Genomic DNA, 278,986 nt, shown 5'->3' with positions numbered 1-278,986 from the left:
GGCCTTGACACTAACACAGGAGGAGGCCTTGAGAAGCCTGGGATGGGAGGTGGAGGATTCAGGCTTGCTTTTCCATTCGGGCCCTTGAAGACCTGGTTCAGGGCACTGGGCCCAGGAAGTGTGCTGAAAACATGGAGATGGGTCTGGGAAAGTCAAGGGTAGTACACTAGGGCCAGTTAAGAGCAGGGGAGACCTGTCAGTAGGGTGACCATTTGTCCTTTACCTGGGGTTATACCAGTGAATTCTGTGTCCTGGTTTGTATGCTATGTCAAATGTATCAAGAATAATAGTTCTACAGGTGGGGACCAGGTCAAAGCAAGTAAGAAAGGAAGGGCAGAGAAGTGGCCTGGCTCAGATGAGCAGGGGCCAGACATGAGGAAGTGATCTGTGGGACCAGCTGCAGTCCTAGGTGGCTGGGAGAGCTGGTGAGCCTCTTCAAGTGAATAAAGAACAGAGATGAGGTGGCACCCCGGTGGCGCGGGCTGGCTCACAGGTTCCCTGTGTTCAACAAAGCCAAGCCCATCAACAAATGCATTGGTCTATAAATGTTTTCCCTAAGCGGGGTTTTATAAGAGTTTTTGCTAATTCATCTGCTGCATCAAGGCTTGAGGAGTAGGGTGTGCCCGCCCCCCCTCCCAGCAATAGAGTGCTCTGGGGTGGGGTGGGAAGGGCTGGGTCTCACTTGGCATGGGAAATAAACAGCCAGTTCGGACTGGCCCCTGCTGTGTGGTTGTACATTGGTAATTTGGAGCCTCTCAGGCATTGTGGGACGCTAGGGGTGCTCATCTGGAGGGCGCCAAGCACAGGGACCAGGCTCAGAGGTGAAGCCAGATGATAAACAAACCGTCCTTAAGCAAGTCTGTCTGCACCTCAGCATCTTCTTCTGGGCCTGATGGTAACCCTGCGTCATCAGTGCTGAGGAGGAAGCGGCCATGTGCTCCTTTTTGGGGCAACACACTGATATGGTTTACATCCTGGGCCAGGGCATAGTCTATAAAGCCTGGCATGATGGTACGAACCTATAATCCCAGCACTGAAGAAGTACAGGCAGGAGGATTACAATTTAAGGCCAGCCTTGGCTGCATGAAACTCTACCTCAGCTGGGCATGGTGGCGCACGCCTTTAATCCCAGCACTCGGGAGGCAGAGGCAGCAGGCGGATTGCTGGGAGTTCGAGGTCAGCATGGTCTACAAAGCAAGTCCAAGAAAGAAACTCTACCTCAAACTGAAGCAAACAAATAAAAACAGATTGGGAATGGAAGTAAAAATAATTACAATTTAGAAGAAGGTGAGAAATGGGCTTGGGGGCGGGGGTGGCTTGGTTAGTATATTGCATGCCTGGCAAGCTGACAGACTTGAGTCCAGCTGTAGGGTGACGTGTGGCTCTGCCCATGAAGCACTTGCTTTATCAGCATGCTCCCCAGAGCCCACATCGAAACACTATGCTTGGAGACTGCTTGCAACCCTGGCACTGAGACAGGGGGATCTCTGGGACTGGCTGGCCACACAGCTTTGCCCTAATTGTTAAGCTCCAGGCTTAAAGGTAGACAGTCTCCCAGAGGGTTTACAGCTGAAGCTGTTCTCCAGATTTCACACATGCGTGCAGCCAAAAAGGAGCACACAGAAACGTCAAGTACTATTTTTTTAAAGAGGCTATAGAGATGGTTCAGGGGCTAAAGCAAGCTTGCTGGTCGGCCAACCTGAGTTTGATCCCGGCGATCCACATGGAAGGAGGTGAGAACTGACTCCAGCACACTGTCCTCTGACTTTTAAGTTTCTTCCTTGCTCACACAAACAAAAGGCTGGCTGCAGTGATGCAGGTGCATGCCTTTGATCCCAGCACCTGGGAGGCAGAGGCAGGAAGGTGTCTATGTTCAAGGCCAGTGTTGGCTACAGAGTGAGAATCTCAAAAAAATTTATATATATATAAATTATATATATATATATATATACATACACATATATACACACATATATACAGACACACATATAATATATATGTATACATATATGTGTATATATGTATGCATATATGTGAAAAAATATATATATATCCGGGCATGGTGGCATATATCTTAATCCCAACATTCAGGGGGCAGAGGTAGGTGGATCTCTGTGAGTTCGAGGCCAGCCTGGTATGCAAAGCGAGTCCAGGACAGCCAAGGCTACACAGAGAGACCCTGTCTTGAAAAACCAAAAAAAAAAAAAAAAAAAAAAAATATATATATATATATATTATATATATATATATATATATATATATAAAATAGGACTGAAGATGTGATTTAGTGGTAGAGCACTTTGGTTTCCATCTCTTGCGAGTTAGGAATCTGGCTAGAAGGATCACTGTGAATTCAAGGCCAGTCTGGGATACATAGGGAAACCTTTTTTTTATATATATAGCTCCATGTAGTGCTGTTAGTGTACATAAGCCTCCGAGCTCCATCCAGCGTAATATTCTTACATTATAGTTGGTTTGCTGCAATTTCCATAAAGCCCTGTCGTGTCTTTCCCAAATCCCTGACTTGCTGGGCATGCTCCTCAGAGCTGTTTCTGTCCACCTCACTTCCTTGGCCCTAGTTTTCTTCAGACAGGGAAACGGAACCAGAGTGGTCATCTCAAGATGTGTGACAGGATCACACAGGTTTCTCCCATGGGAAGTTTTTGGGGGGAGGCTTGGGGGAAACAGGAGTGGAAACCTTGCAGGCTGGTTTCCAGGTTTCCACTCATCTTTTTTTTTTTTTTTAAACATTTATTTCTTTACCTTGTACAGTGTTCAGCCTGCATGTACATTTGCAGGCCAAAAGAGGGCACTAGATCTCATAATAGATGGTTGTGAGCCACCATGTGATTGCTGGGAATTGAACTCAGGACCTTTGGAAGAGCAGCCAGCGCTCTTATCCTCTGAGCCATCTCTCCAACCCCTTTTCTTTCTTTCTTTCTTTTTTTAAGATTTGTTTATTATGTATACAGTGCTCTGCTTCCATATACACATGCAGGCCAGAAGAGGGCACCAGATCACATTATAGATGGTTGTGCGCCACCATGTGGTTGCTGGGAATTGAACTCAGGACCTCTGGAACAGCAGCCACTGCTCTTAACCTCTGAGCCATCTCTCCAGCTGGGCCTCAAGCATCTTTCAGGGTCTTGTCCCTGTCTCTTATGGTCCTTCCATCTCTGGAATGAGCCTGGTCATGGAGGCCTGTAGATGAGATGGGTCCATACCTGGCCTCTCTCCCCTCTCTGAACTTCTCCCTTCATATAGCAGGGTGTCACGGAGGTTAGCCCAGGATAAGGACCCCACATTTTCATCCCCCCAACCGCTTTTTTTTTTTTTCCTGGGCAAGGTCTCGTGTACCCATACTGGCTACATCTTGCTATATAGCAGAGAACAGCCTTAGACTCTCAAATCCTCCTGCCTCCACTTCTAGAGTGGCCACCATGCCCAGCTGTAAAGTTGTACTTGTTGCTTTTATTTTTGTAGTACTGGGGGTTGAACCCAAGGTCTCCTGCATGCTAGGTAGGTGCTCTACCGTTGAGCTATAACCTCTCCTAACAAACTGTTCTTGAGTTTCCACCAGTTGGTCTGGACTTGCGCTGTGTGGGCCTTACATTTTATTGGGTCCTCGCCCTCTGAGCTCTTGAAAGCTTCCCATCAGAAAGATGCCCTTTGGGGCATTTCTGCACATTATCCAAGCCCTTCACACATTCCCTATCCATGTACTTAGGGCTGACAACGTCTGATGTGTCCGCCATAGCTACCCACACTTACATAACCCTGACCGTTTGAAAGGTGACTCCTTCTCTGGTTGCTCAGGACACTCCTCTAACATTTACTGGTGCGGGAGACTCCTGTTTGCATTTCAGCGATGAGGAAATCGAACCTCCAACACAGGAATCAAGTTGCTCCAAATAGCCGACCTGACTCACACTCTGCCCTCCTGGTTCTTCACAGCTGCCTGCCTTCTAGCTCTGACCATTTCCCCGGCTCAGCCTTCCCCCAAGGGCACTGCCCCACACACTTTCCATTCGCCCAGCACAGTGGGGATGGGGCAGAAAAGGGGAAAGCTGCTCCACTGCCAATACGTGGGTGGCTGAGGTCTGAACGCAAGGAAGCCTCACTGTGTGACCCCAACCCCAGTGACCCCGCCTGGTCTAAAGCCATCAGGGCAGGTCCAAAGGATGGCTGTGTTTGGAGCCCAAGGCCGGCATCCCTTGAGGGTCAAGCTTAGCTCTTTCTGAGAGGAAGCCTCCCTCAGCAGAAGATAAGGGCCCCACATCTGCCCCCCCCCCCTTCAGACAGCGTTTTGTTGTTGGGTTTTTTTTTGTTTGTTTGTTTTTTGTTTTGCTTGTTTTGTTGGTGGTGGTGGTTTTGGTTTTTGGTTTTTTGAGACAGGGTCTGTTGTTGTTTTGGTTTGGTTTGGTTTTTGGTTTTTCAAGACAGGGTTTCTCTGTTTTAGCCTTGGCTGTCCTGGACTGGCTTTGTAGACCAAACTGGCCTCGAACTCAGAGATCCCTCTGCCCCTGCCTCCCAGAGTACTGGGATTACAGGTGTGCACCACCATGTCTGGCTCAAACAAGGTTTCTTAAAGCCTAGGCTAGATTTGAACTTGCTACATAGCAGAGAACAGCCTAGGACTCCCAATTCTCCTGCCTGCACTTCCGGTGCTGGGTGCCAAATGCCCAACTCGGTTTTATTCATCTATTGGTTTTATTTTGTGGGGGAGGAGATTAAGCCCAGTGAGATAGAGGTAATTTTGGAGCCAAAGGGGTGAGGGCTGAGCTGCCAAGCAGGCCTGTCCTGACCTACCAACCCCACCTGCCTCCCCGCTGCAACCCTGGCCCCTTCCATCTCTATAGCTCAAGGGCAGGGCTGGGTGCCATCATTAGTCAGCTGGCCCACATGGGTTGAGAGCAGGGCCTGTCCTGTAGCTCCTCCCAGAGGCTCTGGGCAGCCAGGTGCTGTGGGCTTACTTTGGGACCTCTTTGGTTGCTTTTAGCCAGGAAGGTGAGAGAAGAGTGTGGGACAGGGACCCACTGTGGCGCTGGGACTGGAGCTGCGCAGGGGAATGAGGGCAGCCCTCTGTGTGTGTGTCACATTCAGACACGTGAAAAGGCACTCCTTAAGACATAAGCACTCTGCTGCTGGGCTTTGGTGACATCATTTGGGCATTTTATTTTATTTATTTATATATTTGGTTTTTCGAGACAGGGTTTCTCTGTGTAGCCTTGGCTGTCCTGGACTCACTTTGTAGAGCAGGCTGGCCTCGAACTCACAGCGATCCACCTGCCTCTGCCTCCAAGGGTTGGGATTAAAGGCGTGTACCACCATGCCCGGCTCCATTTGGGCATTTAATGCTGCTCTTGACGCTCACTTTCACCTGATTTCCCAGGGTGAAGGGAAAGAGAGGGCAGCCCCATGCAGTTTACATGGGTGCCCTAGCTGTGCCCTGTGAGTACCCCTGCTTGTACACACAGTGGCACACTCATCCGTGTCTGTACTTCCTACAGGCAGATGAGGTTCTGAGTTCAGATTTAGACCCAAGGGTTTTTGATTGACCTGGCTTCTCCTGGGTCCAGGATGTGCTGAGGGACTTGTGAAAATAAGCTCCTGAGACTTATTTCTATCAGGTCCCCAGGTACGGCAGGTACACACTGCACAACTGTCCTTTCAGCCATCTCAGCAGATTCAGCTCCCTGTGAAAAACTACAGTTCCCATAGTGCAACCGACCTTCTCAGGACACACGGCTGGAGGGAGGCGGGACCAACCTCCTGTTGGAGGCAGCATGGTAGGTGTAGGTGTGCCTGCACCAGCCCAGTTCCAAGAAGGACAGAGGAAGAAGGAAAAGAGGAGGTGGCTTGGGGACAGCCAGGAACACAGACACTGTTAGACTGTGAGTGGCTGCCTGGTATCTACACTGTTCAGAGGCATTTTCGATTCCATAAGCGTCCCTTCACATGGTGGACTCTGTAGTGTCCCTCCGCCATGCCCACCCTGCCAGACACACACTTTGTGGTACTAGGGATGGAAGCCGGGGCCATGCATGCTTGGTGCAGTCAAGTGTTCTACCACTGAGCGACATTCCCAGCCTGATGCCCTCAAACCTCAAGCCAGAAGTGCCCGCCCCACCCCCTGCTGATCTCACTGTGTCCCCAGGAACTGTCTCCTTTGAGAGACGCCCCCCCAAGCCACGCCCCTCACTTGCTGACCAATCCTTTTCTTCAGTCAGGACAGTCCTGGAGGATCACGGCAGCTCAGGACCTCTGAAAGCATAGGCAGTCCCTCTCTGCCCTCTCTCTCTTCCCCTTCCCTGATGGGTGTACAGCCCAAGGCACCTCCACAGGACTCCCTACAGAGAAGCCTCATCCCCAGAGGCGCTGCCCTCACAGCAGCTGGTTCAGAAGCGAGCACTGTTACAACTGCTTCCTCCACGTCCTTTCTTGCGGTCCTCCTTACAACCCCAGGACATAAGTGCCTTCATCACCAAATGGTGAGGAAACCTGTCCCAAGGTCTGCTAGCGAGCAGAGCCAGGATTCCTGTGTAAATCGTCGCGCTCCGGGCTTTGAAGATTTTGAAACCCTCTCCTGGGCGTTGAGAGAATTTCTACTTTTTGGTGCAAGTAAGGTTCTAGCACGCACGGGGGAAGCCTCTGCTGCCTGTGTGTCTTCCCCAGCAGTTTCTTGTTGGCACCTGGACAGACAACTCTGGTGTCGATTTAAGTGCAATGCTCCCTGTCTTGGGGTCGACCTCGGTCCCCAACTGGACAGTGGCAATGTCTGCAGACCCAGTAGGAGACACCTACCAGCCTTCACTAGGTAGAGGCCAGGGATGCTAATAAGTAGGCCAAGGTGCACAGAGGTGCTCCCCAGAACTGAGCCCCAATGTCAGAAGCTCTGAGGTTGGGAAACTCTACACCTCAGACTGGAGAGGTGGCTCAGTGGATAAAGGTGCTCGCCTCAAAACCTGCCAGCCTGAGCTTGAGGTTGTCTCCTGACTACTTAGTGCTCGGTACATGCAGCACACATGCGTGTGCACATGCGCACACACACAGACACACAAAAACATTTTACCAACCTAGTCTATGTAGTAAGGCTATACAGTGGGATGAGACCCTGTCTTAAAAATAAATAAGCAAAAATCATAAAAGAAACCATAGGCCGGGCATGGTGGCACACGCCTTTAATCCCAGCATTCGGGAGGCAGAGGCAGGCAGATCGCTGTGAGTTCGAGGCCAGCTCTGTCTACAAAGCGAGTCCAGGACAGCCAAGGCTACTCAGAGAAACCCTGTCTTGAAAAACCAAAATAAAATAAAAATTAAAATAAAAATAAAAGAAAGAAAGAACCCACACAGTCTCATTTGCAGTCTGGTCTTGTGGTACCTTGCCCCGAAGGCGTGCCAGTGTGGGGCTACCACACTTTGGCAAAGATACTTAGAGATGCTTGATCCTGCTGGAGAGAAGGCATCGAGGACAAACAGCCTCTTCCATGACCATCAAAGATTACATTTTACTCCAAGTGGGCTCAAGCGGCAGGAGGCCATATAGCTCCTGGAGGCTAACACGGAAGAGCTCTGAAGCTCCGCCCCCAATTCCTCATTCAAATTATTACATGAGGTACCCTGCTGTCTCCTCGCCTAAGTTTTGACAGTACTTTTGTTGTGTGGGTGTGAGAGAGACAGGTGTGTTTTGACACGCGATCTTATGTAGCCCAGGCTAACCTAGAAGTGTCTATGTAGCTGAGGATGACCTTGAATTTCTGCCTCCACCTCCCAAGTGCTGGGATTAGACATGTGTGACAACATGCCTGGTTTATGTCGTGCTGGGGAAATTGACCCCAGACCCTAGTTCTTGCTAAGGAAGAACTCTATTAATCATATTATACATCCAGTCCCACTTTCTTGTTTGTTTGTTTGTTTGTTTTGGCGCAGGGTTTCTCTGTATAACAGCCCTAGCTGTCCTGGACTCACTTTGCAGGGCACACTGGCCTCGAACTCACAGAGATCCACCTGCCTCTGCTTTCTGAGTGCTGGGATTAAAGGTGGGCACCACCACATCTGGCTTCTTTTTTATTTTTTAAAAATATTTACTTTCTGTGTATGAGTGTTTTGCCGGCATGTAGATGTACACCATGAGCGTTGCAGTGCTGGAGCTGACCAGAAGAGGGCATCTGATTGCCTAGAACTAGAATTAGAGATGGTTTGAGCCATCAGGTGGGGGCTGGGAACCCTACAGCCCAAGCAAACTGATTGTTTAAGACAGGCTCTCCCTAAATCACAGAGATCCACCTGCCTCTACCGCCCTCATTATAGGACTGGAGGTATGGATTAGCACACCTGGCAGATGTTGCATTTTCTCCTGCCTCAGCTTCCAGAGTGCTGGGATTATAGCAGTGTATCACCACGTTTGGTGTCCCCAGTAAACATTCCCAGGGCTGGAGTGACAGTTCAGAGGTTGAACGCACTGCTTGCTCTTCCGAAAGGTCCTGAGTTCAATTCCCAGCAATCACATGGTGACTCATAACCATCTATAATGAGACCTGATGCCCTCTTCTGGCCTGTAGGTGTACATGCAGGCAGAGCATTGTATACATAATAATAAATAAGTAAATCTTAAAAAAACTAAACAAGGCTGGGCACAGCGGCACACACCTTTAATCCCAGCACTCGGGAGGCAGTGGCAGGCAAATCGCTGTGAGTTCAAGGCCAGTCTGGTCTACACAGCAAATCCAGGACAGCCAAGGCTAAACAGAGAAACCCTGTCTCAATAAAACAAAAAAAAATTGTATTCTGCATTAACTCAGCTTGGCTGGAGGTGCCTAGGGGACCCTGGACACCCAGGTCTTACCCGGTAAAACACCATTCATAGCGATCCCCATTACCATATGCACATATGTCTAGGGGTGTTAGTGAGGGACAGGGTTGGGCCACCTCAGCCTGTCGGGTTCTCTCCTTGGATCCCCACAAAGTTAACCTGAAGAACAGAGGTGACGTGTGCAGTGCCCATCCACATCCCGATGACCTCACAGCTCTTCCTTGAGTACCAGCTGCCAAGCCAGCATCTCCCATGGACCTCTGTCTGGTGTCACCTCACTTCTAACAACTGCACAGCTGAGCTGAGTCCCCTCTTGCTAAGGCCGCTCCCGACTAAAGGCCCAGATATTTGGTTCAATGTCTGCCTCCAGGGGTGGGCAAGCCTTCTCTAACCATGCCATAAAAACCCTTTTCCTAGCCGGCCGTGGAGGCGCACGCCTTTAGTCCCAGCACTAGGGAGGCTGAGGCGGCAGATCACTGTGAGTTCGAGGCCAGCCTGGTCTACAAAGAGAGTCTAGGACAGCCAAGATTATACAGAGAAACCCTGTCTCAAAAAAAAAAAAAAAAAAAAAAACCAACAAACAACAAAAATAAAAAACCTCTTCCTGCCTTGGCTGTGGGAATTAAAGATGTGCACCCTCAAACTTGAGTCTTTTTTTTTTCCCCCATTTTTGGTTTTTCTTTTCTTTTCAAGACAGGGTTTCTCTGTATAACAGCTCTGGCTGTCCTGGACTCACTTTGTAGACCAGGCTGGCCTTGAACTCCAGAGATCCACCTGCCTCTGCCTACCAAACTCTGGGCTTAAAGGTGTGCACCACCACACCTGTTTTTTATTTTTTGAGACAGGGTTTCTCTGTGTAGTTTTGGCTATCCTGGACTCACTTTGTAAACCAAGCTGGCTTTGAACTCACAGAGATCTGCCTGCCTCTGCCTTCCCAAATTCTAGGATTACAGGCATGTGCCACCATGGCTGTATGACTATTTCCTTTCCTTCTTTTTTTATTTTATTTTGCATGGAAAGAATTTAGGGAAGTCTTGCTGAAGCCCAGGCAGGAAATGGAGGCAATCCTTCTGCCTCTGCTTTTTTGTTTCTTCTTTCCTTTTTAGATTTATTTATTTGTTTGTTTGTTTGTTTATTATGTACAGGCTCTGCCTGTACACCTGCAGGCCAGAAGAGGGCACCAAAGCCAGGAGTAAGAGCACACCTTGAATCCCAGCACTCGGGAGGCAGAGACAGGAGGATCTCTGTGAGTTCGAGGCCAGTCTGATCTACAAAGAGAGTCTAGAACAGCCAGGACTACAAGAGAAACCCTGTCTCGGGGGGGGGGGGGGGGGGAAGGGGTGGAAGAGGTTACCAGATCTCATTATAGATGGTTGTGAGCCACCATGTGGTTGCTAGGAATTGAACTCAGAACCTCTGGAAGAACAGTCAGTGCTCTTAACCACTGAGCCATCTCTCCAGCCCTGGACTTTGCTTCTTAAGAAAGAATTGTGTGTGTGTGTGTCTGTCTGTCTGTCTGTCTGTCTGTGACTGTGTAGAAGCACACATGAGTGCAAATGCTCACAGAGGCCAGAAAGGGGCACCGATCCCTGGAACTGGAGTTACAAGCAGTTGTGAACCACCTAACTTGGGTGCTGGGAAACAAACTTTGGTCCTCTTCAAAATGCAACAAGTTCTCTTAACTGCTGAGTCCTCTCTCCAGCCCCTCTCTGCTTTTTAATTTCATATATTTTGCGATGTACTGTTTTTGTTATAAAGTTCCCTGAAAGCCAGATGGTGGCACTCAGGAGGCAGAGGCGGGCGGACCTCTATGAGTTCCAGGCCAACCTGACAGGCAGGGCTGTTACACAGAGAAATCCTGTCTCACCCACCCACCCCCAAGATAAAGTGCCTTTAAGTTATTACATAGTAAAAAAATATGAACATAGTTTTTGATTAACATCAGGGAAGCTTATTAGATTGATGTTTCTCCCAGGAGTCCCAGCAGAAAACTGGAACAAATAGCCACAGGCTCTATCCTCTCGGGGTTTTTCAGAGCCCTGAAACTGCCACTAAACAAGGGTAGCAGGCTGCAGAGACAGCTCAGCAGGCAAGAACACTGGCTGTGCGTGCACAAGGACCTGCATTTGGGTCCTACCACATAAGAGCTGGGCGTGGCCATGTTGCGTCTAATCCCAGCGCTTTGCGTGGGGAACAGAGTTTGCTGCACAGGCACAGGAGCTGAGTTCAGCTCTCCAGCACCGCTTAAGGCAGCATGGCTGCACATGCCTGAAGTCTGGAAAAGGAAGAAAGGGCACAAAGAGGAGGAGCATTGGGGCTTGCTGGCTGCCAGCTCAGCCAAAACACGGCAGGATCCTTGTTCCATGAGCCTGTCTCAAGAGAATAGGGAGGGGGCTGGAGAGATGGCTCAGAGGGTAAGAGCCCTGGCTGCTCTTCCAAAGGTCCTGAGTTCAATTCCCAGCAACCACATGGTGGCTCATAGCCATCTATAATGAGATCTGGCGTGCAGGCATACACGCAGACAGAACACTGTATGTGTAATATATAATAAATAAATAAATCTTTTTAAAAAATACAGTTAAAGGCAATAGGAATGAAAGCAATCAGGCGAGTCCCTGACCATCCTATTATCTCCTCTCAGGAACGGAACCCACACCAGCACACCATACACACACACATACCACAAACCACACACACACACCACATACACACACACACACACATACGCACACATGACATACACCATACACACACCACATAAACATACATACACACCACATACACACATACTACACACACACATGACATACACACATACACTACACACACACACCACATACACATACATACAAAACACATACACACATACCACACACACACACACACACGACATACATACACCATACACATGCACACCACATACCACAAACACAACACATACACACACCATGTACACATACCCACATACCACACACACACACACACACACACACACACACACACACACACACACACACACCATACACACATACACCATCCACATGCACACCACACACACACATCACATGCCACACACATGGGCATACATATACCACAGACACACATACCTCCACTGTATACACACATACACACACACACCCAGGGAAAAAAAGGCAGGAATTGTCCGGCTAGAAAACTTCCCACAGAGTTTCCGAGTCACTGGGCATGGTGTCACTGGGGAGCTGGAGGCAGGAGGACCAGAAGTGCAAGGCCAGCTTGGTTGTTTAGAGATGGTGTCTCATTAGCCCAGGCTGATCTCAAACTAAAATGCAGCTAAAGCTGATCTTCCAGCCTCTGCCTCCTAGGCACCGGGTTTTCGGACATGCGTCACCACTCCTGATCCCAAGGCTAGCTTTTGTGTTCAAGGCCAGCCTGGGCTACATGAGACCTTGTCTTGAAAAAAAAGTTGCCTCAAAAATAATTCCATGAGAGTGAAGGTAAGAGTGAAAGCCTTGTTTTGTCCTGACCTTACCCAAACTCTTATTTTTGGGGTGTGTGTGTGTGTGTGTGTGTGTGTGTGTGTGTGTGTGTGTGTGTGTGTGTGTGTTTGAGACAGGATTTCTCTGTGTAGCCTTGGCTGTCCTGGACTCACTTTGTAGACCAGGCTGGCCTCGAACTCACAGTGATCCGCCTGTCTCTGCCTCCCGAGTACTGGGATTAAAGGCGTGCGCCACCACGCCCGGCCCAAACTCTTACCTAAAGAATAAAGTCAGCACAGTAATAATAATAATAGTAACAACAACCCCACAGGGAGGGTGGGGGTGGGGTGCTGTGGAGATGACTCTGGTGGTTAAGAGCAGCAGCTGCTCTTGTAAAGGACCCAGCACCTGTGTGGCACCTCACAGCAGTCTGTAACTCCAGTTCTAGTGGGTCTGACACCTTCTTCTTGATTCTGTGGGCACTGCACACACAGATCACAGGCATATATGCACATAAAATAATAATAAGTAAGTCTTTTTTAAAGTAAATCTTTTTTTTGTTTGTTTTGTTTTTGTTTTTGGTTTTTCGAGACAGGCTCTCTCTGTGTAGCCTTGGCCATCCTGAACTCACTTTGTAGACCAGGCTGGCCTCGAACTCACAGCGATCCGCCTGCCTCTGCCTCCCGAGTGCTGGGATTAAAGGCGTGCACCACCACGCCCGGCTAAAGTAAATCTTTTGAATTAAATTAAATAAAGTGAGCCAGGAAGTGGTGGCACATGCCTTTAATCCCAGCTCTGGAGGCAGAGGCAAGCGGATTGTGTGTTCGAGGCCAGCCTGGTCTACAAAGCGAATCCAGGACGGTCAAGGCTAACACAGAGATATTCTATCTTGTAAAACCAAAATAAATGAATAAATGAATAAATAAATAAATAAAGTGACTCTGGCCTGAGGAAGGTAGTGAAGGGAAAATCAGGGAGGGGCGATGCTGACTCTGGAGCGAAGGAGCAGAGGGGAGCTCCCCCCACCCCTACCACACAAGAAGGTGGGGTTTCAGTAACAGCTAGCTTCACACATATGCACTCCAGGGTAATTCCTGGCCAGAATGACTGGCTGACTGCTGCCAGGCATTCAAGGAAGGTGAAAATGCCATGCTCAGAGAGCCTCCTGGCTCACTCCTCAGCACGGCTGTCTACCAGGGATGCTATCTCAGACACTGGCTCTGTGGGAAAACTCCTTCCATCATTTCATTAAGCATAAAACGAAATGCTGCTGAAATGCTGTTTTTCAGTTATCAGATTGGCAGGAGATTAAAACACGTGGTGTTGGCTGTGGGAAAATCTGCTCTTTTTTCTCCTGGAGGGAGGCTAATGCCCCATAACCCAGGTGAGGGCATTTGGCAGTCTCAAGCTGCTCGGTGCCTGGAACAAAGCTCCACCTGTGGAGACTTGTGGACACCAGAAAACTTGGTTTTTATTTCCAGGTCCCGGGGCTTTGAACCCTGACATTCAGGCAGACTGGTGTCCCGGAAGGGCTTGCTTTCTGCTTCATAGCTCTCCGTCCTCAAGCGGCAGATGGGATAGTGTTTGAGGTTGAGCGAAGCAGCTTGGGCATGCTGCGTGTGTCCCTACAGCTGAGCTGCAGCCTTGGCCCCTCTAGGGCCTCTTTTATAAGAGTCTTTTGTTTTTTTTGTTTGTTGTTTTGTTTCTGAGACAGGGTTTCTCTGTGTAGCCTTGGCTGCTGTTCTATACTCGCTTTGTAGACCAGGCTGGCCTCGAACTCACAGCGATCCGCCTGCCTCTGCCTCTTGAGTGCTGGGATTACAGGCATGCACCACCTTAGGGGGTTTATAGGAGTCTTTTTTCTTTTCTTTTCTTTTTTTTCTTTTTTGGGTTTTTCGAGACAGGGTTTCTCTGTGTAGTCTTGGCTGTCCTGGACTCATTTTGTAGACCAGGCTGGCCTCGAACTCACAGCAATCCTCCTACCTCTGCCTCCCAAGTGCTGGGATTAAAGGCATGCGCTACCTTGGGGGGTTTATAGGAGTCTTAATGCACGAAGGAAGGCAGTGGTCTGGTGACCTGATTACCTCTCCAAAAGCCCTGTCTCCTAATACCATCACCTTGGCAAGGTTTAGGATCTTAACCTGACTTTGTGAAGGACACAAATATTCCTTCTCTAAAAACCACACTGGGAGTAGAAAGATGCCTCAGCAATTAAGAATGCTTGCTCATCGGCCTTGAGGATGGGCATTCAGACCGCAGCACCTGCCATCAAGCAGTTCGCAGATGCCTATAACTCCAGCTCCTAGGGCTCTGACCCCTGCTTCTGGCCTCAGCAGGCACACGCATGTGCACACGCGCACACACTCTCACACCACTGTGACGGTACCTTAATACAGGGGTTTGCCCTGAAGGCGCCTGCCCCCACCCCACCTAGCAACTGACAGCATGGTGACCTTATGCAAGCTACTTAGCTTTAAAGCCCATTTCTTCTTCTACTGAGAAATGAGATGACACATGTGTAAACCAGGATGACTGTACTGCACTCGTGGGCTGAGAGCGAGGAATGAGATATGATCTGTGTAAGTGCTTATCACCATGCCCAGCGTCCTGGGAGCCAGTGAGATGGCTCAGTGGGTGGAGGCACTGGCTTCCAACACTCATACCCTGAGTTGGATCCCTGGGAGCCACGTGATGGGGGAGAGCTGATTCCTGAAAGCTGGCCTCTGGCCCCACCTATTCACAGTGGCATACATATGCTCACATATACACACATTTACACAGCATATAAATAAACAGATGTAATAAAAGTAAGAGGCAACAGGAAGCTGAGTGTGGTGGGCACATCTGTAATCCCAGCACTTGGGGAGGCAGAGGTGGATCTCTGTGAGTTCAAAGCTAGCCTGGTCTACATTGTGAGTTCCAGGACAGCCAGGTATGGCTAAGTGAGAAACCCGGTATCAAAACAAACAAACAAACAAACAAACAAGCCAACAAGCAATAGGAATAAAGACAAAACAAAAACCGTCGTGGGCCAGGTGCAGGCAGCATCTGTAATCCTGCACTTAAGGAGGCGCACACAGGTGGTTCTGAGTTCAAAGCCGCCATCCTCACCTCCATAGAAAATCTGAGGACAGCAAAATCATAAGCAAAACAAAACAAAACAAAAAAGCGTACCCTGGTTTCTGATCAAATTACAAACTCCCCGGTGAGGAGCACAAAGCTCTTGGGTCTGTTTCCAGCCTTGACTTCCACACTCGGTCCTCGCCACTCACCTATATTCTGTTTTCTCTTCTCTGCCTAGACGACTTTCCTCATCTGACATGGTCAACTTGAATGTCCAACTCAATTGTCACCAGCCCCAGCCCAGAAAGGGACTGTGTAGCCTCCCCTGAGCTCCAGGTACAATCGCACATTTCTGCAGATGCCATGACACACGCCATGGTGAGTCAGTCCCCATGCAGCACACACACACACACACACTTACTTGTGACAGTCAGGGAACTTGACTCCATCCAAATGAAATCACAGCAAGACACTGTTTCCTACTACCAAACCAATACATTTTCACAAGTCTCAAGACACTGGCGTGGTGAGGAGGCTGGCACAGAGGCAGAGACCTGGGTGACCCGATTAGCATATGCAGCAAGTGACACACGGAGCTAGTCACTGAATGGACACACAATAGGGGGGCATTGAAAAGATGACTCAGTAGAGCCAGGTTCAGTTCCCAACACCCACGTGGTGGTTCACAACCATCTGTAACTCCAGTTCCAGGGAATCTGATGCCCTCTGCTGACCTCTGTGGGTACTCCACACACACGGTACACATATGTACACACAAGCAAAACACTCATACACAAAAGGAAACAGATGAACCTTTAAGATGAAGACAGGATATGTAATGCTTGTTCTTCCAGAAGAGTTTCCTTCTCAGTGTCCACATCTGTTTACAAACTGCCTTTATCTCTCCAACACCAGGGGATCTGGCGCCCTCTTCTGGCTTCAGCAGGTACTTGTCTCACATGCACAGACCCCCCCTACACACACACACACACACACACACACACACACACACACACACACACACACACACACACACACACACACACACACACACACACACACACACACACACACCACACTTAAAAATAAATGTATTTGTTTGTGTGTGTGTTTACATATTTTGAGACAGAGTCACTCTACTGTTCTGAAACTCCCTATGTAGACCAGGTTGGTCTTGAACTCACAGAGATCTACCTGCCTCTGCCTCTGGGGTCCAGGATTAAAGGCATAAGTACCACCATGCCTAGCTAAAAATAAATGTAACAGAGAGAGAGCTGGACATGGCGACACAGTGACACATGCATTGAGTCTACTCAGGAGCTAGAGGCAGGAGTATCTCTGAGTTTGATGCCAGCCTGGTTTACAGAGCACGTTCTGTGACATCCACGGCTGTACAGACAAACCCTGTCTTGAAAACAAACAAATCCTCAAAAAGCAGGCATAAAGGCCCTGTCACCTGATGAGTCACACCTATGTCATAGCATTATGCATCTTTGAATAAAAAACTCTTTATTATTGACATGGAAGACACACTAAGCACTAGGAGAAAACATGGTATTTATACAATAGCTATCATGTGCTAAAAGGGAAAGACACACATGTGTTTGGTGCACACAAGAAAACATAAAACCATAGTGGCTCATCAGTAGCCTCCAGGGACGAGGCCTGAGAGCCTGGGGTGGGGGAGGGGGAAGATCTTTATTATATCTTTTCCTGTCTTTTAAAGTTTATGCTGTATACATACATTGACTATCACAATTAAATAAAATGACCTCTAAGAAAGAAGGAACAAGGAGGCAAACAAAGTGGAAGTGGCCTAAGTCGTGAGCACCAAGAGGGGCAATACCTTGGGTTTGTTTCCGGCGCCAGAAGGTTCCATGACAAATGTGCATCTGCAGCCCGGGGCCTCCACACCTGAAGCTGGACCTTGGCTGCTCGGAGACTCAAGCACTTGCTTCGGGGTGAGCCTGAGTGAAACAGAGTGATCAAGCTGTCACCAGGGAACTCAGGGGCGGCAGTGCGTGACAAGGCTCAGGCTCCTGTTCCTACAAAGACACTGGTGAGAGCCTCTGTGGACCTGGTGGCGCCCGGGACATACCTCTGGGCGGGAGCTGGCCCTCGGTGGTGAAGAGTATGTCTAGCACGCACAAGGCCCTGGGTGCCTGATCCCCAGCTCCAGAAAGGGAAGGGAAATTACGTAGTTTGGAGACACTGGGACCCTTGGGGGGGGGGGGGATAGTGTACAGGAAGGCTCATTAGCCGCAGCCACCCCTTACTGGGGTGGTCCTGATTTGGAGGTGGCAGAAATGTCACACACACACACACACACACACACACACACACACACACAGCCTAGTATAATCCGGCTTCACAAGGGCAAAGGCTCCTTTACAACTGACACCACACTGGCCTCCACAGAGATGTGACAGGAGGGATAAGAGCCTCAGGGCCAAGCCAGATTGGCCATTGGCGCCCAGCCTCTTAGGCCAGCTCCCCAGCACTTTACTTGCCCCGCCCCCTTCCTGCTTACTCACCTCTTCCAATGCCTCATCAGGCAACCCCACCTCACTGGGATCTCAGCAGAGGCGGTCAGGCCTCAGGCCAGCCCTCCACTCACACCCTTCTCCTTTCTCTTGGTCACAGGAGGTCAGACAGGTTCCTGTGTGTTTATCTGTCTCCCTGGCAACAGAGGCCTGCGCAGGAAGGTGTCATCCAGGTATCAGTAGGTTTGTGTTTCTTGCCTCTCTTGAGGTACAGGTGCATTCTGGCTCTCTGGGGCTGGAACCAATTTCCCCCAGTTCCTGCCCCACCCCCTACCCCACCATAAGTCATAATTGTGGAATTGACAGAGAGAAATATTGTTTCTCACACTCCCTTTAGCCAGAATACTCAGTCCTACCCGTGCCTACCCATCTCCCTCTGAACAGCATCCTGAGCCTTTGTCAAGCCCAGGCGGGAGCATCCTCCTTGACCGTCCTTGACTCTCTTCCTCTCTTCCTGTTTACAGTCTAGGGGCACACACACACACACACACACACACACACACACACACACACACACACACACAGGCATGTGTGCGCGCCTGCCTCTGACCAAAAGTGTGCTTGTATTTGCTGTTCCCTTCCCAAAAAAGCGCCTGCATTTCATGCTTCTTCTCAGGCCAGTTTGTTTGTCTGTTTGTTTGTTTGCTCCTACAGTAACTCCCACTGCCCACACTTTGTGGCAAGTGCTGCCATTGTCTTCCCTGCCAGAGTCACCTCGAGTCACCCAGAACTCTGCCCCAGTAGGCAGCCGCTCATATGGCCTGCATCAACAGGTCAGAGACCCTGAAAGAAGTCAGGTAGAAGGCGGGGCATTCGGTTCTCTGGCTGGCCCTTCCCCACAGGCCTGAAGCGCTTGCTTGGCTTCTGTGAAGGCTCTGGCAACTGCCTGCTCCCCGAATTACTAGTCCAAGCTTTGTACACTATCTATCCCTTATGGCCCTTATGTTACTCATCTCCCAGTTCTCAAATTACCCCGGCACCATGAACAGTCCTCCTTCCCTTTCAAGGCTCTAAGGGCACCACTGGACTGACATCCCATGTGTGCTGTGGGCTCTCCAACCCCAGACACACTGTAAGTGCTGGGAAGGCAGGGTCCTAGGTCCACTCTGTGCTGTTTGCCAGTGTCTGTATCCAAATGGTCACTCTTAGAAGCTCAATGGCTGCTTGTCAGCTGAGTGACTGGGAAGGGTGAAATGGGGGAGAGGCTGAAGAGCTGGACGGAGGGGCAGATGTCAGCAGTCAAGTGCAGACCCAGGAGCTGCAGGAAGGCATCTCCTCACAGGGTAGGAAGTGCAGCCGGTACCCCCTGCAGCCTATAACACCTTTAGATTTGTTTTGTATAGCTTCCCACTAGGATTCCCCGGAGGCAGGAACTATGCCTTGTTCACCACAGAATTCCGAGAGTTGGCACAATGCCTGGCATACACAAGAGGCTCTAGCTCACGCTTTGCTAAATACACGAAAGGAGAATAAGTGTCCCACAAGAACACAGGACCGGCAGGGGGACCTCACTGGCCAGGCTTGCATGTGGAGCAGTTTGGACTCGGGGTGGAAGGCTTCTGGGAGGATGTACGGTCTCACTGCAGGAGCGAGAACGGGCAGAAGAGGAAAGTCTGCACTGGCGGAGGCCCCACAGTCAGAAGGTAACGGCTGCCTGCTCTCAGCTGGTATCCGACCTCTGCCTGAGGTGAGAACACTGTAGAGTGAATGTGGCTGGCGCAGAAACGTTAAGTCAAGTTAAATCTGGTGACGTGATATTAAAAGTATAGCCATGTTTAATCTCAGCTCTTGGGAGGCAGAGACAGGAGGCTCTCTGTGAATCTGATGTTACTCCGGTCTTCAGAGTTCCAGGACAGCCATGATAGAACTACAGAGAGCCCCTACCTCAAAAACAAACAAGAAAAAAAAAAAAAAGATAACCAGATGACTGGGTACAGAGACTACAAATAGCTGGATGCTGAGGCCAGCTGGGAGGTAATGGCTCCAAGTGGAGGTGTAGTGGATGTAAACATATTTTTGTTTTGGTTTGTTTTGGTTTTTGGTTTTTCAAGACAGGGTTTCTCTGTGTAGACTTGGCTGTCCTGGACTCACTTTGTAGACCAGGCTGACCTTGAACTCACAGCGATCCGCCTGCCTCTGCCTCCCGAGTGCTGGGATTAAAGGCGTGCACCACCACGCCTGGCCATGAATGTGTTCTTATAGCAAGGGAAGCTTAAGGGCTACCTGGTCCTTATGGCGTGCCATTATTTCATACAACATAAATATTATAGCTCAAACAGACATTTAAAGTTGATGCCTTACACCTGCCCAAAGATCTGTACACCTTGTATATTCCAAATGTATGTAGAAATGTACCTATACTAATACTTTTAAAAGTTTGCTTGTTTTCAGAGCAAAAAAACAGATAATAATGAAGACAAAGCAGGCAGCCCAGATGATTCAACCTTGAAGACTGCCTCAGCTACTGTTTCCTCAAGAATCTGCATGCGTATCAACTTTAAAAGGGCAAGCTCTAAGGATCAATCCCAAAAGCTTGGACAGGTACAGGTAGCTTTTCCAGCTGCTTGGCCAATCTTATTTTTCTAATGGTACCCAAAAGATGTTTTTAACCCCAGACAACAAAAAGTAATTTTGAGAACATGACGCCCCCATTCCCCCAATAGGTAGGGTGGGTGTTTTTGGTGAGTTAGCAATGTTTGTTATTGTCTAGGGGGGTTGGTTATAAGTTAATAAAGGCTACATTTAGGGATTTCTTTCTTTCTCCCCTCTATCCTTCTTTCTCTCTTATCTTTCTATCCTATCTAGTATTAGGGGAAAGGAGGGAAAAAAAAGAACAGATAAAGAACTATAGGATAAAAGGTAGATTATTGAATCTATTAGGCTCAAATATTTTACACTAATATTGTAGATCGATAGAAATTTAAGATTCTTTTGTTTAACTTCTACTTTATAATTGTACATATTGTATATTGATAGATTCTGTTCAATGTTTGCTTAATGTATTGTACATATGTAACTCATTTTAAAATGTGATGTAAAGTTCTAGGTTTTTTTAGGGGTGGGTTTCAAGACAGGGTTTCTCTGTGTATCCTTGGCTGAAATCGACTCACTTTGTAGACCAGGCTGGCCTCGAACTCACAGCGATATGCCTGCCGCTGCCTCCTGAATGCTGGGATTAAAGGTGTGTGCCACCATTCCTGGCTTAAAGTTCTAGTCTTATGGGAGCTAACTATTACAAACTGTTCAGGATGGTTGGAGATACAAGTTAGTAGTTAGTCACTTATAAATCTTACTTGTAGTCTTGTTAGATACTAGTTTAGTTAATTACAGAATAAGCCTTATTTAGTTTTCTGTGTATGTTTTGAAGGTTAAGCAGATAGTGCATAGCTAAAAAGAAGTAACGCTGTCTATTTAGACATACTGCTAGGTAAGTCGATGGATACATAAGAAATGATGACGCACTATAGTAAACAGATATAATAGCGATCTACAGAATATGGCATTTAATAACGAAGGGCTTTTCTGAGAGACATATCTGCTCCTGGCAGCACCTCCAGTCGGCTTCAATGAAGATGATGGGCATCAAAGAAACAAGTGTGACGGAATAGCCACTGGACCGAGGGACTGTTCTTATCTCTACTGCTGATCGCAGACTGACTGTCCAAACTGTGATCACACATGACACTGAGAAATTGGCTGTCCAGGTTTGCAGAGACTAGGTGGGCCAGTCCTTCAAAAGTCCTGCTCAGTACGCTGATGACTGGATGACCCAACGATAGCAAAAAAACCCTGTGACTGTCCAGGCAGTCAACTCTCTGTCCCTGTCTATACTTTTGGAAGTTGCTTGTCTGTGCTTCCTACATATTAGATAATATCTCTTTTAAGTCTCTGATGGGGTTGCAGACTAGATAGCCATAGTATTACTATAAGCTTTAGTTTAAGAGCTAAAAACATGTTTAGGGGTTGATAAGTGTAAATTGTAATAAAGTGATTTAGGAAAACTTTGGACACTACGATAGGACTCAGTAGAATAGGATAGAGGCATAAATTCTCCAAGATTGCAATTTTTACTGGGTAAGTCTCATAATTTTGTTGTATATAGTTTATTTAATAGAAAGGGGGATATGTAGTGGATATGAACTTGTTTTTGTTTTGATCCCCAGGTGTGGGGTGGGGAGCAGACTTGAGAGAACAGGTGATGTTTATCCACTAGAAGACGAACCACCTCCTACTTGGGCTTGGTTTTTGCCAGCTGAAACACATCTTAGTACAGACTCTGAGAGGAGATATATATATGAGCCCAAAGCAGGAAGTGGGGGCTTTTGGGGTCTTTATTGTTTGCCTGTTCAAGGCTCTGCTTTGAGATGTTCCTAGAGAGAACTGCTCCAGAGACTGCTTCGGGGCTCTGGGTTCTGGCTGCTGTTCCAGGTTCCAGCAGCAAGTTTGGGTTGAACTGCTGGTCTGCTGAAATCCTGCCAACTACGCCAGGGGAATCACTCCCAGGAACTGAGTCCAAAAAGGTCTACTTCTCCTGTTCCCACTAACCTCTTTTCTCTCCTATCTAGGGCAGGTGGGCTGGAAGGGAGGTATAAGCATTAAGGAACCCCAAATAAAGTAGGAAGAGCAGAGAATCCATGTCCCTGAGGTGAGAGGTGGCCCTTCCAGGATCCTCCCTGGTCAGGCAGGCTCAAGGGAAAAGCCATCAAAGGAAAGGAAGACCAAGCTGTTGACCAAAGACAGAAGGCACGGAAGGCAAAGGAACAATGTAGAGGAGGAAGTGACAACTTACTAGCAGAGGCTGGACTGACCCAGGGCCTGAAGAGCACCTGGCAGTGGACATCTAGGCTTGGCTGCAAAAGTGACCGCACCACACCAGGTGCTCAGCAGTGCTCAGGAGCAGGCTGTCTAGTCCAACAAGATTCCCCTCAACACACCCTGAAGCCTCGCTAGTGACTCTGTGTGTGTGTGTGTGTGTGTGTGTGTGTGTACAGTGATGGCCCACAAGCCTATCAGTTCCATCTAAGATAAAATCACCTCAACTTTTATCTAGGCCCAGAGCCACTCAGCTAAAGCCGCACACCCTCACTTCCTTTGCAATAAAGCAACCTCAAGTTTGGGGGGGTGGGGCAGGGTACAGCTTCTGGGTTTTGCTCTTAGATCAGAGTTCCACTTTCCCAGGCCTCGTCCCTCCCTGTGCCCTGTACCCAGGAGATGCTGGTTTCTACCTCCAGTCCTGTGACTGCGAGCAGAACCCCAAGGATGGATGAACCAACATGCAGGGGAGCCACAGCATGATCCAGTCACTGTGCAAGCCGCACCTTTCATGGACAGATTTTTTTTTTCTGGAGTAAGGGGATGCCATGAGTGATGCTTGTATGTGGAAAGGAATGCGCACGCACGTGTGTGTACAGTGTTTGTGTGTGGAGGGGGGACTGTCATGTGTGTGTGTGTGTGTGTGCAGTGTGTGTGTGGAGGGGGGACTGTCGTGTGTGTGTGTGCAGTGTGTGTGTGGAGGGGGGACAGTCATGTGTGTGTGTGTGTGTGCAGTGTGTGTGTGTGGAGGGGGGACTGTCGTGTGTGTGTGTGCAGTGTGTGTGTGGAGGGGGGACTGTCATGTGTGTGTGTACAGTATGTGTGTGTGGAGGGGGGACTGTCATGTGTGTGTGTGTGCAGTGTGTGTGTGTGGAGGGGGGACTGTCGTGTGTGTGTGTGCAGTGTGTGTGTGTGTGGAGGGGGGACTGTCATGTGTGTGTGTGTGTGCAGTGTGTGTGTGGAGGGGGACTGTCATGTGTGTGTGTACAGTATGTGTGGGTGGGGGGCTGGTGTGTGTGTGTGTACAGAGTTTGTGTGGGGGGGGACTGGTGTGTGTGTGTGTACAGTGTTTGTGTGTGGAGGGGGGACTGGCATGTGTGTGTGTACAGTGTGTGTGTGTGGAGGGGGGACTGGCATGTGTGTGTGTGGAGGGGGGACTGGTGTGTTTGTGTGTACAGAGTTTGTGTGTGTGGGGGGACTGGTGTGTGTGTGTGTACAGTGTTTGTGTGTGGAGGGGGACTGGCGTGTGTGTGTGTGTACAGTGTGTGTGTGTGTGTGTGGAGGGAGGACTGGCATGTGTGTGTATGTGTGTATGTACAGTGTTTGTGTGTGGAGGGGGGACTGGCGTGTGTGTGTGCATGTACAGTGTGTGTGTGTGTGGAGGGGGGACTGGCGTGTGTGTGTGTACAGTGTGTGTGTGTGGAGGGGGACTGGTGTGTTTGTGTGTACAGTGTGTGTGGAGGGGGGACTGGCATGTGTGTGTGTGTGTGTGTGTACAGTGTGTGTGTAGAGGACTGGCATGTGTGTGTGTACAATGTTTGTGTGTGGAGGGGGGACTGGCATGTGTGTGTGTATACAGTGTGTGTGGAGGGGGGACTGGTGTGTTTGTGTGTACAGTGTTTGTGTGTGGAGGGGGGACTGGCATGTATGTGTGTATTTGTGTGTACAGTGTTTCTGTGTGGAGGGAGGGCTGACATGTTTGTGTGTGTGTGTCTGACTGAAGGCGCCCTACAGAGGAGCCATGTCCAGGTTCTCTTCCCAGCAGTGAGTCAGTCACATGTGGGTGTGATGGCATCACTGAGTACACGGTGGTGACTAGTGCATTACAGGGACAGAATCACAACCACTGGAAGGCATGTAAGGGAAATAGTAGACTTTGGAGCAGAAGGCCCGAGTCCCTCTGTGTCCTCAGCTGCAAAGGCCAGAACAACATTTGCTTTTCGAGTCTATGTGCATGTTCGTGATTTGGCATGTGTAAAACAGAACTGTGGCTAGCAAGAGTATTACCATCTAGTGAGATGGGTGTGTCACTCAGTAGAGGGGACTTGTCTAGCATGCACAGGGACCTGGGTTACAACACACACACACAAAGTGGGGGTGGACTGAATAAATCTCTTGACATCAAGGCCGGCCTAGACTAAATAGCAAGATCCAGGCCAAGCAGGGCTATACAATGAGACTAAAACAAGGGGGTGGGGCAGCTGGAGATGGCTGCTCTTCCCAAGACTCTTAGGTGGGTTCTCAGCAACCATATTTGGCAGCTCACAGTTTCTTCTAACTCCACCTCCAAGGGTCACAGCTACCTAAGAAGCTTGAGGCAAGAGGACTTCAAGTAGCCTAGGTTAGAGTAAGTTCAAGACTACCCTGGTCATTTAAAGAAAGAAAACAACCTAAAAACCTGGGCCTGGAGAGATGCCTCAGGAGTTTAGAGCACTTGCTGCTCTCAGGCCCAGCGTATGGCGGCTCACAACCACTTCTTGCTTTTTTTTTGTTTTTTTCGAGACAGGGTTTCTCTGTGTAGCCTTGGCCATCCTGGACTCACTTTGTAGACCAGGCTGGCCTCGAACTCACAGCGATCCGCCTGCCTCTGCCTCCCGAGTGCTGGGATTAAAGGCGTGCGCCACCAAGGCCTGGCTCACAACCACTTCTTACTCCAGCTCTAGGTACCTAACGTTCTCTCCTGACCCCCGAGGAAACCAAGCACACACACACATACACACTCGGATAAAACATCTATACACACAAAATTTTTTAAAACCTTAAAACACAAACAGAAAACAGCAGCTTGCTCTGGCTTACTACATAATCCAGGCTGGCTTTGAATTTAGTATTCCAAATGCTGGGACTGCAGGTGTGTCACCACCCCTCAGCATCCAGAACACACGTCTAAATAAAGCCACAGGAGAAGCTATGGACAGTACTTATCTGCCTACCATTTGAAAGGCCCTACATTCAACCCCTGTACAAAGTTTTTATTATGAATTTTTATTACAGACTTTTCATAAATCACTTTATTTTTCCTCCAAGAAGACTCCCCCAACTTATAAAAATAGAAATATATATATATATATATATATGTATATATTACACACACATATACATTGAGACTTACATACTTCAACACATCATTCAGGTCACTGTCCCAGCAGCTCTCTTCCAAGAGAAACAGCAGTGGTGCAGTTCTGAGGTGAAGGGCAACCACCCCTCCCCCCCCCCAGCTTGAACAACGTACTCAACAGCTTCAGGAAGTGATAATGGGGCAGTACAGATGTGCTGAGGAGACGCATGGGAACAGCTGGTGTGCTACCTCCTGTCTGCCTTGACTGGATTTCAACTGACAGGGCCATGAGTTGCCAAGGGCATCACAGGCTCTCAGCGTCCACAGGTTACTCCTGTTCTGACCTGGAAGTTCTGAGTCACAATGGGAATATCCCTGTTTGGTCCACCGCTGGGGGAGCTCATTTTCCCACCATTTCTCGTCCTTCCTTTGACTCCAGACACAGAGCTCTTTTCCTCCAGGCAAAGGGACCAAAGACCCCAGGGGTCAGCAGGGAAGGTAGAGCCTCCTGCCAACTGACAGCAAGCCAGGCACAGTGGCTCACACCTGTAATTGCAGCATGTGGCAGAGGGACCACTGAGCCTGGCTACACAGGGAGTTGTGGGATAGCTTGGGCTACAGAGTGAGATCCTGTCTCAAAAACCCAAGGGGAGAGGCGAGAAGGGTGAGGAGCAGCGCCGCCAAGGTGGAGCAGGGAGGGAAGGACTGAACAGCGCTCAGCATTCCAGCTGAGGCAGGTGGAGCAGGGAGGGAAGGACTGAACAGCGCTCAGCATTCAAGCTGAGGCGCAACATAGTCACTTCAGCTCAGCTTCCAATGTCACTGTCACTCTTCCTTGAGTTTGGTTTTTCAATACCTCTCTTCAAAACCAGCCGAAGACACCAACTTGACAAGTGTCTCCTTGGAGGCATGAAGTGTGGGCTTGGCCTCTTCTCTCCAGGGACGGCGGTGGGTGGATTCCGACTTGCTTCTTGACAAACACGTGCACTCCTGAGATCTCTGAGCTCAGCCCCTGCAGCAGGTGGGCATGTGGCTTTCCACCACCAGCTGCACTGGCCAGCTCAGCCTAGCTCTCCCTACCACCTCCCTGCTGATCCTCTTCCTGGTGCTGACAATCCATGGCTCCTCTCAGACACTGAGATAACTAAGTACGTCCCAGGCTCTGGGCAAACCAGTTATCCTAAAAAGTGGCTGGAACACACATTCCAAGGGGGATGGCCCCTATGTGGTCAGCTTTAATCAAATGCTGGCCACTGTCATCCACTTTAACACACATGCTCCTAGCTTCTGGCAGCCTCAGACCAAGGTTGCATGTGGGCCTATTTCCAACATGATGAGAGAGTCAAAGTCTCATTCCGTCAGCTAGCAGGGATCTTGGGGCCCAGGAGAGAGATGAGAATGAGGTTCTGGGTGGGTAAATCAGTGCCATGACTTTTGTGGGTCAATGACAAGGATCCGCATGCTCCGGAAGAGACACCTGGCAGCCTTCTCTGCAGGGTATGAAGCAGTGGGCCTTCTCTTTCTGCCACTTTCCCTGGCCCTCCAGGTTTCAAAGGAATCAAGTCTTGTGATTGGTCAATGAAATCGGCAGCAGGCTCCTGCCCTGTTTGCAACACTACGGCCAAGGGGATGGAGCAGTTCTTACTGCACCATGGCTTCCTCCTCAACCCACACATCAAAGCAACACAGGTTGTCTTCGGAGAAGATGCCTCCTGAAATGATGTAGCCAGGACATGGGCAGAAAGACGTCCCCTTCTTCCCTCTGTGGTTTCATCCCCCAGGAATGTGGTATCCCCCTTACAGGGCAGTTTCCTTCTCAGATCATGAGAGGGACCTAGAAAGAAGAAGAGCCATAGAGCCTGCCAAGGGGCCCCACCCGCTCTCCTAGGGGGCAGTGCTAGGCTGGCAGGGCAGCCTTGGCGGCAGGACACACCAAGCTCACACCCACTAGCGAGCCTACGGCTACCCAGAAGCAAACAAGCAGGCGAATCAGGCTGAACCCCAGCCTCCCACTCACTTCTTCCTACGGATCTTGGGCTTCTTCACCGGCCGCAGGTAAGGGTTGTCGATGATGCTCTCGTCCCCGTTCCGGCTGCCAGACAAGGAGGAGCTCTGCTGCAGGACAGAGGCGTTCTCCTTCTCAGCTCCGGAATCATCCTTTGAGCACAAGGTGGAATAAAGCAGAACACCATAGGCATGAGGAAAGAGACTGTGCCTACGACAAGAACCACCTTCGGTGTCTCTTTATTAAGAAATGATAAGACAGGAGCCACTGTCTCTCTAGTGTTTCCATCTCTGCCTGACTCAATGAGACCTGGGCAGTGGCTGACTATAAAAGGAAAAACCATGAACTCTGACAAAATGAAATACTCCAGGGTCCTTGGCATCTTCAGAAGGTAGGGACATAAAGAATGGAGACAGGGCGTGAGGCTTAGAATTTATGTGCTTCTGGGAGGAAGCTTGACCCAATGGGAGGATAAAAAGAAGTGACTATGGATATCTTAAAGTAAGAGACACAGGGCCAGAACAATCAGTGCACAGGAAGGCTCTCTTCCTCCTAGGCCCAAACTAATGCAAGTCCTAACACATTTCCCCAAAGCTCTCATTTCTGGCATTTGCAACAAGGAACCAATGAACATATTCCAGCATATTCCAGAACCTTCTGGAATCCTGAAGTGAAGCTCAGCAAAGCAATGCAGGGTGCACAGACACCCACATGTGCATATTGTCAATGATGTTGTGACCTGTCAATCAGGATCCTTATTACATTTTAGTGAAGTCTGATTAAACAGCATGAATTTCAATTAAATTTAGAAACTGTCCTGGAAGCATGGGTACTTGATTCTTCTTTCCTTATTAGTATTTATATTCTACTCTACTTTCCATAGTCTTTGTTTTTGTGCTTCTTTAAAGTGAGCAGTGACAGCAGGGGCAGGACATGAAATAACCACACCAAAAATCTGACCTGGCCACTCAGGCCTAGTAGTGAGCAGAAGCTGACCCGGTAGCGCCCCCTAGTGACACACCAAGGAGTCCTCTTCTCCAGTGGGAGGTTTAAAGGTCTCAGACCCCAACCAGATGGCAAAATAAATAAATAAATAAATAAATAAATAAAATAAAATAAAGAATAAAGGGTTCCTCTCAAGGGAAAGCTTGCCTGGGGTGCAGACACCAGTTTCTGGCTTTCTGGTCCTAAAGACTGCATGGCTTCTAGGTTTTACAATATACCCTCACTATCCTATTAATACTGTTCTCCCTGCAAAGCCACTCCTTTAAAGTACACATGCTTGATTCCTTCACACTGAACCCTGTGGGTGGACCTACAGCCCCTGGAGAGTCCATGTCTAAAACAAGAGCTGTAAGACCAACTACACTGATGGGGGCCAAGTGTGGGGAAGGCCTGCCTGACAGAGTACTTCCCAGCATTCCCTGCATCTACCATCCCTCCACATCCGGCTCCAAAGCTTCTCACAGGCCATGTCCACTGTGCCTCAAACATGTCCTCAGACACCAGGTGGGAGTGACGTGAAGGGTCCCACAAATGAAGACAGCAGATGTCTCTCTACCAAGGACAGCTTGTGAAAATGCTACTTTTTGGTCCTTTTCAGGCAGAGGTAGCCTTGAGACAGGAAGCAAAACAGCCAACTGACTCAAAGGTTTGTAGAAATATGAGGGATCTGTCACAAGCTCCTTGGGCCAGTGTAGAGGTCAGACTTGGGCACAGCTGGAGCACACCAACAACCCCTACCTGTCTCATGGCTGTCCACTCCACTTCCATGCCAAAGGCTCCAAGTCCAACTGCAACCTGTCCTCTCTCCCTCCGCCAGTTCCCAGTTCAAATACCCACTTCATACAAGCATCTGTAGGCACCTCACATTCAGTGTGCCTCAGCTTTCCTCAGGTGCCCTACCCCAAGTCTCCCACTGTGGGGATAAAGCTGGCATTCTTTAGATGCTTTGAGTCCGTGAGCTCTGCAACTATACTTGCTTCCTTGCTGTCACCCAAGTCCCATCCTTCAGGACATCCTTTTGGCTTTACCTATGGATACCCTCAGACCTTTGACTGCCTCTGCTGGGACTACCTGAGGAGGAGGACCCATTCCTGTCCCTGCCCTATGTCACTGTGACAGCTTTCTAACAAAGCAGCATTCCCTTTCAGGCCCACTCTCTTCACAGCCACCAGGGATGCTTCCAGAAGTTAAGAGATGTCCCCTCCCTGGCTCCACAGCCCTCCTGCAACTCTCCTCACCCAGCTCTTCAAACAACTGGCCCCATCAAGTCGGCCCTTCCCTGCCTCTCCACTCCAACCTCTAATGTCCCTTCAGCCCTTGGCAGCAGCCACTACTACATTCTACAAGGACCCTCTTCCCCAGAGAGCGGCTTGGCTCACCTCTCCTCTCCTGGTGGTCCACCCTGAGTGTACCATATTGAAAAGCAAAGCCTCCATCCTCACCGTGTACTGTTCTGTCCACAGCACTTTCAGCTTCAATACCTGAGTGATGACTTTACAGGCTATCAAAAGGCAGAGGTTTTATCTGTTGGGGTCACTGCTTTATCCTGAGCAGCCAGAATAGTATCAGACACAAGCTCACTCCAAAACATGCACTCACTAAGTAGATGATTGCTACCATTTTTTATAGAAGAGGAAAAATTTAAATTTCTGGGTTGTCTGCACAAGACAGCTAGTTTAAGCATAAGAAAAAACAAAACAAAACAAAACGACTGACCACTCTGAAACTAACAGTTGCTCTATGTTCAAGGACATGGAGAAAAAGGTCAGGGTTAAAGTGTCCCATAGCACCAGTCCCTGAGAGACACCCTGTCATCAGGAGATAAAAGGACAGTTTATAACTGATCACCAAGTGAGGTGTGACTGTATGCCCTGCTATAGTGCCAGCACTTGGTAGGCAGAGGCAGGATCAAGTTTTCTAACACGTGATTACATTTTCAGGCTACCAGAATAGTAACAAGTCGTAATAACTATCCTTTTCTTGGACTTTGCATAAAAGAATGTTTCTGTACAGCAGAGGGTACCACGAGTTAGCTCGCTCTAGCTCAGGCTGGCCCTACAAACACACCTCAATGCCATGCCCACAGCCTGGAAACTCCACTCTGAGCCATGCACAGGCTTTGGTCTCTTCAGGGCTTTACTCAAGCGGCACATTCTAATGCCCCGACCCCTCCACAGCTGGGGCAGGGCTGTGTCTGTCTTGCCTTCTCCTGCTTCCTCAGCCCCTGACCAGTGTCTGGACCAGGCAGTGCTCATTCAGTATCTGCTAAATGAGTGACTCCCCAGGATGTGTCTGTCGGGATGGGGAGTAGTCACATAGGCCCATCATGCAAGCTTCTGAGAGACAGCCAGGGACCTGGGGCAGACCTTGTTCGGTTCCCGGAGGTAGGGGCCTAGTGTGGAATAGTCTGGGGGGCACTGTGAGGCGGGCAGAGGGGAGAACTCACCATGCTGTTATGAAGAGCGATGTTCTCTGTGTCTGTCTGCTCATCCTGTTCCGAAGAGTCTGTCTCTTCCATCTGCTGTATCTCCAGCTCAGAGGGAAGCAAGGCTGTGAGGTAGGGGATGGTGAAAGGCCTGGCGGCAATCACTGGGAATTGTAAGAGAGACATGACTCTGTAAAGCAGCCAGAGGGAGCTAGTTTGAATGCTGCCTAGTCACCATGACCTTGAGCTAGTTATTTTCCCTTTCCCACAAGCCTCTGTGTTCTGCAAAGGCAAAGCCATGGTTACTAACTGACGGGTCTGGAAGGGCTGTATGAGGTGACGTGTGGGGAATGGTTAGCACCTGCTGACCTTTGGCCACAATGACTACAGAGCCAGGCACATAGCAGGCGCCGAGTGGACCTCACTGAATGCATGGGCCAGTCTCCTCATTCAGCTTTGCATAACCTGAGGTCACCTATGGAGGTGAGTGACTTAGTCAACAAAGCCTAAATGAGGTAGGGCTGGAGAAAGCACACTGCTGAGCAACTGGCTACAGACGCCAGGGTTCCTCCTGCCGCTTGGGCCACCATTTCCACGGGCGGTCCTCTGCTGCCCAGGACTCAGCTACCTGTGATGTAACATAAAGTCACTGCCTTGAGCGGCCAACATATGGGAACCTTTCTACTTGGGCGTCATCAGCTAGAAATAGGGTCTTGGAACTTGAGGGAAGAAACCTAGCTCTGAAAAATAAACTGCACTGGAGAAAACCCTTCATCTCTCACCACCACAGAGAGAGGGGAAAGATGGTGTGATATCTCAAACAACAGAACAGGGGTGCCCCTCACAGGGGAAGGTGCTGACGTCATCCTTGAAGAGACTCTGGGTCTCGCCAGTCTTGGCCATGAAGCGGGTGAGTGCCCGCTCCACGTCTCGCCTCTGAGATGCAGCCTTCTCTCGCAGGACCTGGTAGTCAGACACTGGCTCACGGTATGTCTAGAACGAGAGAAAAGGCAGGTTGAGCCTGTGCCATCTACAGCTCTCCTCAGGTCCTGCCCTGCTGCAGCCATGTCCTTCTGAGACCATGACCTGTTAACTAACATTAGAGCAGAGCTATGGGAAAAGCAGCAGACAAAAAAGTGTCCCAGTATTAAGAAAACTGCAAATACTTACTACATAGCTGACTGCGCCATTGCCCAGTTCCCACGGCCGCTAGCCTTAGGTGTAAGGCACACATCCTCAAGGAAGACTAGACACCCCAAGGAGCTCTAACAGGAGATCTCTGTTCTGAGTAACCTGGCATCCCAGCGTGTGAGTGGTGGCCCGTGTGCATTTGCTTACTGTATCATGCTGTTTCAGATCCACCTCCTCAAACAGACACACTGGCCCAAGAGTCCCTCTAGAATTATGGACATGCAGGCAGATCTCAGTGAGGTCAAGGCCAGCCTGGTCTAAGAAAGAGGCCTCTGGGGAGGAAGAAAAGGAGGGAGGGTAAAATACAGACTGAAGGCGAGATGATTCAGCAGGTCAGGGCACTCACCAAGCCTGACCAACTAAACTCTGTTCCACCTCAGGTTCTCCTCTGATCCCCACACATCCATGCACAACACACACACACACACACACACACACACACACACACTCTCTCTCTCACTCTCTCTCTCTCTCTCTCTCTCTCTGGGGGCGAGTGCCTACCCACACAGATGAATGAAATAAACTTAACGTTTTAAGAAGGAAGGAGAAACAGGTTGAGGCTGTGTTGTAAGGGCAGCTGAGAAGGTCAGGGACAGTAGAGTCTAGCAGTGAGCGCCTTGCTGGCCACCTCTGCAGAAACGCCCAAGGTCCAGTAAGAATGAAAAAGCCATCAAGATATTTTAAACTACAGAGGCAGAAATGATTTTTTTTTTCTCTGTTTTTCGAGACAGGGTTTCTCTGTGTAGCCTTGGCTGTCATAGACTCGTTTTGTAGACCAGGCTGGCCTCAAACTCACAGTGATCCGCCTGTCTATGCCTCCCGAGTGCTGGGATTAAAGGCGTGCACCACCACGCCCAGCTAGAAATGACATGTTAATACTGACCAAACAACAGTTCTTCACAACATAAAGGAGGTTTTGAATTTCTAAAGATTTTCAAGGGCTGGAGAACTGGCTCAGTGGTTAAGAGCATTTGCTCCTACAAAGGACCTGGGTTCTATTCCCAACACTCACACGGAGACTCACCATTTCCTTAGGAACCAGCACGCATGTGGTACGTGTATGTCTATACATGCAAGCAAAAATCTCTTATACACATAAGACAAATAAAAAATAGTAAAAAGAGAGGGAGGGAAAGGAAGAGAGAGACGGGAGTGCTCACATCTATGCAGGGGCCTGTGGAGGCCACAAGAGGATGGCAAATCCCCTGGAACTAGTTACCCATGGCTGTCAACTGCCCAATATGGTTGCTGGGAATCGAACTCTGGTCCTCTGGAAGAGCAGCAAGCACTCCTAAATGCTGAGTCCTCTCTCTAACCTTTCTTTCTTTCATTCATTCATTCTTTCTTTCTGTGGAGACAGGGTATCACTGTGTAGCCCTGGTTGGCCTAATATGCAAGAGATCTTCCTGCCTTTGCCTCCTAAATGCTGTGATTAAAGCAAGCAGCACCATGCCTGGCCACATCTTTTGGATTTAAACTTTCAACTAGGAGAACCATTAAAGAATTATAGTAAACTGATCTAAGGATCAGGCTTGTGTTTTAATACCCTAGGCCAGCGATACTATTCCTACACGTAAGCACCTTGACGCAGGAGGAATGATGTACATTTGTGATCTCAGTGCTTCAGAGGGACAGGCAGGAGCACTTGGAGTCTAAAGCCATCTTTAACGACATACTGAGCTGGAGGCTAACCTGAGCTGCCTGAGACTCTGTCTCCAACAACCAACACTAAATGAAAAGATGAAAAAGATTGATCAATTGGCTTTTCAAGTCAGGGTTTCACTGTGTTGCCTTGGCTGCCTTGAAACTCACTCTGTAGATCGAACTCAGAGATCTGCCTGCCTCTGCCTCTTGACTGCTGCGATTAAAGGCAGGCACCACTACTGCCAGGCAAATAACTTTTTTTTTTGACAAGGTATTTTAACTGTAGAAGTAGAAAGCCAGTATCACAGGGGGACAGGAAGATTGGAAGGACACAACTATAATGCTGGCACACCCTCAGCTAGCAGAAGGTGAACAGGGATTCTCCTACAGGGCTTAGAGGGAGCATGGCTCTGATAGCACCTTGATTCTGGAATTCTGGCCCTTAGGCTGGTGAAACAATGCACTGCTATTGTTCTAAGTCATCTAGTTTGTGGCCCTTTCACATGGCAGCCCCGGAACACTCTTGAGACTGCAGTCCAAGCCAATGGCTACACTATTCCTTCCCTGAATCCTGCACTCCCTGAAAACCTGTCCCACAGTCTGCACCGTTAGTCCTGGCTGAAGGCAATGTGGGAAGCTGTATCTGCGGCCCCACCAGTGCGCCTGAGGGAAGATTAACTTGCCAGGCAAGCACATCCACACAAATACGTTACAGTCGGCTCTTCGTGACATGCAACGAGTCCGTGTATTTCAAGTAACTTTTTCCTGGTTCAAAATGACTTCTGTGTGGTTAAGAGCACTGACTGCTCTTCCAGAGGTCCTGAGTTCAATTCCCGGCAACCCCATGGTGGCTCACAACCATCTGTAATGTAATCTGATGCCCTCTTCTGGCCTGCAGGTGTACATGCAGGCAGAGCGTTGCATACATAATAAATAAATAAATCTTTGAACAAATAATGACTTCTGTGTAATGAGAAGTTTGGAAACTCCAGAAAAGTATGTGTGTGACCACCACAGCAGCCTGTAATCTCACCAAGAATCATCCCAAACAAGTGGACCAGCCCCCCAGCTGTACTCTGTGTGGCTAAGAAGTTTGGTGTTTGTTAACTAGTCTTCCGGAGACAACTTAAAGATCATAATTCTTGGGGGCTGGAGAGATAGCTCAGTGGTTAGGAGCACTGGCTGTCCTTGTAGAGGACCTGGGCTCAATTCCCAGGACCTACATCCAATTCCAAGGGATCCAATGCCCTTTTCTGGCCTTTGTGTGCACAGGTGCGCAGACACACACGCACATTTGTTTGTAAAAATCAGAACTCTTCCTTACCATATTGCCTTAGTTTGTGCAACTCTCCCCTTTGTCTCTCTTTGTGAGACAGCGTCTCACTCTGTAGCCCAGGCTAGCCTCAAACTCATGGCAACCCTTCTACCTCAGCCTTCCCAGTGCTGGGATGACAGCGATGAACCACCATGACCCATAACAAGATTTCTTGTCTGTAGGGATGTCACAGTGAGAACTGAATTGCATTTTTTTTCTTTTTTCTTTTTTTTTTCAAGACAGGGTTTCTCTGCGTAGGCTTGGCTGTCCTAGACTCACTTTGTAGACCAGGCTGGCCTCGAACTTACAGTGATCCACCTGCCTCTGCCTCCTGAGTGCTGGGATTAAAGGGCGTGTGCTACCAAACTGTACTTTCATCTGTAACCCTTCATCAACTGTTTTACAGAACACACAGCCCCTGGTGGCGTGACCACTCACTGGAGTTTTAATGTAGGTGTGGGGATCCGGAAACTCTGGAAAATGGCTGGGGATGTGTGGTGGGTGGGGTCGGTTCTGCCCTGCGGTGAGGGCCTTCGGAGTCACTGGCTGATTGGTCACCGGAGCTGCAACAGAATCACAAGTGATTACTTCTCCAATCCCTGCATTCTACACATGATGGTCTTTGTCAAATCCCCCCTCTTTTCACAGGGCCACAATTAAACACCTTGTATTTCTATTGATAAAAGGCCTTCTGTAACTTTCCAGATTAGCATACAATGCCTTGTCCTGCCAGGTAATCGTGCTTGCTATCTTAATCTGTGACAATCTGCCTGCAAACCTCTTGCATGAACAGGAAAGTGGCTGTCACCAAAGCCACTACATAAAAGACTATGCTGAGGGCAGGAGAGATGGCTCCGAGGTTAAGGACACTGACTACTCCTCCAGAGGTCCTGAGTTCAATTCCCAGCAACCACATGGTGGCTCACAACCATCTATAATGTAATCTGATGCCTTCTGGCCTTCAGATGTACATGCAGGCAGAGCACTGTATACATTAAAAAAAAAATACACTGAGTGGCTGGAGTGATGGCTCAGTGGTTAAGAGCGCTGACTGATCTTCCAGAGGTCCTGAGCTCAATTCCCAGCACCCACACACATGGCAGCTCACAAGCATCTATAATGGGATCTGTTGCCCTCTTCTGGCATGCAGACCAAACACTCAAATACATAAGTAAATTAAGTTGGTTTTGGTTTTAGTTTGGTTTTTGCTTTGTTCTTCAAGACAGGGTTTCTCTTTGAGGCCTTGGCTGTCCTGGACTCACTTTGTAGACCAGGCTGGCCCCAAACTCACAGAGATCCACCTACCTCTGCCTCCCAGTGCTGGAACTAAAGGTATGCACCACCTTTCCTGGCTGTAAATAAATCTTAAACAAAACAAAAGAAACCTAACCAGTACAGACAGTGAGACTCTGAGCTCAGCAACTTATTAAAAAAGAAAAAGCAAAATACAAAAAAACTAAAAACAAGAAAACAAACAAAAAACAAAACAAAACAACAACAAAAAACACATGCTGAGCCAGGTAAGACTGTGAAACCCTGTCTCAAAAAAAAAAAAAAAAAAAAACCATGCTGAAGTTCACTAAGGGGCCAGTTCTTGATGCGCTGCTAGCTGTCTTTCCAGAGGCGCTGGGTGCACTAGGAGCAGCTTAACCTCAGCATGCAGGAGGCCCTGGGGTCCAATCCCCAGCACACACACACTGTTTAGAGACCCCAAATAACAAATACTGAGCTGAGCAAAGTGTGAGCTTAACAAATGCAAGCCAGGAAGGAGAATGGCTTTCCGAGGCTTCTTTCCAGTGCAGGGGGTGAGGTGGCGAGGTGGGGAAAGGTGCTTGCCACCACAGCCAATCTCCAGGACCCACCATGCGCAGGGAGACCCCAACTCCACCAACTCTACCAAGTTGTTCTTTGCCCTCCATGGCATGTGTGTGCATACACACACAATAAACACATGCAATGTCTAAAAAGATTCCAGTGCAAAAATGTGACTTTAAGAAACAAGTGCAAAGCCAGGTGGTGGCGGCACACATCTTTAATCCCAGCACCTGGGAGGCAGAGGCAAGCGGATCTCTGTGAATTCAAGGCCAGGACAGCTAGAGCTGTTACACAGAGAAACGCTGTCTCAAAAAACCAAAACAAAAAACAAACAAACAAACAAACAAAAAAGAAACAAGTGCAGCATCTTCCCCTAAGTCCTAGAGACTAAAGCAGTTACTCCATACTTAGCTTAAGGGACCCACTTTCATCTAAAGCAGAATTAAACTCTTTACATAAAAGAATACATGACAACTATTTTGATTTCTTTTGTTTGCTTGTTTTTTGGGCCAGAGTCTTGCCTAACTCAGGCTAGCCTAGACCTCACTCTGCAGCAAACCCCCACTCCCTCCTCAGTGCTAGGATTACAGGTGTAACCACCCAACAGCAGCAGTTCAGACGATGCAAGCCACAAAACTGCCTTCACAACAATAAAGCAATCACAGATGATAAGAAAACACAGCTACATGCCAGTAAAATGTTATTGACGAAAGCAAGCAGCGGGCCGTATTTTGCTCGTCGACCATAGAGTTTTCCAGTTCTGATGTAGAGGAGCAAGAGCTTTCCCAGGCTCCTAGTGTTGTCAGTTCTTCAGGGCTGAAGTGCAAGCCAGTAGCTCAGACATGGCTCAGCTGTCTGCCGACTGAGCTTCACATCCCAACCTCATTGCCCAGACAAAGTCAGCTGTGGATATCTGACCACCCCTAAGACTGGAGGGGCCTGCACTGAGGAAACAGCCACCTCTCTGATGGCTGCCCAATCCTTCCACTGAATACTTACTAGGTACCCGGGTTCTAGCCACTTACGTGCAGTGATGACCATCCTCTGAGACCGCTTTGCATAAGCAGGGAGAGTGTCCACATTGAACCCTAGGGACAAGAAAACCCATCACTGCCTAGGCCACAGGATGCCGAACATGAAAAGGCAAGGTAACGGTGTGGAAAGGAGACTTACACTCCCAACTTAGCCACTATTCTGCCCAGCAGAACACCCCAGCAAGGGCTAAGGAGGGCTCTTTCCTCATAACTTTCTAAACTACAGAGCGAATCAGGCAAAACAGGAGGGAATCCAAGAATACTCCGCAGACACCCCAACCCCAGGCTCTCCTCCCTCCCTGGTGACCCCGACTCAGAGATGAGCAAGCACTGGAAGCTAGAGAGCACTCACCCATTTCAACCAGTGTGACCACGATGTCCGACAGCGTGGGCTGCGTCCTGGCTGTGTGCTCGCAGTAAGATTTGGCACTTCTCCCAATTTCTGAGATGTCTACAAGGGTCAAAGGCCAGAGTTCCTCCAAAGTTCAACATAAGATCACCAGGTAAGGCACCAGCTCTCATCTCTATACTGTCCCAAATGAGCGAAGGCAGGGCTCTAACAGGCCCTGTGCACACTCAGTCACACACAGCAGCACGAATTCAAGAATTCAAGAAGTGGGAAAGAATCTATCTATCCACTGACAGATGAATGCATCACTCCAAAGGGGGTGCACACATCCAATGGGCTGCTTCTGTTAGCTCTGAGTCATGCTCTCACATAGCCTCAAACTCCATGTTTGGCGGATACTTGAACTTCTGATATTCTTGCCTCCGCCCCCCAGGGCAGGGATGATGATGATGTGCCCACTCTACCCACCTACACAATGGAGTAGGTATTCGGCTTTTAAAAGGAATCACATTCTTCAAGTGAAATGGGATCTGTAACGTGGATAAACTTTGGAACATTATGTTCAATGAAATAAGGCAGGCACAGGAAGACAAATATTTTCAGATCCCATTTATCTGACAAATGGAGAAAAATGAAAAACAAAAACAAAACCAAAAAACCCACAAAAAGCAAATTCAGAGCCAGAGAGATGCTCAGTGGTAAAAGTACTTGTTGCCGATGACCTGAGTTCTTATCCTGGGACTTGTATGGTGGAAGAAGTAAACTGATCCCCACGAGCTCTCCTTTGGCCTCCATATGTGTGTGATGTCATGCAAGCAGTCCCGACCACACCCACACACACCCACACACGTAAATGAAAGTTAAAAAAAAATAAAAGGTATGAAACACACACACACACACACACACACACACACACACACACACAGCAAATTCAAAGATGGAACGTAGACAGAAGTTCTTGGGGCTAGGGAGAAGACCGATGAGTTTTGTTCAGGGGTACAGGTTTCTGGGCATGGATAATGCCAAGGGTTGCACAGTATAGTTAATGTGTACTTAACACCACCACAAATGTTTAAAAGGATAACGCTGCCACAGGTTTCTCTCCCACACACACAAACATCAAAACAAGTAGTTTTATTCTACAGTGGGGACAAGTTTTGTTTCTTCAGCCTGAAACTGAGTCTCTTAACAGTCTTCCAAGAAAAGGGGAGGAAGAGTCTCTGAGATGAAGTTCACGGAGCTGGGCTCTGTAAAGGAGAAAGAAGGCCTAGTGTTCCTCGGTACTCACAGCTCTGCAGCATTTCTGTCAAGGTTTCCACAGACGCTTTCTCAGCGCTCTCAAAGCCCGCCTCTGTCAGCAAGGAGCTCACAACCACTTGCAGAGTCCGCCTCCGGGCCAGGTGGTAGTTATCAGCAGGGTTAGTGGACTGTTTACTTCCTGGTCTCTAGACATCAGAAGGCCCAGAGAGAGGAGACTCTTAGCCACTAGACAAGGATGACAGCACAGAGTCCACACACCATCAAAAGCAAACAAAAATGTCCTGTTTTGTTTTGTTCCTGTCTTTCTTCTGTTTTTCCGACTGGCCACACTAGATATGTAACCTAGGCTGACAGTGCCAATCCTCTCACTTCTTCCACCCCAGCACAGGAATTACAGGCATGTACCAACTTTGGCCTGGCTAGCAAAAGTTCTCGCTTGCAGGCTGGAGAGATGGCTCAGGAGGTTAAGAACACTGGCTGCTCTTCCAGAGGTCCTGAGTTCAATTCCCAGCAACCACATGGTGGCTCATGACCATCTATAATGAGTTCTGGTGTCCTCTTCTGGCTGGCAGGCACACATGCAGGCAGAACAGTGTATACATAAATAAATAAATAAATAAAAATATTTTGGTAAAAAGTCCTCATTTGCTAAATTAGTTATCAGTGTTTAATATTTAGACTTACAAATCTTACCAAATGAATAATAATTGAGGATCCAAATCCAGAGACTTCCAATAGGATAAACATTACTTGCTCAAAAAACAAACATGTAGATGTACATGTGCTGTGTGTGTGTATGCATGTTCGGTGCAAGTGCCCCTGGAGGCCTGGAGAGGTTGCTGGATTCCCGGAAGCTGGAGTTACAGGTGGTTGTGAGCCACTCCACCAAACTCGGGTCCTCTAGGAGAGCAACAGTCGGTCTAAACCATTAAGTCATCTCTCCAGTCCCATCACCTTTTTGTTTTGTTTTGTTTTGTTTTTGTTTTTCAAGACAGGGTCTCTCTGTGTAGCCTTAGCTGTCCTGCACTTGCTTTGTAGACCAGGCTGGCCTCAAACTCACAGCGATCCGCCTGCCTCTGCCTCCCGAGTGCTGGGATTAAAGGCGTGCGCCACCACGCCCGACATCCCCTTCACATCTTTATGGAGCAAATTATAAAACTATATACACTCGCTAGGGTGGTGGTGGACACACCTTTAAAGCCCAACACCAGGGAGGGAGAGGCAGGCAGGAGGGAAGTGAAAAGAGAGCGAATATCTACTCGGATGGTGGGATTGAACCAGTAAATCTGCCTTCTGTTCCATCTCTACACCATTAGCAAGGAAAATTAAAACGGTAATAACATCAGATGCAGAGGGCTAGAAGCAACCTCAAGGAAAGGAAAGGAAGGTATATATTTTGAAAAGGGACTCCCTTCCAACTTTGGCTGGCCAGTGAGAGGATGAAAAACAGCCTCTTCAGACCAATCAGAAGGTGTTCCGGGCTCAGCAGGGAAAGAGCCAATCACGTCTTAGGTGCAAGAATTTAGGATGCCGTCGCCAAGTACCAAGCAGCGTGATATACTCTCCGATCTCCGAGTGGTCCTGGGTTTCTCGGTACGAGATTGTGCCCTAGATCATAGGAAAGAACCCTAGGACCCAACCTCTTTCGGCTTTACGCCTTGGCCTCTCCAGCCTTACCGTTCCGGAGCTACTAGGCCCAGCCGCCGTGGTGTCGGCCATCTTGCTCTCGCGTAGTTCGCGTGAGCGCGGGGGACGATGGGATTTGTAGTTGTAGTTGTGGGAGTGGGGAAGTGGCGAAGGGCGGGGCCGTAGGTGCCCTGCCTCTTTGAAAAGTTCTGCGAAAGTGAGGGGAGGGGGCGGAGTAGATCGGAAGACAAGACCCCAGCTTGCTTGACTTTGGTGTGAGTCAAGCTTTCCTGGGTCTTTCAGCAAGAGATCTGGAAAACAAAGGTCTTGAGTTCAATTCCCAGCACATGGTGGCTCACAACCACCTATAATGAGATCTGGTGCCCTCTTCTGCCGTGCAGGTATGCATGCATGCATGCATGCGGAACACTGTAATAAAGAAATCTTTACACAGAGAGAGAGACTTTCCGCGCTGCCCAGGGATGGGTCCATACAGCGTTGTTCTTGATTCCCGTCGTAACTGAAACGGAAGCTTACACAATGTCCGTAGCCCTTGATGTCCTGCAGATGAAGGAGGAGGATGTCCTCAAGTTCCTTGGGGCAGGAACCCACTTACATGCCACCAACCTTGACTTTCAGATGGAGTAGTACATTACAAAAGGAAGAGTGATGGTGTCTACATCATAAATCTGAAGAGGACCTGGGAGAAGCTGTTGCTTGCAGCTCAGGCTATTATTGCCAGTGAGAACCCCGCTGACTGTCAGCGTCATCTCCTCCTCCACTGGCCGGCGAGCTGTGCTGAAGTTCGCTGCTGCCCCTGGAGCCTCTCCCATTGCTGGCCGCTTCACACCTGGGACCTTCACCAACCAGATCCAAGCAGCCTTCAGGGAGCCATGGCTTCTAGTGGTGACTGACCCCAGGGCTGACCACCAGCCCCTCACAGAGGCCTCTTACGTCAACCTGCCCGCCATCGCTCTGTGCAACACGGATTCTCCTCTGCGCTATGTGAACGTTGCCATCCCATGCAACAACAAGGGAGCTCACTCAGTGGGTCTGATGTGGTGGATGCTGGCCTGGGAAGTACTCCACATGCGTGGCACTATCTCCCATGAGCACCCATGGGAGGTGATGCCTGATCTTTACTTCTACAGAGACCCATCGGCGACTGAGAAGGAGGAGCAGGCTGCTGCTGAGAAGGCTGTGGCCAAGGAGGAATTCCAGAGCAAATGGACTGCACCAGCTCCTGAGTTCACCACTGCTCAGCCAGAGGTGGCAGACTGGTCTGAGGGTGTGCGGGTGCCCTCCCTGCCCATCCAGCAGTTCCCTACTGAGGACAGGAGCGCCCAGCCAGCCACTAAGGACTGGTCAGCAGCTCCCACAGCGTAGGCGACCGAGTGGGTTGGAGCCACCATTGAATGGTCCTGAGCTGCTCTGGAGACACCTGAGCAAAGGGGGAAATGGAGAGAAAATAAAGTTCCTAAAAGTTAAAAAGAGAGAGACAGAGAGAGAGAGAGAGAGAGATCTGGAAAGTGCTCTGTGGATTGCACTGAGCTAAAAGTAACCTCTTTTGAGCCAGGAGGTGAGGTGGTACAAGCTTTTAATCCTAGCACTTGTGAAGCAGAGACAGGCAGATCTCTGTGAGTTGGAGGCCAGCCTGGTTTACAGAGCGAGTTTCCGGACAGCTAGGGCCATACAGAAAAACCCTGTCTCGAAAAACAGAAAACAAAACAAACTACCAAAAAAGGGGGAGCACCTATTTTGGCCAGGAGCCAGCAACCTATAATCCCAGCCCTCTGAGTCTGAAGCCAGAGGATTTGCAGTCCCATTAGGTTGGGCTATGTAATGAGTTAGTCAGTTTGGGACTACATAAGGAGACCTTTCCTGTCAGAAAAAAAAAATAAGAAATAAAAACAAAGCCATTAACATGAAATAATTTCTCGGGAAGAATACACCTAAGAATGTGCTTTGGAGCTGGGCGTGGTGGCACACACCTGTAATCCCAACACTCAGGGAAGCAGAGGAAAATGTATCTCTGTGAGTTTGAGGCCAGCCTGGTCTACAAAGTGAGTCCAGGACAGCCAAGGCTACACAGAGAAACCCTGTCTTGAAAAAAAAAAAAGAGAGAGAGAGAGAAAGTAGAACATTATGATAGGTAGATTTGGGCCCAGGGGTCCCGCTCAAACTAAGGCGCCAAGGACAATACAGGCAGTAAACGTTCAACCCCTACCCAGATCTAGCCAATGGGCAGAACATTCTCCACAGTTGAGTAGAGAGTGGGGTATGACTTTCACACGTACTCTGGTGCCTCATATTTGACCATGTCCCCTGGAGGAGGAGACCTGGTAGCACTCAGAGGAAGGATAACAGGTTACCAAGAAGAGACTTGATACCCTATGAGCATATACAGGGGGAGGTAATCCCCCTCAGGAACAGTCATAGGGGAGGGGAATAAGGGGAAAATGGGAGGAAGGGAAGAATGGGAGGATACAAGGGATGGGATAACCATTGAGATGTAACAAGAATAAATTAATTAAAAAAATAAAATAAAATAAAAAAGAGAAGCCAGGCATGGTGGCACACGCCTTTAATCCCAGCACTCGGGAGGCAGAGGCAGGCGGATCGCTGTGAGTTCGAGGCCAGCCTGGTGTACAAAGTGAGTCCAGGATGGCCAAGGCTACACAGAGAAACCCTGTCTCGAAAAACAAAAACAAAAACAAAAACAAAAACAAAAACAAAAACAAAAAAAAGAGAGAGAGAAAGAGAAGAAGGAGAAGAAAAAAAAAGAAAAAGAAGAGGAGGAGGAAGAAGTTGACAACAACTTTGGAGGTGCTGCAGAAATGGTTCAGCTTTTAAGAGCATTGGCTGGGCCTGGAGAGATGGCTCAGAGGTTAAGAGCACTGTCAGCCCTTCCAGAAGTCCTGAGTTCAATTCCCAGCTACCACACGGTGGCTCACAACCATCTGTAATGAGATCTGGTGCCCTCTTCTGGCCTGCAGGCACACATGTGGGAAGAACACTGTAAAAATAATAAATAAATAAATCCTTTAAAAAAAAAAAAAAAGAGCACTGGGTTCAGTTGCCGGGAACCACATGGCAGCTCACAACTGTCTGTCTGCAACTCCAGTTCTGAGGAATCTGACACCCTCACACAGGCATACGTGCAGGTAAGACATCAACGCACATGTTTTAAAAAGTAAAGAATGCATGGAACGGTGCTTCATGGTTAAGAACACATACTGCTGCTGGAAAGAACTGATGTTCAAACCCCTGCACCCATGTTGAGTGACTCCCAACTGCCTGTGACACCATCAAGGTCTCTTCTAGCCTTTGGGGGCGCACACGCGCGCACACACACACGCCTTACTGATTTTTAGCTTTCCCAGCACAGTTCCAGTGATCTCCCCTCTCTCAGCCTGTGTCTCCTGCAGGCCAGGATCTGCAGCCAGGTCTCAACTTTGCTATCTAGCTGAGGATGACCTTGAACACTGTGGTGGTTTGGTTATGAATGGCCCCCATAGGCTCATATATTTGAATGCTTATTTATTAGGGTGCCCCACTACATGAGAAGGATTAGGAGGTGTGGCCTTGTTGGAGTAGGTGTGTCACTGGGGCAAGCCCCTAATAAATGCTTTTCCTCTTCCTCTCTGTTTTTGTTTGTTTGTTTTGTTTTGTTGGGTGTTTGTTTGTTTATTTGTCAAGACATGGTTTCTCTGTGTAGCGTTGGCTGTCCCGGACTCAATTTGTAGAACAGGCTGGCCTCGAACTCACAGAGATCTGCCTGCCTCTGCCTCCTGAGTGCTGGGATTACAGACAAGCAATGCTTCCTATTGTGAGCGGTGCCTTGGTCATAGTGTTGCTTACAGCATTAGAACAGTGACGGAGACAAACATCTTACCCTGATTATCTGTCCCATTCCTTCTCCAGTGTGCCGGAGTTACAGTATTTCAGTGCCGTGCTCCACGTAAGTCAGGGTTTTCTCACATGCTAGGCAAGTACTTTGCCAGCAGCCTATGCCAGAGGCCAGGCTTTTTAGTCTTACTACCAAGGTCTTTGGGTGAGTCTCCTGCACTGTTGCCTCTAGTCCTCAGCCTGCAAGGGTTTGCTAAACTAGCAAGAAAGCTTGCACCAGCCGGAGCGTGGTGGCGGCACGCTTTCAATCCCAGCACTCGGGAGGCAGAGGGAAGCGGATTTCTATGAGTTGGAGGCCAGCCTGGTCTACACGGAGAGTCCAGGACAGCCAAGGAGGCTACACAGAGAAACCTTGTCTCGAAAAACAGCAACAACAACAACAACAACAAGCTTGCCCCTTGTTCTTCTCACTCCCTGACCACTGTGTCCATGTTATCAGCCTCTCTGCTCTGGAACTTCTTCAGGAGAGATCTTGCCTCTCCTTATCCATCCTGATTTGGGGGGTGGGGTGGGTAAGGAGGGTTGCCTGGCCAGATGTAGTCGCTGTGCTTGAATCCCAACCTCAGGCTCTAGCCACATAACCTAATCTCACTGTGCCTGTCCCCCCCTTCCCCCACCACCACCACGTGATAAGTGAGGTGAAATAACAGGGGTGAGGTAACAGGTGTCTGCAGTGCCTGGCGCTGTGGTAGGAGTTAAAGAGCTCAGGCTTACCGTTTACTTCCTGGACAGCGAGCACCCGGAATTGCAGATGCCCAGAAGGCATCCCTCTGGAGTTTGTACACACGAGCCTGGTGGAGGCACACCCCCTCCACACACCCCCCCACACCCCCCACCGCCACCTGAGGATCAGAGTATGTAGACGCCGCGGTGGAGTAGGGTTCAGAACTAGATGAACCGCCTCCTGGCTGCTGCGTCGGGGGTATCAGAGACCAGATGCCGGCAGAGCTCAGCAGCCAGCTCCTTTGTCTTGCCCGCCCCCTCGTCCCCACTTCCTGCCCAGCTTCCAGCTCGCGACCTGAGCTGCTGCACAGACTTTGTAAACACTCCGCGCCTGTGGGGGCGGACACTCGCTCTGTTTGGGTGCCCAGGAAACGGAGTGCACGCCCCTTGTCCTGTCCGCGGCTGGCGGTTGTGATCACCTCTACTGCCCCAAAACAGATGTCCCGCTGCGGGAAAGAACATGAGGCCACCATCCGAGCTCGGGCGAGGGGCTCATCTGCCAAAAGGTAGGCTTCGGGGCTGGAGAAGCCAGAATACATGTGATGTCAGCATCGCCAGTTTTGCCTGAGATGTTACTTCTTAAAATCTAGAGGTGGAGATAGCAGGTGGGTGGGTTCAGTGGGTCATCGCGCCGCCGCTTTCACTTCGGTTTTAGCCACTTTGCCACTTAGTATGATGTTTTGACCAGAGCGGAGGGTCAGAGAAATCCCCAAAGGTGGTCAAGCTTCCTAAAGGGGTGCACATCATCTTCATATCTCCAGGCTGGTGTGCAAGTTGCGTATTTCAACCTTTGGGGGTTGGAGGGCAGACCAGCGCGCTAGAGAGGTGGTAGAGCGTTTGAGCCCCCGGAGGAGGGTTAGTAGGGAGACGGAACTTCACCAAGAGGTCCAGAAGGGTGTGTTGGATGTGTACCAGGTGTCAACCTCCTGCATCTTGTAAGTTTAGACCAGAGGAGTAACTGGTGAAGTGCGCTGCTGTTGCAAGGATGCAGTATTCACTTGACGGGCTGAGCACCTACTGTGTGCTTGGTATTCTTCCAGGTGCCGAATATGCTGCCGATTTATTCAGCCACAGATGGTGTCTCAGGTGCAGAGATTAAGGGAGGGCTCCCGGCTGGGAAGGGGACGTTTTGGCTTGCTTTCCAGAAAGTGGCTGTTGACCTCAGAGAGGATTAGATGGGAAGTCTCTGGGGTACCGTTTCCCCAGAGGTAGACAGAATTGCAGTGGTGTTATTGGGCACTGGGATATCCTGGTAACCGGGAAACCGTTCCTACCTGTTCCACTCACTTCCCAGGCAGAAAGAAGTAGGAACAAACAGGAGCAATTCTGGGAAAGACAAGCCGCAGAGCTGGAGCCCCCGAACTCCTGATTGGATGCAGGGGGTGGGGAGGGCCTACCTGGGGATAGTAGCACAGTCCACACCATCCTGGATACCCACTCCCCATCCTGGACCCTGGACTGTTTCCTCCAACAAGCCCTGCCCCCTGCCTGTCACCACTGTGTCCCCCATGTCCTGGGTGGAGAAGTAGCTTCATCTTTTGCTTTCTGGCACTCTTAGCACAGCGCCTGCCAATTCAGTTGGCTCTTTTTCTTGTGGCCCCATGGTGCCAGCGTTGGGGACATCAGGGACTAAAATCAGAGCTTCTAGCCACAGAGCTTAGAAACGGAAAGTGTCTTTGATCCTCTCCTCAGGGCGTCAGTCTATGCTCAGCCCGTGAATCCATGCATGGCATCCATGGCTGCAACCCTTTTTCTTGTACGTTTCTCCTCCTCAAGGACTTGGGATGCTAGCAGTGCAAGGACTTCAGATGTAGCATCTCATTTCTCTAATAGCTGTGTTAAATCATCAGCCAAGGCTACACAGAGGAACCCTGTCTTGAAAAACATATACACACACACACACACACACACACACACACACACACACACATATATGTTTATATATGTATATATGCATTGTGTATGTATATACAAAGAAAGAAAAGGATGTCATACATGGACTTTTTTTTTTTTTTTTTTTTTTTTTTTGGTTTTTCGAGACAGGGTTTCTCTGTGTAGCCTTGGCCATCCTGGACTCACTTTGTAGACCAGGCTGGCCTCGAACTCACAGCGATCCGCCTGCCTCTGCCTCCCGAGTGCTGGGATTAAAGGCGTGCGCCACCACGCCCGGCCCATACATGGACTTTTAAATCCATGACTTGGGAGATCCTGTCCTTTACCCCCCCCCCCCACCCCAATTGAGACAGGATCTTGCTGTTAGCTCAGGCTGGCCTCTAACTCCCAATCCTGACTCAGTCTCCTAGTCTGTGCTAGGATGACAGGTATCAATCGTCACATCCAGGTCAGCCTGCCTCTTTAACTAGCCACGTAGAGTACGCAGTAGCTAGGTGCTGCCTAAAGGGAGCCTGCGGTCTTGCACTGTCCCGTGTCTCGTGTGATGTAGCCTGTGTGACTGGCCTAAAGCAGGTCTCTTTCGTAGAAGACCTTGGATGGTAGTACGGCTTACAGAGAGTCCACCAAAGGCCTGCGCAGGAGTCCGGGGACAGCATAGCACAGAGTTAGTGCTCGTTCTTGTGTGGATGTGGCTGTTCACATGGGTGTGATGTTACACACCTTTAGTCCCAGTGCTTGGGAGGGAAGGGCAGGCAGATCTCTGTGAGTTGGATGCCAGCCAGGGTCTACATAACAAGCCAGACAGTGCTACATAGAGAGACCCTGCCCCCCCCACATACACAGACATACACACTCTCTCCAACACACACTCACATACACTTTCTCTCGCTCTCTCGCTCTCTCCACACTCACATATACTTTCTCTCTCTCTCTCTCTCTCACACACACACACACACACATGCACACATGTACTTATTTTATGTGTATAGCTGTTTTGTCTGTGTTTATGTCTGTGTACCCCATGTGGGCCTGGTGCCCACAGAAGCCAGAAGAGGGCGCTGGATCCCTAGAACTAACGATCAACTGCTGTGAGCTGTCGTGTAGGTGGTGGGAATCAAACCTGGGTCCTCTGGAGGAGCAGCCAGTGCTCTGTGTGCCACTGAGCCATCTCTCCAGCCCTCACCTTACTTTGTGAGATGGATTTTCTCACTGAACTTGGAACTTGCTGTTAGGCTAGACTGGCCGGCCAGGAAGCCCTTGCCCCTAGTCCCTGGAATCCACCTGTCTCCTCCCCTGTCCCCTCGATGTGCTGGGATTACAGACAGTTGCAGGTTTTACGACGTGCTTGCTTGGGATCTGAACTCAGAGCCCCGCGCGAGTGCAGCGAGTACTTTGCTCCTTGGTTCCCCTTGTCAACTGAGACATGTCTCCTGCCCCAAGTTGGCCGGAAACTCTGTAGCGGAGGAGGACTTTGAACTTCTTGTCTCTCTGACTTGTGTCACCTCTCAAGTGTGCCAGGGTTGTGGGCTTTGTGCTACTACACCTGCTTTGCCTTGCGCACATTCAAGTTTCCACCCCCACACCCTAGACATCAAGGACGTTTGAGCTCGGTGTCTGATTAAGAGGATGGTGTAGAGGTGGGAGAAGCTTGAGGTACTGTCCCCTCGAAGTCCCTGTTTCCGCTTCATGAAAAGCAGGGCCCTGGTGTCGGAGGCCCTACTTTCCACAGGTCTCAACAGTGCCTATGACATGAACCCCTCTGCAGGGCAGCCTTGCTGAGTTCTAGCTATTTTCTCCGCCTCTTCTCTGAACCGCTGTCTCACCTAGGAACTCTCTGCACGGATTTCGAGATGCAGGCCTCTGTACCTACGGCAATAAAAAACAACAAACAAAACAAATTTATAATCCCAGCACACAGGAGGTAGAGACAGGCCGAGGTCTGTCAGTTGAGTTTGAGGACCCTGCCTTTAAAAAGGGGGCTTTATGGGACTGGACAAATGACTCTGAATCCCTCCTCTGGTCCCCGCCACACGTGCACATGGTGCACAGACATACGTGCAGACGAAACAGCCACACACATAAAATAAATAAAGAAAAAAATAAAATTTAAAAACCCAGCTAAGCACTGGTCCCAGAAGGGGTGACTATTGAGATGGGTGTGGATGCTAGGCGTTGAGGGCGGAGGAGTGAGACAGAGGCTCCACTGCCCACTCCCACCCCTTCCTCTCTGCTCCTACTGTGGCTTGCTGTGGAGCCCAGGGCCCGCCCCCCCTGTCCTCCACCCTCTTGCTAGGGAAGAACAGGCTGTACCCTTGAAAAACCACAAGAGGAAGTTTAGGGCAGCTTGTGGGTGGGGAAAGTTCTGGGACCTCAGCCAAGTTTCCCTTTCCCTGCAGAGCAGGAGGTGTGTTTATCTTGCCCACAAAGACTTTTAAATTTTAAATCCTCTGAGTTTCAAAGAGCTGTCAGTTCCTGTCCTGGTCACGCTGCTGGACCAATGACACCCTTGCTGAAATCAGACTGGCTGGAAGCTGTGTTTCAGTTTGGTGTGGTCTCTTGTCTCGACCTCTCGCTTTCTCTTTAGAACAAGCGCATCCGGAGCCTTTCGGCTTTGGGGAATGCTGCTCCGACAGCCACTTAGAGGCCGCGTGGTGTTCCCAGGGCCCCCCTAAGTGTTTCTTATTTGATGCTCACCGTAATTCTAGGCAGTGCATACCTCTGTCTCTAATGTATCAGCGAGAAAACCGGAGTTTCCCCAGTGGCAGAGTTCAGAGTTGAAGATTGATCTACTGCCGTTCAGAGGCTATGCCTTTAGTAATCGATAGATAGAAGTGAAGATCTAAAGATCTTTTTTGCATTTAAATAGTCCCACTGGGACTAGAGATGACTCTGTGGTTATAAGCACGAATTGCTCTTCCAAAGGTCCTGGGTTCAATTCCCAGAATCCACATGGCACTTACACGCACAGCCAAAACACCCATATATATAAAATAAAATACATTAAATATATTAAAAATAACGTTGCAGCTGGGTGTGTTGGTGCATGCCTTTAATCCCAGCAGAAGCAGGTTATCTCTGAGTCTACGTCATTCCAGGACAGCCAGGGTTATGTAGAGAGAACCTGTCTCAGGAACAACAGAAAATCACAGCCGTTCTTCCAGAAGACCCAGGTTCGAATCCCAGCACTCATACGGCGACTCATAATTGTTCATCTGTAGCTGCAGTTCCAAGAGATCTGATGTCCTTTTTTTTTCCTTCTTTGAAGATTTATTACGTATACAGTGTTCTGCCTGCACACCAGAAGAGGGCACCAGATCTCATTATAGATGGTTGTGAGCCACCATGTGGTTTCTGGGAATTGAACTCAGGACTTCTGGAAGAGCAGATAGTGCTCTTAACCGCTGAGCCATCTCTCCAGCCCCCTGATGCCTTTTTCTTAAGGTCTACAAGTGTTGATCAGGTTCATTTTCTCTGCGGGTTAAAAAATTAAAAAGCAGGAAACATCCTGAGGGAGTGCTGCAGATAGCATCGGAGAAATCTCAGGCAAACAGCAGCAGACAGAAGAAAGGCATTTATTGAGAACAAGTACACACATGCAGCAGATACATGGAGAAAAAGACCCCTGCAGAGCAGAGTGGGGACTCAGGAAGCTGAGAAATCCAGTCTCTTTTCTAGGGCAGGAGGCTTTTGTGTCTCTGAAGAGTTTTTCTCCCCTAACTTGGGCTTGGTCATTTTTTTTTTTTTTTGCAGGGGGTGGGTGGGTGGGGGTAGGATGGGTAGGTTGAGACTGGGTTTCTCTGTGTAGCCGTGACTGTCCTGGGCTCACTTTGTAGACCAGGCTGGCCTCGAACTCACAGAGGATGGTTGATTGGCTCCCAGGCCTGCCTTGAAGTTGTTGAGCTAGGCCATCAGCAGGGGGTCTGCGGTGGGAGACAAAAGCCAGCAAAGGCTTTGTTTCAAGCTGCTGGGCTTTTGTCTCAAGTCAAGAGGACATGGAAGAAAACCTCCATCTTGGGAATTTGCCCCCAGTATCACCTAACCACGGTCCCGCTTCCTAGCTGTAGCTCCATCTCATTCTGACCTTCATGGGCACCAGACACACAAGTGCTACACAGACAAAGACAGACAAACCACACACACACACACACACACACACATAAAATTGTAGAATATTTCAAAACAAAAATACAATACTGATGATGCAGTGCGATGGGATGGAGCCGGCGAGGGCTTGGGGTAGCATGGGCAGGGATTGTGTGCAAGTCAGTATTTTTGAAAAAGAACAGTCAGTGGAGCTGGAGAGATGACTCAGTGGTTCAGAGCAATCACTGTCTGTTTTTCCAAAGGACTCGGGTTCGAGTTCCAGCACCCACTTTAGATAGTTTACACAACTGCCCGGCATTCCAGCTTAACGGGGTGTGTTGCCTTCTCTGGACCTCTGTAGGTACCTACATACACCTGAAAAGCACATAAATAATATTTTTAATTAAAAAAAAAGAAAAGAAAAGAACAGGGGTTTGGAGAGATGGCTCAGAGGTTAAAGGCACTGACTGCTCCTCCAAAGGTCCTGAGTTCAATTCCCAGCAACCACATGGTGGCTCACAACCATCTGTAATGAGATCTGGTGCCCTCTTCTGGTGTGCAGGTGTATGTATAGACAGCGCTGTATACATAATAAATAAATAAATAAATAAAAATATGATGGTGATGATGATGATAATAAAATTTAAAGGACAAGGTGGGAGTGGTGGTGCACACCTTTAATTCCAGGACTGGGGAGGCCGAAGCAGGTGGATCTCTGTGAGTTCGGGGCCAGCCTGGTCTACAGAGTGAGCGTAGGACAGCCAGGGCTACATAGAAACCCTGTCTTGAAAAAAACTAACTAACTAAATATATAAATAAAAGGACAGCTAAGTAAAATACATTAGTATTTGATGTGGTGGGAATGCCTGTGGTCCCAAAACTCAGGAAGCTGAGGCAGGAGGGTCATCGGAAGTTAGAGGGGCCTAGGCTGTGGAGTCAACCCTGTCTCAAATCAGTGAGTGAATCAATCAGTCAAAGCAGCATGGAAAAGGTGAGGTTAGACGTCAGAAAACTGAGAGGTGTGTCACAAGTTTAGATGGTTGACGTAGTTCTGGGGAGCATCCGCGTTTTTTTAATGTTTGTTTTTAGTTGCGTGTCTGTGTGTATCCATGCATATAAATGCAAGTGTCTGAAGGCTGTGACCCACACAATGTAAGAACTGAGTTTGGGTCACTCGCATGAGCAAGACAAGTTTTTGACCGTTTCCCTATCTCTTGAGCTCCATAACTTTTTTTCTTGAGTGGTTGGATTTTTTGTTTTGTTCTGCTTTTTAATCCTTTTGCTTTATCGGCGTCGTCGTCGTCGTCTTCATCATTGGTTGAGTCTCACCATGTAACCCTGATACTGTCGTAAATAGATCTGGCTGTCCTCGAACTTGTAGCAATCCTTTTCTTTCTGAGAGCTGGGATTACGGGCATTGAAAGTACCACTCCCACTTTGGCAAAAATGTGAGGACTTTCTAACAAATACCTGTGAGATCCCTGACTAGTGACGTGAGTCCCAGCCACTGGGGTCCAGAGCGCATGCACTGAGGGCCTCTGCCAGAGTGTCAAGGCGGAGACTCCTCCCCTTTCCGCCTGGAAACTGGGTTACTCACCGAGGCCCCCTTGCGTCATCGCTCCGCCAGCCACCGGCCCCGGCCCGTGGGATTCACATTTTGTCCACCAGATGGAGCTATAAGCCCAGCGTGTCGCTTCAGGGGCCCACGGATTAGGGTAAAGAACCCCCACCTGGACCTTGAGGCGCCAGCTGGTTTCCTGGGACCTCTGTCCCCACCCCATTCCCAGCTGTTTACACAGAGCGTTGTTCTAACCGGACCCGGCAGAATCTCCATAAAATGTGCTTGTAGGGGCTCTGGCCCAAGTGTGCAGGCCTGAAAGAATGCTCCTTTCCCCAGGCAGGAGACCTCCCACACCTCTCTCCACTCCTGACCTTCCTATGTCCTTGCCACAGAGGGGCCTGAGTGTCACCAGCGCCAGCGTGTCAGGGAAGCTACCGTTCCTACCCTTCAAAGGGTGTGACACTTATAGCCTGTTGCCTGTTAGGGACCTCAGAAGCCACACCTCTCTGAAACTATTAGCCCTCTGCAGCCCCGACCAGTTCTCATACACTGGGTAAAATTCTCCCAGCAGCCTCTCCTGAGATTAGAGAGTAGTGGAACAGAAGAAAGACGCTGGTTCCTCTAGCACAGGGCCTGGTCTTTACTGCTTCCGGTCAGACCCTTAAGAAAGCCATAAAAGGCCAGTCCGGATGGCACACAGGCCTTTAATCCCAGCACTGGGGAGGTAGAGGCAGGTGGATCTCAGTGAGTCTGACTGAGGCCAGTCTGCTCTACGTGAGGCAAGCTCAAGCTTGCCAGGGCTACAGGGTGAGAACTTGTTTCAGAAAGAGAAAGAGACAGCCGGGCGTGGTGGCGCAGGCCTTTAATCCCAGCACTCGGGAGGCAGAGGCATGTGGATCGTTGTGAGTTCGAGGCCAGCCTGGTCTACAAAGCTACTCCAGGACAACCAAGGGTACACAGAGAAACCCTATCTCGAAAGAGAGAGAGAGAGAGAAAGAGAGAGAGAGAACGAGAACTAAGAAAACCATACAGTCAGTGGGCTACAGGGACACAGCAGACACAGCCCAGGGTGAGCAAGATGGCCACAGGCATCTGAGAACAGGTCCTGAACAGTGTCTGGCTAGTATTTCCAAGCACTCAATAATCTGTTCTTTCCTAACCCCCCCATCCTCCACACAGGGGACAGGAAACCCATTGCTGCACAGGGAGGTTAGGCTTCTTGCTTCTGTTCTGCACAGCTCAGCTGGCGGGCTGGTAGGGCTGTTTGGCCCCAGAGAGGCCCTCTGTGGTGGAGTGGCCAGAGAGCAGTCCCAGGTGGCCAAGCTGCCCAGCTTTAGTTTTGCTTAGGCTCCTCTCTGCCTGCTATTTCTTCATCTGTTGTCTCTCCCTCACAGTAGCTAATACTAGCTAAATGCTTACTGTATGCGAAATAGCATCTTGGGGTGGGGCATGTTGAGGCTCAAAGCCACTGAGCCCCAGCCCTAGCAAGACAGGCCTTTTTCTGCCTTTACAGATGAGAAAATGAGGCACAGGCTATTTCAGGGCACAGAGCCTAACCTGCCTCCCTGGTTCTAGGATTAGAAGTGTGTGTTATTACACTCCGTGCATATTTGCTTTAAGGGAAAAAAAAAAGATATGGTTCTACACAGGGTGTGGCGGCGCACGCCTTTAATCCCAGAAGGCAGATCTCTGTGAGTTCGAGGCCAGCCTCGTCTACAAAGAGAATTCTAGGACAGCCAGGGCTATTATACAGAGAAAACCCTGTCTTGAAAAAGAAACAAGAAGACTTGGTTTTTACGCAGGGCGTGGTGGGGCACGCCTTTAATCCCAGCGCTTGGGGAGGCAGAGGCAGGCTGATCTCTGTGAGTTTGAGGCCAGCCTGGTATACAAAGCGAGTCCAGGACAGCCAAGGCTATACACAGAGAAACCCTGTGGGCAGTGAGGGGTGGGATAGGCGGTGGGGGGAGGGGACACGATGACTTGGTTTTTACATAGCCTAAGCTAGCCTCACTCTTGTTCTTGGATTTCTGATCTTCTTCCATCTCCCGAGTGCTGAGATTGCAGGCACGCACCACCATACCTAGATCATACGGTGCTGCAGACTGATCCCAGGTCTTGGTGCGGACGCTAAGTAAATGCTCTACCACCCAGCCCCAGCCCCTCAGCCCTTTTTCTTCTAGAATTAAAAATAGACCTGCAAGTTCTGGCCTGTGGGGAGAAGGCTGGACAGAGTCCTTGAAGTTGGGGCGATCCCAGAAACTCCCAATTCTGGCCCCAGCGTTTTTTCTGCTCCAACTCACCCTCCCTCCGGTTCTCTCCAGGCTGTTCCTCCCTGCCCCTCCCCTGGGCTCCCTGAGTTCTGGGAAAGGAAGTCAGGGCCGGGGCCTCAGACAGATGCAGGCCTTAAGCATCAGCTTAGGCTCCAGCTGGAGGAGGGGGGCCCCGGCAGGGGAAGAGGGGGGCACCTGTGGGTCTCATCCGCCTGTCTCCTGAAGGTTCCTGTCTGCTGTCACAGAATCTTCCCTGAGCTCTAGCTTGTGGAGCTTGTGGTGCTTGGAGTCCAGTTTGAATAAGGACCCCCAACCCCCACCCTCAAGGAGCGCTGGCTCTTCAGCCAGTGAACAGCACTAAATTGGCTTGGGGAGGTGGGGGGGGGGGTTGAGGAGGGAGGGCTGTGTTCTCCCAGCAGCTGTCCCAGAAGTTCAAGGCTGCCTTTTCTTTTTCCCTCAGCTCCCCCATAAGACATGTCCCCCACAGACCCACAAACCCCAACAGGAAGGATCTTGGGGTCTGTGGCCTCAGGTGTACTAGATGGAAGAAGAGCTGCTTTCCAGTCAGCTGGTACCTGCTGGTCCTAGGGGCAGCATCCATCTTTTTTTTGATTGACTTAAGTTCTGCCCATAAGACGAGCTGATTTTGCCTCTCAGATCTCTGGCTCTCTGGAGAGAGCATTATCTTTGGGGGTTGGCTCAGACTTGGCGTAACCAGTAAACTTGACCTTGATGCCTCTGGGTGGTCGTCAGAAAGTTTCCTGGGACACAGCTGCAGAGAGTCCATTAGGGTGTTCCCCATGACCATACATTGTGTGGATATTCTTCCACTGTTTTTCTTTCTTTAAAAAAGAAACTGCATTTTTGTGTGTTGGTGAGGTGTGCAAATGGGGGGGGGGAGGAGCGGGCAGGCGTGTGCTTGGCAATCAGAGTACAGTTTGCACAAGGTGTCATTCTCTTTCCCTCATGTGGGCTCCTGTGCTCGAACTCGGGTCATTAGTAAGTGAATTCATGGTAAATGTGTATGTGTGTTAGCTCGGTTGTTACTTATTCTCTGCACTAATACTGTGAGGAGCTGGAGGGTATAGCTCCGTTGGTAGAGAGACCTGGCATAATGTGTCTCTGGGTTCAGTCTTCAGGAACACACAAAACTGGATGTGGGCACATGACTGTAGCCAACACTTTGGAGGTAGAGGCAGAAGAATGAGAAATTCAAGGTCACCCCCCCGCCAACACGGACTTGGGGCCAGCCTGGGGTACATATGAGCAAAGCAAAACAAAAGCCTGGAGGATAACTCAATCAGTACAGTGCTCGGCTCACAAGCGTGAAGGCCTGACTTTGATCCTCACAGCACATGTGAAAACACTTTACATGGCATCAAGGGCTGAGGAGGCAAGAGACAGAATCCTAGGGGCTCCCTTCGCTGGACAGCCAGTCGAGCCCAGCTAGTGATCTCCAGGCCTCATAGGAGGTGACGGCCTTCCTGTGGGTGACACCCAGGATTGCCCTGGGTCCTGCACATCTGTATACATACGTGTACACGTGCACACGTAACAATCAAGTGCCTCATAGAGCATTCCATACTTCACACAGAAAAAATGGAAGTGCAGAGGCCAAATAACTTAGCCCGAGGTCAGTATTAGAGTCCCATGGCAAGGGCCTTAGTGGCACACACCTTTTATTCTGACAGTGGGGAGGCAGAGCCAGGTAGCTCTCTATGAGTCTGAGGCCATCTTGGTTGGCAGGTCACACCCATCAGGGGAGTGGGAGATAACACCAGGGTCCTCATTGAGACAGTGCCTTGTGCATGGTCTTGGGGCAAGCAAAGCGGAGGACTGGAGCTTCTGGATTAATGGTGAGTGACATGCACATGTGTCTTGGAAGCAGGGAGTGTGTTGTCCCCTACCAGGAGCATGCCAGGGCATTCTGGCATCCTGGATCCCTTAGGTCTCCTAGCCAGGGCCCCAGCAACATCCACTAGGCCAAACCAGATACCAAAGATGGCCTGGCCTTGCCCCAGCTGGCACATCAGGTGTCACTGAGGACCCGGAAGCAGGAGTGGGCAGTGGTGGATGTGTGCTTTGCTAGGTGGAGCTGGGGCTGTGACCTATCTGTGGAGCCCTGGATGAATCAGCCAGACCACAGCCACCCAACTGAAATGAAGGTGCAAACGTTTTCTTCTGACCCGCCCCCTCCCACCTCCAACGTTCATTTGCTTTTTCCTCTACCTCTTCCATCACAGCTTTACTGGGGTGTGGCACTGGGGCAGTAGCTGAGGGCACAACTCAAGTTCATCGCTAAGCCAGCTCCTGGGGTTGAACCAGTGACTTGCCCTTTGAGGAAGGTTTGAAGTCCCCCACAGTTTGTCTAGAGATGGGCAGCGGTCCTGCCTAGGGAAAATGCCACATGCTCCATCCAGAGGACAGGACTGCCTAGGTATAGGGCCCAGCCCCATGATACATTTGTCTAGCAACATCTAAAATATGCACATTTGGAAAGCGTTCATTGGTCTGTTTTTCACATACAGTAGTGTTATGACGTATTCATTATTGGGTTCAAAGTCGGGGCAGGGGGACATCAAAGCTACTGTTATGGGGCTGCTGAGATGACTCAGGGGTTGAGAGCACTTGCTGTTCTTCTATAGGCGGATTCCCAGAACCCGAGTCAGATGGCTCACTACAGCCTGTAAACCCCCAGGGAATCTGATGCCCTCTTCTGGCCTTCCCAGGCACTGCACTCACATATGTGTATACACACACACACACACACACACACACACACACACACACACACACGTGCACGTATAGCTACACACATACATATTTAGTAACAAATCTTAATCCTCCACTCCATCCCCCCCCCAAAGAAACTGTTAAAGCAGGGCATGATGGTCTACTCCTATATAAACTTAGTACTTGGGAGTTGGAGGCAGGAGGATCCTGGGTTCAAGGTCATCCTTGGCTATATACTAAGTTTGAGACCAGCCTGGGATACTTGAGACCCTATATGAAAAAAGCCAGCTTCCCTCTTTAAATACATTATTAAAATAACCTTAATCGTCTCGTGCAACCCAATTCTCACTTCAGATTCTTTAGCATGGCTAGTTTTTCTCCTTTGATACCCAGCCGAGTCTTCGTTCAAATCTGTGCTGAGCCGGGGACCAGGAACTACACTGTGCCAACAAGACATAGGCTGTTTTGATCAACCGTTGTCCCCCACAGCTGCAGTAGTCACTGTTAAGTGTTCATGCTTAGGAGCTCGCTGTGCACACTCTTGTGGGCTAGCAGGGCCTGAGAAGGGTTTGTGTGGCGGTCTTGTGGGAGTTTGGAGGAAGGATTGGTTACGTTTGCACAATATTAGGCAGGTTCACCGGGAATTTCCTCTCACTGGAAAGTGTTATGTGAGGAAACGAAATAAGAAAGGTCTTGGTTTTGTATTTCCTGCTGACATGGGGACATGGAAGCAGTGTCTAACCATTGAGCCATAATCCACAGTCCCAAGAAGAGGTTTTGGTGAGAAGTGACTCAAGAGTAGCTTATGGTTTTGATTTTTGAGAGAGCATGTCTTTGCAGGCCAGACTGACCTTCGACTCTCTCTGTGTACTCCAGGGCTCATCTCAGACACGCAGCTCCAAATGCTGGGATGGCAGGTGTGTGCCACCGAGTCTGAGGTCATCGAAGAGCAGGGGCTTTTGTTTTGTTGATTTATCTGTTTGTTTGTCTGTCTGAAACAGGGTTTTTCTGTGTAGCCCCGACTGTCCTGGAATTTATACTGTATAGACCAGGCTGGCCTCAAACTCAGAGATCGGCCTGGTCCTGCCTCCCGAGTGCTAGGATTAAAGGCTTGCGCCACCATGCCCAGCTCAAAGAGTTTTCAAAAGGCAGTTAAAAGTAAAACAAAAGATGGGTGTTATATGGAATTTCCATAATCCCTGTGAACTCAGCTCTTAATATTTGTCTCAAAAGACCAGAGGATATGTGGGTGGGTTACAGAGCAAGACCCTGTCTCAAAAAGTAACAGCAGGCCGGGTGTGGTGGCACATGCCTTTAATACCAGCAGCAGAGGCAGTAAGATCACTCTGAGTTGGAGGCCAGCCTGGCCTACAAGTGAGTCCAGGACAGCCAGGGCTATACAGAGAAACCCTGTCTCAAAAAACCAAAGCAAAAAACCAAAACCAACCAACCAAGCAAAACAGGGGAAAAAAAAAAAAAAAAAAGACAAACAAATTAAAATCAGTTTTCTAGTTGAGAGTGTGCCAGAGCTCAGGAGGCAGAAGCAAGCGACTCTTTGTGAGTTCCAGGCCAGCCAGAGCTACATAGTGAGACCCTATCTCACAAGTAAACAACTAAATGAAATAATAAGAGTAGTTTTGATTGTGCCATTTTTTAAACCTGATGTCATATTATAGAAATAACCACTTTTCTCTTATATTTGATGACAATTTTGGGGCTCATTTCTTATTCTCTTTGTGTGATGTTACTGATTATTCCCTTAAGAAATAGTTGTTAGTTTTATAACCATTATTATTTCTTTGCTAACAATGTTTTTTCCCCTTCTGGTGCTGAGGATTGACTCAGGGCCTTTCATACGGCTGGATGTACACTCTACCATGACCCGCATTCCCAGCCTTGTTTTTATTTGTTTATTTTGTCTTGTTTTTGGATGGTGTGTGTGTGTGTGTGTGTGTGTGTGTGTAGGTGTGTGTGTGTGTAGATGTGTGTAGGTGTGTGTAGATATAAAGGCTGGTCTTGAACTCTTGTCTTCTGAGTACTGAGATCACAGCTGTGTGACATTAATCACAATTAGCCCTTAGTGTTTTTGAGAGAGCATCTCATTGTGTAGTCCTGATTGGCCTGGAATTTAGAATTCTTCTTCTTCTGCCACCCCAGTGCTGGGATTATAGGTGTCACTTGGATATACACATATATATTCTCATAGCCCCTGCATATGAGAGTTATTTTATTTTATTTTTTGTTTGGTTGGTTGGTTGGTTTTTCGAGACAGGGTCTCTCTGTGTAGCCTTGGCTGTCCCAGTCTCAATTTGTAGACCTCAAATTCACAGGCTGGCCTCGAACTCACAGTGATCCTCCTACCTCTGCCTCCCAAGTGCTGGTATTAAAGATGTGCACCACCACCACCTGGCCTATGAGAGTAATTTTAAACGCTAATTATTAATGCCTTAAAAACAACAGTAACTCATTGCAGGTTAAGATCTTATTTTTAAATACAATGATAATCTCCAAGCACAAGAAATTAATGAGACACATGGCTTTAGTTTACATTTTTGTAGCTCTCCTTAAATGCCTAAGGGTGAATCCAGCCTCAGACAGGTACGTCATCACAAAGTGGAGAACCTGAGGACTGAGTAAGAGGACAGTGGTCCTCTCAGGACACCAAGGTGGAAAGAATGTTTGAAACAATAGCTAAGAAGCTGAGAGGGGAAGTTTATCTAGCTCTGGCTCAGCGCTCAGAAGGAGCCATTGGGGCTTCATAAGGAAGTCACGTGGCCCGAGTGGTTCCAAAACAATTCCGGAGGCTGGAGGGGAAGAGCAAGGGGGAATCTCCATAAAATCACGACAAGCCTTGAAATTGGGGTGTGGGCTACTTTTCTCAATGCTGTGACAAAACACTGACGAGAGCAGCTTAGGGGAGGAAGGTGTTCTCGGGGCTGACTATTTGAGGGGCTCTAGTCTATTATGATGGGGGAGAGATAGCAGCCTGGGGGTGAGGCTCAGCTGATCACAGTGCCTCTGTGCCCAGGAAGCAGAGAGAGGCATGTTGGTGTTCATCTGTCCGTTTTATTGAGTCCAGGGACATCCCCTCCATGAGAAGGTGCCACTTGCATTCAGGGAGGGGTCGGGAGATCCTTTTGTTGAATCTCTGGAAATACCTCTGGGTGTTTCCTGAGAGATCCCACACCCTTGCCATCCCATAGGGTGGCATCCGCACAAGTGGAGGTGAGGAAGCCATTTGACCACTGATTTTTGAAGACCTCAGAAGCTGCAGAACTGGGTAACTGGTAGGAATTGGAAGGAGTCAGCCACACTTCCCCCTGCGAGGCACCCTGCATAGTTCTGCGATGAGGTATGTGGTCTGTGCTGTACTAGCTGCTCGCATTCCTTCTCCCCTGCCAGGCTGTGTGTGCTCCAGCTCAGGGGTGAGCAGAATCAAGGACAGCAGGGCAGGACTGGGGGGGAGGGGGTATGGGGGGGCGCGGTTTGTAATCCAAGCTATTCAAAGGGCTGAGACAGGAGGATTGAAAGTTCAGGGCCAGCCTGGGCAACTTAAGGAGACCCTATCTCAAAGTAGTTGAAACAAAACAAATAAGCAAGTTTCACAATGGTGTCCTGGCAGAACGCTTAGCTCATAGAGACAGTAACATCAGGAGGAAAAGAGGCAGATAGCCTTAAGTCTCATTAAATTAGGACAGGGGTGTTGTCCAGCTATGAAAGGGGGAAAGCAAGAATGGATCTTGAAATACACCACCCTCTTGTGGAAGGTTGGGGGGGCGGGGTAAGATGGTTTTTCAATATGGGGTTTCCCAGGCCAAGCATGGTGGTGCACACCTTAAGCCCAGCACTTGAGAGGCAGAGGCAGGCGGATCGCTGTGAGTTCCAGGCCAGCCAGGGCTATACAGAGAGACCCTGTCTCAAAAAAACAAAACAAAAAACCACACAACAACAACAAAAAAACTATGGGGCTCCCCTTGTAGCCTTGTCTATCCTGGAACTAGCTCTGTAGAGTTCTGCAAAGGTTTACCTATGTCTGCCTCCCTAGTGGCTGGGACTAAGGGCATGCAACATTGCACCCAGCTAAGAAAGCCTTTTTGTGGGTTTTCAGGACAGGGTTTCTCTGTGTAGGCTTGTCTCCTCTGGAACTCACTCTGTAGACCAGGCTGGCCTCGAACTCACAGAGCTGCATCTGCCTCTGCCTCTCTGAGTGCTGGGATTAAGGGTGCATACCACCACTGCCGGGCTAAGAAAGCAATAGCTGTGAGTTCGAGGCCAGCCTGGTCTACAAAGGGAAAACAGACTAGCCAGGGCTACTCAGAGAAATCCTGTCTCGAAAAACAAAAACCAAGCAATTAGGGAAGTGTTTGTTCCCCCTCCTTTTTGAGACAGGGTCAGCACTTGGGAGGAGGATACAGGAGGGTCATGAGTTTGTGTGTGTCCTAGGCTGCATGGTGAATCTGAGACCAGTCTGGGCTACACGAGACACGGACTCTGTGGACTGAGCCACACTCCTGGCCTCGAGCTGTTTTTCAGAACTAGTAGTATTAAGCTGAGCATGGTGGCGCTCACTGTAATCCCAGCTTCTGGGACGCAGCGGAAGAAAGAAAGATCAGGAACTCAGGGTCCTCCTTGCCTACATAGCAAGTCTGCAGCCATGCCAGGCTGCGGAGACATTGTTAAAAAACAAACAAACAAAAAAACTAACCAAAATAAAATAAAACAAACTGTGGAAATATTTTCATCTTAAACCATTTTGTCCACACATGTACAGAAACACACAAATATGTATAAATTAAAAATTAAAAAAAAAAACCAATGCTACAGCAGATGTACTTTTGATGCCTTTAAAATAACCTCTTGTACTGTTTCATTTGTAAAACATAGTGGTCAAGCTTAGCTTCAGGGCCTGTGAGGCTTTGCACAAGCCGCAGCACCTGAGTTGGATCTCCAGCGCTTGCTGGAGAACCGACTCCTGGAAGAGTTCCTGTGGCCTCTGTGTGTATGTACTCCATGGTATGCACTCATCCACAGACGCATATGATGATAATAAAAATTTCAAATTAGTTTCATGACTTCAGGAGAAGCCGGGAAAGCATCCCGTTTTGTAATGGGAAAGACACTGAGTCCGGGATGGAGTTGGAGGGTCAAGCTGCAACTTAAGGTTCTGGTAGCCCCAGAAACATTTTACCCAAAGTAAAGCAAAGGGTATACACTCCGGGAACTCCCACAGAGACTCTTCAGGAAGGCTGGAGACTGCGCCTTGGACAGAACTGCAGAAGTGCCTGAGGGTAGAGAGAGGGCCCTACAGGGAGCTGACTCTTACCTCTGCCCAGCTGGGCCTGGTGCAGTTGAACAGGTTTCTGTGGTACAGGTCAGGGGCCTGGCTTCTGGATTTCTGATAAGGAGCAGATGGCAGTGCAATTAGACAGGGGACCGGACTTTCCACAATCAAGGTGACAGGACATAAGCCAATGGAAAGGAAGAAAACCTAACTTCAAGTGATATGATTACCCCTGCAGTGAGTCTGAACTGCCATATTTGTACCCCCGCTGGTGTCTTACTGTGGGGAACCTTCTCTTCAGAAAGGGCTGGGGTAGAGCTCAGTGGTAGAGGCCCAGGGACTGGATCATATCCCCAGATAAGGAAGGAAGAAGGGCCGGGCGGTGGTGGCACACGCCTTTAATCCCAGCACTTGGGAGACAGAGGCAGGAGGATCTCTGTTGTTACAGGGGGGTGGGGGGGCTTGGGGGGACAGGGGCGGAGAAGTGGAGTGAAATGGAATGCCCAGGAATGTGACTAAGTTGGTAGAATGCTTACCTAAGCATGCAGGAAGCCCTCTGTTCAGTTCCATAAACTCCAAGTAATTCTAGATTTTGGAAGGTTGGAGGTTCAAAGCCTGCCTCAACTACGTTGCCAGTTTGAGGTAGCCTGAGCTGTGAGGGACACTGAGCCCCCAAAGGGCTTCCCATACCTATAGTTTACATATACCACACATGCATTAAGAAACAAAACCAAAAGAAGTATACAGATGTAACAGCAGGGCTTTGGTTGGTTGGATTTTTTTGTTTGTTTGTTTTGTGTGTGACTGGAGAGTAACAGAACTAAGATTGTTTTAGGGAGTGGTGGTGTTTTCTCTTTTTCCCCCCTTTATTTTATTTTTTTATTTTTAATTTAAGACTGGGTCTCACTGTGTAGGTCTGGGCAGCCTGGCCAGGCTGTAGACCAGGCTGGCCTAGAACAGGGATAGGATTAAAATTAACACCAACACACCAGCTCCACTTTTTCCTTAAAAAAAAAAAAAAAAAAAAATCCCAGCACGTGGGAGGCAGAGGCATGCTGATCGCTGTGAATTTGAGGCCAACCTGGTCTACAAAGCGAGTCCAGGACAGTCAAGACTACACAGAGAAACCCTGTCTCAAAAAACAAACAAACAAATAAATAAATAAGTCCCAGCAGGCCAGGCATGGTGGTGCATGCCTTTAATCCCAGCATTTGGGAGGCAGAGGAAGGTGGATGTCTATGAGTTCGAGACCAACCTGGCCTACAGAGTTGAGTTCCAGGACATCCAGAGCTATACCGAGAAACCCTGTCTTGAAAAAACAAAACAAACAAACAAAAAAGTCCCAGCTACAGCTGTGTATGGTTTGACAGCCCCCCTCCCGACCCCCCAGTGCCACATAAACCCAGGATTTGTAGAGACAAGTGGATCAGTGTCTCAAGGTCCTCTAAGATACCTGTTAGGTTTGGGGGTAACCTGGGCTACATGAGACTCTGTCTCAAAAAATAAAAAATCCAGTTCTATAATAACAGGAAGACTGGAAAACAGCCAAGAGTCTGTTCCATGAGCTTATGGGAAAAAGAGTCACGAGTTTGTAGCATTTCATTGGGAACTGTAGGAGCTTAGAGTAAAGTTGGCAATGCAGGGCCCAATATGGTCCAGACCCTGGTGTGGACTGTGCCGCCGCCCGCCCTGGTGTGGACTCCCCCGACTACCACCCCGCCCCCTGCCCCCCAACTATCTGCCAGCTCTTCAAGTTCAGGTACACTAATTAAACAGTGGTCTGTCCGACACTTCTGGGGTGACCAGCTCAGGCCACCATGACAATTGGGGTGGGTGGAGTCAGATGAGGGGGCGGTTACCCTCAGAGGGGCACCGAGTATGCCTGAAGAAAGCCAGCCTGAGCTTCCTCCAGTCCTTTCTTTCAAGCAGCCTGGAGCTGCAGGGTGGAGGGGTGGGGAAGCACTGCGGTGAGAGCCGGAAGCGGGGCAGCATCCCGCGGAGTCTGCCTTCCCCAGCTCAGCAACAGAGGAGGAGGAGGTGGAGTCTGGGTTGAGCCCTGAGATAAGGAACAGGCAGCAGCTGACAAGGGGATCAAAATAAACAGCTGTGCCCTGGGGAGAACAAGCTTCGCATTCCGTTCTGTGATCCCACCCCAATCCCTGCTTCTCCCCAGCGCACCCCGCCCCCATCCGCGCACACTCCGGCATCCCCGTCAGCTCTGGGGGCCTCCCCTCAGCCTTGGCTTAGGCTCCTTGGGAGCCTTGTTCCCACATCAGGCCCCTCCTTAGGCAGAGGCTCCAGGGGCCTTTCTCCAGCTGTCTGGGAGGGCTGAGGACTCAAGACAGGTGGCCGGAGGTGGAAAGAGAGGGGCCTCTTCCAGGGCCAGCCCCCATCTCCCAGGCTGGGCCACCCTCAGACTCCCCCTCCCCTGGGTCATCTAGGAAGGCCTGGGAAACAGAATGGTGCTAAGCTCTGATAAGCAAGCTGAGGAGGCTGAGGCAGGACCTGGGGTCTGATGGTAGGAAGAGTACTCATTGGACTGGTGACGTTTGCTCCCTGCCTCCCAGAAACTCAGTACAGAGAGGAGACCGACGTGGCTCCTGTGATGGGCCTCCCGAACTGGCTTATGGGAGTTCGTCGCACAGTGTAATGCCGGAAGGCACCCTGGCTCCAGGGACCTTCGAGGCTCAGATGTTCCGTATCTCCTGAGGCTTCTTGCTACTGCCCCAACCAATCCCCGATTTATTTCGACACACGCTAGCCTGGGGCCTTTTAGGCTTAAGAGCCACAAGGAGCTACTACTTGCCTTTTCTCTAGGGCCAGGCCAGCTCCTGGGGCTACCGTCAGTAGCAATAACACCCCCTCTTCAGTGATACCCCCCATAACCAGTCCCAATCTGAAGAATGCAGGGTTTCAGGAAAGCGCTGGGCGTCACCAGGAAGTGTCTCCATTGTCCCGAAGAAGGTTTGATGACTTCTGTGCTCCTAAGCTTGGACATGGCTTCTAGCCTGGGTGTTCAGTGAGCAGATCCAGGGGGCAGCAGGCAAGTGCTTGCTTGGAAGGCAGCCCAAAGAAGTAAGCATGTCCCCTCTCCCCTAGGGCCTGGGGGGAACTTACGCAGAAGTCTCCCTTTGCTCTTGATCTCTGACTGTTGGCCACATGGCATGCTCCCACACCACTGTGCTCAACTGACTCCTTGAAGTCCCCCAAGACCCCCCAAGTTCTATATGTTGTTTTTTTTTCGGGGGAGGTGTTTCGAGACAGGGTCTCTCTGTGTAGCTTTGGCTGTCCCAGACTCACTATGTAGACCAGGCTGGCCTCGAACTCACAGTGATCTGCCTGCCTCCGCCTCCCAAGAGCAAGGTCTATATTTTCAACAGACTGCTAGGCATATCCTTGCTTATGTAGCCACTGTCACCCCTGGCCAGCAGTTCCATAAATGAACGAATGCCACTTGCATATAAGAATCTCTGGATGGCATGGGTGGGACATTATGTGCACTGGGGACCCTAGCTGAGCCTTGGGAGAGCACAGTTTATTCAGGTCCGGGAAGCCAGCCCTGGTAGTGACTGGCATGTATCGAACACTTGCTATATGCCAGACGCAGATGGACTCCTTTCTTAGTCTTAACAGCCCTATTATCCATCCTGAACAGACAAGGAAACGAAGCCCGAGATGAGTCACCTCCTCGCTGAGATCACTCAGCGGCACTCCAGCCTGCCTGTCTCCAGAGCCACAGCTCTTTCCCACCACCACAGGCAGCCCCGGCCTCCGAGGCTTGGAGGCCAGCTGCTTCCCTTCTGCCCTCTCGGGCAGGAAGGAGCATGAGGCAAGAGACAGCAGCTGACAGCGTGGCATCAAGGGTTGTGGCGCTGAGGGTGGCCAACTGGGGGGCGGCAGGGGGAGGCAGAGGCTCCAGGGCGGGGACAAGTGCAAGATGGGCATAAGGATTGTATGAGCTGCAGGCGGCTGATAGGCTCCTCTGGTGCCTCCCCCACCCTTTCTCATGTTTGGTGTGGCCGTCGCCAGGCTGTCCTCTTGTCTCCTTCCCTGATGTCACCCCGAGCTAGACCTCTCTCTTCCTCTTCATGGTTTCCTCACCTCTCTGCTCTCTTCCTGGTCACTGGGAAGATGGTTCATCTCTCATCCGGCTCTGCCTGTGACATTTCCATACCTGTCCCCATAGCAGCACCATCTGTTATTAAATTTGTGCCAGGTTTGGTGATAACTGCTTAACGATAGGTACTTTGTTGGCTTTTCCTTGAGACAGGGTCTCATAGCCCAGACTGGCTCCTAGCTCCCTATGTAGCCAAGAGACACCTTGAACTTCTTTGCAATCCTCCTGTCTCCACCTGCCAAGAGCTGGGATTACCAGCATTTACTGCTACACTTGGTTTATGCGGTGCTGGATATTGAACCCAGGGCACCGTGCACACTGAGTATGCACTCCACTAACTAAGCTATACCCCCAGGTGATAACATGGATTCCTTTTTGTTTTGTTTTTTCTTTCTTTCTTTCTTTTTTCTTTTTTCCTTTCTTTGTTTTGGTTTTTGAGACAGGGTTTCTCTGTGTAGCCTTAGCTGTCCTGGACTCGCTTTGTAGACCAGGCTGGCCTCGAACTCACAGACCCACCTGCCTCTGCCTCCCGAGTGCTGGGATTAAATGCGTGCGCCACCCCGCCTGGCTCATAATGTGTATTCTTAATTCTCCCTGCAAATGCATGAGCAGTCCCTACTAGCTCTGTTGTACAAAGGAGAGACTCGACCTTGGAGAAGCTAAGACTTCTGCCGGGGTGACTGGTGAGCTGTCTTGTGCGCAGGTCTGAAGCTTGCCTGTTTTCCCCAGCGTTTTATCCCCTTCCTCCATTGGATCCAGTTCCACGTGGTTCCCCCGAGCACTTCAGAGCCTTTTCTCACACAGAAGAGAAGTCAGCCGAGAAATGGTCCAAGAGATTATGTATTAGGAGGGCTGTCCGTTTAGTCACCATCTGACATAAGCTGGGGCGTTGGGCTGAGCTGCCAGATTCTGTACCTGGACGGTTCTATCATCCTCCAAGATCAGCCTTGGTGGTGCTGAAGAGCAGGGGTTGGGGTGGGGGGTGGGTGGGAGTAGGATGGGAGGGTGGGGGGATGTGGATAGAGAGCACCTTTCACCTGCTGATAGCAGAGAATGGACCGATGACTTCTGTGGTCCTGAGCCTGCACATGGCTTCTAGCCTGGGTGTCCAGGAGGCAGATCCAGAGAGCAGCAGGCAGGTGCTTGCTTGGAGATACATCAGGAGCCTTGGCTGCTGCCAGGAAGGCAGCCCAAAGAAGTAAGCATGTCCCCTCTCCCCTAGGGCCTGGTGGGAACTTATGCAAAAGTCTCACTTTGCTCTTGATCTCTGACTGATGGCCACATGGCATGCTCCCACACCACTGTGCTCAACTGACTCCTTGAAGCCCCCAAGACCCTCCAAGGTCTGTATCTTCAACAGACTTCTAGGCATATCCTTGCTCATGTAGCCACTGTCACCCTAGGCCAGCAGTTTCCATAAATGAATGAATCCTCCAGGTAGCTAGGAGCCCCCACTTGTATGTAGGAATCTTAGCCAGGCAGTGATGGCACATGCCTGTAATTCCAGCACTCGGGAGGCAGAGGCAGGCGAATCGCTGTGAGTTCGAGGCCAGCCTGGTCTACAAAGCGGGTCCAGGACAGCCAAGGCCACACAGAGAAACCCTGTCTCGAAAAACAAAAAACAACAACAGAAAGAATCTCAAGGTTGTGTGGAGGCTCAGGGGTAGAGCAGTTGCTTACGAAGTAGGAGGTCAGGGGTTCAATCTTCAGAATGAAAATAATAACTAAAAAAAGTACATGCTTGATAGGTAGAAGCAAGCAGAACTCTGTGAGTTCAAGGCCAGCCTTGTGTATATTCCGAGTTCCAGGCCAGGCTAGGCTACACAGTCCACAGGCTATTCCAGTATCAGCCTTCTGAAGTAGAAATCTCAAGATAGTCACTTGGCAAAATACAAATTTCTTACATGTAAATTGAGCAGGTGGCCTGATTCCTGGGCAGTCCTGGGAACCCATTCCTATTCTGTGCTCTGGGAGTGCACCCACCTGGGGTGTCATGAAGCCTAGTAGAGTGGCAGAGGGCAGAGAAGGAGCGCGAGGGGACAGAGGCTACATACAAGCATCCTTGTCCTCTCAGCCTTCTTGCCACCCCTATCCTTTCTTCTCAAGACATGGCCCAAACCTGGCCCAGATCTGGTGTGAGATGTGCTCCTGGTTCAGAGAGCACCCTGCTCACAGACGTCCTGAGTTTGACTCCTCGCACCCAGGTTGAGCTGCTCTCAACCACCCACGCCTCCAACTCTGTTGACGCCTGTGGCCTCTGAGGGCACCAGCACTTGCATGCACATACCCAGGCAGAGACACACATAATTATTAAAACATAAATCTTTTTTGTTTGCTTGGTTTTGGTTTTGATTTTTTTTTTTTCAAGATAGGGTCTCTCTGTGTAGCCTTGGCTGTCCTGGATCCTGGACTTGCTTTGTAGACCAGGCTGGCCTCAAACTCAGAGAGATCTGCCTGCCTCTGCCTCCCAAGTGCTGGGATTACAGGCCTGCGCCACCACGCCCGGCTTTGTTTTTGTTTTTTGAGACAGGGTTTCTCTGTGGTTGTCCTGAAACTCACTTTGTAGACCAGACTGACCTCAAACTAGGAGATCCACCTGCCTCTGCCTCCCAAGTGCTTTGATTAAAGGCATGAGCCACCATGCCTGGCTCTAAACCATAAATCTTTTTTTAAAAAAAAAATCCAGATCATGTTTTTCCCCTCTCTCTGGAAACAGGGTCTCATGTAGCCCAGGCTAGACTCAAGCAAGCCATGTGTATCCAAGGATGACCTTGAACTCTTGTAAATTATGTATATTTGCTATAGGTAGCTTCCAGGGAGCTTGGGAGATATAAACATGGGAATTCTAGGTGAAAGGTACAAATTAGGGAAATGAATTTTAAAGGTTAGCTATCTCTGCCCCGGGGATCAGAACAGATGTGGCTTTCTTTCTTGTGTGGAGCTCACATCCCCACACTTCTGTAGGGCTGCTGAGAGGGTGACCTGCGAGTCACATGGGCATCAGGTAACAGAGGCTCTGAAAGGGTCAGAGGCTGGAAGGCGGGGCAAAGGCAAGGAGGATGGGACACCAGACATAAGAGGGAAAATGCTTCGCAGAGGAAAACGCTATGTGGCCAGATGGCGACAGGCCATAGGAACACACGCATTTATTGAATAGCTACCATGGGTGTGGAGGAAAGGGAAGGAAAAAGACAGGCATGGTCCCTTACAGTGTGGAATTTACGAGCTCTCAGCTTTTCCTGGTCCTCCTGCTACCCCTGAGAGAACAAACTAGGCCCTACCAACTATAAGAGAGCTGTGAGAAGCCAGGCAATGGTGGTACATGCTTTTAATCCCAGCCCTCAGGAAGGCAGAGGCACGGCGATCTCTGTGAGTTTGAGGCTAGCCTGGTCTACAAAGCAAGTCCATGACAGCCAGGATTACACAGAGGAACCCTGTCTCAAAAAAACAAAAACAAAAACCAGGCGTGGTGGCACACGCCTTTAATCCCAGCACGCAGGAAGCAGAGGCAGGCAGATCTCTGTGAGTTCGAGGCCAGCCTGATCTACAAAGCAAGTCCAGGACAGCTAAGGCTGCACAGAGAAACTCTGTCTCAAAAATAAAATAAAATAAGAGAGAGAGAGAGAGAGAGAGAGAGAGAGAGAGAGAGAGAGAGAGAGAGAGAGAGAGAGAGAGAGATCCCAAAGGAAGGCCAGGAAGGCCTGTGGAAGGCCATAGCTGGGAACTGGATGCCTTCCATCTTGGGGCACTGTGTGGACTGCGGTACTGGTTGGGATGGACATTGAGGTTATGGGTTTACCTTTTTCTCATACCAAGCATGTGACCTGATTTCTCAGGCAGAGGTGAGTGACCTCACATGGGCTGGGGGCAGTGGCCCCCTTCAGGCCTCCAACCCTATCTGTCCTTTTTTTTTTTTCTTTCTTTCTTTAGGTTGAGTAGGAGTTCTTATTCCCACCACCTGTGATCCCCAGTTCACCAGGTACACACCTATTTTCCAGCACGAAGTGGAACTCCTTGTGGAAACACTTCTGTGAGGCCTCTGGGCCTCCCTTTGGCTTCCTGGGCCCCTCTTGGCTTGGCTGGAAGAGAGGCCCCATGACTTCACCTCCTCAGAAAGCCTCCCAGCTCTGTTTCCTCTCTCAGTGCATTCCAGACCCACTGCCTGTCTGCCTGCGTGCCTTGGCCCGTCTCACACAGCCTTCCCTTTATCCCCCCTAGCGTGGCCTCCTTCAGGCTCTGCCTGCCTCCTGCATAGACTTCAGAGTTGCTCTCTTGCTGCTGAGCGCCTCTGACATGGCTGAGGGGGGATGAACATTCAAGCCTCTCTCCTCTGTCACTCAGGAGTCCTGGGACCCAAGAGAGGCGTTCCGTGGCGGATTTTCTTTTCTTTTTCTTCCTTCCTTCCTTCCTTATTTTTTCCCCCCTTTTTATTTTATGACAGGGTCTTACTACATAGCCATAGCTGGCCTGGAACTTACTATGTAGACCAGACTGGCCTGGCACTCACAGGGATGTCCCTGTCTCTCTGTACCCTTGTCCCTATGCCCCTATGCCTCCCATGTGCTTGGATTAAAGGTGGATAGTACAGGCCTGTTTATAGTTTTTAAAAGGTTCTTCTTCATGGGTGGAGATGCAATTTAGTTGATAGAGTGCTAAGCAAATGCTATACCTTTAAGTTTTTTCTCTAACCCCCAAGTTCATTGTCTGTATGTGTTACCTATATGTGTGCACACACAAGAGTGCGCATGTGCGGAAGCCAGAGGCCGGCACTGGCTATCTATTCTATCACTGTCCATCTATCTATCTAGTCAGGATCTCTCAGAAAACCTGGGGCTCACCATTTTGGCTAGCTGGCCAGCAAGCCAGCCCCTGGCATCTGCCTGTACTGCCCCATGCTGGGGTTAAAGATGCCACCACACCCAGCTCCTTTTTTTCTCCTTTTTTTTTTTTTCCCAGACAGGGTGTCTCTGTGTAGCCTTGGCTGTCCTGGACTCGCTTTGTAGACCAGGCTGGCCTCGAACTCACAGTGATCCACCTGCCTCTGCCTCCCAAGTGCTGGGATTACAGGTGTGCGCCACCATCATGTGCGGCGGCTACCCAGCTCCTTTTACCTTGGTGCTGGGACTTGAAACTCAGTTCTCCACTTTACCTTGTTTCCCTGTCCCACTATAAGTTAATTTTTTTTTCCCTGGAACTCATTCATTATGTAGACTAGGCTGGCCTCTGTTTTACAGATCCTCTGCCTCCTTAGTGCTGGGATTAAAGGCATACATTACCATGCCTGGCCCACAGTGAATTGATATCATTATTATTTTTATTACTTATTTATGTATTTATTTGGTTTTTCAAGACAGGGTTTCCCCTGTGTAGAGTCTGCTGTCCTGGACTTGCTCTGTAGACCAAGCTGGCCTCGAACTCAGAGATCCACCTGCCTCTGCCTCCCAAGTACTGGGATTAAAGGCGTTCACAGGAAGTTCTTAACCCCTCTGCGTTCCTATGCCTCAGTGCCCTTGTCGGTAAAGTGGGAACTGTAACAGCACTTAGCTGCAGTGTAGTCAGGAGAATTACAAGCACTGCTAGGAGCTGTAGACCCATAGAACACTCAGATCAGCGCCTAGCCCTCAGCAAGCCGTTGCCTAAGTATTAAGTTGTTGCTACAGAACACATGTTTGCCGTTATGATGACAATGTGGACAAGATTTTAGTCTTGTGCTGGGATCCAGGTGGAATCAATCAATAAAACCTTCAGATCCACATGACCCATCGGTGCAGCTAGGGTGGCTCTGGGAATAAAGGCATGCGGCACTATGTCTGGCTTTGTTACAGGACAGTCAGTCCTCCGTGTGAGCGTGCTCCTGTTCCGCACAGTCACGTGAACACTGCTCTGGTGACTGCTGAGCTTGTTCCCGGGGAGCACACAGGGCTGAGTTCATAACATCGTTGTCAAGTGGCCAGTTCATACTCTTCATTTTTGTGTGTTTTTGCTTAGACACCTAATTAAAATTTATTGTTGACACTGGGTGTGGTGGCACATGCCTTAATCCCAGCACTGCAGAGGCAGGTGGATCTCTGTGAGTTCGAGGCCAGCCTGGTTTACAAAGTGAGTCCAGGACAGCCAAGGCTACACAGAGAAACCCTGTCTCAAAAAACAGAACAAAACCAAAACAAACCAAAACAAAAAAACCCTAAGTAAATAAATATAAGAAAATGAATCCCCCCCCGCAAAAAAAATTTTTTAACTCAGTAATATTGAACTTATGGTCAATAGTAGTATAAAATCTTTGCCAGAAGAGAGCCCATCTGATTATTTTTTTCTATAAGGTACATGCAGGTAGCTAGCAGTAGATGGAATGGTTCAGGTAAAAATACACTTGCTACCCAAGTCTGATGATGTTTGATTAATCCTCAGGAAGAAAGAACCTATCCCCAACATATGCAAGCACACACATACATACATGCACGCATATATGATCAGTGTGCACACATGTGCTTGGGAACACACACATACATGCATGCATGCACACATGAACACATGCTTGGATACATGTTCCTGTACTCACACACAGGCATTTTTTATACACACATATACAATAATAATAAATAAAATAAATTTATTTAAAATTTAAGATTTATTTATTTCGTATGTATAAGTGTTTTGCCTGTGTACCATGTGCCTACCTGGTGCCCTTAGAGGTTAGAAGAGGGTGTCAGATCCCCTGCATCTGGAATTATGCATGCTTGTGAGGCATCTCGGGGGTGCTGGGAACTGAACAGGGTCCCCTGCGAGAGCAGCAAGTACTCCTAACCACTGAGCCATCTCTCCAGTCCTCATGATGTATGCACGTGTATATGCCCATGTGCGTGTGTGTCATCAGAAGCCAGAAGAGAGCAGTGGGTCCTGGGAGCTGTAGTTGAAGGCGGTTGTGAGTCAAAAGTGTTGGTGCTAAGAGCTGAGCTCAAGTTCTCCCCAAGAACAGCAAGCTGTCTTAACTTGAGAGCCATTTCTCTAGGCCCTATTTTATTGTATTTTACTTTCCTTTTCCTAGTTATTGAATTTTTAGTTCTTTTTTTTTAAAAATAATTTATTTATTTATATTGTATATGCATTGGTGTTTTGCCTGCATGTATGTCTGTTTGAGGGTGCCAGATCTTGGAGTTACAGACAGTTGTGAGCTGCCATGTGGGTGCTGGGAATTGGACCCAGGTCCTTTGGAAGAGCAGTCAGTGCTCTTAACTGTTGAGCCATCTCTCCAACCAGGACAGCCAGGGCTTCACGGAGAAACCCTGTCTGGGAAAACAAAACAAAATAAAAAATAAAATAAATAAATAAAGAGCGAGCAAGCCAACTATGGTGGCATGTGGCCTTCAATCCTAGCACTTGGGAGGCAGAATCATTAGCTCCCTGAATTTGGAGCTGGTCTGGTCTTCATAATTAATCCAGGCCAAGCAGGGTTATACAGTGAGAGACGCTGTCTCCCCAAAACAAGACCAAATCAACTAATCAACTGTACACACAAGTGAGTCTCTGTCCCCCCGCTTCCTAGAGGTGTCCTTCGTCCTACCCTTGTTCTGCTTCCCCTCCTGGAATTCAGCAATGAAAGCCTGACCCAGTAGGAGGCTCCCACACCTCTGATGGTGTCCACACGCCACCTGGCCAGTCACTGCACATCTCCCCCAGTTGGGTTAAGGGGTGCTGCAGCTGTCATTGTCAGTGCCGGAAAAGGGGTGAAGTAGCAGTGCCCTGCCTCCTCCCCCTCCCTGCTTCCCCACTGTACTCAGGGCCTCTTTGGTGAACCAGACCTACATATGCATAAAGGCAAGTGGGGGTGACTGCAGCCCACAGCCACCTGCGGCTTCTCAGGGCAAGTGCTTCGCCAACACCTGGGGGAAGACCCTTGGCGGTTTGGGGGAGTCTGTTTGGGTTTGATCTTTATTTACCCCTCAGAGGAAGTAAATAAATAGCTCTGCATGTGTCTGGGTGGATGCGAGGATGCCAGACTGTGTGCCTGCTGCACACCGTTAACAGCCGTGACCCAGCCCTTGAGGAAGTGGTAACGAAGCAATTGCTTGTTTTATTTTCCATTTACTCTTATATCTCCTTCCCGCCTCCACCCTTTCTATATGTGCTGAGTGGTTTTCTTTGCAGGCCTGGGATCCAATTGTTCGCTTGTTCAGCCTTTTTATTCGCCTGTCGTGATGTAAGATGGGGGAAAATAATGGCCTCACGTTAACTCGAATTAGAATCCTGAGGCGGTAAGGAGGTGGCAAGCCGGCTGCCAAGTCACTCTAGTCCTGTGGGACTTTGAATCTCAGAACACATCTTACCGGACTGTTGCAGTCATTAAACAGAATAGATGGTGATTTGCTTATGTCCCCACCCAGTCCCCTTCACATAGCAATGGATGGACCCTTAAAGTCTGATAACCTGAGTTCAGTCTCCATCAGCGGGGTAAAGTGGAAGGAGAGGACAGACCCCACAGAGTCGTCCTTTGGCCTCTGCGTGTGTGTTATGGCGTGTACTCTCCATGGCACACATGTGCATGAACAAAATAATAAAAGAAATAATAAATCTTTTTCCCTTAATGAAAGCCGTGGGCCGGAAGCCATGGCACACACTTGTAATCTCAGCACTTGGGAGGCAGAGGCAGGAGGACAAGTTCTGAGTGCCAGACTAGCTTGATCTACTGTAGTAGTTCCAGGACACCCAAAGCTATATTCCAAGACTCCACCTGAGAGGGGGAGGGCACAAAAGAAATGGAGGGAGAATACTGGAGCCAGACATGGTGGGCAGATGTCTGTAATCCTAGCATTGGGGAGGCAGAGGCACGGGCGCCTTGAGTTCAAGGCCAACCTGAACTACACAGTAAGACAGCATCTCAAAGGAGCAAATAGGGCTGGAGGGGGGTGTGGCTTCAGTGAGTAAGAGAGCTTGATCTGCAGGCATGAAGACCTCAGTTCAAATCTTCAGCACCCACATAAAGAAAACACGGGGTGCCTTTCATCCTTGTAAGTCCGGCACTGATCTCTGAGTTCGAGGCCTGTCTGGTCTACAGATCAAGTTCCAGGACAGCCAGGACTACACTGAGAAACCCTGTCTCAAAAACAAAACCAAGAACAAACCAGAGAGAGAGAGAGAGAGAGAAAGAGAGGGAGGGAGGGAGGGAGAGAGAGAGAGAGAGAGAGAGAGAGAGAGAGAGAGAGAGAGAGAGAGAGAAAGAGAGGGAGAGAGAGAGAGAGAGAGAGAATACAGCGTTGGAGGTGGGGGCCAGAAGAAGGTGGATCTGAAAGGCTGCCTGGGCAGCCAGCCTGGCTAAATTGGGGGAGCTTCCAGTTTAGTGGGACAGCCTATCTCAAGGCAATGAGGTAGAAGTGCCAGAGGAAGCCACTCGGTGTCCTGCTTTGACCTCCTGGATGTGCACACCTGACACCCACGCACCCTAAACACACACACACACTAAACACCGAAAACTAGAAGCAAGTCTAGTGGTTTAAGCCTGTGACCCCAGCTAAGCTGGGAAGCTGATGCTGAAGGCTCGCAGGTTCAAGGCCAGCCCAGGCAATTTAGCAAAATAAAAAACTCTAGAGGGCTAGGGGTGTGGTCCAAGCAGTAGCAAGCCCTAGGCTCTGTCTGCCATACTGCGAGGGTGGGGCTTAGGAACACAGGAATAGGGCAGGAAGAGGTGGGGTTTAGTAGCCGAGCATTTCCGTTGCTCAGAAACCATTCACAGCGTGCTAGAGACTCCCCCAGAAGTTCAGCCCACCTGGTACTTCCAGGCTAGGATGAGGCTCAGTCCACCCCTTAGGCATTGTGCTCATCGTCAGTCAATGGTACTCTCCCCCGCTGCTGCCCCTGACTCCTGCTCAGGTGGCTCCATTTTTTTCTGACCTGCATGAGCACCAGCACCCATGCACACGGACTTCCCCCGTCTCTATACACATCATTAAAAAGAATTTTTAAACTTGGTATGTGATCCAGGAGTGATAACTCACTCCTCTATTCCCAGGATTCAGTAGGTTGAGGCAGGAGGATTGCTGTGAGTCTGAGGCCGGTAGCGTCGCTGTGTGTTTCTGTGAGCTCTTTCTCCGTGCGTGCACACTCATCATTTATCCAAAAGTAGAACTGTAGATATAGTTCATGTATGGTCACTGGCTGGGCTTACTTTGCATACTCAATGTTGCATTTCACACTATTTTTTTTTTTTTAAGGGTATTTAGGGCTTGAGAGGTGGCCCAGAGGCTAAGAACGATGACAACTCTTGCAGAGAACCCAAAGTTAGTTCCCAGGACCCACCTGGTGGCTCACAAACCACCCTTAACTCTAGTTCAGGGGATCTGATGTTTCTGGCCTCCTAGGCTACTAGGCAAGCATGCGGTGCACAGATGTACAAGCAAGTGAACCATTCAAATACACAAAGTGATTTTTTTCCCCTGACAGGGTTCCTCTGTTATATAGAGCTCTGGCTTTGTAAACCAGGCTGGCCTTGAACTCACAAACATCCACCTGCCTCTGCCTCTCGAGTGCTGGCATTAAAGGCATGCTCTACCACTGCCTGGTCCACAATGTAATTTTTAAAGAAACTAAAATCCCAGCACTCAGGAGGCAGAGGCAGGCGGATCTCTGTGAGTTCCAGGCCAACCTGGTCTACAAAGTGTGTCCAGGACAGTCCAGACTCGAGACTTGCTATCAGCTCCGTCAGGCCTATCTTGAAAAACCAAAAACCAAAATAAAACAAAACTAAAAAACGACAACAAAACCCCCCTAACATCTTGTGTGTTTGTGTATGTTTGTGTGTTTGAGTGTGTCAGTGTGTGTATATGGAGTGTGTGTTCTTGTATGGTCGTGTGTGTGTGTTCGTGTGTGTGTGTGTGTGTGTGTGTGTGTGTGTGTGTGTGTTTGATCAGCAAATGGGTGCTTGCTGCCAATCTTGATCATCAGAGTTTGATCCCGGGGACCCACATGGTGGGAGATAGAACTGGCTCCTGAGAGGTGTCCACTAACCTCTGCATGCGCACCTTGTTGTGGACAGCCACACACATGCATATAGACACACAAAATAGAAACGAAATTAATAAAAAGAAGAAAAAAAAAAAAAAACCCAACACATAATCGAACAGTTAAATGTTAAGGGGAAAAAAAAGAAAAAGGCTCCCGAGCTGGGGACATACATAAGTGGTTAAGTGGTAAAGTGCTCAGGCAGCAGGCATGGGACCAGGGCTCCATCCTTAGCACCTAGGATCCTGCTGTGATACAGAGAAGATTGGTGGGATTCCTTTCCAGGTTTTGTTTTGCTAAGTAAACTCTCCCAACAGCATTCGAAGAGCAGAGCTCTAGTCAACATTTTATTGCTGCAATATAAGATGTAAGGGCTGGGGAAATGGGTCAGCAGCAAAGGGCACTTGCAGCTAAGCCTGATGGCCTGAGTTCAAGCCCCAGGGTCCACTGGTCTGAAGGTGACTACAAGTTCTCTCGTTCTCTGTGTGTCTCTGTCCCCCTCCCTCTCTCTCTCCCCCGTCCCCACTCTCTCTTCCCTTCTCCTCTCTTTCTCACTCTCTTTCTGTTCAGGATTCAGGGTTTCTCTGTATAGCCTTGGCTGCCCTGGAACTTGCTCTGTAGACCAGACTGGCCTCAGACTCACCAGCCTCTGCCTCCTAAATGCTGAGATTAATTGCAGGCACCACCTTTACTGCCACGCAACAATCAATTCTCAAAAGTTATTTTCTGACCTCAACATTCAACACCATGGCACCTGCACACCTACACATGACACAGAGACATAATTAATAAAAATATAATAAAAAACACCAGGCAGTAGTGGCACATGCCTTTAATCCTAGCACTCAGGAGGCAGAGCAGGCAGATCTCTTGAGTTCGAGGCCAACCTGGTCTACAGAGTGTGTTCAGGACAGCCAAAGCCACATCGTGATGATGATGATGATAATAATAAAGATGCTAATTAATATTTTTAAAAACTTGAAATCCCCAGCCTTTGGTCTCTACCTATGTAATACTTTAATAAACCATTTTCTTTATGACAGTATTTAGACTGTGTGTGTGTGTGTGTGTGTGTGTGTGTGTGTGTGTGTGTGTGTGTGTTTGTGTACACATGTAGAGGTGAAGATTGACATTATTAAATTGTTTTATTTTTATTTATTTATTTATTTTTGATTTTTCAAGATAGTTTCTCTGTGTAGCCTTGGCTGTCCTGGTCTCACTTTGTAGACCAGGCTGGCCTCGAACTCACAGAGATCCGCCTGCCTCTGCCTCCCAAGTGCTGGGATTATAGGTGTGCACCACCGAGCTGAGCCCGGCTTAACTGTTTTCTTTATGCTAGTACATAGAGTCTGTGTGAACATGTGAACGTGTGCATATGTGTATATGTAGAGGCCAAGGCTGACGTTGAGTATTTTCTCTCTATCATCACCTCCTATTTTGGGGGGACAATGTCTCTCACTGAACCTGGAGCTAGATGTCTTGGCTAGACTGTTGAACACAAGCCCCTGAAAGCCTCCTGTCCCTGTTGCACCAGTTTTGAGGTTACAGGTTCACTCTGTAGCACTGAGTGTTTACATCTGTGCTCGAGATCTGAACTCAGGTCTTCAGGCTCAAAATCCCAGTACATAGATTGTTAGAACTTGTAGGTAGTATGTCTCCTATTTCACTCAGTCCTCTATGGTCACCTAAGTGTTGTGTTGGCTCAGGAGACAGAGGGCCTGATTCCTAGAACCCTCTGGCTGCCCTGACCTCTAAATACCCGACTAGACACCCGTAGGCACTTGTATTGTTGGCAGTGATGATCTTACATTGGGTACATAGAAAAGTTTCAGGGGATAGGGCAATTTGAGGTCCAATCAGGGAGGTCTTTGGGGAGAGCAGATGTGTTTGTGATAACAGAAACTCCTGGATGCAGAGGCTGGAGGACAGTCTGGAGGCTGCCAGCCACCGAGGGAGTCGAGCCTCGCTATCAACTCCGTCAGCCCTATCACCCCCACCACTCCATTGGGTGGTTTGTTTCTGTTTTTCCTTTAGAGATGACAGATTCTGCAAACAAGAGTTCCAGCTGTTTATCAGGGGCCCCTCCTTGGCCCAAGTGCCAGGGGCTCCCACTCCCTGCTGGAGAAGCTGTAGGGTCCTGATTAAGTAGACAGCTGAGGCAGGGGACTTGGGGTGCGGGGGGGGGGGGGGAATGGGCAGGGAGGTGGGTGTAGGGGGAGGATGGAAAGTGCAGCAAAGTGCAGAGGAGACAGGGTGGTGCCCCATTGGGGAGCCTGGGCAAGGAGAGGAAGCCAGCCTCACCCCTCTGTGCTGCCAGGGTGTGTCTCCCCACTCCTCTGCCTAGTTCAGAGATGCCTCCTTCACAGTTCCGCCTGCAGCACCTGCTCTGTAGCCCCATGCATTAGTCTACCCCTCAATAAGTTAATGTGGCTTTTAGATGTGAACCTCAGGGGGCTGGAGATGTGGTCACTGGTAAAGTTTTTGCCTCACACGAAGAAGACCCAAGCTTTGATCCCCAGTACCACAATCAAAACAAAACAAAACAAAACAAAAAAAGAAAACACAACAAACCCCTCAGAGCTGAGGGCAGGAGAGATGGCTCAGTGAGTAAAGGCCGGTGCTGCCAAGTCAGTTCCATGGTGGAAGGAGCGAGCCAAGTCTCTAACTGGTACATGGGCACACCCTGACTTGTGAGTGCTGGAGTACACACACACACACACACACACACACACACACACACACACACACACACTCACACACATACACACACAATGTTCATATAATCTGAATGGAGATGGTACACACTTGTAATTTAAGGACTTGGACGGTGGAGGCAGGAGGATTAGGAGTTTGAAATGAGTCTGGGCTACATGAGATCCTGTCTTCAAGAAGAAAAAAAAGGGGGGGAGGTTAGAATAAGAAAACAGAAAACCAGCTGGACAGTGGCGGCGCACACTTTTAATCCCAGTACTCAGAAAACAGAGATAGGTAGATCTCTGTGAGTTCAAGGCTAGCTTGGTCTTGTTTCAGGACAGCCAGGGCTATACAAAGAAACTCTGTCTCGAAATAAAAGCAAAAAATAAAAAAATTTAAGCGTGGTGGTGCATGCCTTTAATCGCAGCACTCGGGAGGTAGAGGCAGGTGGATCTCTGTGAGTTCTAGGTCAGCTGGGTCTACAAAACGAGTCCTGGACAGCTAAGGCTACACAGAGAGACCCTGTCTCGGAAAACCAAAAATGAATAAATAAACAAATAAATAAAATTTAAAAATTAAATAATTAGCCAGGTGTGGTAGTGCACACCTTTAATCCCAGCACTGGGAGGCAGAGGCAGGCAGGCAGTTCAAGGCCAGCGTACAACTGCAAGTCTAGAACAGCCAAGGCTAAACAGAGAAACCATGTCTTGAAAAACCAAAATTAAGCCGGGCGTGGTGGCGCACGCCTTTAATCCCAGCACTTGGGAGGCAGAGGCAGGCGGATCGCTGTGAGTTCGAGGCCAGCCTGGTCTACAAAGTGAGTCCAGGATGGCCAAGGCTACACAGAGAAACCCTGTGTCGGAAAAAGAAAGAAAAAGAAAAAGAAAAACCAAAATTAATTAATTAAGAAAGCAAACTAAAAATGGGAAGGAAAACTGAATGTGTTAGACATGGTAGGTACATAGTAAGATCTGGTCTCAAGAAAGAAAGAAAGAAAGAAAGAAAGAAAGGAGCCTGATTTCTTCTGTCACATTAATGGAGATGCAGTGAGGTTGCTGGAAGCTTGGTGTAGATGCTTTGTGTGACGCCTTCCTGTGATCATGTCATACCAGAGAGGATGAACAAGGGGGTCCTCTGTGAATAGCACATACGAAACACATACAGATCCCCAGCACACAGAAATGTGAAGTTCTCAGAATACTGCCATCCCTTCCTTTGGTTTTGGGTTCAGATGTGGGACCCCAGAATTTCAAAGGGTTAAGGAAAAGTTCAACAGACAAGACACGAGGCTGAACAGGAGTGGGCAACAAACACCAACTTTTGACATACTTTCAAACTTAGCATAAAGCTGCAAGAACTGCACCAAAATTTTTCTCCAGAGCCTGGAAAGACAACTCAGTAGTTAAGAGTATTAGCACTTCTATAGGACCATGGTTCAAGTCCCAGCACCCACATGGCAGCTCACAATGCACGTAACATCAGTTCCAGGGGATATGGCACCCTCACACAGACATACACGCAAGCAAAACACCAGTGCACATAAAATAAAAACAAATCAATCTTTTAAAAATTTTCCCTATTGTCTTTACAAAGATTGCCCAAATGCCAGTCTTTAATATTTGCTTTGTGTATGTGTGTGTGTGTGTGTGTATGTGTGCGCGCTCGCATGTGCATATGCATGTGTGTGCACCCATGTGTGGGATGTGTTCGTGTGTTCCTGGGGGTGGGTGAGTGTGCAACACAGGCATGCTGACACAGAGTCAGGTGTGTAGAGGACAGCCACTGCTGTCAGTTCCCCTGCCTTGTGTGAGACAGAGTCTCCTGTTGTTTGCCACTGCATGCACCGAGCCAGCTGGCCCGTGGGCATCTGGGATTCTCCTGCCTCCACACCCACCTGTCTTCGCTCTGAGGCAGCAGGCACGCTGCTGCACCCAGACTTAATTAGGCTCTAGGGATTTAAGTTCTCATCCTCCTCACACCTGACAAATGATTTACCTCATCAGCCATCTCTCCTGACCCATTTGCATTGTTTATCATTCTGTCGTTTGCATGCATGCATATGTATATATACATATAAAAGAGAGCGATAAAAGCAAGATAGTAACATCTATGTGATGCCATTGTCTAATCTCAACTCCAGGTCCCAAATTATATTCATTTGTCCTATTTCTATTTCTCCATAAACCTGGAATGGTTCCTGTGTTTATTTTACTTTATTTTATTATTTTATTATTTTTTGGTTTTTCAAGACAGGGTTTTTCTGTGTAGCCCTTCGCTGTCCTGGAACTCATTCTGTACACCAGGCTGGTCTCCAACTCAGAGATTTTTCCAGCCTCTGCCTCCTGAGTGCTGGGATTAGAGGTGTGCACACCACCACTGCCCAGCAGTGTGTTTGTTTTTTATGACATCAACTTTTTCTTTTCTTTTTTGTACTTGGGATATGACCTGGGACATCACACATACTAGATAAACACTCTAAAAATTTTAGTATGGAGCCAGGTATGGTGGCACACACCTTTAATCCCAGCACTCAGGGAGGCAGAAGCAGATGGGATCTCTGTGAGTTCGAGGCCAGCCTGAGCTATAAGACGAGTCCAGGACAGCCAAGGCTACACAGAGAAACCCTGTCTTGGAAATCGAAAGCAATTTGATTTTTAAAAATATGGGTATTTAGCCGGGCGTGGTGGTGCAGGCCTTTAATCCCAGCACTCGGGAGGCAGAGTCAGGCGGATCGCTGTGAGTTCGAGGACAGCCTGGTCTACAAAGCAAGTCCAGGACAGCCAAGGCTACATAGAGAAACCCTGTCTCAAAAAAAAAAAAAAAAAAAAAAAAAAGGGTATTTGTGTGTGCTTGTGTGTAGGTGTGTGCATGAGAGTGCAGGTGCTCTTGGAGGACAGACCCTCGTGGCCGCTGAGCACTGTCTGATGTAGGCGCTGGGAACCAAACTCCAGGCCTGTGCAGGTGCAGGCAAAGATCTTTAAAAAGTATATCTTTTAACATGTATTTGTGTGTAACCATAGAGAGGAGAGGAGAGGAGAGGGATACTGTGCGGCACACCACATGTGTGGAAGTCAGAAAAAAACTCACCAGAGTAGCTTCTCTCTGTCCACCATGTGGGTCTTGGGGACGGAACTTAGGTGGCAGCAGGAGCCTTTGGTTCCTGAGCCAGCTCTCTGGCCCAAGAACTTCTTTTCTTTTCTTTTCTTTTAAAGCAACAACAACAAAAACCCTTTTATTTTTATAAGATCAGGCTGGCCTCAAATGTAACTGAGGATGCCCTGAACTTCCAGTCTTCCGGCCTCCACCCCCTTGGTGTAGGGATTTCAGGTGTCCATCACCACGCTGGGTTTATTTCATGCTGGGGACTGAACCCAGGACTCCAAGCATCTTACCAACGGCGCTACAGCTCCAGTCTCCAGGCAAAGAACTGCAAAGCATCTTTATTGAGCTAAGATCTGCAGCAAATATCCAGTTTGGTTTATTTATCAGGCTTAGTTTCCCCATGGAAGCGGCTCCGGGGATGCCTGTGCTAATCCCACTGTTTACTTCCGGGGCATCCATACCCGTCCTCTAAAACTGTGTGGAGTTCGATGAATGGCGTTCATTCTCTCAGCCCTGGAAGCCAGAAGCCGGGTGAGAAAGTGTTAGCAGCACAACAGGCCCTGTGAGGCTTCTGCAGTAAAAGCCTTCTTGTGTTTTCCAGTCTTCTTGTGGCCCCGGGCACTGCTGGGCTTTGTAGCTGCCTGGCTTGCTCCAATCTCTGCCTCTGTCTTCAGAAGTCCTGTGTCTTGCACTGGTCCTATCAGATGCAGGGCCCTTCCTGCTCCAGGACAGCTTCATCTTAAGGATCTCTGCCCCCAGAGCTGGCTACATTCTGAGATTTAGGATTAGATCTTCAGTGGAGCTTTGGGGAGAAAACTGTCACACCCTCTACCTCATTTTTCCATTTGGGGGAGCAATCCATTCCACCCCTCCACCCCGATTTCCTAGCCTGGTCCTGCATTTCCTTGTATGTAGGCCCTCTGCATCCACTAGCCTATCTCTTCAGGGGAGTGACTCCTCATGAGGTGGGGGTGGTCTGCTTTCTCAGACTGGCCTAGTTCCTGCCTTTCTCTCCCATGTGCCTCAGGCTCCTTCCTTCCCAGTAAGAGTGATAATGGTAGGCTTCATTTACCCATCTAATTATAGCTCTAAACTTCTCCATGAAGCTGAGTATTGTGGCCCACGCCTGGAGTCTTCCTTGTCACTTGGGAGGCAGAGGCAAGAGACTCTCAAGGGTTTACAAAGAATTCCAGAACAGCCAGGGCTGTTACACAGAGAAACCCTGTCTCAAAAAACAAAAACAAAAACAAACTAAGAAACAAAAAACCCAAAGAACAACAACAAAAATCCAAATCTACCGGGTGTGGTGGTGCACACGCCTTTAATTCCAGCACTCAGGAGGCAGAGGCAGGCGGATCACTGTGAGTTTGAGGCCAGCCTGGTCTACAAAGTGAGTCCAGGACAGCCAAGGTTAACACAGAGAGACCCTGTCTTGAAAACAAAACAACAACAACAACAAAAAAAAAACCTTGAGAGGCAGAGGCAGGTGGATCGTTGTGAGTTCGAGTCTACAATGTGAGTCTAGGACAGTCAAGGCTACACAGAGAGACCCTGTCTTGAAAAACCAAAAAGAAAAAAAGAAAGAAAGAAAACCAAAAAAGCCACCCACCCAAACAAACAAACAAAAAACTCCAAACCTGAACCAAACCAACCAACCAACCAACCAGCCACCCACCCAAACAAACAAGCAAAAGCCAGACGTGGCATCTGTGCTCAAGGACAGACAACATGGCCGTCCTGGGGCTTGCTCCTTACTTAATTCCTCCCTGAGTTCCTGGTAGAAGGCATATCAGTGCCCATGAGCAGTGTGTATGCTCAGTGCGCCTGTTCACCCATCTCCCTTCTGACATTTGCAGAGCTGGGAGCGTCCCTTGTCCACCGACAGCCTCAGTTTTACACTGAGGTATCTTCTGCTCTCCTCCTCTGCAGAAGGAGTGCTACGTGATGCCCGTTCAGGTCCAGAACTGTGGCATCCTCCACTCTGGGTTGGTAGGTAGGTACTTGGTGGTCGCTGCCTTCTTTGTCCAGTCATCTTAGAGGCGGGCGCCATCCTTGCCTTCCCCAGAGGAGGCTCCACACTGCCCAGTATGTCAGCACCTCCTAAGGAGAATGTGTCAAAAAGACACATTGGCTCAGTCAATAAAACGGTCAGTTACTCAGGCATGAAGACTGAGTTCCAACACTAGCACCCAAGTGAAAAAAAAACTGGGTCCACTGGTGCATTGCTTGGAATCCCAGAGCTGGGGAGGCAGAGCCAGGAGGATCGTCGGGGGAGCTTGCTGGCTGGCCAGTCAGAGTCCACTGGGAGGCCCTGTCTCAGTAAATAAGGTTGGTGGCCTCTGAGAAACAACACTCAAAGTTGTCCTCTGGGCTTGGCATATGTATTTGAACATGCATGCCCACATATATGTACATATGTAGACATACACAAAATAAAAATAAATGATACGACCGTCATTGGATAATCAAATATGACACATTGACCATCTCCTTGAACTACTGCAGTGGTTTGGTTTTCATTTTATTCTTATTTTATCTCTTTGGGGGAGGAGGTATGTGGAGGTCAGAAGACTAGCAGGAAGTTCTTCTCTTCTTCCATGGGTGTGGGTCCAGGAGCTGAGCTCAGGTCACCTAGCTTCGCCGTAAGCACGTGACCCACTGGTCCATCCCACAGGCCTCGGCTGCAATGCCTGTTCCTATGGAGACAAGCCAAGGCTCCATTTTCAGTGACCCGAACACTGCTCTAAATGAAGTCTATAAAATAAAATCTATTAGAAAAGGAGGGGGAGGGCCAGGTATTGTTACGAAGACCCGCCATGGAACCTTCTAGAGCTTCCTAACCAGGGATTCCTCAGTATAGATGACAGCCATGCCTGGTTCAGTACCAAACCACACAGCCACATGCGACTTTGCCCTGGGGTGACTGAAGACAGTTGCTCCACGCCCTCAGAGGAGCCCAGCTGTCTCTGCCTGCCCTCATCGAGCCACCTGAACTCATTCACAGTTTTCCTGTCCGTTGGGCCGTGCGGGAAGAGGCCCCTGTGGGTGGGGAGGGGCCATGCTTCATTGCTGTGGGGTTTTGGTGTCTTTCTTCAGAACAGGTGCCTCTGGCCAACCAGCTGGGTGAAATGAGGACATTCTTCTTCCCCCTCCCTCCATCCCACTCCCTCCCCCAACCCAGCCACACCAAAGCCACATCCCATTTCCTCCCTCCCCCCTCCCCCCTTCAAAAGCCTCCCTCCTTTCCCTGTCATGTGCCCCGCCCCAGCACCTCAGGGAGAACACTGAACTGCGCGGATGGCTAAGTGTGTGTGCCACTGCCACCTTCCTGTTCTGTGTTATTCAGAGGGGGATGGAAAACTAGGAAAGCCCTAGGGGGGAAGGGGTGAGTTGTTCTAGAGGTGGCCTAGTCCCTGGATGTGCCTATAGGCTCTGCCCACGTGCACTAAAGGCCGTAGTTGAATAACCCTCTCTCTGAGGCTTCCTCCTGGTCTCCTAAGAGAACGGGCATGTGTGGATGGGGACAGAACCAGACTCAGAATCAGTCAAGAACAAAGATTCTCCAAGTTGAGCCTGGACCTGCTTGGCTTGGAGAGTGTGAGTCTGTGGGAGTGAAGTAGGGCCCAGGGGTGGCATTGCCGTGTTCGCTGGTCAATGGTTGGTGCTCCTCCTGCTGGGATAGGGACCACACTTAACCTGCTGCAGACCACTCAAGGAAGAGGGGCTCCAGAGGTGGCCTCTGCCCTTGAGGTTCTTTGTGTCCTGTTTATACTCTGAGGGGGAATCTGGCCTAAGAAAAGGTAGAACCAGAGTTCAAGGCTGTCCTCAGCTACATACACAGTGAGTTCCAGTCTCCCCTGGGCTTTCGAGATGGCCATACAGGCACTTGCTGCAAAGCCTTAAGTTAGAGCGTCAGAACACACAGGGTGTAAGCAGAGAACCGGTTTCCATAAGGTCTTTGGCTACCTTGTCAGCCATGCTGAGGCATACACACACACACATACACACACACACACACACACACACACACACACACACACACGCATGCACACGCGCCCCCATGCACGCACCTACCCGCTGTAGCAGAGAAATCTTCCTCGTCCGTTTGTCTCCACCTGGCCTGTCCTTCTGAGCAATACTGCCCACCACTTGAATTTCTCGTTGAATCGCCCAGCCCTGGAGAAAGAGATGCCCCTGTCTTCTCTGGAGTTTACCTTTCACTCATCCTGTGCTGTGGAATGCTGGGCAGCCAGTCAGAAGCACTAAGCAAATCCCACTGCAGCGACCTGGGGGTGAGGGGGGACCCACAGTGATGTGTGAGAGAGGCATTGCTCAACTCCAAGTAGCAAATGTTCCCGATTTTGCAAAAAGTAACAGCTACAGACTGAGAACTAATGCTTACAGAAGTTATTTGCACATACACAGACAAAAAAGCTTGGCTGGCAGGACCTCTTCAGCCCTCTGTTGAGAGGTTTTAGGGCTGGGAATATAGCTCAGTGGCAGAGTGTTGGTTAGTTAGCCTAGCTTTCAGTGGGCCTGGATTCCCTCCCCAGCACCTTGAGAAAAATGAGGGAAACTCGTGCATTTGTTTCGTGTGTGTGTGTGTGTGTGTTTGGGCTTGTTTAATTTTTAAAAAATATTTATTTATTTTTATGTGTTTGGGTGTTTTGCCTGCATGTGTGTGCCTATGAATGAATACATGAAGGCCAGGGAGGGCATCCCTTTACCTGGGATTGGAGTTACAGATAGTTATGAGCTGCTATGAGGTTGCTGGGAATCAAACCTGGGTCTTCTGGAAGAACAGCCAAACTGCTGAGCCATCTCTCCAGCCCTGATTTAATTATTTAGTTTTTTTTTTTTTTTTTTTGTTTTCGAGACAGGGTTTCTGTGTGTTTACTTGGCTGTCTTGGATTTCCTTTGTAGACCAGGCTGGCCTCAAACTCACAGTGATTCACCTGCCTCTGCCTTGCAAGTGCTGGGATTACAGGTGTGCGTCATTTCGCCTGGCTCTGATTTTTTTTTTTTTTTTTTTTTTTTTTTGGTTTTTCGAGACAGGGTCTCTCTGTGTAGCCTTGGCCATCCTGGACTCACTTTGTAGACCAGGGCTGGCCTCGAACTCACAGCGATCCGCCTGCCTCTGCCTCCCGAGTGCTGGGATTAAAGGCGTGCGCCACCACGCCCGGCTAGTGCTCTGATTTTTTGTATAGCTGAGGATGGCCTTGAATTTCTGATTCCCTCTGCCTCTCCCTCCCCAGGGCTGGGGTTACAGGCGTGTGGCAGCTCCTCTGGCTTACGTAACACTAAAGATCAAACCTAGGGCTTGGTACATGCTAGGATAGCACTCAATAAATAGACTGACACACCCAGCCCACGCTTTGTTTATTTTGCTTTAAGATAGGATTTGGATGTGTAGACCAGACTGGCTTTAAACTCAAGGTGAGTCTCCTGTTGCTGTTTTCCAGGTGCTTTCCCAAGGATTATGGGTTTACAGCACCAAATTCAGCTATTTGCTGTTAGCTTCTAGTTCATCAAGTGCCTTGCTTTGTAATGAAGAAAACAAGTCTCCAGCCAGCACTTAAGAGCATGAACTACTGGGAGGCAGAGGCAGATGGATTGCTGTGAGTTCCAGGCCAGCCTGGTCTACAAAGTGAGTCTAGGATACCCAAGGCTACATAGAGAAACCCTGTCTCAAAAAACCGAGAGAGAGAGAGAGAGAGAGAGAGAGAGAGAGAGAGAGAGAGAGAGAGAGAGAGAGAGAGAGAGAGAGAGAGAGAGAGAGAGAGAGAACACGCGCGAGCGCGCGCGTGCGCGCGAACACACTACCCTTCAAGACCTGAGTTCAGTTCCCATGTCAGGCAGCTCACAACGGCCTGTAACTCAGTTTAGGGTACCTTACATCTACCTTTTGCCACCTCGGGTAGTTGAATATACATATTTACACACAGATACATGCTTAATTAAAATTAATATATATATATATATATATTTTTGGTTTTTTGAGACTATAGTCTTGGCTGTCTTTCTGAACTTGCTTTGTAGACTAGGCTGGCCTCTGTCTCCTGAGTGCTGGGATTATAGGCACTGCACCCAGCAGCTATTAAAATCTTTTTTTTTTTTTTTAAATAAAATCTTTAACAAACAAACAACAACAAAAACAGTGGCTAGGTATAGTGACTTATGCCCTATAATTTCAACACTGGAGAAGCTGAGGCAGGAGGATAGCTTCAAGTACAAGGCTAGCCTGTGCTACGTAGTTTTGGGCCAGGCTGGACTATAGTATAAGACCTTGTCTCATTGTTTTAAAAACTAAGACTATAAAATTAAAAACTTAGCCAGATGGTGGTAGCTGCAGCAGCACATGCTTTTAATTCCAACACTGGGTAGGCAGAGCCATATGGGTCTCTGAGTTTGAGGCTAGCCTGGTCTACAGAGTGAGTTCCAGGATGGCCAGGGCTAGGCAGAATAACCCTGTTTTGAAAAACCAAATAAATAAATAAATAAATTTTAGCATTTGGGAGGCGGAGTTAGGTGATTCGCTGTGAGTTCGAACCCAGCCTGGTCTACAAAGTGAGTCCAGGACAGCCAAAGCTAACACAGAGAAACCCTGTCTGGAAAACAAAACAAAACAAACAAACAAAAAAACAAAACAACAACAACAACAACAACAACAAAACCCTTTAGACTATGTAATAATGTCCCAGAAAGCGGTGCATGCTCTGCCAATCATAGGACGCAGGAGGTGGGGGTTGGAGTCCTGTTTTATTTTATAGCAATATACCCCTGTCTTTTCCACTTCTGGACAATTTGGATTTGTCTCGTTTATTGATTTTTTAATTTAAAGAGATGGGGGAGTTAAAGGGATGGCTGTCTAAGAACACTTACCGCTTTTGCAGAGGACCCCAGTTCAGTTCCCAGCACCATGTCAGGTGGCTCTCGGCTGCCTATAACTCCAGCTCCAGGGGGTTCAGTGACTCTGGCCTCCTGGCCCCTGAGGGAACCTGCACTCACGTGCACATGTGCACACACCGACTCATAAGTACACATAACTTAAAGTAATTAAAACAAATGGAGCCCAGGGGGCCCTACCGTTCCCCACTGAGCTCTTGACTGAGGGACTTTTGGGAAGGGACAACCATTGCTGTCACGGCTCCAGGGCATAGTTTCAGACGCGTAGCCACACACAGCACCCGATTACACTGAGGGTCACAAAGCAAATCAAAATGGCGTGACTATAAGAAATGGGCCTGTAGAGAAGACGTGGGGGGGGGGGGTGGGGAGGGGGGATAACAGGATTGGGAGGGAGATTAGAGAAAGTGATGGCTGAGAGCAAACAATGCATTATGTACGTGAATGAAATTGACAATGAATACATTCAGTTAAAAAAAAAAATGGGGCCCTGGAGATGGCTCACTGGGCAAGGGCGCTTGCTGACAAGCCTGACAGACTGAGTTCAGTTCCCAAAGCCCGTGCGGTAGGAGGAAGGAACCTACCCCCTTAAGTCATCCTCTCCTGCGGTGCTCGTGCCCACAGACCCACACAGGACGTTAATAACTGTGATTTAGAAAACTTAGCAAACAGTACCAAAAAGATGGCAGTGCCGACAGATGTGGTAGCTCACACCTGTAACGCCAGGAGGCTGAGGCAGGAGGGTCAAGCATCCAAGGTCACTTTTGGCATATAAGGGCTTTGCAAGTTACTGCAAGCTATATAACACTCTGTTGCAAAGTAAAAGAAAATAAAAATGTGAGGAGAGAATGACTGACTCTATAAAGAACACAGAAGAGGCTCCCCCACCTTCCTTATCCCCCCAAGTCCCCCTTGGCCTGTGCCACCACTGCCTCAGGCCCTCAGGCCCCTCCAGCTGTTCCAACATCTCTTCCTAACTGTCACTGTCTTTCCTCCACTCAGTGGCCTTCACTTGCTGGCTCCATTTCCTCACCCAGGCTACTTTTATTTTAAAGAAACAGTGCGGGTGTTTGTTTGTTTGTTTGTTTGTTTATTTGTTTGCCAGTCAAGACCCTTCCAAAAAAGAAGACCCAGAGCCTTTAACCCAGCCTCCGCAGGCAGGCCTCCCATCTTCTCCAGACTCTCCGGGGCTCGTAGCACACGCACGCACGGCCTTTCATTATTGTCATCTCTATAAATGCCAGTTTCTGTCTTCAAATGCTTTACGTCACCTAATTTGGGAAGCCCGTCTGTGTGTGGACACAGCATCATTTCTTTTGGAGATGGTACTGGGGCTGTTCAGCCAGGCTCCCTGATTGTTACACAGTTGGGTGCTTTCCAATCTGGGGCTACTTCCTTATTCACAATTGAACGCCTTGAATTCAGCCCCTGCCTCTCTCTAGTCTGTAAAACCTGCCTCCCTAAAGGTCATGGCCGCTGGGCTTCTGGTCTTCCCTGTAACTGGATCTGCCTGGCCCTCGCGGCCACCCACCAACCCATCAGTCAAACAGGAATTGCAGCTTCCTATCGTGTTTCCTGTTAGTCATCCAAGCAGTCTACGACCCCAGCTAGTGGGCAGACTGAGGCAGGAGGGCCCCAATTTCAAACCCAGCCTGACTGAGCAATTTAGGGAGACGCTGTCTAAAACACCTGAAAGGTGTTTTACCTGAGGGTAGATAGCTCAGTTAGCAGAACGCTTGCTTCTGCTAGGCCTCAAGTTCAGACCCCAGCACTGGGGGGAAACAACTCAGAGTTAATAAACCGGATAAATGAAGCACAGAATTAAGGAAGTTATGAATGAATGAATGAATGAATGAGGCCAGGCATGGTGGCACACGCCTTCAATCCCAGCACTCAGGAGGCAGAGGCAGGAGGATCTCTGTAAGTTCGAGACCAGCCTGGTCTACAAAGCGAGTCCAGGACAGCCAAGGCTACACAGAGAAACCCTGTCTGGGGAAAAAAAAGAAAAAAAAAGAAAGAAAGAAAGAAATGAATGAATGAATGAAACTGCATTGCAGGTGTAGGTGCAAGTGACAGAGCCCAGTGACAAGGGAGGCTAAGGTTGGAAGATCTCTTAAATCTAGGCCTCTGAGGACAGCGTGGGGAACAAAGCAAGACTTTGGTTCATCAAAAATAAAGATGGCGGGGTGGGGGGGGGTGGGGGGGGGAACAGAACCAGGCATGATGTCTTAGGCCTTTAATCCCTGGCAGAGGCAGGAGAATCTCTGTTAGTTTGAGGCCAGCCTGTCTGCTATCTAGTTAATGTTTATTTATTGGTGTGGTACTGGGACCTGAACCCAGGCTCCCTATCACTAAGCTATGTCCCCAGCTCTATAGGGTTTATTTTTTTGCATTAATTTATTCGTGTGTGTGTGTGTGTGAGTGTGTGTGTGTGTGTGTGTGCGCGCGTGTGTTTGAGCGTGTGCACATGTCAGAGGATAGCTTATGGGAGTCAGTGTGTGGATTTTGCGGGTTGCAGTCAGGTTGGCAGGCCTGGAGGCTGGTGCTCACCTAGCACGCCAGTTCAGAGGGTGCATTCCATCAACTGTCTGCATCACCAGCCCCACCTTGTTATTTGTTTGTTTTAGACTGTGTCTCCCTAAGTTGTCCAGACTGTTTTTTTGTTTTGTTTTGTTTTTGTTTTGTTTTGTTTTGGTTTGGTTTTGGTTTTGGTTTTTGGTTTTTGGTTTTTTGAGACAGTGTTTTTCTGTGTAACCTTGGCTGCCCTGGACCAAATTTGTAGACCAGGCTGGCCTGGAACTCACACCAATCCACCTGCCTCTGCCTCCCCAGTGCTGGGATTAAAGACATGGTGCACCACCAATGCCTGGCTTTCCAGACTGGTCTTAAACCTACTTTCTAATGTAGGAGGATTTGAAATTGGGTCCCTTCTGCCCCAGTTTGTCCACCAGCTGACGTTTATGAGGGTAATGGGTAGGTCCTTTACACTGAGCAATACTGGAGCCCCAATTTTAGCTCTTTTTAAAATGTATAATTTATTAATATTATTTTATGTGCATTGAGGTGAGGGTGTCAGAGCTCCTAGAACTGGAGACAGTTGTGAGCTGCCATGTGGGGACTGGGAATTGAACCAGGGTCATCTGGAAGGGCAGCCAGTGCTACTCAAACTGCTGAGCCATCTCTCCAGCCCCAACTTTGGATCTTTTTTTTTATAATTTCTTTTCTAGACTGGCGGTGGTGACACACACCTTTAATCCCATCTCCTGGGGAGTGGAGTTAGGCAGATTGAGTTTAAGGCCAGCCTGGTCTATATAGTGAGTTCCAGGACAGCCAGGGCCACACACAGAAACCCTGTCTCGAAAAAAACCAAAAAAATAGCCGGTGGTGGTGGCACATGCCTTTAATCACAGCACTCAGGAGTCAGTGGCAGGCAGATCACTGTGAGTTCGAGGCCAGCCTAGTCTCCAAAGCGAGTCCAGGACAGCCAAGGCTACACACCCAACCCTATCTCGAAAAATAAAAAAACAACCAAAACCCAAAAAATACAGCTGGTTGTGGTGGTGCACGCCTGTAATCCCAGCACTCGGGGAGGCAGACGTATCTAATGTATGCATATAAGGCCATGTAGTCCCCATTTGTGCAGTTTTTAAAACATCTTATAAATGCTTTTCTTCTTTATTCGCTCTCCACAATACAAAACACACAGTTCCACGGCCTGTGGACTCCGGCAAATGTAAACACCCACGTTCCCGTCACTCAAATCAAAGTATGGGGCATTCCCATCACCAGAACGCTCTACGGAGCCCGTTTTGGCTCAATTTCCACTTCACCTCCAGAAGTAAAACTGTTTTTGTGTAGAATTTCAGCTAAATAGGATCTGGCAGTGTATTTTCGTTTTGCATCCAGTGGGGCTGAGCCTGTACGTGGCGTGCAGAAGCGATTTGTTCCTTTCCAGACCCAAGTTGCATTCCATGTATGGCTGTGTGTGTGCTGTTTGTTTATCTGTCCCCGTGTTGACAGACATTTGGATTGCTTCCAGTTTGGGGCTCTTAAACATCTACGAACATCCTTGTGCAAGTTTTTTCTTCCTTCTTCTTCCATTTCTCTCTGTGTCTCTGTGTCTCTGTGTCTCTGTCTCTCTCTCGTGTGTGTGTGTGTGTGTGTGTGTGTGTGTGTGTGCATGTGCACGTGTGAGAATCAGAGGACAACTAGGAGGAGTCAGATCAGCTCTCTTTCTCCTATACAGATCCTGAGAATGGAGTGTATTACCAAGCATGACAGCAAGTACTTTTACCTGCTGGGCAATCTCTCTGGCCCCATGTTTGAGCCTTTTATGGATGTAAGGGTTTTGTTTTGCTTGTTTATTAGCTTGTTTAGGTAGGGACCTAAATGTTGACCGGATCTGGTTCCACTCTGTAGACCAGGCTGGCCTTGAACTCAGAGATCCGTCTGCCTCTGCCTCTTGAGTGCTGGGATTACAGGCGTGTGCCACCACCGCCCAGCACTCTTTGCTTGATTTTGACACAGGTTCTCACTATGTTGTCTAAACTGGCCTAAACTCCTGGCTCAAAAAGTCATCCTGCCTTCGCCTCTAGAAATAGCTGAGGCCACAGGCACGGATCACCCATACTTTTTGTTTTGTTCTGTTTTTTGAGACAGAGTTCTCTCTGTGTTAGCTTTGGCTGTCCTGGACTTGCTTTATAGACCAGGCTGGCCTCGAACTCACAGTGATCTACTTGCTTCTGCCTCCCAAGTGCTGGGATTAAAGGCGTGCCCCACACCCGGCACCACCCATACATTTTAACCGGTGATATAGTTCCTTTTTGTCTTTTGCTGTTGTTGAGGCAGGGTAGCATTCTAGCCCAGGCTGGCCTCAACTCTCAAAGTGAGCTGGGATCATGGATGTGAGCTGCTATATCTAGTTAGGGATGCTGTTACCATTTCATTTGACTTCTTTAAAAGTTTCATAAAACTTTTTTTTTTTTTTTTTAGACAGGGTCTCTCTGTATTAACCTTGGCTGTCCTGGACTTGCTCTGTAGACCAGGCTGGCCTTGAACTCACAGCAATCTACCTGCCTCTGCCTCCCTAGTGCTGGGATTAAAGGCGCCCAGCTAAAACTTTTTATTTGACCCATGTACGACTTTAAAGAATGCTTTAAAACTCCCACCTGTGGGCTAACGATGTAGCTCTCCATTGGTGGAGTACTTGCTGGCCACATAGCAAGTTTGAGGGTATTTTGGATTACGTGAGACCTAAAAATGAAAGAAATACTCGCCCCACCCATGAGGCATTGGTTTGTTTAAGACAGTCTCTTGTAGCCCAGGCTGGCCTCAAACTTCCTGTAGCCACGGAGTGGCCGGCATCGTAGGTGTGGGCTCTTGCACCTCGGTTGTGTGGTGCTGTAGATCTTATTTAAGCTGTCATACATGCAAACACTGACCTTCTGATGTACATCCTCAGAGCCTTGGTTTAACCCTCTCATGGACTATGCTTTTTGTATTCGCTAAGGTAAATGTACTAAAAACACAGGTGTGTGTGTGTGTGTGTGTGAGATGCGTATATATAGGCATGTGTTCCCGTGTTGAGTGTGGGTCCACATGCCGCAGCCTGCATGTGGAGGTCAACGGGCAGCCGTGGGTGTCAGTTTTCACCTCGTACCTTGTTTGAAGCAGGGTCTCTGCAGTTGACCTCTGTGTACTCTGGACTAGCTAGCCCTGTGCTTCTGAGGGAGGGGAGAGTGCCCTATCTGCTTCCTGCCTCCCCCCCACCCCAGAGGGCTGGGTTCACAGGCGCGTGGTCCATGTCTGGTTTCTGTGCGGATTCTCAGGATTCAAACTCAGGTCCAGGGCCAGACCTCATCCTCACCCCCAAAAGCCAGTGAACTGCAAGGGATGTTTTTTCCTGAGGATCAGAATTTCAAGGGTCATCCTCAGCTCTCTATAGGAGATGGATTTAGCCAACCATCTTGGGTTGTATGGGACCCTGTCTCAGAAGGAAAAAATAGTGTAGAGCAGTAATGAGCATAAGGGAAGTGTGGATGCTGTCGTCATTGGGGACAGGAGAGGAGTGACTGCTTGAAGTGAGAAAGTGACAGGTGAGAGAGGCCCTTTGACGGGTAGCCTCTCCATCCTGTGGACTGCTCTGGGCAGTGCTCGGCTATATCCAGCCACATTCCCCTGCTAGGCTTAATTTGGGCTTTAAGGTAATTGGCAAAGTAGGTAAAACTTACTTTAATGACTGTCCAGACCTGGCTCCCAAGCCCAGTCCCTCCCTTACTCCTTAGCCTGGTTCTGTTCCCAAGCTACCTGTTTCAGCCCAGGGCTGTCATGTGACTCCTTACACCTGGATCTGTACTCTGCCACCTCCTCCCGATCCCAGAGCCAGATTCTGTGTTTCTTTTTCTTTTTTTTAAAATTTATTTATTTATTATTATGCTATGCCTGCATAGACACCTGCAGAAGAGAGCATCAGATCACATCGTAGATGGTTGTGAGCCACCATGTGGTTGTTGGGAATTGAACTCGGGACTTCTGGAAGAGCAGGCAGCGCCCTTAACCTCTGAGCCATCTCTCCAGCCCTCTGTGTTTCTTTTTATGCTGACTCTGTTTATCCTGACTGGTTCCCTGTGACACTGAAGAGGTTGGTGGCTGCATAAGAGCTGGTTTGTTTGTTTGTTTGTTTGTTTGTTTGTTTGTTTTGGACTGGGGTCTCTTCTGTAGCAAAGGACCCTGTGCTTCAGGAAAGCCCTGCACATCAGGAGGAAGAGACGGGCACCACAGGGAAAGAGACAGGTGGGGGCACTGGCAAGGATGTGACCCAGGCATATGGTCAGGAAACATCTAGACATGGTGTAAGAATACCTTTAACTCCAGCACCGGGGGTGGAGGTGGGAGAGTCAGGAGGTCAAGGCAAACTTCTCCTATACAGTGAACTTGAGGAGAGTAAGAGCTATATAAGACCATGTCGAAAAACTAACAGCTGGCCAGGGGTGGCACCTGCCTCTAAACCCAGCACTCAGGAGGTAGACGCAGGCAGATCTCTAAATTCAAGGCCAGCCTGGTCTACAGAGTGAGTTCCAGGACAGCCAAGGCTACACAGAGAAAAACCCTGTTTGGGAAAACTAACCAACTAACCAAACAAATAATTAAAAAGTTTTATAAAGTACGGTCATTTCCCCAGTGGGACACTCTCCTAGGCTCTGCATAGATGCTGGAAACCTCAGAGAGAAACATGCCTTATAGGGACTAATTTCTTCCTGCATATCCTATGACTATAATACCTGTCCTCTCCTTTTTATTTATTAAAAAAAAAAAAAATAGGAAGCCCCATGAAACAGTGGCCAGCTTGTTTACCCATATATCTTTCTTCTCCCTTCTCAACTGGGTTTTGTTTTTTGAAATAGAGGCTCATTTAGCCCATACTGGCTATGCTCCTGTGTAGCTGAGGATGACCTTGTTTGTTTAATCCTCCTGCCTTCACCACTCTAGGAATGGGACCACACACATGCACCATCCAGCACGCGAGGTTTATGTTGTGCTGGAGATGGGACATCAGGCTTCCTTCATGCCAAGGCAATGTTCTACCATCACCAGCCCTGGTTCACCCATCCCTTTTCAAGATAGGTTTTGCTACATACCTCAGGCTGGCTGAGCAGTCTCGATTGCCCCTCAGCAGCCCCAGTGTTGAGGTTTCAAATGTATGCCATTCTGTCAGTTCCATACTGGCTTTGACCTTGCAAAGTCTTCTTGTCTTTTCTTCGGGAATGCTGGGATTGCAGGCCTGTATCATCACACTTCGCTTTGTATAGTAACTTTGTGTCTTCCAATGTTGCTTATATTTACTCACTAATTCCAGGGTCTTCTTTCAGATTTTCGACATTGATAGGTCAAAGACAATTTTTTTTTTCCCTTTTTAATGATAGGGTCTTGCTAAGTAAACAAGATTGACCTTGAACTCTCAGAAACCTACTTGCCTCTGATGTCCAGTTAATATGACTGTATAACGGAATGCTGAGTAGCAACATATAAATTAACTATATTAATGTTAATAAAATGTTACTGAGAGGGGTTGATAAGATGGCTTAGTAGCCAGAAAAGTTTGCTGTCAATCCTGATGACCCCAGAACCCACATGGTAGAAAGAACTGATTCTACAAAGTAGTTCTCTGACCCCATATGTGTGCCATGGCACATGTGCTCACATATACCCAATCCTGATAAATAATAAGTATGGTTAAAAAATACAGAGAGAGCCTGGGCGTGGTGGCACACTCCTTTAAACCCAGCACTTGGGAGGCAGAGGCAGATGGATTGCTGTGAGTTCAAGGCCAGCCTGGTCTACAAAGTGAGTCTAGGACAGCCAGGGTTACACAGAGAAACCCTGTCTTGAAACACACACACACACACACACAAACACACACACACACACACAAACACACACACACACACATGCGCGCGCGCATAAAAAATACAGAGAGAAAGCCAGGCCTGATAGTGCAAACCTTTATCCCAGCACTTGGAAGACAGAGGCAGGGGATCTCTGAGTTCCAAGTCAGCCTGGCCTACAGAGCAAGTTCCAAGACCACCAGAGCTACACAGGTAAACTCTGTTTTAGAAAAATAATCAACAGAAGAAAGCTAAAAATAGTGAGAGAGCTGGGTGTGGTGGGGCACGCCTGTAATCCCAACACTCTGGGTGGCAGAGGCAGGCAGATCTATGTGAGTTGGAGGCCAGCCTGGTCTGCAAAATGAACCCAGGACAGTCCAAGGCTACGTAGAGAAACCCTGTCTCTGCAAAAAAAAAAAAAAAAAAAAGGACTGAGAGAAAAGAGGAAACAAAATGCAAATACATACGGTGATGTGATGTGATGTACCTCTGGGGATGTGTTTTGAGAGGGCTTGCTGAACAAATATGAGGACCTGAGTTCAGCTCTCCAGCATCCATTTGAAAAGGTAGATACAGCCCAGTGCATACCTGTGACTCCAGCCCTGGGTGCGGGCAGACACAGGAGAATCAACTAGCCTACACACCACTGGCTCTGGGCTCAGGAAAGACACTGTCTCAAGGGAGCAAGGCAGAAGGCAATAGAGGAAGATGCCTAGCATAACATCCTCCTCATGGGTGCACACACCTGCACACACGCATCCCATGCACAGCACAGCCAAATAATATACACATGCCCGCGCACACATTTGTAAACCCTCGTCACCCAAGAAGATTAGAAAAGTGGTAACATGACCAGCCAAGGCCGCTGTAGAAGTCTGTGGTTTATAATCAGTTTTCTTTTCTTTTGTTTTTTTTTAATTTAATAATTTTAATTAATTTATTTTTATGTACATTTGGCGTTTGGCCTACATGAATATCTGTGTGAGGGAGTCAGATCCACTGGAACTTGAGTTACAAACAGTTGTGAGCTGCCATGTGGGTGCTGGGAATTGAACCTGGGTCCTCTGAGAATGCAGCCACCACTAAGCCGTCTCTCCAGTCCCTCAAATCAGTTTTCATCAATTAAATGAACACGGTTTTGTTCTTTCAAGACAGGATTTCTCTATGTAGGCCCAGGATTACAGGTGTGCGCCACTGTGCCCTGCTTATGGACATATTTGTTTTATTTTGTTTTGTTTTTTAAGATGGGTTCCCGTGCACCCCAGGCTGGTCTTGAACTTTCTGTGTAGCCAAAGATGACCTTGAATTTTCTGATTCTGGAGCCAGCCAGCCTGATTGTTGAGTAGGAAGGAGAGCTTGCCTCCAAGCCTAAAAGCTTGAGTTCCAATACCAGGCATGGTGGTGCATATCTGTAATTCCAGCACTTAGGGAGGCAGAGGCAGGAGCATCTCTGTCAGTTCAAGGCCAGCCTGGTCTAGAACAGCCAGGCCACACAGAGAAACCTCGTCCTGGGAAAAACAGAAAAGAAAAGAAAAAAGACTTGGGTTCTATTCCTGGAACCCGTGTTCAGGTAGAAAGAAGTACACAAAGCTGTCCTCTGATCTGTACACACAGGCTATGACACACGCATGCCTACATTAAAAACAAATAAACAAACAAACAAACAAACAAAAACCCAACCCTTTTGGTCCTTCTTTAATCTCCCAAGTGCTAAGAGTTCAAGAGATGACTCCCAGTCTGAAGTTAGTATTTAAACTTTTTTCATCTTTACTTATTACTCAGTGTAGTCTGTCTCTGTGGGTGCATGCATCTGTCTGTCTGTCTGTCTGTGTCCGTGAGTGTGGATGTACTCGTGCTGTGAGGCGTATGTGGAGGTCAGAAGACAGCTTTCAGAAGCCAGTTCTCTTTCCACCATGAGTGCTAGGGGTCAAACTGGGGGTTGTCCTATTTTGCAGCTAGTGTTTTTAAACCTTGTGAGCCACCTTGTTGGCCCCCGAGGGTTTGTCTGTTTGTGTAAATCTTCTTCTTTTAATATTTACTTATTTCTTTATAAGTTTGTCTGTATGTGAGATAAAGGTGATGGGTTCCCTGAAACCTGAGTTACAAATGGCTTTAAGTTGCCATGTGGGTATTGGGAGCTAAGCCAGGGTCCTCTGCAAAAGCAACAAGTGTTTTTAACAAGTGAGCCATCTCTCCAGCCCCCTGGGTTTTTAAAATATACCAAATTCATTTCATTTACTGTCCTTTTCTTTGATCTAAGCCTTGGCTAAAGGATACATGCATGCATGCATACATACATACATACACACACCCACACACACATATGTACGTACATACAGACACAACTATGTACATACATGTTAGGTTCTTTCCCTAATAACTTGACTTGGTAATAACCCTGACTTATTGGTCTCTAAATTTGGAGGGGGGGAAATTTTTTTGGTCTTTGAAATGTAAATTTCTGGAAACTAGTCATGGGGAAGGTGAATAATTTGGTCTAAGAAGGTTCTCTAAGAGTTCTCAGTCGAGGGTGTCAGCTAGTCCTTTCCTTCCATTGGGTCATCTGAAAGCAGGAGCCCTTTGGGTGGGGACCAGAGAGCGATGAATGGCCCATCACCACCTCCCCACCCCTGAGTTTGGTTTCTCTTTCTTTCTTTTTCTTTTCCTTTTTTTTTTTTCTGTCCTGGACTCCCTTTGTAGACCAGGCTGGCCTTGAACTCACAGAGATCCGCCTGCCCCTGCCTCCCAAGTGCTGGGATTAATGGCGTGCACCACCATGCCTGGCTGAGTTTGGTTTCTTTCCATACACCTGCCTGACAATGATTTAGTCTGTCTTATGGACTGCTGCCCTGTGGCCCCCCACATAACAGGCAGCCAGCTGGGCGTGGTGGTGCATGCCTTTAATCCCAGCACTTGGGAGGCAGAAGCAGGTGGAACTCTGTGAGTTCAAGGCCAGTCTGGTCTACAAAGTGAATCCAGGACAGCTAAGGCTACACAGAGAAACCTTGTTTCGAAAAAAGTAGAAAACAAAATACAACTGCTACTAATAAATGATTAAATATTATGTGTGTGAATTATAATGATCATATCAGTTTAAACTTTTTAAATATTATATAGCGTGGGGCTGGAGAGATGGCTTAGTGGTTAAGAGCACTGGTTGCTCTTCCAGAAAACTGGGTTTTTGTTTTGTTTTTGGAGTCAGGGTTTCTCTGTGTGGCCCTGGTTGTCCTGGATCTTGCTCTGTAGACCAGGCTGGCCTCAAACTCACAGAGCTCCACCTCCCTCTCCCTCCTGGAGTGCTGGGATTAGAGGTGTGTGTGTGCCACCACGCCCAGCAAAAACCTGGGTTTTATACCCCCCAGATGACTCAACTGCCTATAATGCTGGTTCCAGGGAATCTGATGCCCCTTTTTGGCCTCTGTGCCTACCAGGAATGTCTAAGGTTCACATACACAGATCATACACAGAAAATAGCAATAAATCTCTAGAAATGGGACTGCCGAGAGGCTGAGTGGTTAAAGGTGCTCGTCATGTGAACCCAGCAATCTGAGTTCAGGCACCAGAATCCACAAGGTGGAAAGAGAGAATTGACCCTACAGAGCTGTTCTCGACGCCTCCCCATGGTTCATACAGTCTGGACACACGAAATACACACACACACACACACACACACACACACACACACACACACACACACTTTTTTTCCTTCAAGACAGGGTTTCTCTATGTAGCCCTGGCTGTCCTGGAACTCTCTCTGTATATCAGGCTGGCCTCGAACTCAGAAATCTGCCCGCCTCTGCCTCCCAAGTTCTTGGTGAGATTAAAGGACTGTATCACTGCTGCCTGGCTTTACACACAATTTTGTAAAAAAGTATAATGTGTATTATAAATTACCCCAAGTTAGTTCTGTGCAGAACACTGTGGGAAGCTGAGAGGGCAGCCATGATGACAGACACCAGTCGTCCCAGCACTGAGCTGGAAACTACCTCCTAAAACTCAGCATGTTGAAGGTCATCCTCAGCTTACCTATCAAGTTCAAGGTCAGCTCTTGGATGACACGAGACTCTCAACAGGCTCAATCGAAATATCAGATCAGCCAACCAAGTCCCTTTCAGGGTTCAGTTGATGGTAGTGGCCGAGCTTACCAGAGGCAAAATCAAGATGAGAAGTAAACTAGGTTGTGGTTCAACAGGTGGCTGCCCCTCTGTGACCCTTTCTAACTTGGGCTGTTGTTGAATAGTAGCATGGGCACTGGGGACCCTCCTTCAGGGGCCCCCTGGAAACTGGCATTGGGTTTCTGTATAACTGCTGAGCTGCACACCCTGTTACCAACGTGTATGGTATTCTGAGCTCTGCTTGATGTTTTCCAACCAGATCAAAGTGAGCTCCAGCTGCTTCCTTTCAGAGGGCGAGGGAGCTGGGTAGGGGTGGAGGGCAGAGAGGGAGCTGGGTAGGGGTGGAGGGAGAGGGAGCTGGGTAGGGGGTGGGGGGCAGAGAGGGAACTGGGTAGGGATGGAGGGTAGAGAGGGATCTGGATGGGGTGGGGGCCAGAGAGGGAGCTGGGTAGGGGTGGGGGGGCAAAGAGGGAGCTGGGTAGGGATGGGGGGTAGAGAGGGAGCTGGATAGGGGTGGAGGGCAGAGAGGAAGCTGGATAGGGGTGGGGGACAGAGAGGGAGCTGGATAGGGGTGGAGGGCAGAGAGGAAGCTGGATAGGGGTGGGGGGCAGAGAGGGATCTGGATAGGGGTGGGGGCCAGAGAGGGAGCTGGGTAGGGGTGGGGGGGCAGAGAGGGAGCTGGGTAGGGATGGGGGGTAGAGAGGGAGCTGGATAGGGGTGGAGGGCAGAGAGGAAGCTGGATAGGGGTGGGGGACAGAGAGGGAGCTGGGTAGGGGTGGGGGGCAGAGAGGGAGCTGGGTAGGGGTGGGGGGCAGAGAGGGAGCTGGGTAGGGGTGGGGGGCAAGGGAGACAGCTCAGGGGAGGGGAGTGCTCGTGCAGAGACGGAAGTTCTGTAACATCAACCACAGAGAAGCCTCATCCACTCCAGGAGGGCACCCAAACACACATGATGTATGCACACACATTAAAACAAGAAAAGAACAAAAGCAAACAAAAAACCTCTCAGCCTCCAATCTTTGTGTGGGATATCCTGCTTATAGGTGAGCAAACAGGCAGGGGAGAGAAGACCTTCCCACCTTTCAGATTGTAGAGCTGTTGAAAAGTAACAGAACCATTGGGTGTGGTGGTGCACGCATCTAATCCCAGCACTCAGGAGGCAGAGGCAGGTGGATCAGTTCGAGGCCAGCCTGGTCTACAAAGTGAGTGTAGGACAACCCAGGCTACACAGAGAAACCCTGTCTCGAAAAACCAAAAAACAAAACAAAACAAAACAAAAGGTAACAGAACCAAAATAATAATAATAGCAATAGTAACAATAGTAATAACAACAACAACAGAACTAGAATGTAAACCAGGTGGGGACTGGAGGGAGAGGACTTGCCTAGTATGTGTGAGACCCCGGCTTCCATTCCCAGCACCACAAACAAAACAGAACAGAAAAAACCAGGCAGAGAGTCTGACTATGGAATGAAATCTTGTTACTGTTGTCATTTTTCTGCTGTCCAACTAAGACAGAGAGACACCCGGCAAGGCCACACAGTTGGTACCTTGGACTTCTGGGAATCAAACCATGTTCAAGTCCAGAACTCATCTTGGTAACCACGACCCTATTCTGTGTGCACAGTAGTTCTAATTGCCACCCACCCGTCCATTTAGTCCTTTAGACTGAACCTCGGGCCTCGTGAATGCTGAGCAAGGACTGAGACAAGCCTGCATATGTTCAGAGCACCACGACTACAGACGTGTGCTGTGCTCTGCCCGGAGGCCTCGTGGCTGCTTGAATTATTCATTCAGAATACATAGATCATTAGGGCTGGAGAGATTGCTCAGCAGTTAAGAGCACAGACTGGTCTTCTAGAGGACCCCTCTTCTGTTCCCAGCTCCAGGGGATCTGACACCTGTGCCCTCTGGGGGCACCCGCAGTCACATGCACATACCCTCACACAGACGCGCATATAAACATAATTACAAAAAATTTTTTAAATATACTCATACATAATATTGTAAACATAGTGCCCCTGGGGCTGGGAATGTGGCTCAGCTGGTAGAGTGTTGATCTAGTGTGAGTGAAGTCCTGGGTCCCATCCCAAGCGCCACATAAACCACATGTAATCCTAGCACTTGGGAGATAAAAACAATACACTCAAAAACAAGACAAATTCGCCAGGCGGTGGTGGCACACGCCTTTAATCCCAGCGCTTGGGAGGCAGACGCAGGTGGATCTCCATGAGTTCAAGGCCAGCCTGGACTACAGAGCAAGTTCCAGGACAACCAAGGCTACATAGAGAAACCCTGTATCAAAATCCCCCCCCCCAAAAAAAGACAAATTCAAAGTTAGAAGCAAAACAAAACCCACCCACAAAGTAGCGGGGACTTGGTCAGTCAAGTGTTCACCATGCCAGCATGAGGACCAGAGTGTGATCTCATGCGAAAACCTTGGCATGATATGTCCTGTAATCCCAGTGCTGGGGAGGCAGAGGACCCGGGACTCACTGGCCAGCCATCCTAGTCTAATGAAAGCTAGGTGAGCTCTAGGCCAATGAGAGACCCTGTGTCAAGGGGCATGGATGATGTTTCCTTGGATGAAACGCAAGGTTGTCCTCTGGTCTCCCATGCATAGCACACATGTGCAGACACACACAAACACACACACACACACATACACACACACACACACACACACACACACACACACACACACGCGCGCGCGCGCCCCCCCACCACAAAATTAAACTTAAAAGAGAAAACAAAGTAGTCTATCTGATACTATGTATAACATTCCACTGTCTGATTACACCACTGCTGAACCTCCTACATTGTGGTTGCTTCCATTTTTGTTTTTTGTTTTTTTTTTCAGGGAGAGAGGGAAATGGTAGGAATGTAGCTGGGCTTATCAGCTTACTCCTTTGTGGAAAGGCTTTCCGAGGCTGGAATTGGAGGCCTGGAGTCGACCACTTGAGCAGAAGAGGAAGTTCTGATTAGTAACGGTGCCAGGGCAGAGGAAAGGAAGAACAGACGGCGCGCTGTTCGGCAGGGATTTCGCATCGCTTGCCGAGATAGGAGATTTGGGACGCATTTCAGAAGTATTTGTAATTCCTTCTCTGGGTCCTGTAGTGTTCTTTAGTGTTTTCGAGCCCAGCATCTCACTGACATTTCCCAGGCGTGTGTGGGAGGGCCAGGGCAGGGTGGGACCACTCTCTTCCAGCTCAGCCATGTGCGGCCATCTGGCTTCCTATGTCTTGCCTTTCCCCTTTAACTCAATGCCACTTTCAAGTGTTTCCTTTAATGTTGTACCTTCCAGGGCCTGGGAGGTGGCTCAGTGGATGAAAGGTCCGTTCAGTAAAGATGAGGACTTGAGTTTGGATCCCCAGCCCACCCACATAAGATAGCGGGGGTGAGGTGGGGTGGGGCGGTCTCAGTTAACACTCCTGCAGGGTGGATGGAGACAGGTGAATCCACAGAGCCTGCTGGCCACGTAGTCTAGACAATCAGTGAGAGACTTAGTCTTCAAAGGAAGGGTGGAAAACCAGCTGGGAAGACACCAGATGTTAACCTCTATCCCTCCCCGCCTGCCACGTGCACGTACAAACACACACACACACACACACACACACACACACACACACACACACACACACACACGTTCTCCTCCATCTCAGGTCCGAGTGACAAGAAGGCCCAGGAGCATGGGATGAACCACACCCATGATGCTTTTCGCCATGATGCTTTTCATTCATGGCAGCCTCACCTTGCACTGAGCACTTCCCAGGCTATCATTACAAATAACTTTATGGGACGTTACCAGCCAACACTGAAAAAAAAATTACATTATTTATTTCCTCATTTTCTTCACCTTAGCACCTTAGCACAACAGTTTTTGAGTCAGTTTTCATCTCCCACCAAAGCAGGGATAAAACTCAAATCATCAGGCTTGGCAGCAAGCACCTTTCCCTGAGGAATCAGGTTTTATCCAAGCTACCTCAGCAGGCTCTGTGACCTTAGAAACCAGGGCTGCCTGAGCACCCAGGGCACATGATAGTAATTCTTGAGAATTCTTTACAGCCTTCATGGTGTTCAGTAAGCAAGGGTTTGGGGGTCCTAAGGAGGAAGAAATGCCCCCCAGAAGCCACAGGAACCTTTTTTTATCACTTACAATACACAGACAAGTTCACTTACAGAAAGTGAAGGGTGCACAGGACACCAGGCATGCGCCTTCCTCCTTTCTGTACTGTGTCAGGGCTGCATCTGTGTGCTGTGGACATGGAACTGTGAGTGCGTGTGGCATGGCGTGCTTGTGAGTTCACACATTCTCGAAATTAAAGCCAAGTCTTGCGGCTTGTGTGGAGAGTGTTTTTTTTTTTTTACCCAAGGGGCCATCTTGCTGCCCCATCAGTTTTGTTTCATTTATCTTTTGAGACAGTCCTGTTAGCCCAGGCTAACCTAGAAATCACAAACCTCTTGCATCTGCCTCAAGAATGCATTATTTATTTGTTCATTTACTCACTTACTTACTATGTAGCAGCCTAGCGTTGTACTGAGAGCTCTCCCGGCTTTGTTCCTGCAATTTTTACAAACAATTTTATATGTATTTACATATATTATATATAAAAATAACTAATCATTTATTTGTTATGACAGGCTCTTGATGTGCAGCCTAGGCTGACCTCGCTCAACCTTGCAATACTGCCAAACCTCCCAAGTGTTGCGATTACAGATGTGGCTACCTCTGTTGGGTTTATTTCTATGGAAGATCCTAAATAACTCTGGGTTTCTGTTTCTTTAGCCACAAAATGGAGATAATAAACACTTATTGTATAGGCTTGGGGGAACAAAATGAGATGCTTCTATTTTTTTTTTGTTTTTTTAATGTATTTTATTAATTTATTCATATTACATCTCAATTGTTATCCCATCACTTGTATCCTCCCATTCCTCCCTCCCTCCCATTTTCCCCTTACTCCCCTCCCCTATGACTGTGACTGAGGGGGACCTCCTCCCCCTGTATATGCTCATAGGGTATCAAGTCTCTTCTTGGTAATTTTTTTGTTTTTTGAGACAGGGTTTCTCTGTGTGGCCTTGGCTGTCCTGGAGCTCACTCTGTAGACCAGACTGGCCTCGAAATCACAGATTTCTTCCTGTCTCTGCCTCCAGAGTTCTGGGACTAAAGGCATGTGCCACCATACCCAGCTCCCATATTATACCGATTTTATAAATACTTTCCTTACAATAAAAAATTAGCTTAGACCTGGTGCATACATACATACACCGTCTCAGCACTTGGGAGGCAGAAACAGGTAGAGCTCTGTGAGTTTAAGGCCAGCTTGGTCTACATAAAGAGACTGTCTATTTAAAAAAGTATCTTGTGCCAGGCGTGGTGGCGCACGCCTTTAATCCCAGCACTCAGGAGGCAGAGGCAGGCGGATCGCTGTGAGTTCGAGGCCAGCCTGGTCTACAAAGTGAGTCCAGGGTGGCCAAGGCTGCACAGAGAAACCGTGTTTCGAAAAAACCAAAAAAAAAAAAAAAGTTTCTTGCACGAATGAATATATATGCATATGTATATATGTATGGACATAAATGGAGAGTATGGTTGACAGTTTAGAAAAAGGGTTTTATAAATATTTTTAAAGGTTTATATACTTACTTATCTGTTTTGTGTACATGTGCCTGCCTGTGCTCATGTGCACACAGGAGCGGAAGAACCCAGAAAAGAGCACCAAATCCCATAAAACTGTTATTAAAGGCAGTTGTAAGCTACCTCGAGGGTGCTCTCAACTAAATCCCCTCTGAACTGCTGTGCCGCCCTCCCTAGCCCCAAAATTATTTTTTAACTTCTATTGATTCTTTGTGAGTTTCACATCACGCACCCCAGTCATGGAAACTAGTGTGTCACACAGTATACACGTCTCTCCGCACACCTTGCTTGCAAATGTTTGTTGCAGTGAGTCATTGGTCTGATTCAAGGACTCTGGCTTCTGTGACAGCATCAATATTGGATCCTCACCAGAACTCCTCCCAGCTATCCTGTTGTTGTCCTGTGTCATGGCGATCCTGTAGCTTGGATTCGGCAGGACCAGCCCTTTCACAAGCTCAAACAGTTGACAGATGATGTACATGTTAAGATGGGCCAACTCTAAGGCCTGGTTCTGGGCCTTGGGTGGTAACTGAGCTGGTCAGCCTGCCAGCTCTCTCTCATTGCCACCACCAGGGCTGGCTCTGCTGCGATGCCTAGGCTGGGGGCAGGGCCAGCTCTCCTGGTTGCAGGTGCTGAGGGGCAAGCCCAAGGTTGGTTTTTTTTGCTTTGGGTTTTTTTTGTTTTGTTTTGAGACAGGGTTTCTCAGTGTAGCCCTGGCTGTCTTGGAACTTGCTTTGTATGGACCAGGATGACCTCAAACTCACAGAGATCCACCTGCCTCTGTCTCCAGAGTGCTGGCATTAAAGGCATATGCCACCATGCCTGGCTTCCCAAGATTCATTTTTTATTTTTTATTTTTATTTTGGCTTTTCGAGACAGAGTGTCTCGGTGTAACAGCTCTGGCTGTCCTGGAACTCTCTCTGTAATCCAGGCTGGCTTCAAACTCATGGAGATCAACCTGCCTCTGCCTCCCAAGTGCTGGGATTAAAGGCGTGTGCTACCACGCCCAGCTTCCCAAGATTTATTTTTAAGTGTGTGTGTGTGTGTGTGTTTGGCCATGTGTAATGGAGGTGCCCTTAGAGGCCAGGGGCATCCTGTATCCTGGAGCTGCAGTTACAGGGGTTTGTGACTCACCTGATGTCAGTGCTAGGAACCAGACAAGGGTTATTTTAGGCTGGACTTTGTATGATGCCTTGGAAAATGAGTCAGGATTGTCATGAGTTTGAGGCCAGAATGGTCTGCAAAGCAAGTTCAAAGCCAGCCTAGGCTATACAATGAAACCCAGACTTTAACAAACGGAAGTAACAGCAACAAGAAAAAGTTTACCTGAGCTTCCCAAGTTACTGTTGACAATACCATATACCTTAGGGGTGTAGCCAGTTATGGTGGCTCATGCCTATAATTCCAGTTCATAGGGGGCTGAGGCAGGAGGATTACAAGGAGTTTGTGGCTAGTCTCAGATACAGAGTAAGAAGCTGTCTCAAAAACATTTTTGGATTTTTTGTGTGGTTTTGTTTGCTTGTTTGTTTTGTTTTGGTTTTGTTTTTTCCGAGAAGACAGATTTTCTCTGTGTAACAGCTCTGGCTGTCCTGGAATTTGCCAGCTCAGGCTGGCCTCAAACTCACAGAGTTAAAAACCTTGTTGGGTTTTTTTTTTTCTTTTGTTTTTTCAAGATAGTGTCTCTCTGTGTAGTCATGGCTGTCCTAGACTGGCTTTGTAGACCAGGCTGACCTTGAACTCACAGCAATCCTCCTGCCTCTGCCTCCTGAGTGCTGGGATTAAAATTGTGTGCCACCACACCTGGCTAAAAAACATTTTATTAAGTACTGAGGTTGTTGTGGAGTTTTTGAGGAGCCATCATCAAAGGGTCTTCCACATATGAACCATGGAGTTTCATGTGTTCTGGCACATATGAACTATGGAATTTCATGTGTTCTGGCACATATGAACCATGGAGTTTCAGGTGTTCTGGCACATATGAACTATGGAATTTCACGTGTTCTGGCACATATGAACCATGGAGTTTCACGTGTTCTGGCACATATAAACCATGGAGTTTCACGTGTTCTGGCACATATGAACTATGGAATTTCATGTGTTCTGGCACATATGAACCATGGAGTTTCACGTGTTCTGGCACATATGAACCATGGAGTTTCACATGTTCTGGTGCGATGACTTGTCTTCAGGAACTGTGCATTGGGGAAACTTCACACCCTTTGCTCTCTGCTAAGTGTTATTGCCTCTAATATCAGCATTTTGTGTCAAGTCAGCAAGAAGCAATCTTTACCAGCATGGTTTCCTGTCTCTGGCACTCTGGACAGAGTGAAGATGGCCTGCACTGTGGACAGACTCACAGGGCCTAGGGGTGTAGCTCAGTAGTACAGTACTTGCCTTGTATCTTGGGTCCCTGGGTTCAATCCCCAGTACTGAAGGAAGGAAGGAGGGAAGGAGGGAAGGAAGGAGGGAGGGAAGGAAGAAAGGAAGGAAGGAGGAAAGGAGAGAGAGAAGAAGAAAAGGCCAGATAGGACATGATGGCTGACATCTCTAATCCCAGCATTTAGGAAGCCGAGGCAGGAGGATCTCTGTCAGTTTGAGGCTAGCCTGGACTCCAGGTAAGCCTGGGCTACAGGATGAGATCTTGTCTCAAAAAGAGAGAAAAGAAGGAAAAATAAACCCCCCCCCCTTTCTTTTTTTTTATCAATCTCGGACCTTTTTAACTTATTTTTTATCTTCTTAAACCAAAGTTTGACATTGTACTCCATTGGCCTGGGCTCTCGAGTACTGGGATTACAGGAGTGAATCACCACACTGGGAGCCTTCCTTAAAATTGTTTTTACAAGCCAGGTGGTAGTGGCACATGCCTTTAATCCCAGCATTTAGGAGGCAGAGGCAGGCGGATCTCGGTGAGTTCAAGGCCAGTCTGGTCTACAGAGCGAGTTCCAGGGTAGTCAGGGCTACACAGAGAAACCCTGTCTCGTAGAGGACTCGTGCATTGCGCTCCTGTGGAGATTTGTCCTCTCCCTTCACCATGTGGGTTCTGGAGATAGAATCAGGTAGGCAGGTCATCAACCTTGCCACCAAGTGCCTTTACCCACTGAGCCGTCTCAGAGACCCAGTCTGATCTTTCAAAGGAAATTCAGCATAAAATACGGGATGAGAAACAGCATCATAAGCATTTATAGTGATCCAGCCTGGGAGCGGGGAGGGAGGTGGCTAGAGGGCAGCTAACAGTCATGCTTCCCAGCTGGGGATATGAGATGGGGCACAGCAATCACCAACAGTGGGATGTAGGCCCCAGGGGTTGGGTAGTCCCACAGTGCCCATCACGAGGCTTAAAGATGACTTGACTTCCAAATGACCTCCAGATGTGGTCCTCCTTGCTCTAAGTATGCACCAGCAATTGCCTAGTGTAGGCTGCCCGGGCCCTACCAGCGATGCTGGGTGGACCACTGCTTGTAACACGTGCAGCCGATTTGTGAGCGGTTCTTGGAGGAGGCCTTGTGTGTAGGAACTTGTGGTTGCCACCTGTGCTGGTCTGGCATTTAACTTGTGGGACTGAGAGTCTGTCTGTCTGTCTAGTTAGGGCTTCTGTGGCTGTCCATGGATTGCCCATCACATGACACAGTCCTTGCCCCTCTTTGCTTGGTATGCACTTGCTGAAATGGATAGCCCCATCGTACAGACAAAGCAGCTGAGGCCCGGTCCCCTATCCATGCTCAAAAATGGTAGGGCTGACAGCCACATCTTAGGCCGTCCTCTTATAAACCTTCCATAGTGTTAGGTTTCACAACTTGTTCAAACGGCTGAGCTGCCTATTTAGGATATCAAAGCAGACTCTGGCCACTAGGTTCTCTCTGCAGTATCTCAGCCCCTACCTCTTACAGTAGGGCCCTTCTAGCTGGCATACCCCCACCGCCACCCCACCTTCCACCCTACCTCACCTTTGGGCCTCCTGGCTGCCACACCTGTTTCCCCTGCTCTTCTCGTCTGCCCTCTCCCCAGGCCTCAGGGTTATGTCCACTCTGGACTCCCACAGCCGTCTCTGACTCCGGCTCTCTCACACATCTACAATAAACGTCCTTCTCCACCGTACCCAGGAGCTGTCATGTCCTTTCCTTTCCTTTTTATTTCCTTTTCCTCATTCATTTGGTGCCGAAACCTGGGACCAGTCATTTTTCCTTTCCTTTTTCTTTCGTTCTTTCGTTTGTATAGGGGATCTGAAGATACTGAGTTGCTTATGTACTGAATATCGTTCTTATGTATATGAGTGTTTTGCCTGCATACATGTCTGTGTATCAAATGTACGTGTGTGTTTGTCTGGTGCCTGGGGAGGCCAGAAGAGGTTTTTGGATGCCCTGGGACTGGAGTTACAGATGGTTGTGAACCATTGGGTTGGTGCTGGCAACCAAACCTGGGTCCTCCTCAAGAGTACCACGTGCTCTCAACCTCTAAGGCTTCTCTCCAGCCCCTGATATCATCACATATTTTTGATGAGCTGCAGGGGAGAATGAGGAAGCGAGGCAGTGGAATTCACTGCTTCTTGGTCAGAAAGACAAGGAGCTGGTTCGGGCGGTGGGGGGGTCGGGTCAGACTTCCAGGGCAGAAAGCTCCCACCTCCCAAACCCAAGTAGGTCTCCCAGCCGGGCTCCCAGAGAGAAACTGCCAGCCAGGCTCCGCCTCTTGTCTCCTTCAAGATGTTCCCTGTGACCAAGATACCAAGGGTCTGAAATCAGAGATGACCCAACAGAAACACAGATTCCTCAAAAATGTGCTGTCTTCCTGGAGCAGTTTACTTTCCAAGGCTTTCAGTCCTCTGCTGGGGAGCCCAGAGTCTGAGGGCTGTGGTCAGCTGTGTCCACGAGCCTGGCTTCACTGGGTCTCAGAACAACAGCAGCCTCCTTCCTTCCTGTCCCTGGTTCTGGCTGCTGCCAGTCTGTCCTACTCTGATCGACTTAGTTTGGTCATTAAATCCTAATCTTGGACTCAGATTATCTGGGTTCAAATGCTACCTCCGCCTCTTACTGGGTGTGTGACCCGGGTAGCTCAGTTCACTCCCCTGTGCTTTGTTTACTTGCCTCTAAAATGAGGCTAGTCTTTAATCCCAGCATTCGGGAGGCAGAGGCAGGAGGATCTCTGAGTTTGAGGCCAACCTGGTTTACAGATTGAGTCCAGGACAGTCAAGGCTACACAGAGAAACCCTGCCTCGAAAAACAAAACAAAACAAAACAAAACCCCAAAAAGTCTTCTAGGATCTGATTTTGCTGAGGAAGATCTAATTTGGGCTAAATTATTTTCTGTTTAAATATATTGGTATTCTCTTAGTCACCTTTAAAATATATATTAAGCCAGGTGGTGGTGGTGCATACCTTTAATCCCAGCACTTGGGAGGCAGAGGTAGGCAGATCACTGTGAGTTCAAGGCCAGCCTGGTCTACAAAGTGAGTCTAGGACGAAGAAACCTTGTCTCAAAAAACAAAAAGCAAACAAAACAAAACAAAAGACAAAAATAAAATAAAATATATCTTAAAACACATGTGTGATTTATGAAATATATTTTAAGATATAATATTACACGCACATATCTCCATGCATTCTGGAGGGCATCAAACTTGGGTCCTTATGTTTACAAGGTGAGCACATCACTGACTATCTCCCTAGACCAGCAAACGCGTGCTCAAACAGGCACTCACATACACACTGTCTTAGATAGGTCTTTCAGCGTAGCCCTGGCTGCCTCGAAGCTCACTGTGTAGACCAAGCTGGCCTCAGACTCACAGAGACCCACCCACCTCTGCCTCCTCATTGCTGGGACTAAAGGCGTGTGCCACCACACGCAATCTATGACTTCTTTTAAAGGGTGCATGCGTGCGTGTGTGCATGTGTGCACATTCTCATGCCTGCACATGTGAAAAGGTCAGAAGAGGGTCCACTGGAACTGGAGGTAGAGAAGGTTGCTAGCCGCCATGTAGGTACTGGGAACAGAACTCCGATTCTCTGCAGGAGCAGCAAATGCTCTCAGCCACAAGTCATCTCTCCAGCCTCTCTACAGTTTCTATTTTCCTATCCTCTCCCTCCACCCCCGCCCCTTCAAGTCTTACTCTGTAGTCTAGGTGGAACATGGGATAATCCTATTATTGTCCCAGCCTCCCCAGTGGTGTGTGTGTGTGTGTGTGTGTGTGTGTGTGTGTGTGTGTGTGTGTGTGTGTGTGTGTATCTGTGTGCGCGCGCAACACTACACCCAGATGTTCTTTTCTTTTCTTTCTTTTTGGAGACAGGGTCTCCTGTGTCCCAGGCTGGCCTTGAACTGCTACACAGCTGAGGATGACCTTGAACTGCTGATCCTCCTGACTTCATCTCCCAACGGCTGGGGTTGTAATCATGAGTCACTGTGTTTGGCTCCCTCCTCTCTGCATCTGTCCTAGCTCAACCCCAGGATTTTGTGAATTCTCAATTATTCACGCTGTGGAGAGCTTAGGGGGCAACTGCAAATGAGAGAATACATTAATAAATTAGGAAACTCCAGTTGCCCTCTGATAATAAGATTATTGTTATGGATGAAGAGGCTTGACTCAATAGATTGTTGATTTGAGAATAATTATATCCAGTTTAGGAGGGGGCTGGCCCCCTGGGAATTTCCAATGTGGAATGGCTGGAGCATCCACCGAAGAAGCAGCTTGCTGATGCGGTGAATTGTGGGTTTGGTTTTGTTTTTTTGAGGGAGTGGTTCAAGACGTGTGTGTGTGTGTGTGTGTGTGTGTGTGTGTGTCTGTGTGCACTCGTGCATATCTCTGGCTATCCTTGAACTCAGAGAGCTGCCTGACTCTGCCTTCCAAGTGTTGTGACTAAAGGCATGTGCCACCATGACCAAGCAGGTTTGTCTGTTTTTGAGATAGAATCTCTGTCGGGCAGCACTTGGGAGGCAGAGGCAAGTGGATTGCTGTGAGTTTGAGGCCAACCCTCGTCTATAGAGTGAGTTCCAGGACAGTTAGAACTGTTACACAGAGAAACCCTATCTCGGGAAAGAGAGAGAGAGAGAGAGAGAAATGGGATCTGGACTATGCTATATAGACCTGGCTGGTCTTGAACTCCCAAAGATCCATACACTGACTGAATTTATTTCTTTTTATTTTTTGACATAGGGCCTCTGTAGCCCATGTCGCCTTCAAATCCACTTTCTGGCGAGGATGACCTGAATCTCTGGTCCTCCTGCCTCTTAATGCTTAAATTCTGGGTTCATAGGCATCCACCGCCAGGCCCAGTTGTGGAAGATGCATTCTTTATCCAGAGGTAAAAGAAAAGAGGGTTGAGTCCTGCCTAGAAGCCCTGTAGCTCCCAGCTCTGTTTCTGAATCGATCTGGGATCATGTCTAATCTATAATCCCACCACTTGGAAGGATGAGGCAGGAATTCAAGACCAGCTTGGGATACCTAGTGACACCATCACACACACACACACATACACACACACACACACACACATGCATGCACACACACGTGCATACACATACATATATGTATGCATATACACATATGCACATGCACACGTGGACCCGCACATGCACACATACATGCATGCACACGTACACACAGGCATTCATACACACACATGCATGTACACACACAGCATGGTCTCCCATACCTATAATCTCAGTGCTCTGTGATCCTGGCGTTAAAGCAGAGGGAGGCAAGAGGATCAAGAGTTCAAGGTCATCCTCTCCTACGTAGTGAGTTCAAGACCAGCATGAATTACATGAGATCCTACCTCCTTTTTTTTTTTTTTTTTTCCGAGACAAGGTTTCTTTCTCTGTGTAGCCTTGACTGTCCTGCACTCATTTTGTAGACTAGGCTGGCCTCGAACTCACAGTGATCCGCCTGCCTCTGCCTCCCAAGTGCTGGGATTAAAGGCATGCACCACCACCCCCAGCCCCTCACCTTCCTAACAACTCTACCCACAGGCAATCTAGATCACCCTGATGTACAGACACGCACACTGCGCTAGCGTAAGTGCTATGGCCACCGTGCTGCCCCAGCAGAGCCCTTATTTGAACCGACCTCACAGTCTATTTGGCGCATGTATGTGGTCACATCCCACATCACCATGGGAAGTCAGTGTGGAGGACAGTTTCCCAGAACCTGAAATGAGGAGAGCTCACATGTGAAACGGTACAGAATGGGTCAGAGCAGAGATATGCAACTGATTGAGAGAGACACAAAGGCTGTGAGGCAGAGCAAGCCTCGACCTTTACCCTTTGGCCTCTGTTAGCATGTCTAAAGGAAGAATGTGTCCTGGGCGTGGGTCTGTGAAGGGCAAGTTAGTTCAACCCAATACTTTGAGATCTATGGAGGGAGGGGTATGGGCCCCCAACGACTCAGGAGGCCTTGTGGTCTGACAAAAAAAAAAAAAAAACAAAATGTTCCCGCTGACCTCCCTTTGGTGGCCTCTCTCTCCACCTCTTCTGTAAATGTACGTGTGTGCTGCTGTAAACCCTCCCACATTCCGAACGTGACAGCATCTACCTCAGCTGCAGCTTCCTGTGACCAGGATTTCAGAGGGCCCGACTCGGTACGAACCCAAGAGAACTGTGCTCGACTGACTTCCTTTCCCAGTTCTGCTTGGCTCTTAGAGATTTTCTGCCCTCCAACCCTGCCCTGGGACTCTGTTGGAAAGGGTATTTGCTGTCAAACCTGACGGCAGGTGTTTGATCCCCAAAACCCAAGCAAGATCCCCCTCCTTCACGTTGTCCTCTGATTCCCATACGCAATGAGTCAGACACACCCCACTTCCCACAAGCAAACCGCAGGGACCCCCCACCCCCACATATATAGCATGCACCCCACACACATACACAAATACAATTTAAAAGAGACGTTTTCCTGTGAGTTGTTTTGAGAGCCTGTTTTGCTGTGTAGCCCAGGCTAGCCTTGAGCCATCAATCTGCTCGAGCTTCTAAATAATCCGGAGTGTGGTCCAGCATGCCGTGCTCACTGTGCTCTTGGAATTTTTCATGATTTTCTTTTCAAGAGCCTTTTAATGGCTCTACTTACATGTCTCCAGATCCTAAGTGCTGAGAACTCAGTTTCTGGTTTTGATTTAAACCCTTTAACTAATTTAAAATGTACAGTAAATTACTATTAACCCTTACCTTCCTGTGCTGCAGCACAGAGTACTAGAACTTCAATGCATATGTGGTGATATTGTGCTGTAATTCCTATGTGATGCTTGTGTATTTGGGGACAAGGACTTAGTATGTAACCTTGACTGACCTCAAACTCCCTCTGTAGATCAGGCTGGCCTGCAACTGACAAAGTCTCTGCCTCCACCCAATGCCATTTTTTTTTTTTTTTTTTTAAGCCTTCAGTTTGGGCATAGTGAGTTGTGTCTATCATCTCGGCATTTGAGAGGTAGAGGCAGGAAGATCCAGAGTTTGAATCCAGCATGGGTTACACGGGACACTGTCTTTTTTTTTTTTTTTTTTTATGGTTTTTCAAGACAGAGTTTCTCTGCGTAGCCTTGGCTGTCCTGGACTCACTTTTGTTAACCAGGCTGGCCTCGAACTCACAGCGATCTGCCTGCCTCTGCCTCCCACGCGCTGGGATTAAAGGTGTGTGCCACCACCGCCCGGCCACTGTCTTGAAAGTCAATATGCACAATTTGCTCTTAAGCCCTGGAACCTTAGCTTGGGAGGCTGATGGACTGAGTTGATGTGTGGGTACCCCAGGGTTTATAGTCAAGGCCAACCTGGGCTACACAGATTCTGACTCAAAACAAAGTGTTCTGTTGCTGTTGGGCGTTGCTCAACTTCTCCTGCCCACACAGCCCTGTCATGGTGGCTCCTGTCTTCCCATCCAGTCCCTTCCCTCGCCTTGCTCTTGTACCCTGAAGCTCGCCACACTGTCACCGTGCTGGGGTTTGACATCCCAGGTGAAGACGAGCATAGGTTGGTTGCCTAGGAGTAGGTTTTGGATCACTTGTTAGCTTTACATTTTCTGCTCTGTGTATGTTTCTGTGATCTTCGTTAGAAAGAGTCGGCACCTGCCCTTTTTGAGGCAGCCACAGAGAGCAAGGCTGTGAATAGGGCTCTGCAGTATCGGCTCTTTTTCAAGACAGCGTTTCTCTGTGTAGCCCTGGCTGTCCTGGACTCGCTTTGTAGACCAGGCTGGCCTCGAACTCACAGAGATCCGCCTTCCTCTGCCTCCCAAGTGCTGGGACTATAGGCGGGCACCACCGTGCCTGGCTGAAGTGCAGGCTCTTAGCACTGATAAGCCTTCATGGTGGCCTCTGTGGTTTTTTGTTTTTTTGTTTGTTTTTTGCTTCTGTGTTTCGCCTCACCCCTGTTAAACATTTCAGCAGGGAACTGAGGTTCTTTGCAGCTGGCCTTGAAGGGTCCAGGGTTTTTCTAGGTGGAGATGGGGAAATGAAAGGGTTTTAGGCAGACACAAGTCTTATGAGCTAAGCAAAGCGTCAACGCTGGGCACATTCAATGGCCCCAAGTCTAGATTCGTCTATGTTGGGGAAGAGAATCTGGGCTCTGATCACTACACCACGGCAGCCTTCACCTACCCTCTCCTCTTCTTTTTTTTTTTTTTTTTTTCTCATGGCCTAACTGCCATATTTCAAGCTAGAGATCTGTGGTTCAGAAACTTAGGGAGGCTTTATCCTGTAGTGGTAAGGGTTTTGAGGTTTTTAAGAAGCGAAGAATGCATGTGCATTCCCAAAGGTTTTGAAAGACTGCTTGAGGAGCTCTGTGGGGGCACACAGGTTAGATGTGGCGGCTGGAGACAGAGGGGGTGCCACAGCAGTCCAAGTGTTAAGATAGGAGTGCCTGAGCAGCAAGTGGAAGGGCCAGATTCCAGAAGCTTTCCTGGAAGCAGTGGCGGCAGGACCTGCTTGCAGATGGGACGGGAGAGGCTGAGAGAGAATGGTGTGGACATGTATAGCTTGGGACCAGGCAACGGATCCCAGTTAATTGGTGCAAAAAACCAAGGAGATGGGCCAGTGGCTCCAGGGTATCCAGACTACAGAGCATCAGTGTGACATCTGGGTAAGACTGGAGGCTGGAGCTGAGGAAACAGGAAAGCTGAGTGAGTGAGTTGAACAGGGCAACTCTTCAAGGTGTATCCGAAAGGAGAAAAGCCGGGGAAAGAGTGGAGGAGGCTAAAAAAGCGAATGGCAGGGTATAGGGGTGTGCGCCTGTCATCCCAGCACTTAGGAGGTAGAGGCAGGAGGATCAGAAGTTCAGGGTCACCCTCAGTCGTATGATGCAGTTCAGTACTAACCTGGGCTCCATGGAACTCTATCTCCCGGGTGGGGGTCGGGGTGGGAAAGAATGTGTCGCTCAAGGCATCTCTGGGGCTCTTGGGCAAGTCTCAGTGGTGGCAGCAGGGAAGAGGAGAGCTGACCTTTCTCTTATCTGCCCAGTGAGCAGAAGCTTCTGCTGAGTCCAGGCTTGCCTCCGTGGTCTTTCTCCCTGCCATGCCATGTACTCAGCTTGCGTCTGCTGGAGGGGAGCTCGGGAAAGAGGGGATGCCCCTCAGCCTGGCCTACAGAGTGAGTTCCAGGACAGTAAGGGCTACACAGAGAAGCCCTGTCTCTAAAAACAAACCAAACCACAAAGTGGGAGCGCTGACAGACCCCCATTATTCTTCAAAGACAGGACCAGGGGCTCAAGCACCTGAGCACAGAGCCCCAAGGATCAAGCCGAGCGGACAGCGATGTGACCTCAGCTGCCCGCTTTGCCTGGGGCGTGAAGTCCATCTTTGGACGGGTGCGATCTCATCATCAGGCACGGGTAGAATTTGTGCTCTGGATTTTGAGTTGCTTATACTTGCTTCATCCCTCATTCTGCCCATCAGCCCATCCACCCTGTATCCCACTTTATTTTTATTTTTTTAAATAATTTATTTATTTTTATTGTATGTGCATTGGTGTTTTGCCTGCATGTATGTCTGTGTGAGGGTGTCAGATCTTGGAGCTACAGACAGTTGTGAGCTGCCATGTGGGTGCTGAGAATGAACCCGGGTCCTTTGGAAGAGCAGTCAGTGCTCTTAGCTGCTGAGCCATCTCTCCAGCCCATGTATCCCACTTTAAAAATATATTTGACTACATATCTTGATTTGTATGTGCACGCACGCATTTGTGTGTCACGGCATGCATGCATGCAGACGTCACAGAGGATAACTTGTGGAGGAGTCAGCTTTCTTCTTCTGTCATGTGGGTCCCGGGGTCTTCAGCCGTGGTGGCAGATGCCTTCACCCAATAAGCCATTTTGTCACCTCCAAAATTTTATTTATCCGTACCATATGTGTGGGGATGGGGGTGCGTGTGCCATGGCCATCGCGTGGAGAGTAGAGGACGGCCTTGTGGAACTAATTTGATCCTTCTATCTTTTTTTTTTTTTTTTTTAACGATTTATTTATTATGTATACAAATCTCGTTATAGATGGTTGTGAGCCAACATGTGGTTGCTGGGAATTGAACTCAGGACCTCTGGAAGAGCAGTCAGTGCTCTTAACCTCTCAGCCATCTCTCCAGCCCTGATCCTTCCATCTTTATATGGCTTCCAGGGCTCAAACCCAGGCTGTCAGGCTTGTATAGCAGTAGTTTTTTTTTGGGGGGGGGGTTTGAGACAGGGTTTCTCTGTGTAGCCTTGGCCATCCTGGACTCACTTTGTAGACCAGGCTGGCCTCGAACTCACAGCGATCTGCCTGCCTCTGCCTCCTGAGTGCTGGGATTAAAGGCGTGCGCCACCACGCCTGGCGTATAGCAGTAGTTTTTACCTGCCATCTCACTGGCTTCAGTCCACGTTTGCCGGTGTTAAGTAAGTATCTGCAAATGGTTAACCACACCCAGCATGGTTGCTGAAGCTCCAGCGTGCCTCCCTGACATAGGCCTTACTAGCTCATTTGTAGATGGGGCCTCGGACCGTGTCCTCCGAGTCATTCTTGAATGAGTAAATGGCGGCAGAGAGTCAGACCCAAGCTCGAATCCCTGTGCTGTCAATCATTCATGTTAACCCACCATGGACAGTGACCATTAGCATTCAGGAGGCAGAGGCAGTTGGATATCTGTGAGTTCGAGGCCAGCCTGGTCTAGAAAGTGAGTCCAGGACAGCCAAGGCTACACAGAGGAACCCTGTCTCAAAAAAAAAAAAAACAACGAGAGAGAGGGAGAGAGGGGGGGGGGGGGAGAGAGAGAGAAAGAGAGAGAGAGAGAGAGAGAAAGTGACCATCAGCTCACTACCCAGACTGAAACACTTATTTTTTTCTTCTTTCTCTCTCTGCATTTGTGTGTGTGTGTGTGTGTGTGTGTGTGTGTGTGTGTGTGTGTGTGTGTGTGTTTTCCAGGTGTGCACATGGACACTCACACTTGGGGGCCCGAGGAAGATGTTGCTTATTCTGTCTTTCTCTTTCATTTGTCCTGAGACCAGTTCTCTCATGATACTTGGAGACTGTGGTCCTTTGGCTAGGCTGGCTGTGAGTCCCAGCAATCCTCCTGTACCTATGCTTGTCTCGCTACAGATGGCCTTAACCACTGATCTTCCTGATCCATCTCTGCAGTGCTGGGGCTACATGCGTGTGCCAGCCCGCCCAGCTGTGCAGAATTTCCTCTGTTTGCTTCATGTAAATGGAATCTGACGGCAGGTAGTCTTTTTTGGCTCTGTCCTCTGTCCTTAGGATAATGTTTTCAGAGTCTGTACAGGTTGGAGCAGGTATTGGTGCTGTATTTCTGAATTGTATGTTTGCGATTCTTTGTTGGCCATACTGGGGATTTGATGAGGGCCCCTGCGTATGCCAGGCAAGCATCCTGGTCCTAAAGCTAGACACCCTTTATTACCTTTTATTTTAAGACGATCCTATATTCTTTTTCTTTTGTTTTAAATGTAATTAACTTCATTATTAAAACAAAAACAAAAACAGCTAGGCGTTATGGCACACACCTTTGGTCCCCGCACTCTGGAGGCAGAGGCAGGTAGATCTCTGTGAGTTGGAGGCCAGCCTGGTCTACAAAGTGAGTCCAGGACAGTCAAGGCTACACAGAGAAACTCTGTCTCAAAAAAAAAGAAAAAGAAGAGGAAGGAGGAGGAGGAAACTAAAGTGTACCTTAATCCACGCAGGCCAATGGTTTCTGTTTATGATAAACCTGAGGCGAATGTGGCAGAATGCCTGTGACCCAGAGCAAGAACACTGTCAGAGCCAGGAGAAATTTGAGTCCTTTTTTTCGAAACAGGGTTTCTCTTGTAGCCCTGGCTGTCCTGGACTCGCCTTTTACACCAGGCTGGCCTTGAACTCGCAGAGATCCTCTGCCTGCCTCTGCCTCCGGAGTGCTGGGATTAAAGGAGAAATTTGATTTCTTGAGGTCAGCTTGGATGACTTAGTGAGACGTCTCTCTCTCTCTCTCTCTCTCTCTCTCTCTCTCTCACACACACACACACACACACACACACACACACACACATGCGCACGCGCTTGACTGTGCTAGTCATGGTGGCACCTAATAGGCAGAGGTAGGGGTAGGATCAGAGGTTTAGAGTCATCCTTGGTTGTGTAGAGTTTGAGGTGCACATAAGACTTTGTTTTAAACACAAAAAGGTAGAGGGTCTCTGGTCCTCGGCATTTTTCATGTCGCAGAAACATCTTAGGTTTAATAGGGTCTCCATAAATAGTGCAAGAGGCTGTGAATGCATCACACATGCTTCCTGAGCGAGTTGCTTGCAGAAACTAGTGATTTTGGGGGAAGGTGTAAAATTGATTAATTGATTGATTAATTAGAGACAGGGTCTCACTGTGCAGCCCTGACTGTCCTGAAACTTGCTATGTAAACTAGGCTGGCCTGGAACTCACAGAGATCCACCTATTTCCTCCTAAAAATGAGGGAGTCAAAAATACAAGCCACCATACACACACACACACACACACACACACACACACACACACCATCCTTTTCATTTAAATCACATTTATTTTCTTCTCTGCATCTACATGTATGGGGGTTCACAGGTTCTGCAGCATAGGTGTGAAGGTCAGGAGAGAACAATTGTAGGGTTCTCTCCTTGTACCACATGAGTCCCAGGGCTTGAACTCAGGTCTCAGGCTTGGCAACAAGTACATTTACCCACTGAGCCATCTTGACAGTCCTGGTTTTTTGTTTTTTTTTTTTAGTTTTTCAAGGCAGGGTTTCTCTGTATAGCCTTGGCTGTCCTAGACTCCCTTTGTAGACCAGGCTGACCTCGAACTCACAGCGATCCATCTGCCTCTGCCTCCTGAGTGCTGGGATTAAAGGTGTGTGCCACCACCGCCCGGCTACTAATAACCAATTCCAAACTTTAAAAAAAAAAAAATTAAGCCGGGCGTGGTGGCGCACGCCTTTAATCCCAGCACTCGGGAGGCAGAGGCAGGCAGATCGCTGTGAGTTGGAGTCCAGCCTGGACTACAAAATGAGTCCAGGACAGTCAAGGCTACACAGAGAAACCCTGTCTCAAAAAACCAAAATAATAATAATAATAATAATAATAATAATAATAATAATAATAGTCCACAAAAGCCTGTGATATAAGGGAACTTTAAGTTAGACTGTGCAAGTACAAACGATGGCCAGCTGGAGCCAGATAAGGAGAAAGACCATCTACTTGGAGAACTGCCTGAGCATCCATCTTCTGGCTCTTCCGACAGGCTAGCCAATTTTGCAACCATCCCCACCCCCACACAACAAGTTCTGAGTCTTTGAGGACTAAGAGGATGTATTTATAGGCAACCAATAGAATAACGTAGAACAACAACTCCTAACTTGCTGTCCCTGATCTTTCATCCTGCAGCCCTGAAAGCTTCTGGAAGTTGTGGACCGACCCGTAAGACCTTCAGAAGGAGGAGGAGGATGGCAGTGGTGAGCGATAAGGCCCTAGGTGGGCTAGAGTGCTGCGGGCCAGATAACATTGAACAGGGCAGCTGGGGCCTCTCAAAGGAGAACTTTAAAAGCCAGGCTGGCTGACTTATAAATTGACCTGATAAGCAGGTCCTTGGACTGGGATGAAAGAGGTGTCACTGAGAGATTAATCTGATGGCCTTGGGCCACCAGTCCGGGATCTTTCTAGGAGCAGAGTGAAGATGGGGTGCAAGAAAATTTTTGCAATAGCAGTGGGGACCTAAGACTTTCGACTCAGATTAAAATAATAATAATAATAATAATAATTTAAAAAACCAAAATAAAACAACAACAAAAAAAAACCATCAAAACCTCTCTGCCGCTTGAATGCCATGTAGCTTCCTTGGAGTTCATCTTTCCGGGTTTTTGTTTGTTTGGTTGGTTGTTGGTTTTTTGAGACAGGGTTTCTCTGTGTAGCCTTGGCTGTCCTGGACTCACTTTGTAGACCAGGTTGGCCTGGAACTCACAGAGATCCACCTCCCTTTGCCTCCCAAGTGCTGGGATTAGAGGTGTGCGCCACCACACCAGCCCGAAACCCTGTCCCTAAAAAACAAAAAACAAAACAAACTGTGGTGGCGCACCTTGGTCTACAAGGGTAGTCTAGGACAGCCAGGGCTGTTACACAGAAAAACTCTGACCCAAAAAGCAAAACCAAACAACAACAACAACAAAAAGAAATTAAAACCGTAAGGAGATGGCTCAGTAGGTGAGGACAGCTGCCACCAAGCCAGAGGGCCTGAGTTCAATCCCTGGGACCCACAGTAGTGGGTGTTTTTTCTTCTTCACAAGAACACAGTGATGTGTGTGCCTCCCTCATAAATAAATATAAATTAGAAAACAGTTTTAAAAGAAATAAAATGTTCTTTATTTTTCTGTTAGAAGCAGTAACTTTACACTACAATAATTAAGGTGATATCATGGACCAGAATGCAGAAACATGTACTTTTCTCAGACAGAACATAAAGACTTTAAGCAAATACCAGGTGTGCATGGGACATGATCAGACCATGGGGTCAGGTTCCTAATGCCATCCCCCCTTTCTCTGCCGTGAAGGAATCTATTTGGTGGCAGATTCTGAGCAACCTGTATGGTCTGGACAGCCCTGGTGCTGCAGGTTCATAATAGCCGCGCTTGAGTGGAGGCAGGAGGAGCAGGAGCTCACTGAACTGTGTGAGATCTTGTTTCAAAACAAACGAATAAACAAATGAGTGAAAGGAGTGGCTGGACTGGAAAAGTAGCATCTAAGATGGAAGGGAGTGGTATTTGTTCCCACCAGGCAGTGACCGGATCAGGAAATCAAAGCAAGGAGGAAATCCAAGATGGCACCAGGACTTAAAGTGTGAGGACCCTGTTGGGCATGGTGATGGCTCACACCATCAGTTCCAGCAGAGGCAGGCAGATTTCTGTGAGGTTCAGGCTTGCTTTGTCTACATAGAGTTGGTTCCAGGACAGGCAAGGCTCTATAGGGAAACCCTGTGTCTCAACACACACACACACACACACACACACACACACACACACACACACACACACACACTCTCTCTCTCTCTCTCTCTCTCTCTCTCTCTCTCTCTCTCTCTCTCTCTCTCTCTCTCTCTCTCTAAACCCAGAAGTATAGTAACAGAATTTCATGCTAGCTCCAGTTTAAAAAAAAAAGAAGAAGAAAATTAGTAAGGCAGCATGTAGTTTAGTATAAAGTCAACTTAATCATGATATATTACTATTTTTATTTGTTTATCTATTTTTTAACTTGGGGGAGGGAGTTGTTTGTTTGTTTTGCTTTTGAGACAGTTTGTCTTATTATGTAGACCAAACTGGCCTTGAACTCACAGATATCTGCCTGCCTCTTCAGTACTGCAATTGTAGGCTTAAAATCACGTTAATTAACTAGTTAAGTGTGTGTGCGTGTGTGGGGAGGTATCATGATATGAGTGTGGAGATCAGAGGATAATTTAGGAGATTTGAATCTCTCATTCTACCATATGGGTCTGGAACTCAGATCCTTGGGCTTGGCAGTGCATGTCCTTACTAATGAGTCACATCAACATGGCAGCGGTTTCAGGCTTGTATCCATGCCCTTAAGGGTACCTCTCTGTCCCTATACTGTTCTTGCTTCTCTTTTCCCTTGTGCTGGGGATTGAACCTGGGGCCTCCAACATGCTAGGCAGATATTCTACCAAGGAGTTATACTTTTGCTTTTGAGTCAGGGTCTCATATTTTGCAGGCTGGTTTCACACTCACTTACTTCAGGGTGACGTTGACTGTCTGATCTTGCTCTCCTTTCTTTCTTTCTTTCTTTCTTTCTTTTTTTTTTTTTTTTTTTTTTTTGGTTTTCAAGACAGGGTTTCTCTGTGTAGCCTTGTCCATCCTGGACTCACTTTGTAGACCAGGCTGGCCTCGAACTCACAGCAATCCGCCTGCCTCTGCCTCCTGAGTGCTGGGATTAAAGGCGTGCGCCACCACGCCCAGTGTATCTCCAGTTCTTGTCTCACTGTACACCTGAGCTTGTCCACAGAGATGCTAACCACATTTGCCTACTGGATATACTGAAGTGATGGCTCTGAAGAGACAGCCTAGCTTTAGTTCTGCACTTTATTTTATTGTTTTTTTTTTTCTTTTTAAAATTTATTTATTTTCAATGTATTCACTTTACATCCCAGTTGTAGCCCCCTCCCTCATCTCCTCCCAGTCCCACCACCCCCTGCCCTAGTCCTCACAATGGGGAACCCTCATCACCCACCATCTGACTACAGCCTGTCAAGTCTCATATAGAGTGCCTGTGTCTGCTTCCTCTGTGGCCTGGCAAGACTGCCCAGGCAGGGGGAAATGATCAATGAGGGGTAATTGAGTCCATGTCAGAGCCGGCCCGTATTCCACATATTATGGGACTCACGTGCAGACTATGGTACCTGTAGACTACATCTGAACAGGAGGGTCTCGGTCCTCTCCATGCATGGTCCTTGGTTGGTGCACTAGTCTCTACAGGTCCACTGGGCCAAGGTTTGTAGGCTCCACTGTACTCCTTGTGGAGCTCCTGCCCACTTTAGGTCCTTCTCTCCCCCCAGTTTTTCCAGAGGACACCCTGCACTCTGTCCCAGCGTTGTCTGTGTCAGCATCTGCTTTGATCTCCTGCTGGGTGCAGTCTTCCAAAGACCTCTATGGTTGGTCCCACTCCTGTTCCCTCTCCACTTATTTTATTTTTGCATTTCATAGTGACTTATAAATTATGAACAGAGGTTGTGTGGAGTGAATGTTAGACTTAAAATGTGTTTTTTGTTTGTTTGTTTGTTTGCTTTTTGAGGCAGGGGTTCTCTGTGAAGCCCTGACTGTCCTGGAACTCACTCTGTAGACCAGGCTGGCTTCAAATTCAGAGACTTGCCTCCCTAAAGGTGTGCACTAAAATATAAATGTTAATCCCAGCACTCGGGAGGCAGAGGCAGGTGGATCTCTAAGTTTGAGGCCAGCCTGGTCTACAAAGGGAGATAAAGGACAGCCAGGGCTACACAGAGAAACCCTCTTGAAAAGCAAAATCAAACAAACAAACCCAACAAAACATAAGTCCTTTGTGTGTGTGTATTTGTTCGGGTGCAGTGTCCTGTATATGCTCATGTGTGTATTCATGTGTGCGGAGCCTAGAAATTGAGGACCGGGTCTTCCCCAGTGGTTCATCATTTTATTTTATTGATTTGTTTTTTGAGACAGGGTTTCTCTGTGTAGCCTTGGTTATCCTAGACTCACTTTATAGACTAGGCTGGCCTCAAACTCTCAGAGATCCACCTTCCTCTGCCTCTTGAGTGCTGGGGTTAAAGGTGTGTGCTACCACGCCTGGCTTCATTTTTAGTTTGTTTTATTATTTGTTTTTTGTTTGGTTGGTTGGTTTTTCGAAATAGGGTTTCTCTGCATTAGCCCTGGCTGTCCTGGAACTCTCTTTGTAGACCAGGTTGGCCTCAAACTCACAGAGATCCGCCTGCCCCTGCCTCCCAGAGTGGAGTGCAGGGATTATAGGTGTGTGCCACAGCACCTGGCTTTTTTTCAAAGTCTTATATTTAAAAACTTTATGATTATTTTTAAGTGTGTGTGTGTGTGTGTGTGTGTGTGTGTGTGTGTGTGTGTGTGTGTGTGTGTAAGTGCTCTTGGAGGCCAGAGGTATTGGATCCTTCTGGAGCTAGTTACATACAATACAGATGGCTGTGAACTGCCTGGTGTGGGTGCTTGGGAGAGCAGTAGGTATTCTGTTTTCTTTCCCCATCCCGCCCCCCCCAACAGCGTTTCTGTGTGGAGCCTTGGCTGTCCTAGACTCACTTTGTAGACCAGGCTGGCCTCGAACTCACAGTGATCTGCCTGCCTCTGCCTCCAGAGTACTGGGATTACAGGCGTGCACCACCATGCCCGGCTAGCAGTAGGTATTCTTAGCCACTAAATCATTTCCATAGCCCTCCACCCCGACCCCGTTTTTTTCTGGTTTTGAGACAGGGTCTCACTATGTAGCCTTGGTTGGCCTGAATTTTACTATGTAGACCAGGGTGGCCACAAACTCACAGAGATCCCTCTGCCTCTGCCTCTTAAGTGCTGGGATTAAAAGTGTGAGCTACAAACCGGGCATGGTAGCAAAGGCCTTCAATCCTTTAATCCCAGCACTTGGGAGGTAGAGACATGCGAATCTCTTTGAGTTCGAGGCCAGCCTGGTCTACAAAGAGAGTCCAGGACAGCCATGGCTGCACAGAGAAACCCTGTCTTGAAAAACCAAAATGAAAAACAAAAATAAAAAGGTGTGAGTACCATGTACAATCAAAATAAATAAAAGTTAATAAAATCAAATTAGTTGAGAAATCACCCGTCTTGACATTCTCTGAGTTGGTGATGACACCTTTTTTGAATGTTTGTAAGACTCGGCCTGTTTGCTACTGGAGGCTAGCCCAATATGTAGGTGAAGGCTAGCCAGGTGTGTAAGTGACAGAATCCTTTAATATTCGTACACAGTATGTTATATACATATAAGTGAAGAGTGAAAGTGACTTAGACGATAAGGAATAGGCGCTACTTCCCTCATCCCAGAAAGCCCAGAGGTAGCCTCAGGCTTGGTTAATCTTTAGCTCGGGGGTCTGACCCAGGAGGGACAGTGGTTCTGGGAATCCACTGGGCCCCTTTCTTCATTGCAAAGATGGCAGAGGCGGCCCCAGTACCACAGCACAGTGGTTACAAATGTATCTTCGTGGTAGCATTTACCTGTAATCCCTTTGCTTGGGAAGCTGATGTCAGAGCATGGCCAGCCTAGGCTACTTTGTGAGCCCCTGGCCAGTCAGGGCACACAACAGACCCCTGTCAGAAAAAGGTAAAAATAAAACAAAAACGTAGGGAGTATACAATGTAGCTTGTTTGCTAGAGCGCTTGCCTAGGTGCCTAGTGTGTAGAAGCTGTAGGTTCCCTCCCTAGTGATACGTGAACTGGACATGTGCTTACCAGTGTAATGCCCCATCATTCCTGCACTGGGGAGGTAGAGGCAGGGGTATCAGGCTGTGTCAAGTTTAAGTCTAGCCTGAGCTACCTGATCCCCAGCCTCAAAAGAAAAAGAAGTTCCCGCTTATATCCCTAACTATATACATCAAGTTAGAGGCAAACTTGACCTACATGAGATGCTATCTGAAGAAAAAAAGGACCAACAAGGTGGCTCGGTTGAGATGGTGCAGCAGGCAAAAAGCGCTTGCTGGACAAACTTAGAGACCTGGGTTTGGTTCCTGGAACCTGCTGTGGGAGAAGAAGGACACACCAGAAGGTTGGCCTCAGATGTGCGTGCTGGTCTCCAGCTCAGCATCTGGGATGGCGCGGGCAGTCACTAGCTGGGCCAGCTGCCCTTGTGTGTCTCATATCCCCTTTGGGTCTCTCATTGCCCTTCTCTGTAAGAGTGTACCAACAGCATCTAATAGCACAAAGCAGATGTGTTAAAGCTCCAAGTCCTAGCCTTTGAGAAGGTGTTTGGCAAAGCAGGATCTACTAAAATTACCACCTAAGTGTTCGGGATGCACCAGGGAAACTGTCCTGTTTGTTCTGGGCTTGTGAGGGATGAAACCAACATAAGTGCTCAACCAGCGAGCTGTATCCCAGCTTTCTTTCTTTCTTTTTTGCTTGTTTGATTGCTTGGTTTGGTTTCTCGAAACAGGGTTTCTCTGTGTAACAGTTCTGGCTGTCCTAGACTTGCTCTGTAGAACAGGCTGGCCTCTGCCTTCCAAGCCCAACTTTCTTGCTTGCTTTTTGCTCTTCTTCTTCTCCTTTTCCTTCTCCTCCTCTTCTTCTTGTCTTTCTTTCTTTCTTTCTTTTTTGGTTTTTCGAGACAGCGTTTCTCTGTGCAGCCTTGGCTGTCCTGGACTTGCTTTGTAGACCAGGCTGGCCTCGAACTTACAGCAATCGGCCTGCCTCTGCCTCCTGAGTGCTGGGATTACAGGCATTAACACTCCTAGCTCCCAACATATTTTTTTTTTTTTTTTACTATACTTCCTCCTCTTTGTTTTATTTGTTCTCTAAAACAAGACAGAACCATTCTTTCCTCAGAGTTTTGGGGCATGGAACCAGATTTTGAACTCAAGTGGCCTCACACTAGCACTTTGTCCACCTTCTTGTTTTGGGGTGGTATCCCCTCATCTTAGTCCTGGACCTGCTTTGTCCCTGTCACAGTGAGTCTGAAGATACCTGTGAGGCAAGGGGCCTCACCTGTCATTTTCTTCCCCCTCTGGGTTTCAGGTGGAGACATTCCAGTGATTGAGAGGTGAGGGAGTGGGAGGAGGAAGGAGTCACAGTGTCCTTCCTCCAGGCTTGCCCTCTGGCGTGTGACGTTGCATCCCAGCTATCCTCTGATTTACCATTTCATTGAGTAACTTCCTAATTGGGTGCACCTGGCCCAAAGCACTTTGATTTACTCCCAGTGGCCATCCTTCTTCGTGTTTTGTTTTGTTTTGTTTGAGACAGGGTCTCTCTGTGAGACAGGGTCTCTCTGAGTTAGCCTTGGCTGTCCTGGACTCGCTTTGTAGACCAGGCTGGCCTCAAACTCACAGCAATCCATCTGTCTCTGTCTCCCAAATGCTGGGATTAAAGTCATGTGCCACCACACCCGGCTCTTTTGATTTTTTGAGACAGGGCTTCTTGGTGTAGATTTAGCTGTCCTGGACTCCCTTTGTAGAGGCAGGCTGGCCTCGAACTCTCAGAGCTCCACCTGCCTCTGCCTCTTGGATTAAAGGTTGTGTGCCCCACCACATTCAGTTCTCTTCTTCTTTTTTTCCTATTTTCTTTATTTTGACATAGAGTCTCACGCAGCCCCCGCTGGCCTTGAACTTCTGATCTCACTGCTTTCACATCCTGAGTGTGGCGATTTCCAGTGTGCGTCACTACACCTGTCTTTGCCGAGTTTTTCTTGGTGTCACACAGTGCTGGAAATTAAACCCAGGGCTTCGGGCATATTAGTTAACCACCCTACCAACTGAGCTGCATTCCCAGCCCTTGCTTTGGTGCTTTGAATTCTTAGTTCATTTGTTGAGGAGCAGTGACGGTGAAGCCGGTCAGTGTACCTCACAGGAGTCCCGCTGAGGAGCCACCTGCTCCCTCAGCAGCCAGCTTTGTGTAGCTGGCTTGCGCTTTGGCCCTGAAAGCCTGGGACAGAGGGGCTCTTGAACAGCAGCTATCCAAGATAGCTTCTGGAATCACCTGCCTCTGGGTCCCTTTTCTCAGTTAATAGATCAGCAGAGAATGAGTCAACCCACATCCATGGGACAGCACAAGAGGCAATAGAATGAGGAGGCCAGTGCTCCCAGATCTCCACTGCTAAGGTGGCCAGTGCTCCCAGATCTCCACTGCTAAGGTGGCCAGTGCTCCCAGAACTCCCCTGCTAAGGTGGCTAGTGCTCCCAGATCTCCTTGCTAAGGTGGTTAGTGCTCTCAGATCTCCCCTGCTAAAGTGGTCAGTGCTCCCAGATCTCCCCTGCTAAAGTGGTCAGTGCTCCCAGATCTCCCCTGCTAAGGTGGTCAGTGCTCCCAGATCTTCCCTGCTAAAGTAGCCAGTGCTCCCAGATCTCCCCTGCTAAGGTGGTCAGTGCTCCCAGATCTTCCCTGCTAAAGTAGCCAGTGCTCCCAGATCTCCCCTGCTAAGGTGGTCAGTGCTGCCAGATCTTCCCTGCTAAGGTGGCCAGTGCTCCCAGATCTCCCCTGCTAAGGTGGCCAATGCTCCCAGATCTCCACTGCTAAGCCTCCACACTTTGGTTTGTCGAGACAGAGTTTCTCTGTGTAGCCTTGGCTTTCCTGGACTCGCTGTATAGACTCACAGCGATCGCCTGCCTTTGCCTCCCAAGTGCTGGGATTGAAGGCATGTGCCGTCGCCACTACTTTCTCATTTCCCTCATTCTCCCACATCCAAAGTATGTTTGCCCTGGTGCTATGGGATTTCTCCCTGGTTTTGTTTGTTGTTTTTTTCCTGAAGACCCTCCCACTCTTTTCTATGGATGCTCAAAGATCTCCATTGCTGATCCTAACTCAAAAGACAAGGTTTTCTCTCTTCTTCAGTTCATCTCCCTCTTCCTGCCTTGCCTGCTTTTGCTTTCTTTCTTTCCCCCCAAGATGGGGTTTCTCTGTGTTAGCCTTAACTGTCCTGGGCTTGTTTTGTAGACCAGGCTGGCCTCAAACTCTCACAGCCATCCAACTGCCTCTGCCTCCCGAATGCTGGGATTAAAGGTGTGTGCCACCATGCCTGACCCCTGTTTTGTTTTCAAACTTGAATAAAATGGTCTCCAAGCTTAGTAAAATACAGAGAAGCCATGGGGTTAGACAGTTAGCTCAACAGCAGTGGGCAGCTGCTGAGTGTGTACCAAGTCCTAGCTTTGAGCCCTAGCATCCCTCTTTCCCTCTCTCTCCCTCCCTCAATGCCTACTCCTGCAAGGGTGTGAGCTCCAGAGCTAGACTGGACTGCAGTCTGTCTCCAGAAATTACTGGCTATGTGACCTCTTGATGGTAACTTAAGTCCATCTGAGTATAGCATCCAACAAATGGGCAACACCATGTGCCTCCTGTAAGGCTGTTGTGATGGCAAATTGATTTATTACATCTTAGGTATGTGTCGTTCTGGAGGCACATACAGTACGTGAACTGAAGGCCCATTACTTGCCTGGCGCGGTGGCACAGGTCTGTAATCCCAGCACTTAGGAGGCAGAGGTGGGTGGATCGCTGTGAGTTCGAGGCCAGCCTGGTCTATAGAGGGAGTCCAGGACAGGCGAGGCTACTCAGAGAAACCCTGTCTCGAAAAAAATGAGCAAACAAACAAACGAAGACCCGTTACTGCCTACAGGGAGGTGGAGTATCCGGAAGATACACGGTTTACACAGACTTTGTCTTTGCCCTCAAGGACAGGAAGTTTGGTGGCGCATGCCTGCAATCCCAGAATTTGAGAGGATTGTTGCAAGCTGGAGGCTATCCTGGTCTATCTCCAGTCAGCGCTACATAGTGAGACCCAGTCTCAAAAGCCTAACAGAACGTTAGTATGGGTACTGCATGCAGGTGAGAGGTAAAGGCAGGAAGATCAAATCCAGCCCCAATATTAATTTCAAAGCCAGCCTGGATTCCATAAGACTCTGTCTCAAAAAATGTCCCCTCCTCTATTTTTTTTTTTTTTTTTTTTTTTTTTTTTTTTTTTGGTATAGTTTGGAATAAGCATATGCCTTTAATCCCAGCACTTGGGAAGCTGAGGCAAGAAGCTGGAGAGTTCAAGGTCAGCGTGGGGCTATACAGTAAGACACCGTCAGAGCAAAGAAGTCACTGGAGTGGTGACTTTCTTCCCTTCTTCCCATATGAGGTTGCAGTGGTGGATTCTGACCCCTCGCCTCAGTGCCTAGCGTGTAGAGGGGCCTCCCTGTGTATATATTGTACTTTTCTTTTCTAAAGCTCACTTGGGCTGAGCAGAGAGAGGGGTGTCTGTGTGACAGATTCCTTCCTTCTTTCCCTCCTTTACTTCCTCTCTTCCTCATTCCTTATTTTCTTCTATTTTTGTTTTTTGGTGTTTTGTTTTTTATTTTTGGAGACAGAGTTTCTCTGTGTAGCCTTGGCTGTCCTGGACTCACTTTGTAGACCAGGCTGGCCCCGAACTCCCAGAGATCCACCTGCCTCTGCCTCCCGAGTGCTGGGACTAAAGGTGTGCGCTACCAAGCCTGGCTAGTTTTGTTTTTGAAACACAGCCTCATGATACAGCTCTGGCTGACCTAAAACTCTGTGTTTAGACAGGGCAAGCTTTGAACTCACAGAACCCACCTGCCTCTGCCTCCCAAAGTGCTGGGATTAAAGGCGTGTGCCACTACCCTCCGGCTTTTTGAGTTTTCTGATGTGGGTCTGGTTGGCCTGGAATTCTCCACAGGTCTCCTGCCGCCTCCAGGTGTTTAATTACAGGCATGTCCCATCATGCCCAATTCTACATTTTGTTGCTATTTTTGTTTTGTTTCATTCACAGACAGGGTCTCGTTCTAGTCTAAGCTGGTCTGGAAATTTACTGTCAGCTTCAAAGTCATAAGCTATTGTTGTTGTTGTTATGTTTGGTTTTTTGAGATAGGCTCTTATATACTCAGGCTAGTCCTGAACTCATTAGGTAGCCAACTTCTTTTATTTTATTTTATTTTATTTTAATTGCATTGGTGTAGTGGTGCCAGATCTTGGAGTTACAGACAGTTGTGAGCTGCCATGTGGGTGCTGGGAATTGAACCCGGATCCTTTGGAAGAACAGGCAATGCTCTTAACCACTGAGCCATCTCTCCAGCCCCCAACTTCTTAATCAATTAATCTATTTTTTGGTTTCTCTGTGAAGCCATGGCTGTCCTGGACTTGCTGTTTAGACTAGGCTGGCCTCAAACTCACAGAGATCCGCTTGCCTCTGCCTCCCGAGTGCTGGGAGTGCTGGGATTACAGGTGTGCCCCACTACGCCCAGCTAGGTAGCCAACTTTTGATCCTGGTGTTTCCACCCCCCAAGTGCCGGAATTCCAGATGTGGGGCCTCATTCCTGGTTTCTACAGTGCTGGGGATTGAACCCCTGGCCTTTGAGCATGCTAGGCAAGCACTCTAGCACCTGAGATACAGCCGCAGCTTCTCTCTCTTGTGCGGGAGTGTGTGCCTTCCGTGGGGGCTGGGAGTGGGCGGTGGTGGGGCGAGGGGGGGAAAAAGATTGACCCAGGCTGGCTTTGAAGTGTCTGTGGAGTGGACCCACCCCGATGACTCCCAGATTGCCATCACTTCTCTGGTTCTGAGATTACAGGCTTGCACCACCACATCCAGCTCTGAAATGGCTTTTAATATGTTGGTTTTGACCAACACTGCTCCTACTTCCAAGACCAACCTTGAAACCTGAGAAACTGCATTTCTTCCTTTTCTTCTCGTTTGTATAATTTGTGTGTGCGCGCGCACACATGTCTCGAAAAACAATAAACAAACAAACACAAATAAAATAAAGCCCAACTCAGTCTATTCTTGGAACCCACTTTAGGGGGAAGTGACCCAACTACACAGCTGTTGCCACATTCCCTAGAGCAATGAAATGGGGCGCATACGCGAATTAATAACTTGGCGACTAGTTCTTTCCTGGGTGGCTAGAGTCGCTACTGGGCCCATTGATGGGGAAGAGGACTTTCTCCCAGAGAGTTCTCTCTACCCTCTTGGTTAGGAGGGCCCCGAGGGCCCGGAAGCCTGCGGGCCGGAGCCCAGCGGACCAATGAGGCTGCGGGGAGGGAGGGTATAGCGCCCGCCAGCCCTTTCCGTCTTCGGCCCCGCCCCTTTAGAACGTTGTGACGTCGGAGCATTCCACGGTTGCTACATCGTCGCGAGGGGCGGGGCGCCTGTCAGGGAAGCGGTGTGCGCGGGTGGCGGGCGGGCTGGGGCTTCTCCGCACAGTGCCAGCGCCAGCGCCAGACCCGCCCGCACCCCGCGCTCTCCCTCAACGCGCGTCGCCTCTCCAAGGACTCGCCAGCCCGCACTCCTGCTCTCGCCCGTGAGCCGTCGAAGGATGGAGCTGTTGTGTTGCGAGGGCACCCGGCATGCGCCCCGGGCCGGGCCCGACCCGCAGCTGCTGGGGGACCAGCGTGTCCTGCAGAGTTTGCTCCGCCTGGAGGAGCGCTATGTGCCACGAGCCTCCTACTTCCAGTGCGTGCAAAAAGAGATCAAGCCGCACATGCGGAAGATGCTGGCGTACTGGATGCTGGAGGTAAGGCCCCGATGAGTCCCCTCTTCTCTCCTTACCCCACCCCCACCTCCGCGTCTGGGCAAATCGAAGTTGCCCAGTCCCGGCTTGAGGATCCCGACCACAATCTGCAAGATGCTTGGGCGGCCCAGACTGCAGGGGCCTGGCCTTTTCACACAGGCACCCTAGCCAGCTGCCTGCGTACTGTCCCTTTCCCTTCCCCAATCCTGATCGGCTTCCTCTGTTACTTGGCACTGTAACCAAGCTTCACTTTGGGTCGGGAAAGCGGGCTAAGGGCCATTCTTTTCCCTCCGGCTTTTCTCGGTGTCTCCTGCTTCCTTCCTTGCTCGGTGCTCTCTGGACAGCGTGTTTGGGAAACCCTGGGCTCGGCCGCCTTCGCCCCAGAACTGGTTCCTGTGTCTGTCGCGGGGTTCTGGCGGGGGAAGCTTGTGGGGGTGGCGCGCGCTTGGTTCCGGTCCACAGGGAAATGAAAAGTCCGGGAGAGACCGCGGCAGGAGTTCCCTCCCTTCCCCTTGGGAGTGGGTGTGCAGTGTGGGGGGGGGTGGTAATGAGGGTAAGGTCCCAATTCTCTCTAGGTGACCCTTCCGTCCCCCTTCCGCTCGCCGTGGGGGAGGGGAGTCTAGAATCCTTGGTGAGCATGGGCTCCTCGCTTTTACACCCCCCACTCCGGGGCAGGGAGGAGACCATGCAGAGGAAGTGGGGGGGGTCGCCTTGGGGAGGGCGCATCCTCCTCAGTTATTGATACTTGTCACTGTAAGTTTATCCTTTTATTTATTTATTTTTTTGCTCCACATTCCACTCTCCCTCCACCCCCACCCCCCACGCTGCCGTGTTTCACTTGGTCCTTCCCTAGCCGTGACTCGTGCGCCATTCCTCAGGTGTGTGAGGAGCAGCGCTGCGAGGAGGATGTCTTCCCTCTGGCCATGAACTACCTGGATCGCTACCTGTCCTGCGTCCCTACCCGAAAGGCGCAATTGCAGCTTCTAGGTACCGTCTGCCTGTTGCTGGCCTCCAAGCTGCGCGAAACCACGCCCCTGACTATTGAGAAGCTTTGCATCTATACGGACCAAGCCGTGGCTCCCTGGCAGTTGCGGGTGCGTGTGGAATCCCCCGTTGCCCCCCGCCCCCCCCCCGCTCTCAACATACTGTCGCCCTATGTACTAGAAGAAGGAATGCCAAGCTCAATCACTCCCTCCCTTACCAACCCCCGCCCCCACCTCGCCCCTGGCTAGTATTTTGGAAAAGAACTAGGGTGAGACAAAAGCCGTGTGTGGTGTGGTACTTGCGCTTCAGCTGCAGGCGTTAAACTAAATGAACCCCCTTCCTCTGACCGCAGTGGGGATCCAGGACAAGTCTGGTTGCCGGTCTATACACTAGTACTTTGCCTCCAGGTTTACAGAGCCACCGTGAGTTATTTATTGGCAGCAGCAGGGCATGTCTGCAACACCCCCACCGGAGTGGAATGTGCTTCGCGTGGGGGAGGGGGCTGCCTTGCATGAGTCTTTATCCCCGTGTGGACTTTGTGATGGAAAAGCCTCCCAGAGCTGATTAAAGCCGAGCCCTGACTGCTGGAAGGAAGTGCTGAGGTGTTTTCATCCCTTTCCTTTCTGTCCCCAAAGACACACACAGCTCCTTCTTAACCCTCCCTTCCATGTCTTCTGAAAAACTGGAGCAGCTGCTCTGGGCCGGAGAAGTAGTCTCTCTCCTTTTGCCTCTCAGCCAAAGGCCAGAGCTGCGACAGGCAGGCAGGGAGCTGAGCTGCAGCTGCTTCCGATGTGATAATGATGCTAGTCCCCTGGCCCTCCCACTCAGACCAAGGGCTTTCATAACCCTGTGGGGAGCTGCTGTCACTCCTGTGGTTTGGGAAGTGGCTCCTTGGGGCCTCTTGCTGGGAACTTGGGCTGGGCTCCTCCAGGCGGGGCAAAAATCGGTTGGGTTCTGCCCTGCCCCGAGGAGTCTAGGGAGGAGGTGGAGGAACTGCTTGGATCTGGATGAGAGCGTTGAACATCATCTCCCACAGGGTCTGGGGGAGAGGGTGGGTGAGCTGGCACCGCCCTCCCTCCACCTTGCTCTGTGGCTGGCCAAGCCTTTCCTGACCCTGAGAGGAGTCTCTGGGCCCCATCTCCTAGGGAGGAGGGCAGCAGGCAGACTAATGTGATTGGCTGGCTGGGAAGCTAGGGTACTGGGGCCCCTGACTGCTGTGAGTCGGGGAACTGGATTCCTTTTCCTCTCAAGGAGCTCTCACGGATGGGAGGCCTGAGTCGGGAATCTGGGAGGCCCCCGCAGCTCTTTGTGACGAATCTAGTAGTTTCCAGAGCCCAGGGAGCAAGATGTTTTTTTTGAGGGATTGAGGCTGGGAGGTAGACAACTTCCTCTTTGGGAAGAGATTAGGGTGGTCTACATGAGTGAGTGTGTGTGTGTGTGTGTGTGTGTGTGTGTGTGTGTGTGTGTGTGTGTGTAGTCTTTCAGAATATGAACAGTCTTTTTCCTACTCAAGGCCTGAGCTGTGAGTGGCCTGTGGTCAGGGCTGTGAGGGACCTCTAAGAACTCTAGCAGTCTAAATCCATGCACAGCAGAGGCTGGGGCCCAAGAAAGGAGGGGAAAATTCCAACCAGAGCGTCTTTGAAACCAGGGAGGAGACATATGCTGCCAGCCACTGTGTTCTTGAAGTAGGGCTGGGGGCCCTCGTGTCTTCTGGATATTGGGGAGGGTGACCCCAGTGAGGAACCCACACACTCCTGGTTGCCTCTTGGATCCTCCCCCTGGAGGCTATTGCTATTTGGTTACCATGGCAAGCCCTGGGTGCAGAATTCAAGCCTTGTCTTACTTCTACCTCTAGCCCAGGCTGGTTCTGTGGGGTCCTGTAAAAAGCCTGGGGCTGACACCTAGGTCATGGGGACAAAGAGGACAGCTGTTGCTGGGGGGCCTGGAAGAGGTTGGGTGGGGCTGTCATTTCTACCTCAATGAAGAGTCAAACCCATGAGTTCCTTCCTGAGATAAAACAATGAAGAAATCCTCCTGTGTGCAACTCGGAAATGCAAGTCAGGCCAGGTCTAGGAACTTCAGACAACTTGACTGGCCTTGGGGCTCCTTAGCCTCTTTCTAAGGCCTCTTAATGGTTATGTAGGCTTGGGTAGGTTCCCCCAGGGGTCATCTGGATTCATCCTGTTTGTCTTGGCCTCTCTCTGTCTTGAGACAGGACCCACCCCTGTTGTGTCCCACAGTAGGGGTGTGGGTTGGGTTGGGCAACCTCCCCTTTGAGGAACCTTAGGAGTGGCCTCATGCTCCTAGTGTTTTAAGACCGGGCTGAGATGCAGGGCTGGGGAAGGAGAGGATTCCAAGCCCTTGGAATTTAAGAGTTCTTTTCCTTCAACTTAGGTACGCCAGCCTCAAACTCATGGTCAGATCAAAGGGACAAGCTATGTCGTTTTAGCACCCAGTGACAATCAATAGATGCTTAAGTAAATGCCTCTAGCTCATTATTCTGCAGGGCCGGCCCCTGAAGCCAGAGGCAAAACTGTGAACCTTCTGTCCCAGGCTCACCCCTTTTGCCAGCCACTGACTCGATGCTCATTCTCCAACCCCTAGGAGTGGGAGGTGCTGGTGCTAGGTAAGCTCAAGTGGGACCTAGCTGCTGTGATCGCCCATGATTTCCTGGTCTTCATTCTGCACCGCCTTTCTCTGCCCAGTGACCGGCAGGCCTTGGTCAAAAAGCACGCCCAGACCTTTTTGGCCCTCTGTGCTACAGGTAAGAGCTAATCTGGGGAAGTCAGGTTTGAAGGGTAAGTAGTGGCCAGGAGATGGTTTCAGTGCTCAGGGCAATCTATGGTGATCCTGGGAGTATAGGGAGAGATGACTTGCCCAAGGTCTTCACCCCAGAGTTGTGGGCATTTTCTAGTTCCCTGGCCAGGCCCAACCTGGGTAGATAGAAATTTTGCTGGGCTGGGATATAATGGTTCAGTGATAGTGTGCATGCCTCAGATTGCCAGCACTGAGCAAGCGCATGCACACACACCAACCCTTCCCCCCCCTCCCTAGGACCTGCCTTCTCCCCTTGGCCCCGAGTCACTCCACCCACCACTGTGGGTTCCCAGTGTGCTGTATTTCTGCAGCCTGGTGTGTGTTGTAACCAGGGGTAGGAAGTATAAAGATGGCTCTCTTCTCATGGCTCCCTCTCTTTTACTAGATTACACTTTTGCAATGTATCCTCCATCCATGATTGCCACAGGCAGCATTGGGGCTGCAGTGCAAGGCCTAGGCGCCTGCTCCATGTCTGCAGATGAGCTCACAGAGTTTCTGGCAGGAATCACAGGCACTGAAGTGGTAAGTCTCAGGCCCCATTCACAAGTGGTGCTATTCCCCTGAATCCCCAGCAGAGGGCAGCATTAGCCCCTCTGTCCCCCCCCCCCCCCCCCCAACTCCGATTGTACACCCTTGCCTGCTTCTGTGCCTATCTCCTGGTACAGTCTGGAGAGGCCTGGGTGGAGTGAAGGGCACTGCACATAGATGCCCCTCTCTTGCCAAGTGATGTGCTGAGGCCAGGGGTGGGGGACTTGGTGTCAGATGCAGGGCTTCTCTCACACCCTTGCCACATCCTCTTGCCAGTTTCTGAGAACTAAAGACCCAATTCCTGGGCTGGGCTGTGGCCTAACCTCCTCAGACTTCCCGGTGCACAGGGGTGGTGGCCTTTTCCTTTGCACCTGCCTGTTGTCAGTTGTTTTTGGGAGAATCTCATCTGGATGACCTTGTTCTTAGGACTGCCTGCGTGCCTGTCAGGAGCAGATCGAAGCTGCGCTCAGGGAGAGCCTCAGGGAAGCTGCCCAGACGGTCCCCAGCCCGGTGCCTAAAGCCCCCCGGGGCTCTAGCAGCCAGGGGCCCAGTCAGACCAGCACTCCCACAGATGTCACAGCCATCCACCTGTAGCTTGGGACAGGCCCCCTCAGGTGGCCACCAAGCAGAGGAGGGGCCCCTGCCACCGCCTCCCTGCCTGTAGGAACAACTCATGCCGTATCTGAAGAGGGGGGCTCTTCCCCTTACAAAGCCCAAGGGGCCAGGTCCTGCCTATCCCCACAGTGTGCACTAAGGGGCTGGCTGGTCATGAGGGTGTCTGCATGGCCAGTCAGCTCCTCTTCCATCCCACGTGACCAGCTTTGGCTGCTTTGGGTCTTGCTGGTCAGAGAAATTCAGACAGGTAAAATCCACACACCAGCACTCCTTTTGGAGGCCCTCCCCTGAGGCTCTTTATCTTCTCAATTGCCAAAACGCCCCAGGACCTTCCAAAGGTGGTGTCCCTCCTAGGGCCACTGCATTTGGATTCAGATCCTTCAAGCATCCTGACAAGACTTGCATGAAGAGCCAACCTAAGATGGCCACCGTGCAATCCAGACTCCCAGCTGCTCTTAGAGGGAACAGCCTAGGCCTTGGTCAGAAGAACAAGAACCCAAATTGTTGCTTTGCTTCCTGCTTAGCTTCTGTGATTGAGGGATCTTGAGGGGGTGCTGATGGTCATTTTAATTTATTGCTTTGACTACAACTGTAAGAGGGTACAGTGAGGCCTGTATCCAACAAGGAGTGGTAACCCTGGCGGTTGCTGTTTCCCTCCCCTCTGCTAGCGCTTTGTGGCCCAGGAGCTGCTACAGCCTGGGATGGGGCCATGCCTTTCTCTCCTTAGCCCTCCACCTCATCTCCCAGCAGAGGGTTTAAGAAGGGATGGGTGCTGTGGAGGTGACTGAGCTATCTGGAGAGTGAGCAAGCCCTATGGACACAGGTCTTTCCTCAGGCCACAAGGTTTGGGCTGGTGGCCCATTTCTATCATGCTGCCTTAATAAAGATTTCGGAATAAAATTGGCTTTGGCACCTGCAATCACTGGGAATGTGTGTAGAGCTAGGAGAGGCATGAGTCAGATGTCTCAGGCAGAGGAGGTGCCTCTCTTGGAAGGATCAGGTAGTCAGTGCTGAGGCAACATGGCCTTCTGCTTTCTCTGCACTTCTACAAACTATGGTGCTAAGGAGTGGCCACCAAACCCTAGAGGGCTAATGGGAAAACAGGGCTGGACAGTTTTAGTTTTATGTAAAGCCACACAATTTTGGAGGTACTCAGGGATGGTGGCCATCTTTTGCTAGCACTCATGGGACAGAGGAAGACACACTGAGCCAGCCTGTGCTGCATGGCAAAATCCTGCTCCAGAGCCATCCATGGGGAGTGGGAGCTGCAGCTTAGAGCACTGGCTACTCTGGGGAACCTGAATTTGATTTTCAGCACTTGCAACTATTTGTAAATCCAGCCTCAGAGGATCTGAAGCCATGCAGGCACAGTGCTCATGTGCATCAAAAAAACAAAACCGGATGAATGGGGTTAGGGTGTGGCTGGAAACACTTCCCCTAGTGAGGCGGCAGGCTTGGTTCCCATCCTCATGACTGCAAAGAGGCAAACTGCTAGAGCTGGGAGCACAGGGAGTACTTTGGCTGAGTCAGGTGCAATTTTCTTTGCATTTCCCTTGTGTTTCGGAGATGAACTAACGTAAACAAATAAGAAGTCCTCAGAAGACTGGAACTGTCTCCAGCTACACAAACTGGACTGGGACAGATGCACTGTTTGAAAAGCAAAGGTGGTGTGACAGGATGCCTCCAGCCAGCAGTAATGCAGTGTTTGCCGCTACAATGGCAAGGCAGGGTGTTACTAACTAGCTAGCAGCAGCTGGCCTCTAACTTAAAAGACTTGTGCCTGGCTGCAACCAGAATTACATGCAAAATTTCCAAAGCCATTAAAAAAATAGGAAGGTTGCAGGCCTAGCCTTTTAAAAGCTGAGCCATTTCAGACAGGCAGATCTCCTGAGTTTCAGGCCAGCCAGGTCTACAGAGTGACAGCCAAGGCGACACAGGGAAACCCTGTCTCAAAAAAGCCAAAACCAAGCCAATCAACCAAGACTGTTCTCTGCTTATTAGGCAGACACAGGCACCTGACCAGGTCTGTCAGCCAACCTAAAGCTCTTGTTGCTCAGAACCCTAGGAGGAAAGTACACTTGACCTTTTCTGACTGCTGTTGCATCACTGTTCTCAAGGAAGGGCCTGCTCCTCCTATATAGCCCTTTACCTCCCCAATGGACAGCTCTATGGCAGCAGAGGCTGGTGGTCCCCAAAGCAGCCCATGACCGGATGCCATGTCAAACGTGAGCAGGGCAGACACACACAACTTCCTCTTTGCAGAGAAAAAGGGAAGCAGAGTCTAAAGAGACAACCTTGGCCAGGTGTGGTAGCACACGCCTTTAATCCCAGCACTCTGGGAGGCAGAGGCAGGCAGATCGTTATGAGTTCAAGGCCAGCATGGCCTACAAAGTGAGTCCAGGACAGCTAATGCTACACAGAGAAACCCTGTCTCCAAAAACAAAAAAAGACAACCTTGTCCAACTAAGGGGTAGGATGAGGCTTCTGTGGAAACTAAGAACCCACTCCTCTGAACTGGGAACAGGGCAGAGCCACAGGGAGCCACAAGAGACCTCCACCTCTAGCTACAGGGAGAGGCAGGAGCCTCTAGGGGTTGTACCAAAATACAAGTGTTCCAATAAATAACTGCCTGTTTTATCCACAAACCAGTCAACTGATACAGTAACTGGAGAGATCAGTCCTTAGACCACATGACAGCAGGGTTGTGGCGGCGCTGAGCTGGGGTAACTTCAGTTAGCTTCCAGTGAGCAGGGACCAAAGCCTAGAGTGGCAGAGAAAGCCAAAGCCAGATTTGAGTCCTCCCTGGCCAGAACTGGAGCCACAGATGCCATGGCAACCCTTCAGCACCTTGACCTAGGTCTTTACATCTTGGGCCACCACTTGGGGTCCTCCCATGTCCCCTGGACCAAGACAGGTGACTGTTCTCATTCCATGGTGACAGGAATGTCTTCCACATCTCTGGGGACTGCACTCTGAAGCTCACGCCTGATTTCAGGGGATAGCTGTGGGTGGGGCTGCAGGCGAAGCAGTTCCAGGAGGGCCTCCTTCTGCTCTGTGGCCAAGTCAGCCTTGTAGCGTTGTGCCAATGTCAGAAGGCACTGGTGCCAGAGCACAGGCAGCTGGCGCTTCTCTGTCCGGAAGCCCAGGAAATGGAAGACCAGGGCATCCAGCACCCGGTAGGGCAGCGCGTACTTCTTATCCAGCAGCAGGCGCAGGAAGATGCTGTTGGCACCGCTGTATTCCATCTCTGCGATCTTCAGCATGGCCGCACTGAGAGGGAAGGAGGAATTATGGGCCATGGGAGGGATGCTGGGAAGGCTCCTCCCCAGACTGACGCTTACCTACAGCACTCCAAGGGTGTCACCACAGGTTTCTCACCCATGCATTACCACTCTCCTGAGATTCTCTACCATCTCTATACATCCTTCCCCCAGCCCTGCCTCTGGCCTGGAGAGTAAGCAGTCTCTGTATTTAACTACAGGCGTGTCCAAATGCCTCACCATTGCCACCTTTATCACACTCTCCTCCTAAGAGTCTACTCATTCATGCCACCATTCGACTACTTACTATGTACCAGGTCCTAGGATCCCGCTCGTTAAGCCCTTCTATTCTACTGGAGTAACTGTACACCCACTGGCTTACACAAGCCGCAGACCCTGGGTGATCACAGCTCACTCGTGACCAAGCTCTGGCACCCCCACTACATGGCTCTCCGCTGACCAGCCCTCCTCCACCTCACCACGCTACCTGGAGTGCAGCACAGGGATGGAGCACTTGGTGATGATGCTGCCCACGATGATGGCTTCTCGGAGGGTACAAGTGCCAGACTCACACAGTGGGATCAGGATTCCTAGGCAGAGTTAGATGCAGCAACTTTTAGTCTGAGGGGAGGGAAGTGAAGTGCCTTTCACCAAGCAAGAGCTCTGGCGCCCCCTTTCACCCCTGCTTCTGGGTTTTTACCTTTGAACCAGGCTCCAGGCTTGAACAGGGCCTTCTTGAGTGCCATGTAGAGGTGAAAGTTGAGTCGCTTGTACTCAGCAATGTCGTCTCGCACTCGGGGAAGCAGGACAAGGTTGTAGAAGCGCTGTGCCATACGCTCCTTCAGGTTTGAGGCAAAAATCCTAGCAAGTGGGAGTTTCTGAGTCACAAGAGAGCCTGGCCCTTTAGCATCACCATGGGCGGCACATGCAGGAAGTTTTATACTAAGACACATTTCAGAGGGGTATGTGGGACTTGTGTGCATACATACCCAGGTCAGCTTAAAGAGACAGAGGACAGCAACAGGACATACCCAAAACAGAGCACGCAGTGTCCTTCTAGTGTTTAGTTTATTTTATGTCTGTATGTATTTTGACTGCATGTATGCCTGTGCCCACATATTATCCTGGTGCCCATGGCGGCCAGGGGAGAAATCAGATCTCTTGGAGCTAGCGATGGTTGTGAGTCACCATGGGTGGCTGAGAATCGAGCCCAGTACTCAGGAACAAGTGCCAAGCCATCTCTCTGGCTGCTAGTTGTTTTTCTTAAGTGTGGTGCTGGAGCCCGTGGCCTTGTGTGCATTATTTAAGTGAGGCACGCTGAGCTATTCCCCAGGCCAGTCTGCGCTGGCTACTCAGCTGCTTGCTCTCCTTCCCCATCACGAGGAACCTGCGATCACCTGGAGGATCAGAATTCTCAAGCTACCCTCCCACACCAGGGCGGTTATCATGGAAGCTAAAAGCTCTTCTCACTGAAGTCTACCACAGGACTCGGTGCTGGAAATGCAAGAGCAAAAGTTAAGGCAGAGAGCCCTGGGTCAATGGGAGGGCTGAGGCAGGCAGAGCCTGCACACCCCACCCCTACCCCACACATCAGCCATCCTGGTCCATCTACACCACCTGGTGGCCTGATACATGGCAGCTGCAGTCCAGGCCTCAGGCTCAGTGACATAGAGGATTTGCTCCCAGTTGGACAGTGCAGGGATGATCTTAAAAGCCTTGGGCAGTTTCCCACTGCGGTACTTCGATAATACCTGGGGACAAGGGAAGCAAAATCAACATCCATGGTTGAGGTCCTAGGCCCCTGTCCCTGTCTCTTGCACAGCCTCACTTAACTTCCAAACAATCCAGAAAGACTTATTCTTCAGGTGACCAGAGTTTAGTGGACTCCCAGGGTCAGTAGGGGGCAGCACAAGACCCGACTCTCAATCCTGTCCTTGGTCACTATGGCTTATTTGGAGAGGCCATGGGTGAGAGCCCACCCTCCTGTCCGGACATCCCACCACGTCCGCCCTCTTAGCTCTCACCTCCCGAACTCCTCTGTAGACTTCCAGGACCCGGGGATCCAGCTGCGGCATAGGGAAGCCTGACACCTCCGACATGACAGTCTGCACCTCTGTCTGCTTTTCAGTCAGCTTCTCCATGATGATGTCGGCCAGGGTGCGTCTACAGAGACGGGAAGCGGAGCGGGAAGGGCGAGGGTCACTTCCTACAGAACTCTAAAATCCACTCACCCTCTTCAGGGATTTACTTTTTGGTTTTTCTGTGTGTACCCGTGGCTGCCCTGGAACTTACTCTGCAGACTAGGCTGGCCTCGAACTCAAGAGATCCGCCTGCCTCTGCCTCCCAGTGCTGGGATTAAAGGCGTGCAACACCACTGCCTGGCTCCTGTTTATTAAAAAAGGCATAAGCCTTTAATCCCAACACTTGGGAGGCAGGTAGCTCTCTGTGAGTTTAAGGCCAGCCTGGTAGTCTTCATAGAGAGATCCAGGCCAGTCGGGACTAGAGTAAGAACCTGTCTCAAAGGAAAAAAAGGAGAGATGTTGGCATAATGTTCTTGTGGACTGGGTACAGTTTACCCTTGCTCATTCAAATGCTGATTTCTCTACCCCACTCTCTGGATCAATCAGGACATGCATTGTGATGCTTATTCTAAGTATCTCCCCTTTCAAGTTTGTGTAAACATGTCACCATTTATTTGTTCTCGGTGTTGCCAATAACAACAAACTAGCCAATGCTGAGCAATAACAGAGAATAGAGCGGGACATCTTGATCCAGGGGAGGAAAAAAGAAGGGGGAGAGGACGGAGCCACAAGAAGGAACGAGCCAGACCTAGGCTATGAGTAAAAAGCCAAGTATAAAGTGGGAAGTCAGAACTGGAGTACGGAGACTGAGGACGGAGTAATTACTGTGCAGCACTGTGCTCCAGGCTAGTCACATAAACCCCAGGCTCTCTGTGTGGTTATTTGGGTATAAAGCTGGTTAAGGAGTAACCGCTGACTTTACTAAAATAATAATTCAACATTAAATATTAATCATTTTTCAACAGGAGAGTCACGTAACATCTCCAGTCAGATCAAGAATGCCTCACACACTTGCACATCATCCTTGCAGAGGTGCCACGCTAGTCTCTTATTGTTCCAGTTTTAGTCTACATGCGGCTGGGAGTGAGCACATCACAAACCCTGCCCTGCCAGGATGACCCTGCAGCCTCAGCTCCTCTATGTGCATTTAGCCACCACCAACTGCTGCAGAGAGCAAAGGGCCTGACTGCCACCACCACCTAAGACAAAGTGAGCAGTGGGGCGGAGGTTAAGTTCTCTCTCTGAGGTCAGTTCTGTTCAGGTGTCAGTCCTGCTTCTTCTATTCCCTGCCTGGTATTGGGCCTGTCACTTTACTCCTCTGTGCCTCAGTTTTCTTAGCTGTAAAGTGGTGACATTAAAGGACTACCTTGTACAGTTAACTGAAGGGTTAAATGAAAGACTGTCTGCGCAGCCCTCGGAACTGTCAGTCCAGAGCCAGCACGTAGTGAGGGCTGCCAGCCTCAAGGAATGGGGAGCACCCTTGAGTACAAACTGGAGTTCTGAGCCAAGGGGTGGTGGTGCACGCCTTTACTCCCAGCACTTGGGAGGCAGAGGCAGGCGGATCTATGAGTTCAAGGCCAGCCTGGTCTACAGAGCTAGTTCCAGGACAGCCAAGGCGACACAGAGAAACCTGTCCTCCAAAAACCAACCAAAAAACTAAATAATACATAATTGGAGCTCTGGCCTCGTGGGTGTGCCACACATCTCCACTACCTGCCAAGACTCCAGGGAGCTTCATCCTTTAAGAAGGCTACAGCAGCTGGGCGTGGTGGCGCATGCCTGTAATCCCAGCACTTGGGAGGCAGAGGCAGGCAGATTGCTCTGAGTTCAAGGCCAGCCTGGTCTAACACAGAGAGACCCTGTCTTGAAAATACACACACACACACACACACACAGAGAGAGAAAGAAGAAGGCTACAGCACCACCGCCCCTCCACTTGTAGAAATAGTCCTCAGACCAACTAAATCCTTTTCAGCCTCAGCATCTTCTAAACTTTATTGTTACTGCTGTGCGTACGCAAGTGGAGGTCAGAAGACCACCCCATGGAGCAAGCTTCTCCTTCTTCCTTTAAGTGGGTCCCAGGGATTGAAGGCAGGCCATCAGGCTTGCACAGCAAGCACACTTCATCCACTGAGCCATCTTGCCACCTTCCCCGCTCATTCTCTTTAAACAGAAGCTATTAATTGTGGATTCCAAATTGCCAGCATCTGGGCTGGAGAGATGGCTCCGTGGGTAAGAGCATTTAGTGCTCTTGCACGACTGGGTTCCGTTCACATCATCTGCAGAGTTGGCTCACAGCCTCCAGGAGCTCCACTTCTGGTTCTCACCTTCAAGGGGACCAGGAACACACAAGATGCACATCATATGGGCAAAATACTCACACACATAAAGTAAAATGAAGAAAAACAAGTTCCTGGGTTTTTTTTGTTTCATTTTTCAAGACAGGGTCTCTCTGTGTAGCCTTGGCTGTCCTAGACTCGCTTCATAGACCAGGCTGGCCTCAAACTCACAGTGATCCACCTGCCTCTGAGTGCTGGGATTAAAGGCGTGTGCCCACCATGCCTAGCCAAAAAAAGCTTTTAACAAACTACCACCATAGTAGGTTGTGGTCTGCTAATGGCATCTTCAGAGGCCACTGACATGTACTTAAAATTGTCCTCAGTTGGGGCTGTCATTCAGTCACACAATACTTGCCTTACATGGATGAGATTCTAGCCTACACCACCACAAAGAAAAAAGAGTTTCTCTGCCACCTTTTTCTGTGTCAGGGAGCACTGAATAGATTCCCCGGATCTGAGTCTTATGGTCTGCATGACACTAGTGGGAGGTGCTTTAATTTCCTAGACACAGATGTGGGGACCGATGCTCGGAGGTCAACAACTCACCAACGTCTCAAGGCTTTATGGGGAAAGGGTGAAATTGAAGCCTTTCATCTCCTAGTTTGGGTGTTTCACAGTACCTTCAATGCTTGACACTTGGCAATTCCCGGAATAATTGTTCACAACTGGTATCTTGAGGGGGAGATGTCAGAGACAGCTGCTAAAGATCCTCAGGGTTTGGCTTCCAACATTAAAAAAAAAAAAGCTATCCAGCCCAAACAACAAAGACTGAAAGCCCTGAATTAAAGGAAGCCTAAGATAGAAGAGAACAGCCTGAGAACAAATACAACAGACGGATCCCCCAATGCAAAACGGAGCTGGGTAACGCAGGGAGTTCCAGCTCAGGCAGGCAAAAGGGGAGGCAGCTTGAGTCTGGGTTAGTGCCGTTCAGAAGGTCCACTGCTGGCTGGCAACACTCAGCCCGAACGCTGTGCTCTGCAGGAACTTTCCACCTTTTCAGCCTTACCTGGCGGGAGGGTTCTTGTTCATGAACATCTCGATGGCACGTTCGTCTTCAGGGTCCACGACCACCTCTGCTTGGTGCTCCACCATGGTCATTTTGGCCGCCTTCTCCAGGGTGGGCCATTCCTCATCCTCCTCATCAGATCCATCCTGTGGCACGCCCAGCCCTGAAAGAAGGCAGACGAAGCAATGAGGATGCCGGGCGACTATGTACTGCATGCCGAGGGGCCCGGAGATGCACTTGAGCACAAGGAAGGACAGAGAGAGCTGCGAACTATCTTTCTGTCCCCAGAGACTTGGGATAAAGCGATGCCAGTAAGTAATGGTCGACTTGTCATCCTCAGGCACCTACGAGGACCCATCCTGTACTGTGCATGTGTAACCTCGTTAGTCCAGATAACCTCGAGACCATTATACTGAATTCAAATCGGGGCAGAGAAGTTGATGTGCCCAGAGCAGGTAGTCTGGATCCCAACTTGCCTTCTTCCTCACTGTGTGGCTTGCACGCTGCATCATGTGCTAAAACTGAAACCACGGTAGAGGCGGGATGTACCACAGGCACTAAGATGAGGATGGAGGGTGAGGAGGCTTTGCGTGAGAGATCTGGGAGCAGGAGTATGCTCCATATCCTGGAAAAGGACTTTGATATTAAGTGTTGGGCATTAAGGAGCCAGAGCCAGAAATGAAGCATAAAGCCAAAGGCTGGCAGTGGCATTCAGACTCCACCCAACAACACAGGAAAACCACTGACTTACGTAGTCAAGCATGACCTGGAATCCTTGGCCCTCATGTCTCCACCTCCCAAGTGTTGGGATCACAAACACGAACCACAATGCTTAACACTGAACCCTGATTTTTTTTTTTTTTTTGAGAGACAGGGTCTGACCTTGTAGCCTTGGCTGTCATGAGACTTGCTCAGACGTAGAGATCTGGCTGCTTCTGCTTCCTAAGTGCTGAGATTAAAGTCATGTGCCAGCACACCTGGCTGACTTTGGGAACACCACACATAGCTGGCAAGGCACCCGGGAAAGAGTCTAATAAATCAAAGGAGCTGAAATTACACAACAACAGGTCATCTGCTACAGAAGTAGATTAATCGTGTATTGTGTATATAGCACTCAGGAGAGTATGCAAAGCGTGTCCAGCAAGAACCAAGGTTTTCTTGTTTGTTTTAGTTTTATTTATTGTATTTTATGTGTATGAGTGTGCCTGGTGCCCAAAGAGGTCAGAAGAGGGCAGCTAGTCCCCTGGAACTGGAGTTACAGACAGCTGTGCTCTGCCAAGTAAATACCTGAAACCAGACTCAGGTTTTCTGCAAGAACAAGGACTATGAAGAGCTAAGGACCAATTCTTTCGAGTTTTCCTGTTTTCTACACACCCACCACGCCTCGCACATGCACACGAAATAAGTATTTGTCAACAAGCAAAGGAAGACAAGTGCTGTGAAACAAATAGGGAAGAGAGGTGAAGAGACGGACACTGACACTTGTGGGCTAGGTGCTTCGTCTGTTGTGTATGAAGCCACGCTGGCCATGGAGGGTCTGGCTGGAACCTAAGGTTAGCTGATTGGACTGGCTGCCCCTGGAACTGCCATCCTACCCCTCACGCTTTCAAAGCACGGACTTCAGTGGCTGAAATTACCTTATCCCCTCCCTAGCTGGTGGGCAGACCCCGAACAGAGACACACCAGATAGGGTGCCGTTGATCTCTAGCTACTGAATGGACCACAGAGGATACAGAATACAATTAGGAGGCCACCATGGTGATTCAGGGAAGAGACTGTGGTAGCTTAAAAGGAGGATGTTCAAAAAAAAAGAGGACAAAAAAAAAAAAAAAAAAAAAAAAAAAAAAAAAGAGAACGTTCCAAGTTAATGGAGAGTGGTTTGGTTCTGGATATAATCTGAAGACAAAGTCATCAGGATTTACTGACAAATCGGATGTGAAGAGAGAAAGAGGAGTGCCATACTGTGCCTTGAACAGCAGAAGGCTAATGTGCTGACAGACTCCACGGAGCAAGGTGAGAGCAAGTTTGGGAAGGAAGTCATAATTTCTGTCTCAGACACAATAAAACTAGAGATAAATAGTCTTCAATGTGGTGATGTCAGGTAGACAGACGGGTAGAAAGATGTGGGTTCCCTGGAAGAGCTTTGTGGGGGAAAAAAGCTGGAAGTAGTCATCAAACAGATGGTTTCAAAGTGGAATTTGCGCCGGGCGTGGTGGCGCACGCCTTTAATCCCAGCACTCGGGAGGCAGAGGCAGGCGGATCACTGTGAGTTCGAGGCAAGCCTGGTCTACAAAGTGAGTCCAGGGTGGCCAAGGCTACACAGAGAAACCCTGTCTCGAAAAACCAAAAAAAAAAAAAAAAAAAAAAAAAAAAAAAAAAAAAAAAAATCAAAGTGGAATTTGCTGCCAGCTCCACAGGAAGACCAGAAGCTCAAGGCCTGCCTTGGTCACACAGCAAATTCAAGTCCAGCATCAACAACCTAAGGAGACCCAGTTTCATAATTTAAAAAAAAAAAAAAAAAAGTTTTAAAGGGTTGGTGTGGTATCAAACTCCTATTATGTATGCTATTACTTGGAAAGAGGCAAGATCAGAAGTGCAGGGTCATTTTCATCCACATACAAAGTTTGAGGCCATTCTGGGCTCCATGAGCCTCCATTTAAAAACAACAATGAAGCCATATTCAATTATGCCAATACTGCTTTTAAGACAAATAAAATAAAAATGTAATCCCAGCACTTGGAGAGGCAGAGACTGGTGGATCTCTGTGAGTTCCAGGCCAGCCTGGTCTACAAAGCGAGTCCAGGCTAGCCAAAGCTACACTGAGAAACACCAAAACAACACTGTTTCCTCTCCCCTACCACTTTCCCGTTTGCTTTTTTTCAGGTCTTACAAGGGTATGGAATCTGGGACACCCGCCTTACAGAATTAATGTCGGCCTGTTTTTGTTTTTAATAGGATTATCGTCGGGCTGGAGAGACAGCTCAGGTTGAGAGCACTGTCTGTTCTTCCAAAGGTCCTGAGTTCAATTCCCAGCAACTACATGGTGGTTCACAACCATCTATAATGAGATCTGGTGCCCTCTTCTGGTGTGCAGGCATACATTTGAACAGAATACTGCATAAATAGTAAATTAACCTAAAAAAAAAAGAATATTTTCTCTTTCTCTCTCTCGCAGGACAGGGCTATACCATGTAGCTCAGGCTGAACTGCAACTTCCTATTTAGCCAAGAAGGCCTTCTTTTGCCTTAACTCCTCGAGTGCTGGGAGTACAGGCGAGTATCGCCGTTCCTGGCTGGAATATATTGCTCTAATTATCTATTTAATGTTCCGGTGCTAACTGGAGGGACGAACATCTTATTTCTGTATCAGCTGCTTAAACGCAGTACAGTTCAAAGCATTACGCAGGCAGCCCACAAATACTTCAAACGCGCATGCTAGAACTAGGTGTGAGAGATCACTTTCTGTTGGCTTAACTTGGTTCTGGAAGCCTGGGGTGGAGGTGAAGGACCACGCGGCAAAGTAAAGCCGCCTATTCTTTTTAATTCCAACCCAGTGTCCATCCGGACTGTGTTAACCCGGCCCAATCCATCACTCCAACCCTGTCACTGACCCAGCCTCGTGGCGCGTTCTCGCGGCTTTGCCGGTCGCTCTCCAGTCCCATGTTCCGTCTCGAGCTCCTCCTGCTGCTGCCGGGCTTGCTGCAAAATCCGTCTGCTCAACCTGGGTCCCACGTACTCTTCTTCCTCTTCGGCCCCGCGCCCCCGCCGTTTGTCTCGGGTCCCCGCGCGCACTGCGTTCCCAGCCAGAATCTGCTCAGCCAAAGGCGCATGCTTCTCCTGATTGCCGGCCCCACGGGCCACCTTGAATTTGGGCATTTTTCTCAAAAAGCTTGCCCACAAGCTTTACACGTGTGAAGCCGGCTGAAAGCCGAGACTGCGCTTGCGCCTGGTATTCCGGGCGCGAGGTCGCTGAGAGATCACAGTGCCCTCCAGCGTTCGGAGGCCGGAAGTTCATCATGTACCATCATCTCTCGGAATGCTCCGGGGCCTGGAGCTGGAGCCCCCAAATTCTTAGGTAATCTGTCCGGAAGAGATAGATGTCCGAGTCACCTTTTCTAGAATTCATGAGAGTAGCCTAGGGTGTCCTGTGAAAGTGTTTGCGCGCCTCGGGGAGGAGCCGGACCGATGACGTACTAGGAGTGGCAACCGCTGGAGTATCCCGAGAAGCTCCTTTCCTGTGGGCGTGCCGCCGTGGCGCACATTATTGACGAACTTCCGGAGCCCCGTCTACGACCGCTTTTTATGTTAGGTGGCTGCGGTTCCTGTGGACGTCTGGATTCTCTGAGTTCGAGTATTTGGGAGTGCCACCTTTTGGCCCTACGCCATGGGAGTGACTTGGTAGGACTTCAAGGGCTTCTGTGGGGCGGAGCTTGGGGTCGTGAAGGCCATTTGGGTCTATAGTGGCCCGGGAGGCCGGATTTTGACCGAGGTTCTAGGTTCCTCGAGGGCTGACCAAGATGTCCTCGGGTTGTGTGGATAAGGGGACACCGTGTGGGGGCTTCTTCCTCCCCAGACGTACCCCTTTGGCAAAGCGAGCACATCATCCCAAGGACCCCGCCAGCAGTTGTACCTTCTCTTTCTTCCAACCCAAAGGTTGGAAATAAGGTTTCTAGCCTAGGAGTTAAATGCAGGCAGGGATAAAAAGGGCGCGAGAAGGTGACTTCTATTTTGGTTTGTTTGTTTGAGACAGGGTTTCTCTGTGTAGCCTTGGCTGTCCTGGATTCGCTTTGTAGACCAGGCTAACCTTGGAACTCACAGCGATCCACCTGCCTCTGCCTCCCAAGTGCTGGGATTAAAGGCGTGCGCCACCACACCCCGCTGAGAAGATGGCTTTTATATTTTGCTTTCAGTTATAACAGGCTGACTTTGAATTGGCCACTTTAAAATATTGGGTCTAGTGACAGAAGGAAGGGGAGGAGCCTTTGGGAGTTTGGAGATCGCAGTTCCAGGCACCTTAACTATTCACAAGCCACTCCCTACGTGTTTGAGCCAGTTTGGATCAACTTTTATCTTAAACATGTTTTATGTCTAACTTACTAAAAGATGTGGTAGGTAAGATCCCAGCACCGTGCTTTCCTGAGCATTTATTCCAAAATATCAGCACTTAAATAGGCGAGGTGGTGCACGCCTTTAATCCCAGCACTCGGGAGGCAGAGGCAGGTGGAGCACTGTGAGTTCGAGGCCAGCCTGGTCTACAAAGTGAGTCCAGGACAGCCAAGGCTACACAGAGAAACCCTGTCTGGAAACAAAACAAAACAAAAACAAAAAAATCTTGGTAGTGGTGTGCTTCTTTTCCGTTAGAGAGGCCTGGAGGCCAGATCTGCTCTGTGAAAGGTGAGGGTGGGAAGCCCTACACATAGCGCAGGCTCTTGCAGGCCTCATAGACCATCCTTGCCCACTGCTGATGCCAGGAGCCTCCTCTCAGCCTTCTACTGTACTGCAGAGTGCCTGTCAGTAATGGAAATAGAAAGTTCACAGCGGAGTCCCTGAGCCCTAGAATTCCACCCAGCACCTTCATGTATTTATGGGCTGTGTAGCCCAGGCTGGTATGTGACTTAAAACCACCTGCTTCTGCCCCCTGCATCCTGGGATTGCAGGAGTGCTCCGCCAGTGCCTGCCCACCAGTTTCTTTGTTCAGAGAAGGCAGTCGCCGGGAAGAGGCTCCTTGCCTACAGTATGAATTCAGCTTTCTCAGAATCCCAGAATTCGTGTCAACAGTGTCAGTTTTTGGTAACCTTCTGGCTCTCCGTTGATAGATTTATCTAATTGATCATAAAGTAACACAGGGGGTTGTTTTGTTTTCTTTTTGGCTCTTTGAGGCAGGGTTTCTCTTTGTAGCCCAGGCTGGCCTCGAACTCACAGAGACCCAACTGCCTCTGCCTCCAAGTGCTGGGATTAAAGGCGTGCGCCACCACGCCTGGCTTTATAGTTTTGTTTTTTTTTTTTTGGACTTTTTCATACAGTTAAATGCCATCAATGTTATTTTTTATTCACAGTTGAAGAAATAGGTCTTGGTCAGGTTCACTCATGTAATTCCAGCACATGGGAGGGCAATGGCAGAAGGATTGTTAAAAGTGTGAGATCAGCTTGGGCTAATGTAGTGAACTCCAGATCAGCTTTGGCTGCACTGTGAGACCTTGTCTCCCACAAGTAATCAGGGATTATTGATAAACAGCGATCCTGTCAGGTTGGCAGCATGCACCTGCTGTACTACCTAGCTTGATCACTTAAAGGTTGGCACACATGCCTTCCTTGAGGAATGCTGGTATGGTGAAAGCTTACTGCCCCAGGGTGAGATACTTGAGCCCTGTGCTCTGCCTGTCAGGAACTCTTGGGGACTGTGGGCCTCTTCCTTTCTCAGGTTGAAGGGGCGGGGATTGGAGTGTGTGTTGTCTGAGGTAGTAACTCCTAGCCCTGCTGGGGACTGAGTGCCTTAGCCAGAGCATGCGGCTCTGGACACTGCTGATTTGGTTTTCTGTTTTTCAGTGTGTCCCAGATGCCTGTGGCTGAGGGCAAGAGTGTCCAGCAGACGGTGGAGCTCCTCACCAGGAAATTGGAGATGCTTGGGGCCGAGAAACAAGGAACGTTTTGTGTGGACTGTGAGACTTACCACACAGCTGCCTCCACCCTGGGCAGCCAAGGTCAGTAGATGCTGTGAGCAGATGTTGGAACCTGGCTTGGAGTTCATTGACGCCTGTTTGCATTTCTGCTGAGGGTAACAGTCTTGCCCGCGGTAGAATGTGCTTGTGAGTTCAGTCATTCTTGTTCTGTCTTAGACATGGTGGCCAGTTTGCAGTTCGAACCTACTTGTTTCTTTAAAGATTTGTTTGTTTTTTTTTTAAGTGTGTGTATGTGTGCGTGCATACAGTTGTGCCCCTGTGTGTGGGTATATGCACGTGAGTGCGGGTGCCTATGGAGGCTCGAGGTGTCAGATTCCCCTGGAGCTAGAGTTAGAGGTAGTTACGAGCTTCCTGACATGGCTGCGGGGAACTGAACTTGGGCTGAAGGCCAGCCTGGGCTAGTGAAGTAGAACCTTCCTTGGGAAACAATACTTGTTCATAATAGCTGGAACTGCGCGAGCTCTCGTGCTCTCTCTCTCCCCCCTCCTTGCCTCCCTCCTTCCCTCTCTCTCTTTCTGTTTCTTTTGTTTGTTTTTGGATTTTTGTTTGTTTGTTTGTTTTTTGTTTTGAGATAGGGTTTCTCTGTGTAATAGCCCTAGCTGTCCTGGACTCACTTTGTAGACAGGCAGGCCTTGAAATCAGGCCTGCCTGCCTCTGCCTCCTGAGTGCTAGGATTAAAGGCATGCACCACCATGTCCGGCTAGGAAGTGCTTTCTTCACTGAAGAGTAGTCTCAGGGCTGGAGAGATGGCTCAGCAGTTGAGAGCACTGGCTGCTCTTCCTGAGGACCTAGGTTTGATTCCCAGCACCCACGTGGCAGTTCATGGCCATTTGTGACTTTAGTCCTAGGAGAGCCAATGTCCCTGCCTTCTTTGGACACTGGTGTGCAAGTGGTGCACAGACATACATGAAAGCAAAGCAATTATACATATAAAAATAAAATATTAAAAAACAATGTTCCAAGGTTGTAGCTCAGTGGTAGAGCATGTGGAAAGCATGTACAAAGCCCTGGGTTCAATCCCCCTTCCTACTCACACAGAGTCCTTAGTCACTCTTCAAAAATTTCAAGGCAATGCAGCTTGATGTAGTGTGAATCAGGTGTGTAATTAGAACTAAGATCAGCTTTGAGTGAGTCTGAGGGCTGTTTTAAACTGAGGTATGAATTGGCAGTGCAGAGAACGGGTTGGGAGCTGGAGGTAAGTGTAGAGCCTGCTAAGTCCAGCAGGTGGCAGCAGAGAGGCAGTTCAGTCCAGGGAAGGCAATGAACTCCAACTCCTGCCTGCCATCTTTCCCTTCTTTCCATTTTTTACACTTTTTAAAGACTTATCGTATGTATTAATAATAAATATGCAATGCTCTATCTGCATGTGCACCTGCATACCAGAAAAGGGCATCGGATCATATTATAGATAGTTGTGAACTACCATGTGGGTGTGGGGAATTGAGCTCCAGATCTCTGGAAGAACAACCAATGCTCTTAAACCACTGAGCTATCTCTCCAGCTCTCTTTCCTACACTTAAAAAAATTTTTTTTTACTTCATTTCTACTTATTTATTTTATTTTTTGAAACAGCCTCACTATGTAACTCTAACTGTCCTTGAACTCACAGAGATCCACCTCCCAAATGCTGGGATTAAAGGAGTGCATCACTACACGTGGCTGTATCTATTTATGTAGATGGTGCCTATTGGAGGCCAAAGGAGACTTACAGGCCTGTGCACAACCCAATGTGGAGGCTGGGCCCTGAACTCTAGCCTTCTGACAGAACAGTCAGTGAGAAGAACCGCTGAGCTATGGTGCCCGCCTCTTGTTACATTCTTTTTTGAGGGGTGGTGTTTATTGTTGTTTTGAGACAGGGTTTCTCTGTGTAGCCATGGCTGTCCTGGAACTCACTCTGTAGACTAGTCTGGCCTTGAAGATCTGCTTCCTCTGCCTCCCAAATGCTGGTACTAAAGGTGTACAGCACTGCCACGCAGCCTCTTGTGACACTCTCAACCCTGCTAGACTGCCATCTTCCCTGCCCTGTGGGTCAGAAGCCTTCTTCTGCTCCCTCCTTCTAGGCTCCTTGCTCCTTTCATCTTAGGCTAGAGTATGAGATTTCTGGTCTTTCAGGTAATCACCCTTTTTACATTTTTATTTTGTACTAATTAGGGGTTTTTGTGTTTGTTTTTGGTGGTTTTGTTTGTTTGTTTGTTTGGTTTGTTTTTCCTTTCTGAGACAGGGTCTCTCTGTGTAGTCCTGGGTATCCTAGACTCACTCTGTAGTGATCCGCCTGCCTCTGCCTCCCGAGTGCTGTCTCTAATTAGGGTTTTGAGAGAAGGTTTGTGTAGCTCAGGCCAGCTTTGCCCTTGCTGTGCAGCTGATGATGATTGCTCTGATCCTCCTTTCATCCCTAGCGCTAGGATTATCGTGTACATCACCACGTTCAGTTTACATGGTGCTGGGCTAGAACCCAGGTCTTCATGCACACTAGGCAAGACTACCATTACTAGACCCTTTTATTTATTCTGTATTTGTGTGTGTGTGTACGCACGTGCATAGTTGTGTTTGTCATTTGAAGTTCGTGTGTGTGTGTGTGTGTGTGTGTGTGTGTGTACGCACGTGCATAGTTTTGTTTGCCGTGGCATGGGTGTGAAGTTCGTAGATTCCAGCTTTCCAGCGTCTGTGCTCTCCTCATACCATGTGGACCCCAGGGATCAGACCGCTTATTGGGCTTGGCAGCAGGCACTTTTACCTGCTAAACTATCACTGCCTTATTTTTTGTGTGTTAGTGTTTCTGGTGTGTTTTTGTGGGGGCCATGCACTTGAGCGTGAGTGTAAGAGCTGTGCATGCTCACACCTGTGAAGGCTAGAAAAGGACACTGGATGTGAGGTGGTTCGTTCTGTGGTTCTCTGCCTGGTTGTGCCTCGTCTCTCACTGAACTGAATACTTGCCATTTCGGATGGCTTATTGGCCAGGGAACTCTTAGGATCCACCTGGCTGCCCCCCAGTGCTGGAATCACAGGCACGTACAGCCTTCCAGGCTTTTTACCTGGGTGTTGGGAACTAAAACTCAGGTCCTCACTGAGCTGTCGTCCCAGCTCCCACTCAGTTTTAAGAGTAGACGTGTGCATTTATTTGTCTGTCTTTTTATTTCATGTGTGTATATGTGTATACTTGAGGCAGTCGTACTGCCTGAGCGTCTTTGAGTACTCATGAGCTGCCGTGTGGTGCTTACTATTTAGAGACTAGGTTTCTTTCTGTGGCTCCTCTCCTGCATCCCCATCGAAGCTCCTCAGTGCTGGGATCACAAGCTGGAGCCACTTTTGTCATATGTTGTGGACTCCTGACCATCTTTTTAAAAGTTTTTTTTTAGCGGGGGGGGGGGGGGTAGCACAATGACAAGACATAAAAGTACTTACCACAGTCTGACAACTGGAGCTTTATCTCCAGAACCCATGATGTGATGTGAGGAGACAACAGACTTTCCCAAGTCTCCCTCTGACGCATACACGTGTGCCTGCCCCCAACACAAATAAATCTATATTTTTAAAAAAGTCTTTAGGGGCTAGGGAGATGGCCTAGTCAGTTCAAGAGTTTAAGTTTGGATCCTTAGAATCCACTTTAAAAGCTGGGTGCAGCTAGGCCTGGTGGCATGGGCCTTTAATCCCAGCAGTTGGGAAGCAGAAGCAGGATCTCTGAGTTCGAGGCCAGCCTAGTCTAATAGTGAATTCCAGTTCAGAGTTCTAGCTAGAGCTATATAGTGAGACCCTGTTGGGGGTGGGGGGGGGAGGGAGAAAGAAAAAGTTGGGTGCAGCAGCAAATGACTAACCCAGACCTGAGAAGGTAGAGACAACAGGGTCATCTCTGCGGTTTGTTGGCCCAGACAGTTTTGCTCTAGGTTCAGTGAAAGACCCTGTCAAAAAGTAAGATGGTGGCCCTATACCAATGTACGTATAGACAGCACCGATTAGACTCAGTGAGTTATGAAGAAAAACAGAGAAGGACGTGAAGTTAGAAGGAGGGTGTGTGGAGGAAGGGAGGGCAGCAGGCAGAGTTAGAAGGAGGGTGTGTGGAGGAGGGGAGGGCAGCAGGCAGGGTTAGAAGGAGGGTGTGTGGAGGAGGGGAGGACAGCAGGCAGGGTTAGAAGGAGGGTGTGTGGAGGAGGGGAGGGCAGCAGGCAGGGTTTGAAGATGGGTGGTTTTAGGTGTATAGAAAGTATTTCAAAGTGTATTTATCTGTTCTCTCTTGTAGTGTATTAAAGGGAATTTTGGTTTCATTGTTTTGTCAAGTCCTATGTTAACAAATACATCTGTAGCTCTCCCTCCTTGGAGAAAGCTTGTAGAAGAGCTGACAAGAAGGCTCAGCAGGGAAAGGCACTTGAGGCCAAGCCTGATGACCTCAGTTTGACACACAGACACACAAAAATAAGTGTTTGAAAAAGAAGAGATTAGAGCCAAGTGTCTGGTGTACGCCTTCACCCTCAGCCCTCTGGAGACAGAGGCCTGTAGATCTCTGAGTTTGAGGCTAGTTTAGTCCACATAGAGAATTCCAGACTCCCCAGAGATACATAGTAAGACCCTATAGGCAGGCGCAGTGGCACAAGCCTGTAATCCCAGCATTCTGGAAGCAGAGACAGGCAGATCTCTGAGTTCCATCCAAGGCTACACAGAGAAATCCTGGAGAGAGACAGACAGACAGACAGACAGACAGACAGACAGACAGAGTGAAAGTGCGCAGGAGCGCACCAGTAGAATCAGTGAGTGGGCTGGCTCTGTTCAGTGGAGAGTGCTGACTGAGCATGTGCAAGACTCTGGAGTCCATATCTAGCACCAGAAAATAAACAATAAGGAAAGCAAGCCACCTTTGGTAGCACATTCTTGTAATTCTAGCATTAGGAGTTGCAGTCAAATCCAGGCTGGCCTGGGTTGTAGCAAGACCCTGTTTCAAAAACCCAAACCAAATCTAACCAAACAAAACAACACATAATAAGGAACCTCACTTTTCAGAGATGGAAAGGGCCTTGAAGATACAGCCTCACGTTTTTTTTTTTTTAAGATGTATTTATTTATTATTATATATACAGTGCTCTGCTTGAATGTATGCCTGCACACCAGAAGAGGGCATCAGATCACATTGTAGATAGTTGTGAGCCACCATGTGGCTGCTGGGAATTGAACTCAGGACCTCTGGAAGAGCAGCCAGTGCTCTTAACCACTGAGCCATCTCTCCAGCCTCACATCTTAGAGCCCAGGTTCTTTCAGAGTGTGCTTGCTTTCCTGTCTCAGCTAAACATTGGCAAACATCTGCCCTTACCTGCAGGGGGCACTGCTAGCTTTTTAAAGGCCTTACCTTAGCTTGACTGTGGCCTAAGTTTTAGCCTGGCCATTCACAGGCTCCCTATTCCAAAACCTCTGTAAGAGCATTTAGATTTCAAAGGCGACAAAAGGCTGGGCTGTGGTGGGGCATACCTTTACTCCCAGCCCTGGGGAGGCAGAGGCCAGCCTGGGCTACAGAGCGAGTTCCGAGACAGTCAAGGCTACACAGAGAAACTCTGTCTTGAAAAAAACAATAAAAAACCCAGAAAAATCAAAGGAGGCATTGGCAAGGACCAGAGAGGCATGCCAGGTGTTGTTACTTCTGTTTGAGGACCTAGGGCTGGAGCGTGGGGCTAGACCAGTGCCTGTTGCCAGGCACCACCACCAGCCCTGAGTTTATTATAGATGCTATCACGTAAGAGTCTCTATGGGCCAGGTGGTGGTGGCGCATGTCTTTAATCCCAGCACTAGGGAGGCAGAGGCAGGCGGATCGCTCTGAGTTCAAGTCCAGCCTGGTCTACAAAGCCGAGTCCAGAACAGTCAAGGCTACACAGAGAAACCCTGTCTCAAAAAACAAAACAAAAGTCTCTATGGATTGTTAATCATTATGATAAAGTAGCATTTATGAGCTCACCATACAACTGTTCTCAACCCCTGAGAACCCTCTGGTGCTCTTCAGGTATGTTTAGCCTCTGTAATCTGGCTGGCTCTTCCGGTTACCTAGCTTCTGTGGACTAGGGTGGCATCATTTAGTGATCCTTTCCCGTCTCAGACTGCCAGGGTACCAAGCTGCTGGCTGGCCCGGTGTGGTGCACTGGACCACCCTGAGGTGTGTTGGCGGGAGTCCTGATGATGAGTGGCCGTCTGTCCCGAGGTGTGCTGGCGGAGTCCTGATGATGAGTGGCCGTCTGTCCCGAGGTGTGCTGGCGGGGCCCTGATGATGAGTGGCGTCTGTCCCGAGGTGTGCTGGCGGGGCCCTGATGATGAGTGGCCGTCTGTCCCGAGGTGTGCTGGCGGGGCCCTGATGATGAGTGGCCGTCTGTCCCAAGGTGTGCTGGCGGGGTCCTGATGATGAGTGGCGTCTGTCCCTGCAGGCCAGGCTGGGAAGCTGATGTGTGTGATGCATCACTCTGAGTACCCACTGAGCTGCTTTGCCCTCTTTGAGAATGGCCCTTGCCTCATTGCCGACACCAACTTCGATGTGCTCATGGTGAAGCTCAAGGGCTTCTTTCAGAGTGCCAAGGCCAGCAAGATTGAGACCCGGGGGACCCGCTACCAGTACTGTGACTTCCTGGTGAAGGTTGGCACAGTCACAATGGGGCCCAGCGCCCGTGGCATCTCTGTGGAGGTAAGACCTTGGTGAAGGACGAGCAGGGTATACTATGGATAGCACAGTAAGGAGTCTGGAAGTGCTCCCAGCCCCACTTAGTTCACGTAGACTCTTCAGTATCTCTTCTCTTCTGCCTCTACCACAGGGATCTTTTGGTTGCCTGATTTTTTTTTTTTTTTTTGTTGGGGGTTTGTGGGACAGATTCATGTCTCATGCCTTGTACTTACTGTGTAGCCAAGGATGATAAACTATGGTCCTCTCTTCTACTCCTAAGTGCTGAGATTACGGGAGTGTGCCAGCTTCTTTCTTAGGTTATTTATTTATTTATTTATTTATTTATTTAAGACAGTCTCATTTGGCTTGAACTCTAAATCTTGTCTGTACCTCCTGAATTACAGGTATATTTCACCATGCCTGGTTTGTATGGTGCTGAAGATGCAGACCAGGCCTTTGTGCTTGCTAGACAAGCAGTGTACCAACACAATGCTTTATCCCCAGCTCAAAAAAGAAAAAGAAACCTGTGTATGTTTGCATATGTGTTGAGGCATGGTCTTACTCTGCTGGGATTATAGGAGTGAGCCGCTTGGTTCTCTAAGGGATTTTTTTTTTTTTTTTTTTGGTTTTAGATTTATTTTCCCTCATGTATTTTCTGTGTACCACATGCTTGCAGTGCCTACAGAGGCCAGAAGAGGGCATCTGATGCCCAGAATTGGAGTCAAAGATTTTATAAAGTTGTTAGTCCATGTAGGTGCTAGGAACCAACCACAGGGTTCATCTAGCTTTTTTAAAATTTTTTTTTCCTTCAAGACAGAGTTTCTCTGTGTAGCCTTGGCTGTTCTGGACTCACTTTTGTAGAGCAGGCTGGCTCACCTGCCTCTGCCTCTTGAGTGCTGGGATTATAGGCGTGTGCCGCCATGCCTGGTTGTCTAGCTCAGGGGGCTCACTTACTGGGAAACTGAACACATAGTCAAGGAAAGCAGAGGGGCAAGGATACCGAGCCCAGCCACTGTTCCCAAGAAGAGCCGGATAGACAGCTTTCTGAGGGTTGTTTGGGAGGCAGGCTGTCAGTCGTGTGCCTGCGTGTCCCTCAGTATGTTTTATGAGATGTCCCCAGAGCTGTGGGACAAAACTGTACTTTTCCTTTTGGCATCTGTCAGCTTTCATGGTGGGCAAGATATTTGCATGAGATGCCTCCATCTAGTTTTTGTTTTTTCCTTTTTTGTTTTTTGGGGGTTTTGGTTTTTGTTTTGTTTGTTTTTCGAGACAGGGTCTCTCTGTGTAGCCTTGGTTGTCCTGGACTCACTTTGTAGACCAGGCTGGCCTCAAACGCATAGAGATCTGCCTGCCTCTGCCTCCTGAGTGCTGGGATTAAAGGTGTGCGCCACCATGCCCAGATTCCTTTTTGGTTTTTTTGTTTTTTGTTTTTCCAAGACAGGGCTTCTCTATGTAGCTCTGGGTGTCCTGGACTCGCTTTGTAGACCAGGCTAGCAGGGAACTCAAAGAGATCGCCTGCCTCTGCTTCCCGAGTGCTGGGTTAAAGGTGTGTGCACCAACACATCCAGCTGATATAGTTGTTTTTTAGTCAAAAAAATTACTACACTTACTTATCGTGGGTATAGGTGTGCATATGCCATGGCACGTGTAGAGATGAGAGCCATCGGTTCTCTCCCTACCATGAGTCCTGGGTATTGAATTCAGGTTTGAAGGCTTGCTGACAAACATCTTTACTGGCTGATAGCCTTTATCTTTGAACCTAAATATGTAGGTATTGAAAATGGCATATGGAGAGTACGGTGGTAGACAGCTTTAGAGTGAAAGTCCATAACCTACCATGTGTCCAGCATTAATTGAGATTTTTAAAAAACAATAAAACAAGGTATAAGCTTTTGAAAATATATCATTTAGTAAGCAAGCAAAGCGCGCACATGCGCGCATACACACACACACACATTTTTTGAAGTTAGTTTAGAACTACCCTGAAAGGCATTTGGCTTAGGAATTCAGCTGTTGAGAGTCTTGCTGATTGTAGCAGTGGCACATGCCGACAGTCTCATCTCTTGAGAGACAGAAGCCAGAGGACTGTGCATTTGGGCCTGAGCTGCACAGCTAGATGTGTCACAAAGTAAAAACCAGAGGAAAGGGAGTCTGAGGAGCATCCCAGGTAGAGAAAAGGATCCTAGTGACAGTTTCTTCTCAGGGACCTCCAAGGCCAGCACTCTCTAATCTTTTCAGTTTGTGACTTTTAGTGGTAGCAGTGGCAGGAGGGAAAGAAGCCAGCCTCATCCTTGTCCTTACCCTTGCTGTCTGTTCTTCTATCCCAGGTGGAGTATGGCCCTTGTGTGGTGGCTAGTGACTGCTGGAGCCTCCTGCATGAGTTCCTACAGAGTTTTCTCGGTAGCCACACGCCAGGGGCCCCCACAGTATTTGGGAACAGACACGATGCTGTCTATGGGCCAGCAGATACCATGATACAGTACATGGAACTCTTCAACAAGATCCGAAAACAGCAGCAAGTGCCAGTGGCCGGGATCCGTTAGTGACTGGCAGTGGCTTACCTGCTGAGCTGTCACCAGGGTATTGCCAAGAGGAGCAGGTGCTGTACTGAGGGTCCTGGGCCCCCGGCCCAGCTGGTTTGCAGCTGTAGCTTGTGTTCTGGGGTTTTGGACTCCCCTCCTGACCCCATCACAGCTGGTTTTTTTACTTCATGCCTTAACTGGATTTGGCTTGTCCTCAAGATTGGTACTTGGGAAGAATGGAGAAGCCTGGACTGTCCTGCTGTGGGGTAGAAGGTAGGACAGGGTTGTCCGTGCCAGCACTGGAGTTGTGTGTGTCCCCAGGTCCTGAGGATTTGGTATAGGCTGCAGTGGCCACACTGCTGTGTGTGCCTGTGCTGAATGGAGCAACACTTTTGCTTGAGGCTGTGGCTGGCCTCCCCTGACTGCTTTTGCTTTCTGATCCATTGGCTCCGTGATTTGAGAACTGAATCTGCTAGTGTTGCTTTGAACCTTGACATTTTCCCTTTCTGTTTTGAACTATGTGAACCCATAGACCAAGCTGCCATAGCAGAACCAAAAGCACAGGGTCGTACTGCACATTTTATTTTTCTCAGCTAATAATTCAGTTAATCAGTTCCCCCAGAGCAGGATGAAGTCTACAGGGTTAGCAGGAACTCGGCTTCTTCTGTTTCACTGTTCAGTCACCCAGAATGTCTTCCTTACCACATTCTTCCCTGACATTGCTTACCTACCTCACACCTGTACAGAGACATTTACCAGGCTCACCTGTAGACAGGCTTGGGAAAATGGCTGCTGTACAGAGTGTAGGGTTCCAGTGAAGAGTCTGTGCTCAGAAGACAGAGCATGTTTCTGCAGCAGCTGCAAGGCCCTGGTCATGCTTACCTCCTAGCTTTGGCGGGCAGGAAAGCTCATCACACCTTCCCGGCTGTAGGATCTGTTACCCACATTGTTCACTGTTACTTTCCCTTGCTCTTGTTGTTTCTGTTTATTTTAATTTTGCTCTTTAAAAATTGAGGTGTTTTAGATACTACAATAAAATGTACAAAAATATTACATTTCTGGCTTCTGTTCTGTATGTGGTCTTGCTGCAGTTTGTCCACTTTGGACTTTCTATTGGCTGCCTTGAGCCATCTGTGGAATAAGGCAGAATTTTGCTACATGTTCCCGAAAACAGATGTTAAGTGTGGTAAATATGGACCCTCAGCTCCTACACAAGAAGGGGTTCAGTCCATAAAGGATAAAGAGAAGCGAAAACAATCGAACATCTTGTTAGTTGTAGTTGCCTTACTTACACATTCCCAGTGTTCTTTTTTTTTTTTTTTTTCTTTTTAAGATTTTGTTTTTAAGAGCTGAAGAGATGGCTCAGAGGTTAAGAGCATTACATGCCCTTCCAAAGGTCCTGAGTTCAATTCCCAGCAACCACATGGTGGCTCACAGCCATCTATAATGAGATCTGGTCCCCTCCTCAGGTGTGCAGGTTTACATGCAGGCAGAACACTATATACATAATAAATCTTAAAAAAAAAAAAAAAAAAAAAAAAGATTTTGTTTTTAATTGGGGTGGGGTGGGGTATGCATGAGTGTGCAGTGCCCTTGGAGGCCAGAAGAGGGCATCAAGTCCTCTGGATAGTGTGTCTGTCATAGGCAGATTTGGGTGCTGGGAACCAAATCAGGTCTTCTGCAAGAGCAGCAAGTGCTCTTAACTACTGAGCTGCCTCGTCACTCCCTTCATTTTGGCTCTTTTCCTTTTGAGCTCAGACTTGACTGGCTTTAAACCCGGTGACATGAAAGCAAGCTTAAAGAATGGGGACTTTGCTTCGTCCTTGTCTACTAATGGAAATGCAGTACTGAGAAAAGCTTGCTAAGCAGAACACCTCCTAATAGCGGAGCAGGTGATGGCTCTGCTGGCAGACAGCAGCACTGAACTGACTGGGGAGAAGGCTTTCATGTGCAAGTATGGACCGGGCTTCTTAGATACTGTGGGTCACAGCTGTCTTCCATAATTTGTGAAGTTTCAAGGTGAATGAAAGTTGGGGTTGTATAAATTTAAGAAGCGTGGGGATGCTTAGCTCCATTTTATAAATACTAGGACCTGGGGCTCCTGATTGACCAGGCTGGCCAGCCAGCAAGCATCAGCAATCCGCTGAGATTACACATGTATACCTCTGCATTTGCCTTTTTGTTTTGTTGTTGTTTTTTTGTTTTTTGTTTTTTTTTTAGACAGGGTTTCTCTGAGTAGCCTTGGCTGTCCTGGACTCACTTTGTAGACCAGGCTGGCCTCGAACTCACAGCGATCTGCCTGCCTCTGCCTCCCGAGTGCTGAGATTAAAGGCGTGCGCCACCACATTTGTCTTTTTATGTGGGTTCTCATGTGTCAGGCAAGCACTTCACTGACCGACTCAGTTTTAAGGCAAAGATTCTCAATTTTTTTGCATTCTGTTTCATTTCCCAACAGACCAGTCCCAAGCCCTATCACATAGTAAATGTTTTAAAAATTGTGCATGTCTGTATGTGTGTGTTTGGTTGTCTAAATGTAAGTGTAGTGCCCAAGGAGGCCGAAAGAGGCATTGCATCCCCTGCAGCTGGAGTTCCAGGCAGTTGGGAGCCACCTCATATGGTTGCTGGGAGCTGGGTTCCTCTAGAAGAGCAGCACACAGTTTTAGCCACTGAGCTGTCTTTCTACCTCCATGCAGGCTAACTTTTTTCTTTCTTTCTTTCTTTCTTTTTTTTTTGTTTTTTGAGACAGGGTTTCTCTGTGTAGCCTTGGCTGTCCTGGACTCACTTTGTAGACCAGGCTGGCCTCGAATTCACAGCGATCCGCCTGCCTCTGCCTCCCGAGTGCTGGGATTAAAAGTGTGTGCCACCATGCCCGGCTCCTTTTTAATTTTTTTTAAGATTTACATATTTATTGTTGATACAGTACTCTGCTCTGCTCGAGAAGCAGAAGAGGGCACCAGATCTAATTATAGATGGTTGTGAGCCACCACGTGGTTGCTGGGAATTGAACTCAGGACCTTTGGAAGAACAGACAGTGCTCTTAACCTCTGAGCCAGCTCTCCAGCCCGCCATGCAGGCTAACTTTTAAGGCTAATATAAATTCTACTGAACTTTATCTGGAGTCTGTTAAAAAGACAATTTAAATTTAGCCCAGCACTTTTTTAATCCCCCAGCACTCAGGAAGCAGAGACATATTTTTTAATTAAAAAAAAAATTTCGTCTGCATATGTTTGTGCACCACGTGCATACCTACAGGGTCCAGAAGAGGGCAGCAGATCCCTTGAGACTGGAGGTACAGATGGTTGTGAGCACTCCTGTGGGTACTGGAATCAAACCCAAGTCCCCTGCAAGGGCAGCCATGTTCTTAACCACTGAGCCATCTGCCCAGCCTGTCTCTGGCGTTTTAATGTACAGAGATCTGCTTGCCTCCTCTGCCTCCAAGTGCTGGGATTAAAGGTGTATACCACCATGCCTGGCATGGCGATGATTGCACTGTTTAAGGTGGAAAGTTAGCCACTAAGGCAAATGAGTAGTATCTGGCCACAGACGTCGATGCAAAAGTCGATAGAATTAGAGCCAGAGGGGTTGCAGGGAGAAAGGGAACCTGGTGGGTTATGGAGTCATTGTTGAGTAGCAGTGGGGGGACTCGCCTTTAAGACACTGTCTTACTGTGTGCCTCTGCCTGGCCTGGAACTGGCTATGCATGCAGGGCTCACCTCACACTCACAGAGACCCATCCTGAGTGCCGGATGAAACGGGGGGGGGGGGCCGCAGGGGGGCACATGTCTGGTTGATGCTGTTGTTCTAGCTTTGGTTTTTAGGGACCAGGTACGTCGTTGTAGCACACAGTGTTATGTACTCTAGACCTGGCCTCCAACCCACAGTGATCCCACAGTATTTTCTGCAACCAGGTAAATGAACACAGTTGTATAGATCATCTGTGGACTAGGATAAATGTTGAATTTTTGTTGTTGTTAGTTTTTGAGACAAAGACCAATCTGTAGCCCAGGTTGATAACACATTATGTACCCCAGGCTGGCCTACAACTCAGGTATCTTCCTTGCCTCACAAAAGCAGCAAACAACAAATTTTTGAGACAGAATCTTATTTACCTAGGCTGACTTCTCTCAATGGAGCTGAGGATGACTTCAAACTCTGGCATGGACCTAAGTTGGAAGCATAGGTGTGTGCCTCCATACCTGGGGAGATGTTTATTTAGAACCAAAAACTGTTCGTGTTTAACCCAAGATAGAAGTGAAACATCACATTTTTATATATGTGTGTATGTGCGTGCGTGCATGTGTCTATGCATGTTAAAACATACATGTGTGCTTGTGTGTGTTTATATGGTGCCATCAAAGAACACTTGGATGTTAATACAACTTCCTAAAGTTGATTTGGCTTTTGTAGTCAGGAAACAGCAATGATATTCATTGTTCCTTTTAAGCCTTTTTAAAAAAACTGCATTCACTTATCTGTATGTGTGTCTGTGCACACGCATGTTGCTGTGAGAGGACAATGTCTGGGAATCACTTCTCTCCTTCCACCATGTACTTCCGGAGTCAAATCCAGGTTGTCAGGCGTGCTGCTGCTAAGTGCTTCGTACGCTGAACCGTCTTGCAGGCATTACCCACACCCCCTGCTTAAATTACACGGAAGTGTTTGTAGTGTGGCGGTCAGGACAGCTTGCAAAAACCTGCGCTCTTCCACCACGTGCATCCCGGGGATGGAGCCGGACATGTAGGCTCAGCAGCAAGCCTCTTTACCCACTATACCATCATGCTTTGCTCTTATTCTTTTTTTTTTTTTAATCAAGTGACTTTCCAACAACAAAGGCCAATTACTTTCAATATATTTTAAAACTAGTTTGGGTCTCAGAGAACCTCTGAAAGGCGCTTAAGAGCCTTCCCCAGCGGCACAGGAACGAAAGATGAATGTGTGCTCACAGTGGTGGACTATTTTGCCTCTAGCTATTCTAAGCCACAACTTCCTCAAATTTTAAGTAGCCTCCAGAGTCCTCACTCAGGAAAGCACCTTGTTAGGGAACGCTGAATAAGACACCGTCTTCTCCTAGAAAGCTGTTAGGAACTGGGGAAGAGGGGAGAAACACTTTTTTAAAGTTTTTATTGTTACATTCACTCAATGTAAGGAGTTACAACTTAGTATTCCATAAAGAGAGCTGCTACAGGTTACAGCAGCGAGCACTAAGTCGCGCTCTAACTAGGGATCTTGAGTCCCCAGAGCTCTTGACGTCATCACTATGGGAACTGATCCCAGGCCCTCAGTCCTCTGCCAGGACTCAAGCTCCTGCCTATGCTACATTCGGGACAGGTCTTGCTACTTAATCAAAACTCTTCCTGAACTCACTATGCCATCTACAGAATATAAGAATGCAAAGCCGGGCATGGTGGCGCACGCCTTTAATCCCAGCACCCGGGAGGCAGAGGCAGATGGATCGCTGTGAGTTCGAGGCCAGCCTAGTCTACACAGCTCAGGACAGCCAAGGCTACACAGAGAAACCCTGTCTCGAAGAAAAAGAAAGAAAGAAAGAAATGCAGTATCATCCCTCTGCCTCCTGATTGCTTTGATTACCACATCTGATTTTATTAAATTTTGCCCTTTTTGCTTCCTTCATATTTACAGAGGTAGAGCCTTGAGCCACTGTAGATAAATACACATTTTGTTTTTCTTTTAAAAATGTCTTTACCTGCCTTAGCCTTATCTTGGGTGTTGTAACCGTGTTTATCTTATTTGGAGGCACCCCCCCCCCCCGCGCGCCCCGCCCCGCCCAGTCTGTCAGGACAATGTGCCCAGGAAGCTTGCCTACCTTGCAAGGGAGTCTTTCTGTTTCAGAATGGACTTCATCCCTCTCGGAAGTCCTTAGGGCCACTGCCACCTAGGTCTGATTTATTCCTCAGTCCCCATTTGGAGGCGATGATCCTTTCCCTCTCTCGTCGAAAAGGATCTTCCTAAAACAGCTGAATACCGCCTGGGTCATCAGTGGCAAAAGTCCACACGTGTGCGCTGGGCACCAAGAGCAACTTTTGCAAATGCTGCCTCGGGAAATCCTAGGTTCCATGGCTGTCGCTACACAGTAAAAAACAAAAAACAAACAAACAAAAAACACGCGGAAGTGGAAAAGGCCTCTTTGGAGCAGTGAGACATAGTATTCAAGGTAAGCTGCGGAGTACGCGGAACTCGCGCAGAATTTCTTTACAAATCGGGGATGCATGGACGGAAAAGGGGTGTGTGTGTGTCAGAAGAGCGCCTGGCCCTTTAAGGAGGAGGGCCAAACACTAGACACTGTACCTTTAAGAGTCTCTTTGTCTAGAAACCTTCTTCTGTACCCTCCTGAGCCTCAACCAAACTTTACCGGCGACTCTCCCGCGCCGCTCGGCGCGTCTCTGCCTCGCACGCGGGCCCGCCACCGCCGCTGACCTGAAGCTCGGTTCCTGCGGCGCGAACCCGCGGAAAGGGCGCGGGGGCCCGGGGTCGCGGCCGGGAGGTGCGCCGTTGGCGCAATGCGGGCCCCGGGGGCGGGGCTCTGGCAGGCGGGCCAATGGGCGGTAAGGGGCGTGGTCTGCTCGCTTGTCTTGCGCCCTGGTGACAGCTCGCGCGTGCTGATGATGGCGGTAAATAGAGGGGGGGGTGGGGAGGGGGCGGAGGGCCGGCGGAGCGGCCGAGGGGGCGGCCCGGGGGGCGTGGGGGGCCGCGGTGGCTGGGAACCCGCGCAGACATTCGGAGGCGGGGACACGCGGACCCGGCATGCCGGCCCTCCCCTTTTAAAGGAGAAAAAAAAAAAAAAATCCCCTAACACACCGGGTGAGGGGCGACAAAGGCGGCGCGCGCCTAGCGGGCGGGAGGAGCGGCGGCAGGGGGCGGGGCCGCGACGCCGGCGGGCCCGGGGCGCTCGGGGCGGGGACGGCGGGCGGCGACAGCGAACGCGCAAGCCCCGGCGCGCGGGCGTTGCGTTTTGGCGGGGTGGGCGACGTCTGGGTTCTGAGGTGAAAGCCTTGAGCGGAGAGAGGGGAAAGCAGGCTGGGGGGGCGGGGGGCGTTGCTGAGTGTGAGATGAGGATTAGGAGAAAGGGTTAGAAGCCGGGAAGAGGAGTGAGAAAGAAACCCAGGCTGGCCCCGGGATGAGGTTAGGAAGCCCGGGGCTGGGAAGAGGGATCCGGGGTCAGGGCTAGGAGCAGGGGTCCTGAAGAGGCAAGGCTTGGCAGGTGGGTAGTGTTGGGGTGAGGGGTGCACCAGGGGCAGAAGAGTTCCAAGTGGAAGACAAGGAAGAAGCAGAGCCGGGTAGTAGTTGGGAGTGAGAGAGAGAGAGAGAGAGAGAGAGAGAGAGAGAGAGAGAGAGAGAGAGAGAGAGAGAGAGAGAGAGAGAGAGAGAGAGTGATTAAGAGCCAGACGTGACAAGGGTGTGAACTAGTGCAGAGCTGGAGATGAGCTGAAAGGCTGGCATCCGCTGGGGTGGGATCATCTAGGTGTGGGTCAGCAGCTGGTGATGGGTGTAAATTCTGCAAAGTGAGGTAGACAGGAGAGACTGGATCACAACCAGGGGGAGTCAGAAATTGGAGCGTTAGTGGAAGGGCTAAAGGAAAGCAAGCTGAGAGCTGGGCGTTAATAGGACAGTTCTGGGAGAAAAAGAAAAAGCTGAAAAGGACGTTGGAAAGCAGGGTTTAAGGAGTGATGGTGATCTGGGACAGGGAACCTGGGGGTTGTTTATTGAAGAGGTTCAGCGAGGTAAAGATAGTGGAGTGAAAAGACGGGATGAAAAGCAACCCGAGAAGATGAGCAAGGAGGAGATGGGCCCTGGGATTTAAAGGACAGAATGGGGAGTCAGGGGAGAGAAACGAGATTAGGGGAGTCCTGATGGGTGTAGAACTGGAGTGGGCTGCACAGGAGTGGGAACCGAATGTCCGTCTTGCCCTGATGTGCCCCAGGAGGTCTGGAAGGGGCAGGGCACAAACGCTGTAGTGAAGACTCCAGTGTAGGGGCCTTTGGTGCAGAAGATAAGGAACCATGGTGAGTGAAAGGGGACCTAGAAACAAGGATAAAACCTGAGAAGTAGGGGCCCAGGTGGGGGTGCAGCATACGAGTTCTTTGTTAAGAGAAATGTGTATTGAATTTGTAAGTTCTTTTGTCCCTAATAGTAAATTCCAGAAACCCTTCTCTCTCTTCAAGGAGTCTGGAATCCAGTCATTGCTTGAAAATTCACTTTCACAACCACTTTGAAAAGATGAGACCCATTTTTACTTGATTTTTGTTCTTGTGTGAGTAAAAAAAAAAAAAATCGCCAGCCTTGGGTGCTAAAAACCTTTTGATTTCACTAATCACTAATGTGCTAAAGGGTAAATTGAGTTGTGCTTATTTACCATGTGCCTGTGTAATGTGATAGTTTGGGTGGTTGGTAAAGCAGTTTTATACCTGCTGGGCAGGGTGTCTAATCGACAGCATTTTCTTTTCCATCAAAGAGTGCCCCACTGGGGAGGAAAGATATGACTTTTTGTTTTCATTAGTCAGCCAGATTTCTGCTTAATTGTTTTCAGCAACTGAGGAATATGGAGAAATCATTTCAGAGAGAGGGAGTAACCAACCAGGGAGGTTGGGGTGGAGGGAGGTTGAAGTCAGGGCTCTGAGGGCACTGAGTTCTATGCTGCTTCCAGCTTTTGGGGGACATTTTTCATGATGTAGCTTCTTACTCTCCAGTTTTGAAGACTGTAATAAAGAAAGGTAGTGTGGAGAATTATGCAGAGCTCAGAACGGTGGACTCACGTTTTAAATTACATAAAACATTTTTGAGTACTTTTTATTAAAACAAATGCCATAAGATTGCAGCCTTTCTGCATGTTTTATTCTATGATTGCGAATTGGAAGGGTATATTAATATTCTTTAGAGCCTTCAGGTTTGTAAGACTCGTTTTTAATTAAAATAATTACATGTATTTATTTGTATGTATGTGGAGCACATGTGGCGGTCGGAGGACAACTTGCTGAAGTTGGTTCTCTGTTCCCACCATGATGTGCATACTGGGGATTGAACTCAGGTTTCCAGGCTTGGCAGCAAGCTCCTTTGCCCAGTAAACCATCTCTCAGGCCCTGTAAGACCATTTTGTAGATTAAAGGGAAGATGAGAATTTGGGGACAAAATTTAGGTTATTCTTTCTTGGTAATGTGTTTTAAAGATTTGCATTCTAAAGTGGTTACATTTATCTAAGAATATTGAATATTTACTTTTCATTTAATAACTTGAAAGATAATACAGAGTTTCCTTTCAGGAGTGTTGGGGAGGGACAAACTATTCCTGAGATTTAAAAAAAAAATTATTTTATATGTATAAGTGCTTTGCTTGCATGTATCTCTGTGTACCACATGCATGCCTGGTGCCTGCATAGGATTACGGCAGAAGAGGGAGTCACATCCCTAGGACCTGGAGTTACAGACAGCTGTGAGCTATGTGTGGGTGCTGGGAATCTAGGAACAGTCAAGTGCTGTCAACCACTGAGCCGTCTTGTTAGTCTTGTTCTTAAGATTATTTCATTGGTGTGCATTTGGATACACATGGTACCATTTCCCCATGAAGTCCTGAAGAGGTTGCAAGTATTGCTGGCAGTATAGCTCTTGTCTAGCATGTGCAAGGCCTGGGCTTGGTTCTCAGCACGGCAGGACGTCATCATCAACCCCTATTTTGGGGACTGGGTATTTTCTCAGTTGGTAGAGTGCTTGCCCAGCCTTTGTAAAGGCCTGAATTGGATCCCTAGCACTACTTGGGAGTGCCTGCCTGTCATCCTAGTACTCCCAGGGTAGAAGGGTCAGCACATGAGTGAGTGCGAGGCCAGCCTGGGTTCCCTGAGAGTCTGTCTGAAACAAGCATACATAAGTAAAAGCAAATACCCACCTCTGGGACTAGTAGTGTCTCTAAAAAAAAAAGCCTAGCCTCCTTTTCCAAAGTTGTGTGATTTTAGATTGCTCCTGTTTGGTGATGTTTGCATATGTAGTAAAACTTAGGATTCTGCCATTAGTAAGGGTCAGCAAAGTTTGCTTTTGATTTGTAGATATCAGAACACTCCCCCCCCCCCCCCCCGTGTGTGTGTGTGTGTGTGTGTGTGTGTGTGTGTGTGTGTGTGTGTGTGTGTAGATAATTTAAAATTGGAACTCTGGGTTAGCAGTGCTAAGGGCAAGCTTATGGTTTATTTTCTGAATTCAGCTAGGCAGATTCAAAGTAGGTAGTGATTTCAGCATCTTACAGAAAAAATTTAATAACACATTTTTGCTGCTTAATTTGAGATTAGTCTGGAAATTATTAACTTTGAAAATGAAAAATAGCCTTAATATGAGATGCCTGTTTCTGTGAGGTATGTGCACATGCCTCTGTAGCCTCTGTAGCCGTGTTTGGGCTGTTTAAGGTACTGCCTTAAACAACTGTGTGGTACTCTGTTTAAGGTATGCCATTTTTATGATGCGGTGGTCTAGAGGCGATCTGTATGTCTGTCTGAAAATACAAGCTACAAGTTCAATCAAAGGAGGGGCTCCTTTGAGTCCTGCCTTTTGTTTTTACTCTGCTCTAGGGTGCTAAGCTTGTTTCTCGTTGGTCTCCTGGTCTCCCCTTTCCCTTTTCCTCCCTTCCCCACTTCCTTTCTTTTCCTTGCTCTGTGCTAGTAGTGAATCCCAGAGTGTCACACATGCTGGGCAAGTAGTCTTACCAAGGAGCTGCACTCTTAGCCCTCAATTCCATTCCTAAAACTGGAAATGAATGCTCTTTTCTGTTCATGAGACACTGGTCTCAAGTAGCCCTGGTTGGCTTGGAATTTGCTGTGTTAACCAGGCTGGCTTTCAGCTCACAGAGATCCACGTGCCTCTGCTTCCATTATGCTGGAATTAAAGAGATGAGTCACCATGCCTGGCTGAAGATGGACCATCTTTTAATTCAGACATTATTATTTACCATACAGACTCCAATGTGAGGTTTTGACAGTGTTTTCTTTTATTCACCGGTATTAATTTTTTTTGTTTTGTTTTGAGGCAAGGTCTCCCTGTGTGCCCCTAGCTAACCTGGAACTGACTGGATAGACCAGGCTGGCATGAACTCATAGCAATCTACCTTCTTCTGCTTCTCCTGTGCTGGGAGTAAAGACATGCTCTGCCTAGTTTTCTGGTTTTGCTTTAAGATTCGACCTCACACTGTAGCCCAGCCTGGTCTGAAACCTCTGTGTAGTCTAAGCTAGTGGCAGTCCTCCTGCCTAAACTCTGAGGCACTGGCCACTGCACCCAGCTGTCAGTGGAACTTAACTTTCATTCTGGTTATGATCTTATTTGCTAAGAATAAAAGTTATTGCCAGGCATGATGGTGCACATCTTTAATCCCAGCACTCGGGAGGCAGAGGCAGGTAGATCACTGTGAGTTCAAGGCCAGCCTGGTCTACAAAGCGAGTCCAGGACAGCCAAGGCTACACAGAGAAACCCTATCTCAAAAAACCAAACAACCAAAAAAGAATAAAAGTTATTTATATTTTCAGATTTGGATGAGTAGGTTGTACGTTTTGTTGTTGTGTTGTTGTTGTTGTTATTGTTAATTGTAGAGTCTTTGGATGGGACGAGACCTTTATCTGAAGTTTTAGTCACTATCTCACCTAAGTCATCCCAGGTAGATTTGAAGTCATCCCATTTTTTTTTTAATAGATCTAAGGTGGCAACAGGGAACCCTGGAGGTAATCTCTTCTAGCATTTAACTATTTTCAGGAGAGTCTATATTTTTTTTTCTGATTGGCATACACTTAATGATGTATTTGTATTTATTTCTTTTTGCCTTGTCCTCAGTCTTTTACTAGGAAAAAAAAAGCCTGTTTATTGTTGCACTTAGAAAAGCTCTAGCTGGTATGGTAACCCATTCCTGTAATCCCAGCACCTAGGAGGCTGAGGCAGGAGGATTTCCAGGAGTTTGAGGCTAACCTGGACTAGGTAGTAGGTTCCAGGCCAGCCTGAGCTATAAGGTGAGATCTTGTCTCAAAAGACAAGCAGGCAGCAAGCAAACAAAAACGAAAACCTTGCTTATTCCCTGATGACGGAAGGTATCAATGAGCTGTGTGACCCTCTAGTGCCAGATCCTGTTGTACACCAACTTCTCGCAGCAGTTCTGAGGCAGGGGTCTTATGTTTACTGTAGTGAAATATAGGACTCTAGAGCTGAAGGGCCTTCTCTGTTTCTACAAAGACATATTTGCTCATTAATAGTCTTTTAGCAAAAATGCTATTTTTATCAATTGTTAGCTCAGTGATATGTTATTCTTTATTTTGTTTCTTTTGGGGGGGGTTGGTTTTTTTTTTTTTTTTTTTTCCAAGACAGGGTTTCTCTGTGGAGCCTTGGCTCTCCTGGACTCGCTTTGTAGACCAGGCTGGCCTCGAGCCCATAGCGATCCGCCTGCCTCTGCCTCTAGAGTGCTGGGATTAAAGACATGCACCACCACGCCCTGCTGTTTTGTTTTCATTTTTGACGATGGGAATAGTTTTTGACGATGGGAATAGTACCCAGTGCTTCATGTACATAACCATTTGTCTCACCTCTGATACCCATCAGCTCCTCAGTCTTGTGCCTCCCACATGCTGGCATTAAAGGTGTGCACCTCCATGCCCAGCTGCCTTTCAGATCTTTAAATGATCTGTGATTCTTTTCTCAAGCACGCCCTTCTCCTCTTCTTCCTCCTCTTCCTCCTCTTCCTTTTTTTTTTTTCCTTTGGTTTTTCGAGACAGGGTTTCTCTGTGTAGCCTTGGCCATCCTGGACTCACTTTGTAGACCAGGCTGGCCTCGAACTCACAGCGATCCGCCTGCCTCTGCCTCCCGAGTGCTGGGATTAAAGGCGTGCGCCACCACGCCCGGCTTTCCTCTTCCTTTTTAAAGATAGGGTTTCATATAGCTCAGCTCAGCCTAGAGTCTTCTGGAACTGTCTGTATGAAAAAGGATGACCTTGTCGTCGTCCACCCCCCAACTTGGTGTTTTGGTTTTTTTTTTTTTTTTTTTTTTTTTTTTTTTTTTTTTCTTTATTTTTTGTTTTTCCAAGACAGGGTTTCTCTGTGTAGCCTTGGCTGTTCTGGACTCACTTTGTAGACCAGGCTGGCCTTGAACTCACAGAGATCCACCTGCCTCTGCCTCCCGAGTGCTGGGATTAAAGGCGTGCGCCACCACCGCCTGGCACTTCCGTTTCATTTTTATGAGACAGGTTTCTCTGGCTCTCCTGGAACTCATTCTATAGAGTAAGCTGAACTCAAAAATCCCCGTGCCTCTGCCTCCTGAGCACTGGGGTTAAAGGCATGTGCTCCCCCCTCTCAGCTAACCTTGAATTTTTAACCTCTCTCTGTCACCTCAGCTCTGGGATTCCAGGAGCTTGCCACCCTATGCCACCCTTTTCTTTTTCTTTATATATGGTGGACCTAGGACCAGGATTACAAGGGTGACGCCTAATATACATATCACAGCAAGGTTCTCCTATGCTTCTGCTCAATTTTCACCCCCAAATTTGCAAAACCAACAACCCCAAAACAATTTTATAGTGCCTTACTGTGTGAGGGTGTTGGATCCCGGAGTTACAGACAGTTGTGAGGCTCTGAGAATTGAACCCAGGTCCTCTGGACGAGCAGTCAGTGCTCTCAACTGCTGAGTTATCTCTCTACCTCCTATAGCAAATTACCTGCCCACTTCTGAAGTTTTTACTCAGTTCAAAGATTATTGCTATTTGAGGAAAAATGGAAGTTATGCCTCCATAAGTAAAAATCTGCTCAGAACATAGCTATTTTCCTTTTTTTTTTTTTTTTAAATGTATGCCTGTCTAAAAAAATGTACTAAGTACTCTGCTTTCACTTGGTGAAATGATCGATTTAATCATTAAAATTAAAAACAAAGCTTGTTGAGTATGGTGGGTCACGCCTGGAGTCTCAGCACTTGGTAGTCGGAGGCAGAAGGATTACGCACAAGTTCAAGACCAGCCTGGGCTGCACAGTAAGGCCTCTGCAGACAGACAGAAAGCCAAGACTACTGAGACTGAGTGTCTGCCTTAGCTGAGCATGCAAATTGTGACTAGAAGCTTCTGTTGGTGACTTTTTGGTTTTGTTTTTGAGATTGTGTCTTACTGTGTAGCCCTGGCTGGCCTGAACCCAGAGATGCCCCTGTCCCAGTCCACACCTGTTGAGATTTAAGGTATTTGTTGTTTGAAGCGGGGCTTCACGTAGCTGAAACTTCCCTTGAACTCTTGAACCTCCTGCTTCCACCTTCCAAGCTCTCCAGGTTTAGGCCTGTGCTGCTGATAGAGCCCAGGGGTCTGGATTGGGCTCAACAGGTAACAGCAGAGAAACCTCAAGCACTGTAGACAAAATCAGCATTGAAAATGGACTTTGGCCAGGCATGGTGGCGCACACATTTAATCCCAGCACTAGGGAGGCAGAGGCAGGTGGATCGCTGTGAGTTTGAGGTCAGCCCAGTCTACAAAGTGAGTCTAGGACAGCCAAAGCTACACAGAGACCCTGACTCGGAAAAAAAAAAAAAAAAAAACAAGTGGTGGGGGGGGACAAGGTCATCCTTTTTCATACAGACAGTTCCAGAAGACTCTACGAAACGAAACAAAAAGGAAAGAAAAGAAAACGAAACAGAAAAGAAAGAAAAGAAAAGAACCCTGGACGTTGCTGAGGGTGAGGAAGCACATACAGCACCCCCCCCCTGCTCCCCCACCTCCCAATCCCCCACAGAGAGCTAGGCCCTGTGTACACAGCTGAAGGTCTCTTCTTCAGCCTTGGGGTTTCAAAGCCTCTGCAGTGTCTTCCTCCCCTCCCCTAGGCCTGGTCAGTTTGAAGACAGGATGGTTGGTTGGTCTGAAACTGTTGAGTTACTCCTCCCAACCTGACCTTGAATTTGTCCAGCCAGTCAGGGGCCTGATGGGGGAGACTAAAGCTGCTAGGTCTAGGGGGTGAGGAAGAAGCTGGCCAGCTTGGAAATTTGACACCTTTATTACCTAGCTGTGGTCACTCTCCCTCCCTATCTGTCTGTCTGCCAGGAAGTCTAACTCCTGGGATACTACTGTGACTTGCAAAATGTATTCTGATGACTATGTGTTTTTATTACAATGTTTCAGTCTTGAGGAAGTTACAGGAATGGCGGGAAGAGATTTTACATGCCTTACTCAAAATGACTACTTGTTTTCCGTCACTTGATTTGCTGTATTGTTTTCTAAGTATTTTCAAGCAAGTAATATAGGAGAAAATTAATACAAATGCATTTGTTTAAGAGAGAAAGAAAGGAAAGAAAAGGGAAGGTACTGATGAGATGGATCCATGGTAAAAATTACTTAGTGCTCTTGCAGAGGATCTGAGTTCAATTCCCAGCACCTTCTGTAAGTACTGGTCATAATCGCTTATAACTCCAGTTCTAGAGGATCCTATGATTTCTTATGGCTTCTAGCATGCCAGGCTTGCATAAGGTAATACATGCATGCATACATACATACATACATACATACATACATACATACATGTAAATGCACTCATGCACATAAAAAAATAGGGGCCGGATGTGGTGGCCCATTCAGGAGGCAGAGGCAGGAAGATTTCTGTGAGTTTGAGACCAAGAGACCAACCTGGTCTACAAAGTAAGTTCCAGGACATCCAGTGAGATATAGAGAAACCCTGTCTATAAATAAATAAATAAATATCTTGGAAAACAATGAAAGGGAATAAGATGGGTATATATTTTATTTCATTTAGATCCTTTATTGGGAAGTGCTGTCAATACTGAATTTAGAAGTCAGGGGCACTGGTTCAAAACCTGGAATCCCCGCCCGCAGGAGACTGAGGCAGAAGGAGTACCATAAAATCCGGGCAGCCTGAGCTACCTTGTTTTAGTCCTAAGTAACTCTTAGGAGGGTGTGGTAAGGTTATACAGTGTGCACTCTTTAGCAGATACTGGGAAAGATTCTGTCACCTGTGAATGACAGGTAGGAAGGGTCCTGCTAGGAGCAAAAAAATGTGTTGTTGAATGCTTTTCTGTCGGGAACCTCCTGGAACTCACACCCTTGACACAGTAACTGCTAATGTTGCCTGACAGTGGTTGTGTGAGAAACAACTGCTAAGCCGTGCCATGAAATCTTTGAGGTGATACCCTATCTTCAAGATCTTTATGCAGCTTCAAGGAGCTGGAAAGGAACAACACAGGGTGCTGTTTCCAGAACGTCGACTGGGATTCATACAAATAGGTCTGCCTTACAGTGAGGTGATCCGTAGAAATAGTAACATAGCCACCACCTCCCAACTGCAATTTTGAATCTTTTCCATTGTTTTCACTTGAAATGAACGGACCCCATCTCACCTCCAATCAACCTCCAGCGTTTTACGATGTTACACGTGTGAAAACAGACAAGCCTGTCTTACTTAAGCCAGAGGGCTGTTAGGGCTTTCTGACAAACATGAAACACAGAACTTGGGAGCGTGGTTTCCTTTTCTCCCTTTCTTTAAGCTGTTATCAGAGCTATGAAATATAGCTCCTTATAAAAGCTGATTGTAATAATTAGAAACACTTCCCTTTCATAAGGAGGAGAAAATTACAAATTATTTGGGAAGCATTGTTTCTATCATGTGTTATTGTTTCTGAGACAGGGACAGTTTTTAAAGACTATAATACCATTCCTTCCCCATTCACATGTTAATAGAAGTCTGGAAAGTAAGGGCTCTTCTGAAATGTTCAGGGTTGTTTTTATTATGTGTCAAGTTGTAAACAGCAATCTGTGACAGGTATTTTCTCTCTTTGTCTTCCTTTGAGCTAATTAGTAATTTACACTCTGGTAGCATCTCTCCCAGCCTCGCTGTGTGAAAATGCCTGCTACTCCATGCCTTCCATAGAGTGGGGGCTAACAAATGATAGGGGGCAGATGTTGGCAAGCACATCAGAAGAATCGGGGTAAAACTAATTTTTTGCACGGTTTGAAAGGCTTGTGTGTGTCTCTCTCCTCTCCATCATCCTCTCCTTACATATAGGAACACTAGGACCTTCTGTAGCCCATCGCTACTGCCCCCGTTTGATAGTTTGTGTGCAGCTCCCCGCCCCCACCCCTGTGCTGTGGGATTTGGGGAGGATTAGCAGGGCACTCTGCATAGTTTAGAGCCCAGGAAACTAGTCTTTGCTGCTCCCAGCCCAGTAGAATAGCGGGCTTCCAGCATTGTCTTTTGAAGCCACCCAGCAGTGCTGCTCGCGCTGGGCCTGTGACTGCCAGGGAGTGGAGGGCAGCAAGCGCTATTGCTGGTGAGTTAGGAAGATGCTTGTATCTGCCTCCTAGCTCCCCAAAGGAAAGGCGGTTCTACCCTTGTATCAGCTTTTTCAAAAGGCAGCTGAGTGACCAAAATATAAATTATTGCTAAGTTTTAGCATGTGTCACATCCAGTTCCTGTTCCTTCCTGCCTCCTAGTCTCTTCCTCCGTTAAGTCTCTGACATGGAGAAGATGTGCAGGGTCATTTGTGTGTGTTCACCAGCACAGGCCTGTGTGGGAGGGGCTAAAAACCAAGACCATTTGACTCTGAAATAGCCTGAAGGATTCGTTTATCTTGTCAGTATAAATTTTATTTGAAAATTAAGGCAAGGATGGGTAGAGGTTTATTGGTTTATCAATTTTGAGCTAAAATCCTTCTAGAATGGCAGATAAATTATAGTACTTGTTTTTATAATAATAGCTACTGGTTTATCAGGATACTAAGGTCAAAGTCCCTGTTAGAGCCAATTCAATTCTCCTTGAAAAAAAAAAATGTTACCTGGAGGTAGTCATGAAGAAAATTGGGTAAGAAAATGTGTGAATGGCTTATTTCAGCCATCATTGCTAATAGGTTTGTCATCGTGGGCCTTTGACGGCAAATCAGCACCTGTGAACAGGGTCGGCTCGTTTATGTGGGCACTTAGGAGTATGTGGGTCTGAATTGGTGCTTTGTTTTTATAAATTCCAGATCCCAGCAAGGCAAGATAGAGTGTGCCTGCAGTCCCGGCACTCAGGAGGCAGAGGCAGAGTGAGCTGGGATTCAAAGTAACATTCAGCTATGATACCTAAGCATCACAGGGCACTAGAATTCAGCTCTCAAGACCTCCTTTGGGTGACTCAAAACCATCTGCAGGTCCTACTCCAGGGGATCCATTGCCCCCTTCTGTCCACTGCAGGTGCATAAATGTAGTGCATAGTCTGGCTTCCTTGGGCACCTGCACTCATGTAATGCACACAGCTTATGAAGGCATGTACACATACACATAAAATAAGTAAACCCTTAAAAGGACAACCTTTGTGTTTGTTTGTTTTGTTTTCCAAGAAAGGGTTTCTCTGCGTATCCCTGGCGGTCCTGGGCTCACTCTGTAGACCAGGCTGGCCTTGAACTCAGCTTCACCTGCCTCTGCCTCCCAAGTACTGGGATTAAAGGCATGCACGACCATCGCCTGGCTGAAAAATAACTCTTCAGGTCTATTAGTGTTCTGTTGCTGTGAAAGACACCAGGACCATGGCAACTCTTAAAAAGGAAGGTGTTTAGTTTGGGATTGCTAACAGTTTCAGAGGCCCACTATCGTCTGTTAGGGAACACAGTGGCACAAAGCAGGTGTGGTAGCTGAGAGTTCTACATCTGAATTCGAAGGCAGCAGGAAGAGAATGAGCCTCTGGGCCTGGTCTGGGCTCCTGAAACCCCAAAGCAGGGGTAGGAGGGGTGCGTGACAGACTTCCTTCAACAAGGCCATACCTTTTAGTCTCCTTAAGTAATGCCACTCCCTAATGACCAAACATTCAAATATATGAGCCTATGGGAGAGGTTCCTATTCAAACCACCACATTAAGGAAGAATCCCAGAATGTCTAGGGTATCCATGTGGACAGCCAATGCTAAGATCTACTTTTTTTTTCTTCCTTTCTTTCTTGATTTATTTCTTATTAAAATGTATTTAGTGTTGTGTGTTGTGGGCCACATATTGTTCATGGAGGTCAGAGGACAGCTTGTGAGAATTGGTTCTCTCCTTCCACTGTGTGGGTTCCAGGGATCAAATGGAAGTTATGAGGGTTGGTGGCAAATACCTTCCATGGAGCCATGTTGGCTGGCCCCAGCATTTACTTCTCTGCTCGTTTTTCTATGTTCTTTGTAGCTACCTATATGTTAATTTTATTGGATGCTCATAGATACTAATTGCGCCTATGTATTTTATAGCACCTAGAAAAGATCAGATTCGTAAGCAACATTATATCAAATGTCATCAAGGTGTATTGATCAGAGGGGCATTACCAGTAAAGAAGAGATGTAAAGGCTGGGGGTGTGTAGTTCAGCACTTCCCTAACATGGACAAGGCCTGGGTTCTACTGTCAGAGTGGCAAAAATAGGTAAATGCATAAAGATAGGAAAGTGAATACATGACTGTAGAGCCAAGTGTATTCTCAAGTGTTCCAGATATGTGACAGAGCCTAGTGAGCTTATCACTGCATTCCAAGTGAAAGGCAACTAAGTATGTCTTGATTACACACCTGTGTCGTTTGTGGTTGATGTCACGGCATACTCCATGCTGAAATCCCTAGTTGGTCAAGCAAAACCAGCCTCCCCAATTATACTGTTAATATGGCTCTTGATTTTTTTCTATAAGCAGTTCATATTAGTCTACAGCTGTTACAGTTGTAAAATCTACCTAAGCTTTAAACTCACTGGTACTTCTAAGCATTTAAATATAATTATAAATATAAAATGAAACATAAAATTTACTACCCTTTTACATGTAAGACTGACAAAGATTTAAAAGTCAGTGCTAGCCACTAGGATACGGTTGTGGGGAAGCTGAAAACCTTGTACACTGCTGTCAGGAAGGGAAACTTCTTGGAGGAAAATTTGACTATGCTTATTAGAATTTAAACTTTCACAGGAATTTGTTCTATACTCATACACTTGACATAAAAAGAGAAATACAAAGCCTGACATGGTGGCCTGCCCTGTGGTACCAGCACTGAGGAGGATGAGGCAAGATGACAGCCACACGTTTAAGATAGCCTGGGCTATTAGAGCTAGATCTTGTCTAAAAAGATCAGAGAAAGGGGGGAAAGTAACAGGATTTTTGTTTGTTTTTTAACCCTCATGTTCTGTCCTAAGAGGATGTGGGGTAGAGGGTCACTTTGCATTGGCCATGTGTATGTGTCTGAGGACACATGGTGTTGGCCCTGGCCTCCACATGCATACCCACATCCACATTCAGGGTCACACACACTTGCAAACCCACAATAAGAAGTGCAGCACAGGAGCCGGGTGGTGGTGGTGCGCACCTTTAATCCCAGCACTTGAGGCAGAGGCAATTGGATCGCTCTGAGTTCGAGGCCAGCCTGGTCTACAGAATGAGTCCAGGACAACAAAGTGACACAGAGAAACTCTGTCTCCAAAAAAAAAAGGGGGGGGGGAGGCAGGGGCTGGAGAGATGGCTCAGAGGTTAAGAGCACTGACTGCTCTTCCGGAGGTCCTAAGTTCAATTCCCAGCAACCACATGGTGGCTCACAACCATCTATAATATGGTCTGATGTCCTCTTGTGGCCTGCAGGTGAACATGCAGGCAGAGCACTCTGCATAAAAATAAATAAATCTTAAAAAAAAAAAAAAGCTGGTTGGTGGTGGCACATGCCTTTAATCTCAGCATTCGGGGAGGCAGAAGCAGGTAGATCTCTGTGAATTTGAGGCCAGCCTGGTCTACAAAGCAAGTCCAGGACAGTCAAGGCTACTCAGGGAAACCCTGTCTAGAAAAAAAAAGTACAGTATGCATAAACATGTGAGCTTCTCTAGTAGTCACATGTATACACACCTATATATGGTAGTATAATTTGCTTTTTCCCTGTATGCCTAATGAAAGCATACTTTTTTGTTGTTTTTTTGTTTTTCAAGACAGGGTTTCTCTTGTGTAGCCTTAGCTGTCCTGGACTCACTTTGTAGACCAGGCTGGCCTCGAACTCACAGCAATCCACCTGCTTCTGCCTCCCAAGTGCTGGAATTAAAGGCGTGCACCACCACCGCCCAGCAAAAGCATACTTTTTAAATTAAAAGAAAAATTAATTAAACGTAACTCTTGCCATGTGAGAGGTTTTTAGATGGTTCTGTTGCATAAATTAATGTATGTGTGAGTGCAAAGTGGTTTTCTTTTGAGTTTTGGGAAGTTTTGTTTTTTAAAATAATTTATTTGTATTTTATATACATTTGTGTTTTGCCTGCAAGTATGTCTGTGTGAGAGTGTTGGATCCCCTGGAACAGGAGTTAGAGACAGTTGTGAACTGCTTTGTGGGTGCTGGCAGTTGAACTCGGGTCACCAGAACCAGTAGGCAGCACTCCTAACACTGAGCCATCTCTCAAGCCCTTGGTTTGTTTTTTTGAGACAGATTTTTTACTATGTAGCCCTGGCTGTCCTGGAACTCACTATGTAGACCAGGCTGGCCTCAAACTCACAGAGATCCAGCTGCCTCTGCCTGCCCAGACAAGCACCTTTACACTGCCATGGTTTGGGCAGAGGACAAAAGCCTGTGCTCACCTTTCCTATATTCCTTCCCCACAGACTCTTCTCTAATGTGTCTCATATAAACTCTTAATTCTATATGCATTTTTGTAAAATATTTTGTAATAGGGGTGTTTATTTTTAGTCACAAAGTATCTGGTTTCACTCTGCTTTTGTAGAATTTGACTTTGGAATCTCCTGGAAATGCCGTCTTTCTCTGGTTTTCACTTTTACTCTTTGAAGATCTATTTGTGCTGGATGCAGACTTAGCTAATTGGTCTTAAGTGTAGCATAGTATTCCATGGTGTACATAGATCCCCATAGCAATGGGTACCTAGGCTACTGCAAACAATACTACCAGTAACAATTGTGCAGAGCCCAATACTGCAGACATCATTTAGAATTTCTGGGATACAGACCCAGGAGTGCCATGGTGGCGTAAGTGCTGTTAAGAGCTGAATGAATGTATCACATTCCATCCCACAAGCAGGGTGTTCCTGAAACTGCTAGTACTTACATTGCTACCTTTGCCATCTAGAGTGATGTCTCAGTGTGACTGCACGGCACTAGTGAGCTGGAGCTTTTCTTCATGCTTCAGTGAATTGCTTTCCTTCTGTGAGGTGCCTCTGTGTTCTTTGTTTCCTATAAAAACTAGAAATGATATGATTATAATAATCTATAAGCTTCATAGCTATACACAGTTGCACCATCGGAATATCACCTGAGTGTATTCTGTTAACTCTGTGTTGTTCTTTATTGAATACACATCCTTGAACTTCATGTAGTCCAGCCCATCACTTTTAGCCTTAAATTTTCCTTATTTGTGCTTCTTGGACTCAGCGTTCCAGGTTATCTCCTAAATTTCTTCCTTTTAGCTGTATTATGGCTTTGCTTTTTCTGTTACATTAAATGTATGTGGAACCCTTCCTTCCTGCCCTCATTTCTCTCCATTTCCGTCCTCCCTTCTTTCCTGTGCTAGGGGAGCAAATCTGGGGCCTTGCACATTGATGTTAAGCAAGCCCTTTACAGCTGAGATAGTCTCAATGCCCTGTTATCATTTTGACTGACATTGTTTTAACCTTTAGGCTAATTTAGCAAGATCTGACATCTTTTTTTCTTTTTAAAGGTTTATTATTTACGTATTTTATGTAAATGAATGCTTTATCTGAATGTACACCTGCAGGCCAGAAGAGGCCATCAGATGCTCTTACAGATGGTTGTGAGCCACCATGCAGTTGCTGGGAATTGAACTCAGGACCTCTGGAAGAGCAGCTGAGCTATCTCCCAGCCCTTTTATTTTTTATAAAGTCTCTCCACTTAGTAGCATGAAAGAATAAACATCTTGGGTTGGGGTTTTGCTTTGCTTTGCTTCTCTTCTCTGTGTAGCGCTGGCTGTCCTAGAACACCATTGTCTCTCTGCACGTTTCTCACCACTCCTGCCCGTGACATTGCTGTGCTGCCCTAGGTATGTCTAAACCAGGGTCTCTCCAGTCACCTTTCTGGAGGAGAAAACCTCGCAGCCTCAGTTAGTGGCCACCAGGAGTCAGAGGGGAAATCTAGAGGTAGTTTTTGCCATTCTTCAGTTTTGCCTGCTGTCTTCCTTTTCACAGGCATTCCGAGTTCTTCTGGTGGTCTTAGCTCCTCCACCCAAGTTTGCTTTGCAGTCTTTATAATTTTACTTAAAAAAAAAAAAAAAAGACTTAACAGTTTGCAGCTCTGATTGGTCAGGAACTCCCTGTGTAGAGTAGGCTAGACTTGAACTCACAGATATGTCCATACTGCAGAGTAGAAATGGCTTACCAGTGATTACTTTTCTGTCCAGAGCTACAACAGAGTCTCGTGTTCTTTCTGTGGCTGCCACTCCAAAGTGCTAAGATTAAAGCCATGGCTTCAGGCCTCCTAGGCCAGGGAGCTACTACAACTGAGCTACATCTATCCATGGCTTATATCACCACATGTTTTCTTAGTTTACTGTTATTTTGTGAAATTTAAGTAATATTTTTCTTATTGTGATCTAGTTTTATTTTGGTGAATTATATTTCATTTCTTGGGGGTAGCCCTGGCTGTCCTGGAACTCACTCTGTAGACCAGACTGACCTCAAACTCTGAGACCTACCTGCCCCTGAGTACTGGGATTAAAGGCATGTGCTACTACAGCCCAGTTTATTTTGGTGATTTTTTTTGGTTTGGTTCGGTTTAGTTTAAGACAGGGTTTCTCTGTGTAGCCTTGGCTGTCCTGGACTTGTTTTGTAGACCAGGCTGGCCCTGAACTCACAGAGATCTACCTGCCTCTGCCTCCCTGAATGCTGGGATTACAGGCGTGCCCCATCGTGCCTGGCTTAATTTGGTAAATTTTAAAACTGACAAAAATCTATGTTTTACATTTCAAGATTTTTCCAGATTTTCCCCCCTTTGCTTTTTAGAGTTAGGGGCTTATCCTGTAGCTCAGGGTGGCTCTAGAACTATGTAGTCAAGGCTGTACATGAATGGAGCATCTCCCCTGGCCTAGCTTCCTGAGTGGCTGGGGTGCCAGTATGAGCCACCGCACTAGGCCCAATGTTTATTTTTTATTTATTTGTTTTTGTTTTTGTTTTTTGAGACAGGGTTTCTCTGTGTAGCCTTGGCTATCCTGGACTCACTTTGTAGACCAAGCTGGCCTCGAACTCACAGCATTCCGCCTGCCTCTGCCTCCCAAGTGCTGGGATTAAAGGCGTGTGCCACCCTGATGTTTATATTTTAAGGAGCTTAAATCAAGCATTAAAAAGACTTCTACTATACTGTTTTCTTCTTGGTCAGTTCTAAAAATGCTTTGTGGAAAAGGACAATTCATAGTTCAGTAACTTCAAACCATAGGCACAACACTGTGAACTGTGTTCCTTGGTGACTGGAATGCATCAGTAAAGCACTTGGCCCCAGTCTATGCCCTTGTGTGGGATCAAGTCATTTACGAAGTCTGACCCCACTTTGTAAAATGCCACTGACACCTATCTCATTTTGAGACCTGATAGAGCAAATGTGTCTGAACCACCCCAGCAGCAGTGAGGTCTGGTAGGAGTACATTGGACATCTCCACATGTCCCCTCCCTGTTAAAGTTGCAGTTTGTGTGTCCTTGTCTGTGTGTTTCTAGGTGGGCCCACAGACTCCAGAAGAGGGTCGCCTGGAGCTGGATTACAGGTGCTTGTGAGCCACCTGACATAATTGCTTAGGAACCAAGCCTGGGTCCTCTGCAAGAACAGCATTTGCTCTTAAACACTTAGTTATCTCTCCAGCCCAGTGTCATTTATCTATCTATCTATCTATCTATCTATCTATCTATCTATCTATCATCTGTTTATGGGCGGGGGTACCCTTGGGAGCCAAAAGAGGGCACTGGAGCCCAGGAGCTGAAGTTACAGGTAGCTGACATAGGTGTGGAGATTTGAGCCCAGGTCCTTTGGAAGAGCCACGAGTGCTCTTAGCTGTTAAATCATTTTTCCAGCCCATTTTCTGGTATTTCTAAGGAGTGCCTGATTGCAGAATTAGTTTTAAAAATAGTGTAACTATATGTTGGAAGGTTAGACTCTCCCAATTAACAGTATTTATTTTATGTAGAGATATAAAAAGTAAGATTAGAATTCCAAAGTGATAAGTGGGAACTCTGGTGCAGGCTAAGGTGGTTGCTGTGGCTGCCTCTGCTGCTGCTCACACCTAACTAGTTATGGGTGTGTTCCTACTAAGCCATTGCTCTTAGTTCGTTCTATTTTACTTTATTTTTTAGTAAGAAGAAATTCTCAGTCTAGAATTCTTATCTAATTATGTCCTTTAGCCACTATGAAGCTTGTTGGTTTAAACTAGATATTATTTAACTAAAATGAAGAACCAAATGGCAAACACATTTCGGAATTCTTTGAATTCTGCCTAGATGACCTGGCTCTTTGATCCCACTTACTCAGAGCTCCTGGAATGTTTAAGTACCAGGTTCTTTTCTTACCAAAATAACATTACATGTGTGCAGTTCTTGTCTGTTTATAATGCGTTTATACACAGTTCTTATTGATCTCTGCAGCATCTTTGGGAGCACAGCTGGTGTTATATCCATTATAATGGAGGAGGTGCAGGGGTTCCAAGTCATAGGTGAGTTGTCCAAGGTCTCACGGCTCATAGGTGGGTAACCTGGACAATAGGCTCAAGCCCCCTGATTCTAAATCTAAGGCTTTTTCACTCCCATGCTCTTGTACCAACCCTTATCAAGGAGCAGTTCCTTCTAGTGTCTTATTAGATATAATGAAATACAGAGTCAGATCTCATTTGAGATTTATGGTGGTGGGATTTGAACTGAGGGCCTTGAGCATGCCAGGCAAGCATTTAATCACCAAGCTACAGCATAAAAGTAGTAGGTTATTGATAGAGTGCTTATTTGATGACAGAAGCCCTGCATTTGCTACTATACTTAGCACCACAGAGCAGACTGGCCTTGAATTCAGAGAGCCTCCTGCTTCAGCCTCTAAAACATTCCTGTCCAAGGAGTATGCCACCACACCCTGCATAGCCTTTAGACTAGCATCAAGTAAGGATGTTAAGCATAAATTCCATGTGGTTACATATCCAACATGCTATTGAGTGTAGAGGTGATTACTTAGTTTGGGGGAAGGAGCATCTAGAATTAAATTAAAATTGCTTGGCTTTAACTGTAATTAGCTTTTGAGAAGAGGGGTGTTGTTACTTTGGAAGTCAGGTTGTTTGGATGAGAGAGGGGAATGGTGTCTGAATTTGAGGCTGTCTATATACTGTCAGTGTAGTTTGTCTGGGTAAGTGCCTCAGACCTGCAGCCTATAATGTAGAATAGATAATGTTCTTCCTAAAAGCATTCAAGAGTTTCACAGTCTTGCACCTCTTCTGCCTTGTGGGCCCAGTCTTTCTTGCCCTGTGCTACTGATTTGCACCAAGTGCACCCAAATGTGAAACATGGTGCCTTTGATTTTCAGAAAGGCTCTATTCACACAGGGCATTGTGGGTTTGTATACCTAACTAAAGAAAGGCAGCAAAATAGAGGTGGAGAGAGCCCAGCTCTGCATTAATGCGACAACTGTCAGATGTCCTTGGCCTGAGCTCTTCACCCCCACCCAGCCCCAGCTCTGCCCTATTGTGCTGGCTCTTCTTTTCTTCTCAGTCCCTCTCAACATTCTTCTCCCAGCCCCTTTTAGAGATAAAACAACAAATTCTTTGCCTTGTACAATGCAGAGCAATTTCCCTTTCTTGACAACCATTCTGGGATCTTGACAGCCATTCTTCCAGGAACCACCCACTCTAAGGGGACCAGACCTGAGAGGTGGGGCCCCATATCAAGGGTGCATATTTTCGAAAAGAAAGTTTCTTCTGAGAGGAATTCTTGTGTTCACCATTAGGCTGATAAAAGAGAGGATTTGCTGTCCTGTTACATAGCAGCTAGTACAACCAATCAAGTTTTATTAACTTTCAAGTAAAGCATCTGAAAGCTAAAAAATGATCACATGTGTAATTTATTGGACTCATAAGCTGTAGTTAGTTGTCTTTGCTTAATACAATATCCTTGTGTATAGAATATGTTGCCTTTAAAGATACTTGCTGTTTACATATAGTTCATAAACCCAGTTAACACAAAGGAGTCGTCTCACACCATCTCTAAACTATTCTGCATTTCACTTGTGCGTAAATAAGCTTAGCTTTTGACACTGGAGTACTTTTATTAGCATGATTTTTCAGTTCTGACAGTTTCAAGTTATATGCAAAGACAATGTGAGATCGTTACAGACATTTGTTTGTTTTTTCCCAGAAGAAAGCCCTTAATGCTTGCCTTTATGGCTCATCTCCCTGTAAATGACTGAATCTTTGGTTGCTCTTGGCTGAAACATGGGTCATACTGTTTCCTATTTTTTTAAAATGTCAATGTCAAAAAAGTTGTAGAGATTTCAGTGTGTTGTGATATACTAATCCTTTTCTGAACTTACAAATATATGTTACAAAGCTGCTTTTGCTCTCGCCGTCTATCAGCCCATGCTGACTGGTTATTTCCCCTCGTAGGTGATAGAGAAGAGGCAACCCAGCAGTGACCATGTGATACTATGGAAGAAGATGGAAACAGCTTGTTTAATGGGTAAGGAATAAAGCTGTGGTAAAATCTGATTATGAGAGGCACTCACCATGGTATGACCAGTCTTTGATCTTACAGGTGTGATTAGTTGTGATCTGTGTCTTGCTGATCTTCTGAAGTTCTGATCCCAGCTTCCATCTTAACCTTGCGCATTTTTCAATACCAGAGACTAAGAGGAGATACAGTCATACTTAAAGATAAAATGGGACCTTGAGACCCGCAAGAATGCTAAAACAGGTCTTGGGTAGGCTTGAAGTGTATTGATGGTTGACTAGACACTGTGCTCACTGCCATGGCCTGTCAAGAGTCATTATCCACCCCCTCTCCTCTGCATACTGCCTGCTGCTGTGATATCAGCCTCGCCATGGGGTCCTGTTCACTTGAGCAACTGCAGATGTGTGTCAGGTGGTAATATCTCTCTCTCTGTTTTTTTTTTTTTTTTTTTAAGATTTATTTATTATGTATACAGTGTTCTGCCTGTGTGTGAGACTGCCCACCGGATCTCATTATAGATGGTTGTGAGCCACCACGTGGTTCCTGGGAATTGAACTCAGGACCTCTGGAAGAGTAGCCAGTGCTCTTAACCTCTGAGCCAGCTCTCTAGCCCTTTCTCTCTGTTTTTGTTTTTTGTTTTTTTCAAGACAGGGTTTCTCTATGTAGCCCTGGCTGTCCTGGAACTCACTCTGTAGACCAGGCTGGCCTAAAACTCACAGAGATCCACCTGCCTCTGCCTCCCTGAGTGCTGGGATCAAAGGTGTGTACCACCACACCTGGCTATAGAGTCCTCTTGAATAAATGAATGAATGAATGAATTTCTTTTTAAAGACAGGCTGGCCTTGAACTCACTATAGAGTTGAGGGTGACCTTGAACTCTGGATCCTCCTAACTCCACCTTCTCAGTTTTGGGATAGCAGGGGGGTAGCACCATTCCCCTGTTTTGGGGTTTCTTTTTTCTTGTTGCACAGCATTGTACCTTTGAAAAAGTAAAGGTTTTTAAAATTTGTTTGTTTTTGTGTAAGTGTTTTGCTTACATACCTATCTGTTTACCATGTGTGTGTTAGGTGTTCATGGGGCCAGAAGAGGGCATTAGATCTCCTGGGACTGGAGTTACAGGTGGTTGTGAGCCACCGCTCAGATGTTGGGATTAGAAGCCAAATCCTCCGGAGAGATAGCAACTGCTGCTCTTAACCACTGAGCCATCTCTCCAGTCCCTGAAATTTTTTCTGATGTCTTTCCCATTGCTTGTCACCACTTGCTTAGTCATGCAGAAAACTGCCTAACTTGAGAAAGCAAAGACATCTTTTTCTTGTAGTTCCCTGGTGTGTATCCTGGGTGTTCTTCCGCTGTTATGGATCATCTGATCTATTCTGACTATCGAGTCTGTTGTATTAGGGCAATAAATAAACAAGTCAACATTTAGTATTTTTGTGTTGGGCAATTTTTAAATGATTTATTCATTATCTCATTTAGTTCTGTCACCCACTCACAGGCAGATACTGTTATTAATCTTAAGGTGAGCACTAGGCATGGTGGCATGCTCCCTATAATCTCAGCACTTGGGAGTTAAAGGACAAAGGATCAAGAGTTCAAATTCAGCCCAGCTGTGGCACACACCTTTAATCCCGGCACTGAGAAGGCAGGGCCCTTGAGGCCAGCCTGATTTACATAGCAAGTCCACAAAAGCTACATGGAGGTAGGGGTGGGGTGCAGAAAACCAAGTTGTATTCTAAATGGCAGCTTCGGGATTCAGCTGTCGGCCTGCTGCTGTCTGCTGACCAGGGCAATGTGGTTTAGTTAATAGAAACTTGTAAGGTTTGCAATACAAACTTAGGAGTAAGGTGTGAATTTAAATAAGGCCTGAAGGCCAAATATTTCCCAGAAAAGTCACCATAACTAAATCATTTTTGTTTTTCTTTGGGAAAGAAAAATTGTAATTGTGTGTTATAGGGTATGTGGTTTTTGTTCTGGGGTCTTGTCAGAGAGAATCGTTGGTTTTTCTTTTCTTCAAATGGCAATTTCCTTCCTCTGGAAATACTGATCAGATGTCTTGGCCTTGTTTTAAATGCACTGCATGCAGTGCCGGTTTCTGTTCTCTTTTCTCATCACCCCCTGTGCTGCGCCCCCACTTCCCATCAGTTGTTTGAGAATCTTTCATAAACATTATCAAAGTGTTGTTCTTATCATTTCTATTCTTTTTTTAAATTTATGTATTTTTATTTTATGTGCTTTGGTGTTTTGCCTGCATTTATGTCTGTGTGAGGGTGTCAGATCTTGGAGTTACAGACAGTTGTGAGCTGCCATGTGGGTGCTGGGAGTTGGAAGAGCAGTCAGTGCTCTTAACCACTGAGCCATCTCTCCAGCCCACCATTTCTATTCTTTAGCAGGGTCTTACAGGGGTTCCAAGAATTATTCAGACTTCCAGGAGTGATAAGGTTGGCATTATATATATTTTTTGTTTTGTTTGTTTTGCTTTTGTTTTTGTTTTTTGAGACTGCGTTTCTCTGTGTACCCTTAGCTGTCCTGGACTCGCTTTGTAGACCAGGCTGGCCTTGAACTCACAGCGATCCACCTGCCTCTGCCTCCCAAGTGCTGCCTCCCGATTAAAGGCATATGCACCATGTCCAGCTTGAGGTTGGCATTATTTTATTAACAATAAAGAACATGGTTTGTTTTCCATCCTTATCCACTCCTGGGCATGCAGTGAGTTTTTAGAAGGCTCCATATATGAATCTGACTAGATGCAGAAGTAGGTAGTCGAACCTGTCTCTTCCTTAATTAATCTTGGCCATTAAAGACATTTGTAGGAATGTGGAGACCACTCCTCTCTGAGGGGTTGCTGGGAGCAGTAAGCAAGCCCCATGTGGGCCGGAGTCAGCGGCCCTCCTCTTTGTGTGGCATGTTCTTAGCTTTGGAAAGCACCTCCTCAGACAGCTTTTTAGTTTATAATATTAGCCAAGCATCTACTATGTTGCAGCCCTGTGGAAGAGGCTGCAAACAAAGCAGGAAAAAAATGAGAGAAAGAAAACGTTGCTAGAGCGCATATCCCTTCCAGAGTTTGAGTTTGTTGCCCCAGATATAGCCTCCTCACCAGGGAAATCTGAGTTAGCAGTTACTCTGTGTGTGTGTGTGTGTGTGTGTGTGTGTGTGTGTGTGTGTGTGTGTGTGTGTGTATTCAGGGTCTCATTACATAGCCTAAGCTAGCCTTGAACTCATAGCCTTCTCTAGTATGTGCTACTATGCCTGGCTATCCCTGTAAATCTTACACACCAACTCAGTGACTCGCATTTCCTGATTGCTTCAAGGATACTGTAGTTGACATTTTGTAACTTTTTAAAAATTATTTTTAAAGGGCAACAAATGACTTGGGAAGTTTAGTATCCTAATGGAACTCCAGTATAGCAATAGAGTTAGATCTGCCTAGCATTTCTGTTGAATCTGATTTGACTTCATTTACTTTCAAAATTAGTGCCAATTTTGCCATAGTTTTCTATTTATTCTACTGCTTTTTATTATTTGAAGAAAAATGTTCTTGCATGTATGAGATTTTCTTTACATGGCGAGCTGCTCTCAAGACCCTGTAATTTCCTTGGAGACTTTTAAATAGAAAGAGATTTCTTGGCTCATTAGACTGAGTCACTCAATAATGCCTTGCAGGTTAACTAACACAGCATCAGAGCCTGCTCACCAGCCACATGTCCATCCGACCAGAGCTAAGCGCAGCTGGTCAAGAATCTCAATAGAGTACTAATGGAAAGAGGAGCTGACACTCAAAATGAGGATGACCACAGGCTTTATCTAGTGCTTATTTTAACCTTAAAATACACTTTAATAGAAGCTTTTTTTTTTTTTTTTTAGTTGAGCATTTGGCCTCCCTTTTCTTGATGGTATTTGAGAAGCTTTTTAATCAGAAAAATCAAATTGCTGTTGTCCACTCAGTATTGCTCCCTGCCAGGTGATTTACTCTTAGCTGGGCTTAATGTCTTAAAAACTGGAATGTCCAATTGTCTTCTACTTAAAAGAGGTGGCCACAGCAGGCACGGTGGCACACGTCTGTAATCCCAGCTCTGAGCGAGGCAGAGGCAGGTGGATCTCTGTGAGGTGGAGGCCAGCCTCATCTACAAAGTGAGTTCCAGGACAGTTGGGGCTATTACACAGAGAAGCTCTGTCTCAGAAAAACGTTGAAAGAGAAGAACAGATGGAGGAAGGGAGGGAGGGAGGGTGAGAGAGAGTGAGAGAGAGAGAGAAAGAGAGAGAGAGAATGTGTCACTTGACTGCTCAAAGCTCAGGAGACATCCTTAGGAAGGTATCTGTCCTAGTTGGGTATTTTGTCCACTTGACACAAGCTACAGTATCTGGAAGAGGACCCTCGGCTGAGCAAGCACCTTCATCATAACGCCTGTAGACAAGTCTGTGGGAGCATCTCCTTGATTAATGATTGGATAATTTTTTTAAAGATTTATTTATTTATTATTATGTATACAGTGCTCTGTCTACATGTACACCTGCAGGCCAGAGGAGGGTATCAGATCACATTATAGATGGTTGTGAGCCACCATGTGGTTGCAGGGAATTGAACTCATGACCTCTGGAAGAGCAATCAGTGCTCTTAACTGCTGAGCCATCTCTCCAGCCCTGGATAATTATTTTTATTTTTTTTTATTTTATTTATTTTTTTTTTTTTTGGTTTTTCGAGACAGGGTTTCTCTGTGTAGCCTTGGCCATCCTGGACTCACTTTGTAGACCAGGCTGGCCTCGAACTCACAGCGATCCGCCCGCCTCTGCCTCCCGAGTGCTGGGATTAAAGGCGTGCGCCACCACGCCCGGCCTGGATAATTATTTTTAAAGGCAACAGATGGCCGGACGTGGTGGTGCATGCCTTTAATCGCAGCACTTGGGAGACAGAGGCAGGTGGATCACTGTGAGTTCGAGGCCAGCCTGGTCTACAAAGTGAGTCCAGGACAGCCAAGGCTACAGAGAAACCCTGTCTCAAAAAACCAAAAACAAACAAAAAACCAAAAAAAACCTAAAGGCAACAGATGATTTGGGAATATTAGTATCTTTTTGTTTTACAGGGTTTCATTGTATAGCCTTGGCTGTCCTGGACAAAATTCTGGACTTTGTAGACAAGGTTGGTCTCAACTCACAGAAAATCCATCTGCCTCTGCCTCCCAAATGCTGGGATTAAAAGCCTGTACCACCACGCCTAGCTTCTCTTCTTTTTTTTTTTTTTTTTTTTTTTTTTTTTTTTCTTTTTTTTTCCCCCAAGACAGGGTTCCTCTGTGTAGCCTTGGCTGTCCTGAAACTTACTTTGTAATCCTAGCCGGCCTTGAACTCAAGAGATCCACCTGTCTCTGCGTGCACCACCATGCCCAGCTTTGTGTGTGTGTGGTGTTTGAGACAGATTTTCTCTGTATATCCCTAATCATCTTGGAACTTTCTGTGTAGCCCAGGCTGGCCTTGGTTAGAGTTAGAGTTCCCTGAAGATGGAGTTACAAGTGGTTGTAAGCCTCCATGTGGGTGCTGGGAACTGAACCTAGGTCCTCTGTAAGAGCAGCGAGTGCTCTTCACTGTGGAGCCATCTCTCCAGCCCCATGTTTGCCTTGTTTTACTTGGGAGATGAGGGCCCAGCTCAGACACTCTGGCTTGCTGGGCAGACACTTTTGGGTGGGGCTATCTCCCTGCCCCTTTATCTGCTCTCAAACAAGAATTGAGTCTAGAAAGGACCTGACACTATATATATATAGTACATATTTTGCAGCTCAAGCCCTCCCCTAGTACTGGGATGAGAGGTGTGTGCTACCTGCCTGATACTCAGTTTTCTTAAATTAGTGGCTCTTGTTGACTGACTATGGTATAATTATGGGATAGTTAGATGATGTCAAAAAGGCATGGCAGATGTTCTAGCTTCACCTAAACACAAAATCCACTCCTGTTAAAACTTCCCATTTCCCACATGGAAACTGTCTTGAAAAGCCAGAAAAAGATGGAAAAACAAACAAATAAACAAACAAAAAAAGCAATCCCTGTTTCCAGCCTGGTGTGTTAGCCTAAGCCTTCAATCCCAGTAGAGACATGAGGATCTCTGTGAGTTTGAGGTCATCCCATTCTATATATCTGGTTCCAGGAGAGCCAAAGCTACACAATAGAGACTCTGTCTCAAAACAAAACAAACAAACCAAAAAAACCCAAGACAAACTAACAAAAAAAATTCCATTTCCCCTTAATTCAATACTTCATATGTACTATTCCCAGACTTGAATATGATACTTTGGATCACCTGACATCAAGGAAATGAAATTCATTCATGCATATTTTTTTCATTCACTTTGACATTCCCTCTCTCCCTTTCTCCTTTCTTTCTCTTTTCCTCCCTTCCTCTACTGTGCTAAGAATAATGCCAGGCCCTGTGTAGTAAGCAAGACTGAGCAACACCCAGCCCTGCCATTCTCATCTTCTCTTCTCTCTGTTTTCTTTTTTTCTTTTTCTTTTTCCAGACAGGGTTTCTCTGTGTAGCTTTATAGACCAGGCTGCCCTTGAACTCACAGAAACCCACCTATCTGCTTCCCAATTGCTGGGATTAAAGGTGTGCACCATGCCCAGTGACCGGCCATCATTCATTCTTTCTCCCTCTCCTTCTCTCTCTTCTGAGACAAGTTTTCCCTGTGAAGCCCTGACTGTTCTAGACTTGCTTTGTAGACCAGGCTGGCCTGGAACTCACAGCAATCCACCTGCCTCTGCCTCCCGGGTGCTGGGATTAAAGGCGTGCACCACCACTACCCAGCTAATTTGTCATCTTTTTAAGATGATTTAAAATATTCCAGTTTTTGTTTTTCTATTTTATTTTATTTATTTTGTTTTATTTGAGACAAGGTTTCTCTGTGTAGCCCTGGCTGTCCTAGAATTTACTCCCTAAACCAGGCTGGCCTCAAACTCAGAGATCCACCTGTCTCTCCCTCCTGAGTGCTGTCACTAAGGCGTGTGCCACCATTGCCCAGTCTAATCTTAACTATTTTTAAATATATAATTTAAAGGCCATTCTCCTCTTACTCTTGGAAAATACGTACTTCGAGCTCTTTTAGAACACAGTCTTTTTACAAAGCCCAGTAGAAAAATATTTGAACTGATAGTTCACATAAAACAGAAAATGATCAATATTTATCATAATTAAACCATACAAAATTTAAAAACATGTATATAATTTATCAAATGTCATACTGAAACATATTGAAGATGCCACTTGTTAGGGAAACACTGCTGACAGGAGTGTGAAAGGGGCTCATAAAGCATTTCTCCCAAATTCCAATAAATATAACCCTATTGGTGTTGTGTAAACTCTCATAGGCATAGCTGTGTAAGTGTGTCAGGGTACATGTTAGTGGTATCCATGGCATGTGGTTTATGAGCACTGAGAACAGCGTGGGTCTCATGGTGACATTCTTATACATGTGCATAGTGCATTTGCATCGTCTTCACCACTTCTGTTACTGCCCTTGCCCCCTCCAACTCCTCTTAATTCTCTTTCCCCTTTCCAACTAACTAGCCCTGTTTCCTGCTTCGTCTCTTTTTAGTTTTTGGTGACTCGGTGAGTTTTACTAGGGTTGTTTGCAGGGTATAAGTGGGAATTTATTTTGACTACATCACTAAAGAAAATGTCCCTCTAGCCAGGAGTGGTGGCACAAGCCTTTAAAACCAGCACTCAGGGAGGGAGAGGCAGGTGGATCATTGTTGAGGCCAGCCTGGTCTACAAAGCAAGTCCAGCACAGCTAAGGCTACACAGAGAAGCCCTGTCTTGAAAAAAAAGAAAGAAAGAAAAGAAAAGAAAATGTCCCTCTCACCTATTAGTTTAAATGTTTTTTATTATATTGCTTTACTTTTTTAAAGATTATTTTATTTTTTATAGATAGGTGTTTTGCCTACATGCATGCTATGTGCCTGTTGGTTCCTCTGGAGCTGGAGCCACCATGGGTGCTGGGAGTTGAACCTGGGCTCTTTCCAAGACTAGCAAGTGATGAGCCATCTCTTCACGCCTATTATATTGTATTTTGAGAATTAAAAAAAAAAAAAATGTTCCTGTAGGGGTCTTGTAATGGGTAAGATCAAGTAAGCATGTTCTACGTGGCCTCCCACACCCAATGTAGCCAGAAATCTGCAGAGGGCACAGAGCAGCAGTGTGAGGGTTTAGTCATAGCAGCTGGGTGAGAGGAGAGCAGGGTTTGAGGTCCCTGGTGTGAACGCAAGGCAGTCAAACCCAGAAGTGCACCAGCTTCAGTCATGCACTAGGCGTGACAGAGATTCAGGCTGACGCCTCTAATGTGTGTGTGTTACACTCACGTGTCTTGTGGTGTGTGTTTGTAGAAGTCAGAGGACAACTTGTAGGAGTCAGTTCTCTTTTCCCCAGTGTGGGCTCTGGGGAATTAGCCTCAGGTTGGCAGGCTTTGCAGAAGGCATTCAGACTGAGCCATCTTGCTGCCCATGCAGCCTCTAGCTCTGACAGGTCAGAAGGGGGAGGGTCCTACTTCACCACTCTCACACCTCAGTGCCCAGGCACAAGTGCTGTGGGTGTGAGCAGCGAGAGTGCAGAAGCCCAAAAATGCCTGAAACTCAAAGCAGGGACCTTCCTGTCTAGTGCAGGGTCTGCAGTACTACAAACCCGGGAGGAAACTGCCCTTTTCCCCTTTCTCTGTCCTGTCGCCTTACTCCTAGAAGGATAAAGTCAGTGCTGTTATAGAAAAATGTTGTAAGTGGGCTATCTAAAGCTGGCAGAGGCTTGGATCTGCGAGGAGAGAAAGAGCCTGTAAAGGTGTTTAGGAGCTCTTGGGCCTACCTCTAAGAGCACATGTGTGACAGTGATCGCAAAAGACTGGGTAGGTCAGTGGTGCTCAACCTGCGGGTCACGACCATAACTGCCAGGCAGGACCTTGTAGACAATGGCTTAGATTCGAGACTCACCTGAGCTGCTCCTGAGCCACATGGCATTGTGCAGGAAGTGTAGATAGTCAGGGTGGAAGAACCGGTTCCAGTCTTCCTAATGCATCCCTTTCTAATTCTAGGTCTCAGGGTGTGATTAAAAGGTTATGGTGGGCACCTAGAAGATTGAGAGGAGACTGCGTGTCAGATGGCTCAGTACAAAATGGAACAGATCTGTTGTACATTTTCCCCTGTGTATGAGTCTCTCCACTTTCAATTTCTAGGCAGATGGGTAACTGCCTTGTGGCCAACTGTCATCTTAGCAATAAAGTAAGTAACCCATTGAAGAATGCAGATGGAGAGTCACAGCTCATCCTCTGCAGTTGAAGATGACAGTCGTTGGCCAGCAACTGCTGAGGAGCCAGCAGATCCTTTACATCCCAGCCTGTGATTTACAGCCACAGGCCCCACATCCCACACTTGGCACAGTTTGCACCTGCCATCTTCTTCACAAAGAAAGACTCCAGACGCTCAGTGGCCCCCTAGGTGGATCTGCCACTGTGAGTCTATGTCCCCAGTGGAGCTGGACCATTTGAAGTTACAGTTCAGTATGTCTTCAAAGTCTATCTTGAGTAAATTCTGCTTGATTTTTCCCTGTTCACCCAGCAGCTAGTTGGCCATGCGAAGCAGGGGCTTTCAGAGAGTGCACTTTGAGAGTGGCTGCCCACGTGTCAGAGCTCATCAGCACTGCAGGTTCTCAAAGCCTCCAGTAGTGCCAGCAGACAGTTGAAAGGCATAACTCAATGGCATGGAACTAAGTGGTTGGGTTTCATTTGAAGATTACTAGCCACACCCCAAAGTAACCAGTTCCCCAGACATATTTTGTCTGTTACCCGTATCATCTGGCAGTAGGAAGCGGAGTGTGTGAGGGTCTGCCAACAGGACCTCAGCAGAAGCTGCCTAGTCAGTCTCAGTGTGCTCACAGTGACCTCTGATCTGACGGGAGGCAGAGTGTCACTTGATCAAGTAACTGTCACCTGAGCTCTATGGTGCCAGGCATTGCCTGAAGCATTTTTTAACTGTTTACTAATTGAATAGTGTGATAATTCCAAGTATACTAACAGAAATATTCCTTGTTTCCTGAGGAAACTGATGGCTGGAGGACATCATTTGTCAGTCACAGAGCTAACAGGAAAGAGCTGGTGTGGCTTGACCGAACCACCACGCTGGTGCCTGTTAATGCATGTTAAAAATTTCTCCTTTAACATTTTATAATTATGGAACAACAACAACAACAACAACAAAAACATACTCTTAGTGAGGAAATAATAGTGTACAAAAGAAAACTCCAGCTCCCATGGGAGGCTCTCTGGAGAGCCGTGCTCTAGACTTAGAGCCAGTGGCCTGCTGCTGCTGCCGTCTTTCTAACCTCTTCAAGACAGGGTCTCACTCTGTGCCTCTGGCTGTCCTGAAACTCACTATGTGAAACAGGCTGGCATCAAATTCAGATACCTGCCTGCCTCTGCCTCCTGAGTGCTGGGATCAAAGGTGTGAGTCACCATGGCCCGCTTTTTTTCTCCTTTTTTAAAGCATTTATTTCATTATTTGTGGGTGTGTACATGGACACAGGCAAGAGGAGGTCAGAAGACTACTTGGAGGAGTTGACTCTCCTTCTGTCACCTCGGTCCCAGAGATTGAACTCAGGTGTTCCAGCTGTCAGCATGCCTTGACCCTCTGAGCCATCTCATCAGCCTGGCTTTGTTATTCTTTTGATCCGAGAAGCAACCATATTTAACATAATAAAAACATGAGCTATAGTAATAAATACACTTGTTTACCCACACACCAGACAAAATAACAGTGGTTCTTGTATTCCAGCAGCCTCATCCATTTCAAAGTGATGACGAGTACACATGCCAGGCTTTGTTCTCAGGGTGCTTTGGCCTGTCGGTGGCTCCTGGTGATTTTAATTGGATGAATCTTTCAGATATGAGCACAGTCATAGGCATACACACACACCCCAGAGTATACTCTACTATCTTCTCCATGAAAACAAAACAACAAAACACTTTAACATCAAGACTATTGGAGGAAAATCTCTTCCTAAAGAACCAGTACTTCCCAAGAACAGACCTGATAAGAGTCACCTGGCCTTAAGGTTAAGTTACTCTCTCTTAAGGTTAAGACTTGTGCCTAGCTCATTCATCCAGATTGGTGGGTGGGATTCCACGGCAGTTAGGACCTTGACCAGAGGGGCTCTGCATGACAGCATCAGATTAATAATCTCAGAAGTCACAGGTGTGGGGAGGTGAGGTGCATGCGTGCCAGAGTTCTCTCTCTGGTCCTTGAGCGGCCTGCCTTGTTTTTGAGATAGAGTCTGAGCAGGCCTGGCTGGCTGTGCGCCCCGGGGATCCTCTCCTCTCTTCCTCCAAAGTGCTGGGATGCAAGTGTGTCTGGGGATCAAACTTCGGTCTTGCTTGGGCAACAAGCACTACTGACTTGGGTATCTCCCCAGCCCTGGCCCCCAGTCCACCTCATGATCATGGAGTGCAGGTCCTATACACAGCTGCTGAGATGGCTCCCTAGATAAAATGTTTCTTGCCATAGGAGCCCTAATCTGAATGCGCTGGTGGACATCATGGTTAAAGGACAGGCTGACTCCTGAACATTGTCCTCTGACTTCCACATTCACACCGTGGCATGCACACACACACACACACACACACACACACACTGACACACCGTGAACACCAAGCAAGAACATGTGCACTAGAGAACACCACGGTGCTCGGCTCTGCTTCCCTTTCAGGGTTAGGTGACTCAAGTGCAGCTGACACACACTAATAGGCCTCCATTTGGCTTAATAGCCAACCAGGGTTTTCCATATGAACTGTATAGACTCTCATCAGCACTGGGTCCTTTCTGTTGTATTCCTCTTTTTGTTTTGTTTTGGTTTTGGTTTGGTTTGGTTTGGTTTTTCGAGACAAGGTTTCTCTGTGCAGCCTTGGCTGTCCTGGACTCACTTTGTAGACCAGGCTGGCCTCGAACTCACAGCAATCCACCTGCCTCTGCCTCCCAAGTGCTGGGATTAGAGGCGTGTACCACCACTCCCAGTTGGGAGCAGTACTTGCTTTTAACTGCTTAGTTATCTCTTCTGGTTTTTGTTTATTTGTTTGAGTGTGTGTGTGTGTGTGTGTTTGTGTGTGTGTGTGAATGCACACATGCATGCATGTATGCATACATACATACATGTGGAGGCCAGAGAATGCTGGATGTTTTCCTTAGTCACTTTCCACTTTATTTATGAGACAAGCTCTCTCACTGAACTAAAGTTTACTAGTCCAGCAACCAGCTTGCCCACATAACCCTCTATGTCCACCTCTGGAGAGGCCTGGGGTTACAAGCAGGCCTCCATGCTTATTATAGATGTTGGGGACCAGAACTCCAGAAAGCACTTTATCAGCTGAGTCATCTCCCAGGTCCTCTCCTCCTCCCTTCCCTCTCCTCTTCCCTCTTTTTCTTTTCTAAAACAGACCACTAATTCTGTAGCCCTGGCTGTCTGAGTATTGGGGCTACAGGTGTGAGTCACCACACCTAGTTGCAGTTGAACTTTCAAGAAAATTTTTTGGGCTTTCATAGGTATAGAGACAAAAGTAGTCAAAATTACATTGAAAGCAGTTGGTAAGGCTGGGTGTGGTGGCACACACCTTTAATCCTAGCACTCAAGTGGCAGAGGTAGGTGGATCGCTGTGAGTTCAAGGCCAGCCTGGTCTATAAAGCAAGTCCAGGACAGCCAAGGCTACACAGAGAAACCCTGTCTCAAAAAACCAAAAAAGAAAGAAACAAAGAAAGACAGTTGGTAGAAAGGGCTTGGTTTGAGCCAGCAAGATTTGCACACTTGTCTCTCCTGATCTGAGTGGCACAGTAGTGGGAGGGGCCAGGTCCAGTGGGCCAGCAGAGGAAGCATGCAAACCAAAAAGGCCTGATAGATGTAAGCAACCTCAGTAAGTTATAGAAGATATTTTTATTACATTGGGGGTAAAACGTGATTTTATAAAATACATCATGTGAGGACATCAACTATAAATCTCATGCATGAAAGATACTTGAAACAAAGGACAGGCCACCCAAAAAAAAAAAAAGGTTTTGATAATACCTCTGTCTGCTGAGTGTTTATGTACAGGGTGTGTAAGGACTCCCAGTCATTTAATGAGAGGGCAACCCAACTGAAAACAGCTGCTCGGGCTTCGGACTATGTAATGTCTGTTTGTTTCTGGTAATATTAAATCTCTGTACCTACAAAGCACTTTGATTCTTAGCTCTGGCAAGTTCTTGTGTGAATCACAAGTACAGTGGTGAACATATATTTCAGAGAAAAGAAAATGGCCAATAAACCAGGCATGCTTGTATCCCAGCACTTGGGAGGCCTGACATACATAAGAGACGTGTCTCAAACACATAAGTAAATAAATAATTTAAATTCTGAAGTGAGTAATCACATTTTCTTTATAAAATTTTTGTTAGTTTATTAATTCTTTTATGCTCATGGGTGTTTTGCTTGCATGTATATCTGTATTCCATGTGTGTGTGTGGTGCCTGAGGAAACCAGAAGAGGGCATCAGATCCCCTGGACTAGATTTACAGGAGGTTGTAAACCACCTACCATGTGGGTATTGGGTCAAACCCAGGTCCTCTGGAAGAACAGCAAGCACTCTTAACCACTGAACCATTTTCCCTAATCACATTATTATTATTATTATTATTATTATTATTATTATTATTATTATTATTATTATTATTATTATTGCAACATTTATTTATTTATTTGGTTTTTTGAAACAGAGTTTCTCTGTGTAGCCTTGGCTGTCCTAGGCTTACTTTGTAGACCAGCCGGGCCTCAAACTCACAGCGATCTTCTTGCCTCTGCCTCCCAAATCCTGGGATTAAGGGTCTGTGCTACCACACCTAGCTCATTTCTTTCTTTTTTCTTTTTTCTTTTCTTTTCTTTTTTTTAGATGATAAATTCATGGCATATTTATTTTTATATGCATAAATGTATATGCATATGTATTTCTGTTGTGTGTGTATATGAATATATGTTTTTATTACATAAGGACAATATGCTCATTAGTATAATATTACTTACTTTGTTTTCAGGATTGACTATTTGGAATTGAATAACAAGCTGGTGTGGTCTTGGCCTGGGATGTTTCTAATTCGTAATTCCCTCAAAGCAATTTTTTTTTTTTTTTTTTTTTTTTTTTTTTTTTTTTTTTTTTTTATTTAACTTTAATGTATGTGCGTTGGTGTGAGGGTGTCAGATCTTGGAGTTACAGTGGTGAGCTGCCATGTGGGTGCTGGGATTGAACTCGGGGCCTTTAGAAGAGCAGGCAGTGCGCTTAACCACTGAGCCATCTCACCAGGCCCTCCCTCAAAGCAATTTAATTCCTATTAGCTGTAGTAAGTTCTTCAGATGATACACAGAGTGAAAATGTTTGTACAGTTTGTTGGTTCAAACAAGCTATTATTTACCCTTGGGTGTGGGCTGTTAGCAGCCACTGACTTAAGACAATAAGCAGGACCTGAGGGTGTACAGGTAGAGTGCTTGTCTAGAATGTGCAAGGGCCGGGGTTTGAGCCATTGCACCACAGACAAATAAGGAAAGTGAGAGTGAGGCCCGCGGAATGGCTCAGAGGGGAAAGCCTGGGACCTGCATGCAGTTCCTGGAACCCTCAGTAGAAGGAGAAAACCGACTCCAGAAAGTTTCCCTGGTGCCACACACACCATATACACGTGTAATGATAATAGTAACTAGGATAAGTAATATAAAAAATAAACTCATGGGGACAACAGGGTAGAGAACATGAAAAGTTTAGCTGTAGAATAGTTACTCCTCTTCATAACTATTACATTCTGTATTGAACTAGGCATAGTGTTGCACACCTGTAGTCCACACACTAAGGCTGAGACAAGAGGATCACTGTAGCCTGGGATTTGGGGGCTAGACTAGGCAATTAACAAATAATCTAACGACTACCTTGCCTTATTATTGGATCTTTGTTATAAATATGCCTCGTCGATATTTTATAATGTGGTCAGTAATACTGGCAACGTAAGAGGGATGTGGGGATTGAAATCAACAAGGCTCATGTGCATTCCCTCACCAAGGCTCGTTCTTCCTTCTGTGAGGTCTCAAGCTAGCACTGCACTTCTCCCTCTTCTTTCTGCCTGTGTTTGCTCCTGCAGGACAATACCCTGCCCCTCCCCCAATCCTGCTTTCTGGTTCCTGCTAGAGGAAGTGAGCTGCTCTTAGTTAATAGCAGTTGATTGCCTTGGTTGGTTTCCTTAGTAAAATTGTATGTTTGCCTTTGTACAGACTTAGTGGGACTACCTAGCAGGGCAGGAAGAATGTTTTGGTTTTGTTTTTTGTTTTTGTGGAAACAGGAGCAGGAGTGCTGAGACTCATGGGACTTGAACTAGAAGAACACTGTCTGGGAGTGTTGGCTTTTGTGTGAGAGCCAGGCCAGTCTTCACCTCTTGAGCATGCTGACTGGATTTGTGCTCTGTGCTCACAGGCATGAGAGAGAGTTCATGCACAGTTCACGTCTTTGACGCTCTTCTATACCTTATTGAAAGAAGCCCCTTTATATTCCTGCCACACAGCACATTGTGCAGGGATTCCGTGTTCATCCCCTGCTGACGGTCAAGCTGAGGCTAGCTCAGCCTCTTTAATTCAGCTGCGTGGAGTTTGCATTTAACATCTTAATTGGACTTTTACTATTCTTGTTCTGTGTTGCTATTAAATAACTTTGAAAGATTTTAGAAAAGTAGAAAATATTGGATAAACCCTTAGAGTTTATTTTGAAGAGATAGCACATTTTCTTGTGTCTAATTTTAGCACATTCTCTGATTGCTTAAGATCTCACTGTGAATACCTTGTTAGATGACACTCTCTGAGCGAAACAGCACCGGTTTCTTGGTTCCATAGGACTCCAGGCTCTGTAGAGGCACCAGGATAAAGCCTGCCTCAGAGACAGGCTCACCGTTAGCCAAGTCTACTAGGGTCTTGGTTAGATTCAGCGACGTATGCAGATAATATATGACGATTCCTTTGCTGAGCCTGCCTCGCCCAGCTGGCCCTCCTTCCTAAGGCCCCTTTTCTCTTTCCCTCCTTCACACAGGTTTGTTGGGTGTTAAGAAAAACTATGCTGACATCTAAGCTGAATTATTGTTAGGAGCTGTCCCACAAGAGAAAGGAGGATCTCATTAGGATTAGGGGAAAGCGAGTCTCCTCAGAAATTCACTTCTTTTGGGTCTGTTCCCTGGGAAGAAGAGAAATTACCATGCTACCGTGGTTGATAAGAAATGTCAGATGATTGACACTCCACTGATGGAGGCTCGCTTGTTTTGCAACTCTGCGGTAAGCTGAAGAGGGCTGGACTTTGCCACTCAAAGCTCAGGGTGCTGGAGTGAGGAGAGGGCTCTTTGCTGAAATTACTAGTTTGTAAAACTAGAATTTCTTAGGTACTGCATACCTTTTGTCATTAGATTGCCTGTCTTGACATTTTGTTTCCTACTGAAAGTGTGGTAAACTATATTGCTCTATGCTTAACAGTGGTCACCTGGCTAATCCCTGAATGTTCACTTTTGTTCGTGAGTGTGTGTGTGTGTGGTGTCTGTCTGTCTTCTGTCTGTCTGTCTCTGTCTTAGTTAGGATTTCTATTGCTGCAACAAAACACGATGACCATAAAGCAAGTTGGAGAGGAAAGGGTTTATTTGACATATACTTTCACAGCACTCTTCATCATTGAAGGAAATCAGAACAGGAATTCAAGCAGGGCAGGATCCTGGGAGCAAGAGCTGGTTCAGAGGCCATGGGGGGGGGGGGGCGTGGTTGCTGCTTACTGCCTTGCTTCACATGGCTTGTTGTTGACGCTTGTTTTTAAACTCTATTTTATTTGGGGTATTGAAGCCTCTACCTCCCTTCCACCAATCCCTTAACCCTGGGTAAGAGAGAAAGAATGTTAGTGGGGAGAGCGGGCACAGACAGACCCCTTTACTTCTCCCAGCTGTTTAGGGTCAGTTGGGTTCTTTGGGGTTATACCATCAACTGCAAAGGCTGCAAGCAGTCTCCTCAGAACCACTGCGTTCAGCTGTCTCCATCTACCTCCAAGCTGCCACACTGTCCATCCCTGGTCCCTCCAAATGGCCATACGCTACCCTCAGAGCCCTAGACCACACCCTGCCATATGAGGCAGGCCGTTACCAGCTGGCAAAAACCACGCCCCACAGGAGACAATTATAATCAGTGGACACACTAAAGCCCAAACTGAAATCCCACACTTGGGATTAAAACAAAAATATACCTACATAACTGAGTTTACAAAGAAACTAAAACTTACACTACAGATTACTCAGCCTGCTTTCTTATAGAACCCAGGACCATCAACCCAGGGATGGCACCACCCACCATGGGCTTACCACCACCACCCCTGCCATTGACCACCAATTGAGGAAATGTGCAGAGGAATTTTAATTCATGGCTGCTCTGGCAAGAGGTCATATCCAAAGACCTTCTAGGTCTGTGTGATCTAGCCGGAACACAAATACACCTTTAATCCAGGAGACAGAGGCAAACAGATCTGAGTTGACAGCCAGCCTGGCATAGAGCAAGTTTCAGGTAAAGAAAAGCCTAGGCCCAGGCATGGTGGTACATGCCTTTAATCCCAAACAATGAAGGTAAAGTTAGTTTGTTGAAGGAAGCACCCATGTTCGAAAGTGATGTCTAATTGAGTGGCAGAAAAAGAAAATGACAAATCAGAGAAAGATTTAAAAGAATAAGATACACCCAACTCTCACAAGAAAAGAGAGGAAAGGTAAGCTATTTAAGGGGTAAGGCAGAGAGAGAAGAGGCAGTTTTATCAGGAGCATTTTACAGAGAGAGGTTGAATGAGAGAACAAGCTGACACAGGTAAAGACAGAATGAACCAGAGAAGGAGAAGGAGCCAGAAGATTAGAAGATTGCTGGAATTAGTGTGAGGCCAAACAAAGCAATTCAGAGGCTGAGAGAAAAAGCCAGATTGAGTAAGTCAGCTGGGAGAGGAGTTTGAGCCAGAACAGCTGAGTTGAACCACTCAGTTATGAGTTCAGAAAGAACAAGAAAGGGTGAGCTTGGGCTGGAGAGATGGCTCAGAGATTAAGAGCAATGGCTACTCTTCCAAAAGTCCTGAGTTCAATTCCCAGCAACCACATGGTTGCTCACAGTCATCTAGAATGAGATCTGGTGCCCTCTTCTTGGCATAGAGGTGTACATGCAGGCAAAACACTGTATATAAAATAAATATTTTTTATAAAGTAAGCTAATTAAGCATTAAGTCCCAGAGGCTGAAAACATTCTGTGCCTAGGTTAGATTGTACAGAGCTGGAAGCTTGTAGGCCTAGACCTAGGATAGCAGAGATGATAAGGCTCCCAGAATAAAAGTGCCTTTTACAAAAATGCCTTCAGCTGACTCTCATGGAGGCTCCTTCTTCTCTGATGACTCTGACTTGTGTCAAGTTGACACACAAAACCAGCCAATACAGTGTGTATACTGAGCCAGAGGCATTGGATCCCCTGGAGCTGGAGTTACAGGCAGTTTAAGCCATCTGACATGGATTCTGGGAACTGTACCTAGGTTCTCTACAAGAGTAGCTTGTGTTTTACCAAGTCTCTCAATGCTATCTCCTTTCTGAAAATAAATTTTTTTCTTCTTCTTCAAAAGGTACAATCTCAGGCCTGGAGAGATGGCTCAGTGGTTAAGAGCACTGCCTGTTCTTCCAAAAGTCCTGAGTTCAACTCCCAGCAACCATGTGGTGGCTCACAACCATCTATAATGTGATCTGGTGCCCTCTTCTGCAGATAAAACACTCATATACAATAAATAAATAAATCTTTAAAAAAAAAAAAAAAAGGACAAAAAAAGGTACAATCTCCTTCCCATTCCTACCCACATTTCCCACAGGACACATGTGTTATGAGTTTCTTTTTTATTCTCTGGGTAGCATTAGGCTAGCAATCATGACATATAATACAATATTCTTCCCATTTTTCACATACTGTACTTTTTCTTTTTAAAAAAGATTTATTAATTTATTATGTATACAGTGCACATTAATTAGATCACAGTATAGATGGTTGTGAGCCTCCATGTGGTTGCTGGGAATTGAACTCGGGGCCTCTGGAAAAGCAGTCAGTGCTCTTAACTGCTGAGCCATCTCTCCAGCCCCCTCACATACTGTATTTTTAATTACACACATAACCACCCCTTCTGCATTTTTAAAAAACAATTAGTGGACTTCATATGTGGCTGATTTATAATGTCTTATTGTGCTTTTGTTTAGCTTTGTAGATGGTCTCATGTAGCTAGGCTGGCCTAGACTCACTTTGTAGCAAGGGTGGCCTTGACTCCCTGCCTCTCCTGCTTCTGCCTCCTCCCAAATGCTGGGGTTTCATATGTTTAAGGGGTGCTGGGGACAGAACCCAGGGCTTCATACAGGAAAGGTGAGCACTCTGCCAACTGTTCTACGTCTGCAGTCCTGACAGATAGCAACCCTGGTTGTCCCTAATAAAGTACCCAACTAGTCTCTGTGTCGAGTCCAGGTCTCCTCTTCAATGTGCATTTAACACACAGCCCTGTTTATCGGACTGCCTCTCTTTGGACATTTGTCATCTTTACTCTTAAAATCAGGTGCTTAAAGTCTGTGGTTAATTCATGCAAAGGTCAGTGGGTCTCTCCTGACAGATACACTTAGGTGTGCTCAGGGTAGGCAGTGTGTACAGCATTAACAATGTCCCCATGACTTAGACTAGCCACTGGCAGCTATTCCACAGGATCATTTTGTAAATTCTTTTTTAAAACCTATTTATTTACTTTTAAATATTTATTTATTTATTATGTATAGTGTTGTGCCTGTATGTGCGCCTGCATGCCTGCATGCCTGCATGCCTGAAAAGGGCACCAGATCTCATTATAGATGGTTATGATCCACCATGTGCTTGCTGGGAATTGAACTCAGGTCCTCTGGAAGAGCAATCAGTGCTCCTAACCTCTGAGCCATCTCTCCAGGCTCTAAGCCAGGGTTTCTTTGTGTAGCCTTCACTGCCCTGGACTCACTTTGTAGTCCAGGCTAACCTCAAACTTACAGCAATCCACCTCCCTGAGTGCTGGAATTACAGGCCTGTGCCACCATGCCCAGCTTCTGCCAGCAGTTACTAACATGTAAATGTGTCTTCTGTACAAATGGCCGTGTGTGGAAAGCCATCCTTAGCCATATAGGAAGGAGACTCCCAGTTTCACTGCCTGGGCTGCACCCAAGGAAACAGTTGTTGACATCTTCAGTTTTGAGCTTGCATCGTTTTGGGGTTTGTTTGTTTGTTTGTTTCCAGAGAAAATACACTTGGGCCACGAGTAGTAGCCCATGCTACTGAGGTAGGAGGATCACTGCAAGTTCAAGGCCTGCCTGGGCTACATTAAGGGCCCCTGTCTCAAAACTAAATACTTTTGGCAGCTAACTGCCACCATGGTAGTCTTGTATTATAGATACCTAGTAGGTTCAACAGGCTATCTAAAAATATTTTTTAGACTTATTGTTATTTTATATGTATAGGTTTTGCTTGCTTGTATGTCTTTACATCATGTGTGTGCAGAAGAGGGCATCAGGCCACCAGGAGCTGGAGTTGTGGACTACCATGTAGATGCTAGGACTTGAACCTGCGTCCTCTATAAGAACAGCTAGTGCTCATAACCATCTTCCTAGCCCTTCGCCTTATTTTGTAAGAGAGGATTAGGAGCTTACTGATTCAGCAGTTGGCCAGCGACAGCTAGTTGCCAACATGCATAGGTATGCTTAGCTTTTTCATGGATGCTGGGGCCCTGAGCTCAGGTCCTCATGCTTACACAAGCACAGTGCTGACCGAGCCATCTCCCTACACCCTTAATATATGTGAGGGTTTCATTTGTCATGTTTTTTCTTTTTTCTTTTTTTAAAATTTTATTAACATTAAAAAATTTTTTTACATATACACTTATTGTTGTGTTTTTTTAAGATATAAATTATATCTCAAGGGGTTGGTAAAATGGCTTGACAGGAAAAGACAGTTGCCACTAAACCGAATCATCTAAGTTAGATATTTGGGACCCACATGATGAAAGGAGACAAATTCTCTCACAAATTGTCCTCTGGCCTCCATACACACCAGTCATGCATATATTCCCACAAGCTAAATACACATGGAATTATAAAGTTACATCTTGGGGTTGGAGAGATGGCTCAGCAGCTGAGAGGTGGGCAAATGTGTCAGTAGATAAAGCGTTTGCCCTGTAAGCATAGGAATCTGAGCTTGAATTCCTAGAACTCATGGAAAGCCAGGCATGATGGCACGTATCTGTACTACCAGAGAGTACTAAGATGGCAGGCAGGGACAGGGGATGCCTAGAAGCCTGCGGCCAGTTAGCCCTCCATCCGTCATGATGGACAGCAAAGAGATTCTGTCCCAAACACTGTGGAAGGTGAGGACTGACACAGACAGCTGTCCCCTGATCTTCATGATGACACCAATATGTTGGAGTTGAACATGAGCATGCACACACACATAGACACGTCATACACATGCATGCACACACACCCAAAAAAAGAAAACCACAAAGCTTGGGCCAGTGGGATGGCTTAACAGGTAACGGTACTATCATGCAAACTTGGCCACCTGCGTCCTGTCCCCGGAACCCATAGTAAAAGGAAAGAACCAGTTTCCAAAAGCTGTCTCCTGACTTCCAGACACGGCCCAGCAAACTATTTAGACTACTAACCGTGAAGAAGCAGGTTTACATATATAATGCTATATAGAGCCTGGTTTCCAGCTCTCAGCTGCCATCTCTCTACACAGAGTTAGGGATTATTTTTCTTGAGGTTTTAGGAATTGAGCCTGGGGCCTTAACCATGCTGGACAAGCACTGTCACTGACTTATATACTCAGCCCTATTTTACCTTTTATTTTGAGACAGGATCACACTAAGTTGCTCTCTTAGTTACTTTTCTGCTGGTGTGACAGAGCACCATGATCAAGGCAACTGGGAGGAGAAAGAGTTTATTGGAGGCTTTCCTACAGTTCCACAGTTAGTCCATATCCATCATGGTGGGAGCATGCTAGCAGGTAGGCAGGCGTGTCACTGGAGCAGTAGCTGAGAGCTTACATCTGACCGACTGGCACAAGGTAGAAAGAAAGAACACCAACTGGAATAGCATGGGCTTTTGAAACCTCTCAGGTCTGAGCATCAAAGAATATTCTTCATCAAGGCTTCTAAATCTCTCTCAGAGTTCAGCACCTCCAGGGTCTCCAGGCTGTGCTCTGACTGTGGGTATCTCTAGCCCACTGCCTGACCGTGCCTTGTTCAGGGAGAGTGGAAATACAGGCAAAGAGAAGCCAGCAGCCCACCCCACCCCACCCCCGTGCTCACACAGATACATACACATACACAAACTGCCCCTTAGCCAAGAGCTCTGACTTTGCTATATCCACTCTTCTCACGGAAGCTGGATTCGCTGTAGTTACAGTCTTGCATTGCTGCCGGCCTGGGTCTTTCTTTGTTCTGGTCAACAGAGGTTGGCCTAGAACTCACTATGTAGCCCAGGCTGGCCCTTAATTTGTTGTGATCCTCCTGCCCCAGCCTCCCTAGTTTTAGGATTAGAGGTGTGAGCCACCATGTCCAGGTAAAACTTTTTACTTTTATTTTTGTGGTATAGTTTGTTGTTGTTGTGTTTGTTTGTTTGTTTGTTTGTTTGTTTTGAAGAATATCTCTCAATGCATCCTTGGCTGCCCTGGAACTTGCTATGCAGACCAAGCTGACCTTGAAAGACCAGAGATCTGTCTGGGTACTGGGATTAAAGGTATACACCACAATACCCACTTAAACACCTTTTTATTAATTACATGTTGATAATAAATTATATTTTCTCCTATTCCTGGAGAATGAAATAGTAATAACAAGCAAATGCCCTGGGCAGGGGTACATGGCACAGGGACAGCACAAGTTCCCCATGCAAAAACCTAAAAGCAAGGCAGGGGCTGCAGTACAGCAAAGCTGCAGACCGAGACAAGGTGGTCCATCACTGCCCCCCCCCCCCCCCCCGGAAGCCACATTGTTCTGCAACAGATGCTAAAGGAGAGCCCAGAAGTGGGGTCTGGAAGAAAAATGAACATGACATGGTTATGGAGGCCAGTTCCAGCCTGCCTAAGAAGCTCACACTGCTGCAGGATGCATGGAAGAAGATGGGGTACCATCCTAATGGCACCAGGACTTTCCAGGGGACCCCATGGGCTGGCTGAACTTCAGAGAAGAGGATCCTGCTTCAGTCCTGTGGCAGCTGGGACAGCAAGGAGCGCATGAGCTTAGGGCAGCTCCCTAGGTGCTGAAGGGCACTTGGCTTCCTCTGGCCTTAGGGCCTGTCTTTACCAGTGTGACTCTCAGTCATAAACCTGCCTTTGTTGATCCTCAAAAGTTAAAAGAATAAAATTTAAAACCCTCATTCAACACTTAAATTTACTCTGCAATCTATAGGCTTTGTAGAGACTCAATTCTAGTACATTTAGTGAGTGGAGGAGTTAAAATACCCAGCACCTTTGCATATGGCATTGTGCAGAATCACAAATGTTGATGATGCCACATAGTTTCTTTTATGTAAGTGAAGGCTGTCAGCATGTTACCATAATGTCTGCTCGCTCTCTCTCTCTCTCTCTCTCTCTCTCTCTCTCTCTCTCTCTCTCTCTCTCTCTCTCTCTCAAGGCTAGGGTGGATATATGCCATTTGCTCTTACTAAGACCAAACAGGATTATACCTTGGTCCTTCGGTAAGAACTGAGGGGAAAAAAAACATAAGAAATAGAAATAGAGATCTTTCTATAGTGATTTCCTTAATTTGTTTTCTATTTTATTCTTTGAAATTTTCTGATGATGTAGTTGTTGCTAAGACATTTTCTGTGTGAGAATAATTGAAATAATCCAATTAAAAGACATTTTTTTAAGCTGGGCGTGGTGCGCATGCCTATAATCCCAGCACTCAGGAGGCAGGCAGATCTCTGTGAGTTTGAGGCCAGTCTGGTCAACAGAGTGAGTTCAAGACAGCCAGAACTATACAGAGAAACCCTGTCTCGGAAAACAAAGCAAAAACAAAAGCATGTTGTAAATCTAGAAGTTTCTCATCAGAACAAAAAGCAAAGATTGGGATTTCTCCAGCATCCTATTTAAGACTTAGGGATATTCATTGTGGAATCATTTTAGGTGTTGGTTCTGGTTTTATACCCAGCTGATCCCCTCCCTGGTGACCGGGGATATTAACGCTACAGTATCATAGTTACTAAGAAAAGCACACCTACAGGCTCAGTTTTGTTTTGTTTTACATAAAAATAAGGTGGTGGGATTGTGGCATCGTGGGTCGGACCTTCAATCCCATGTGCTTTATGTCAACCTGACACAAGCTAGAATCATCAGAGAGGAGGAAGCCTAACTTAGAAAACGCTTCCTTAAGATCAGACTGTAAGCAAGACAGTAGGACGTGTTCTTAATTAATGACTGATATGAGAGGACCCAGCCCACTGTGGGTGGTGTCACCACCCCTGGGCTGGCAGTCCTGAGTTCTGTAGGAAAACAGAGTGAGCAAGCCAGTAACCGGCACTCTTCATGGCTTCTACATCAGCTCCTGCCCTCAGTGATGGCCGGTACCCAGACGTGTGTGTGAAATAAACCCTTTCCTCCCTGAGTTGCTTTTGGTGTTGGTGTCTTATTATAACAATATTAATCCTAACTAGGACATCCCAGCACTTGACCAGCAGAGACAGGAGAATTGCCACAAGTTCAAGGGCAGCCTGATCTGGGAGTGAGACCATGCTTTTAAAAAAAGAAAAAGAAAAGAAGGAAGGGAGGAAGGAAGGAAGGAAGGAAGGAAAGAGTGAATACACAAACTAAAAATTAAAAACATCGGGCTGGAGAGATGGCCCAGAGGTTAAGAGTACTAACTTCTTCAGAGGTCCAGAGTTCAATTCCCAGCAACCACATGGTGGCTCACAAGCATCTATTATGAGATCTGATGCCTCTTCTGGCCTGCAGGTGTACATGCAGACAGAGCACTGTATTAATAATATTAAATAAATAAAATATCAAAAATAAAAAATAAAAGTATCACCAAGTGTGGTGGCACACACCTTTAATCCCAGCACTCAGGAGGCAGAGGCAGGTGGATCGCTGTGAGTTCATGACCAGCCTGGTCTACAAAGCGAGTCCAGGACTGCTAAGGCCTGTCGAAACCCTGTCTCGAAAAACCAAAAAAAATAAATAAATAAAAACATCAAATACTAATTTACTTGCTCTACTTTCCCATGTGCACATGAACCTGGGTGTGCAGGGCATTGAACAAAGCAGCTGGTCTGCTCAACAGTGCAGAGCCACTGAGCTGCAGCCCATTCTTTGCCAGCCAAGCTCATCTGGAGTATTGAGTACTGGCCACACTGCATGATGTATGTGTCCAGTGAAAACTTAGAATTGTTGTGACCTTTGAGAATATGAAGAGCGGGATGGACATGTCAGAAAAATACAAAATGAATTACCCATTCTGCTCCTGGGATTTGCGCCCGTTCGGAAATAAAGTGGTCAGAATGTGTGGGAGAGCCATGCCTTTTACTCTGTCTTATATTGGACAAGGTGGTTGTTTTTCTTTCGTGTCACTTTTGGGGGGTTTTCATCTTGAGATCAGATGGGCGGTTCTTTAGAGAAGCTAGCCTGCCTAACTGGGATGGTTGGTGAGGTGCGAAGAGGCCTCGGGTTTTCCTGAATGGATGTGCTCTGCCATATGGCAGGCGTGAGTACCCACTACAGATCTAGGCTGGGGGAAGGGCTGCACAGGAGAAGGTGTGCTCCGTTAGCGGGTTATACGGCAGAACATGAGGTCAGGAGAAACACTTCTCTCCCATGACCGCATGGAAGCTGGGGGTTGGACTCAGGGCATCAGGCTTAGCTATAGAGCTCTAGTGTACACTTGCTGCTTTCAGAAATGGAAGGCGAGGAAGCACTAGAGGGCAAAGGTCACTTGTAAGAACTGAAGCTGGAGACAAAGCTCAGCAGTTGGGAAACTCCAGTCAGGGAATCTGACTTCTAGCCTCTGTAGTCACACGTGTACATGAGCACAAATCTCCATACAGACACATATGCACATAAAATAGCCAGGTATGTTGGTGCACGCCTTCAATCCCAGCACAGAGAGGCAGTGGATCTCTGAGTTTGAGGCCAGCCTTGTCTACATATGAGTTCCAGGACAGCCAGGGAAACATAGTGAGACGCTGTCACTAAACCAACAAAAACCACAAGACAGACAGACAGACAGACACACACACACACACACACACACACACACACACACACACACAGCAATGTTAGAGCTCTCATTTACTGAGGCAGGGCAATTGCCACCAATTTGAAGCCAGTCTGGGCCACAGAGGTGGAGGAAGCTGCTTCTGTTTGCTTGTTGCTTGCTTGGGTCTGGGTAGTTGGCTGGAACACTGTTGTCCCAGTAACCACACCATTCTTGTCCCATCAGATTCATCTGTGTGTTTACCTTTCAGTAAAGATGTGAGTGTTGCCATCCTTTCTACAAATGTGCTCTCTTCTGAAAGGCCAGCTTATACAATGTTACTGAAATTGAGGCCTCCTTAGGTGTCCTGTGAGTTTCTTTTTCTGCCTTTCCCTTATTCTATACCTTTGCTTTGAAATACACAGAAATTGACCTAAGATTGTTGTGTTGTGTTGCTTTGGTTTTGAGGCTCTTGTCTCTCCTGGTGGTACTTGAAATACCACTTTCAACTTTTAAAGGGACAATTTTTGACTTAAAAACTAATAAGTTTTGTCCAGAAATGCCACTTGCAACCCTTTTTTCTAGGAAAATATTTTGCTGAAATTCTGCTTTTTTTTTTTTCTTTTTTCCTTTTGGGGGGCTCCATGGTGCCAGATTAAGAGAGTGGCGACTGCACTAAAACATGGATAGATGCAAACATGTGGGACGGTTACGGCTGGCCCAGGACCACTCCATCCTGAATCCTCAGAAGTGGTGCTGTCTGGAGTGTGCCACCACTGAGTCTGCATGGGCCTGCCTGAAGTGCTCCCACGTGGCCTGCGGCCGCTACATTGAAAACCATGCACTAAAACACTTTGAAGAGACCGGACACCCGCTGGCCATGGAGGTCCGGGATCTCTACGTGTTCTGCTACCTGTGCAAGGACTACGTGCTCAATGACAACCCCGAAGGAGACCTGAAGCTGCTGAGAAGCTCCCTCCTGGCGGTTCAAGGCCAAAAGCAGGACCTGCCCGCGAGGCGTGGGCGCACGCTGCGGTCCACAGCTGCAGGCGAGGACGTGGTCCCGCCGCAGCGCACTCCTCAGGGACAGCCGCAGATGCTCACGGCTCTGTGGTACCGGCGCCAGCGCCTGCTGGCCAAGACGCTGCGGCTGTGGTTCGAGAAGAGCTCCCGGGGCCGCGCGCAGCTGGAGCAGCGACGGCGGGAGGAGGCGCTGGAGCGCAAGAAGGAGGCAGCGCGCCAGCGGCGGCGCCAGGTCAAGCGGCAGCTGCTGGAGGAGCTGGCCAGCGCCCCGCCGCGGAAGAGTGCGCGCCTGCTCCTGCACGCTCCCGAGCCCATGGCCCTGCGCCCTGCTACCCTCGCTACCTCCCGGCGCACGTCCGCGGCCGCCCTGAAGCCGCGTCGTTTGCCGGCAGTGGCCCCAGGTGTCACTGGCCTGCGCAACCTGGGTAACACGTGCTACATGAACTCCATCCTCCAGGTGCTCAGCCACCTCCAGAAGTTCCGGGAATGTTTCCTGAACCTCGACCCTTCCACCTCCGAGCACTTGTTTCCCCAAGCCACCAATGGGAAGGCTCAGCTTTCAGGTAGGCCAGCAAGCAGCTCTGCCGCCACTGAGTTGTCAGTAAGGAGTGACCGGGTCCAGGGGTGTGAACCTCAGGGCCTCTACTGGAACAGCGGAGCCTCCATCAGCAGGAGCCTGGAGCTCATTCAGAACAAGGAACCCAGCTCAAAGCACATTTCCCTCTGCCATGAACTGCACACGCTCTTCCGAGTCATGTGGTCTGGAAAGTGGGCGCTGGTGTCACCCTTTGCCATGCTCCACTCCGTGTGGAGCCTGATCCCCGCCTTCCGTGGCTACGACCAGCAGGACGCACAGGAATTTCTCTGTGAACTGCTGCACAAGGTGCAGCAGGAACTTGAGTCTGAGGGCTCCACGCACCGGATCCTCATCCCCTTCTCCCAGAGGAAGCTCACCAAGCAAGTCTTAAAGGTGGTGAACACCATATTTCACGGGCAGCTGCTCAGTCAGGTGGGTGTGTGCCTACCCGAAGCAAGAGGGGAGCTCAGGTGGTAGCCTGGTGTCCAGATCCCGGGGCTAGCCAGTGCTGGCTGTGGCTCTGCATGTTTGAAGACCGTTCTTTATACCCGACACTGTACTACTGGTGACATGGAGGTGACCTTGGGTGTTCTCTCTGTCCAGATCTTTAATCAATCCAGTTTACAAAACTGGACAGTTTGTGTAGAACACTGTTTCCAAAGTGTTTGAAAGAGCCTTCTCTTTTACTTATAAGTAGTTGGGAATATGCCAAAGCCCCAAGCAAGCCTCCTTCCCACTGCCAATAACCACCACCACCACCCCAGACACACACACCACCACCACCACCCCAGACACACACACCCACCACCACCCCAGACACACACACCACCACCCCAGACACACCACCACCACCACCCCAGACACACACACCCACCACCCCAGACACACACACCACACCACCCCAGACACACACACCACAACCACCACCCCAGACACACACACACCACCACCCAGACACACCACACCACACCCCAGACACAACACCACCACCAACCCAGACACACACACCACCACCCACCCAGACACACACACACCACCACCCAGACACACACCACCACCACCCCAGACACACACCACCACCACCACCCCAGACACACACCACCACCACCCCAGACACACACCCACCACCCCAGACACACACACACCACCACCACCCCAGACACACACACACCACCACCACCCCAGACACACACACCACCACCCCAGACACACACACCACCACCACCCCAGACACACACACCACCACCACCCCAGACACACACACCACCACCACCCCAGACACACACCACCACCACCCCAGACACACACCCCACCACCCCCAGACACACACACACCACCACCACCACCCCAGACACACACACCACCACCACCCCAGACACACACCACCACCACCCCAGACACACACACCACCACCCCAGACACACACCACCACCACCACCCCAGACACACACCACCACCCCAGACACACACCACCACCACCACTACCACCCAACACACACCACCACCACCCCATACACACACACCCACCACCCCATACACACACACCACCACCACCACCCACACACACCACCACCACCCCCAGACACACACCACCACACCACCCCATACACACACACCACCACCACCCAACACACACCACCACCACCCCAGACACACACACCACCACCCCCATACACACACCACCACCACCACCCCCATACACACACCACCACCACACCACCCCATACACACACACCACCACCACCACCCAACACACACCACCACCCCATACACACACCACCACCACCACCCCATACACACACCACCACCCCATACACACACACCACCACCCCAGACACACACCACCACCACCACCCCATACACACACACCACCACCACCACCCATACACACACCACCACCACCCCAGACACACACCACCACCACCCCAGACACACACCACCACCACCACCCCAGACACACACCACCACCACCCCAGACACACACCACCACCACCACCCATACACACACACCACCACCCCCCATACACACACACACACCACCACCACCCCATACACACACACACCACCACCTCCCATACACACACCACCACCACCACCCCCAACCACAACACACACCACCACCACCCCCCATACACCACACACCACCACCACCACCCCAGACACACACCACCACCACCACCACCCCAGACACACACCACCACCACCACCCCAGACACACACACCACCACCACCACCCCAGACACACACCACCACCACCACCCGAGACACACACCACCACCACCACCACCCCAGACACACACACCACCACCACCTCCCAGACACACACCACCACCACCCCAGACACACACACCACCACCACCACCCCAGACACACACACCACCACCACCCCAGACACACACCACCACCCCAGACACACACCACCACCACCACCCCAGACACACACCACCACCACCCCAGACACACACACCACCACCACCCCAGACACACACCACCACCACCACCTCCCCAGACACACACACCACCACCCCAGACACACACACCACCACCCCAGACACACACCACAACACACACACAAATACAGTCTCCAGTAACCTAGTATCCTTTGAGTTAGCAACACAGCTGAGGATGATCTCAAACTTCTGGTCCTCCAGCCTCCACCTCCTAAGTGTCAGATTACAGGCTTCATGTCCCATTGCCTTTCACTCTTTAGCCATGTCAAGACCTAAGCAAAAGTTCCCAGGCCTTATAAAAATATGCACAGAAAGAATTATAGATTTTTAAAACTAAAGGGTGGGAAACTTAAAGAGACTTAGGTAAAGCCTCTACACTAAGTTGCAGAGGTAGTGTGCTTCAGTTATTAAGATTCTGAAAAATCATGAGTAGGATAGGAAGGGAAGCAGGCCTCCCCTTTTTCTGCCTATAAATGGCATCTGGGAATACTACAGTGCGAGAGGAGGTCTAAGCACAGCATCTGAGGCTCTGCAGGCTGGATGCCATAGGAAATGGGTAAGCCAGGTGTGACGGTGCATATGTGTGAGCACGACAGCACTTCCCAGGCTGAGGCAAGAGAAACCAGAGTTCCAGGCCAGCAGGAAATACATAGTCAGAGGAAAATAAAAATAGGAAAGGTGGGTATAGGAGAAAAGAGAGGAGAAGGAAGGAAGGAAAGAGAGAAAGGAAAGGGGAAAGTATATTGCTGTGTGGAAGGACAACTGAAAGGGAGGAATTTGAGGGTGAGCAGACAGTATCCTGCCAATTTTTCTCAGCCCAGTTCCTTCAACATCTCTGAGGTAACCTGCCGTCTCTTCTGAGGCAGCATTCATTGGAAGAAAGCAGAGGTGCTTTGTGGGCCCTCAGTTACAACTAATTAGTTACATAAAGTTAGAAATGCAAGCACACATCGTATACTCCGGTGCTTTTAGTTACGGTATTAAGTTCTTGTTAACCTTTTGGGGGAAGTGGTTGGTGAATTTAAATGTCTTCTATAAAACAAGCAAAATGATGTGGGAAACATAGAAACTATGTAATCTGCAAACCAATCTTGTCATTCTAGGTCACATGTGTATCATGCAATTATAAATCTAATACCATTGAGCCCTTCTGGGATCTGTCCCTGGAATTCCCCGAACGCTACCACTGCATAGAAAAGGGGCTTGTCCCTTTGAATCAGACAGAGTGCCTGCTCACCGAGATGCTGGCCAAGTTCACCGAGACAGAGGCCCTGGAGGGAAGAATCTACGCTTGTGACCAGTGTAACAGTGAGTGCTGCATGGAGAGGCGCGGGGCCTGCAACTGCAAAACAGTTTAAGGAGCTGCTCTTGACCCTTTAGTCAGAAGTAACACTGACGGCATTACATGGGTCTAAACCATCTCTTCAGGATCTTTTTCTCACCATCTATAAATAACTAATATGGACTTCACATATGAAAACAGACCTGGGCCGTGAGCTGGCTCAGGGGGTAAAGTGTTTGCTACACAAGCCTAGTGACTTGAATTCAATCCTTAGAACCCACAAAAAGGTGGATGGTGAGAACTGCCTGCCATCACACGCACACCTGTACACACACACACACACCTACGTGCCCACACTTCTTTTAATTAACAATAATGTCCTAAGGATTGTGCCTCCTTTGACCACTTCTCACTAACCGCAGCTATTTGGGAAGTATGTGGAAGTGGTTCATGAAGCAGGGCTATGAGAACAGTAGCACATAGCTTCATCATGCTGCAGGGCCCTAGGCGCACACGTGTAGTCTCACGCTCTTCTTTAATATAAATTTAGGTGCTAGATCCCATTTAAGAAAGTCTGTTTTTGTACTGAGTCCATAGATCTGAAGTCTACTAAAATGTATGCTAAAAGCTGGTATGATAGGGTTAGGAAGACTTCTCAGGTGGTAAAGGGTTTGCTTTGCAGACAAAAAGGACCTGAGGTGGAGCCCCATAACATAATAAAAAGAGGCCAGTGTGGTGGTGTGTGCCGCAAACCCCAGCCCTGAAGACGCAGGTGCGTATGGATCCTGATGCTTGCTGGCCACCAGCCCGGCCTACTTAGCAAGCTCCAGGCCTGTGAGAGACCTTGTCCCAAATAAAATAACAACAAAGATAAACATGGATGGCTCCTGAAGAATAACAGGAGCTAACCTCTACAGGCACGCGAGCAGACATCTACGCGCACACACACACACACACACACACACACACACACACACACACACGTGATTTTTAGCGTTGGTACATAAAACCAATGCCACACATCTTTTGGCACATGGTGAATGGCTGACAGCCTCATAGATATTTTCTGCCTTTTTCTTCACATGCTTGCAAAGTTTGCAGTTCAGAGAAAGCCACAAAGAAGTGTCTCTGTGTTACTGGTTTACTTTAAATTGGGTCTCTTTCTGTGTGATTACACGAGCATTGTGTGCAGGCCATTCTCTGTCCCCACAGTAATACCTAGTGCCTCTTCAGATGCAAGTGCACAGCAAGTATATGGAAGCTTATGTCTGGTGTTGGTGTTTAAAGATGTATTTATTTGCATGTATGTGTGTCTGTGCACTATATGCACACCCAGTACTCTTAGAAGTCACAAGAGGTACTGGGCAGTGGTAGCGCACACCTTTAATCCCAGCATCGGGAGGCAGAGGCAGGCGGATCGCTGTGAGTTCGAGGCCAGCCTGCTCTACAAAGCAAGTTCAGCATAGTCAAGGCTACACAGAGAAACCCAGTCTCAAAAAAAAAAAAGCCACAAGAGGACATCGAATCTCCTGGAACTGATTGTGAGCTGCCATGTGGGCCTTGGGAACCAAATTTGGGTTGTCTTGCAGGAGCAGTCAGTACTCTGAATGCTGAGCAATGTCTCCAACCCTGGTGTCTGGATTTTATGACATACAAAGATTTAGAAATGAAAAATACAAAATTAGGGATAATGCAATAACCTAGATTCAAAATAATATTATATAATAATAATTTGGAATATACATTGGGTTTTTGGAGGGGTGTTATTTTGTTTTTGTTTTTTTGTTTGTTTGTTTGTTTTGGTTTGTTTTGGTTTTTGGTTTTTGTTGTTGTTTGAGACAGGGTCTCTTTCTTATGTAGCCTGGCTGTCCTGGAAGTTGCTCTGTAGACAGATTGGCCTCAAACGCAGAGATCTACCTGCCTCTGCCTCCTGAGTGCTGGGATTAAAGATGTGTGCAGCCATGCCCAGCCAGAACCTTTCACCTGTAACAAAGGGGCCTTAACACCGTGTGTCATTCTTAGATATGACAGATTAGGCCAGAAATACTCTGCTTTTCTAGAAGTTACCCTTTTCTGGTAGCTAACTGTGCTAATTGGTCAGGACTTCTCTGTGCTGGCACTGCAGAAGCAAAGCTGCAGCAGGCTGAGCTGCCTGGCTCAGTGCTTGTGGGTGCGTAAGGGGCACCGCTCTTCTTCCTTTCTGTATCTTACCTTAATTAAACAGAGACAAATCCGGTCAGTCTCAACTGAGCCACTGATTTCTGTTTCTTTATGAATTTCATTTTAGGGAAATAGAGCTAGAGTTTAGCTCACATACTCCCTCTGCTGCAGGCTGTGGTCATTGCCAGCTTCCTAAGCAGAGCCGCAGCCCTTTGCAAAAGTCTGATGAACAGAAATAGAAGAATAGGGTGCGCCCCTGTTTGGATGCTTCTTTGCATAGCCCACAGGGCATGGCTGGTCATGGTCAAGGTCCTCCAGCAGCATATGCACTCTGATGCTGTCTGCTAACCCTCCACATCCCGCTGTCACAGAGTGCTGTTTACACACATGCCACACACAGGACTTGAAGTCACATGCCATGCTTTCTGTTCTGAGCGCTCTGAGCAACAGCTTGGAGAGGTGGCCCAAGAATGTTGTGTCCCTTCTGTTTACCTATAGTGAATCATAAGTGTTGCAGAGGTCCCTGATTGAGAGTAAGATTTATCCCCTTTTCTATTTCCTAAGGCTTTGGGGAGCCATTTCACTTACAAGTCAGTAGTTTAGAATCAAAATTAGAATCAGCGTTTATTCTTTTGGACTAGATAAACTTGGCTGCCTTCCCACCATGCCTATAAGAAACACAGTCAGCCAGGCAGTGGTAGCACACACCATTAATCCCAGCACTCAGGAGACAAAGGCAGGCAGTGGTTTACAGAGTGAGATCCAGGACGGGGCTATAAAGAGAAACCCTTTTGGTGCCTCATATTTGACCATGTCCCCTGGAGGGGGAGACCTGGTGGCACTCAGAGGAAGGATAGCAGGCTACCAAGAAGAGACTTGATACCCTATGAGCATATACAGGGGGAGGAAGTCCCCCTCAGTCACAGTTATAGGGGAGGGGAGTAAGGGGAAAATGGGAGGGAGGGAGAAATGAGAGGATACAAGGGATGGGCTAACAATTGAGATGTAATATGAATAAATTAATAAAATATATTTTTTTAAAAAGAGAGAAACCCTTTCTAAAAAAAAAAAAAAAAAAAAAAAAAAAAAAAAAAGGAAGGAAGGATGGAAAGAGAGAAAAGAAAAAGAAACAGTTCAAAAACTATGGCACAAAAGCACAGAACTACTGTCCTAGTTTGCTCTCTGTTGCTGTGATAAACACTGTGCCTAAAAGCAGCTTGGGGAGAAGGGATGATTTCGGCTCCCCGGCTCTACTGTCCATCATAAAGGGGCATCAGGGAAGGAGCCCATGGAAGAGCCTGAAGTAGAAACCATGGAGGAAAGCCTCCTACTGGCTTGCTTCCAGCCTCAAGTCAGCCACCTTTTTTATACCACCTGGACCAGTTAGTTGCCCGTGGGTACTGCAGCCCATGATGGGCTATGCTCTCAAGGAGATTCACATGGTCGCAGGACAGTCTGATGTAAGCAGTTCCTTAATTAGGTTCCCTCTTCCCAGGTATATCAAAGGGAACAACCAAGATTAACCATCATAATGACCAATGTTTATCTTCTAAACATTTGTGTATACCATAAGCAAAACATGTGGGACAAAATCTGCTTTCATTGTCTGCTCTTTATTAATTATAATTTATTATCTTTTTCCTAAGCCCCAAATATGTATAACGTTCAAAACAAAAAATATATCTCCTGGTGAGGGAGCTGAGCCTCAGAGTGCTGAATAACATGTTCACTTGATATACAGATGGTTGTTGGTGGGAAGGGCGGCTAGGACTCACTGGTGTAAAGGAAAAGCCTTTCAAACTTACAGTGCACGATCATTTAAATGATAGGAATGTGAAAGCATAAAATCCTGGTGTGCTCAACACGGTGTGTACGCTGTGATAGCAGCCACCTATTATAGTCTATAAAAAAGCCATGCCACCTGGAATGTACTGTCCTGAACCCACACCACTCCTGGAAGTTACTGATGGCAAACAATTTGAAAGCACCTGTGTCGGGATCAGGTTTGGCTGTTTGTAAGAGCCCAGTAACTGCCACATAAAAGAAGTCTGGGGGACACCCCAAGGCTAGCACGCAGGCCCCTCGGCTTCACTATCAGTGCGAAGCTGCCTCTCTCAGAGTTTCCTCAGGGTCCCGTTACTCCTTTCATCTTGGCCACAACTGCAGAGCCACTGCATCAGGCCCGTGAGGCTGGGGATGCAGAGTTGTTTCGGATGTGTCACGTTATCACCTAAGTAAACCTCAGGTGTAATTTCTGACTGTGGACGATGTTCCTCACCACCTCTGTCTTATACCTTTCCAAACCATGTAGGCAAACGTCGAAAATCCAACCCCAAACCCCTTGTTCTGAGTGAAGCTAGAAAGCAGTTAATGATCTACAGACTACCTCAGGTCCTTCGGCTACACCTTAAAAGATTCAGGTGAGCTTTGGCATCGGTGAATCAAGGGCTTGGAGGACAGATGTGGCTTTGGGAAAGGGAAGCTGCTCCTGTGGGCCTTGCACTTGCCATGGAGAGTCATGCTTGCCCAGGAAGACAAGCTGATGTTAGAGCCAGCAGCCAGGGCTTGTGCTCTCTCGCCTTGTCTCGTTTCTAGCTTGTAGCAATGCCCGCCAGTACTCTCCCAGCCTTGTTTATGCAAATTCATCCTAAGGATGCGGTATAAACTAACCAGAGAGAGGGGCAGACAGTAGACTATACAGAGGCCATGCCTAAACTACTGCTTTTTTTTTCCTTTCTTTTCTTGGGGAGCCATCAAGACAGGGTTTTTCTGTGTAGCCTTGGCTGTCCTGAAATTTCCTCCATAGACCCTGCTGGCCTCGAACTCAGAGAATCACCTGCCTCTGCCTCCTGAGTGTTGGGATTAAAGGCAATTGCCACCATGGCTGGGCTCTAAATTGCTTCTTTAAGGGTTTGTGGGTTCAAATACTCCATGGAACTTTCATGGCAGATATCCACATGGATTTTGATTAGTAGAAAGTAAAAGCAAAAACCAAAGCTATTTTCTCAGTTCCCTTTTTTAACTGTTTTGTACCAGCCTTCACAAGTAAGAAATCCATTTCTGTGTTGTAGGTGGTCTGGCCGTAACCATCGGGAGAAGATTGGGGTCCATGTCGTCTTTGACCAGGTATTAACCATGGAACCTTACTGCTGCAGGGACATGCTCTCCTCTCTTGACAAAGAGACCTTTGCCTATGATCTCTCCGCAGTGGTCATGCATCACGGGAAAGGGTTTGGCTCAGGACACTACACAGCCTATTGCTACAACACAGAGGGAGGTGCGTGCGCTTTACTCTGTGGGGTCGGGGACAGGGACAGGGGCTGGTTTGTTCACATCTTACTGCTTTCCATTATTTCCATCCCCCTGCATCAGCTAGGGACAAACACATTAGCACTCAGCGAGAAGCATATGAAAGGTGGAGTTTAGTAAGGATATGAAGTTATGCTGGAATGACCGGAGCTCCCCATATCTAAGTACTTAGATCAGTGCTATGGTGGTGATAACTGCTGACCTCAGCTGCCTTCTCAGTGATGCAGAAATGATGGGGCTTCACGGTGACAGATACGTCACAGCTCTGTCTAGCCTCACTTCAGTAACTCTGAGGACATTTAGGTCACTTTCTGTGTCCTTACTCGCTCCTTTCCCTTGAGGATGTGGGTATGGGGCCCCTCCAGGAGAGCCTCAGCCCTCCCCCAGGCCAGTCTCCAGCTGCTGCACTGATGCGCCCCACGCCTACAGACAAGCACTGCTTTCAACCCCCTCTCTTTCCCTTTCCCTTCCCTTCTGCCCGTGCTTAACCCTCATGTCTTGGCTGCCTCGCTGGAGGCGTTTAGAAGAAACCGAAAAGCACATGTTGGTCAGTCGATACTGTAGGCAAGAGTCCTTGTGGTGGTGTGTGGCGGGCTGAGCGGCAGTGGTTCCAGGGAGCCTGGTGCCCTTCACTTGTCCATCTGTCTCCCCCACTGTTCTCTCCCTGGGATCTCCTAGCTGTAGCTGTCTAAAAATGTAAATCAAGTTGTCATTGTCTTTTTCTCCTTTGGCTTCCTAGGTTTTTGGGTCCACTGCAATGACTCAAAATTGGATGTATGCAGTGTCCAGGAAGTGTGCAAAACCCAGGCCTACATTCTTTTTTACACTCGAAGAACAGTTCAGGGCAGTGCAAAACTCTCAGAACCCCATCTCCGAGCTCAGGTGCAGTCCAGCAGCAAGGATGAACGCAGAACGTACACATTTCCCTGACTCGGAGGCAGGCATCAAAACGGCCTTCCACTTTTCCTTGTGGGAAATAAGGCTTGCCACAGTAACAGATTACTGGGTTTGCCTCACTGGGTCAGGGGAAACAATGCCCTATGATTCCTGCCTCGTCAAAAAATTGGCAGTCACTTTCTTTTGAAAACATGGAAATTGCCTCCTTTCATAAAACCAATCTAAAGGAGTAACTTCTATGAAGAGTCTTCTGTCGGTTGCTTCTGGATAGTAGAGGGGTCTGGGTAGAGGAGAGAGGGTTAAGTAGTCAGCCAGCCAGGAGAGCAACTGTGCCTGTCTTCTCTGTCATGAGAGAACCTCCCTGCAGCACTGCACAGAGCACCGAGGTGGGCCCTGGGCTGGCAGCTGGTGGGAAGGCCTGGCTCCAAAGTGGAAGTCACAGGATTTATTCACAGAAAAAGGTAACCATCAAGGATCACAGCCTGCAGACTTCCTTTCTCAGGAGAGCTGTTGAAGAGTGGAGTGAGGGGCACGGAGCAGTTTTCCCCATGCCAAATGGGAAGGCTTTCACAGCCGGCTTCTCCCGAGCTGCTGCTGTCATCTCATCACACGGGTGAGACTGAGGCAAGGGCCACTCTTCCTTTTGAAGAAGAGATAGTCATAGAAGGACGCAGAGACCAGTGCACAGTCTGCGCTTGTTAAGCCATGGACACTGCTGACTTCCCCAGCCCTGGAGTAGGACCCTGGCTCAGGTCTGCGATGCAGTCAGGGTTAGGTTTGGATTGGTTTTTGGGTCAGTTGTCGAAGTCTTCTCAGGATGCAGTAAAGGTGGGCGGGGCCTGTCTGTCGCCTGCTGCCCCTAGGGTCTCACCTTGTATGGCATGCAGTTACTATCCTGCACCTAGAACACCGGTGTCCGCGAGGTTGGGGAGCTTTTGCCTCCTTAAGGGATTGACACGTGTCCAGTTCCTGCTCATGGCCCTTGCCTGTTCTGTTCCCAGTCTGCTATTTATGCTCACCGACCGCTTATCCATGAGGAATAGAGCGAGACACCTGTCTTTTCCTCTAGTATTAGTAAAAACACATCTTTAAAATTCGCTCCATTTCTAAATGGAGTGTGAGTGCCCAAAGCCTTCCTCCTATTGGGCATATAGTAAAGCCTCTTTCTCTCTGCAGTGCCCCACAGCCTCCCCTATGAATGCTCTTTTGATTAAGTAGCTCATGTTAATGTTTGAATTCAGGTAGCACAGTTGTCACTTGAAGCAAGTTGAAAGGGTGGGGAACAGGGACAGTGAGGCTGAGGGAGGCAGCACATTTCCCAGGCATATGTGTAGCATTTACTGCTGCCCTGGTTTGAGGTGGACTCTTATGTAGGCCTGCCAGACATCACCAAGACATGGAAGAAATCAGGCAGAAAATGGCTCACCCTGGCAGGGATGGCATGCTAGATTTAAACTTGCTTTTTTACAACACTGTGAGGTTTCTGTGATATTTAGCTTTTATTTGGAAGCGATAACGTATGGCATTTTTGTGCTGTTTGGTTTTTATTGTCTATTGCAGGCTTTTTTGTGGGCCATGCTTGGGCTCCTCCTCTCCTGGACACTGTTTTAAAGTGTCCCGGTTGCCCACACTGCCTGGGGTTTTGATGTAAAGCTGTACTCCTGAAGTCCACATTACTAAGGTGGCATGATGGTGATTTGTTACCATGGTAGGAAAGCCCATTCAAAAACAAAGCCAGAGCCGGGCGGTGGTGGCGCACGCCTTTAATCCCAGCACTCAGGGAGGCAGAGGCAGGTGGATCCCTGTGAGTTCGAGGCCAGCCTGGTCTACAATGCAAGTCCAGGACAGCCAAGGCTACACAGAGAAACCCTGTCTAAAAAAACAAAAACCAAAACAATAAAGCCAGATGTGGTGGTCCACCTCTGTAAGGCCAGCAGTCACTGAGTGCTGAGGCAGGAGGACCATGAGTTTGAGACTACATTGTGAGACCCTGTCTGAAAAACAAAAATAACTGTTGAGAGTGAAAAAGGAAACAAGACTGGATTGTGCCTCATCTTAAACCCTGTTGTTTTTTTCTAGAACGAGAACTTGCAGGCAGAGAATACAGATGTGTCTGTCCAGAGGGGAAACACATTAATTGGTATAAACACTTAAAAGGAATACTAAAAGATTCTAAGTCAGTTTTAAAAAATAGTTTTATAGCAGTTATCAGCAGGACTGGTAAGCAAATAAGGGACTTTTATAAAGCCAGTGCTGAACACCCACAGAGGAGGATGATAAAATCACTTAAATTAAGATGGAACTGAAACCAGCTGTCTCTACTGAGCCACCCTCATGAGGTGCCACTGCAACCACAGACAGCACCTCAGGCACCAGGAGAAGTAGCATGAGTTAGGGAGGTGGTGCTTAAGATCTTTGTTACAGAAGTGCTGTGCAGTGCCGGGGCTGCTGTGCTGTCTTGTCCTCTGCCTCTGGTGTCAGTCAGTGCACAGCCAAAGCAGAGCGCTGTGTGCTGTGTCGGCTGCATCACAGAGAAAAGAAAGAACAGACAGACCTTGACTAGCTGACTCCAGGTCAAACGCCAGGTGCTGCTTTCCCAGCCGCAGTCTCAGGCTGTGAACCCTTTGTCATTGGCTGGTGTGTTTACTTAACTGCTGTAGCCAGCCAAGATGAATACACCCCAGCCCTCAAAAATGACTTCTTACCTCAGTCTGGCCTGGCCCTCATGCTTGCACCCATACTAATGCAAAAACAGCAGGGATACCCTGGGTGCCAGGAACTGCAGATCTCATCAAATGGCAGGCAGAGCTCTTGCCAGCTTTAATCCAGCTGCTCTGGCTGAGATGGGAGGACAGTGCCACATGGTAAAGAACTTCTAGATGTCTCTTAAAACGTCATGAATCAAATTGGAAACTGTAGAAGTGTTAATGTGTCCTATGGACTCAGCAGCAGAGTTTATTTTGTTCACAATGGCAAGGCTTCTAGAGTCCATGATTGTATGAATTCCCTACGCTGGCTCTCTCTGCCTTCAGCTCCATCCACATTCAGGGGACGAGCCAATGAGGTGGAGTGGCTGGCAGTGCCCCAGAGTAAGCCGGTCAGTAGTAGCGCAGAATGAAAACTGGGGGTGGGGTGGGGTGGGGGATCTGGGGGAGTGGGCAAAAAGGGAGATCTGAAATTTGTTTTACTGATAAAGCTTTGTGAACTAATTTTATACAATTCATAAAATTTGGTGCCTTGTACTTAATTATGATTTGCATGAGATTGAAAAGGGGAAGGGTTCTTTTCTGTTATGTCATGGCAGGTGGGTCTGTAGTGTTTAAAGGATACATGCTATCAGATTTTTAGAGCATTCTTATCTCTGTGTATGAATGCAAATTGTTCTTACCAGCAAGTTCTAGAGTTCTAATGTCCAAAATTGTATTTGTAATCACCCATCAAACAGCTCTTTCAAGGCGCAGCACTGTTGTTCATTGCCCCTTGTATACGCCAAACACTAACGCTGGCCCTTTCTGGAAGGCACCTCTCCTGCATGTGTGTCACATCTCCATCTGGGGTTGCAGCTTCTCTGTGGAAGCGTTTCCAGTTAGTTGGGAGATCACAAATTATCAGAAAAACCATCTAAATCACGACTGGAGCTCGGTAACCGATGGCAACGAATCTTCATTAATTCCAGGGTCCTCCTGCACAAACCTTCAGGAAGTAGTGTAAGAAACAATCCCTGACCTGCACACTCTCAGATGCTATGAGAAGCCAGTACACTGTGTAATATGCAGAGTCAGTGATGTAAAAGGGATGCCTCTGTCAGCGCCACCCTCACCACTTTCTGGGCAGATGCCAACTGGGATGGTGCTGAGTGGCCGTGGAAGTAGCCTCAGTCTGTTCAGCCAGGCTGGTTGCAGCCGGTTCTTTTACTCCAACCTTACGTTCTTTCACTCCAACCTTACGTTGCTGTTACATTTGTGAGACTTCACCAAAGCTTACCATCCAAACACCCTTGGCAACTGGTCCCTCGGCCTAGTTCCTGAACTAGTCAGGTGAAGAGTCGTATCTCTGGGGCAAAATTTTCTAGGGGCACTTGAATTTTACCTGCTTAGTGTGGGTCTCACGGATGGCTCTTCTTGTCAGTGCTAAAGCTGGGAAGCGCCTTCTCCAGACAGTGGGATTCGTCTCATCTGTACTTGCTCTAACTACACCATGGCTTAGGGGCTGTGAAGTAAGTGGTCACTTTTGTGGACTCTGTCCATACTTACCTTGGCATGTTTCATTTAAAACACAACTAGCTGCTAGAGAAACGGGCTCACTGCTAGAGCACTCAGCTAGCCGGCGTGGGGCCTGAGTTCCGCCCAACTCCACTAAACTAGCTCAAATGAAACTGCCAAACCAGCACTATGGCTTCAAAAGCGACAGTAAAGTTACTTGAAATGAAACCTTAAACTTTGAATGAAAATTCGTTTCAATTATGCTTTGAAACTATCATGAATTAATTCTTATAGATTCTGGGTCTTTTTGTTTGTTTGTTTTTCATGTCAGGGTTTCTCTGTGTAGCCCTGGCTGTCCTGGACTCCCTTTGTGGACCGGGCCGGTTTCGCACTCAAGAGATCCTCCTGCCTCTGCCTCAAGTGCTGGAATTAAAGGTGTGTGCCACCACACATGGCTAGATCTGGTTTTTAACTTAGGAAATCTTTTTCATTAGATAGAACTCTCAGCTATAAGGTCACATAGCACATTTTAAGGTTTCATTCCTGCAGAACTCAGGCTGCTATTTCCTAAGCTTAGCCAAGGGCATGTGGGGCTCTACAGCTATCATACACCTTAAAAAGCTGCTTCCAACTCACTTTTTGGGGCTGTGGGAGTAATGGTTTCAAACCTAAGCCTTATCCTTACATTCATGACCCTGTCTCCCTTTGCTTCCCCATCCCTCTTGAAGGCAGTCTCACTGTGTAGCCTTGGCTAGCCCACTAGACCAGGTTGGCCCCAGAGACCACGTGCCTCTGGGATTAAGGGTGTGCCATCAGGCCCAGCCTGTCTTCTTCTTGGTAATCTCTGAATTGAACTTCTCAGAGTATCAGACATGTAAAGCCTGGAATCCTAACCCTGACTCATGAAGGCAGCAGGGTAAGCAGTTCAGGGCCATCTTCAACTATGTTGTTAAGTTTGAGGCCACACTGGGCTATAGAGACCCTGTCTTTTAAAGAAATCGTTTAATTACCTCCTCATGCCAAATACATTATTTTGTGACAGTTTTCTGCAATGAGCTATACTCCTAGGCCCCAGAGAACTGACTGAATGAGACATATGCCAGCAGATCCAGGAAGGCTGCTTTGTCCTGTTCACCTTTAGTGAACTGCTATAACATCTGTAACAGTGACGCAGCTGTGGCCCAGTTACAGCGATCCTTCCTCACTTGTGCTCTGTAATCCACGACCAGTTCCAACCGGGCCCAGCACATAAAAGCAATTTCTAAACACCCAGTAAACTGACTGAACGATGGGGAGCTTGTCTCCATGGCCACAGGAGTCCTTCACACACTCAGAAGAACACCAGACAGTGGCATCAGCATCAATCTGGGGGTAGGAAACATCTTTCTTTGTGAAGGAAGCTGATTCCTTGTGCCCACCAACGTTTGCCTCCACTCACACATTGCGGCCCTCTTCTGCCACCAAATCTCACTCTTTTCCAATGACAATGCGTCCCAGGTGCCTGGAAAACCCACCTGGCAAACTAAAATACCAAACAACACCACCACCTTCCTCCAGGCCTGCTCACTCAACAGTAGAAACCCAAGAATTGGCGATGAGGCATGTCTGCATCCCTGTGGAGTAGGTGGTTCTGTCTCCATGCAAGTCATCTCCATTGCAATCCATGTTTGGGACTCATGTCTGTGTCTTGAGTGTGAAATACAAATCATGTTTTTTGATTTTTGTAAACTGACTTTTTACACCTTGTTTTTGTAAGAAATTTCTTATTAAAAGAATAAAACACCTGTCTTTGTGTGTAGGCTTTATTTGAAATATTTTTCAAGAACAATTCCTACTCCTCTTCAGAACAACGACAAAGGTCACCCTCTGCAAAATTGGGAACTGCACACGTCTGTGCAGAAGCAACATTTCAGCTGAAGCTGGGGGCTGCCCAGGGGGCAGAGGGTCAGGCAAGGAGAGGGAGTCAACTTCACGTGCCACCCGGGGTAGTATCTTGTGGTCATAGACAGTAGGCTGTCTTTGGAAAGTCTGAGCACACAGGAGTTCCATTACCTGCAACCAGATAACAGGTGGCATTAGCAGTGAGAGAAAACAGGAGGAACTGCTTGCACCAAGAAACCCAGGGGCAAGGGTTTACACGAAGACTCTTCCCTACTTGCTCTGTCTAGCTGATGGAACATACTCGTGATAGGACTCACGAAATAAGGAAAGAGGAAAGTCACCTGCTTACTTGGCTACACCCCCGGCTGAGGTGCCATCAAATCAATGTCGCTCAAGTTCCTGGCCAGCCAAACTCCCGCAGCAAAGAGTCCCAAATTGAGGATTAAGTTCCTGGGTAAAGAATAAATTTCATTAACCCTAAGGTCAGTAAATTTCGTGCGTTTCCATTGGAAATTTCCAGAAAGCACCACTTCCGGAAGTTCTGATGGACATCTGGTACAGTGCTGTGTCTCCTAATAAGCACATGAGAAATTGAAGTTCACACCTATTTCTAACACAAGCAAATGCCGACTTAGCACTCTGCCGGGGCTGAAGCTCCAGTTTATGCGTTGGCACCTCTTCCCTGCCTTCTAGGTTAAGGTGGCTTTCTAAAAATATTACATTCATTGATTTGTATGCATGTGCGCGCGCGTGCATGTGACAAAGTGCACGTGTGGAGGTCTGAGTACAACCCGTAGAAGTTGATCTCGCCTTCTACCTTGCCGGTGCCAGGGATCGAACTGATGTCCTCCGGCTTGGCGGCAAATGCTTTCACCCGCTGAGCCATCGCTGCAGCCCAGGGTGACATACCTTGGAAGCCCCGTGACAGACGGCTCACAAAACACAAAAAGCCACCACGAGACTATTACGTTCTCAATGCGACAAAACCCCTGGGTACGCCAGATTCATCAGGTAGGGAAACACACGTTTCTGAGGACCGGAGAGGTGCCAGGCTCGATTACCTCCGGAAGTCGTTCCGATCTGTGGCGAAGCGGTAGACGCCGCGGAGCCAGTCTCCCACGTTGTCTGGAACCTCGGGGGCCTCGTTGGCCGAGCCGGCGGCACTCACAGTCACCCCGGTGGAAGCCATAACAGCACCAAACACATCCACACTAGTTGTGAGCGGCAGATCGGGTTGGCGCAAGTCGATAGCGCAACTTCCGACCCCGCACTTCCGCCAGCCAGAGGGAGGAGCGAGAAGGCCCGCCCCTTACCAGGTCCATGAGTTCAGAAAGCTTGAAACCCAGGCCGAAGGTGGAGCCCCTGCTCCCGGCCCCGCCTCCCGGCACCTGGTGTCGGTTACTTGTGCAGCGCTACCACTCCATTAGTTTAAGCAAGGTGCCTGGCTGCGGGGCTAGCACAGCCCTTGGGGATAGGGGATAGCTCACTCTGGAGGCTCTATGCAATTGTGTACCCCCAAGAAAGTTTCCTTCATATCAGACAGCGTGCAGTGCGAATGGGACTGTCCCTCGTGCCCGACTGCCTTCAGTCTTGGGTCTTTACACGGGACAGCCTTATTATGCCCCTTCCCAGGTCCCCCCATTCCACTACCCCGATCTCCGGACCGCACCACTAACAAATAGTGCAGTGCTTCCTGGAGATGTCTCTAACGTCTGCTTGGAGGTTTTCGGGGGTCTTCCAGGGACCTAGAAGGCGCTGGCCGAAGAAAAAGCCTTCGGGTTCCGACTCAGAGGAAGAAGAGCAGGTCGGGCAGGGGCTGTCCTCTTTGAGATTTCTGGGTCTCGGTGGGCCGTCTCTAGCCTGCCTATTGGACGCCCCACTCGGGGTTTCCAGCGTGAGGCTGGCGACTGCAGAGGGAAGCGCAGCTCCGGAGGTGATCTTGTCATCCGAGGAGGCACGGTTCCAGTCAACGCTTGGATCCGATCCTTCTCCCCCTGTTCCGAACCGGTCAGAAATGCCCATCTCAGAGCCCCCAAGTCCCTGTGCAAGAGGCGGGCCAGGGTTGCGTGCAGCCTCCCGCCCCGCCCCGGGCTGTGCCGTGCGCGCCACCGCTGCCGCCAGTCTGCCCCTGGGGCCCCCGCCTCCGTCCACCAGTGGGCGACCGCGTCCCCCCCGCCCGGGAGTGAGTCCAGCGCCACAGCCCCGCCGGGTGGGTTCAGGAGGCCTTTGGAGAGCGCAGGCCAGGGACGCGCGGTGAGAGCTGCGGGCCCCAATGCTCGCGTCTGGGGGTTGCGATTGGGAGGACGGGGCGTTGCTGGAGCGGGCAGGGCAACGTGGAAATGGGGCGAGGAGTTCCGACCCAGGAAATTACCCCCTTCTATGGTAAGCCTAAGGCGCCGCCCCCTCCCCTTTAGATCTGCACCGTCCCCTCCTTTACCGAGGGACGCTTGCCCTTCCGTTGTCCCTACTGAGCTACAGCCTGCACTTCTGTAGCGGCTCTCGAAGCAACTGGGGCAGCACGGGCTGCCCCCCGGCAGGGCATAACGCCCCCCACCCAGGGGTCCGGCGCAGTCTTGGCAGCAGAAGTGGTTCTCGTGCCAGCGCCGTCCCTCTGCCTCAGTGCAGCGCTGGGAGAAGATCAGCTGGGCGAGGGAAAGGGAACCGAGTGAGTGATTGGTTGGTTGGTTGGTTCGTTCGTTCATTCATTCATTCATTCATTCATTCATTCATTCATTCACTCGCTCATTCAATAACCATGCCTTATACCCCTTTAACGCTAACAGATGCCCACAGGCATTCCGATTTGAAGTACTTTGTCACTCTTGGATTCAGGGAGGGTGGCTGGGTTTTGGGCCGGATCCTGCGCGTAGCAGGTGGCACAGCCAGAAGTCCGACCCCTGAGCTTTCAGGTTGATGTTAAGGCATGGGAAAGCACAGCATTGATCACCTGGCATAAGGATGAGATTAAATATCTACTCAAGAATCCAGAACCGCTGAGTCCAAACTATTTTAAGTACCTCTGCTTGCAGGGGGCGGAAGGGAGGGGGGGAAGGAGCAGAGATAAATAAAGGCAGCAGGTCCCCCAGGGAAGCATTCCCCTAGTGTCTTCTCTTAGTGCTGTACCTGGTCACAAGCCGGACATCGAGGTCGTAACAGCTCTGCGTGATGACGGCCACAGTACAAGTGGCCGTCGTGGTAGAAGTAGATGAAGTTTACCAGGGCTTGGCCACAGGCCTGGCAGGCAAAGCAGGGCCCGTGCCAGAAGCTCTGCTCACCAGCCCTGGCTGCGAACACTCCGTACTCTCCTGGATTCAGCAGCTTCTTGCACTGCCAAGCAGAGGCGCTGAGCTGGTCAGAATCTGAACCCTCTATATCCCGTCTCCCGGTTCTTCCCAAGCACGACCCCCAATCTGACTGGTCTCGCACCATGGCCATGGCCGCAAGCCCATCTCCATCAGAGATGCCACCAACCCCTATCCCCACCCCAAAACCTGCCTTCCATTTTTCTCTAACGTTTACTAAATCACCGATCCTGAAACCACTTCTCCACTAAAGTCCCCAAAGCCCCCTTCGGCAGAAGTGAGCGCGCAAAAGGGTAGAGAAAGGGCGGGGGGGGGGGGGGGTAGGTTCAGGAACGGAGAGGGGAGCCCTGCTTCCTACCTTCTCACAGGTGTGTCCTTCAAGCTGGGGAGGTAGCAGGCAGGCCACCCCCTGGCCCAGGGATTTCTGCTTCCGCTGGGCACTGAAGAGTCGAAGTTGGGCCAGTTCCTCCTCCCCTAGGGCCAGACAGTAGCGCTCCTGCCGAAAAAGGTCCCCATGCACCCAGACCTCATGTGAGAACACTACTAGGATTGAAAAGTCCTCTAAAGCTTAGGTGCTGGCCATAGAGAGGTAGAACCTTGGGAGGGAATGGCTTATGTGCTCGGAAAAAGAGGCGGGAGAACACAGCTAAATGCCTTAGGTGGAAGTGGCCATCGCTCAGGAACCCACAGCACTTTATACTGTCACCAGACAGCTTGGCTCTTGTTCCCATTACACTAGACCTCAGAATCGCCTTCAGTGCTGTGTTTTCTCTGCTTCGTGAGCTGTCTTGCCTCCCCGAGTGATTTGTAAACCTTTAGGCGGGGCCGCAATAAACACCAAGCAGTCATCTGTCGCATTTGTGCATTCCATTCTTGGTCTCAACCGCCGCTCACATCTATCCTCCCATTTGCTCTTGAGCTAAGCATTGTGATCGCAGAGCAGATACTGGTCTACCTGGCATTAGGTGTGGAGACTAGGGGAGTATGGGGGGCTTGGGGGACTGGGAGTCAGGGGGTGACTTCCATCAGCTAGTGGCAGAGCTGCGCCTTTCAGTCATACCCCCTGAAGTCTAGGCTAAGATTCTTTCCACACAGTAACAATGTGGGGAGAGGGAGGGAAGAAAAGGGGGGTGGGGATCAGAGAGGAAACCTACATCACTGTCCTGTGGAGGAAGCTGTTGCAGGAGGGCCCGACAGCCAGGCCAGTTGGAAGCTTGGTTGATAGCCAGGCAAGGTGGTCCCAAGTTGGAGCATGTAGGAACCTGAGGAGAGACACCGGAGGAAAAGAAGGGAGGCTAGGTTTTCCCTTTCTCTTCTCCTGCCCTCATCAGCTCTCCTCCAACCTACAACTCCCCAGCACCCCTCTCCACTAGACGGAAACCCTTCCAGTCCTTCACTGAGCAACCACAGAAGGTCCATGCTGACCTGTGGTCTCCCTGGAAGGAACCCCAGCACCACGCCATATAGTGGAAGCTCTCCCAGTCACTCTCCCTGGGGCTAAAGTCCCTGTACTCTGACAACTCACACCAGACCTAGGAGAGGTGCTATGTGTTTACCGGAATGCCTTTCAAGTCAAACCCCCCAAGTCCTGAGAAGAGAGAAGATCTACTAAGTGACAAAGCTGAAGGCCTAAGATCCCTATAATCTCACCCATGGGGAGGCTGAGGGAGGAGGGCGAAGGTTCGGGGCTACACAGCAAGATCTTATCTCAAAGTGGAGGAAGGCAGGGGACAGCAAGATGGCTCAGCAGGTAAAGCCACTTATCGCTAAGCCTAAGTGTGACCGCTGGGACTCACATGGTGGAAGAAGAGAGCTGACTCCCACAGGTTGTCCTCTGACCCCCACACGGGTTGTTGCACACAAACACGCATGCACACATGCTTGCACTCATACACACTCGAGCATGCACAGACACACATACACACACACTAAATAAACAAAGTTTGGGGGGTGGGATTGAGATAGGGTCTCTCTCTCTCTGTAGCCCCCGGTGTTCTGGAACTTGATTATCAATATACAGACCAGGCTGGCCTCGTACTCACAGAGCTTCGCGTGGCCACTGCCACTGAGTGCTGGAACTAAAGGTACGCACCATCACACCAGGCTAACAAAGGTTTTGTTTTAATAGGGAAATGCAAACTATCTCCTGCCTGGTGGGAGGGGAGTGAGGTGAAGGATGCAGTGGTCTCCTACCACCTGAGCAGAGGGGTCCTCACAGCCTTCTGCTGGCTGGTGGCCCGAGTCACCGGCCGAGTTGACTGGTGGATCTGGCTCCTTGAAGATAGGGCTGTCCTGTGGGAGGGGCCAGTCAGAATTCTGAGCCGACATTGGTGACAGTCTCTGCCTGAAAAAGACAAAACCAGCAGCACACCTCGTTCAGTAAGCCTTTCCGGTATGCCAGGCAATGCAAAGTGCTTAACAAACGCCATCTCACAGTCTCGCCAACAGCCAGCTGACTTAGGGTAGCACTGTCCCCATCTTGCAGATGGCCAGACTGTGGCTCAGAGAGCATGATATATACCCAAGGTCATATAGCTGATAAAATGGGCCGGGCATGGTGCTGCACACCTTTACTCCCAGCACTCGGGAGGCAGAGGCAGGTGGATCGCTATGAGTTCAAGGCCAGCCTGGTCTACAAAGTGAGTCCAGGACAGTCAAGGCTACACAGAGAAACCCTGTCTTGAACCCCTCCTCCCAAACAACAACAACAAAAGCTGATAAATGGCAAAGGCAGATCTTTTAGCCCCTGAGTTTACCAAGTTCAAATTCTTGGGCCTTACAAAGCTGGGATGGAGTAGAAGAAGAGGCAGCAGTGGAAGAAATGATTTTGATCTCCCATGAGCCTCTGGGCAACTTGGACCCTCCTACTCACCTCAGTTTTCCCACGTCTCTCAGGGCACTCTTCTCCTGGACCTTCCTCCTTACCACGCCCTACTCAGCCTGCAAATTCCCAGCCAGGTCATTTGGGGACCTGGTTAGAGGCCTCCTCACCTCAGAGCAGCTAAATCCTCCTCAGCTTCTTAGGCCTGTACCAGTTCTCCTTTCCCTGAGTTCTTTTTTTTTTTTTTTTTTTTTTTTTTTTTTTTTTTTTTTTTCTTTCTTTCTTTCTAGTTTTTTGAGACAGGGTTTCTCTATGTAGCCTTGGCTGTCCTGGACTTGCTTTGTGGACCAGGCTGGCCTTGAACTCACAGAGATCTGCCTGCCTCTGCCTCCTGAGTGCTGGGATTAAAGGCATGTGCCACCACCACCTGGCCTCTTCCCTGAGTTCTTAAAGGAAGCATAGTCAGTGGCCCCAACTTAGCACCCCGTGTTTCCTCATCTAATCGAAACACCTCAAGGGTACAGGAAAATTTTGTGTTCTCACATTCACTCTGTCTCTACTGGACCCCATAGCCTCCCACAAACCAGGTAAACCCTCTTCCACTAAACTATATTACCTGCCTTTATAGCAGCATTTTTTTTTTTTTTTTTGAGACAGGGTCTCATAGAGCCAAGGCTGGCCTCGAACTCCTGATCCTCATGCCCCTACCTCCAAAGTGCTGAGATCCAAGACATGAGATCCACACCTAGCTTTACAGCAGCAATTTTAATGGCTAGTCCCAGTGCCCCTCTTAAGCCACAGTTGAGATGGGATCATAGTGTTTTTGAGTGGGACTAACAACTGAAGTAGAGAAAAGATGGGTCCTACTCTCAATGAGGTCACAGGCTTGTGAGCAAGAAGAAATGTAACCAGAGAGAACAGGGTCTGTGTGCATGCATTGAAGGTGAAGGGTAGGGCTGTGTGGGATGGGGATAGCCAGAGCAAAGTTTTATGTTTACTCAGTGTCAGTAAATATTCTAGAATGTTCCATAATACGGCTCATTCTTACAACCCACTGAAGCAGCTTCTCCTAACCTGTTTTACAGTTGAAAACAAACAAACACCTCTGACTAGTAATCAAACTAGAAGGCTAAGGAAGTTTTGGGAGGTACCCTACCTCAGAGGAGAGCTTCGATGGCGTCTGACAGCGGCTGGGCTCAGAAGGACCAACAGTAAATCATTGGGTTTTGGGGGAGGCATGCAGGTTTAGCTTATAACCATCAGAGTCCTCTCAACTCCAAGCCCCCCCTTGGTCCCCCTTCAAATATTCAGTGCCACCCTTCCCTCCTTCCTGGCTCCACACCCACCTGCTTCCTTCCTGCTCTGTCCCTCAGATCAGGTTTCCTGTGGAAGGTGGCCAGGATGGACTGTCCACACTCAGGGCTAGGAACAGCCACACCCCTTAGCAGCACTGGTTCTGCTCCTTGCAACAAGACGTGGGGGGAACGGTTCTGGGGCTCCAGATTAGTTCTAGTTTGCATGGAACTGCCTAGCACAGAAATAACTATCACAAAACAGACCTCTACCCAACACCCTTCCTGCCCTCCACTCCAGGGCAACCTAAGTCACCTCCAGCTACCATTGGACCCCATCTTAACATGCTGATTCCTTCCATAATTCCCCTCCTCTCTCCTTTCAGGTAAGAACGGGCCCAAGACTGGCTCCGGCCTCTCCCCTTAGGTGCAACCAGGCTTAGGGGGACGGTCGACCTCCCCAAACAACACCTGTTCTTAGAAGGATGCGCCCGAGAGGCCCTAGGGACTGGACAGCAGGAGACATGGGAAGATGTCACTGAACCAGAGGGGACAGGAGAGGAGAGTGTAGTTTTCACCAAGTGGCCTCTCGGCAAAACACAAAGTTTTCCTAGAACTTTGCCGGTCCCCCCCTCCCCTCCGCAAGGCGGAGGTTCAACATGCGCTTACCGAGTTCGCCTGGGGTCCCTAGCTAGCTGCAGGTTTAAGAGTGGGGTCCGCAAGGGTCTCAGCGTGGCTAAGCGCCAGCGCCCCGCCGTCGGCCACGGCCCAAGTCCTTCAGACTGAGGGAATCGTTCGTGGGTCTCAAGGCATCCGTGGACTTTTGCGACGGGATGCACCACCGCCACGCCGCGCACAGTCCTTAGTCTCTCGCCCCGCCCCCTCCGCGGGGCTCTCTAGCTCCTCCTCTTTGTCCCCAGCGGTCCCTCGCCACTTCCCCTCCAGGATTCCGAGTGGTGTCTCCTCAGATCCACTCTGCTATCTCTCTGGATTCCGTTCTACTTGAGGTTGCGCCTACCTGTGCGCCCCGGCCCCGGCCCCGCCCCGCCCCGCCCCGCCCCCTTCTTGAGACAGGCCACGCCCCTCAGGAGTCCCAGTCACCGGCCCGGAGCGCCCTCTGGCGTCTGCGCATGCTCTCTGTCCCCCTCCCCGACTGCAAAGTCCTCCAAAGGGACCTTCTAGGCTGCGTGCCGGTCGCCCCGGCTCGGGTCGGCCCGCCTGCGGCGTCTCGTTGGTGCAGCCAGCAACCTCCGACCCCGCGGGCGCGGGGCGGGGCGGGGCGGGGAGGCCTTAGCTGTGGGCGGGCGGCGGCTGCTGCAGCGGGACCCGGGAGCGGGGCCCGGCGCCGCCCGGGCCGCGGGGCGATGTGAGTCGGGGTGCGGCGGGGCGGGGACCTGGCGGCTCTACAGAGGCCGCATCGTGCCGCGCCGCAGTCTCCGCTCCTACCTTCGAAAGCCCCAAGCGGGCCGGCTAGCGGCGGACCCGGTGGTTGGGGGCGGGGATCCAGGCTCGGAGCGCGGCGGCGACCTCCGCATTCCGTCTGGGTATCTAGAAAAATCTCCGGTTAACCAGTTCTGCCTTTCGCTCCCCCAGACCCCACCCTCTCCCCTCCCCCTTGTTACACCTTCGGGTCTCGAGAATCGGCCGAACCCCCTCACTCTCCCAACCCTCTGAAACGCCCACAGTCACATCGTTCTCCCCCTCAGTGGCCCAAAGGCTTCCGCAGTCATCGTCCTGAAATTCCCCAACCTTTTCATTCTTTTTGAGTTCATCTTATCCCAAGGCTTCGTATATATTTTCAGACATCATACCTCCATCCAATGCCTGTCCCCAGTCCTAACCTACCTCAGACATAGCCTCCCCCAGCCCACCCAATGCAATTCCCCTCAGTGGGTTATATGAAAATGTGTTTGATGCTTCAAAAAGAGGGGCGTCGGGGAAATGGGGCCCCTCCCCCATCTGGCATCCAGTAGCCTTGACTTCATACCCCTTCCCAACTCCCTGTTGATAGTTAAGTCCCCGTGATTTTTTTCAGTACCTGCTCTTAGCCTGCACACAACGTCCTTCATCTTGCTTCCTCCCTCCAAAGAATAAGCTAGCCAGGAGTGTGGGGTGTTCAAGGATGCAGGGCTTGGGGGGACACTGGAAAGTACTGTTTTTCTGGAACAGGAAGGTGGGATTTCAAGGGCTTTCTTCAGAGTCCTAGTTTATTGATTCATCTGCCTAGGGCTCAGATAATCTGAAAAATTGCCTCTTGTCTCCTGGCCTGTCTGACATTAGAACAGAAAGTCTGTCCAGCTTTCAAATGAATATCTGCTTCTAGAAATTACTTCAGCTAGAACCTTCATAGTTGACGGATGCTTCCTCAAAAAACAAAACAAAAAAAACCTAGGGGTGGGAGTTAGAGATGGTGGAGGGAGAATGACGGAGGTCCACCACCCCCAGATAATAGCCAGAGAACATTCTAAAATATCAGTTTCTAGAATCATAAACTGCTGCTCTCGCTGAGGTACCATGTTGTTATATTGTTCTGAGGAAGAAAGCTTTTTCTTAGGTTAAAATTCTCTGCAAAGGCCAGGTGATGTTTAGTTTTGGGGCTTTTTATTTTGTCATTGTTTGGGTTTGTTTGTTTCTTTTTGTTTTTGTTTTGTTTTGTTTGTGACAGGATTTCTCTGTGTAGCCTTGGCACTGTAGACCAGGCTAGCCTTGAACTCAGAGATCTGCCTGCCTCTGCTGCCCAGCTAGGTGAAGTTCTGAGTGGCACTTATACCAGGATTCGAAGGGGCTCCTGATGAGAGTGCCGGGCATCTTGGAGAGCATCGTTTTGGGTCCTACAAAGTCTGTTTCAGGACTGAGAATTTGCGGTCCTTTCATCCATTGGTTTGGTTTGTTCGATTGTCTCTCCTACCCACTAGGGCCTAGCACAGATACATTCAGGTGGGGTACTAAGAACAGGTCTGTTTCGTGGAGAGTTGGAGTTCAGGATAGGCCTCCATTAATGTGTGGTTTTCTATCTCCTGTGTTAGGTGAGCCCCACGTGTGACCCACAGGGATCCCGGTGACTTCTCTGCAGACCCTTTGCCATGACACCCCACCAAGGACAGGGGGAATAAAGTGGGAATCCTCTCCCATGTCCCTCCCGTGGTCAGCTCCCCAATGGCCTGGGTGAGGTAAGATTTGTGACTAGGCGTCAGCTTTGAAGAGTTAGTTAATGTGGGAAGAGCGCAGTGAGCAAGCCGCCTGGTGGTCTGGGGTTCTATAGCAGCAGCAGACGCTCCTGGATAATCCACCTACCTCATGATGTCTTTGCAGCAAAGTAAACCTCTAGAAACCTCTGGTTGGGGCCTAGGCGTGTAGCTCAGTGGCCGAGAGCTCTTGTGTAGCAGGTATGAAGCGCTGGGTTGGATTTCCAGCATTAAAACCGAAACAACAACAAAACTGCTGTTGGGGATCTGTCCGTATCGCTCTTTCCCTTAGGTCACAAAGGTCTGGATGGTGTCCTCTCCATATTAAGGCAGAAACCTGTTTGTTGTGACATGTCGTCATCTAATTGCCAGTATCTGGAAGGGAAAAGGTCTCTTACCTCTGCTTTGGCCCTCGGGAAGGAAACTCAGCATGTTGTTAGCTATTTGCGTTTTGGAGAGCCGGGAGTTGACTCCGGCTCCTCATTAAGTATCTCCTCTACCACTGAGCTACATGCTCAGCCCCAGCATTCTTTTTTTTTTTTCCCCCCCTCAGTGAAGAAATACCTTTACTCCAAGCCCTTGGGAAGCAGACGAGAGGGTCTCTGTGAGTTCCAGTGTTGAGTCATTAAGTGTGTTTTATGACAATCATGTAGCAACTGTTCACTTGAAGAAAACATCAGAAATATTCATGTCTGGTGGATACTGGGGTGGGGGCAAGGTAGAAAAGAGAGAATGTGGTCAGAGTAGAAAGGGTATGGTGGGAAAAATGAGGAATAGAGAAAGGAACAAGATGGTACCTGGGACATCCAAGTGACACTGTGCTTGCTGTCACACAGCTGAGGCAGCCACTCCCAGCATGCTGTTGCATCCATGCCCAAGACTCCGTTCATGTCATTCCATGGGTCAAAATCCTGTGTGCTTGTCAGGGGTCAGATTGAATGTTAACCTCTGAGAAACTTGCCATGCCCCCCACCTGCAGGAATCCTTAACTCGTTCTAACTTGAATTAATGTTTATCCCAAGTGTGTTTGGCCACGGATTACAAGAGAGTCCCCTCAGGGTGTGTCTGCATCACGCAACCTCATGGACAGAGGACGTGTCACAGTGCAGTGCTCCACTCCGAGCAGAGCTACTTGACAGGGTTGCTGGTGACCTGCTCATCCCGTGTCTTTCCCTAGGGCGGACAGGCTGCTCTGACACCATGGGGAGCTGCTGTAGCTGCCTGGACAGAGACAGCGTGCCACACAACCACCCTACCAAGTTCAAGGTACCCAGAACGCCTCTCTACTGGAGTTCCCAGGGGCCTCTCGAGTTTGGGCCTCCAGTATCTCTCAGGAAGGAAAATGGCAGGCTGTGGTTGTGGGCTCTTTAAGGCTCCTTATGCCTGCTCTTGGCCTCTGAGGTAGTGGGGGGGGTGGGAAATAATCTAACCCTTGTTTTTTATTTTCAGTTATTCTTTCCTCTTTTCCTACCAAGAATAATGTGTTTAAAATAGGACATACATAGCACATAAGAAATACTGTGTGTTTCATGAACCCAAGCTCCCTACATCCCATAGGAGGCGCCTTCTCCTCACACTGGGGTTTGTCTGGGCCAGTGTTTCTCAAGCCCAACTGGAGAGGGAGCCCTCAGCGAGTCAGCACAGTTGAGGGGTTAGAGGCTGGCTGGATGTGTTCTGCCTTGGGCCTGTCATCAAGTCTTTAGATTTTGAATTAACAGTTAACCCTTTCACATTGTTATCTAGCCTTTGGAGATTAAGTCCCAGATAGCCGTTGGCCATTGGACAACTAACCACCTGGCCTTGGAGGGCAGAAGGGGACCTCTTTCTTGGCTGCACAAAGGAGAGCTGAGGCTCATAGGAGAGATTTTCCTTGAGAATTATCCCATGGCATGCTCTGTGTGACCCAAGGGGTCCTTTGGCATTCGCCAGTGCCTTTGGTACAGCTAGGAGAGCAACTCAGTCTCCTGGCTCTAGTTCCACATGACACTGCGGCTCAGGATCCCTCGCAGACACTTCCTGGTTCTCTATTGATTCTGTGTCCCCTCTTCCTACAGGTAACAAATGTGGATGACGAAGGAGTGGAGCTGGGCTCAGGGGTGATGGAGCTGACACAGAGTGAGCTGGTGCTGCACCTGCGCCAGCGGGAAGCTGTCCGTTGGCCCTACCTCTGCCTGCGGCGCTATGGCTACGACTCCAACCTCTTCTCCTTTGAGAGTGGCCGCCGCTGTCAGACGGGCCAGGGTGAGTACCAGCCCTACCCTCCGGGTCAGCAACATGAGTTTGTTACAGACATGGGAACACTTGTTGCACAGTCCATGGAAGGAGCCAGTGCTCCTAGGCCAGAGTCTCCCTAGTGAAGACAAACAACTCTTCCCACAGCTGCCAGGGTTTCAGGGTCCTTCAGCCCCTGCACTAGGACAAAGCTCTCCTGAGCTGCCAGGCCGTGTACCCTGGGCCCCATGCATAGTATAAGAAAGGTCAGAAAGAAGACTGGCTGCTCTGGGCTGAGTGGGTTGGGTGGAGATTGGGGAAGCAAGAGCTTGGGTCTCTCATATACAGATTAACCTTCAAGAGCCTGACCTTTGTCCACCATCACCTGTGGCCAGTGGAGTGTACTGGACTCCCCTTGCCCATGTGTTCTCTGCAGTCAGAGGTCAGGGCCAACAACTTGCTCACGAGGTTGAGGTTAGGGCATGAGGTCTGGGCTTGCCTGTTAGATCTAGAGGTGCTCAGCACAGGAGTCCTTCCTGGAATTGTGCTGCGGGTAGACAGAGGTAAAGGAGGTTGGTGTCTCTCCTGAGACAGCAGCGAAGCAATGAGTGTCCAGGGTTGATTGCTGAAGGACCGTTTCCTTCCATGCACCTCATTCCTGTAGCTCATGGGTCCAGGCAAGCAGACATGAGACAGAGGCAGCTTTGCTCCTGGTCAGATTGATCTGCACTTGGCACCTGGGAGGGGTTGTCTGAGCTCCCAGTTCGGATCTCCATCCTCTCTCTTCCCAGGTGCTGAGATTGCAGCTGGGTATCACCATGCCTGCCCTTCTTGTCTTTTCCAGCTTTTCCATATCTTGTCAGAATCGCTCTTTTTCATTCCTCCATCTTTCTCATTCTGTTTCTACAAACTTCAGTTACCCTCTACTAGGGCTGATGGATAACAGTATATAACAGTAACATAATACTCATTGTCGCTGGGCGTGGTGGCACACGCCTTTAATCCCAGCACTCAGAAGGCAGAGGCAAGTGGATTCTGTGAGTTCGAGGCCAGCCTGGTCTACAGAGTGAGTCCAGGGCAGCCAGGGCTACACAGAGAGACCCTGTCTCAGAAAAACAAAAACAAACAAAAAACTCATTGCCCACGTCCCAGTTTAATTGTTAATCATTGTGTGGGTGTTCTTCTGGGATTAACGTGGGGCTTGTCCGTGCTAGGAAAATATTGTACCACAGATTCTACACACACACACCCTGGTGTTTTTAGACAGGGTTCTCACTGGTAGCTCAGGCTAGCCTTGAAGCTGGTGAATAACTGTGGGTGTGCGCTGCCAGACCTGCTAACGTCTGTCTTTGCTGTAGATGTGTGCACAGGATAGCCCCACAGCTCCCCTGAGTCCACACAGGTGCCAGACCTGCTAACGTCTGTCTTTGCTGTGGATGTGTGCACGGGATAGCCCCACAGCTCCCCTGAGTCCCCACAGGTGCCAGACCTGCTAACGTCTGTCTCTGCTGTGGATGTGTACACGGGATAGCCCCACAGCTCCCCTGAGTCCACACAGGTGCCAGACCTGCTAACGTCTGTCTCTGCTGTGGATGTGTGCACAGGTTAGCCCCACAGCTCCCCTGAGTCCCCACAGGTGCCAGACCTGCTAACGTCTGTCTTTGCTGTAGATATGTGCACGGGTTAGCCCCACAGCTCCCCTGAGTCCACACAGGCCTCTGTTGCAGAGCCCTAGGCTGCCATCTTCAGAGCTACTGGGTGCCAGATGCTCAGCCGAGTCTTGCCACGTTGGGGACAGACTGGACTTGGAAGGGCTTAGAGGCGACTGCAGGCAGGAGCTACGGTCCATCTTGCTTTGTCTCTCTTCAGCTCCGCTCATCTTTTCTTTGTGCATCAGAACCCAAGCTCTTGGAGGGACCTATGAACAGAGACAGGAGGCCTTCGCTTTCTGGCAAGCCTTTGGGCTGAATATTCTGTGAATGATCTGGGAGTAGATCAGACTACAAACGTCCTCAGAGAGTTATTGCATAGAGTTGGCTACGCCTTGGATGAAGTATTTTTGTTTTTTGTTTGTTTGTTTGTTTTTTGTTTTTTTGGTGGTGGTGGGGTCTGGGGAGCAGCGGTGATAGATCCAGGAAGGCTGGGGCAGCTATCCATGGTTATCTTCTCACTCCAGAAGGCACCTGTCCTTATGAAGGCACTGGGAATCTGGATACGGTGCTGGGACTTGACATAATGGTGGTAGGAGGCCGTGTAGGGAGCCAGGTGCCTTGAGCCCATCCCCCAACACCTCCAGTGTCTTTGGGAAGACCACTCAAGAAAGGAGAGGCACTCCAGCCCTCTCCCAGTGTGGGGCTGCAGTTCAGTTTCAGCTGGCTGTCCTCTGCTAGCCTGGGGTGGGAGGGGCCTCACTGCTTCTTCCCTTCGCCAGGGATCTTCGCATTCAAGTGCTCACGGGCTGAGGAGATCTTCAACCTGCTGCAGGACCTCATGCAGTGCAACAGCATCAACGTGCTGGAAGAGCCGGTCATCATCACACGTAACAGCCACCCCCCAGAGCTCGACCTCCCTCGAGGGCCTCCACAGCCCACTGGTGAGGAGACACCCCCCACCTCAGGCACCCTAGTGCATACACACAAGCACAAGTCCCAAGTCAAGCTAGCAGGAAGGGGCCAGCGGTTTGAGCCAGCCTCCCTGGACGGTCAGACCTCATCAGAAGCATTCCTGAGGATGCCTCTGGAGTCCAGTCCTAGGCAGGGCCAGTTGGGTGACTAGCAGAGCTGCAGAGTCCTGGGCTGCAGGTCAGCTAATGGTTGGGGAGCAGACAGGAAGATGTTTGGGTTGCCATAGCAACAGCAGTCTGGAGCTTTTTGCTTCCTTCCGTCTACTGGGCTGAGCCACAGACAACATACTCCTCTCCTGGCTTCTTGGTGCGTCGTCTCTGGCCATGCCAAGGTGGAGGCTCCCACAGTCAGTCGGCACTTGATGGGTCACTGAGTCAGACTACACACCTGCTAATTGCTCGAGACAGAAGGGGTAAAAACAGCCCAGTGTTTGTGGAGTTTCCCTGGTGCTCCCTGGCAACATTGACTTGGGCCATGTAGTGGTCTAGGGGTAATAGGCGTGTGCCTTCACTGTTTAAGTAAGTCTGTGATGGAGTGGGAGGTTGGATCAGCCTCGGGTTGGCTTCAAAAGGCCGGGCAGGCAGGGTGTGATTGCAGAGGTCAAAGAGAATGGAGGGCCGCCAGTTCAGTGCGGTTAGTCATAATAGGCGCCTTGAGAGCTTCTTGCCTGCCAGTGGAGGAGTTGCAGGGCACCCCAAATACGTGTGCATGTGATTGCAAATGACTGTCAGGTGGCTTCTACATCCCTCACCTTGGCTGCTTTCCCTGAACTCACCTTTAGGCTACACTGTCTCCAGCTTCTCCAATGGCTTCCCTGGCTGCCCTGGAGAGGGCCCACGCTTCTCTGCTCCCCGCCGACCCTCTACAAGCAGCCTGCGACACCCCTCGCTTGGGGAAGAGTCCACCCACACCCACATTGCCTCTGATGATCAGGTGCACATGTGGTGGGCCGCACTGTAGGTGGGATGGGGCCTACGAGAGGTGGTGAGGGGAGGGACACAATAGGAACCCTTTCAACCCCAAGAAGGGCGGCAGGAGAAACTCTGTGTCTTTTCCTGTCCTCTTTAGTCCTGTTCTTCTGCCCTCCCCTATCTCCCAGTCCTTAAAACCACTTGTTTCACTTGACATCTTTCCCCCTGCAGTCTCACACCTATGTCAACACACCAACTGGTGAAGAGGATCACCGCAGGAGTCGCCACTGCCTGCAGCCACTGCCTGAGGGCCGGGCACCCTTCCCACCACAGACACGGGTTTCTGACCAGCGGGACCCGCAGGTGTTCTTGCAGCCGGGGCAGGTCAAGTTTGTGTTGGGCCCCACCCCTGCTCATCGACAGGTGAAGAAGTGCCAGAGCCTCTGCCCCAGCATGCATGAACCTCCTCACCACCACAACAACAACGAGGGCCCTTCCGAGTGCCCAGCCCAGCCCAAATGCACCTATGAGAATGTCAGTGGGGGCCTGCGGCAAGGGGGTAGCTGGAGACTGAGCCCTGAGGAGCCAGGGTGGAGTGGCTTGGCCCACCGTCGGGCTGCCCTGTTGCACTATGAGAACCTACCCCCGCTTCCTCCTGTGTGGGAGAGCCAAGTCCAGCAGCTGGGTGGGGAGGCCGGGGATGATGGGGACTCCAGGGATGGGCTTACACCATCCTCAAATGGCTTCCCTGATGGTGAGGAGGATGAAACCCCGCTACAGAAACCCACCAGCTCCCGGGCCTCTGCCCGTAGCCACAGCAGCTTCCCTGTCCCACTGACCCGCCGCCGAGGCTCCCCAAGGGTCTTCAACTTTGATTTCCGCCGTCCGGGCCCTGAGCCCCCAAGGCAGCTCAACTACATCCAGGTGGAGCTCAAGGGCTGGGGCACAGGTCGTCCCAAAGGAACCCAGAACCCCTCAGTGTCTGGAGCTCCTGGGCCCACCCCGCACCCTCCTCGCAGCTCAGAGTCCTATGCCGTGATTGACCTCAAGAAAACGGTGGCCATGTCCAACCTGCAGAGGGCCCTGCCCCGAGATGACGGCACTGTCAGGAAGACTCGGCACAACAGCACCGACCTGCCTCTGTAGACCTGGTCCTCCTCCTGCCTCTGCCTACAGCAGGGAGACCTCCACCTCACCCACCAGCCCAGGACTCACAGCCGCTTTCAGAAGACACTGGGGTAGACCAGGTGTTTCTCTGCATTGCTGGAGTCCCCAAAGATGTCAGCCACTAACTGTCCAGTTCCCCAAGCTGGGGAGAGAAGAGGGTGAGCTGGAGAGGAGGGAGCCATGGTGTAAACTGTGAAGGTTCCCAAGGTTGCATTTCGCACCCTTCCTAATGTCCATCTGTCTAGTCTGTCAGCTGTCTGTCTATGGATGTGTTTTCTTCTTTTCCTTTTTTTTTTTTTTTTTTTTTTTTTGGTTGGAGTTTTTTTTGAAACATTTTGTACCTGTTGGTTTTATTTATCAGTTTATTTTTCTATTTATTGTTTTAAATGTAACTTAACATATTTATTATTAATATAATTATTTTTAAATTCTGGCTCAGTGAGTGCTATCTTCTGTGCAGTGTTTCCTGGCAGGGTCTGGGTAGGCAGAGTGGCCTAATAGAGATTGGGGGTCCATTCATGGCCAACCCAGGGTAGTTGGAAAGTCTGTGGTCACTTCTTTTTCTTCTCTAAGAAGCCCAGACCTAAAACTTAAAAGTAGCCAGAAATGGAAGATTTTTTTTTTGCTTCTGCTGAGCTGGGGGCTCATTGCTGGGATCCCAGATGCAGAAAGAACCTGGAAGGAGATGGGGCATCTCCCAGGACCCTGGAGCCCCTCCAGGCACACCGCAGGCCCACTGCTGGCCCTTCATACCTTGGCCAGAACCTTTATGCACGATTTTGCTAAAATCCCAGAAACATCAAAGGAAACCCTAGGTGTCTGTCCAGCTTTCCACTCTCCTCACCTCAGGCCCCACTAGGCCACCTGGTACCCTCTTGTGGCAGGGACCCTGTCAGTGCCCTTTGTGTCTCCTCTCCTTCCTTTGATCTAAGGAATCCTTCCATGAGCCTCTGGGGCCTGAGCCAGGGTGAGAGCCACTTTGCCAGGACATAGATAGGCCTTCTCTCTGGGCACTGTTTGTGTGCCTGCTCCCTGTCCTGTGCAGGGAGAACATGGCGCTCTTCATCAAGGCAACAGCCCCAAATGGGGCTCACCCGTTCCCCTCTGCCACTGTCTGGCTTTGTTTCTTGGGCCTCTTCTGTGTAGAGATTAGACTAAGAGTGCCCTCCTGACCGTGGGTGTCACCTGCACTTTCTAAAATGGACAAAGAGGACTGGTCACAGCAGGATTGAGAGGCCTGAGAGGGCTGCTGCCTTCCCCAGGAGCCGCTGACCGCAGACTCTCCTCCCTTTTCTGTCCTGTTGACCTCTGAACTGGAGGGATGACCCTCTGCAGAGCAGGTTCACCTCAGCAAGGTGGCAAGGTGCTACTGCCCTCTACAGCTTCCTGAGTCCCTTCAGGGCTGTCCCCATGTCCTCCAGCGCATATCCCTGCTCTTTCTTGTGGCCTCCAACCAGGAGGGCTTGTGCCTGTACACAGGAAGGTCAAGCAGGGTTGCGGGGGAGCAAGTGGAGACAAATATGGCCATGCCAGGATCAGAGCTTAGGGCCCTAGCCACACTTCAACAGTCACAAGTCTAAACTGACTGACTCCCTCCTGTCTCTTGCCTTTCTCTCCCTCTACCCTTGTGGGAATGGATGCACACTAAGCTGAACTGCACCCTCGGTCCTTCAGACTCCTCCATACTAAGGGACAGACACCCCCAAGGGGTGGCCACAGGTTGGTCATCGTCAAGAGCCCAGATTCTGTCCCTGGTTCTGCCACGCTGCGCAGCGCCAAGCATCTCTTCCCAGGAAGTGGGCCTCACCTGCTCCTGGAAGACAAGGAGCTGGTGTGACAAGTAGCCTGGCAGATGACGAACAGGATCCCTCCTTAAAAGTAGACAGATTTCAAGTAGGGTGGCATGCATCTTTAGTCCTAGCACTTTGGGGTGTGTGGGGGGAGATGAAAGTGGATCTCTGAGTTTACAGTAAGCCTGCTCTGCATCACAAATCCCAGCCCAGCTAAGACTATAGAGTAAGATCCTGTCTCAAAACCAAAAAGCCCGGCTGTTCCTGAGGTCAGCAATGAACACTTGTCCCCACTCGAGGCCCCTCCCCCAACTTCAGACTTGCTGTATCCCTTTATAGGGACTTATCCTCATCCTCTAGGTCCCAAAGGCTGTTCTAATTTCCCTAGGTCCCCCCAGAACAAGTCACCATTGCTTCAGTAAGAAAGCCCATGACACAGGCCCCAAGAACTGAAGCCCAGCCCAGTGGGACCCTCAGCCTTCTTCTCCCCGCTCTGCCTCTGACCCACATCTACTGCAGGAATTTTCCTATCCCAGGGAGAGGGTAGAGTGTGGATGGACAGCTTTCCTACAGGAAGGAATGGATGGGAGGATGGGCCCAGTGCCCAGGACGGGAACAGCTGCCCTTGTGTTGGGACGTGTCTCACAAAAGTCAGGGCTGGGAGCTTAGATGGAATCAGCCATGTTGTCCAAAGATCATTAGCCAATGTTAGTGGCCGAGCTCTCCCTTCTCTTCTTTAGAAGCAGCCGCTGCTGGCTCCTTGGGCTTCCCTGGGGGGTGGGAGGGGGAGAGGACAGGATCCAGCATCCTGTCTGTGAGTGACATTTCAGGTCAGACCGGAGAGGCCCTCCCCAAACCCACCCCTGTGCAATAACAAGGCTTCACCAAATATACACACAGCGGCTTTCCACAGAGGCAGAGACCGTTTATCTCTGTCAGGCCTCACTGGGCAGGTTTTGTTATCAGCCTGGAGAGGAAACAGCAGCAGCAGGTGAAGACTCACCTCAGGCTATGAGTTAATTAGTGGCTTGTACCGGGTTGGATGCCAGTCGCGTGTCCTTCCCACCCCATCCCACCCCCGCCCTAGGCCAAGCTGGGCCTGTCTGGGGACCCCACCCCCTGACCAAATGGCTCCATTCTCCGTAGAACCACATTCCAGTGCCCCCATTTGGAAGTGCTTTGGAATCCCAGGACCTCACCTTGTTAACTACCCACCGAGCCTGCTCCTCCCAAGCCTGTCCAACACCCACAAGTCTACCCTGCTCCTACGCTCTTGTACATCCTCAGGGACAGCTCCTATCCATGGGAGAGGCCAGGGCAGGTGTGTGGGAGGCTTGACATCACCTGCCCTGATTTCTTCTGCTTGTGGGTGTGAGGACCTCCCAGGTCGGGTCAGGTTAAAGGATCCTGAACGCTGGGTGCTCCAAGTACCTTAATGTGAAATTCTACACATAGGCCAAGGGGGTCACCATAAATGCTGCTGGTCCTCCAGAAAAGCCATGGCAGTCCACAGTGGAGAAGAGCCAGGCCAAGGTGAGCAGGGCTCTGCAAAATCCCAGCCCAGGAGTAGTAGTTGCTTGTCTCCTTGCTGTGACAAAAACACATGAGAGCAGCAGATTGTGGCAGGGTTGCCTGGGCTCGCAGTTTGAGGGGCGGTCAGTCATGGTAGAAAGGCATGGCTGCAGGAGAGTGAGGCGGCTGTCCCGTGGCCTCCATTCACAGGCAGGAACTGGAGATCAGCTCACTTCCTCCTTCTCATCCTGTCTGGGACCCCAGCCCATGGAAGGAACAGTGCTGCCCACATGTCGGACAGGTATTCCTATCTCAATTAAATCTAATCTAGAAATTCTCTCATAGACACCCCCAAAGATGTGTCTCCTAGGTGATTGTAAATTTTGTCAAGTTGGCGATCACAGTTTCACCAGCACAGGATTCGGAGATGGCTTGGCGGTTATGCATCCTGCTCATGCTGAGAAGCTAGGCTCAGTACCCCACATCCATGCTGATCTGCTCACACATGCCTGCAACTACAGCTCCAAGGAATCTGGCACCTTCTTCCCCACCTCTGTGGGCATACATACACATGGCATGGACACATGGGTGTACATAAACAAAAGCAAATCTTTTTATGTGCACTGGTGTTTTGCCTGCATGTATATCTGTGTGAAGGTGTCAGATCTTGGAGTTACAGACAGTTGTGAGGTGCCATGTGGGTGCTGGGAGCTGAACCTGGGTCCTCTGGGAGAGCAGTCAGTGCTCTTAACCACTGAGCCATCTCTCCAGCCTCATAAAAGCAAATCTTAACAAAATGGATTAAACATCACAACTAGATGGAATGCCAGCATGTGTGTGTCCTCTATGGCCCCTTCACCAGTCTGTTCAAGCCTTTCCAGGGCGACAGGGTCACCACCTCAGACATCCTGGCCTCAATGGCAAGGGTGCTGATCCCTGAGACTTAGTGGCACCATTTGACCCACTTGGTGTCAGTTTCTTCATCTGTCATGTAGGGATAATAACAGTCCCTCCCTCCAGAAATTATTGCAAGAGTCAAATAAGAAAATGTCCTCCCAACGTGAGCCATGCAGCTGGCTCATAGTTACCGTGCTCAGTAAGTGCTTAATGACTACTGCTACTTACTTCTGCGTTTGCTTCCTCCCAGCATGGCCGAAAGCAGCCTCAGGCCCGACCTTCATTTACCATTCAACCAGGTGTTGCCCTATTCTAGACATTGTAATTCCACTAATACAGACAGTGACTGTTCATTTGGCTACTGGTCCTTGGGAGCCCATGCCTGGCCTGAAACCATCATATATATGTATATATATATAAAACCACCTGCCATGCTCCTGGTCCCCTTGTCCCCTAACATGGGAGTTCTTGGCAAATCAAACTTGGAATGGTCCATGCATCCAGCTGTGAGTCCCTCTCAGCTCTCTGAGTATGCCCTGGGATTGGATTGAGTGGTGCTAGTTCTCGCTGTGGGCATGGAGGTGACAGAACACTAGGGATGGGGACTCGGGTTTGAGGAAAGGGCTGGAAAGAGGGTCTCCTGGGAGGGGGGGGGGGCTGGGTCGTAAGAGTTTGGTTGATCGCTCCCTGAAGCTTCAGTCTGTGCTAGAGAGGGGCAGGGACGCCGGCCGCCACTGCAGCGTCTTCTCCTGCTCTTTGGGTAGATACCTCTCTGGGCCCCACATCTCCAGGATGGACACGCTGACAGAGGACCTGGGAGGTCAGGGGGATCAAGGGCATCACCCCTTGTCGCATGGGAGGTGTTATTACAGTGATCATTGTTTTTAAACGGTGCAGGGCGTGGCGCTCTCACTGGACCTGTGACCTAGGTGGCTGCATCTTCTCCTGTCCCCGTCTTCAGTTCTATCCCGTTAGTTAGTTAGTTAGTTAGTTAGTTAGTTAGTTAGTTAGTTAGTTAGTTAGTTTGGAACTGTGGCTCCTTGTGAGGACTGGGAGAAGAGTCTCCCTGTTGCGTCCTTCTGCCTGCCCCAGTTTCCCTACAGGTAAGCAACTCCCAGAAAGAGCAAGGCAGGGAGATGTGAATGTAACAGCTCCCACCTCCCTGGGGGAAGGAATGTGTTTGATGAAATCTCTGGTCTCCTCTAGACTATGTGCCCAGCTGGCAGTGCTAGGAGCTATTAAAGCTCTGATTGGCACACATGAGCCTGAAGGAAGGGGGGTGGGCAGAGGTACCAGGTGTTCCTGGAGGTTCCTTGCCTCTCTTTGCCTAGGAACAGATCAACAGATTGACATATGGGGGGTGAGGCCCAGTTTACACAAGTACAGTGGCCTTGATTTCCCAAGTAAACATTGGACATCCAGGATATAAAATCTGGTTTGAGCCCTAACGAAGCCTCGAACTCACGAAAGCTTTTGTCAAGGCAGAGAAACAAAGTGTTAAAAGGACAGGATTAGTGGGTGTGTGCTTGTGTCCCATAGCTGTGGGACCTCAGATGTACCCCGCAATTGCTCTGAATCCGTTTCTTCAAATATTATGGGGAAGGATTGGTACCTAAAAAGTTGCTGTGAATAAAATAAGAAAAAGCACACAGGGACTGGGGACATGGCTGAGTGGGTAAAAAGACTGGCTGTCTAAGTGTGAGGACCTGAGTTCAATCCCTAGCAATTACATAAACAGCCAGGTGTAGCCACACCCTGTAATCCCAGTGCCTGGGAGGCAGAGACAGGAGGGTCCCTGGAGCTTGCTGGCCAGTCATTTTAGCTGCAGCAGTGAGCTCCCCGTTCAGTGAGAGGCTCTGTCTCAGATTAAAATGAACATCCACCTCTGCAGGCACACATATGTGTACCTACACACACACAGATACATACACACACACATGCATGTGCTTATGCACAGAGAGAGAAAGAGGGAGAGAGAGAGAGAGAGAGAGAGAGAGAGAGAGAGAGAGAGAGAGAGAGAGAGAGAGAGAAAGAGAGAGAGAGAGAGAGAGAGAGAGAGAGAGGAGCACATAAAATCTCAGAGTTTACTTGACACATAGCATGAGTTTAGCCTTGTTGTGGTTTTCATAGCAACAACCAGCTGCTATGGGGACGTCCCTGAAGGCGACCCGGATCTTGTAGGCTTGGGAAAGGACAAAAGGGTGTGGGCCTGCCGGGCCGAGGGAAGCCTGGGCTGTTGAAAGCAAAGAAGCAAGGTGAGGAGGGGCTGAAGAGAATTGCTTGAGGTGGACAGAGACAGTGACCTCCCTCTGTGGTCTACGGAATAGCCATCTGTGGACCTGTGAATGACCGCTGGGGGGCCAGGATGTGGGTGGTGAAGAGGCTTTGGGTGCAGTACAGGGCGGGTGCTCTTCCAACACACTGTTTATTGAGCATATGCCTGCTAGTGTGCCAGGCACTCTACTGGGGACCCAGCCCTGATGGTGACCAATGACATGACACCTCCTCGCCCTCACAGTCTTGCATTCCACTGTCAAGGATGACCTCTGGGAGTTTAGATTGGAGCAGAGATATAAGTGACAAGGCCAAGACTGAGGGATAGCCGAGGGAAGGAAGCTCCAAGCTGAGGGAAGTTCAGGTGCAGAGGCCCTGGGATAGGAATTCATAGATGAGCAGAAGGTCAGAGAAGACCAGAGAAGCTGCTGCAAGGTGAGGAAGGCGCGGGCTACGGTTGAAACAGGACAGAAACAAGTCACATGGGTCTTGCAGGTGGATTTTATCTGAGAGCAATAGGATTCTTTTGTTTTGGTTTTTTGAGACAGGGTCTCTCTATGTAGCCTTGGCTGTCCTGGACTTGCTTTGTAGACCAGGCTGGCCTCGAACTCACAGTGATCCACCTGTCTCTGCCTCCTGAGTGCTGGGATTAAAGGCGTGCGCCACCGCGCCCGGCCTAGCAATAGGATTCTTTTGGAGGGTTCTGAGCAGATGTTGTAACAGAGTGGATCCCGCTGCTGGCTGGACAGCGGGAATGGGGGTTGGGGGAGTGGCAGGCGGGGGAGGGCTGAGGAGGTGGTGGAAAAGAGGCAGAAGTTGGGAGTTGTTGTGAACTAAATGTGCCCTTCAATTCCTTATACTGACACCCTGCCCTCTATTGAGATAGCTTTAGGAGATAGGGTCTTGAGAGGTAATTAGTCCCGAGGGTGGAGACCTCTTGAATGGGCCAGTGGCCTTCTAAGTCTCCGTGCTGTCTGCCACCTGAGGAAAAGATGGTGGGCTACAAACCTGCAAGTAGCTCCCACAGGTATCAGATCTGCTGGCTCCCCGACCTCAGCCTCCAGGATCGTTTATTATGCAAGTCTCCAGATTTGAGACATATTCTGGAGGTAAACCTAATGGGACACTGACAATGGCTACCCAGCCATTGCTGTGGGGAAGAGGATGCAGGCAGGGTGGGGGACGGGGGAATAGAGGAGGGCTCTGAGGCTTCGGACAGGAAGAAGGGGGAGGAATTTGGGGGAGGAGGGACAGATCCCAGCAAGAGGCCCAGAGGACAAACCATCCACAGTGTGATCCATCCCTGGAGCCAGAGACTGCAGAGCTGGTCCTCTGCCAACTAAGCACTTTGGAGCCGACCACTGTCACACCCTTCCCATCCTGGAGGCCAGACCAGCTCTGTTGGTGGCCTGCGCCTTCAGTCTGACCTCTGTCCTCTGAGGGTGACCTGGGTGGCAAGCCCCAGTATACCTTTTAGAGAGCTGGCTAGCAATGCTATGGCTGAGACCACGGTAGCGTCTGCAGCAGGCCTGAGGAACACCAGCACAGAGGGCCCTGAGAGGAGAGCTCCTCTTAGGTCACCAGGATCTCAGCTTCCGCTGAGGCAGGGGAGGATCTCTTGGAGCAAAGCAGGTCCCCTCACAAGCTGCTCAAGGGGAGCTTTAGACAGAATACTTATGGGGATCACCTGAGGCCCCTGGACGCTTCCTTTTTTGCTGTCCCTGTGTGGTACATGATGACTCTTTGAGGCCATTAGTCCCTTGCCTGCTCCCAGCTCTGTTTCCCACCGTGTACAGAGCCAGAGCCTCTGATGTTGTGCGGCCTCCCTTTCTTGTCAAGTTCCCCAGCCAGCCTCTCTACTCTTCTCCTCCTCACATCCCAGGAGGCCACCAGAAGCGTGCCTGCACTCAGAAAGAGCCAGGCACAGCCATACAGACCCAAGCAAGCCTGTTAGGGCCACTGGGCTGAGGCTTCCCTGGGGTGGGGGGGGGGGGGGGGGGGGGGGGGGGGGGTGGAGAGCGGCAAGGCAGAGGCTGGGCCTGATCTTCCTGGGCTCTTTATCAGTGTTTAGCTTGGGGCTTTGGGGTCAGGTCCGGATCCTGCTTCTTATCCAGGGCAGTGATTAGATTCTTTGTACTTTGACTTGTCCCAGCTTTGACACAGGACTCTCATTTTCCTGCCTCCCAATGGACAAACTCAGCGCTCCCCTCACCTAAGGACACCTAGGCTAGGCTAGGCCTCCTTAATCCAAACAGCCCCTCCCCACCATACCTCCCTTCACTGCCTCAGGCTGCTGCCTGCTGCCAGGCCCTGCAGGGCCCCCTGGGGGAGCAGAAAACAAGGGAGTTTGGGGCCATGGAAGTCTAGGCCTTGAGACAAAGGAAGGGAATTCAGGTAGATAGATCTCAGGCTCCCACCCCGTGAGGCAGTGCTCTGCTCTCCAGTGCAGAAAGGAGAAAGGCTGTAGACACTCACAGGTGGGAGCAGCATGGGCCAGCCATCTTGTGCTACTGTGGGCCCGATTGCTCTGATTTCCGCTCTAGTCAAATATAAGTGCCTTCCCTGATCTCTGCTCAGTTGTGGTGGTACAAGAGTCGTGGTCTGGTCTGGCAGTGGTAGGGCACGCCTTTCATCCCAGCACTCGGGAAGCAGAGGCAGGCGGATTTCTGAGTTCGAGGCCAGCCTGGTCTACAAAGAGAGTCCAGGACAGCCAGGGATGTTACACAGAGAAACCCTGTCTCAAAAAACAAAACAAAATAAAACAAAAAAAGGCCTGGGCTGTCATTCAGTGAGGGCCTAAGGGGAGCAAGGGCTGCAGAAGCCTTAGTAAGCCCACTTGTCCTTTCCCGTGGGCACCAAGAAGAGAAAGAGGGACCATAGGAAGGTCTTTGCTTTCCTGCTCCGAGGAAGGTGTGTGGCTGTGCCTTGAAGACCGGCATAGACACATCTGTCCCTGGCCTGCCCCATAGCAGTGGGGCCATCTTGGAAGAGAAGGAGGAGGAGGAGGAGGAGGAGAGCTGTCGCCGAGGAAACCGGTGCAGGAGAGATGGAGATGAGCCCGCGCCTGCGCATTTGTGCTCAGGCGTCTGGTTGAGTTGGAATAGCTCGTGCAGTCATAGGACGTATCTAACCCATTCTTTCTAGTCCACTGCATCCTAAAGAGACCCTCTGAGCTGAAGAGTTGCCTCAGCGGTTAAAAAGCTGCCCCGCTCGATCTTGCAAAGGACAGGGGTTCGCTTCCCTGCACGCACAGTAGGCAGCTAACAACCGCCTGAAGTACCAGACGCCTTTTGGCCTCCGCAGGCTCGTGCATGCACATGTGTGCAGAAACTTACTCAGGCGCACACACGTGCACATACAATAAATAAGTTAAATAAATCTTTAAAAACGCGCTTTTAACCTAAATTAAAAAAAAAAAATGGGGTGTGGTGGTCTACCCCTTTAATCCCAGCACTCACAGGTTTCTGGCTTTGAATTTGATGCAGTCAACCAACACAGAACCTGAGTTTTAAAAAATATTTTTTAAATTAAAAAATCGTTGGTTTTTGTTTTTAGTTTTGCATATGTGAGCATGTCTGTGTGTAAGTATGTGCAGGGAGGCAGAGGCAAGGGGATCTCTGCGTTTGAGGCCAGCCTGATCTACAGAGTGAGTTCCAGAAGCCCGGCTACCCACAGAAATCCTGTCTTGAAAAACCACCAAAAAAACAAAACAAAACAAAACAAAAAACCAGAGCAAGTTCCAGGACAGCCAGAGCTACACACAAAACAAACAAGAGAAGTTCTTTAAAAATAGAGAGACTTGCCGGACAGTGGTGGTGCCTGCCTTTATTCCTAGCACTTGGGAGGCAGAGGCAGGTGGATCCCTGTGAGTTTGATGCCAACCTGGTCTACTACAGTGCAAGTCCAGGACAGCCAAGGCTACATAGAGAAACCCTGTCTCGAAAAACCAAAATGAATAAATAAATAAATAAATACTCTCGGGCCTCTCTATTGTAGATGTATGTATGTATTTGTAGCTCAGTTGGTAGAGTGCTTGCCTAACATGCAGGATACCTTGGATTCAATGCTCGGTTCCCCACAGAGCGCCTGTGATGGCGTAGTGTTGTAAAACCAACTCTTGAGAAGTAGAAGCACCACAATCAAGATGATCTTTAGCTACATGAAGGATACAGAGCCAGCCTGGGCTACAAGAGACCAAGAAAGAGAGATGGGGCGGGGGACCTCACAAGAAGGTGACCCATGACGGTAGAAGATCCACCATTCTGAAAGGCCTTGGGGAGCTGGGCACAGGGCCTAGGCTTGTCCCCTATACCTGAAGGAGAAGATGGGACCCAGCCGGGAGGCTCTGAGATCAGATGTATCTCCTGTCCAGCCTTGCCCTGCTGGGCTTCATGTGACCAAGCACACCATGTGGCCACGAACACACTGTGCTCCTAAGCTCCATCCAGCCTGGTCTCAGTGTAAGGGCCACACACTCATTTTAATTTGCAGCCTCTCCCCTGGGTGGGGGGAGGGGCATGGGAGTGCGGGCTCTCTCATGCCTCCTGCCCCACAACACTTCCAGACCGCACCCCTACGCCACCCCTCCCCTTCCTGCATAGGTCTTTCCCCAGCTCTGCAGGCCTGTTCCTGTTTTCTCTTTATTTCCTCAATAATGTCCACCCGGTCTGACCCTCTGCTTCCTGAGGCTCATGGCCCTAGCTAGGGACAGCCTTTCTCTCCAGTTTGGGGCAGACCCAGTAAAAAGCAGAAATTGCTTGTAAGCTCCATTTGCCCATCTTTCTCTGGAGAGCCATTCATGGGCAGGGGAAAGGGGTTAGCAGAGGGTAGGGGTGTCAAGGAAGAATTGGGAATGTCACTAGAGAACCCAAGAGCACTGACCCTTTAGGGCCCTTCTGAATCTGAGGGTTCCCTGCCCTGCACCCTCTCCTTAATGGCATCCCCAGCATCTGCCTTCTTTAGAACTTCCTGTCCAAGATGGCCCCAGCAGTGGACTCCACCATGCCATCTTCAGTAGGGTGCTAGCTAATCTGGGATGAGGGTATATTCAGCCACTGGCTAGTTTTATGTCAACTTGACACAAACTGGAGTCATCAGAGAGGAGGGCGCTTCATTTGAGAAAATGCCTCAATATGATCTGGCTATAAGGCATTTTCTTTATCTTTCTTTCTTTCTTTTTTTTTTTTTTTTTTTTTTTTTTTTTTTGGTTTTTGTTTTTGTTTTTTTTGTTTTTTTTTTGGTTTTGGTTTTTCAAGACAGGGTTTCTCTGTGTAGCCTTGGCTGTCCTGGACTCACTTTGTAGACCAGGCTGGCCTTGAACTCACAGCGACCCACCTGCCTCTGCCTCCCAAGTATTGGGATTAAAGGGATGTACCATCATGCCCGGCTCAGGCATTTTCTTAATTAGTAATGGATGGGTGGTGCCATCCCTGGGCTTGTGGTCCTAGATTCCATGAGAAAGCAGACTGAGGAAGCCATGAGAAGCAAGCCAGTAAGCAGCACCCCTCTGTGGCCTCTGCATCAGCTCCTGCCTCCAGGTTGCTGCCCTGTTTGAATTCCAGTCCTGACTTCCTTTGATGATGAACAGAGATGTGCAAACGTAAGATAAATAAACTCTTTCCTGCTTTGGTCATGGAGTTTCATCACAGCAGTAGTGACCCTGATGAAGACAATTTGCCTCAGTGGCAGAGGAAGGGGGAGCTGGGGAGTGAAGGATTGGGTGAGACTTGATTTTGTTGTGGCTATTGTGGAGCCAGGGTCTCGTGCAGCCCCGAACTTGTCATGGGAGCTGAGGAGAACCCCAAGTGCAGAGATCATAGGCACGTGCTACCGTGTCCAGCTTACCAGCTCTGGAGAGAGTGGGCTCTTACACCTGCCCCATGCCTTCACTATTTCCCTCTATGCAGAGTGGCCTGACCTTCCCACCTCCAATCTCAACATCCGTGATCTCAACTGCCCCCTGCCAGCCTCATCCCACCACTCCTCTTCTGCTAACCCCCCTTCCTACGCTGATGAAGAAATCCAAGTAAACATTCTTCAACGCAGAGCCCATGGTGCTCGGCGTCGGGAGGGCATTAGGAGTCATTCTACCTGCCTTTCCAACAGAAAGAGCCACTACTGCCAGGCATGGTGGTGCATACCTTTAATCCCAGCACTCGGGAGGCAGAGGCAAGCAGATCGCTGTGAGTTCGAGGCCAGCCTGGTCCACAATGCGAGTCCAGGGCAGTCAAGGCTACACAGAGAAATCCTGTCTCAAAAACAATACAAAACAAAAAAAAAAAAAGAAAAGAAAAAAGAAAGAAAGAAAAAAGAAAGAGCCACTAACCCCTTCCCTCTCACCCTTTCTGCTTCTGTGTCTCCCCCCTTGTCCTCTTCCCCTCCTCTTATTCGCCTGTCCCCTCCTCCCTCCCTCCTCCCCCCTCATTTCCCCTCCTGTTATCTCTTTTCCTCACCTCTCTTCTTCCCCCACTCCCCTCATATCTCTTTGTGGCTTCACTGGCCTGGATCTAGTGATCCTCCTGCCCACCTTTTCCCTCTGACAGCATTAACTGTGTGTGTGTACAGGGTGCCCACCCTCACCCTGACGGCTTTGGCTGTGTGTAGTGCACAGGGCACACACACTCACCCTAATGTCATTAGCTGTGAGTAGTGTACAGGGTGACCACCCTCACCCTAACAGCTTTGGCTGTGAGTAGTGTACAGGGCGCACACACTCACCCTGACAGCTTTGGCTGTGTGTGGTGTACAGGGCGCACACACTCACCCTGACAGCTTTGGCTGTGTGTGGTGTACAGGGCGCACACACTCACCCTGACAGCTTTGGCTGTGTGTGGTGTACAGGGCGCACACACTCACCCTGACAGCTTTGGCTGTGTGTGGTGTACAGGCTGCACACACTCACCCTGACAGCTTTGGCTGTGTGTAGTGTACAGGCTGCACACACTCACCCTGACAGCTTTGGTTGTGTATAGTGTACAGCGTGCAGGATGAACTTAGCAGGAGCCAGAGGGTGTCCACACCATACTACACTGTGTCCACCTCCCTCACATCCGGCACACACAGCTCGGCTATGGGTTTCATTGTTGGCCACTGATGAGACCCTGAAGCTCAGAGAGCATCAGAGACTTACTTCCTGTCACGTGGCTAGCCACAGGCTGGCAAGGATTGAAACCCAGACCCCTCTGGCTTCAGAGCTAAAATTGCTTTTGTAAATTTTGTATATGTGTGGGGCACTGTGCATGTGAATGCTGGCACCCAAGGAGGATAGAGGCAATGATCTCCTGGAATTGAAGTTATACACAGTTGTATACTTGCAAGGCAATTGCAGTGGATGCTGTTAGCCACCTGGCCATTACTCTTTTATTATTATTATTATTATTATTATTATTATTATTATTATTATTATTATTATTATTATTATTATTTAATTGAGACAGGTCTTTGTGTAGTCCAGATAGGCTTGGAATTCATTGTGCAGAAGCCCAGGCCAGCCTTGGACTTATGATTATTCTTCTGCCTTACCTCTCCAGTGTGCACTTCCATGCTCAGTTTAAGAGGCCCCCTTTCAGCTGGCCTTGGTGGCACACACCTTTAATCCCAGCACTCGGGAGGCAGAGGCAGGTAGATCCCTGTGAGTTCCAGGCCAGCCTGGTCTACAAAGCAAGTCCAGGACAGCCAAGGCTACACAGAAAGACCATGTCTCAAAAAAAACAGAAAAACAAAAAACAAAAAAAAGAAAGAAAAAAGAAAAGAAAAAGACTCTCTTTTCTGAGACAAGGTCTTATTTGGCCTTGGCTAGCCTTGAACTGAGGACCTGAGCTAGAGAGTCAGGACCTACATTAAAGAAGGTGAGGAGTGATTCCCCAAGTTGTTCTCTCCTCTCTACATATGAGCTATGGCATGTTCATCCAGATGAATAGGTAGGTAGGTAGGTAGATAGATATATGGAGAGATGATAGATAGATAAATAGATAGAGAGATAGTAGAATAAAAAATAAAACTGTGGGTGCTGGATCAAACAAGTGTTGAATAAAGAGGCCATTGCTATAAGTGGGTCACTCATCACCACTGAAGGTACCACTTCTGTTTTTCAAACACCATCTTTGATTGTTATCTGCACTGCCCATAGCTGTAGATTCAGGCGGGGAGAAGGCATGCTGGGTTCCCTCCCAGCTTCCAGACTCCACAAGGCACCATCTTTAGAGGACCAGGAGCCAGGGAGGAAGCTGAGAGGTGCTGCCTGGGCCTGCCGTCCATATGGAGACCCACGGCCCCCAGCCACATCTCCCTTGATACAGTGTCTGGGCCAGAGGGTAGGATGGATGTTTCTGGAAACTGTGGAAACTGTCTCTCCTCCTGGGACTGGCTTAGGAGCAAACAGACAGAGAAGTACAATACTTGCAAATTCCAGAGTCTCCAACACCTTGGCTCTTAGTCTCCTGGGTGACTAGGCTGGGGACCAGCTAGCTCCTTAGACATTCAAGGAGACATTCAGATTATGTCACCTGAAGCCTCTGTCTCTGTTTTATGGGTGGCTATGCACCATCCGCAGCTGACCTGATAGCAAGGACGAGCCCCACATTGCCTGGAGTTCTTTTTGTTTTGTTTTGTTTTGTTTTGTTTCCCCCTTAATTTGTTTTTTTGAGACAGGGTTTCTCTGTGTAGCCTTGGCTGTTCTGGACTTGCATTGTAGACCAGGCTGGCCTTGAACTCACAGGGATCCACTGGCCTCTGCCTCCAGAGTGCTGGGATTAAAGGCGTGCCCCATGATACCTGCTTGCTTGGAGTTCTTTGAGGATACACATTCATTTCCCATACTCCCCTCCCCTCCTCTCCTCTCCTCTCCTCTGTTCTCCTCTACTCCTTTGCTTATTAATTTTTCTTGACAATAATAGAAGCAGAAACCAGAGCCTTCTAGGCGAGTCTCTACCACATGAGCCCTTAGTCTTTTAACAACATGATTGATTTTTGTGTGTGTGTTTGGAATTGAACCTAGAGCCTCATGCTTGCTAGATGAGTGGTTTGTTGCTCAACAATAAATATCTGAGGGGGGCGTGGTGGCACACGCCCTTAATCCCAGGACTCCTGAGGCAGAGGCAGACGAATTGCTGTGAGTTTGAGGTCAGCCTGGTCTCCAAAGTCAGTCCAAAGACAGCCAAGGATACACAGGGAAACCCTGTTTTGAAAACAAACAAACAAACAAACAAGCATCTCAGGCCCACAGTCCTTCCTTCCTTCCTCCTTTTTTATCTTGAGACAAGGTCTAAGTAAGTTGCTTAAGCTGGCCTTGAACTCATTCTGAGTTTGTTTTCTGACTGGTCTCCTGCAGCCCAGTCTGGCCTCAAACACTCTATGTAGCTGAGATGACCTTGTATTTCTCATCCTCCTACCCTCACCGCCCTGTGCTGGGATCACAGGCATGCAGTACTGTATGGATGTTGGGGATCAGACCTGGGGCTCTGTGCATGCTAAGCCCTCTACCAGCTGAGCCACAGCCTCAGCCCTCTTTGACATCACTCTGTAGCCAACAGAGGCCTTGAGCTTGTGATCCTTCCTCCTCAGACCTTCACCACTGGAACCAGCTTCAAATCTCTTTGCCTTCACATCCTCTGTTTGTAATTGTGGCTTCACCGAGTTACGGGGCTACACTGCAGGGAGGGTTTTCTCTCATTTCATATTCGAGGACACGGAGCCTCAGACCGCAAGGTGCATGTCTGAGTAAAAGAACAGATAGATGACCAGGCATGGTGAGGCATGCCTGTGATCTCAGCACTTGGGAGGCAGAAGCAGGCAGATCTCTGTGAGTTCAAGGCCAGCCTGCTCTACAAAGCAACTCCAGGACAGCCAAGGCTACATAGAAAAACCTTGATTTGAAAAACCAAACCAAACCAAACCAAAACCAAAAAAGCAGATAGACGGTAGAGATTAGTTTCCTAATGAGAGGCTAAGGGCAAATTGCAAATCACTTCTTCAGATGCATGAAAGGAGGCAAATGAAGTTGGATGCAGGGTCCATGAGGGCCCCCTCAGAATTGTGGACATTGCCACACTGTTGACCCAGAAGCGCCTCCTGCACCTCCCGAGGTTCTGACATCTATGGATTTACTTCTGAGTGCTCCCATCCACTCTCTTCAAGATGTTTCCTGAGGGAGTAGCCAGGGCCTGGTAGCTCCCCACCTGCCAGCCACAGTGGTTGGGTCCAGGGTCAGGTGTTTGACCCAATAGGATTTTCCTAGGAATTGTGATCTCATTCTTTCTCTAGAAATGAAACTCTCACCTGCTGTTTGCCAGGGAGACAAAGAAAGCAGCTGGAGCCTCTTGCCTGGAATCTCAGCATGTAGGAGGCTAAAGCCTAAGGACGATGAGTTCAAGGCCAGCCTGGGCTACAACAAGACCTTGTCAGACAGACACTGGGGAGGAAGCACATGGAGTGGAGGGAGCTACAAAACCAGAATGAGATGCAAAAAAGGCATCCTGGGGTGTTCCATCTAGGGCTCTCCTTGATCTGGGGCCCCACCCCTCCTCTTCTTCCTGCAGCTGCCAGCTCAGTGTGAGGCTGAGCTTCCCCACCTACCCAGAGTCTCCCTTTCCCTGATGCAGGAAGCACTCATCCCTGAACAAGCATAGCTAATCAATAGATCAGAGGACAGAAGCAGTCTCTTTCTATGTGTCCGCTGATACAGAGATTTCTTTCCAGATATTTACATAGGAACAGATAAAACTGACTCCTCCATAGAAGGGGGTAAGGTTATCTGCAGGGTGGCTGTGAGAGTCCTGTGATTAAACAGGGACACCAAGCCCTGCCTACTGCGCCATTAGGGATGGGATGTTTTAGTGGCAGGTGGATGGGGGCGGGGTGGTGGTGGTTGGGGGACCATGTCCAACCTCAGGTCTAGTTCTTGCTTACAACCAAATCCTAATTAGTAAATTCCGGAAGGAGGGATGGAGACAGGAAGTCACCAGCAGACACCACAGCGATGGCTGTTGGAGCTGGGAACCATGCGCAGACGTTAAAATCATGAGAAGAAAACTGGGCATGGTGGGACACACTTATGATGTCAGCACTCGGAGAGGCTGAGGCAGGAGGATCTGTGTAAATCCCAGTCCAGCCTGATGTACATCGTAAGGTCTAGGCTAGCTGAGGTGACATGGTGTGAGCTTGTCCTAAAACAACAACAAATGCAAAAAACAAAAAACAAACAAACAAACAAAAAACAAAAAACAAACCCCAAATCAAAAGTAACACCCGAAAAAACATCTCAAACTTGTCCTCCTGACCGTTGGGAGGACTGTCTACAAGCTCAAGGCTGTTTGGGGCAACATAACAAGTCCTTGTACCCCACTGTCCTCAAACAATAATAAAATGACGAAAGGAAAAAAAAAAAAAAAAAAAAAAAAAAACCTCCCGCAACATTTAAGGAGAAAAGTAAAAATCCAACCACATACCAGACACTCTAACAAAAACTTCACCCTGTGAACTGCCCCACACAAGGTTCAGAAAACCCTGGGGTTAAGCGCAGACATCCCAGCACACAGGAAAATTTCAGATCCAGACCCAGCTTCACACCCAGAGCAAGAAACCCTTCCATCAGACTACCTCAGAAAGAGTCTTTTAGCCTCTGCTTGCATGCCACTGATGACGGGGACCTCACTACTCCATGCCTTTGGTGCATTCTGGTGTGGGAGCTGAGCTATTGATAGCAATAGGAAACTGGACAGAACCCAAATGGATTGGGCCCAGTACTCCCAGCTACCAAAAAGATACAGCAGCATGCAGCCTGCGGAGCCGATAAGCCCTCAGCCTATCTTAATGCATGGAAACATGTTTCTGTGGCAATCAGACACGATAAGAACAGAACAGAAGTTGCCTTGGCACAGGCAGTGTGGCTTGTGTACAACAAGGGCTGCTGGGTAATTTGAAAGGTGTAAGCACTCATACTTTGAAGAAGCCACCCTGATTTTTTTTTTAGATCCTCCCCATTTTTTGCTGATGTTGGTCCTTGAACCCAGTATCCCATGGGCATTAGGCAAGCATGCTATCACTGAGTGAAACTCCAGGCCCAACTAATTTCTATAAAAAGTGATACATATACCATTTTGTATAGGACCCACATAAATGCCAGGCATGGAGGGACACATCTGTGACTCCAGGGCTGGCGGCTAGAGAGAGGAGGAGGCCGAGGCTCTGCTGGCCAGCCAGCATAGATGAGTTTTAGGCTCAGTGACGGAATCTATCACTCAAAAATAAGGCAAATGGACTGGAGAGGTGACACATCTGTAAGGAGGACTTGCTGTTCTTTCCAGAGGACCTAAGGTCAGGTCCCCTTAATTATTTTGGATGTCTCACAGCCACCAAAACTCCCTTTCCAGGGGACCCAATACCCAATTCTTGGTCTCCAATGGCACTCAGACATATATGCTGTGCACTCACATGTGCATAAAGCATATACATAAATAAAAATAAACCTTAGAAAATTAAGGTGGAGAACAGATTGAGGAAATATACCTGACATCAACCTCTGCCCTCCACACATGCTTGAACAGATGAGCACCCATGCTTGTACAGATGGACACACACACACACACACACACACACACACACACACACACACACACGGACTTGGGGGTTATTGGTTAGTGTTGGATTGGGAAGAGCTATAATCTAAAGTGTAAGGCCCAGTCTGGTATGGTGGTGTGGGCCTTTAATCCCAGGACTCAGGAGGCAGTGGCAGACAGACTGCTATGAGTTCAAGGCCAGCCTGGTCTACAAAGCAAGTCCAGGACAGCCAAGGCCACACGAACAAACCCTGTCTCAAAAAACAAAACAAAAAAAGAAAATCTACAGGCCTCTCTGAGGACTGTGCAAAAGACTAAAATAATTGATTAGTGATGTCTGCCAAGGTTAACTGGATTGTTTAGTGATGTCTGCTCCTTCCTCCCCACCCCTTTCGAACCCCAAACCATACAGAGTCTCACTCTGTACCTCTGGAACTGTCCTACAACTCACTAAGCAGACCAGGCTCTCTGAACTCAGAGATCCACTTGCCTCTGCCTCCCAGGTGCTGGAAAGAAGACGTGCTGCACAATTCCTGGCTTCACAACCATCTAATTCACATGGCCAAGTTCCAGAAACACTGGCAGCTCCCTGTGTGACTTTGCAGTGCCCTCCTCTTTGACTGTTTAAGAGGCTGTGTGCAGGAAGAGACCCTTCTGTGACCTAGAGGCTGTTGAATTTGGGTAAAGTCATTGGGATAAAAAGAAATAACACTAGGAAAAGAAAATGCATTTTCCATAGTGGTTTCAGAATCGGTGGGCAACAGAGGGAGGACTCTGCGGCCTTTGTCTGGGTCCTGATGGGGGAGGTAGCTTTCAGGTGGATTGCAAAGTGAGGAAGCAGCAGGGCTGCTGAGGCTGGAGCAAGGAGGATGTGTAGGCTAGGAAAAGAAGATGAACTTGGCTGGGCGTGGTGGTGCATGTCTTTAATTTCAGCACTTGGGAGGCAGAGGCAGGCAGAACTCTGTGAGTTCAAGGCCAGCCTGATCTAAAAAGTGAGTCTAGGACAGCCAAGACTGCACAGAGAAACCCTGTCTTAAAAAACAAACAAACAAACAAAAACCCCAACCAACCAACCAATCAAACATAAAAAGGAAGATGAGCTTGAGTGGAAGCTGGACCACTGGGATACTGCGGTGTGATGAGCAGCTAAGGCCCATTGCAAACAGCCTGGTGGGCTCCATCAGTTGTTCGTGATTTCTGGGGTCTCTGACAGGTATGAGGATGTGAACACTCAGCTTCTGCACACTGGGAGGTTCAGAGATGAGATGCGCTGGGCCAGAGCAGGAGGGGGTGGCGGTGTCCCAGGGTGGGGATGAGGGAGGAGGAAAACGGGTTAAGGGACTGGGAGGAGCAGTAAGATGGCTCAGTGGGTAAAAGTACTTGTCGGAAAGCCTGATGACCCATGTTCAATCTCTGGGACCCACATGGTGAAAGGAGAAAACTGACCCTAGCAAGTTCTCATTGATCACTACATATAAGCCACAGCACACAAGCACCCATGTATACAAATCCACACACAGTGCATACATACATAGATAAGTGTAACTTAAAAAAAAAACACCCAGGAAGCATCTGGTGACCATCTGAGACTGCTTGAGGCCCAGTGCCTCGCAGGCAGCACTGTCAGAGATGCAGCGTGTGGAACAAAGAGTGACCAGTGACCAACGGGTCAGTACCCACTGCTTCACTGCACGAGGAAGATGGCCTTGGTGACTTGTCGTGTGTCTTCAGGTCTTGAAGATCCTGACACATAAAAATGGAGCTTTTTAGATATTGGGCAGGGGACAGACCAGGGCCAGAGGAGGTCTTGGGACATCTGGGAACCCTGAAGTGATTGGCAGAAAAATCAGAGGGCCACTTGGGTAGACAGGGGATGAGGAACCCTGGGGGCCTGTGAGTTGAGCTGGGATGTCCTAATATAAATCTATATGGGGCCCAGCATCTGAGGTAAAAGGCGACAGAGAGGGTTGTCAGGGGCCTTTTCCTACTCACTCCAAATAGAGAGCTCATTGGTGCCCAGGTTGGTGGTCTAGCTAACTCAAGTCATGGGCAAGTTGTACCAAGGTTAAAGGGGTGAAATGGGTAGTGGACATGGGTAAGGGCTTGAGGGAAGGTAATGGGGGGAGATAGAGACACAGGGACAGGGTTTCTCTCTGTAGCCTTGGGTGTCCTGGACCTGTTTGTAGACCAGGCTAACCTGGAACTCCCACTGATCCACCTGACTCTGTCTTCTGAGTGATGGGATTAAGGGTGTGCACTGCCATGCCCAGTTGAGATAGAGGAATTTTTAGAAGCCCTAAACATAGGAGTGCCTGGCCTACTTATAGGATAGGCCTGTAATCCAACCTACCTGAAGCTGAGGCAGAGGGGTGACAAGTTCAAGGCCTGCCTAGGCTACAGAGTGAGTGCCAGTCTAGCCTGTGCAATGTACAAGTGTCTGTCTCAAAAATAAAAAGATCCAAGCTTAGGAGCTCATACCTATAACCCCTGAATTTCGGATGCTAGGGCACAAAGATGGTTGAGGATTCCAGGCCAACCTGGGCTACATAAAGTTCCAAGAAAACAACGTGAGACCTCGTCTTCAAATAAAGCATACAAATAGCCTAGGTCGTGCAGGCATGGGGCCTTGAGTTTAAGGTCAGCATGCACAAGAAGAGCAGGTGTGGTGGCATGCATCTGTATGCCTGGCACTGGAGGATAGAAGCATCTATCCTGGTTCATATGGCAGAGCTGGTGTGACACTCCCCTAAAATGAGCCCTGCTGAGTTTATGCCATTTCACGTCAAAGCCACCAATTCCTTCTGACTTAATCCACCAGCATCGGTCTCAGTGTTCACACTGCCACTGTGACCATAGACACCAGGCTGGGGCCTGGATCCTCATCCTGCAGACACCCTGAACCCCTGCACCCAGATGCATAAGGGGGCACGGGGAAGGAGGACTGAAGTCAGATCTTCGAGTATGTTGCTTGCAGATACAACAGCAGTCCTCAAGGACTGCTGGTTTTTTGAGACAGAGTTTCTCTGTGTTAGCCTTGGCTGACCTGGACTTGCTTTGTAGACCAGGCTGACCTGAAACTCAAATCGATCCACCTGCTTTTGCCTCCTGAATGCTGTGATTAAAGGCGTGCGCCACCATGCCCGGCTTATTTGCTTCCAAATGTCATTAGTGCCAAGCTGAGGGCCCAGCTGTCAGGTCCCAGGTCCCTCATTCAAGCCCTCACACCCTACACCTTGCCTCTGACTCCCAGGGGCATTGTAATCTTTGCCAATCCACGGTATGGCCACTTTGTTTGCTCTTATCACTTTACCCCCGGCCTTGTCTGCTTGAATTAAAAAGTCAATAAGATGAAAAGTGTCACGGTCATGCTCCAGAAAGAAAAGAG

General features: G+C 48.7%; 8 protein-coding genes and 1 pseudogene across 12 annotated transcripts; 5 read left to right on the top strand and 4 right to left on the bottom strand.

The window, feature by feature from the left end:
* Positions 1 to 26,558: 26,558 nt before the first annotated feature.
* Positions 26,559 to 41,529, bottom strand: Taf8 (TATA-box binding protein associated factor 8). Its single transcript, XM_051152842.1, has 9 exons — positions 41,467 to 41,529; positions 39,818 to 39,974; positions 38,533 to 38,631; positions 38,172 to 38,234; positions 35,770 to 35,894; positions 32,027 to 32,174; positions 31,203 to 31,345; positions 27,764 to 27,903; positions 26,559 to 27,580 (listed from the first exon to the last, which is right to left on the bottom strand). Exons 1-9 carry the CDS (start codon positions 41,506 to 41,508, stop codon positions 27,568 to 27,570), a joined length of 930 nt encoding a protein of 309 aa, XP_051008799.1. The 5' UTR covers positions 41,509 to 41,529; the 3' UTR covers positions 26,559 to 27,567.
* A 426-nt stretch (positions 41,530 to 41,955) lies between these two features.
* Positions 41,956 to 42,840, top strand: LOC127195289 (40S ribosomal protein SA-like; annotated as a pseudogene).
* Positions 42,841 to 137,183: 94,343 nt separating this feature from the next.
* Positions 137,184 to 143,801, top strand: Ccnd3 (cyclin D3). The gene is made up of 5 exons (XM_051152844.1): positions 137,184 to 137,941; positions 138,817 to 139,032; positions 141,527 to 141,686; positions 142,125 to 142,261; positions 142,694 to 143,801. The coding sequence occupies exons 1-5, from the start codon at positions 137,744 to 137,746 to the stop codon at positions 142,859 to 142,861; spliced, it is 879 nt and encodes a 292-aa protein (XP_051008801.1). The 5' UTR covers positions 137,184 to 137,743; the 3' UTR covers positions 142,862 to 143,801.
* A 1,796-nt stretch (positions 143,802 to 145,597) lies between these two features.
* On the bottom strand, positions 145,598 to 155,727 carry Bysl (bystin like). Its single transcript, XM_051152841.1, has 7 exons — positions 155,185 to 155,727; positions 151,569 to 151,731; positions 148,167 to 148,305; positions 147,760 to 147,893; positions 146,843 to 147,003; positions 146,630 to 146,732; positions 145,598 to 146,152 (listed from the first exon to the last, which is right to left on the bottom strand). The coding sequence occupies exons 1-7, from the start codon at positions 155,441 to 155,443 to the stop codon at positions 145,807 to 145,809; spliced, it is 1,305 nt and encodes a 434-aa protein (XP_051008798.1). The 5' UTR covers positions 155,444 to 155,727; the 3' UTR covers positions 145,598 to 145,806.
* Positions 155,728 to 155,839: 112 nt separating this feature from the next.
* Positions 155,840 to 167,649, top strand: Med20 (mediator complex subunit 20). Its single transcript, XM_051152845.1, has 4 exons — positions 155,840 to 155,965; positions 158,114 to 158,268; positions 164,640 to 164,893; positions 167,197 to 167,649. The coding sequence occupies exons 1-4, from the start codon at positions 155,952 to 155,954 to the stop codon at positions 167,410 to 167,412; spliced, it is 639 nt and encodes a 212-aa protein (XP_051008802.1). The 5' UTR covers positions 155,840 to 155,951; the 3' UTR covers positions 167,413 to 167,649.
* A 6,818-nt stretch (positions 167,650 to 174,467) lies between these two features.
* On the top strand, positions 174,468 to 234,866 carry Usp49 (ubiquitin specific peptidase 49). 2 transcript variants are annotated; one of them, XM_051152839.1, is made up of 8 exons: positions 174,468 to 174,699; positions 174,759 to 175,412; positions 194,929 to 195,001; positions 221,935 to 223,312; positions 226,434 to 226,638; positions 231,084 to 231,192; positions 231,844 to 231,898; positions 232,821 to 234,866. In XM_051152839.1, exons 4-8 carry the CDS (start codon positions 221,963 to 221,965, stop codon positions 233,163 to 233,165), a joined length of 2,064 nt encoding a protein of 687 aa, XP_051008796.1. In that variant the 5' UTR covers positions 174,468 to 174,699; positions 174,759 to 175,412; positions 194,929 to 195,001; positions 221,935 to 221,962; the 3' UTR covers positions 233,166 to 234,866. The 2 variants fall into 2 exon arrangements, with proteins under 2 accessions (XP_051008796.1, XP_051008797.1); XM_051152840.1 differs by having other exon boundaries at positions 231,844 to 232,049; positions 232,821 to 233,151.
* A 4,102-nt stretch (positions 234,867 to 238,968) lies between these two features.
* Positions 238,969 to 240,322, bottom strand: Tomm6 (translocase of outer mitochondrial membrane 6). Of its 2 annotated transcripts, none has more exons than XM_051152837.1 (3): positions 240,123 to 240,322; positions 239,411 to 239,511; positions 238,969 to 239,232 (listed from the first exon to the last, which is right to left on the bottom strand). In XM_051152837.1, the coding sequence occupies exons 1-2, from the start codon at positions 240,248 to 240,250 to the stop codon at positions 239,415 to 239,417; spliced, it is 225 nt and encodes a 74-aa protein (XP_051008794.1). In that variant the 5' UTR covers positions 240,251 to 240,322; the 3' UTR covers positions 238,969 to 239,232; positions 239,411 to 239,414. The 2 variants fall into 2 exon arrangements, with proteins under 2 accessions (XP_051008794.1, XP_051008793.1); XM_051152836.1 differs by having other exon boundaries at positions 239,403 to 239,511; positions 240,123 to 240,321.
* A 410-nt stretch (positions 240,323 to 240,732) lies between these two features.
* Positions 240,733 to 244,691, bottom strand: Prickle4 (prickle planar cell polarity protein 4). Its single transcript, XM_051152665.1, has 6 exons — positions 244,557 to 244,691; positions 243,518 to 243,658; positions 242,722 to 242,859; positions 242,185 to 242,388; positions 241,499 to 241,703; positions 240,733 to 241,055 (listed from the first exon to the last, which is right to left on the bottom strand). Exons 1-6 carry the CDS (start codon positions 244,689 to 244,691, stop codon positions 240,733 to 240,735), a joined length of 1,146 nt encoding a protein of 381 aa, XP_051008622.1.
* Frs3 (fibroblast growth factor receptor substrate 3) lies at positions 240,971 to 256,871 on the top strand. 3 transcript variants are annotated; one of them, XM_051152834.1, is made up of 7 exons: positions 240,971 to 241,314; positions 249,503 to 249,646; positions 250,839 to 250,927; positions 251,716 to 251,902; positions 254,304 to 254,465; positions 255,278 to 255,429; positions 255,639 to 256,871. In XM_051152834.1, exons 3-7 carry the CDS (start codon positions 250,862 to 250,864, stop codon positions 256,551 to 256,553), a joined length of 1,482 nt encoding a protein of 493 aa, XP_051008791.1. In that variant the 5' UTR covers positions 240,971 to 241,314; positions 249,503 to 249,646; positions 250,839 to 250,861; the 3' UTR covers positions 256,554 to 256,871. The 3 variants fall into 3 exon arrangements, with proteins under 3 accessions (XP_051008791.1, XP_051008792.1, XP_051008790.1); XM_051152835.1 differs by lacking the exon at positions 240,971 to 241,314 and adding an exon at positions 247,780 to 247,842; XM_051152833.1 differs by lacking the exons at positions 240,971 to 241,314; positions 249,503 to 249,646 and having other exon boundaries at positions 250,535 to 250,927.
* Positions 256,872 to 278,986: the final 22,115 nt, after the last annotated feature.

This window comes from Acomys russatus, chromosome 11 (assembly GCF_903995435.1).
Source record: "Acomys russatus chromosome 11, mAcoRus1.1, whole genome shotgun sequence".
In the NCBI taxonomy this organism is placed as follows: Eukaryota; Metazoa; Chordata; class Mammalia; order Rodentia; family Muridae; genus Acomys; species Acomys russatus.
This window is presented reverse-complemented; position numbering and strand designations above follow the sequence as displayed.

Coding starts and splice junctions, on each gene's coding strand:
- Usp49 (XM_051152839.1), top strand. CDS start 221,963: ATGGATAGATGCAAACATGTGGGACGGTTACGGCTGGCCCAGGACCAC. Junction 226,639..231,083: donor CGCTTGTGACCAGTGTAACA/GTGAGTGCTGCA, acceptor CAAACCATGTAG/GCAAACGTCGAAAATCCAAC. Junction 231,193..231,843: donor CTACACCTTAAAAGATTCAG/GTGAGCTTTGGC, acceptor TCTGTGTTGTAG/GTGGTCTGGCCGTAACCATC.
- Prickle4 (XM_051152665.1), bottom strand. CDS start 244,691: ATGTCGGCTCAGAATTCTGACTGGCCCCTCCCACAGGACAGCCCTATC. Junction 243,659..244,556: donor AGGACCCCTCTGCTCAGGTG/GTAGGAGACCAC, acceptor GGGAAAACCTAG/CCTCCCTTCTTTTCCTCCGG. Junction 242,860..243,517: donor TTCCTCCACAGGACAGTGAT/GTAGGTTTCCTC, acceptor CTTTTTCGGCAG/GAGCGCTACTGTCTGGCCCT.
- Ccnd3 (XM_051152844.1), top strand. CDS start 137,744: ATGGAGCTGTTGTGTTGCGAGGGCACCCGGCATGCGCCCCGGGCCGGG. Junction 139,033..141,526: donor TGGCTCCCTGGCAGTTGCGG/GTGCGTGTGGAA, acceptor TCCAACCCCTAG/GAGTGGGAGGTGCTGGTGCT. Junction 142,262..142,693: donor GAATCACAGGCACTGAAGTG/GTAAGTCTCAGG, acceptor CCTTGTTCTTAG/GACTGCCTGCGTGCCTGTCA.
- Tomm6 (XM_051152837.1), bottom strand. CDS start 240,250: ATGGCTTCCACCGGGGTGACTGTGAGTGCCGCCGGCTCGGCCAACGAG. Junction 239,512..240,122: donor GATCGGAACGACTTCCGGAG/GTAATCGAGCCT, acceptor TTCTTTACCCAG/GAACTTAATCCTCAATTTGG.
- Bysl (XM_051152841.1), bottom strand. CDS start 155,443: ATGCCCAAATTCAAGGTGGCCCGTGGGGCCGGCAATCAGGAGAAGCAT. Junction 151,732..155,184: donor GCCGCGAGAACGCGCCACGA/GGCTGGGTCAGT, acceptor GCCTTCTTTCAG/GGCTGGGCGTGCCACAGGAT. Junction 147,004..147,759: donor GCCATGTATCAGGCCACCAG/GTGGTGTAGATG, acceptor CCCACTTGCTAG/GATTTTTGCCTCAAACCTGA.
- Taf8 (XM_051152842.1), bottom strand. CDS start 41,508: ATGGCCGACACCACGGCGGCTGGGCCTAGTAGCTCCGGAACG. Junction 38,632..39,817: donor GACAGAAATGCTGCAGAGCT/GTGAGTACCGAG, acceptor TGACCCTTGTAG/ACATCTCAGAAATTGGGAGA. Junction 31,346..32,026: donor TGACGTCAGCACCTTCCCCT/GTGAGGGGCACC, acceptor TACAATTCCCAG/TGATTGCCGCCAGGCCTTTC.
- Frs3 (XM_051152833.1), top strand. CDS start 250,670: ATGTTTATCCCAAGTGTGTTTGGCCACGGATTACAAGAGAGTCCCCTC. Junction 251,903..254,303: donor CCGCTGTCAGACGGGCCAGG/GTGAGTACCAGC, acceptor TCCCTTCGCCAG/GGATCTTCGCATTCAAGTGC. Junction 254,466..255,277: donor AGGGCCTCCACAGCCCACTG/GTGAGGAGACAC, acceptor ACTCACCTTTAG/GCTACACTGTCTCCAGCTTC.
- Med20 (XM_051152845.1), top strand. Junction 158,269..164,639: donor CTCCACCCTGGGCAGCCAAG/GTCAGTAGATGC, acceptor CTGTCCCTGCAG/GCCAGGCTGGGAAGCTGATG. Junction 164,894..167,196: donor CCCGTGGCATCTCTGTGGAG/GTAAGACCTTGG, acceptor CTTCTATCCCAG/GTGGAGTATGGCCCTTGTGT.